The sequence below is a fragment of the Haliotis rubra genome, unplaced genomic scaffold (assembly GCF_003918875.1).
Source record: "Haliotis rubra isolate DU_JTF1 unplaced genomic scaffold, ASM391887v1 Scf3, whole genome shotgun sequence".
Classification (NCBI taxonomy): Eukaryota; Metazoa; Mollusca; class Gastropoda; order Lepetellida; family Haliotidae; genus Haliotis; species Haliotis rubra.
Window position 1 is genome coordinate 5,904,420 of NW_025766968.1, and position 282,157 is coordinate 6,186,576.

Below are 282,157 nucleotides of genomic sequence, written 5' to 3' on the forward strand. Positions count from 1 at the left end.
GAAGCCTGGTGTATTGCCCCCATGTACACTAGAAATGTAAGGGGATCAGCAATACATCAGCTGGCTTATCCGACATGAAGCCTGGTGTATTGCCCCCATGTACACTAGAAATGTTAGGGGATCAGCAATACATCAGCTGGCTTATCCGACATGAAGCCTGGTGTATTGCCCCCATGTACACTAGAAATGTAAGGGGATCAGCAATACATCAGCTGGCTTATCCGACATGAAGCCTGGTGTATTGCCCCATGTACACTAGAAATGAAAAGGTGATCAGCAATACATCAGCTGGCTTATCCTACATGAAGCCTGGTGTATTGCCCCCATGTACACTAGAAATGTTAGGTGATCAGCAATACATCAGCTGGCTTATCCTACATGAAGCCTGGTGTATTGCCCCCATGTACACTAGAAATGTAAGGGGATCAGCAATACATCAGCTGGCTTATCCTACATGAAGCCTGGTGTATTGCCCCATGTACACTAGAAATGTAAGGTGATCAGCAATACATCAGCTGGCTTATCCTACATGAAGCCTGGTGTATTGTCCCCATGTACACTAGAAATGTAAGGGGATCAGCAATACATCAGCTGGCTTATCCTACATGAAGCCTGGTGTATTGCCCCATGTACACTAGAAATGTAAGGGGATCAGCAATACATCAGCTGGCTTATCCTACATGAAGCCTGGTGTATTGCCCCCATGTACACTAGAAATGTAAGGGGATCAGCAATACATCAGCTGGCTTATCCTACATGAAGCCTGGTGTATTGCCCCCATGTACACTAGAAATGTAAGGGTGATCAGCAATACATCAGCTGGCTTATCCTACATGAAGCCTGGTGTATTGCCCCATGTACACTAGAAATGTTAGGGGATCAGCAATACATCAGCTGGCTTATCCTACATGAAGCCTGGTGTATTGCCCCATGTACACTAGAAATGTAAGGGGATCAGCAATACATCAGCTGGCTTATCCTACATGAAGCCTGGTGTATTGCCCCCATGTACACTAGAAATGTAAGGGGATCAGCAATACATCAGCTGGCTTATCCTACATGAAGCCTGGTGTATTGCCCCCATGTACACTAGAAATGTAAGGGGATCAGCAATACATCAGCTGGCTTATCCTACATGAAGCCTGGTGTATTGCCCCATGTACACTAGAAATGTAAGGGGATCAGCAATACATCAGCTGGCTTATCCTACATGAAGCCTGGTGTATTGCCCCCATGTACACTAGAAATGTAAGGGGATCAGCAATACATCAGCTGGCTTATCCTACATGAAGCCTGGTGTATTGCCCCCATGTACACTAGAAATGTAAGGGGATCAGCAATACATCAGCTGGCTTATCCTACATGAAGCCTGGTGTATTGCCCCATGTACACTAGAAATGTAAGGTGATCAGCAATACATCAGCTGGCTTATCCTACATGAAGCCTGGTGTATTGCCCCATGTACACTAGAAATGTAAGGGTGATCAGCAATACATCAGCTGGCTTATCCTACATGAAGCCTGGTGTATTGCCCCATGTACACTAGAAATGTAAGGTGATCAGCAATACATCAGCTGGCTTATCCTACATGAAGCCTGGTGTATTGCCCCCATGTACACTAGAAATGTAAGGGGATCAGCAATACATCAGCTGGCTTATCCTACATGAAGCCATGAAGTGTATTGCCCCATGTACACTAGAAATGTAAGGGGATCAGCAATACATCAGCTGGCTTATCCTACATGAAGCCTGGTGTATTGCCCCATGTACACTAGAAATGTAAGGGGATCAGCAATACATCAGCTGGCTTATCCTACATGAAGCCTGGTGTATTGCCCCATGTACACTAGAAATGTAAGGGGATCAGCAATACATCAGCTGGCTTATCCTACATGAAGCCTGGTGTATTGCCCCCATGTACACTAGAAATGTAAGGGGATCAGCAATACATCAGCTGGCTTATCCTACATGAAGCCTGGTGTATTGCCCCCATGTACACTAGAAATGTAAGGGGATCAGCAATACATCAGCTGGCTTATCCTACATGAAGCCTGGTGTATTGCCCCATGTACACTAGAAATGTAAGGGGATCAGCAATACATCAGCTGGCTTATCCTACATGAAGCCTGGTGTATTGCCCCCATGTACACTAGAAATGTAAGGGGATCAGCAATACATCAGCTGGCTTATCCTACATGAAGCCTGGTGTATTGCCCCCATGTACACTAGAAATGTAAGGGGATCAGCAATACAGCTGCTGTATTGCGAATAATGCAATGGTTATAGCAAATTATTTCAGCAGGAAACTCAGTGGTGTATTCAGGAGATGCATCTATCTTCACTATAGGCTGTGACATTTCTCATGTTACCTCACTGTTTGTGAAAATAAACTATTACACAAGACATGAATATTTCTCCAACACAAAATAACAATAATATATAAAAAAATTCTAATTTACTGGTACCCACAATGCTTACCTATTAGTGGTAAATTTGTATTAAAGTATCCTTGGTATTTGTTTCAAATCAACATTGTACAGCTTAATATTCACTGATCAAAACACGAGAGTAACCAGCAGTACAGGGAAACTGAGGTGAACGTCAATTGAAGGTTAGTGGAGTTGTCTCCCTTGTTTACCATGCTCATGCCGGTCACACCACATCATCTTGTCTCAGAGATGATTTAGTATACAGTATTATTCAAACTTGGAAATCCAGCCACTGAAAAACTTGACATAAAACAAACAAATAATTTTACTTCACATTTTTATATATCTGTATCAATACTGTAAATGATATGTAAACATTATTATTACAAAAAGATCATCTCAATAAAAAAGGCGACATAAACCAGCCCATAAGCAAAACAAAGTGGACGGAGTGGGTGTCTAATACAGAGACACCTGGTTCTGCTTCACGAAATAACATTACATTGTTTATTAGTCGATACAATAAATAAAGTAGAAATTAAGAACAAACAATACATAAATGATCTGTGTAGACATATAATAAAACATATTAGCATGTGAAATCTTTGACAGCCTTTGATAATCAAGGTGATAGTACCTGTGCCACTATGCAGGAATTACTTTAGGATTTCACATATTTCAAACAAAACTGCGAATATTATAATAATAATAATGACATTTAAAAAAAGTATAAAATGCAAAGTCTGAGGTAATTATATAATTTTTGATTCTGTCAGATCAACATGTAGATTAAAGTTTGTACAAATGATTGCATATATCAGATTTGTCATCCTACTGCTAGTATTGTATATATTGTAATGCTGGACCTTTAAGTAAAGATGCCATGATTGAAACCAAATTCAAACAAAGTGATTCAATAAACCATTCGACTAAAGTGTCTTTGTCACCAGAAACAAGGCTGAATTTAATCATATAAATATAAACGTATAATGCTGACAGAGTTTTAACATGAACATAACATTAAAGAATGTACACATAGATATCACAGTGGCTTATCACAGTCTCATGTTCCAATATAAATATGCACATATACAATTTCACACAGGATTCGACATGACTTCTCTTCTTCTGTAGACATTTCATAATTATGACAGTCACTTCATTTCAAGAACACATATCAAGGCATATGTTATTTTTCTTGAACAATTACCATAAGATAAATCAATGATGCCATTTATAGACGATTTATCTGAATTGTAGACCTATCTGACCAACATGTATGCTGTGTGGAAGGATTATTGTTCAGCATCTGGGTCTGGATGTGGTTCGTTGTCATTCATCAGGTCAAGAATCCGTTTCTTGTCCAGTTCTAGTTTTGCAAGGTCTGATTTGGCCTGGGTAAGTTTCCCAGCCGCAGCTTTGCGGAGGTTGTCATGTTTGCCCCGATCCTTGCTTCCTCCTTTCTCAGCAAGGTCCATCTCTGCTGTAACTTCTGTCTCCAGGGCTCCGATAGTTTCACTGACCTTCAGGATGTTTTGGTTGACCTCAGCAAAGTCAGCACAGAGATTGTCATACTTGTCCTGTTGGTAACACAAAAGAACATGTGAGTACACTTTTAGCACAATTCCAGTACACACTGCACTCTCGGTGAATCAAACCCAGCACATGGGTGTAAGGAGCGAATGTTTCAAAGATTCATGATTTATAAAAGCTGTGAAGAAATATAAACAAAATGATTCCCAAATAACACTGCACTATTGAAGCCATTGATTGATTAGGACCAGTTCCAGAAGAAGAATTATTTGTTTGTTGTTTAATGCTGCACTCAGCAAAATTACAGCTATAGGGTGGTGGTCTGTAATAATCAAGTCTTGACCAGACAATACAGTGATCAACTGTATGAGCATCGATCTTTGTAATTGGGATGCAAACAAGTCAGTGAACCTGACCACCCGAACGGTTTCCGAAGACCAATTCTAACCTGGATCTTCAGGGGTTTAATTATTTATTAGTTTGCTCACCTGAGTATTTTCTTTGGTGTCTTCCGTGGTAGAAGTAGTCTCCCCTTGATTGCCAATGCTATTGAAGACTGTATTGTAGAGGGCAGTGCCTGTCATGTTGGCCACCACGAAGCTTGGCGGAACATGCCTAGTCAGCACTGTTGTGCCTACAAACATTCGAAAGCATAACAGAAACTGAATAATAATCCATTTAATATAATCATTCATCTGTTTCATTAGTGATATAACCAATTCAATAGAATTTAAATCTAATTATTCTGAGAGCAAAAGTAATGGTGGGGGTGAAATATATGTGGTGGTGGTGGCGTGTGGTCCTGTGCATAAGTTATGCAACGTCAGGCACGGAGAGTCCTTGGATGGGTGACCGTGTTTGGCAGCTTGACTCCCGAGAGTTTCCAGGACATCAGTCCTTCCCCCACAATGAAGCACATGCTCACCTTAGGCAAGTGAGTTTGTTAAAATTGCCTCTGTTAACCCAGCTGAAAATGGGTACCCTGTGAGATAAGTCATGTGACTATTAACTTTCAAGCGCCTCACAGGCAGTTTAGGTTATTCGGTGTAATAATAATCAGATTCTGATTACAGCATCCAGAGAGCAACTAGATAGATGGATACTAGGCACTATATATATGAATTATTATTATTATCATTAAATAGAGTTCAGGGTTTGATGTGCTACACATGCGAGGGACTACTTCTACTGATGCTATTGTTAGCGAGTGAGTGAGTGAGTGAGTGAGTGAGTGAGTTGGGTTTTGCACCGGCTTTAGCAATATTCCAGCAATATCATGTCGGGGACACCAGAAATGGGCTTCACACACTGTACCCATGTGGGGAGATACTATTGTGACTTATGTCGGTTTTGTAGTGTTAACTCAGAGGGATACCATACCACAGTTCAACACCCCACTATCATACCAACATATCTGGTATGATGCACAGGGCAGCAAACCACAAACCCTCCACTCCCTAGGCAAACACTTGATCCACTACACCACACAGTAAACAGAACAAGAGTTCCATGCAGTAAGATGACACTTACCAGTGGTGGAGTACTTCTGGCTGAGTTCCCCGATCCTTCTGTTGACTGCTGGGGTGGCTCCTTGGGCTTCTGCCTGGACCATCTTGTCACTCACACCTCCCAGCATGCTTTGCAGCTTGTTTGTCATCGAAAAGTTCGAATACTTGGAAAGTCTGGGGACACAAGAAAGTGTAATCACAGAAATATAAATAAATGATTTAGAGGGAATGAGTGAGTTTAGTTTTACACCACTTTAGGCAACATTCCAGCAATACCATAACAGGCAACACCAGAAATGGGTGGCACACATTGGACCCATGATGGGAATTGAACCCTGGTCTTTGGCGTGACGAATGAATGCTTTAACCACTAGGCTACCCCAACGCTCATAAATGCTTTTGATGACTCAAGATTCCTTTTGAGGAGAGCAAAGATGAATTTGATGCTAGTGACATTGATCAGATTCTGACATCAGTATTTAGGAACCTGCCAGTGAACTTTAGTGCCCTAGTATTTCAGAACAACCTGTTTCCACACTGGGTACGGTGTGTATCTGAATGTTTAACATCTAACACAAACAAAGGCCCTTTGACCAACCTGTCTTCAATCCTGTCCTGTGTGAACCGCAAACCCTGGGAGTCTACAGTGGGGAGAAGCTTCACATCCAGGAGATCCTCCACAACCCTGGACTTGCCATCCTCATTGTGGTGGTTGTTGAACAGGTTCTGAAGCAGCTTTTCTGCAGCCTGGTCACTGCTGGCGTTGGGCTTGGACAGAGCAGAGGATGATCGGTTGAAGCGGGCAAAGAACAGGTCGTCACATATGACAGTGAGAGCCCGTTGGTATTCCTTCACGAACGCTGGATTAGCATCATCTCGTAGGTCACCTGGGATTAAGAATCAGTATTAATGTAGTCCTATGTTATCAACACAAAGACAGATTTAGTCAGTCCTTGCATTCACTATACATCGAGTACAACAAACTTCTCCTGCCCTGAAAACAACAAATCTGCTTCAAAAGAAGAAAGAGACACCTACCTGACTTGATATGGGCAAGACAGTGCACCATCACCAAGACAAACTCTCCCACAGAGTCCAGACGGGCTGAGCGAAGGTACAGAATACGGTTGTTGGCATCGAAGTGGAATGAGTTGCGGTATAGGTTTCCAGTGAGATGTTCATTGGCTGGGATCTTGTCCGCCAGCAGGATGGTGACTGGAGCATGATGACAATGGCGACCTACTAGGTCAGCTATGAAGCAGCCGAACTTGTACACAATGAAAGACCTTGAGGTGACCTTGTTCAGGTCAACTGGTTGTAGTTCCTTGTCATTCGCCCAGTCTGCATCTCTCGAATCCAAGGAGGAGTCTCCTGGGAAAAGTCATGTGTTGTTTGCTTTAAACTATATACTTGGAAACAACAGGAAGTCCAATGTCAGATGACAAAATATTTCACAAATCATCTTAGGCCTAACGACTTCTCACAAATAATTTTGGCACCGAGAAAACATCCAACCCGACCCCCCTCCAAAATTTCTATACAAATTTTGTCAGTGGTACTTATATTTTATACCAACATTCTGCCCTTTACCTGCAGTTGGTGTGGAGGAGTTAGCGCCATTAGCCAGGGTTTGCTTCATGGATTCCAGCTTCTTGTACAGCGGCGACGCCATCAGCAGACTCATCAACTCAGCCTCATTCAGGGGTGCAGCCATGTTGTATGTTTCAGGAAGTGCCTCAGGCTGGCTAGCAGGGGCAGAGGTCAGAGGGGTGACTTCCTGTGGAGCTGGTGCGGAACTACCCACTGGGTCCTGTCTGCTCAACAGGTCGATGTTCAGTGTCTCTTGCAGAGTAAGCATCTGCATTAGGAAAGCAGGAATAATTAAGAAACAAATTCCTTCAGTATATGTTCATTTTCACATATAAACAAATTTCATGTAATACAGTAATTAATTAATTTACCACTTTGAAAATGAACAAAAATGAGCTGTTGGTACTACAACTGAATATTTGGAAGGATCAAAATAAGAAACAAGGACAGGGAACAAACATGGTGTCAAGTCATCATCAAACTCACTTCATCAGCCTTGAGTCTGTCCCTTTCACTCCTCTGTCGGGACTCAAGGTCGAGCTTCTCCTCGCGGAGATTGTCCTTCACCTCCTCCTGCTTCTTCTTCAGCTTCTCCTCTTTCCTCTTCCTGATCCTCTCCTGGAGGCTGGTGTTCATCCTCAGTCTGTCTGCCTCCATCTTGTTGAGGAGAGACTGCAGGTCCCTATCATGCTGCTGCATGATACGTTCTTGCTCACTCTTGCTGGCGCCTTCGGTCTTCAGACGTTCCAGCTCCTCCTGTAGAACATGCAGCAAAGGAGTGAGTGAATGTTATTGAACACTGCAGTCTACAATATTTCAGGTTGAGATGAAACCAGTGGGTTATAGCATGAGCAAGAATTTTAAAATTAACAATGGGTATCATACACAGATAAATTCCAAATTGTAGTCGTCATAGGTCCAATCCCAATCTGCACTGGCAACTCTTTTGACCAGTTTAGAATACTGTGGTTCTATCATGCGTGAAAATCACACAAACTTGTGTTCTACATCTTTGCTAACCTTACAATGGTCAGGTCAAATATTTTTCCATGGCACATCAGAGTATTCTACTGTATTGACAACTAACAGTCTGGCACAATTTCATTACAGTGACAAAACTACATCTGCAGAGACACAACTACATCTGACCTGCATCTTCTGCTTGCGTTCTTTCACCAGATCATCTTTCCTCTTGTTGAGGGATTGGATGTTCTTCTCATGTTTCTCCTTGTCTCGCTTTGTATCCTCCTCCAGCTGTCGAGCATACTCCTCCATTTCAGAATCCAGTCGCTTCTTCTCTGCTTTCTCAAACTCTGCAACATGGGAGAATTAAGTGCAGAATCTATACCCATGAGCAGAAATGAACAACATTTGTTTGGCAACTTAAGCCAGGTTGTAATAATACAGCTGCATGTTAGTAGAACTTGCACCAGCAAACTGGAAAGATAACATCTAATCTGGTTGTCACACCACAGTGATCCTCAGTGTTCTGGTCTCTTCCAACTGGTGACTACTCTTGATGCATCCGAGACACCCTCAGTGACAATGCTTGCCCAATTCCAGTTTTAGTCAACTCTGAGATGGTTATGAAACTACACATTTCTTCTACCACCCAATGCATATATTTGTCAAATCTTAAGACAAGTATAAAGTACCAGGGCCCTTATTCTTGAAACGTTCGTAGCCCTAAGAATTCTTAACTTTAATCGTAGCTAATGTGTTAAGAATGGGCTTAAGAAGTTTGTAGGGCTATGAACGTTTCGAGAATAGCTCGCCTGGATACTGGGGAAGTCACCAAAAGAAAGCAATTACAGATACACAGTTTATTCATCTGTTACGAGAAGAAGTGGAGATCAATTGTCAGAACAAAGGAAGCTAACCCTTCTGCTCCTTCTTGAGACGTTCCTCTTGTTCCCTTCGCTGCTCATCCAGCCTCTGTTTCACTTCCTCCAGCTCCTCAGCAGCCATCTCAGCCTGACCTGCATCCTCATTCTCTGGGGAGTATCTCTTCAAGGCCTCAGCAAACTCCTGCGATCATCATATTGTAAATATAGATATTTTTATACAATAATCCTGATATGCCTGAAATCTTGCTGATGTGACAATTTTAACTCCCTCACTATAAAATCATATCACTAAAACCAATAGACATGTACATATTGTACCGAAACAAATGATGTTAAAACATAATTTACATAACATGCAATACAAGTCAGGTTGTATTATCTATGGTAGTATACAATAGTGGGATTAACATGTTCTACCTTGTAGTGCTTCTCCTTCAGTTCAAGCTGTGCCCGAGCAAACTGAACCTCCCAGTCAGCAAGAGCTCCACGTTCAATCTCTTTCTCATCTGCGGCCAATCGGCGGTCAAGGTCAGACAACTCCATCTGTTGGCGATTCAGTAGATCAGCTCGACGGTCCTGTAGCTCCTGGGGGCCCAGACCTTGATTCTACACAGGAGACATATTGTTAAAGGCTTAATATTTGGATTTCATCTTGAGACCCAAGGTCTAGCAACAAGTTCACCTTCAAGCTGACTGAGGTTATGAATCAACTGAAATGTCAGTTATTTCTTTTCAAATACTACTATGTATTCAATGTGTAGGGATTGGCTATGATCAAACATGGCAGTAAGCAGGTATCTACTGTTTCATTATTCTGCTATATATTGAGTTCTCATCCTTGCTATCCACTAACAAGACAATGGCAGCATTTATCATATCTCAATACACGTAATAATGAGATGACAAATTTCAGTCAGAATTTGATTTAATTTTTGATATATTCATTCCTCATTCTTGGTTTTCCAATTTAACGAGAAAGCTAGAGAAAGTATAACCTTTTTGGATCAATATAGTTTTTGGCATTTCTGTTTTTGTTTCTTAGTAATGTGAGAAACATTTTTTATCATTATATAAAGATGACTGTTCCAGTTTAACCAATCACATCACTGCCCAATACACAACAGGTTCAACACATCATCATTGAGAGTTGGTTTGTCACAACTGAACGAGGCACAAAGGGGCTTACAAATCATTGTAAGTTCCATTCCTAACCACAGAATGTCTGAAGGAAAGTGTACCTGAAGCTCATTGAGCTCGTCCTGGTGTCGTTTCAACATGACATCCCTCTCATTGTCGTACTTGTCGTGTAGCTTGCTCAGAGCTCCATCAACTATCACCTTCTTCTGGGCCGCAAACTGACTCTCCAAGTCACGCAGCTCCTGAAGTATCACAATTACAAATACTCATAAAGCCTGTGTTTTGCATAGTAATCATGGGTTACTGGGTAATCGAAATCAATATACCGGTAGGTCTTGTGATGCAAGGAATGCTCAGAGTGATGAAAAGTCTACCAAAAAAGCTTGTGAACACATGTACAGTGTCTGTCAGGATCGCTATTAGGGTCAGTCTGGGATTTGAACACAGAATCTGTGGAACCTAACACTGAAGGACCACAACTCAGTTGATTGATCAGCAACATTTCAGCCATATCACAGCGGCTTGTAATGTTCCATGCTGTCAAAGTAATATAATATGCAATCAACCAGGTCAAAACAACAGACCATCAGGTCCAATCTTGTCCATCTTCAGGACAAAACAACCGACCATCAGGTCCAATCTTGTCCATCTAAAGGACAAAACAACCGACCATCAAGTCCAATCTTGTCCATCTAAAGGACAAAACAACAGACCATCAGGTCCAATCTTGTCCATTCTCAGGTCAAAACAACAGACCATCAGGTCCAATTTTGTCCATCTAAAGGACAAAACAACAGACCATCAGGTCCAATCTTGTCCATTCTCAGGTCAAAACAACAGACCATCAGGTCCAATCGTGTCCATCTTAAGGACAAAACAACAGACCATCAGGTCCAATCTTGTCCATCTAAAGGACAAAACAACCGACCATCAAGTCCAATCTTGTCCATCTAAAGGACAAAACAACAGACCATCAGGTCCAATCTTGTCCATTCTCAGGTCAAAACAACAGACAATCAGGTCCAATTTTGTCCATCTTCAGGACAAAACAGACCATCAGGTCCAATCTTGTCCATCTTCAGGACAAAACAACAGACCATCAGGTCCAATCTTGTCCATCTTCAGGACAAAACAGACCATCAGGTCCAATCTTGTCCATTCTCAGGACAAGCAACATGGTTCTGGAAACCTCTTCTAACCCCAGCTGATAAGTTGTGGATGACCCTGATCACCCACCTGAGCATGTCTGTTGGCTAGAACAGCCTTGATGACCTTGTCACTGTCCTCCTGGCCATTCTGTCGGATTCCCTCCTCGATTGCCTTCTGCTCAACAGCCTTTGCCTATGGGGGATACAAACAGCAACATGTTCATTGGTTTCCCAACAGAAATACCTTTAACATCATTGTAGTGAAGTAAAATGGCAGTTTCATATGACCAAATGCAGACCTATAAAAGGTACAGGTGACACAGTTATATCACATTTCTCCATAGTGATAAGACATATTTGTAGCCCATTGAAAGATATGATAAATGTATTAAGATAACCAATATATTCCGCATATACACAACTGTTCTGTGCTTACAGAGCACAAATGGTTTGTTCCGCAAAGCTATGTTAGAACCTGCGAGTAGCACCAATACAACTAATTACTGGGGGAGGAAGAGTTTTGTATTATCATATAACTATGCTGTTACTTGTATACTTCAACATAGACACATGCCAGTTGATTCTGTCATCCTTCTGTAAAGATGCCCAGATGTGTGAATCTGTTCCTCCTGTACCTGTTTCAGTTTGATCTCATCCACTTCCTTCTTCTGTTCCAGCATCTCCTGTGTCATCTCGGCCTCCTGTTTGCGTCTCAGCTGATCCATCTTACGCTTACGTCTGTGCGCCATCTTCTCCCTCATTGCAAGCTGTTGGCGGTCGCGCTCTGTGTCCAGACGGTCTGCCAGGTCATCCAACTCCTGTTGGTGTGAGGCCAGCAGCTGAAAATATTGAACCAGATGGTTTACATCATCATACATGGGACAGACACTACTCAGATTGATGCAGTTCAGCTAGTAACGGAAATATTAAGCAGACGTCTTCCATCATAGAGAGACCATCCTCTCTATATGTTCTACATCCAACTCCTGCTGATATGTATGGATGGATGGATGTACACACCAGTAAGATGTCAGAAATAAGTGTTGCTGTGTGCACTTGAAAACGTCAGTGTTTTACAGAGGCACAAGCAACAACCTGGGAGTGTATTGTAGTTCATATGTTCATGTATGAATAAACTCACCATGGCAACATGGTTGAACTAGAATGTACAAGTATTGCAAGATTTTCATAAATATTTTCATTTCAATTTACTCACTGCAGCAAGCTGTTCTTGGCTCAGGTCGGACCGAGCAGCTGCCTCGGCTGCCAACTTGTTCTTTCTCTCACGGAGGATCTTCTCCCTCTCCATGTCAAGGCTGTTTCTCAGGTCCTGTTCCTGGCCTGTTGCCTCCTGCTCCAGCTTGTTTGCCAGCTGCTCACGATCCTGCTTTTGCCGTTTCCGCAGCTCCTCCTTGGCACGTTGCTAGGGACAAATGTATCGTTAACAACAACAAATTCTACTTTCAGTCAGAACAGTGAGTGTATATTATGCATATTTTACTAATATGCCACCCATATCAAGTCAGGAGTCACAAAAAAGGGCACACAGACTGTAAGCTTGTCCACAGTTATGAGTTATTTTTTAGTGCATTTTGAACCTTTCAATTAAGTTATACCCTTCAACAATGTACTGAACATGAGCATTACAACAATATGAATGAGAGATAATAAATTCAACCCTTGCCACTTAGGCAGCTTATATGTATGAGTATAGTGATGAGTCTACTTGTATTCACCTGTTCCTTCTTGAGTGCCTGTTCCTGGATGGACTCTCCATACTTGACTTCTGGCATGTGATGGAGGTCCGCTCCAGGCATTTCTCCTGTCCCAGAGCCCGCTTGCTTCATCTGGAGAGTCTGCTCCTCTACAAACTTCTGAGCTGCTCTCTCCTCCATCCTTCGCTGTGCATCCCTCAATCGACGAGCACGACGTGCAGCTATTTTCCCCTGCAAAAAGTAGTGTGATTATTTCTGCCATGTTCCTCTGAAACTGTCCTCCCTGTCTCCCAAGGATCCATCATGTTCCTAGCCCTATGTCCCCCCATCTTGCAACTTGTTTTCAGCTCTATGTCCCCACCTCTTGCATCTTGTCCCCCACACCCATGTCCTCAACTCTTGCATATTGTTCTCAGCCCATGTCCTCAGCCTTATGTCCCCACCTCTTGAATCTTGCCCCCATACCCATGCCCCCACCTACCTGGCCTTATGTCACTGAGCTGCCTGTTCTTCTCACTGGTCATCTCAGCATCCAGAGATGACAGTTCTTGCTTGTAGTCCTCCAACATCCTCTGGACAGCCAGCTCCTGACCAGGCAATGTCTGCTTGTTGATCTACAAGAAGAATACAGACCATCAGTGTTGATCAGAAAATAATGCTCCCATAAACATCTGCTCTGTATTGAATACAAGAGGCTAAGCATCTTATTCACAACAGTGCTTGCTACACAACCCTCTAGTTGAGTGGCCACTCTTGAGACACAACCTTCATCTCACCTGTTTCAAAATGTCTCTGTGAATGTCTTTGAGTGAAACTGTGTGGTCTTCATCTATGGCTAGAGTAGCTTGTCTGATCTGCTCATTCTCCTGGGCATCCAGTTCGGCCTCCGCAGCCTCACGCTCCTGACGATGCTGATCATCTAGGGATTTCTTCAGTCGGTCCAGTTGCTCTGGGTTACCATCTTGGATCACCTTGGTCGACAACTGCAGTGGGAAAACAGGCAAAATTCATACATGTATATATCCTTGACTTTGAAGGCAGAAGTAACTTCCAGTTAGAAAATCAGGACACAAACATTCTAAAAGTGACTAGAACATAACATCCTTGATAACATCCTTGATCAAGATGATATGGCTTACAAAATATTTAAATCAAGTTCACCTCTGCCATTTCCTTCTCTTGTTTGTCTCTCAGATTGTTTAGTCTCTGTCGGCGCCGGTCTGCCATCTTCCTACGAGTGGCTTCCATTTGCTGCTGTTGCCGGTTCCTCATCTTCTGCTGCAGTTCTGCCTCCTGCTGAAGCTGGGACTGCAGCAGACGGTCAACTAGCTCCTCCTGCACCAGCTTCTCATCACCCAGCGATTTCTGGAGATATGTCATGTCAATAATTTATAGGACTCTGACCTTTCTGCATGCAAATAACATTTATCTTTATGATAAATTGTTTTGCATATAAAAATAGGTTATCATCTTTTATACATGAACTGTTAATTTGAAGGATAATGATCCAAATAAATTGGCATAAATGACATATATGTATGCTGTTATTCCGAACAATTCCTATTTTTAAGATAAGCCAGGGATATACAACATAAAAAACCACAATTTTAATAACAGAATGGAACTCCTGAAACAGCATCCTGTGGTAACTTATGGAACACTTACAAGTTTTTGTTTAATTCCCTTTGACATCTTCTTTCGATGAATGTCAGAGATGGCCGGCACAGCATCTGACTCAGACTTGGCTGATCCAGCCATCTCCTCTGAATGCAGCGTGTTCATCAACTCCTGTTCTGTCTTCAGTTTAATGTCAAGGTCATCTGCACCAACTACAGGCTTGGGCAAACCAGCTTGCTCTGCCTGAAGAACATTGAAGAGGATCATAATCAGGTCAGTAATAACTATTTGGATAATTCCCATTATCATCAGAGCCATCTTTCTTAGAAAAATTAAATGAATATATAAAGTGGAGAATGTTACTTATAGCTCTCTGTTTTGACAACACAATACTCCTGCATCTTCATACACAGTTATATATAATACCCGTGAAGGTCCGGGTTAGAATGAACCTTCAGTAACCCATGCTTGTTGTAAGAGGCGACTAACGGGATCGGGCGGTCAGGCTCGCTTGCTTGGTTGACACATGTCATTGGTTCCCAATTGCGATGCTCATGTTGTTGATCACTGGATTGTGTGGTCCAGACTCGATTATTTACAGACCGCCACCATATAGCTGGAATATTGCTGAATGTGGCGTAAAACTAAACTCACTCACTCAGTTATATATAAATACTGTAAACGTTTTATATTTCGCGCAGGTTTTATTTTCGCGCTTTTCGGCGCAAAACATTTTAGCGCGAAAATTTATACACCGCGAATAAACCTGTCATTCATTCAGTCTAGCCACGCTCACCCCTGAGTTGTTACCATAACACATCAAGTTTGAAGACAGAAATCTACGGGAATCTTAAAATGACGACTGATAGTAGAATAAAGAATCATACTTAACTGTCGCTGTAATGGATTTCCCAAAACATAATTAAATAATGAGCCAAATCCCATCGCCGAATTAGCGAAAACAGCAATGTGTGTTGTGGCCGCCATGGAAATTGGTCACATGACAGATGGTTTGATACAAAACAGATTACCATGAAACGACTCGGAAAGAAATAATACAGCAGTATTTTATTTATTCATTTAGATTTTATTTACCAGTACATCATGAAGCGAATAGTCACATAACACTCAATCATCTCATTCACAACAACCCGGCTTGTTTGAAATCCCAAAGAGCTTCATATACAGTAGAAGTTAATTCGTCAGATCGTCAGAATTCGGAACATAAGACTGATGTGTTTTTCATCTCTTCCGTGAGTAAACGGTTTACTATATACTTATCCAGTATATGTACTAGTAAATCGCACAGATAGGGATTTCCTGTGAGTAAGCATTAAACGCTGCCTGATAGGTTAAGCCACTCTGTTTGTTTTCACTGCTATTAGTGGCGGCCAAAGAGACAGCTGGCAGTTCCAGCAATTACTGATTGCGCGAATAATTGACCGCGCGATGTAGTCTAAACTGTCAATTCCGCGAAAATTGCACCACGCGAAAATAAGTACGTTTACAGTTGTATCAATGGACATAAATTTATAATATACAAATGTGACTACTCTCTTGTGTGTTTGTGCTACTAGTTATGCAGTGTATACATCAATTTCAGCAAACTGACCATAATACGTCAATATTACACAAAGGAGTAATGGCTCGGGTGGCCATTTCAATTCTAACACACAAATTCACAATTTCAAAATACATTGTAAAGGTTAATCATTGGAACCATGAAACAAAGCCATAAGCACTAATGCTCAGTGAAAAGAGGGACTGGGGTTTGACATCAGCCCCAAATGTTTAGTGACAAAATGCCAACTAAATGAGTGACAAAGTCCAAACAGTGATGTAGATATTGTAATAACAGCAAACATGAGATTTGATCAAATAACCAGTAGGCAAACAAATCTACACTGCATGTTGCAGAACCTCAGACAATCAGGAACCCACTAGCCAAGCACAACTTACCTCCCTCTGATGTTTTTCTCGGAGCATGCTCTCCCTTTGTTTACGCCGTTCTGCAAGTTTATGCCGCAGACCATCCAAGTATCTGTCCTTCTCCTTGTTGTGGGCAGCAAGTGCAACCTCAAGGTCGTGATCATGCTTTGACAAGATGTCCTTGACCTCTGAGTCCTTCAGGTCACCTGTAGTGAAAGGAATATCTTCACACATATTTTTCTCCTGACCTGACAATACACTAGAAGATATCATGTGACAGGTTTAAACATTTCTGACAAGCTACCATTTCTTTTGCCATTATCAAATTAGGGATTGCCCTGAAATTCACTAGGAAATCCCAGAATTTCACAGAGACATGTTCTGAAAGCATACAGACATGCAGACTACATAGCTGACTACATACACTCACCCTGCAACTTGACAGCCAGCGCCTGGCCCAGGCCATCCATGATGCCACGTCTCTTGGCATCCTGGTCCTGCAGAACACCATCCAGAGCTTCCTTCTCATCCTTCTCAAGGTCACGCTCCAGTTCCATCTTCTCTCCATTCTGGCGCCGAAGCAATTCCGCCTGATCCTGTGTCGTCTGCACAAAGATATACATCTTAATTCAGATATTAGTTTTGCAATGGTCAAACTAATTTTTCCTTTACATTAAACACATAAATGGGGGTTCCCTAATTTGTTTGAACCATCAAGTGTGAGAGCATGGCACAGCCCAACAAACTAAAAGTTTGACTTAACACATTGTCAGTTTGTCATAAGCATATCCATCATAGTTTACTGAACCAGTAATTCTATTAAGTTTCTGAGAAAGAAAAAAGAAAGAAGTCAGTCATCTGAAAAGTGTTCTATGCACCATGTATGAGCAACACTTGACTACCCAACCTCCCTGCAGCACTCTAGACTTTGTATGTTTCAGATTGTGTCCTGTGTACCTGTGCTCCTCCTGTTCTGTTGATGTTGAACTTGGAGGTGGAGTCGCCCGCCTCCCCTCGCTGCATCTTCTCCCACATCTCCCGTGACATCGGAATGTTGCCGGAGTTCAGCTTGTCCAACAGTAACTGCAGCGCTGCCATCAGCTCAGACTCACGTGTCTGGCCTAGAATAGAGTGAGTGAGTGAGTAAGCCACTTTTAGCAATATTCCAGCAATACCACTGCAGGGGACACCAGAAATGGGCTTTACACAATGTGTCCATGTGGGGAATCAAACCCGGTCTTCGGGGTGATGAACGAACTTTTTAACCACAAGGCTTAATCACACTGGAGATACCGTGCCATAACTCTGTAACAAATTCTGACACAGTTTTCGTTTTGAACTCAAGGCAAGTCTTGAAAGCATAACAAATTTGGGGCCTATAACTCTGTAACAAATTCTGACACAGTTTTAATTCTGTAACAAATTGAACTCCATCAAACTCCATTACCGGTATAGTAATGTCTCTATCCTGCATAGTAAAAACATATCAAATTTGGTGAGAGCCAACACTTTCCTATCTACAGCCCTTCATTTCTGATGACAAAATCTGTCCCCATGGGGATAGTGTGCCTGCTCAAGTCTATTTTCACTTAGGTATTATTTGTTATCACAAAGACAGTATGCATCATGGGCCCAAGGCCTATTTATTGAATAAAATCTGTCTGTCTGTCTGCCTGTCTTTTCAAAAATTTGGTTTCCCTATCTACAACAGTTCTTGGGAGAATCTGTCCCCATCATCTTTGTGGCGGGAGATTATAATCAGGATGAAACAAGACTGGAACTCATTAAGATGGGTTTCTGGTCTGATCTAGCTGTATACACATCACTTACAAGAACTAGAGTTGTCTGCATGGAAAGTTAAAGACCAATGTCCTTATTATATAAAGCCATGACGTCTTAGTAAGTCAGTTTAGTTTAATGATGCTCTTAGCAATAATCCAGCAATATCACAGCAGGGGGCACCATGACATCTTAGACTGAACAGTACATGTCACTTAAATAACAAGTGAACTATTATTAATCTTTCTTCGTAAACATTCATCTTCTTACCAAATCTGTATTTGTTGTGGCCTCCCATGTTGACATTAGCATTGACCACTGTGGGGCCATCACTAGCACCTTGCTGTAGGCCTTCTCTCTCCATTTTGCCACGATTCTGTTGGCGTCGTTCAAGATCAGCCAGTTTGTCAGGGTCAAGGTTGTTCAGAAGTTTTTTCAGTTCATCATTCTGGGCACAGATTCGGCTGTAGAATCCTCGCAGGTCCTCTTGTTGTCGTGCCAACTGTGATGCCATATGAAGGTTCTGGTCCTCCAGCTTGTCGTACAGAACCCGCACATTAAAGTCTTCCAGTTCTTGGTCTTTGTGGAAATCTAGACATGAAGATCAGGTATTGAACAACAAACATTTCAAACAGATTTAAGAGAATACTAAGATACATTTTTGCACAAGGTAATAAACATACATGACAAATATTCAATGGTTTCAACACAACACTGGTTGTCAGCTGAGAAATCCAGAAAACTTTAATGGAATCACCGTATCCAAGAATGACCTCACCCATTGAAGATGCTGATGAAGCTTCAGCTCCATCTCCATTTGGTCGAGGTCCAAGATGACCACCACCACATCTGAAACAGAATATGGTCCACACTTCTACACAGGAAACACATGCAAAATACAAATGGAAAATAATTGATTGATTTTCATATTCTGTACTCTCATCATTTCTATAAAAAATTGTTGATGAATGTTTCAAAACTTAATTTGATATTTCATAAGATATCCAAATCAACAGATCTTATTATACATATTCATCATCTCTAAAATACTGTTAGGTTTTGTATATCGGCATTATAAAGAGATTACATGGAAGTCAAGACACAAGATATCAGATGGTTGTCAGGTTGAACAAAAGTGAATGAATTATCCTTTGAACAATACCTGAAAATCAGTCTACTGTTGGTCTAGGAACTTGGAGTGTTAATATTATATCATACATCCAATAAGGACAATGATGTTGTCTATTTACATCTACCAAAGTTTAGTGAGTGACTGGGGTTCAAATCTGTCAAAAAATCTGTCTCAAAGGGACACAACTCTACACAGCATATTGTGGTATCCCTGACTTCAGATGTCATTAATGAGGTTCCACTTACTTCTCTGGCCAGTGGTCCACATCATATCGCATATAAGATGGCACGGGAGGTGGTGCTCCCAAGCTGCGATATTTAGGCTTCCAGTGTTTCATGGGATAGATAATCGAGTCCCTTGGTTTCCACACCAACACAGCCACAATCAGGAGCACCACACATGCTCCGAAAAATGCGATTAGACCGATAATAAGTCCCCAGTCGGGTGCCTCGTTGGCAACACTCTGCTTGTACACTCCCATAGCGGCGATGTTGGCTGGCGTCGATGGCAGGATACGAGACACGCCGTTGGGACAGGTGGTGCCAGCAGCTTTAACGGTTATGATAATCTCACTGTAACCAGAAGCAGGTAATTGTTACAACCTTGATTACACAAAATACTGGGCAAGGAAGGACTAACAAGTTTTATGTTATAATAAAATGTACTGTAAAACAGTGTCCTAACAAATATTAAATGTGGGTTGCTTCATGAGTGAGTGAGAGAGTTGAAATTTAAAGTCACGTCGCTTCATGAAGTCTTGTAGCGAACAAAGCAGTGTAAACAAAGGAGTATCTCAAGGAATAATTCCAGTTACTCCAGAATATTAGAAGTGGGTATGTTTAATAAGATGTGGTTGTGACCTGTCTGGCTCCTGTGAGTCACGGAACACAAATACTCCAGCCTCGGTGAAGACATGGGCGAAAGTAGTGACCGTGACATTAGTGTTGGTGACCAAACTGGCCATCTGCGTGAAGGCACCGTAGTCAAAGGTCGGGTTAGTGTTGGAGAGATGGTCTTTCTGGTACACTGGGTAGTGGCTCTTGGTGCGGTCAGTGTCATTCAGCCAGATCTTAAACATCACCATGTCATCCAGTTCCAGACAGATTGCTGGGTTAGGGATCTGATTGGTTGGGACAATAGTTGCTAGGAGACGTCTTCTGCCGGAAATAATGCCAGCAAGCACCTCTTGTGGTGTTTCTGGAAAAGAATCCTCGGGTATTTGTACATGTAGGTGTTTGATTAATATTCTCAGAAATGTATCTGTAACGTTGAATACAGTATTCTCCTCCATCTTTCAGAAGGATATTTACATATTTCACAGATACAGTCAAGTAAAAACTTGGTCCCCTTGTATGCTTTGTTTATTCATCATTTTTCAGTGGTGTCAAACTTAAGACAATAGCAAGTATTTCCGTAGGTCCCTTCAACAATGGTGTTTGTACATCACTTTGGTATATAATTATGAACATCCTTATCAGCAGCATATAAAAATAACTATATAATACAAGTGATACTTCTTTCAGGTACATTCATATTGGGTATTCATAGTTTTCTTTCAACATTCAGTGTATATTTACTCCATTTGGTCTAGTCTCTCAGTACTGAGTGAACATTTAAAAAATATTGTAGGTGATTTTTCATTTCTGTTCATGGGCTGCCTCAAGAGTGTAGCTTGCCACATACACTATAATTAGTGATGTACATGTGTGTGTGCGTGCGTGCGTGCATGCGTGCGCACACACACACACACACACACACACTCACACTCCCCAACAAATTTTCCCTGAGGAGCATTTCCCACTAACCTTTGGACTTCATGATTTATGTGCAACCCCTTCTCCAAAATCTTGGATCCACCCCTGATGTTTGATTCATAATAAGCGTAGTGCACTATTCACCATAGTCTGTTTCATGTATTGCAATGCCTGTTCACAATCAGTAGATAAAGATTTGTATTTGTTGATAGACTTTTGGAGTCTGAAAATCTTTCAGTGCATTTTAAGACAAGCAAGACACTTAACTGAGGAATGGAGATTTGTTTTATGTATGACTGTTGCATGCATGGTTGTAATGCTGGTAGGATCAAAATGGTGCTGTTACTATCATTACACTGTCGTTCCACAGCTTCGCTTTTCTAACAAGCAGGAAGTGAACAAGAACATATCTCGTTGTTATGGTGAACTCACTGAACAGATCTGCAGCCTCCGATGCGTCCCTGAACAACGTGGCCGTCACTCGGTCGGAGAACATGGTTGCAACAATTATAGTCTTTGGCCCAACACTTGTTTCCAGGGGCCCATATGTGTCACGAAGAGCCTGCAAATAACCAGACCAATAACAGTGAGTTAGTGAGTAAATGTAAAAACACCACAGACTGGAGTGAGTGCGTGAGTGAGTGAGTTTAGGTTTATGCCGCACTCAGCAGTATTCCAACTATATGGCGGCGATCTCTAAATAATCGAGACAATCTGGTGATCAACATCATGAGCATCGATCTATACATTTGGGAACCGATGACGTGTCAACCAAGTCAGCGTTACTGAAGATCAATTCTAACCTGGATCTTCATAGATGTTTTTTATTTGGACTCTAAACTGAGGGAAAATATTTTATTATTTGGTCATATTTGGATTTCTGAATTTTGTTTTCATCTTAATCCTCAGGTGTTTTTAGCCTCTTCCTCTGTATTAGTCCTCTTATTAGTTACACAAGTTACAAGTTACAAAACCATGACATTAGTTGGACTATATTATTTCGAATTGAAAATTTTTAATTCTAATTTTGGATATTTCTACTGATATCTGTGTCAAGACCAAAATTAGAACAATGAATGGTGTTTGATGGGTGACACTGTTGGAGTGGGGACATGCAAGGGCAGTTATGTAAGTAGTGATCGATTGTCTGTGTTGTAGGTATGTGGTATGAGAGACCATTGTATGTATCTGGGATGTAAGCTTGGATGTCAATCAAGTTGTGTAATATAGCTTGGAAGTATATAAACAGAATCTCACCCAAGCGTCTTCTGATATCAATTATATCAATACAAGTTCATAAAGTTACAAATATCCAAGGCTTACCGAGGATATTTTTACTCTTATCAATGAGTGTTGATATATTTGATATCAGAAGACAAAAGGGTGAGATTCTATTTATGATAAAAAATCACTCTTCATTAGTTTTCAATGAAAATGTCCATCTCTGAACACAGTACCGGGTACTGCCATTAGACTTGCAGTGAAACAATGTCATAGCATTGTGATGTCATTAAGTTCATGACGTCATAGCATTATGAGGGCATTGTACAAAATCTACTGTCAAAACAATATCTCCTAGGAGATATCGTTTGATCTCACACATGCATCTCCTGTGTTTTGGATGATAAAAGAACTGATTTCAAAGGTTAGAATTTGCTACCAGTTTATATATGGGTGTCAGGCTGGCTGTTTCTTCTGGTTTTTTAACTGGTGTGAATAGTATAATATAAATGTCCCTGAACTGTATGGATATATATATATACAATCTGCTGTTGACTTATATCTGCCTCTGAGCAGGTCTGGATGACTCGTGACTTTACTGGACTTACCGTGATGGTGACATTTCCAGACAAGGGATCAACAACAGTCACTTGAATGAAGCCGTCTGCCGTGAGTTCCCCAGTGATGACTGGAGCTTCTGACTGGCGACACTGCTGGTTACAGATCTCGTCTGAATCAGTGTACACGTTACACTGGCATCTGTAACATAACAGTGGGGTCGAGGGTAAGTTATCAACATGTTTCCAAACAGCATAAAATTATCATTTTTTATATTATGACTGCCACTCCACATCAAATATTGTTAAATTAGAGCCACGTGCAATATGTGTATATATATAAATATCAGAGTAATGATAAACTGATGATGAAATAACAGTCACTTAACAATGAAGTGACATATTCATATGAAGCTTGATGATCAAAGTGCTACCACAGTCGTTAGTCTATATAAAAGTACTGGATTTACAATCGCCTTAACACTATTATTGCTGTGGATCATAAGTCCATATTAAGGTACTTGATTTACGATCACTTTAGCCCTAGGATTGCTTTGTGGATCATAAGTCTATGTTGAAGTACTCGATTTACGATCACTTTACCGCTAGGATTGCTTTGTGGATCATAAGTCTATGTTGAAGTATTTTCGATTCATTGCGATCACTTTACTTTAGACCGCTTGATTTACGATCACTTTACCGCTAGGATTGCTTTGTGGATCATAAGTCTATGTTGAAGTACTCGATTTACGATCACTTTACCGCTAGGATTGCTTTGTGGATCATAAGTCTATGTTGAAGTACTTGATTTACGATCACTTTACCGCTAGGATTGCTTTGTGGATCATAAGTCTATCTTGATTTTCACTTTAGCGCTAGGATTGCTTTGTGGATCATAAGTCTATGTTGAAGTACTCGATTTACGATCACTTTACCGCTAGGATTGCTTTGTGGATCATAAGTCTATGTTGAAGTACTTGATTTATGATCACCTTACCGCTAGGATTGCTTGTGGATCATAAGTCTATGATGAAGTATTTGATTTACGATCACTTTAGAGCTAGGATTGCTTTGTGGATCATAAGACTACTTTAAAGTACTTGATTTACAATCACCTTAGAGTTACAATTGTTTTGTGGAAGTACCCAAGTTCTACTAACCTTCCCAGGTCTACATCGAAAGCGCCATTACTGTCAGGACAGGCTGCGCTGCAGTCATATGATTCCGGAATCACGCACCCTCTAGTACTGGCATGACGGGTCTCGTACTGGGAGCACCGGACATCGACAATCTGCTGACAGTCCTCGTTACTATTGCTCAGAGAGTTTTGCATGTCAACTTCATCGTAGTAGATGAAGCCAGAGAGACACGTACAGGACCCATCCGACTCCTGGAAGGATCTGTACAAGCCGTTACAAATACATTCAGCACTGCCCATAGGAGCTGTGGAGGAACTACCACAAGGTCGACACGCCTTCTGACCCAGGATATTGTTGTAGGTGTTTACAGGGCAAGGAAAGCAGTCACCATACTCATCTGCTCTTGCCAGCTTGCCGTACATTCCTACTGGACATTGGGTGGGTTGAGCTGATCCTGGTGGGCAGTATGATCCTATTGGGCAGGGATTGCTTGTGCCATGGCCGGTTCCCATTGGGCAGTAGTAGCCGCCTGGACACAGGTCACACTGCCGTCTGTCCGTATAGTTGCCATAGTAACCTGCGGGACAGATGCGACAAGATCGGGAATAGTCGTATCTGATTCCTGAGTGAATCTCTGCCATGTGCCCAAGAGGACATGTTAAAGTCATGTTGCTTCCCTCGGGGCAGTAGAATGGATACTCGCACAGAATCGGGGTATCTGTTCCGGCTGGACAGTAGAAACCAGGCCAACACAAGGGAGGCAATCCAGTTGTTCCATTACAATAGTGACCAGGTCGGCAGTCGATCTCAATAGAAGCTCCCTCTGGACATTCGTACGTCTCCCTGCAAGGGATGCCCATCGTGTTGGCTGTGTCATTCGGGCAATAGTAGCCTGATCGGCACTGGTCGCAGTTCTCAGGAGCATCAACACCTGGCAGGGCCTTCATCCGGCCAGCAGGACACAGACGAGGCTCATCTCCTTCCAGACAGAAGAAACCAGGTGGACAAAGGTAGTCGGAATAATCAGCCATACCTGCAACACAAATAGAACTCTTCAAGGGAGGAAATACAGCCTCTGGTAGAGTTGTGTGCAAATGTGCAATGTGTGAATTAGGCTGACTGAAATAATATCTTTGGTAAATGAAAAATCTTTGGTAACAATCATTTCTTTTGTTCAAGTTTCCAATTTGAATCAAGAACTTTGTCAAACTATTTTTTAAACCGTAGTTTAGAATGGAAGTCAGCATTTTGAAACTATTGCCATAAGCTTGAAAAAGCTGCTTTAATAACGTCAACTTTATGTTAGTCATTTCATTGAAAGTTTAAAGTTTGCAAAACGTCCTTCTGATGTGACCTCTAATGGGATGTCCTCAGATCCCTGAATATTGGTAGAGAGACTAAGATAATGAGACATCCCAAACATCCAACATCACTAATACTGAAGTAATTTGAATAACAATATGTTGCAAGTTTATGAGCAAGTGCCAAATGTTTCATACTAATTTAAGCAATAAATCAAATGAGGCTCCTGTAAGAGAGTTGACATTGTGTAACTCCAAAGAATTAATGCTATAAAAGACGAGAAAGGGATTTGTATCTGAGTTTCAATAATTCCTGTCCTACCAATGAAGATACCAATGATCACAGCCATCTACCTGTATGGTTGCACCAGAAGCCGGCTGGACATGGGAAACACTCGGTGATGACCTTGGCCCCTGTGATGTTGCGGAAAGTGAGGCGAGGACAGGGTGTTGTTCCATTACCCAGGGTGCAGTAGAAGCCAATGGGGCATGGATCTGGGTCAGCAGAACCTGAAACACATTTCATAAAAATTGCATATTAGTTTCATTGAAAAATGTGCAAGATTGTTAAACTTCTTCAGCCAAAGTTCAATTAACCATCATATAGTTAAGAGAAGCCCGTAGTCTTGTTCAGTTGAATCAGTCAGCCAAGCATGGTTTAATGACGACCTTTTCTGACTAGCATGGGCAACTTGGGACACTGTAATCCCAATGGGGACATAGCTGTGAGAATATATTCTATGTGGTCTTACCTTCAGGACACAGGAAGCCAGCAGGACAAGGTGCGCAATCACTCTCCTGGGCAGCACCAACAGTGTCTCTGTAGGTGTCTGCTGGGCATGGCGTTGGGTACAGCGTCCCCTCAAGGCAGTAGAACCCCCGTGGACAGAAGCCAGCACAAGGATCATCGGACACACAGGCATCATAGTCCAGAGTTTCGTTGGGCATGGTTTTAGGGGAACCAGACTTGCAATAATAGCCTGCTGTACAGTTGCCATAGAGCTGTCCATTCCTGAAGCCAATTTGTACGGTTTTCAGAACATGTAGGTGAAGTGTTACTAACATACATTATGGAATGGAATATATTTTAGCGCTTTGAACACCCACTTAGTGGATGGATTTAGCGCTACATAAATTTTCAGTATTATAATGAGCCAAGTATTGTGCCAACAAAAGACCTTCAATATAGCTGATAACGTGACATATCACAATGACACATCTGACACATCTAACATGAAAACACAAACAGGAAAGGATTTATTTTCTACATGAGGCTGTAATAAAGTAGAGATTTTCATTTTTACTTACTTGTGTTTTGAATCTCTAATATTGTATATGGAAATAATGACTTGAAAGTTGCAGCCCCACATTTGTAAATACTTGCAAGGGTACGTAACATACTATTTCTTTGAGATTTCAATTACTCTGTGCCTTTAACTGTAAGATCTTTATAATGACCAAACATTCATGCATCAAATTACACCCACTGCCAGTCAATGTGCCTAAATCATTGAACAGTTTCATACAACTAGTACAAGCCCTGCACCTTTTCAAACGTGGATGTAAATCTCATAAACAATATTCCTAACAACTGCTCAGAATCTCAGTATCATGAACATACTGAACCTGTAAACATGAAGAACCTGTAAACATGAAGAACATGTAAACATACTGAACCTGTAAACATGAAGAACCTGTACATTATAAGGCAACTGAAGAGGATACGTACCTGCAATATTGTCCTGTTTCACATGCCAGACAGTCACTCTGTGACCTTAGTTTGGTCATGTTGTCGTAGGTGAAGGTGCCATTGCCACAAGGTATTGGGTATGCAGTGCCTAAAAATGGTGATAAAACATCATATCATTGTCCTCGTTACCTTCATCAAGAAACACATGGGTCATGTGTATCAGTGTAAACTAATGTTCATAAACGTTAATATTTGAACAATAAAGTTATTGGAAACATTGATATGTAATACTTAAATTATCCCATGCATGTTTAATCACAAAAATATCCTTGTACAAAAAATAATATGTCAACAAAAATTTTTTGTTTGGAAACCTAGTTACAAATGACCATTAATAGAGTTCTATCCACACATACTCTATGTTGTAGGTATTTAAACCCTTTCAATGTATTTGGTGGTTGTCATTGAACATGCTGTGTCAAACATTATAGACCAATGAAATCAGGCATTGCACATGTGAGATAAATTTTGATACTTCCCCTACCTTCTGGACAGTAGTGGTATTCAGGACAGTCCTTGCGTTCACCGGACACCGAGCTCTGACAGTAGGACCCAGCTGGACATGGGTCACAGAAGTCCATTCCTTGGTTCAGCTGATACTGACCAGCTGGGCAGGGGGTTGGAGCTGCAGATCCTGCAGGACAGAAGTAGCCGACTGGACACACGAAGTTGGTGGGGTCTGGCACCAGGGTGGTGTCATTTGATGGGCAGTAGTAGCCTGTGGCACAGATGCCGGAGACTTCAGTCTGTCCCTCGGACTCACAGTAGAAGCCTCCTGGGCAGGGTCGGCAGTCGGAGGCAGCGCGCCACCACCTACAACATGAAATGTAGACAGGGTCAATAATATTGATATATATTTGTGAATTCGATCACATGTAGAAGGTTAAGACACCCCAAAATCATCCTAATGTCATTTACCACCATTTACATGTCTTTCAAACATTACAGGTCCTTCAATGTTTAAACATTATTGTATATATCAAATCTGTTTCAAAATATTGTAAATGTATTCATTTTGTTAGAACATTAAGTGTTTGATATCATGTGTATTCATTGGTACTTAGAATACAAATGTCTGGAAGGGACCCACTAATAATTTAGGGGGCTCATAATCACACAACTTTATGGAACTTCATATTAACATCACCTATGTTAAAACAAATAATTAAAAGTTCAACAACTTACAAGGCCTCCATATTAAAATGAATCACAGAAACAGTCCAAATCCTTCTTTTCATAATTTTTTTTTTTTATTTAGTATCTCCATAAAATCATTTTTAATTTTGTCTTAACTTTGTATTAGGGTTCTTTGATAACCCAGTATGATACAGCTGTGACTGACCTGTAGTGTTCCTGATGGTTCCTGCTGGACAGCGGATCCTCATGGTGGTGCCCTGGGGGCAATAGTGGCCTGCTGGACACACCCCGTTGTTCTGGTAGGTCGGCGTAGGTGTGGGCACGCTGCTGTTGGCACCGCCCTCACAGAAGTACCCAGCTTCACACTCACCTGGAAAATGTGGCGAGAAATGCAAGTGATTCATTAATTACACAAAAATGTGCTTGTGCATAACGTTATCACAGCTCAACATTAGAAATGACTCACAATAAGTGTCAAAATGGATTTTTCTTCTGATGACGTCAAAGCGACGACAGAGAGGTCATACTGCGATATAATGATAAGGGGCATAACCCGTTATGCGTAACACTAGGTCAATGTAACTCAGGTCAATTGGAGAGAATTTGTTGTGGATACGGACGCTATATTTTCGTTATTTTATGTTTATGGTGAACCAAACTATTACAGTTCAAAGTTCCCCAATGTGAGCGGATGCAGTTTGGTAGTTTCACAATTTACAAGAAAAATGACAACGCGCTCTTACATGTGAAAGCACGTAATGGCGATTTGGATGGCCCTATCCGATATATAAGTTAGTTCTTAGATTCCCATATTCTCCTGTTTGTGTAGATGTATTTGACTAATTTTGCATTGTTATTACCAGAATACTAGCCATATCTTCAAATGTAAGGAAATTGCTGAAAATATCACAACATTTTAGTTGGCGTCATTGCTTGTTTTATGCATTTTATGCGCGTCGGAAAAGGACTCGACATTGGTATGCTGATTAGTATATATCTCAACTTAATTTCCATTAATTGTTTAAAAGGTCTCTCGGCTTCTACGCCAGAATTTAACACTCTATAAACAAAACATAAAATGACTGATTTTTCCATTAAATAGTGTCCTGAATATATCATCAATTAGGACGGTTTGATTAAAAGTGTATCTTATTGTGAACAACACGGCGCACCTGTTTGGCATCAACTTAACATAAATAAAAATAATATTTCTCAACACCGAAATATTTTGTTTGGGATAAGAAGTTTGTTTGTTTGTTTATGATTATGTAGCTATTTCTCTTCATACATTATGCAATGAAAGATGCAAAAAGATAGCTTTTTATATATGGAACCATATATTAGAATATTGATGTAAAGATTTGTCGAATTAGCACAGATGGTATATGAGATGGTATATATATATTCAACAATTTTCCTATAAATGTAGTTAGAGTTTGATATCCTGTCATCGCAATATTATTTAATCGAATATGAATTGATTATATTATCGAAAAAACAATGATAGAGAATCATAAAACGTTTCCAACAAACGCGCACCTGGCCAATCAATATGCATTATTCTTTTTGTCTATAAAACGACACAAATTTATGCAATGAACAAGACAATTCCTTTAAATATGTGTGCATATACATTTCATACCATATATAAATCATTTTCATTAATATTATCAGTTTTAGTATAAGGTTGAATTAAATCACCGTTCATTAACCTGTTCATATGAAATTGCAATATTAGTCCAAATAAATTGAATAGGAACTAAAGTAGTTGCCAATTATGGCTCATGTTTGATCGTCTAACACTTGTGTAAAGGTTTAGAATATGGTGTATTGCACTAAATATGTCAATTTCTTATGTAAATATGATGCAAACAATCAAAAACTTTCAAAGAATAAAACACCGTAAACCCTATACGCGCGTATGATATGATATTGAACAAGGCTAAATGTAGATACTGAAGTCAGTTTCATGAAAAAGTATCTTAACTATACGCAAAAATACACCATAATACATTGTGTTTACTCTTGTTCAACCGACCTTCACCTCAAAGAAATTGCCTAATATGTACAACAATGTTGACGTATGACATCACTACCGCTGACCAATTTCTTACAAAATGGCGGCTTTGCTGACAAGGGTACACAGGATTTTGCAAGGACCCTTCTATTGATTCAGGGATCGTTTGTCCATAAATATGACATGTAAGTAATCAGAATGATTCTGACTATCTGTGTATTGTTATATGTTTTTATCGTTTTCACTATAAGTAAGAGAAAAAGCCAGAAATGCAGATAATTACCTTGTCGCTCTATCGGATTTTAACGTCAGTTATGGCGCTGCCACGCTGCACGGAAACTTTGACAATTTTTATCAATTATCAAATCATTGCATTGTATCTATTTATAATTTCCTATTTCTTGCTTACGATACTCTTTCCGCATATTCCAGGTATTGAGCCATTGCAAGCAAATGAATAGACGGATGAATGTTGGAAAATTTCAGAAAATGCTACACAGTGGAAAATAGGTTTTGTCTTTGTTTTACATTTCTGTTGCCACGCAGTCTTTTCGAAAGCACAGCGCTAGTTTTCACACCCAATATGTTTCTCGCCTCATTTTATCTAGACAGTTGGTATTGGTGACAAAGACCAGTTGCAGTTTGATTCTAAAATGTATGGGAATTCATTGATGCATTTTCGAAGCTGAATATGAAATATACTTGATGAAATAGGCGCCTCACAGCCGGCCTTCATTAAACGTGATTTTGTAAACACTATCCAATATGGCTGAAAGCTTCTATGGCGTTCGTGGTAAGTGTATTTTCGAAGAAAACATCCCAACCGATTCTAGATTCATCGGCAACGCTTCAGAATTATCATTAGCGCATTTCATGTAAAAGTGATATCAGTGTTCATTTAAAACAACAATAGTTGTAAGATCAATAAACATTTGAATCAAGAAATCCCTAACACTTGACATCTTTAATGTTATCAATATAAGTGATAACATCCAATAACTATTTGATTCATCTGGAACCAAGCACTGCCCAGATATTCAGTCACCAGCAAGCATAGATTTATTTCATATCCAAACACACTTTGGTCAAAATCTATTTTTCGTAAAAAATCATTCATCAAAGTTTTAATTTTTTAACAGTGATTGTTATCACTGTAACTAATGACATCATTGTGATACCATTCCAGTTCTGAGGAGATATTGCTTGTGCTCACCAAAGACTGATAAACAGCTGTATAGGTGGAATTCTTATCAGCACACAAGTATTGGAACCTGATTTGTCCAGAGCACCTGATTGCTCAGTACATTATTGTAATGCCATAAGAGTAACTGAAAAAGACAAGAGTTCACTGTAGATGCCCTACACAATGACAAAACACTAGCTTAAAAGACTGGGGGTGTACCTGATGGGTCTATATTGCCGTTGCCAGCACAGTAGTGTCCCGGTGGACAGTCAATGCAGTGAGACTCGTCAAACATCTCTGTTTTGTTGTTGTATGTCCCTGGGGACACGGCTGAGCCAAGGACCCATAAGGACAGTAGTAGCCTGTAAATGTTAAACACTGACATGTGTAACTTACATTAGAGCAAATCTTGGCCAAGCTAACATACAGGTGACAGCTTGAACAACAATCCACTATTTCATGTTATCAATCAGTCAGTTCTTAACACAAGAATGTAGGACTGGGACTGACTGACTGAGTTTGGTTTTACGCCGCTTTTAGCAATATTCCAGCAACATCACGGCGGGGGACACCAGAAATGGGCTTCACACATTGTGCCCATGTGGGGATTCGAACCCGGGTCTTCGGCATAACGAGCCAACGCTTTAACCATTAGGCTACCCCACCGCCCCATAGGACTGGGAACCTGTAGTGACCTAAAAGGGGAGTGAGTGAGTGATTATGATTTTATGCTGCTTTGAGTAATATTCAAGTTGGAATAACCAGAATGAATGAGTGAGTTTAGTTTTACGCCACACTCAGCAAATATGGCAGCGGTCTGTAAATAATCAAATCAGGAAACAGACAATCCAGTAACCATTGTGAAATCCCCAGAGCAGCCCACACATTGTATCCATATTGGGAACTGAACCCAGCTCTTTCAAGTGATAAGTGAACATTTAGACCACTAGGCTAACCCACTGCCCCCTAAATAAATGAGTGAGTGAATGTATTTTTACGCCGCACTCAGCAATATTCCAGCTATATAATCAAGTCTGGACCAGACAATCCAGGGATCACAAGCACTAACATGGATCTACACAAAATTGTGATACGATGACATGTGTAAACCAAGTCAACGAGCATGACCACCCGATCCCGTTAGTCGCCTCTTTCGACAAGCATGGCTTACTGAAGATCAATTCTAACTAGGCCCCTAAACAAATGAAGCTCAGAATGACCATGATTCTGTTATTACCATGGCCTACCTGAGACAATACTCACCCATCTTGCACGGCTCACTGACTGACATATTGCTGCGAGGACACATCTGACCAGCTGGACACAGGGTACAGTTGTGCTGACCCTCGCTGGGCTGGAAACTTCCGATAGAACAACCCACTTCAGTGATAGCTCCCTCCTCACAGTAGAAGCCTGCTGGACACACGTAACCCTGGATACCATCCGTTGGCTCCGGGATGGTGCTACCGCCAATACAGATGAAGCTGAAACAGAAGCATGAGTGAGAAGAGTCTTATTCTGCTTCCAATGATATTCCAGTCATATCACAATGAGGCACTTTATTAATGGGCTTCAGACACTGTGACAATATGGGACTAAAACCAAGGTGATCAGCATGACTTGTCAACACAACAACCACTGGGCTACCCTAAGTCCCCTTAGAATGTATGGCTGAGCGAGTGTGAGACAGTGAGTCCTTATGTCCTGTAAAACTGCAAGGAAGGGAGTGGTTAAGCTGGCTTTGAATAGTATTTCAATTATATAACAGAATTATATATTTCAAGAAAGTCAGCTAGGCCAACACCATTCAGGCTAAATCCAAAAATGCAGGTACAACACTCACATGCTGACTAACACTACGTGGGATATTTCAGGATTCAAATCCACAATGACTAAATGGGAAACAATTTTTGCAATCTGAACCATTTAGCCACCTGTGCCTCCACAAACGGTCCAATAATGTTACAAATAAACCAACACATCCACTCACCCTGCATGGCATTTCGGAGCCTCGGAGCTGATGACATAGGCCTTCTGGTTGCAGTATCTGCCAGGCCAGCAATTCTCACATCCCTCAGGGCCAGTCACCTCCTTCTGGGTGGAGAACGTCCCCAGGGGACAGGGCTGGGGGTAGCTAGTGCCATTGGTACAGAAGTACCCTACTGGGCAGACATCATTGCCAGTGAAGTTGGCAACCTGGCTTTCATCAATCTGTAAAATCAAACAAAATGAATGAAAATATATGGCTGTTGGAATACTGTTGCATAAGTGGGAGTTCTTTATGCAAGAGCTCTCTCTCAATTTAAAACTCAATGAACCTTCTGTAGAATATTTTCCAGCTTGCTTCCTGGCAAAAGTTGATGGTCATTAAATTCAAAGGATCAGTGTATGACAATGCCCTGTGGTATCCAAACATGTTGTATAGTGTTTGGTAAAATCAGTTGTATGAATCTGCATTTTACCTTATCATAGATGGGGGTTGGTGAAGACGCCCCTCCTGTGCAGTAATATCCAGCGTAACACTCTCCAGTTGGTGTGGACAGGCCGGTCCTCTCACAGTAGAAGCCGGAGGTGCACTCGGTGCAGTTGCCTTCGTTGCTGTAGTACTCGTGTCTGGGCCGGACGTCCCGATTGGGCAGGGGAATGTCTGGGAGGCGTCAGTTGCCTCGGGACAGTAGAAGCCACGGGGACAGGGAGCAGGGAACACTGCAGGGTGTCCTGGACACAACACACATACAATCAGTTCCCCCATGATGGGGGTCAACTGTTTCCATTAGTTAACTGAATACAGGCAACACTGGAGTGAGTGAGTGATCGTGTGATGTGTGAGTGATAGAGTGAGTGATTTTGTTTGTTGTTTAATGCCACACTCAGCAATATTCCAGCTATATGGTGGCGGTCTGTAAATAATTGTGTCTGGACAACACAAACCAGTGATCAACACCATGAGCATCGATCTGCGCAATTGGGAACCAATGACACCAAGTCAGTGAGCCTGACCACCCGATCCCATTAGTCGCCTCTTACGACAAGCATGGGTTACTGAAGGTTCATTCTGACCTGGACCTTCACGGCTTCTCAATGATAACAGACACATTTTGGGCAATGACCTCTGATGCTGCAGACCAATAATGCTAACCATTCCCCTATAATAGTCAGATATCAGTGAATATAATTAATTCTAGTGTCAATGGTAATCGTAATTGGCATAAGTGGATATCTTTAGTTTTTATGTCCCTTGAAGAAGGTGAAATATGTAGTAGACAATATCACATCACTGGAGTCACTCACCATCAATGTAGGTGACATTCCCAGTTGCCATGTTACAGAAGAATCCCTCAGGGCAGGGCAGACAGGTGCTTGCTCCATAGCTGGGTTGGTAGGACCCCCCAGGGCACATGGTGGGAATGGCTGATCCCTGCTCACAATAGTGACCCTTCCAACACACCAGGTCAGAGGGGGTAGGAGAGGTCTGGCTCTCAGGGCAGTAGAAACCAGGGTCACACAAGTCAGTTGGGCGGATGTCTCCAGGACCTAGGAGGACAATGATCTGGTTGAAACTTGGAGAATTTATGCATGCATTGAACACAATAACCACGATAACATACAAACATGCATGGTTCATATACAGCTGATAATTACTGTCTGAAAGTTGATTGATTGTATGTCAATGACAACTGTACCATTTATCCAAATGTCCCATACAACAAAATATCTCAGTCAAATGGAATAGATGATATCTAAAAGGACAGCATGACCTTTGATTTGCCATATCAAGATTAATGCTATGTCCAATTCTTGGAAAAGGATGATTCTTAAGCGATAAAATATTCAAAACATTACATATTCAGTGCCTCACACCTTAAAATATTTGGCACTAAACAGAATATTCAGTTTTCCAAAGAAATGGGCATTTGACAATTGGCAAATCCATCAATCAAGGACATTCCTCAATGACATGAAACTTATAAAACAATCTTGAAGTTTTTTTAATGGAGGACAGATAACATATTCCTTCTGTCAGCAGAACAGTGGCTCTCACCTTGACAGAACATGCCTCCTGTGCAGTTGAGGCACTCCTCCACCATGGATGTTCCGGTCTTGTTGGCAAATGTTCCGGCAGGGCATGGTTCAGGGACGGAAGTTCCCACAATGCAGTAGCTGCCCTCCGGACACACATACTGGTTGGGGACGGCGCTGGTGCCATTACAGTAGTACCCTGCACTGCAGTTGCCTGTCACAATGGATGGGTGTTTAAAACAAAGTTTACAAAGTAGGATATAATTTTTGTAAGAATATCAAAGCAAAAAGAAACAAAAGAAATATGTTTTGAAAACTGCAGGTACTCATAGTCTCAGACAAAGCCCTTTCAGTCAAATTTACAACTTGATTTGCAGTACCATTCTCAAAGATGCATTTATCATATTTATTACCCTGATTGACTAGTGTTTACAGTCCCTGACTGCACTTACTCTGACTGACTGACTGACTGACTGACTGACTGAGTTTGGTTTTACGCCGCTTTTAGCAATATTCCAGCAACATCACGGCAGGGGACACCAGAAATGGGCTTCACACATTGTACCCATGTGGGGATTTGAACCCGGGTCTTTGGCGTGACGAGCCAACGCTTTAACCACTAGATTACCCCACCGGCCCCTGCACTTACTCAACTCCAGGGTAAGATGTTATAGATGGTTGAGAGATTAACAACTACTTTGAAAAAGATTCTTCACAATTCAACATTGCAAGTAGGCTATTCAGTCCTGTTTATTCAAATTGACCCATGATGATATACTGACCTGTTGGGAGTGGCAGCCCTGGAGTTTCGCAGTACATGCCCGGGGTGCAGGCCTGAGGCTTGTATGTTCCTTGTGGGCAGAAGTAGCCCATGGGGCAGATACCGCCACTGGTCAGCTCGAAGTCAGGACATACACAGTCCCACATGGGGGCACAGGTGTCATTGGAGTACAGGCCACTGGGAACACAATAAAACTGTTAACAAAGTAGAAGTCCAAACAAACTATCATAAACTGTACTGCTTTTACTGTACAAGTGCTCCTCAAGCATCGTTTACTGAAGTAACATGAAGACAAACCAAGTCAAAGAGCCTCGGCACCAAGCCAGTTGCCAAGGATAATTTCCAAGGATCCTAACAGAGCTTTTGTCTATAGTTATACCATCTTTAGATCTCTATAAAGAGTGGTAAAGATATTTTTCATATTACAACTGAATCTCATTTGAATTTGGTGTAATGCTGATTTGAACAGTACTCAAGTTATATCATGATGTACAAGTCAAAACGTCTACAACTTTCATATAGTGAGTGAGTGAGAGAGTTTAGTTTGACGCCGCACTCAGCAATGTCACAGCTATATGGCGGCGGTCTGTAAATAATCGAGTCTTGACCAGACAATCCAGTGATCAACAGCATGAGCATCGATCTGCGCAATTGGGAACCGATGACATGTGTCAACCAAGTCAGCGAAACTGACCACCCGATCCCGTTAGTCGCCTCTTACGACAAGCATAGTCGCCTTTTATGGCAAGCACATGGGTTGTTGAAGACCTATTCTACCCCGGATCTTCCCGGGTCACTTTCATATCGACCCACGAGGTATGGTGAGGACACACAAATACAACAATCAGGATAAATCTGAGATTCAAACTCTTTCGTAAGAATTGAGCACGTTTACTTGGTTGAAGAAGATAGTTTCAATAAGCATCATGCATGAAAGCTGGATGCATGAAATGTCAAATACACTAGTACTTTTACTAACATTCTCATACTTGGCTACAGTGTACAAGGACAAATTTCCATTGCTTGGTTCAGGCAAACAGGCAATCATTGACGGTTCAATCAGGACATTTTACTGACAATCCTTAGTGGCAGCTATTATAACTGAAAACCTCCAAATGCAGGGATGAATGGTAACCATGGTGACAGTCCTACCTGCTGGATCCCCCTGCATTGGTGAGGTTACCGAGGTCGTATGGGCGGATCTGGAAGGACTTCCCAGCACAGAAGAAGCCAGGGTCACACAGTCCAGATGGTATGATGTTACCCAGGCCTTCACAGTACTCTCCTGGCGGACAGTCCAGACAGTCACTCTTAGCCTTTGCACCTGCAACATCAAGGTCATGTTTAAGGTCAAGGATAAGGTCAAGGTCATGATAAATAATGCATGCAAAAAAATGATATGAACTAATTCCCTGTAAAGGAACAAGTTGTTGATATATTTAACTAAGCTATGATTTATGACAGATTATCTGTCCTGAGCATCATGCTTAAACTATAGATTAGAGTGAGTGAGTGAGATTGGATTTACACTTCTTTTAGCAATAATGCATCAGTGTCATGGCAGGTCATTCGCCACTTGTAATTCTGAGATTAGATATAATTTATGATAGAATAAATATTCAAAGAAAAACTAAATCAATTAAAAATACATGAAACTTTAAAAACTATACTAACTTCAGTGAAGTGACATGTGACATCATTTGCAAGTTGTTATCTTAACAAGACATGAGTATGATTTTATCATTTCAGCTGACCAGTCCAGTTTAATTGTCTAAAAATATGCTCATTTGCCAGTCACAGAATGCACACTTATCACAGCATGTTAGCAGACTGGATACCGTTGGATAAACCACAGAGCATGTGTCTAGTGATGGCACGCTCAAATACACCAGCAAGTACCAACTGCCAGCAGATTCTGGCATGACAAAGGGAGGGAACACAATATGATTATGCCTTTAGTGAGTGAGTGAGTTTAGTTTTACGCCACACTCAGCTATAATCCAGCTATATGACGGCTGTCTGTAAATAATCTAGTCTCGACCAGACAATCCAGTGATCAACATCATGAGCATCGATTATGCCTTTAGTATGTGTCTTTACCTGTAGCATTGTAGTAAGTTCCTTTTGGACATGGATGCTCCACATCAAAGCTGGTTCCCTCGGTACAGTAGTGGCCCATTGGGCAGGTGATGGGGGGTCACCGTCTCATTCAGGCAGTAGGACCCTGAAACATACATACAAATTGGATCATGGTTCAGAACACATCTCTTAAAACTTGATCTCAGGATCATCTGGAAATGGGCACATGTGTCAACACATCTGTGACCATTAGACTCATGTGGTCTGTTGTCTAGCCTTAAGGTTGATATTGCTGATTCTTGAATGAAGATTTAATTATTATGACAATATATAATGAGATCAATACCATTAATAAACCTGCTTGACATGTAGCAATCACTGTGACAATAGTAAGTCCATGTTAGGGTATGCTAGTCATGATCATCACAGCGCTAACATCACCTTGATCAGGTGGACCCAGGTTGATAACTAACTTTCTTCAAGGTGATGGAAACAATGGTGACAGCCAATCATCAAGCTATATAACCTCAAGCTATACAAGCTTCCTGTGGTTTAAGTTACCTATATCAGACAGCATGACCAACAAAATATATACAGACCAAATACAATCACTATATATCAATTTCTAGTTGTACGTCAATGAACACTGTACCTGCTGGGCAGGGGAGACAACTTGGCACAGCCTGACTGGGGGAGTAGGTTCCTGGCAAGCAAGGCACAGGGTAGGTGGAGTTGAGGGGGCACTCGAAGCCAGGTGGGCACACATCACCCTCGCCTGTGTGGGTCACGCTGCTACTGGGGGACTCCACATTCACACCTGTAACATAAAGGAAGTAATGCTGTTTTACTGTAGAAGTAGCTGGATGGATGCAGGATGCAAACGGCACAAGTCAGGCTGGAGAGTGAATTTGCATTTATGATGCTTTGATAGTATTCATCTTAATGAAGAAGGACAGTGGGTTGCTTACGTTCACCACTTTCGTCAAATCCACAAGTAAATGTATAGTGTTATCAAACCATAAAAACTAACCAAGAAGCATCTAGAATTTGAGCCAATGGTAAAGGGTTCCTGGCACACTGTAAGGGACACAGCAGAGAATCAGCTGATTGGTGCCAAGTAGATGTAAATGCAAGACCATCGAATAGATTGCAGTTTTGGTTGCATGCTCCCCAAAAAGCTGAGAATGTCTTGTGAATACAAAAAACTGGTGATGGGTAGCAATATGTTATGTACTCTAAGCATGCGTCTTTGTGGAAGCATGCTATTGATTATGTTATACTGCTGAACACCATTGTGTTGAACTCAAAAGACAGAAGACAGTCAGTGCCATTCTGGGTCCTGTTTCTCAAAGCGATCGTAGCGCTACAACTGTCGTAAGTCTATGTTAAAGTATGGGAGTTACGATCAGCTTAGCGCTACGATCGCTTTCAGGAACGGGGCCCTGAACACCAAACGCATGACATTGTATGAGACCCGAAAAACACATTGAAACAGCCCAGGATTCAGCACATCCGACACAGTGGTGTTTACTAAAGCAGAAATGTGTACTGACCTGTGACACAATAGTATCCCGCGATACATGGCCCGGATGGGGCAGTGAGGTGTTCACTGTCACAGTAGAATCCACCCGTACAGGGGGTGCACTGGGACCCATTGCTCAGTCTCTCGCTGCCCCCAAATGTCCCCACAGGACAAGACTTGTAGTTGCTGCCCGACCCCTGGGGACAGTAGTAGCCCTGCGGACAGGGTTCAGCCTTGGCCCCGTCGGTGCAGTAGTAGCCCTCGGGGCAGGGGTCACACTCGGCTGCTCCGGTGCGGTTCATGAAGAAGGCTGGTGGACACTGTATGGGGATGTGAGATCCAATGGGGCAGTAGTGACCGACAGTGCAGATGGCTCCTGTTGTTCCATCTGAAATATAGATAGTGTAGTTTACAGTAAACATTACTCTAGATAGTATTTCAGGTATGGATAGATTTATTTGATGGTTGAGCCATTTTTGTGTTTTGTTTACATTTAACATCTCTCTAGACAGTATTTTAGTTATGGATAAACATATTTGATGGTTGAGCCATTTTTGTGCTAATCTGACAGGTGGGGCTTCCAAAAAAAATAGGGTGCTTTTATATATGGCTGCTTTGACTGAGGCTGAGACCTTAATGTGAATGAGGAGTTTCTTCCTTTTGGAGAGCATGGCAGTAAGAAAAGGCCTCACAAACAACATAGCAATAACATATCCTATCAATTGGGAGAATCTGCCCCAGAGATATAAGTTTACCCAACAGACTGCTCCTACAGTAGAACCCAGCTCAAGCTTCAACATGCTGGTAAGTATGCTCACCTGTTGGATTTGGAGACTTGGCTCCTCTGATGCAGTAGTAGCCTGCCATGCAGTCGCCGGTGACGGTGTTGTTACCTTCTTCCAGACAGTACTTGCCCGCGTCACAATCCACACAGGAGGTTGCAGACTGTTTGCCTGGATCATTGACATGCACATGTGGATCACTCTGCTTCAGTGTGTAGGATATTTACACTACTCAGACATTCATCATCTACATTACTACAGCCCGTATTTTCAAAAACATACAAATTACTTAAGTTATTATGAATGAATATTTCTTGAAAATAGAGATTTTGGATTAGTTTCCACTCTGATCTTAATTTTAAATACCATTATCGGTGCCTTCCTCTGATGTCATAACTTCCAATTGTAACATGAACATCACAGATACTTATCTGTATATATATGTCCCAAACATGCTTCAGTTTACAAGTCTTGAATCTACTCTTCGAAGACAGTGAGTGAGTGAGTGAGTCTGGTTTTACGCCGCTTTTAGCAATATTCCAGCAATATCACAGCAAGGGACACCAAAAATTGGCTTCACACATTGTACCCACTTCGAATAGAGAACTAGTACAATATCAAGAAACCTAAAGCAAAATGGTTTAAAGGAAGAGCCTCCTTCGGCCTCTGGAAATGCTGGACACATATTACATGTCTGATCACAGTGAGGTACAGTGCATGTCTGGTTCATTATTGATTATTTAGAGATCGCCATCATAAAGCTGGCATATTGCAAAGTGCTGCGTTAAATAAACAAACAGAATGTTGACTGCCCACCTTCTGAAGGCTGGTATGTTCCTTGTGGACATGGCACTGGAGCCGTGATTCCCTCAGGACAGTAGTGTCCAGTTGGGCAGTTGTAGCCATAGGACTGACTCCTGGGAGAGGGTTCATTGGAGCCGTATTCGCAGTAGTGTCCTGCAGTGCAGTAGGCATAGGGCACGATGAGCCCGGGTGAGGGGCAGTACTGGCCTGGGTCACATGGAATACATTCATTGGCTGCTCGCAGACCGGTCAGGTTGTTGTAGGTACCCACTGGGCATGGGTCACCTGAAACAAACAATGCCACTTAGAAATCTTTGAGTACATGCAGATAGAATACTTCAAGAACAAGCAGATATGATGATTCAAGAACAAGCAGATACGATACTTCAAGAACAAGCAGATACGATACTTCAAGAACAAGCATACCTAATACTTCAAGAACAAGCTGATATGAAACTTCAAGAAGAAGCATACCTAATACTTTGACACATGGTACCCACAGGGTTTTCTTCACGACAAAGTTTTATCCAAAAGCCATCAGTGTATTTAAAAGATTTCAAAAACTTTCTTTCAATCATTAAGATTAAATTGATAACCAAGTTTTAATAACAAAACATACGATGAGTTATCTAAGCTTGAAAAACGGTGTAAACATCTACACCGAAACATCATTCTGTGCCATAAACAAGAAGTTGTTATCCATAAAGTTGTATACTTTATTATTGACTCACCAACAAGTTGTAATACCTTTACTTAATAATTACACAAAATTACAGTTCCAATCAAAACTTACCATCAACAGAACCCACAGGGCAGTACTTGCCCTTGGGGCAGATATCTCCAGTGATGCCGTCAGTGGGAGTGGAGGTGTTGGCACCTTGGTCACAGAAATATCCAGCCAGACAGTCGCCTTCCACATCAGTCAGGCCAGGAGTTTTACAGTACTTGCCAAACTCGCAGCTCGTACATTCACCTGGAGCATACATGAGGACCATCAGGACAAACTAGAGGGGGGGTCGCCCATCTACCTACTGTACTACATATCTTGAACAGAAGCAGCCCCACCCCAAACTTTTCTTGAATGTCTCTGAATGTTTCCCACCAGAACCATGTATCAGGAACCATGTGGATCTTGCCAAATCTCCCCCACATCTTTGATTACTATGTTCAATGAGGCAGTCAAACATTGTTCTATATTCTGAAGGACCACGTACCCTGAGACTCCAGGTCCCCGAAGGGACTGTAGGTTCCCGGGGGACAGGGGAACTCATGCATGTACTTGGTCCCGGTGGGGCAGTAGTAACCAGCTGGACATGGAACGGGGTCGATGATGCCCACGGTGGAGTTGCCAGGGTCACAGTAACTCCTGGAAGGGCACGGCTCACACGTTGGCTCCCCTTCAAAAGGCTGGTAAGTTCCTGTAACACAAACCATGTAATTCCAGCTCAAGATGGGTGAAGGGCATTGATAAAATTATTTTAGTAGACAATTCCACATCATTCTGGTTCTGTATCCAACATTACAATTCCAATTTGAGTGGGTTCTCTTGTCTTTCGCTTTATTGCTATTTCCAAATGACCCTCAAAATCTTATATTTTGAACTTTATGGATTACGGAAAGAACCTTTCCATTTTTATACAAATTCAATGCATAATAGTTAATATGACATTTATGCTATGTTGGTTGGTGTGTTTGGGGCATGTTTAGATAAATGTCAATATTGCTTGCAGAATATTCAGAAGCCTATTGTCATCGGCCAGTAAAATCACAACATTAGTGAGTGAGTGAGTGAGTTTAGTTTTATGCCGCTTTTAGCAATATTCCAGCAATGTCACAGGAAGGGACACCAGAAATGGGCTTCATACATTGTACACATGTGGGGAATCGAACCCAGATCTTTGGCATGATGATCAAACGCTTTAACCACTAGGCTACCCCACCGCCCCTCACAACATTAGGATAATGTGAGAGTGACACAAACAGATGGACAAATGCTTCATGATAAACTTTGACAATCGTACAAAGAAACAAAACAAAAACAAACAACTTAACATTGCTTCCGAAATGTATAACATCACATAATAATTAAGATATTAGACTTATAAGGCTTTCAGAACATATTATTCACAAGAAATACAACATGATTATGTTGTAAATTATTTTGAAACAAAAATGCATCCATCCTTTACCTCTTTCACATCTGATGGGGAGGGCACTACCTTCAGGGCAGTACATGCCCTTAGGACACATGGTGGCTATGGGGGGTCATCGTGGTCTGACCCTCAGGGCAGTAGTAGCCTGCCCCACACAGGCCGGTCTCCTTAACCAGGCCTGTACCGTCACAGTAGAAGCCTGCAACATGATAACAGAGCATATAACAACCAACAGTTGGTAGGGATACCGAGATGTTCTGTACGTCAGTGGGCTCACAGTAAGTGGCGAGTCGAGGGACTGAACAAAACGTATCTAGGGTAGTCATTCCTGGTTTGCAGGTATCTGAGGGTATATATTTACAAAAACACTGGAAGACTAAATTTGGTGTGTGACATGAATTACCTTGGGATTGTTCTGACTGACTGACTGACTTGAGTTTGGTTTTACACCGGTTTTAGCAATATTCCAGCAACATCACGGCGGGGAATGGGCTTCACACATTGTACCCATGTGGGGATTCGAACCCGGGTCTTCGGCGTGACGAGCCAACGCTTTAACCACTAGGCTACCGCACCGCCCAGATTGTTCTAAACAACATTAGTTGCTGTGAGCTGCCATTCACTAAAACAGTGTGGGACAAATGTTTCCTTTCTACTTCAAATTTGAATTTGCTTACATAAATGGACTCAGAAGAGTCAGTAAAAAGATCAGATTATCCAAAGCATATGTCCACATTTCTAGATATCGAATCTGAACTTTCGAATACATATGACAGGTAATCACTTTTGCTTATTAAGACCTTAATTAGTGACATGCTGACTGACTATTCATGCAACAATCAAGGTACTTCTTCTGTTTCACAAAACATGTAGGTACTACCTGGTGTACAGGCTTTGCAGTCAGTGACGTTGATGTTGCCGGTGGAGTTGGAGAAGTGTCCTATGGGGCATGGTACAGAGGTTGGGGACCCCTCAACACAGTAGTGGCCTGCCCAACACACGAAGTCAACAGGGTTGGCCACACTCTGGCCGGTCGGACAGAAGTAGCCAGGATCGCACTTGGCTGAAACAAAACAAGCAGGCATTCCATGGAGTACTTGAGTGAGTATCGTTTTATGCTGTTTTTGCTGTTTTTAGCAAAATTCCAGTAATGTCACAGTGGGGGACACCAGAAATGGGCTCAACACATTGTACCCATGTGGGGAAACAAACCCAGTTCTTCAGCGTCATGAACGGATGCTTTAACCAGTAGGTTCCCAACCCACCCCACGATGTATTTGTGAATGGGGTGCACCAGATAATCACTGCACAAGGACATGTTGGCAATCAGATCTTAAGCTGAAAATCAGGAACGAGTGATGACAGGTTGATATTTATGGTTTTTAGTGCAATGAATTTATTCAATTTGCTGCTACGTCACTGAGTGTTACATACCTTTCGGGGCTGGTAGTTCGTAGCTATCACAGTACCATCCCGCCTCACAACTGACAGGTATGGAAGATCCGAGGGGACAGTAGGTGCCCGGCTGGCACTTGCCTCCGGTGTAATTGTACGAGGGGCATGGGCACATGTCAATACTGGAGAAGTTACCTGGATCAGGACAAAATCAGTCACAATAATGTAAGTTTTATGATTAAATTGATATTTTATACTTATCCTGAATCATCGAAACAGAAGGAAGACAAGCAATACAGCATGAGTCAGGATAAGGAAAAATAGACATCTTATAGTTAAACTGGAAGGAGTGAAGAGCATATTGCAACAATGAGAATGTCAGATAATGGTATTATATTGAAATTGCATCAGAATTATCCATCATAATATTTATCTGGGATATATCTGAATGTAGGCTTTTCTTGAGTCTTCATGATGTACACAACTGTGAGAATAAATGACTGCCTGTCGTAAGAGACATGATTTCATAGCAGTATAAATAACTTGTCAAATATTTCATTCATCTGTTCAGGTCCGACACATTTAATGTATGTGAGAAAGAGAGTTTCATGCTGATTTTAGCAATATTTCAGCCATATCACAGTAGGGGTCACAAGATATAGGATTCACACATTGACCTATTTTGGGAATTAAGTCAAAGTTTTAGTGTGAATACAGCCTATGGTTTCACCACTTGAATAATCTACTGTTATCTTCGCATGATCAGCTTAAACTGGTGTGACACAAGGACTGAATTATCAGTCAAATATAATCAACATTAACAGTCTTCATCCTACCGATTGTGACTGGCTTGGACTCGACAGCACCGCCTGAGCAGAACCAGCCTTCACTACAGTTGCCAGATGGTGTCTCCAGCCCTTCACCCTCACAGTACAGGCCAGGGGTGCACATCAGACAGGCGCCAGAGCTGTCCATGGTGGTGAGCGGGTTGTAGGTGCCTGCCTGACATTTGTACTGGGTGCTGTACTCGGTCCCCGGGGGACAGTAGTGACCCGTGGGGCAGGGGAACGCCGTGGCATCGCTGGTGTTGCTGAGGCAGTAGTAGCCGCCAGGACACTGGTCACAAGAGCCCTTTCCTGGAATCAGAAAGTACAATGTCACACAAAGTCCTCATAACGTCTAAATCTGTAAATAAGTGAAGATTTGGCTGCATGGTCAGCTCTATTCCTTCACCATCACAGCAGCCTCTGGAATGAGAATCTGCCACGAGTGAGTGAACAATGTTCTACCCAATATAAACAGTAGTATTTCAGCTAAACCATGACAGTTTTGATGGTGTAATCTGGGCCCTTATTCTCGAAACGTTCGTAGCCCTAAGAATTATTAACTTTGATCATATCCAATGTGTTAAGAATGGGTTTAAGAAGTTCGTAGGGATACAAAAGTTTTGAGAATAGCTAGTCGGGCCTGGTGCAGACACACCACTAGATGTGCAGGTATTGATCAATGCAATCACAAAATCATAACAATCTAAATGGGACACTGAGGACAGACAGTCTCCACAACTGCCTCTGTATTTGTGAGTTAGGGAATGACTTCTTATCTCAGCCTTAAACAGTCATGTCAAACCATGACAGCATGTGAAACAATCCACTAGGTTATATAGTGGGGCAACCAGATCCAAGATTAAGTCTGCTCTCATCAAAATGGATTCAACATGAGATATTGCTTGGGTGAGATTTAGTGACATCACAATCAAATGACATCACCAATCTCTCTACCAATGAAGCTGGTTAGCTGTACGCTCATGACAAGACTGTTACTTGAACATGGATGATAAACTGAATCTCATCATGCCTTTTAATATGAAATACAGTCACATCCATTAATTAACTCAGCAAGCTCCAATCCTTTTGTTGATGAATGTTGATATATTTGATATTAATAGACACTTGTTCGAGAGTTTCTCAATGTATACACATTACAGAACGTCAGTGCAAAAGAATACCCAGTCTTGACTATCCTCAGACATACATTCCGTTTGTTGTTAAAGAAAAAATAGCTGTGATGATTACATGAATCAATCACTGAAAATCAGTGATGACACCAGGTGTTTGCAAAAACAAAACTCAGTGAGGAACTTACTCTGTGTGTTGGTATGGGTGCCAGGGGCACAGGGCAGGGGGTTGTGCGGATCCCTTGGGGCAGTAGGAGCCCACTGGACATTCGGCTCCAGACCCCTTGTGACTGCCACCATCGGCAGGTGTTGCCGTGTCAACGCCGTACACACAGTAGTAACCTGCCTGGCACTCTCCATCTACGTCGGGAGATCCTGGGGTTGCACAGTAGTGTCCACCTGTATGTCATGGAAACGATCATTAAAACACCTTTTCAGACAATACCAGTACCTGAGTACTGTAACCACAAATGGACAAATAATACTTATTATACATAAGAGAATAATTCAATTGGTTCACACAAATGAAAAAAGATCAATTAAAATGTGAAAATATTTGAACCGTTTCAACTTTATTGAAATTCCCATTTGCAATTTTATAATATTTTTGCCCTGTATAGTTCATATAAGACAGCCACTTTATAAACACTCCACAAACAGAACTATCACAAACCACTTATTTACCTGTACATGGTGTGCATTGACTGTCCTCAAACAGACCAGTTGTGTTGCCGAAGGTTCCTGTAGGACATGGTTGAAGGTCAGCTCCAGTACCTTCAGGACAGTAGTATCCCTGGCGACAGATGTCGGCTCGGTCTCGGTTGACACAGTAGTATCCCTCAGGACAGATGTAGCAGGCAGAGGCACCAGTGTGGTTCATGAAGGTTCCATTGCCACATGGAGTTGGGCCAGGAGACCCTTCCTCGCAGTAGTGTCCCTCGGGGCAGATGGCACCTGAGGGGGACAGTAACAGTTGTGTTTTGGTCTTACTGTATATTCTTCTTGAAATGTAAGAATCAACCAGGACACTTCACCTGGGACAGTTCTTGTATTGTTATGTGATCTCCAACTGATTTGGTTTCTTGTTAGACCATACCTGTTGTTCATGATAGGTAGTCTACAGATAACATTTGGTCCAATTTGATTGAAATTTGTTTAAAATATACCATAGAAATTTGTAACAGGCAAATTATAGATCATGTGAGACCTTGATTTTTCAATTTTGGCTGGAGATATGAGTTGATGAACTTTGAATAATGGCTGGTTTGAAAAGGATTTGGGTGAAACAGTCAATATCTTTCATAACTCAAATCCACATGTGACAGAGGATGAATGATCATCAGTTGACACTATGTACCCTGTGTGATTTACTACCAGATCGGTCTCAAGTCAAGTCATTTAATTCATTACAAAATACTGTACCCATGACACCATCAACAGGTGATGTTGTGTTTGATCCCAGTGTGCAGAAGTAGCCTGGATCACAAGGCCCTGTCACGTTCACCAAGCCATATGTCTCACAGAAGGAACCTGCAGTCAAACAGAAGCATTGTTTGAACAGTTCAGAATAACAGCAACTCAAAGTTCTATTACAGGAATAAACATCACATTATTACAATACATGTTAAAGTGATCATTGTGTCAAACAGCAAATGTTTCTACAGTACAAATGCTGTTGATTTCTGGGAACGAGCAATACTGCCATTTTCAGCCAGTGGTTGCCATGGAAAAAAACATGTTTAAACTAAATATCCTAACCTATCAAAATGCACCAGTTCACCACTCAATATATCTGTGTGCCAAGTTTGGTGAAGAAACATTGTACAGTAATGAACATGGATGGAGAGAAAACTGTCAGTGTTGTCTATATACCATCAGTAAAACAGAGCACTGAGAATGAGATCATACTTTGAAAGACACTGCCTGCCAATTGGGTATTTGTTTCAGTACTATATGACCTCCATGTAAGCATCAAATTAACATACCTGGAGTACACTTGGTGCACTCATCGATGTCGCCTGTTCCAGTGGCATACTGGAAGGTTCCAGGGGGACAGGGTTCTGGGGTGGATGTTCCATTAGGACAGTAGTGTCCAGCTGTGCAGTAGTCCCCATAAGTCTTCCCAACAGGAGCTGGCTCCTCGGCTCCAAGGCTACAGTAGTGGCCTGCAGCAACACACACATTACAAGTTTCTCTATAGATTTCTTCAAATTTAACACAACTATTGTATTAATTACATTCATCTTACCAAAACTACCATCTTTGGCAGATGTCAGAATATTCAGCTTTCTGACTTCATAGTTATGTTTCAAATGAAGTGTGCTGAACAGAATTTAAAAAGTAAATCATCACTATGTAAAAGTCCTTTGAAACTACAGTGTTTGAAGGTTGAGGGAATACCAGTACATGGTTTATGGTCTTTAGCTCATACAGAAAAGTTCTGCATTGTAATTATTTGTTTTTCAACCTAGTGGTTACCATAAGAAACCCTAATATTTTCTCAACAAGTTCCATGTGTACTGATTTATCCAGGGTAATTTTACACCTTCACAATATTTCAGGTTATTTTGACAGACAGTAAATCAACCTTCCCTTTAAGGCTATAGATAACTATTGGTTAAGCAAGATACAACACATGTTGTACTGTAATGTGTTACAAATCCTAATTTTTGTATTTGGTTATATATTCTTATGCTACAGCAAGGTGGGTAAAAAGTGTACAAAGGTTAATGAATGTACAAGGAAACTCAAGACATTTTGCTTATCACGAGTCAGTACTGAGAGAATCTTGTCCTTACCTGCCCAGCAGTGTCCGGACTCCTGGGTGAGTCCAGTCTGACCACAGTAGTAGCCCGGTGAGCATGCAGTGCAGTCTGTGTCGGCCTGTAGCCCTGTCCTATTGCTGAATGTCCCCACCGGACATCCCTCCCCTGTGATGCTGCCGTTAACACAGAACCGCCCCTGTGGGCAGATGTCGCCGGTGGAGCCATCAGTGGGCGTGGCATTGTAGGCTCCGTGGGTACAGTAGTAGCCTGAGGCACACAGTCCACTGGGCTCCGTGTTACCTGATTATGGGGCACAGAAGGTAGAACATCAACAATGGTCCTGAATCACTGGAGTTGGTGTAACATGGAGTTCTGGACAGTATTTCAGTTCAATGTCACTTGAAAAGCACAAAGTAACACTTGGTTGAAACCCACAAATATGGGTAAAGTGGACCAAACCTAGAATCAGCTAGTGAGCGAGTTTAGTTTTACGCCACTTTTTGCAATATTCCAGCAATATCACGGTGGATATTGTGTAGCTGGGATTGGAACCACTGATCATAGATTTGTATCAGACATATGGGACACAACTCTGTATAGCAAACTGCTGCACCTTTGGTGACTGAACCAACTGTGCTACCCTGTGTCATTTGAACATAAATACATCAAGAGCCTATACCTAGAGAATCAGACTCCTCTAACTTCATCACTCATTTTGGACCACTCTTTCACCAAATCATGATGACGGTGACTGGAATGATGTCAGGATTGAAATAGTCATCAAATCAAAAACAAGTACAAAAGAACGTCTGTGGTAAGAGAGCAAGAAACTGAGATGTCACTTTCAAGCCTTAAGTTTTGAGGCCCATTTTACAAAACGATCATAGCTCCATGACAGCACTAGTCTTTGTTGATGTTTGGAATTGAAATGGGACCACTATAACAGAATTGAGATCTAGTACACTGAATAATAAGAATGTCTGCCCTTCTGTAATGAAATTGACCAAACAGATCCATCGCTATGTTTGCCTACCTTCCCCAGCACAGTATCTGCCAGGCTCGCAGGGAGAACACTGAGTGTAGTCCGCCAGTCCTGTCCTGTTGCTGTAGCTGCCTGCCGGACACAGGAACTCCGTCAAGAACTTCGTGCCCTCGGGGCAGTACGACCCTGGTGGACAGGTCGTTGGTATGGAAACTCCTCGGTAACTACGGTAACGACCTGAGTAGTTGCCACTGGATGTCACGTTGTCATCAAGATATTCATAGTCACCTAAAAAATGTAGACATTTTATAGTGGATAACTGGAGATATGATTGCACTTAGTGATTTGTACAAAGACAATAAAATATGACAATACTAACAGAAGACCCGCTAAATCTGTAACTAGTCTCATAATGTTGTATTTAGAAGTAAGATTTAACAAAAAATTATTGGTTCAGAAAACAAATAAGGATACTATTTCAAATTGCTCCTGAAAAATACATACTTATTTATGTTGATTCTGCTGTAATCAAATTATCAAACCTTGTAATGTTCACAATATAAGTACAGAAATCCTGATTATCACTTTGTAAATGTTCTCCTCACCAATGGCTGTGCAGTAGGATCCTGCTGGGCAGACGTCACAGTCACTCTTCTGCCAGTGTTGTTGGTAGCTCCCTGAGGGGCACCCACTCTCGTTCCAGCTGCCCTGCAGACAGAAGTGTCCCGGACTGCAGGCCAGGTTGGTTGGGCGGGGCACCTGTTGACCCTCAGGGCAGAAGTAGCCTTCGTCACATGGTCCATTGGGCACTGCACGGCCATATTCCTGGCAGTACTGGCCGGCGGTACAGGCGAGGCAGTCTGTCAGGTTGGTGTTGCCCTCGCGGTCTGAAGGAGTAAACGGTCAGCAGATGTCAGCAATAGATATAATTCAACACATGCACGTGGAAGCTATGCAGACAATATGCCTAAACTATGTGATCATCATGACAACATATCCATATCCAACAAAGTGGCTTCAATAACCATACAATGTGCCAACAATATCCATACAATGTGCCAACAATATCCATACAATGTGCCAACAATATCCATACAATGTGCCAACAATATCCATAAAATATCCATACAATGTGCCAACAATATCCATACAATGTGCCAACAATATCCATACAATGTGCCAACAATATCCATAAAATATCCATACAATGTGCCAACAATATCCATACAATGTGTCAACAATATCCATTCAATGTGCTGCAAAATGCAAACACCACCATGCCAACAATATGCTGACACTATGCCATTATTTGCCAATACTACAGTAATGCTGCAGTCAGCAATATTCTAGCTCTATTTGTACTACATCTGGACAATGCAGATTCAGGACTTGGACCCAATGAGCTGTCTGGCTTTGCAGAAGTGAGGGACATAGACACACCGTAATCTAACACAGAGGATGGCAACTCAGGACATAACAATGTTACTGGTGGTTGAACAAGACAACTCCTAACTGTGTAGCCATTCCATGATACACTATCAGAGTGAGTGAGTTTTGTTTTACGCCACACTCAGCAATATTCCAGCTATATGACGGCACTATCAGAAGCAGTACACATAAACAACAAACAGGATAGTTTGTTTGAGTGGCATTTTTAAAAGTTGAGACGTACAATATGGAACAAGTTTTTATGGATAACAACTTCTTCATTTCGCGAGTGCGACGTTTCGATACAGATTCTTGTACCGTTGACAACGGTACAAGAATCTGTATCGAAACATCGCACTCAGCGAAATAAAGAAGTTGTTATCCATGTTGACAACGGTACAAGAATCTGTATCAAAACATCGCACTCACGAAATAAAGAAGTTGTTATCCATGTTGACAACGGTACAAGAATCTGTATCGAAACGTCGCACTCACGAAATAAAGAAGTTGTTATCCATAAAAACTTGTTCTATATTAACCAGGATAGTGTCATATAGATAGTCAGTAAACTCCATTTAGAACTAACATGCTCATAATGAACTATCCACTTGCTGTATATTTTAGTTGAAATGCATATAATGAACTACTGTTATAACAAATTAAAATAAGTAATCACTTTGTATACATTATAACCACAGTTTACTGTTTTAAAAGAGAGGGAATGATTCACTCCATATACAGTAATTAGTTACCTGAGAAAGTCCCAGGTGGACATGCCTCTTGCACTGTAGTTCCTTCTGGACAGTAGTGTCCCTTGGCACATGGCACGGGTCGGGCACGATGGCGCTGCCGTTACAGAAGTAGCCAGAATGACAGTTGCCTGTGGGAGCCTCCAGTGCATGGAGCTCACAGTACATTCCCAGGCTGCACTGCTGTGCCTGCTGACTGCCGACAGGGCAGAAGGTCCCTGGAGTACACAGGTAAATGGTGTCAATGAGCAGGTGAATGTATCTGACCAATATCACTGATACACAACATCTTGACATTTTTGGTATCTCAGAAACTTTGCATGTTTGATAGCTGTGTCTTAGGTTGTACATTTTTTAATCAAAATTTTTATCGCATGTATGGCGATGCCAGTCCTACCATCTTGAGCCTCAGATGACTTGGTAAATTTTCTAAGATCCTTAAAATAAAGAGGAAACATGGTTTCCCCATTTCAAGCATACATGAAAGTATTTCACGGAAGTTGTATTGTTCAGTCTGACAACATAATGAGCTGGTTCTAAAGTAATTGATTTGTTTGGTTTGTCAAATAACTGTCATTTTCTCAGAGAGGTGGCAATGAAGTTCTGATCACTTGATTCAAATCTAACATCCTTGACTATCTGACAATCATCACATGGTCACCATTGCTGTGAATGGCTGTAAGGTTGTTGAAGCTGGGTAAAAAAACCTTTCTTCCTCATGACTCACCTGGAGTACAGATTCCTCCTGTGAAGTTGAGGGAGTAGATTGGGCAGGTGCTTGTGTCAGTGGTGTTGACGACAGGGGAGGGTTTGTCTGTGTAGGATCCACCAGTACAGAACCATCCTGGTGCACAGTCCCCTGTAGGCTCTGACAGACCATCCCAAGCACAGTACTTGCCTCCTGGTAGCAGCAGGGGAGATAACAAGTGAATTTAATTTTACACCACTTTTAGCAATCTCCCAGCAATATCACAGCAGGGGACACCAGAAATAGGCTTCACACATTGTACCCATGTAGGGAATTGAACCCAGGTCTCCAGCGTGACGAGTGGATGCTTTAACCACTTGACTACCCCACCACCAAGGGAGATAACAAGAGCAAGGACAATTTTAATGATGGACGAATTATAATGCTGTGTATATATTGAGAACTGCACATTTAGAAGAGCTAGACTGAAATCAAAGGCTTCAAATGTTAAATTTAGCACCATCAATGAATTGTCTACAAAACTTTAAATATTCATGATCAAATCAACAGATTCAGCCAGAGATGGATATTGTGATTTGAAACCCCTGACTTATCAATTAGACTAAAATATTTTCAAAATTCATATTGAAGACTGTTATATCATTGTATCTTTCTACCTGAAGACTAAAAACTATTGCTCACCTGGACATGGCAGACAATCAAACATGTCATCAGCCATTGTTCTATTGTTGTAGGTACCAGCAGGACACTCAAACTCTCTTGCTGACTTCGTGCCGCTGGGACAGTATGCACCTGCCATGACAGTAATAAGTGAGAGTTGAATATTATTATCAGTAATGGAGTCATCTCGTTAAGATGACTGACCATCAGGCAGGTCGGGCTCATGTGAAAAAAATAATAATGAAATAAAACTCAAAGAACTTTGTAAGGAACTAAGTAAAACTGTTATTTCTCTTCCACTACAAAGTAACTCTGGTTTGACACCAGTCTGAAAGCAAGGCATGCCACCTACATGTGGGAGGACATCCTGCTTTGACATTTTCACTAATAACGTACAGGGTTAACTGATCTTGGGGGAAGAGAGACTGTCCTCAAACATGAAATCTGGTTAAACAATGTGAACTTTTGAGTCATAGGATCTGAAAAGAACCATTTCAGTCTGATATTTTTAACCACTTGTCCAAAGTTTGAGTCTCCTTGTCTGATAAGATGGTATTGTTTAGTCCATACACAATGAATAAAATCTACTGAAGATAATGTCAACTTTAAATTCAATGTGGTATTAGTGACTGTAAGGAATATTGCTTGTTCACCTTTTGGACATGGTGTGTCGAGGTATGTGGATGAGTTGGTCAGACAGTAGTATCCTGGCTGGCAGGGGGTGCAGGTGTCCTGATGGGTGACATCGGTGTAGGTGCCAGCAGCACAGCCCAGGGGTCAACTGTACCCTCAGGACAGTAGTGGCCAGTAGGGCACCATCCTGGAAACAAATATAACATCAAGATTTACTTTGACTCTCAACTTAACATTCACTGAATGTGATGGCCTGTCATGGAGGTTTACGCCTTCCGTGGTGTCGTGGTTAGAGCGTCCGCCCGGAGAGCGGAAGGTCGCGGGTTCAATCCCCGACCTCGTCAAACCAAAAGGCGTTAAAATATGGTACTTGTTGGTCCCTGTCTGGCACTCGGCATTAATGGGTACAACAAGGACTGGTCGGCTCGGAGTCAATATAATGTGTCTGAGTGGGATATTCATGCTTCACTGCGGCCTGGTATCTCAGTGGGCTAGCACTATGAAAAACAGCTTCAGTCTGGGCTAGTACAAGCAGCCGCACATACACATACACATGCATGCACGTCGTCATATGAGTGAAATATTCTCAAGCACGACGTTAAACCCAATTTCACCTCACCTCATGGAGGTTTAACTAAAGTATCATGAAAACATTTGCTATTTTTAACTTATTTTGAGTAGTATATATGAGAAACTTTGAATATCAAAATAATATTGGGAAAACAATTCTCACAAAAGAGCCTAAGTTAAAAGGACAAATTTTAATAAGATCTCATTTGTTATTAATAATGTTTCATGCTTGCACAAATGAGACAATTCCGAACAAAATAAATTTCTGTTTGATGTTTGGATATTTTTTTTAATAATTTATAATTTAAATAATTCATTGTAAAAAACACATTACAAAACAATACTCCTCTTTAATACATTATTCAGTGACACAGAATATACCCTAGTTCCAGCTCACCTCCAAATCCTGTGTTGTTGTTACTGGGTGCGGCGGTGTTGACCCCACTCTGGCAGTAGTAGCCTGCGGAGCACATGCCGGTCACGTTCACCTGGCCTGGGGTATCACAGTAGTGCCCCGGGTCACACGCTGTGCACTCCGACTCAGACATCAGCATCTCTACAGGGTTGTAGGTTCCTGCTGGACACAGGGACATGTTGAACCCTGTGTTGCCCTCACAGTACCGGCCCTTGGGGCAGGGGTCTGGGCGGTCTTTGTTGACGCAGTAGTAGCGGGGAGGACAGATGTCACAGGCACTGGCCATGGTGTGGTTCATGTACGTGCCTGGAGAAGAGTTGCATCAGTCACAATATGAACAACATCACACTTAGTGTTCTAGCATGAGTGAGTGAGTGAGTTAATATTTAACGTCATATCGGCAATATTTCAGCCATATTGTGACGTGTTCTAGCATGAACATACACAGGTGATAATGGTTTTGTCATCAGCAAGCTGTGTAGATTACCAACACGGTATAACAAAATAAGTTATATATACTTGAAGCGAAAAAAAGCTATCAACATCACTTACTGACCATACGGACCACATGGTTTATATACCACATCCATATGGTTTAGAAAGTCTCAGCAAGTTTAAAAAGCAATAGTTGCAGAATTTCTGTGATACAGAAGTATCAAGACAATAACAAGAACAAATACAACATAACAGGAATCGCCAACTTTTACTGTGCATAGCCCTTTGCATTATACTCAAAGTTAAATATTTCACTGTGATTGTGTGCTCCAAGCATGCACTCTGCAATCACACTGTAACACTTATCTTGAAAGGTGATCTCAAACAGATGAGTTCTGAAAAAGATTTTTAAAAATGGAAAGCATGGCAACTGTCTCAGTGTACCATACTGGGTAATACAGAAAGAGTCAAAATGGATGCTGACCATCTTCACAAGACAGAGGCAGATGTGTTCCTATTGGACAGTATGTTCCGACCGGGCAGATGTTGCCGGTGACGCCATCAGTCGGCGTGTTGGATACAGCCTTTGCCTCGCAGTAGTAGCCAGCATCACAGTCACCTGGAAATGTATTAACTTGATCAGCACTGGCATGGCTTGTCCTCATGGTAACAAAATGCAATGCAGCAAACATCCTTGCCACAAGTATATATACAAGATAAATGTATTATTTTGTTCAGATAGTCTGCTGCTTCACATGTGAAGGACAATTTACATGTAGCAACACATGGGTTTCCTGTCTCTTGTCCAACTCCATGTTGAATCAGCAGTTCTGTTGTGTTTGCTTGTTATTTAACATTGCAATATTCCTGCTATATGGTGGCAATTTGTAAAAATAAAATCTGATCCAGTGATCACTTCTGCTGAAGACTGTGACTGATAAATAACGGGTCATGATTTGGCAACTCTGGATTTACAATTTCAAAGGGATTCGGGACAACAAGTAGCAGATGCCTTTTCTTATCTTATGAGATGTTTTTTTATGATCTGTGACTCTCATAACCAATGAGGTACACCAGTTCATCTCTATATTATTATGCATTATTCCAGTTTCAGCAGACACATGAGAGAAGTGAGTTCCCTGTTCCACCCACCTGTGAAGTTGGAGAGTCCTTGACGCTCACAGTACTTGCCGCCTGGACAGTCAATACAGTCGTCCACAGAGTCGTGTCCAGTGTCGGGGAGGTAGGTTCCAGCTGGGCAGGGTATTGGGCTTCCTGTTCCGGATGGGCAGTAGTGGCCACTGGTGCAGTAGTCTCCATATGTCTGACCAATGGGGTTCTGTTCCACAGCCCCAAGTGGGCAGTAGTGACCTGCACTGCAGTTGCCAACAGGCTGAGTTAAGCCTGGAAGAGATGGCAGAGTCTATGAAACTTCCATTTAAGCATCCAACAGTTAAAAATTGGTGGAATCAATCTACGGAAATGGGATATACAATGACATGTGTCAACCAGGTCAGCAAGATCTGTTCCACTCTTGCTTGACAACGGTATAAGAAGCTATACTGAAACGGCGCATCATAACAAATAAATAAGTTGTTATCCATAAAGTATTATAGTTTTTATCCATAAAGTATTATAGCTGGGTTTCATGGCGGATACAGAGGAGGGGGTGCGCACCCCCTTTTTGTCACGAAAGTTTATTAAATGACCATTGAAACTCTCATGAAAACGGGTGAAAATTAACTGTGCACCCCTCTTTCTCAAAAAGCTGTATCCACCCGTTACTGAAGACCACTTCTAACTCTGATCTTCACAGGTCACCAGTAACTGAGATCATGAGCATCAATCTACACATACAATGATATGCATCAACCAGGTCTGTGAACCTCACCACTCAGTCCTGGTCGTCGAGTCTAACGTTAAGATTATAGCACTTGGCGTGACTGTCTCTCCAAGACCTGACTAATGCTAGTTTATAGTGCTAGCATGGATAACAAGGCCTTAAAATGTAAGCCATCAGAATTACGGTTTGTTGGATAGATCTGACCTGGTAGAACAGACACATCAAGGGTGGAAATAACCCATTGCCCGATGTCCGAGTCCAGTGTTTTTTTCTGTTGGGCAAGCAAATTTGTATATCACACTGTACCGGTGTCCAGTTGACTTTCCAATGTTAATTATGTTGTTTATTTAAAAAATCAGCAAGAAAACGGTCAGTATAGTGGGAAAATTATCAGGGCAAGTGACTTTGCATGTGTCACTGTACCGGGAGTAAACTATCAAGTTATTTCCACCCCTGCACATACAAATGTCCTGAGATGACACTGAGGCAGTATATTCAACATTCTGTCACTGTTAATAATAACCAACAATGCAGCAACAAGCTCCCACCTTCAGTGTTGCAGTAGTCTCCGGGGGGACAGTCCTGGCACTGGGTGATGTTCTGCAGTCCAGTGCGGTCACTGAAGGTGCCGGCGGGACACTTGACAGCCTGGTCAGATCCCTTGGGGCAGTAGGCACCCAGTTCACACACATCTCCAGTGGTGCCATCGGTGGGCCGAGCCGTCTGGGAACCACTGACACACACATAGCCAGAGTCACACATGTCTGTTGGTTCGGTCAAGCCTAGAAAAAGAAGCAAAAGTTATTTCAACAAGGTATCAACATCTTGTTATAAGCCAAAAAGCCAAAATGACTAAATGATTACTTCATGTGTTCAAAACGTAGTTTGCAAACAGTTCATATATACAAGATGGCTGCTTTCAACAATAAGCATTGATCACCAACACTACAGTAGAATAAATGAAAAATGGTGTACAAAGTGGTGTACAAACATGTCCGTTTATGGACAGGATAAACAGAAAGTCAAAAACACAATAATGAACTGATTGGGCTGGCAAAACTAAATCATACTACTTTTGAAAGGATAATCAGTTATGTCATACTTTAAAAAATACCCTTGACACATTATGAGAATCAGTTTTGTGTATCAGGGATAGTAAAACTACTGGCTAGCAAACAGTCATCGCCGCATAACAGTTATCGCCAATACTTCAGTATTACACGTGCGCAGTTCCAGTCAATTACAATTCCGGTATTTTTTCCCCACGGTATTTAACAACAATAAAGGACAGCAAAAGAAAAATTTTCACAGCAAGTAACATAAGAGAAAAATTAACGATAAAGTTATGAACCCTATAAAAAATATTTAACTTAGTCAGGGGGGATGTCCCACAACCTATATAATAGCAAGTTCAAGTTCACAAGTCATTAATTGTTTTATTCCCTATCAATCTACTTTAACAAACACTCAATAGTCACACAATCAATTATTGGAGGATATTGTATGACATAAATATATATATTATTTCAAGAATGGCATGAGAAATTCTAAATGCCGATAACTGTTACAGTTAGTAATGAGAAAACATCTATTTATACTGCCATGATTCCCTTCCGCTGCGTTATATATAAACATGATCAGCAGCAGTGAATGGCTGGACACATTGGTGAATAGCTAATTAAGTATCATGATTAATTTTGTTTCATTAATTTAACAAACAGCAGAGTAATTTTGTAAATGCTGCTAAAATATGGCAATAACTGTTCAGTAGCCAGTATACTTCCTAAAAGTGAAGTTCTATATTAACAGCGAAAGGAAATTAGTCTGATGGAGAACTTCACCTCTAGTTAATATTCATGACCTACCTGGATTTTCACAGAAGAATCCTCCAGTGCAGGGCTTGCACTCAGCATCTGTCTGTAGTTCAGTCTCGTTACTGTATGTACCTGTAGGGCAGGGGCTGGATGTCTTCACCCCCGTGTTGAGGGGACAGAAGTACCCTGGGGGACAGGGGGCAGGAGTCGTCACTCCACTGTCAGAGTCACCCGTTGAATTCGCTACTTCTACAGGGTCACAGTATCTACATACCACAAACAATCGTTAATACATCACCACACAGGAAGTGAACATTATACCATCCAGATATACTCATACATAAAAATCAGTCAATTCATTTAATGGCTTTAACATTGAACACATTCAGTATGCTAATAGTACCATAAACTGAAGTGATCAGGGAAACACAAGTAAGATTTTACAGTACAACCAGAAATTATTGAGAATTTAAAGATCTATGCTGTAAGCACCAGTTCAACCTTAGCTCCTTTTGTTCAGGTTTCATGATTGGTGATGGAATTCCTCGGACTTTTCTGCCAACCCATTACATGCAGCTCAGTTCTAATTGTCTCCTTACAGACAGCCACAGCTCCTCTATCAATCATATCCAGCCTTAAGTTTTCTAAACTCTTTGTTTGTTTTTAGAAACAAGAATACCAAGCCGCCTCCTGTCACTGACAGTCAATTTTCTGGGCCTACTTGCGCCTCCCTGGTGCTCAATGCCATATCCATTTGCAATATTTTTCAAAACACAATAATCACTGGACAAAGGGATGCCTGTTCTACTTGAAATCACTTTAGCTGATCTGATGTCCTTGTTATAATACTCTAAAATCAACTTCCTCTTCTCTAAATCATCCATACTGAGGATCACTGAAAATGTCGTCTGCTAGCAAGTAAACAAAGGGGGCTAACTCTTCACAAACTAATGAAAAAGGATTAACGGAGTTGTCTCTCTTGAATGAAACCAAACACTTGATAGCTGGTCAAGGTTGTTTATACTAGAAATCCAATTATACATATTCCTAAAATTCTCAATAATTTCTGGTCATACTATACCATTTATTTTCACTGTAACTAAACAGGGTCATACAATGGTAATTAGGTCCATTCACTGTTGTTGGCATTGCATGTTGTTCAAACTATCAATAACAGGGTTGTCTGATCCAGACATTATTGTTTACATGCCTTCATGACATTGTTGGAATACTGCTGTGAGTGAGATATATCAACCAGCACAACAACATTATGATCTCATGGCAGGTATAATCATAGCAGATGCTATTGTAAAGTGTTCCTTACTTTCCAGCAGGACAGTCCTTGCAGTCGCTCATCTGGGTCTCGTCCTGGTAGAACCCTGCGGGACACATCACTGGCTTGCCTGTCCCCTCGGGACACTTGTGGCCTGTTGTACAGTTATAGTCCACAGGATTAGGGGAGCTTTGGCCAGCAGGACAGTAGAATCCAGCTGAGCAGGGCCCTGTGCTGAAGTTGTTGGCAGTGCCAGCGCAGTAGTAACCAGGAGGACACAGGATGCAGTCGGTGATGTTCATGTTACCGCTGGTGTTGGACAGCGTGCCTGCTGGACAGGGGCTGGGTGTGGAGGAACCTTTCTCACAATAGAATCCTGTAAGGAGCAATGCAAGGCATCACAAGCTGAGCTGGCGAGTTTAATATTACCATTCATAAAGAAATGATTGAGTGAGCAGAGTTTCCTACACAACTCCTTGTAGGATAGGTGTTGGAGCATTTGTCTGTCATGCCTGTGGGGAAGGTGGTGGAATATACGTCTGACCTACCTGTATGGCATGTGTAGGAGCATATGTCTGACCTACCTGTAGGAGCATACGTCTGACCTACCTGTAGGGCATGTGTAGGAGGGAATGTCTGACCTACTTGTAGGAGGGTATGTCTGACCTACTTGTAGGAGCATATGTCTGACCTACCTGTAGGAGCATGTCTGACCTACCTGTAGGAGCATGTCTGACCTACCTGTAGGAGCATGTCTGACCTACCTGTAGGAGCATGTCTGACCTACCTGTAGGAGCATATGTCTGACCTACCTGTAGGAGCACATGTCTGACCTACCTGTAGGAGCATATGTCTGACCTACCTGTAGGCAGGTGTTGGAGGGTATGTCTGACCTACTTGTAGGAGCATATGTCTGACCTACCTATAGGCAGGTGTTGGAGGGTATGACTGACCTACCTGTAGGAGCGTATGACTTACCTACCTGTAGGAGCGTATGTCTGACCTACCTGTAGTAGTAAGTGAGTGAGTTTAGTTTTACGCCGCACTCAGCATTATCCCAGCTATATGGCGGCAGTCTGTAAACAATCGAGTCTGGACCAGACAATCCAGTGATCAACAGCATGAGCATCGATCTGCGCAATTGGGAACCGATGACATGTGTCAACCAAGTCAGCGAAACTGACCACCCGATCCCGTTAGTCGCCTCTTACGACACGCATAGTCGCCTTTTATGGCAAGCACATGGGTTGCTGAAGACCTATTCTACCCCGGATCTTCACAGGTCCCTACCTGTAGTAGCATGTCTGACCTACCTGTAGGAGCATATGTCTGACCTATCTGTAGGAGCATATGTATGACCTACTTGTAGGAGCATATGTATGACCTACCTGTAGGAGCGTATGTATGACCTACCTGTAGGCAGGTGTTGGAGGGTATGACTGACCTACCTGTAGGAGCATATGTCTGACCTACCTGTAGGAGCATGTCTGACCTACCTGTAGGAGCATATGTCTGACCTATCTGTAGGAGCATATGTCTGACCTACTTGTAGGAGCATATGTCTGACCTACCTGTAGGAGCATATGTATGACCTACCTGTAGGCAGGTGTTGGAGGGTATGACTGACCTACCTGTAGGAGCGTATGTCTGACCTACCTGTAGTAGCATGTCTGACCTACCTGTAGGAGCGTATGTATGACCTACCTGTAGTAGCATATGTCTGACCTACCTTTAGGAGCATATGTCTGACCTATGGAGCTGACTGACCTACATGTAGGAGCATATGTCTGAGCTACCTGTAGGAGCATATGTCTGACCTACCTGTAGGAGCATATGTCTGACCTACCTGTAGGAGCATGTCTGACCTACCTGTAGAGCAGGTATGGCTGACATACCTGAGCAGCAAATGTTGGCAGGTCTGACCTAGGCTACCTGTGGGACATATGTTGGAAGTATGACATACCTGTAGGGCAGGTGTTGGGGTATGTATGACCTACCTGTGGGACATATGTTGACATGACTTACCCGTGGGACATATGTTGGAGGGTATGTCTGGCCTCACTGCTCCTCCACTACAGTAGTAGCCGGCATTACAGAGGCCTTCAGGTTGTGTGAGTCCATACAGGCTGCAATACATCCCTCCATCACAGGTCACAGGGTAGGGGGATCCCTCGGGGCAGTAGGTGCCTGCAATAACCAGAACACATAGTACAATCCACAAACATCTTCATCAACCTTGAGGGTTCTTAAAATGCATTTAGAAAACTTGATAACTTGAAAAAAGAACTTATGGAAGCTGCGGTGGCTGAGCAGTCTAGGCGTCTGACTTTGTGTGCTGGCGATTAGGTGCCTGACTCTGAAGGTGTGGGTTTGAATCCCGGATGGGACTCAACCCAAAAAGTACTAGAATCTGTACTTTACTAAGAAAGTGTAATCCCAAAATATTAACACATGTTACATTTGACTACTTACTAAAATGGCATTGTGTATTTCATAACAATAGCTAGGATGACCCCAATATCCCATGGAACTGATGAACCCACCTGGCCAGCACTTGCCACCAGTGTAGTTGGTGAGAGGGCAGGTGCAGTCTGGGAGGCTGGTGGCGTTGATGGTTGTCACCGGTTCTGCCATGTAGGCTCCTCCAGTACAATACCAGCCTGCTGTGCAGTTGCCAGAAGGTGCAGCAAGACCATCAACTGAAGAAACACAGACATCGAATGTCAGTAAAGATTCCTAGTTCTCTGTATGTTTACTTATTCATTATTCATTTTTAAACATTTGTAATGTATGCAAACATAAGACTTCCCTTCTTTTCAAACTCAAGAAGCATTACATAAAGATTGAAAAATCAATGCAAATACGACAAAAGCAGCATGATGTTAGGTCTCCAGGGATCTTTTCACGAAGCGTTCTTAGCACTAATGTGATCATAACTCCTTACTCTATCATAGACTTATGACTGATGTAACCCCACGACTGATTTGTGGAAAGCGGTCCAAGACGATACTTACTCTGACAGTATTGTCCAGGTGGACAGACCAGGCAGTCCTCCTCTCCATCGCTGCCACTGGCTGGGTTGTAGGATCCTTTAGGACAGGGCTTCTCGTAGGGGTTGGCCGTGCCTGCAGGGCAGTAGTAGCCCTCTGGACATGGCTGACCTGAGAAGCTGGTGGAGTTCTCCAGGCAGTAGTAGCCTTTGGGACACATGGTGCAGTTCTGTTGCAGGGGACTGTCACTGAAGGGCAACAAAGGTAAACAGTTCACAACTCATTGGATGAATTACAACCACAACCACTTCAGTGAGTGAGTGAGTGAGTTTGGTTTAAGCCACTTTTAGCAATATTCCAGCAATATCACGGCTGGGGACACCAGAAATGGGCTTCACACATTGTACCCATGTGGGGAATCGAACCTGGATCCTCAACATTTTTACAAGATGAGCAAATGCTTTAACCACTAGGCTACCCCACCATCCCCTACTTATGAGGGTATGGATTCAGGTTAGGTAGTGATATCTTAATAACTGTCAGCCAAAACCCTGATAAAATATAAGATCAATGCTGTTTCTTCTTGAAATCATCTTATATTGATAAATACTATTTTTGGATATAACAGACACAGTCAAAGAAATTTGTAATTTTGTTCAGCTAAGTTTCCCATCTCACCTGTAAGTGCCAGGTGGACAGGAGAGGGGGTCCGTGGTGCCTGTTGGACAGTAGTAGCCAAGGGGACACTCTCCACCATCACCTGTGTGGTTGCTGGACGGCTTGTCAGTGTCCACACCTGCATGGGGAACACAAACACAGGTCATACAGACATGGCTGGACACCATTCAGGACGTTTCAATATCGGTTTGTTTTCTGTTTTTAAAGCATTACCTTGAAGTATATGCAGTGAGGTTATTAATATACTGGACAAAAATAGTTAGGGATATGTGTAAATTTTGAAATTATGAATAATGATCTATTTATTCATTGACACACTGATAAAACATCAATCATAAAAGTACCAATATCCCTAACTTATTTTGTCCAGTATATAAAATAAGGCATGATATGTAAACACAATTACATGAGAACTCAGGACACAATCTTCTTCTAAGGAAATTTGTTTTATATAAACCTTCACTCTAATAAGTCAAAGATGTTCTAAGGGACTTAAACAGATAACTAATTTAAAAGGTAACATGTTTGTTAGTTTTGAATATTATAAAATGTTATTCCTCACCTACAGAATTATAATTAGTCAACATCATCAATAACATCATAGTGAACATCATCAATAACAAGAAATTGAGCTGACTTTACTGAATTCATAGTCCATGCATCATAGGAGAAGCCTACATTAAATCAGATCTAATACAATGCAATGCAGCAAATCAGTATTGTGGCTTCTTTTGCTTACATTAACATGGAGGTTATAAAGAAATGAATGTATATGAATGATAGCGATGAAAATTACACCCTGGCTAAAGACCTGGCTATCGTTCTCCATTAGGGCAATCAAAGATTGTACAGGGTTCGACTGATTCCACCTTCCCTGGAGGTGTTGTGAGATAATGCAGAGAGTTGCTGTAATGGAGTGAAAGATCGTATTAAGAAGATACTGTCAAAGTAACTCACCCAGTCTGCAGTAGTATCCAGCAGCACAGTCTCCACTGACAGCCGACAGAGCAGGAGTCTGACAGAACTTGCCACCATCACACTGTGTGCACTGCCCGACTGAGCTCATCCCCTCAACTGGGTTGTAGGTGCCAGCTGGACAAGGCTGAAGGTCTGCCCCGGTCTTGTATGGACAGTAGTAGCCAGGCAGGCAGGGGTCAGCTCGGTCCCTGTTGGTACAGTAATGACCTTCAGGACAGTCATAACATACAGCCGCTCCCGTGTGATTGGTGTAGGTACCATTGGCACAGAAGAAGTGTTGTGGAGAGCCGAGAGGACAGTAGGATCCTGCTGGACAGATGTTGCCCGTCACACCATCATAAGGAGCCGGCGAACTGGCACCCAAGGTGCAGTAAAAGCCTTCATCGCAGTCTCCAGATACAGCTGGTAGTCCGGTAGTGTTGCAATACTTCCCTGGATCACAGGCATTACAAGCAGACATATTGGTTCTGCGTGCATGAGGCTGGTAGGTTCCGGCTGGACAAGCTGTTGGCTGGTAGCTGTGTTCTGGGCAGTAGTAACCGGCTGGACACTCGTCTCCATAAACTTGACCAACTGGGTTAGCTTCCTCTGATGCATTACTACAATAGTAACCAGCAAGGCATGATCCATTAGGGGCCGACAAACTGGAGTGAGAGCAGAATTCTCCTGGCGGGCAGATGGTACAATCAGCTTCAGATGGGAGCTTGTCCCTATCACCAAATGTTCCCTTGGGACATGGTTCTGGCCATGATGATCCTTGTACACAGTGGGTTCCTTGTGGACATGGTCCTCCTGATACTGACTGTGCAGGTGTGGGCGATGTGGATTTCAGAACACAGTAGTATCCTGCTGTACACTGCCCCGTTGGTTCAGTGATGTTCTCTGCCTCACAGTAGAACCCTGCTGGACAGTCCCTGCATTCTCCAAGACTCTCAAGACCTGTTGTGTTGCTGTATGTTCCCAAAGGACAAGGATTCTGTCGTGCTGTCATGGTGCCATTGGGGCAGTAGAACCCGGCTGGGCAGACCTTGGGGGTTACAACTCCATGAGAAGGCGCTCCAACTCCACTCTGCTCTTCAGTGATAGCCTCATTCTGATCACAGTAAGTTCCTCCCTGGCAGATCAAGCACTCTCCTCTCTCTGGATCTGGCTGATACTGTCCTGATGGACAAGGTGTTTGAACGCCACTTCCTTGTGGGCACATATGACCTGCAAGACATTTATTTCCTGGTGGTTGTGGCTGAATGCTTCCTTCGGGGCAGAACCAACCTACGTCACAGTCACCATTAGGAAGGTCCCGACCAGGACCAGCACAGTACATACCAGCAGTACAAGGGAGACAACTGCTGATGTTGTGATTGCCGAACCAGTCACTGTACTCTCCTTCTTGGCATGCTATAGGTGAGGAACTAGCTCTAGGACAATAGTGGCCCTTTGGACATATATCTCCAAAGGTCTCATTCACAGGATTCTTCAAAGTTGAACTAATGTTGCAGTAGTATCCAGCATCACATTCACCAGTTACGTTGGACAGGGCATCGACATCACAATAATGACCAGGCAGGCACTCCTGGGGGACTCCGACCCAGGGGGACAGAACTGACCAGCATTGCACCTTCCTCCTATGCTAGACGCTGGGCAGGAGCAATCACTGCCTGAGTCCAGGCCAAGGATGGAGGGTTTGTCGGTCCATGACCCCAGGGAACAGTACCAGCCTCCTGCACACAGCCCTGCTGGCTCCTCGTTGCCTTCTCCTGGACAATAGTGACCCACTGGACATATCTGGCAAGCATCGTATGTAGAGGCCTGGGTCTGATTGTTGAAGGTTCCGTTTCCACAGGGGAACTGGTGTGCGAATTCTGTGGCCGCTGGACAATAGTATCCTGAAAGATAATGGACACGTATGTGAGCGAGTTGGTGCAATGTCCCTTCAAATAATATTTATCTTCCACTAGTAGGAGATTCAAATTTCAAACATGCAGGCGAAACACTATAGCTTACTTCCTAAAGAAAGTAGGCTTGGTTTTAAAATGTATTACAATCATAAAAAACAAAAAAACATCTGTCAGTCTAGGACAAATCATTTTCAAATCACTTTCTCTTACTGTCCTTTAAGATACAACTAGCCATTACACAATGTTGAGTTACCTTTGGGGCATATTGTTTTGTTTGGAGCCCCAGCTTCACAGTAGAAGCCTGCCGGACATGCTGTGCAGTTGGACTGCATCTCATTGATATTGTAGTGCCCAGGAGGACAGTCCGTGGGCTGGCTCGATCCTTCCTTGCAGAATGTCCCAGTAGGACAGGGTCCTCCGGTGGTAGTGACCGTGGCCGGCCTGGAGGAGATAGAGCCACCAGCACAGTAGAAGCCTTCCTCACACAGTCCTGTTGGGTAATCCAGGCCAGGCACATCACAGAAGTAGCCTGGCAAACAGTCCTGGCATTCAGAGAGAGCCTTGATCATGGTCTGGTTGTTGAAGGAATGAATCTAGTGTAAATCTTAGATGGCTTTCCGGATTAGGGATTAGCCGGGATATGGATAAGCCAGCTTTGCAGATCTATACTGGCCATGTAATCCATGGGGCTAATCAACTGCCGTAACTTCACTGAGAAGGTGTATCATCGTAAACTTTGGTGGTTTGCGTAAGATAATTCCTGCTGAAAAGCCAGCGTTGTAAAGAGTCTGTATTTCTCCTTGGAGTTTTCTTGGGTACTAGGAAAACTTCGGGGAGTAGAAGCCTGGTTCGATGTCTACTTGATCTAGTACTTCTATGGCTGCTTGGTTATGAGTGATGTAACCGCCTCTCTCTTAACTTTGGTTAGTTGCTGTGCCTGTAAATTCGAACTTGTAATGGTTGACTGTCGAAGCGGAGGCGTGGCCTGTGTGGGATACACGAAATCCGTGGTTGAAGAACAGGAACCTTATAAGTGGTTCCTTTAACAGATTCTCCCAGTGTAGTTGGAGGCGTCCACCCACTGTGACGGCTTGTACTGTAGAACTGGCTGGGAGTGCAGAAGCACCCAGTCGCTCCGAACCTGTCTTTCAACGCTTATAGGAACCTCTGGGTGTCCTGGCTCTTCTGACCCTCTCTATAGTTGCTTACATGGGCTAATTTAAAAGAATCTTTCTGGCGCTGGCTTTTCATCTTCCTATCCCGCGGCTTCTGTGCAGCCCCGCCAGAACTTAGATCTCCCTGGCATCTTTGTGAAGTCTGCCTGATGGCAGCTTTGCAGCGTGTCCATCGAATTTTTGATCATAAGGACTTCTCTGGAGTCCTTGGTGACTTCCCTTTGAGACTTTGTCTATTCCTCCGCCAAAGATGTTTGGGGATGACCACGGGGCTGTATATAGAGTGGAGCTGCTTATAAAGTTCTCACCCCAGCTGCAGGAAGCGCCAGGAGGCCTTGACTTGACGAAGCTAAAGGTCAGTCACTGCTGGAGATACAGATGAGATGATCTGTAAGGAACTGCTGGTCCTTCTTTTGCATCAGTAGGGCCGAGTAGATCATCCTGTATCATCTCTGTGAGGTCGTAATACGTAAATCTGGCGATAAGTGTCCCATTGATGGGCTCTAGATCTATTTAGGCCAAAGGAACAATGCCTCTGCGCCATACAATCATAAAAACAAAAACATCTGTCAGATCTAGGACAGCTTCAGAATCATTTTCAAATCACTTTCTCCCGACCCTGGGGAGCGGCGCTAGCCGCCCGACTTCCGTGTCCTTTAAGATACAGGAGATGATGACGAACTAGCCGATTAAGGCCCTTCTGCTGAGGTGGTCACAATGTTGTGTATCGTCCTGATAAGCTCGGGAGTTGCTCGACCTTAGTGGCCCCTCCATCGCATGGCCATGATATTGTGCTTAATTTTAAGTTCGGTGCCCTCTCTCATGCATGACAGCTGGAGCCCCAGTAGAGGCATCAAGGCTGCATGGCGATCTCTGCTGTCAGCCACCGGCCGCTTCTGTATGCATCGCCTCATGGTCTGGTTGTTGAAGGTTCCTGCAGGACAAGGAACAGGGTCTTGTGTTTGCTGTTCACAGTAGTGGCCTACTGGACAGACGTCTGCATCCCCTGTGACATTACCAGTCGGGGATTTGGAATCGGAGCCATATTTACAATAGTAGCCAGCATCGCAAGGTCCAGACACAGCAGTCAGGTTGGCCACATCACAGTAGAATCCACCAGTACACTGCGAGCACTGGCTAAGAGTGGACAGACTGGTTGACTGGCCGAAGGTTCCAGCTGGGCAGGATTGCCAGACATAACCAGTGCCCTCGGGACAGTAGAACCCGGCTGGACATGGATCGGGATTTGAACCAGTGATGCAGTAGTGACCAGGTGTACAGAGTTCGCATTTTTTCGTCTTGGTGACATCTGTGAATGTTCCTGGGTCACAGGCTATGGGATAGGCTGTTCCTTCTGGACAGTAGTGGCCAACGGGACATTCATTTCCTGTGGTGTTGTCGGTCGGGGTTGCTGAACTTGAGTTGCCTGAGCAGTAGTATCCCTCTGTACAGTTTCCAGCAGGTGCCACCATACCTGATGTTGGGCAGTACTGACCACCTTCACATCCCTTACATTGGTGCAGGAACTCAAGACCTACAAGCAAAGGGATGGCAATAGAAGAAATGCTACACATCATCTTGAAAAGGGGGACATTTTTGGGGGGGTAAGAAATAAGATATACTTCAAAATGATAATGACTGATTGACTGAGTTTAGTTTTACGCCGCTTTTAGCAATATTCCAGCAACATCACGGCTGGGGACACCAGAAATGGGCTTCACACATTGTACTAATGAGGGGATTCGAACCCGGGTCTTCGGCGTGACGAGCCAACGCTTTAACCACTAGGCTACCCCAACGCCCTCAAAATGATAATGAAATATTAATAAGACTTCATATTACAAGCATAAGTAGATGTGCCCTACAGTCAGCCACATGTTAGCCATGTCAATGCAGCCTATCCTAAATGAACCAGTGATTGACAGAATGAGTCCCAATCAGGGCATGATGTTAGTTACACAATCAGCAAGATCACATATTGTGACAACTAATCCTCACAAGTCAACTCTTATAACAACCAACATTATGTTCTGGCTTAGAATTAATCCTCGGCCACCAAGTCTTGTCACAAGAGGCAATGAACAAGTCTGGGTTATCAGACTCCTAAGTGTCCTGAAAATCCCCTCTGAGCCATATAGTGATCCTACCTTCTACAGGGTTGTATGTTCCTGGAGGGCACAGTGTTGAGGCATTAGATCCCACAGGGCAGTAGGCTCCCTTGGGGCAGATGTTCCCTGTGACTCCATCTATAGGAGCTGCTACAGAGGCACCAGACAGGCAGTAAAAACCTCCATCACAGAAGCCAGACGGCGAGGACAGGCCATCCTGGCCACAGTACTGCCCACTAGGACATGGGGTACACTCATCAATCTTCTTCAGGTACAAGATGTCATTGTATGTTCCATTGGGACATCTGTGCTCCTTGGCAAACTTGGTTCCTGGTAGACAGTAGCTGCCTGGCTCGCAGGGCGATGGGTTCTGCACTCCATGACTGCAAGTTGTGTCATTCTGGATTGTGCCATCACAGTAATACCCTTCAGGGCAGTCCTTGCAGGATGCCTGTAAAGGAAGCATGTGGGTGAACAACTCTGGCTTAGTGTTGCCTTACACAGTACTATCAGGCCATGGGAAACATAAGTGGTACGGGCACAGATTTGTGTTGTAACTCATGGTTGTTGACTGATCAAAGATCATCATTATGGCAAATTCAAGATTTAATCCAAAAATATGTTGATCCAACCATGGCTAGTGGACACAAGACAAAACGGAACTAGAACATCTAGGAGACAGAATGATACCATATTTCTTACTCAATAATATGCTTGCTTACTCAATCAATCAGAGTTATAGTTACATTTTATGTATTATTTTGGATCATTGTTACTATATTGCCAAGATCTTCATAGTTCTAAAAAAAGAACATTTAAAAAATGTTAACATACAATATATGCTTTGCTGCAATTGTCTTACAATAAACCACTGTATTTAAAATCCCATGTAGAATATACCACAAAGGGCACATGTATTCAGTGGAGTACCTTGCCAAATTCATCTTGGTATTTCCCAGATTCACAAGCCTCCTCCATCTTGCTCCCCTTGACACAGAAGTGGCCGGGTGTGCAGATGTAGGAGATGGGTGTGCTGGTGTTCTGGCCCTCTGGACAGTAGTAACCCTCACTGCACAAGTCTGTTGGACTCTCCTGGCCATAACTGTCACAGTAGAAACCTGAAACAAGCATTGACACGCTATACTACTGCAGTTTCTTTGCATCACACCTCCCTCGACATACACAATGGGAGCCTGAAAATAGCCTAGTCTCAACCATACAAACCAGTGACTGATATCAGTAATGTCCTAGTTTGTTGGTGTATCATTAGGGGTGGGTATTGCAGAGAATTTTCATATTGCGATATATTGCGATGCGAAAGCATGTATTGCGATATGTATTGCATGAAGTATTTTTAAACAAAAAACTACTTATAATCGAGTTAATTCTTGATTTATAGAGCAAAAACACAACATAATCACTAGGCTTGATTAAGCTTTAATAACAACTTTTAATCATGATAAAATAAAAATGTGAATAGTATTTGGCACAAATGAAACAAGGACATATCCGAAGATTTCCGAGTGTTACGAAGTTTTCCGAATGCAAGTAAAATACCGGTTTTCAATCAGCGTATCGCAATACCGCGGTACATATCGTTTTCATGTCTGAATCGGTAAATACCGGTCAACCGGTTATATTGCGCAGCCCTATGTATCATTACATGTAACCAACTGAATCACTGACCCTGATCACCTCAACCTGTGTAGTCACATCTCATGGCTGCTGCTGCTGAGTTGACAGTTACTATAGCATTGCATTTAGTGATCAGTGCATGCTCAAATAGGAAACACTAACTCTGTTTTACAGACTTCTGACATTAGTTGGTTGGTTTGTTGTTAATGCCACACTCAGCAATATTCCAGCTATATGGTGGTGGTCTTGTAAATAATCAAGCCTGGACCAGACAATCCAGTGATCAGCAGCATGAGCATCGATCTACGCAATTGGTATATGATGACGTACGCCAACCAAGTCAGTCAGTCCACCCGATCCTGTTAGTCGCCTCTTACGACAAACATGGGTTGCTGTAGACTCATTCTAACCCGGATCTTCTGACATGAGTATTCAAGGGAGTACAACACCTTCAAGGGAGTACAACACCTTCAAGGGAGTACAACACCTTCAAGGGAGTACAACATTGTTCAAGAAGTATACTATTCAAAAGCAGTTCAAACGCCAAGTTTTTCCAATCAGTCATGGCTGGTAGGTATTGCAACATACAGCCTCATAAGTGTGGGCAGCATGTTTTATTTAGATATTTCTGTTAAATCAAGGCCTGTCAGCTTAATGTGGGGAGAAGGCCTGAAGTGCTGCAGTAGCCGACATTTACCAATGTAGAAACATCCCTCAGCATGGGTCTGGTACAGCCAAACCAATTATCATAAATATGGTAAGATTTGAACCCAATATTGTGTCTAAGGACTTGCTATGCAGTATATGTAAGAGCAGGGCTGAAAATATTAAATGTGACAAGCCGTAATAGTGGTCATGTGTTTATATAGATTTGTTTTTATTCTTTTGCTGTTTGATAAACTTTAGTTACGGTTCTAAACAAAAGCACATGGATGAACATTTCTGACTTTGCAAAACAAACCTTTTCACCCATGTGAAGAACTGGCTTGCTGTGTCCAGCATGACAAGTCATCCCATTAATTTCTTCTTAGCATGTGATAAATATGACATGTAAACGCATATGGCTAATAATCTCTCTTTATATCAAAGCCATTTATCCCGCCCTTCCTGTTGTTATGGTCCCAGAAGCCTGAGCTGCCTCCTCACCTGAAGAGCACAACCTGCAATCGCTGAATTGCGTGTTTCCTGTAGCGTTGGTGAAGGACCCTGGTGGGCACTTGACAGGGTCTCCAGTTCCTTCAGGGCAGTATGCTCCCTTGGGGCATGTCCCCCCTGTAGCATCTCCCTGTGGGTCAGGGCGGATGGCCCCCAGGGTGCAGTAATACCCTGCTGTACATGGTGCTGTTGCATCTGCCAGGCCAGGAGTCTCGCAGTAATAACCTGTGGACAGGCACAACATTTGTTATACACCTACCATGAATATATGTGTTACTTTTATTGGTTACTCTATATGACGACACAAATATCTGTAAGCTAAATAACAGCACAGCCATTGTTAGTGGCAATACAAACCTAAATTCAAGTGAAATGAAAGTGACATTAAGCACTTCATACATAAATAAAAAATACAAGTGAATATTCTTGGCAAGACCTGCGCAATGTCCTCATCAAAAGTAATTATTTGCATACTAAAGTAAAAATGTGTTGAATAAAACATAAAGCAATATATTTTTGGTGTATCCTGCAAAATTACACAAATTACTGCTTAGTTACTGTGAAATGTTTTTTAAGTGTTTCTTAAAATGAGCAATACAAACTCGATCTGAAGAATCACCTTTCCTGACCCAACCTACAATGTTTTATGGAAGATTAACATAATTCTTGGAATTACATGTACACAAACCTGCCATTCCTTAAAATGATGATGCTGTCCAGCTTCCCAACAACACTTACCTGGTTTACATGGTAGAGGTTCACTGGATCCTTGGGGACAATAGTAGCCAGGCTGACACTGTCCGCCAGTGATGTCTGCTGGGCAGGTGCAGGACGTGTCGTTGGCCGTGTAGTTCCCTATCTCTGTGGGTTTAGATGTCCAGGCTCCCCTTACACAGTACCAGCCTTCAGAACACAGATCTGTCGGGACGGTCAGACCTGGACTTCCGCAGTAGTGGCCTGGCTCACATGTCATACAGTCAGACGCACTCTGCTTCCGGGTGTAGTTGTTGTATGTCCCTCGCTCACATGGGTGCTCGTAGGGGTCCTTCGTTCCTTCTGGACAATAGTGTCCAGTTGGGCATTCTGTGCCTGAAAAGTCAGTTGAATTCTCTGGACAGTGGTATCCTGCTGGACAAATCAGACACTGTGCTAGACCTGTAGATGGACTATATGTTCCTGGATTACACCCAAGAGGATAGGAGGTTCCATTTGGGCAGTAGTGTCCAATAGGGCAAGGTCCTCCTGAGGAGTTCAGAGTTGGGTTGTTGGCGTTTTTTGCTCCTTCCAGACAGAAGAATCCCTCATCACATGGTCCTGATGGTGCTCCAAGACCCTCCTCCCCACAGTACTGTCCATACGTACACTGAACACAGCTTGTAACATCTACAGCCTTCTGGTTTGGATTAAAGGTTCCAAGGGGACATTTCTGAGGAGTGACCGTCTTCGCTGGACAGAAGTGTCCTTCTGGGCAGGGTCCTGACAGGCCTGTGGCATTTGTTTCTGGGGTAGGAGAGCTGGCACCTTCTGTACAGTAATATCCCTGCTCACATTCCCCAGCTTCTGTTTGTGCCATGGGAGCATCACAGTAGTAGCCTCCAGTACACTGAGTACAGTTAGAGACATCCCACAGACCAGTGGCAGTGCTGAACGTTCCAGGGGGACAACTTCTGTAAACTACTCCAGTTCCCTCGGGGCAATAGTAGCCCACTGGGCACACACTAGGTGGATTCACACCATCACACCAGTGCCCTGGAGCGCACGGTTCACAGGTCTCGGCTTGAGTTGACTTCTGATATGTTCCATCTGTTTTCCAAACCTGCAGAGGTTTTCAATTCTTTGAAGAGAGTCGTCCTTGGGGTACATATTATGCATTTTCGGCTGAAAAATGTCCTGTGACAGTTGTATCAATGTTTTTGAATAAAAGATTGTACAATAAATAAACTCTTTTATTTATTATCACGGACCCTACCTCACGGAGTTACCTCCCTTAAGCATGCGCACCAACTGGGTAGGCTCCTAGACCCGTATCATCATTCCTTCTGCTGAATTCTCATCAGTGAACAGAATTGCGGGGAGGTGGGTGGGCCCTACCCAAGGGCGACTCTCTTCAAAGAATTGAAAACCTCTGCAGGTTTGGAAAATTCTTTTCAGAGATCGTCCTTGGGGTACATATTATGCATAAACACAGACTCCCAAAGACCCGGAGGCCAGGGAGGAGGAATTCTGTCAAGCACACACAAAATATAGCGATCGTATCATGGAAAAAAATTGAACAGGCGCCATAACACTCACCTGTCACTTTCGACCCAGTTTAAGCTTCGAGAGGCATTATGGGAGGAACTGACAGGAGGATTTGTGCTCAAAGGCGACCTCTAGCATAATGAGACATTGCGCGTAGTGCGAATGTCAGTGAAATCCGACCCACTAAGTGGCTTCTTCATGAGAGCACCGTGGGGAAAACAAAAATACCACTCACTAACGATATCGTAACTCCTTAGAGAATCGAAGGGGTACAGGTTCTCTGAGTGCTCGTAGCAGACATGTCAATAATGGAATCATTGTACAGTAAGCGTCAACACAAACCAATAAACCAAGACTCACTTGGTCAGGGTGGCAGGACACTGTCCACTGGAAGAACAATGCGACCAAAGCTGCGCGCGATTGCGTGAATGTGTATCGAGCTGATAATGGCGTATAAAAGTGCTTGGCGGCTCCAAATAGCGGCAGAGCAGATCTCTTCAATGGGGAGTGCCGATGCAAAAGCTTTTGATCGGCTACTGCCCTGACCCGAGTGAGCCTTCAACCCCTCAGGGGAGGCTTGCCCTTAGCCTGATAAAGCGGCAAAAATACGAAACAAGCCAGCGAGACAAAGTTTGCTTGCTGGCTGGCAGACCAGCCTTCCGCCACCGTAACAACAGAACAGCTGGGTACCCGTCACGGATCCCCTGCGTTAGTTTGATATAGACTTTGGCGTCTTCACGGACATCAGCGGGTGAGTGCTGCGTAGGAGTGGTCCGATGTGGAAGGCTGGGTAAGAGTAGGAAGTTCGATAGGAGCTGTCACATGGAAAGCGTGATCGACCTTGGCCGGTCGGTAAAGTATCTGGGAGGCCGAATGCTGACCACGATCCGTGTGAAACACAGTCAGCGCCCGGGTCGGACGACATAGCATGTATATCGCCCGACTCTTGACCAGATGTTACGCCACCAGAAACACAGCTTTCCAGGTCAACAACTGAATGGAAATAGCCGATAGGTGTGAGAAAGTGGGACGGACAGCCAATCGAGCACGATCGACAAATCCCAAAGGTGGACTGGTTAAGCCTGAGAGCAGGTCGAATCCGTTCAGCGCCAGCTAAGCGCTATGCGAGAGGGTGCTGCCCCAGAAGAGCACCATCGACAGGGGTGTGAAAAGTGGAAATAAGCGGTGGAGTAGCCCGCGAATGGTGAAGCCGCCAGGCCTTCTTCCAAAGCGAGCTTGCAAAACTCCAATACTCGGACTAAATCCGCAGAAAAGGGATCTGCAATGCCCTATCTGAACACCAGCGGCGCATAAGCGGGACCACCTATCCTCATACTGAGCGTTTGCCGAATCCGCCTCGAAGCCAGAATTGTGTCTGCAACTGCTGCAGGAATTCCAGCGTGCCTCGAGGTTAGACCTGACAGAGGCCAAGCCACCCACTGAATCCGTGGATTTGGGTGGAAGCTCCGTTCTGAGTGAGAATGTCCGGTCGCAAAGGTAATAGAACAGGAGGCTGAGCCAGAAACCTGAGAATTACGGAAACCAGCTCTGTAATGGCCAAAGCGGTGCCAGTAGCACAAGTAGCCGAGCTGGCTGGGTGGACAGCTGTGAAAGGACCGCGGGGAATGAGTGGTAGCGGCGGGGAGCGCCCAGAGCACTTTGCCCGTCAATCCAGCAGGAAGGCGTCGGCAGTAGCGCCCTCTGGTCGGTATCCGAGAGCAGAACACGGGTGTCTGATCGTCCCGCCCGGGCGCAAACAGATCCACCTCGAGCGACCGTACAACTGGGAGATTACTGTGAATATCTGCCCTGTCGAGCATCCACTCGTGCGGGGCCAGGATCCGGCGAAGGCGCATCTGCTCGCGCGTTCTCCAGCCCGGGGAGATAAACAGGGAGTACCTGACAATGCGTACTGAGTGGCTCCAGAGGAGAAAGTCCACGCTTCCGGAGGGCGCTGGGGACACCGTGCCTCCCTGCTTCAGGATATGCGACATGGCCGTCTGGTTGTCTAACTGAAGGCGGACTACCTGGCCCGCGGACATGCTCTCTGGCGCTCGAATACCAACCGCACAGCTCTCAGCTCCAACACGTTGATGTGAAGGTGAGCCGGCGGACCAGAGTCCGGAAGCCGACAGACTGCCAGAGCGCCCCCAGCCCGTGAGGGGCGCATCTGTCTGAACTGTGAGAGCTGGCGTCGGGATTTCCAAGGGGAACCCCTGGTGAGATTCCGACATTTGTCCACCACTGAAGGTGAGGTGTCAACCACTTTCGGGGACTGTGAGACTGCGCTCCAGATCCTCCGTGTGAGTCCACAGCCGAGCCAAAGCTTGCTGTATGGGGCGCATCCTCAAGCAGCGCCCGCCACACTACAGAGATGCATTCGCCGCCATATGGCCCAGTAGGCGGAGCCAAGTCCGTGCTGGTGCCTGGGGCTGGGAGAGGAATGAAGATACCATCTCGAACTCTGGTGACCCGGTCGGGCGACAAAGGAAGCGAGATCCTTGTTCGTTTGGAATGGCGCTCCAAGAAAAACCAAGTCCTGGGTGGGTACCAGGTCGGATTTCTTGAGGTTGATGATCCACCCCAGTCGAGTTAGAATGTCTATCACTGTGTGAGTAGCATCTTGACTTCGCTGGCTGTGTTAGTGCTCCGAGCAACCAGTCGTCTAGGTAAGGGTAACAGCGCCTTCCTTGCGAAGGCGAGCTAGGGTAGCTGGGACTAACATGAGCTTGGTGAACACCCTTGGGGCAGTCGATATGCGAAGAAGGAGCACCCTGAATTGGTAATACATCCCGTCGTAAAGAGAACCCGGAGGTACTGCTTGAGCGAGGGATGTATGGGTATCTGAATCACGCATCCTTTAGGTCGATTGGCGTGAGCCAATCGCCCGGGCTGAACAGATGAGATCACCCGGCGCAGTGTCTCCATCTTGAAGGATGGTACCGAGCATCGCGATTCAACCCCTTGAGGTTGAGAATCGGGACGGAACCCGCCGTCTTTCTTCGGGGGCGAGGAAATGCGTGGAGTAAAATCCCGCCTGTTCCTCTCCGGTGGAATCGCTTCGATTGCGGACTTGTCCAGCAGAGCCTGAACCGTCGCGCAATATGTCCGCCCTGGCCTGGCATGGCGGCACGGAGTCGCGTCGTATGCGGTGAAGTCGGGCGGACCACCGCTTCCACAGTGGGAGATGGCCTATGCTGACCGTGGCCAGCACCCAAAGCGTTGTTGGTAGCCTTCTCCCATTCCGGCAGGAATAGAGAAGCTGACCTCCCACTGGGATATGGGGTAGGGGCGGCGTCGTGGACCCTAGTAAGCGGAGCTGACTGGGTGTGACACCGCGGCTTGGCGGCAGCCTGTTGGGTTAGCGGGGAGGTGGGGCAGACCTCCAGCGCCCAAAAGGCTGGGAGCTAGTCGAGGACTGCTCCTTGCCCCTACCCTTAGCGGACCTACTCCTCCGCCTACCCCTACCAAGCGGCGAAGCCAGCCCGGCAGACTTCGGGTGTAGGCTGCACCCGGCGGAGGAAGGTGGTAGCGGGGGGCGAGAGGCGAGACACCAGCGGGTGCTCCAACAAGGCTTTAGAGTCCTTGAAGGAGGTAGCTGCAGCGGCAGCCTCCCGTATGACCTGCTGGGGCCCTGGAAGAGGTGGCTCCCAGGCGGAAAGGAGGGCCAGCAAGGTCTGCTGTGTTGCTGCCGAGTACCTAGGCGTCGACAGCCACAGCGGCGCATCCCCATGACTGCGCACATCACCGTCGGCGCAGCAGACCGCCAAAGAGTCGTAGCGAGGTGAGCCTGCACTTCCAGCTGGCGGAGCAGCCGCGACATCGCGGCGACCGTCGCCAGCATGCCCCTCCGCCTCCAGGGCCGACCTCTGAACCGAGGTGAGGTAGGCCTCATGGACCACCACCCGCACCTGCTGCGCCAGCGTTCCGGTAGACCTCCTGCGTAGGTCGATGCAGCGTGCGCGAAGGCGCCAGCGAGGGCAAAGGTGGAGTTAGAAGCCCTTGCCGAGGCAGCGGGCTGCTCCGGAGGAAGCCGAGCCTCCCCAGAGGCGGCGGAAGTGAAAACACATTCGTCAACAATCGGGTACAGCGAACAGGGAATCCTCCCCAAGCTGGTAGCGCCCTTGCGAGTTCAGGTAAGTCAAACCTTACTCGGGCACCAGACAAGAGGGGATCGACCCGTCCGAGACCAGCGATGGCAGAATCGCGGGCTGCGTCTGTGAGGGTTGCCCTAGGGGCAAAGCGCCTGCGCCAGGCAAAGCGGAACTCAGTCGAGTCCGCGCTACCAGCAGGCACAGCGGCCTGGGGTAGGCCCTCGGCAATTCTCTGCGGACCTCCCGCCATAAGGCGAAGCAAAGCGGAAGCCGCCCGTCATGCTCCTCGACCTCCCCAAGCTCCATTGCCTCGGCGTCCGAGGCCGAGTCAGAGGCTGGGTCTCCTCCGTAAGAGGACCCTAACCCGACCCGGTGGACTGCCTGGCGCTGGGCACCACAGGAAGGAGGAACAGACCGACTGCTCCCCGTCAGCGCCAGCCCGGCGTGCGTGGACCCGGTCCCGAGGCGCTGGAGGCAGGCCAGGCAGAACTGGTGCCTCCCGGCTCTCATAGGGGCGGGTGTGCGCAAGGACGGAATACCAGGAATACTCAGCGGCCCAAAGCGCCAAGCTCGAGAGAGGGACTGGGAGCACCACCCTCTCGGAGCAGCGAGGCGTCGGATCGAAGCCAGAGGCAGCGGATCGACAGGCGCCTCAAGGCTGAGGATCGAGCAGCTGGCGATCCCACCCCGGACTCTCCGCCCCGTCCGGAGTGGGTGAGGAACTCCTGCGGAGACCTCCAACCGACTCACGGACGAAGGACTCATCGAGTCCATCTGCTGCTGAAACATAGACTCCATAAGTGACATGTCAAAACCACTCGAAGTGGCAGGAGGGGAAGGGCCGCGGGATTTTTTTTCCCTTTTGGAACCGCGTTTGGTCTTTGGCGGGGAACCTGCGTCAGGTCCCCTCCGCCTCCGCGCATTTCTCGGTAGAAAAGTGTGCCGGCAGCCCGCCTCTTCTGGGCCGGGGAAAAGGCCAGACAAATTGCACATGAGTCTGCTTCATGGCCTGTCTTCTCTAGACAGGCCGCGCCCAGCTGGAGTGACTGTCGGCCCGGGGATACTTCCCCACAGACCGAACAGCATGAAAAGCCTGAAACAAACACGCAAACATGTTAGGTAGCGGCAGCCAGCAGCATATAAACCGCGTAGAAAACATTGAAAAACTACGTGAAGGTTACCGCGGAAAGTAATAGTTGGTTTTAAAAGCGCCAATAATACGACCGCAGCGACGCAGCTAAACTTCCCGCCATGGCGAAGCGCAATTACTTGCGTAAACCACGGAAAGTTCGGCGTATTAGAATTAATACAAAGTCACAATTATGAAACAACCACTGTAAAAGCTTTACTGTTCTTGTTTTAGACAAATAAAGACCAAACATACAGGTGGTGGTGTCTCAGACATATCTTTCAACAGTGCCGTGCGGCTCATGAGATGGGTACTTTCGTTTTATAAGGTACCGCGTCTGTTCCGCGGCCGTGACAGCAGAAGGAATGATGATCACGGGTCTAGGAGCCTACCCAGTTAGTGCGCGTCGCTAAGGGGAGGTAACTCCGTGAGGTAGGAGTCCATTATAATAAATAAAGAGTTTATTTATTGTACAATCTTTTTATTCAAAAACATTGATACAACTGTCACAGGACATTTTTCAGCGGAAAATGCATAATATGTACCCCAAGGGACGATCTCTCTGAAAATTAACAGTTTTCCAACTACATGATGGCAGTCATGTAAATAATCGATTCTGGATCCGACAATCCAGTGACTGATATCATGAGTATCAATCTATACCATGACATCCATGAACCAAGTCAGTGAGCCTCACCACACAATCACATTAGTTGCCACCAACATCATTGGACGAATAATTTAAGAGTTACAAATCAAGATAAAAGTTTATTATAAAGAAAGGGTGATATAACCAAGAGCAGACAATTCTAATAAAAAGGGACCAAACAACCTAAAAATTATAAAATTTCCAAAACTGAAACATCAGACTGAACAAAAATTCTCTAAAAGAGGAAATTTGGTATGAGCTGAAAAAGCAGATATTATGAAAATAGTAAATGATGATAATATTTCTTTCATTGATCTTAAGGGGTAAATATATTTGCTAAACTATTAGCGAAGTATTTGAAGGCCCACATATCCAGACAGGTTTGACCTGAGTGAATGTGTGTACATACCTGCCACGCATTCCTTGCAGCTTCCCTGCCCAGTGCTGTCCTGGTAGGTCCCAGAGGGGCAGTTTGTTGGCTGGACGCTGCCAGGGGGACAGTAGTGACCGGTGGTGCAGGGGAACGGGTTACTCAGGTTTTGGCCGGGGGGACAGAAGTACCCTGGAAACAAACAGACGGAGAGTACTGTGTCAATCATGTTTGTCAGGTTAATGAGACAGAAATAAGCAAACTGATTCTGTAGATGTTTACACCTATGGTTAAACCATGGGTATGGTACAGACACACCAACAATCACAGTGGAATATGGGATTCAAACTCATAATCAGGCATAGTTACAAAACCTTCCACAGGTACATGTAGTTGTTGCAAGGATGAGACAAAATCATAATTTTCAACATATAATGAACAAAACATGTTACAGATCGTAAATATTTAGGGCATATTTTGTGGTAAAGAATATTCAAACAATTTAATAAAAACATCCACCAAAAACAATCTTGCCTATTTTTTTGTTCATATTATTGTTCATATAGTATCAACTATAATGCCATTATTATAAGAAGTGCACACTTTGCCAACAGTGTCAATATATTTGCTCACTTCATGATTTGCTTCAGTTACTTTTCACATTCCTATCCAACAGTCAATCATAAATTATCAAAACTACTGGGTCACCTTCGTCACATGGCCCTGTAGGTTCTGTGAGACCGAGGCTTCCACAATACATTCCTTCAGTACAGGGAGTGCAGTCACTAGCAGCCTGGTTGCCGGTCCGGTTGGAGTAGGTTCCCAGAGGACACTTCTCCTGGTCAGTCGTTGTTCCTGTTCCTGTGTACATAACTTGAACCTTACCAAACTCATTCCTATACTCACCATCATAACGTGGCAGACATCTTTGATATCACTCTGTCCTTACCCTCTATAATTCTGGCAATGAAGTGGCGCATGGTGACTATATCTTTACAAATAACACCCTCTATCCATACAATAAAGGGTATATTATTTTCTCATGATAACATCTCCTGATCCATACAGTTAGGGGTATATCATTTTCTCATGATAGAATCTACCTATCCATACAATAAGGGGTATATTATTCTCTCTCATAATAGCATATCCTTATCCTTATGACAAATGGTATATAATTTTTTCTACAATCAAATATCCAATCCCTACAACAAAGGTTACATCATTCTCCCACAAGAGAATCTATCTACTTAATTAATAGTTTTGTTGTTTAACACTGCACTCAGCAATGTTCCAGGTATATTAATAAGGTTCCCTCACCACAATATCGCCCTGTTGGACAGATATCTCCCGTAACACCATCCGTGGGGTCGTCTCGAGTGGCTCCCTCGGCGCAGAAGTAGCCTGCTCTACATGGTCCCGTCACATCAGCAAGACCTGAGACAACGACATTGATAGAGAAAATGTTTCACACATAAAATATTCTTTTATCAGCAAACAATTAAAGGAACCCAGTAGGAAAGAATATGCAATCAAAATCCCATTTATTCTACTCTCAATATTTCACATAGATAAAATTTTTGTGATTTATGTTACATAGCAATCCAGACATATCATGTTCTTTCTATTTTTGTAATTAATATTTGACGTCTGAGTCCCTGTTACCGGTACATACAAAACCAGACACCAAGGTAGTGGCTGGCCCAAATCAGATGAGATACAAGCAAGATTGATTACCTTAGTATTTAGCAAAAAGCTATTGGTAGGCATACTTATTCTGCTAGTGAGGTTCATGTTAGAGGTATGATATTATATACTCAAATCAGATGAGATACAAGAAAGATTACCTTAGCATTAAGCAAAAAGCTATTGGTAGGCGTACTAGAGGTATGATATTATATACCCAAATCAGATGAGATACAAGAAAGATTACCTTAGCATTAAGCAAAAAGCTATTGGTAGGCGTACTAGAGGTATGATATTATATACCCAAATCAGATGAGATACAAGAAAGATTACCTTAGCATTAAGCAAAAAGCTATTGGTAGGCGTACTAGAGGTATGATATTATATACCCAAATCAGATGAGATACAAGAAAGATTACCTTAGCATTAAGCAAAAAGCTATTGGTAGGCGTACTAGAGGTATGATATTATATACCCAATTCAGATGAGATACAAGAAAGATTACCTTAGCATTAAGCAAAAAGCTATTGGTAGGCGTACTAGAGGTATGATATTATATACCCAAATCAGATGAGATACAAGAAAGATTACCTTAGCATTAAGCAAAAAGCTATTGGTAGGCGTACTAGAGGTATGATATTATATACTCAGATATTGTAAACATTTAACACTCACACAGACACTCATTCACACTCAGATTCACTCACATGATGTACTAAACCATAAAAAGGTTTAATATAGACACTTTAACATAAATTCAAGTCATCAAGAATTGTTGTACTCATTAAATCAAGAGAACTGAGCCTCCAAAGGCGACATATCTACACTAGCTAGTTAATGGTACAACATCCACTATAGAACTTAGCTTGTTGGCTTTTGCTAAGAGCAATATTTCTTTCAATGATACCTATTGTGGATATAATGTTTAAAGTGATGAAAACGTACGGTTGTTTCAAACTAATAGATAAAGAATTCACCTAAAAGCAACAATAGGTCAAACACAAATTTTCCATCCAACCAAACAGAATAAGTTGAAGGTTAAATTTCAAATTATGGACATGTGACTTGAATCAGGTTTGATGAGGGAATCCTGTAACCCTTCCACCCTCAAATATAGCAGTAAATGTGACAAATGAAAGAAGAAGGCTTCACCTGGTGTGGTACAGTATTGTCCCTCCCTGCAGATGGTGGGTTCCTGAGAGCCGGTTGGACAGTAGTATCCTGGCCTACACTGCCCTCCAGTCGCATTGCTTGGACACAGGCAGTCGTCGAAGGTGTAGTTGTTGTAGTCGGTAGGCCTGTTGGACCAAGCTCCCAGCACACAGAAGTACCCTATGTGGAACAACCACTCAACATACTTAACACGACAACTGGGTGAGTATTTCATATATACTGAACAAGTCTTATGAGGTGAGGTGAAATGGGGTTTAATGTCGTACTTAAGACTATTTCACTCATATGACGACGTGTGTGCAATACCATGCCTCAGTTAAGCATGTATACCCCACTAAGACACATTATACTGACTCCGACTGGACCAGTCTTTGTTGTACCCACTAATGCCTGGCGCCAGGCCATGACCAACAAGTATTATATTTTAACGTCTTTTGGTAAGATCGAACCTGCGACCTTCCGCTATCCGGGCAGACAGTCTAACCACTACATCACGGAGGTGGCACAAGTCTTATGAGGTATTTAGAAGAACATGAAGAAATGAAGCTCTTATACTGATGACAACTTCCTTTTTCTTTGAAACATTTCAGTGTTATGGTTTGTAATTTTATGAATCACCAAATGAGTGAGTGAGTGAGTTGGGTTTTAACTTTTAGCAATATTCCAGCAATATCATGGCAGGGAACACCAGATATGGGCATCACACATTGTACCCATGTGGGGAATTGAACCCGGAGCTTCAGCATGACAAGCTAACATTCTAACCACAAGGATCCCCCACTGTCCCTCAGCTGATGAAGGGGCACAAAGTCATCCTGAAGCATTGTAAAAAAGAAGAAAGAAGTTGCCATCCATCAAAAGTTCCACGTCACCTTAAAATGTAACATCTTCTCTCAACTGAAATACATATTTTCAAAGAACATCAAGTCAACCAGCTGGAAGTCGTATCTGTCCTCACCTTCATCACAAAGACCTGACGGGTAGGCAAGGCCCTCAGTGCCACAGTACTGCCCCCCAGGACACAGCACACAGTCTTCTTGTGACTGTCCCATGGAGCTGTTCCTGAAGTAGCCCCTAGGACACGGGAACTGGGTGGAGAACGCTGTACCATTTGGACAGTAGTGTCCCTGAGGGCATGGGTACAGCGCGTAGTTGGTGATATTCTCTGGACAGAAGTAGCTCGGTGGACACTGGAAGCAGACATCCCTTCCCGTGACATTGTTGTACGTTCCGGCTGGACACTCCAAGGGGTAGGATGTTCCAGGAGGACAGTAGTGGCTCACAGGGCACGGTCCTCCTTTCTCGGGTTCAGCTCCTACAGGGGTGGAGATTCATTTTGGATTCAGGATGAGCACTTTCAAGATTTCTTAGATACAGTGAAAGCTCCACATCAGCATTTGAATCTTTGTGTTCATGAATGAAAACCTGGTACTGGTCAAATCTGAAGTCTACAGAACCACCAAGATTACACCCACTTCTCTGCAGTTGATGAGCAAAATGCCAACATTACACTATAGTATTATCCAAAACACCGCTAGGACCATAAGTTAACTCTCCTCAACAGAAACATCCAGTTCAAGAATTAGAATAAGGTGTTAAATTGTATATCATTTGCTTACTAAATACTTAATGCTATCTCAGCCATTTACTAGATTTCAAAGGACTTTTTTCACAACAAATATTTCTAAAATAACTGTCAAGGATAAATAAATAGCATATCTTTTACTTTTATTATCATTATTACTATAACTGCTTCTAAATACCCAAATTCAGCAGACGTGACAACACTGAACTAGGAGGTTTACAGACCGAAATAATAGTTTGCACAGGTAAATGACAAGAATTTCTTTGCACTGATCATGAGTATCTTAGAAAGTGTGTTGACAAACCTGTAGGATTTGGAACATTGTTTCCTCGATAGCAGTAGAAGCCTGGCCAACAAGGCCCCGAGGAGTCGGACAAGTTTGTTGAGCCACAGTACTGTCCCAGTTTGCAGTCCAGGCAGTCGGTGGGGTTGGTGCCCATGATGGCGTCTCTGTAGGTGCCGTTGGGGCAAGCAATGGGATCCTCCGTCTGTTCTGGGCAGTAGAAACCAGTAGGACATGGCCCTCCAATGCCAGTGGTCGTTGCATCAGTTGGAGTGCTTACATTCACACCTTGGAAATACAGTGGATTAAAAGTGATGTAGACTTCATTTGAGGTGAATAGCTCAGCTTGGTCTACTGCTTTGTATGCAAATGAAAAATGGTGGTTCATGAGTAAAACATGGAAGTATATAAATGTAGATGAAGTCTGTTGAAAGATTTGTTGGTTACTGTAAAATATTACTATATGGAGATATGTAATTCAACTACAAAAGTAGAACTTTGTAACAGCCACAACCCTAGTCTACAAAAGATCCTGATCTTAGTCTACCACAATCCTTGTCTGAAGATGTCTCTCCCACTACCACAAGCCTACAGCAGCTCCTGATGTCAGCTTACCTTGTTTGCAGATGTCTCTCCCACTACCACAAGCCTACAGCAGCTCCTGATGTCAGCTTACCTTGTTTGCAGATGTCTCTCCCACTACCACAAGCCTACAGCAGCTCCTGATGTCAGCTTACCTTGTTTGCAGATGTCTCTCCCACCACCACAAGCCTACAGCAGCTCCTGATGTCAGCTTACCTTGTTTGCAGATGTCTCTCCCACCACCACAAGCCTACAGCAGCTCCTGATGTCTGCTTACCTTGTCTGAAGATGTCTCTCCCACCACCACAAGCCTACAGCAGCTCCTGATGTCAGCTTACCTTGTCTGCAGATGTCTCTCCCACTACCACAAGCCTACAGCAGCTCCTGATGTCAGCTTACCTTGTTTGCAGATGTCTCTCCCACTACCACAAGCCTACAGCAGCTCCTGATGTCAGCTTACCTTGTTTGCAGATGTCTCTCCCACCACCACAAGCCTACAGCAGCTCCTGATGTCTGCTTACCTTGTCTGAAGATGTCTCTCCCACCACCACAAGCCTACAGCAGCTCCTGATGTCAGCTTACCTTGTCTGAAGATGTCTCTCCCACCACCACAAGCCTACAGCAGCTCCTGATGTCAGCTTACCTTGTCTGAAGATGTCTCTCCCACCACCACAAGCCTACAGCAGCTCCTGATGTCAGCTTACCTTGTCTGAAGATGTCTCTCCCACCACAGCTCCTGATGTCAGCTTACCTTGTCTGAAGATGTCTCTCCCACCACCACAAGCCTACAGCAGCTCCTGATGTCAGCTTACCTTGTCTGAAGATGTCTCTCCCACTACCACAAGCCTACAGCAGCTCCTGATGTCAGCTTACCTTGTCTGAAGATGTCTCTCCCACCACCACAAGCCTACAGCAGCTCCTGATGTCAGCTTACCTTGTTTGCAGAAGTATCCAGCTGCACATGGTCCAGTGCCTGTGTCATTCTCACTGAAGTCAAAGTTCTTAGCTCCAAGGGCATCACAGAAGTAGCCTCCTTTGCATGGTCGACAGTCATCCACATGTGCCATTTCTAGAGGAGGATGTCAAGACGAAAGTGGAATTAAGTTCAGCACATCACATAAGAAACAGGCAATTCATATTTTAAAACAAAAACAATCCCCCAAAAAAGTCCTCATTTTGGCAAACCAACTCTTCAAGTGTGTTGGCTACACATGGCCCATGGCAGTGTGCAAGTTCATTCATCCAATAGAGCATTAGCAGGAATTTCTATAAGAGCATGGCACTGATAACACTACTGCTGGGTATTACATACCGAAGTCTGGGTTGTAGGTTCCTCTGGGACACTTAGGTTGGTCAGTGGTGGTGTTTCCTGGGCAGTACCTTCCGGGCGGACATCGGAGTGGGATCTCACCGTCTGAGCAGAAGAAGCTGGCCGGGCAGTCCATACAGGTGTCTCTCCCTGTCACGTTGTTGAAGGACCCCGGGCGGGCAGGGTAGGGGTTCACCTAGAACAAGACAACGCAAGAATCATTATCTTCATGGGCATTAATGAAAAATTACACATAGTAAATGAATTTGCATCATTGAGATATTAAAATATTACCAGCATAATTCTGTAGTGCAAGATACAAAACCATAGACCTAGTCTGCCACACAGGGATCAATAGTGTCCTAAATAGGGATTAACAAAACCACATGACCCACTGAGCCCAGTTGCACCGAGTTAGGTTGGTTGGTTGATTGTTTAACGCCACTTTCAGCAGATGCAGACAATGCAGTGATCAACATCAGAGTTAGGGCAAAGGTCTATCTCGTACAGGCTGTGCATGTTATACAATGTTAGAAATTAGGGAGAATTTTACAGTGGCATAGTATAGTGGCCCTTTCCATAAGTTTTAACTTCATGGTCTTTCAGCTAACCTAGTTTTTAACACTAGAAGGAAGTTCTTGCAATAGGAAATGTGCTCCAAAGAAGTATTTATTCACTACACAACATACCTGTTCCTTCTGGGCAGTAGTTCCCCTTAGGACAAGGGTCCCCTGTAGCACCACCATCACTGGGCTTGTCTGTGCCAGCTCCACCCCTGCAGAAGTACCCAGGAGCACACACCCCATTAGGTTCAGTGAGACCATAGCCATTGCAGACTCTGCCAGGGTCACACAGGGTGCAGTTCTCCTCTGCCTGGAGCCCTGTATAGTTGGTGTAAGTTCCATTAGGACATGGGCTGTGCACATACTCTGATGTTCCCTCAGGACAGAAGTATCCGGGTGGACACAGATCTCCAAATGGTAGGCCGATTGGGGTGGATATATTTGATCCCAGGGTACAATAGTGGCCTGGCATACATTTGATGTTTGGATCTGCCAGGCCAACATATTCACATGCTTCACCTTGAGTGCATGGGTTACAGTGATCTTCCTGGTATCGGCCTACGTCTGGCAGGAAGGTGCCCCTTGGACATGGATTGGGGAAGTCTGTTCCTTCGGGGCAGTAATAGCCCTTTGGACACAGGATGGGTTCAATCGTTCCTGTTCCATTGCAGTAGTAGCCTTGAGCACAGAGGTCACATTCTCCAGATCGGCTGGCTCTCTGGTAGCTACCCTTTGGACATGGTTCAGGTTTGAAGGCTCCTGCTGTGGAGTAATGTCCAGCTGGGGTGTCGAACTGAGTTGCAATTCCAGAACCACCAGTGCAGTAGTAGCCAGCAGCACACTTCTGGGAGGCATCAGTACTACTGGAGCCTGCACAGTAAAACCCAGGGTCACATGGTATACAATCAAACTCGGTCTTCGCCCCGGGAGATTTGCTGTATTTACCCACTGGACAGGATGCAGGATAGGCAGTTCCAGGTGGGCAGTATCCTCCTGCTGGACACACACCTCCTGTAGGTCCATCAGGAGGGGCAGAGGTGTAAGCTTTTTCTCTGCAGTAGAAGCCAGCATCACACACATCAGTTGGTTCCACTCTACCGATGCCATCACAATAGTAGCCTCCTGGACAGGGGGTGCAGTCCGTGCTTCTTCTCAGCTCTGTGGAATTTCCATATGTACCTAGTGGACAGGGTTGAGGGAATGTGCTTCCACTGACGCAGAAGAATCCTCGTGGACAGCTTATTGGTGTTGCCAGACCTTCCCTGTCACAATAGAAACCTGAGATACATTCTGTACAGTCCTGGAACGACTCTCTGGCTGACCCATTTCTGTAGAATCCTATTGGGCAGGGGTAAGATTCAGGAGGACCTGTTCCTAATGGACAGTAGTAACCACCAGGACAATCTCCTGCAGGAGCTGATAACCCTTCAGGAATACAGTACGACCCAGGTGTACATTGAACACAGTCAGACACTTGTTTACGTCCAAAATCAGGATTGTAGGTGCCATTCGGACACGGGACAGGGTAGGGGTTGACATCTCCTGCTGGACAGTAGTGACCAGTCCTGCATTTGTCGACGATCAGATCCGGCTGCTTGGACATCCCTGGTGGACACTCCACTCCAGCGGGGCAGATCCTCTCTGTGGTCATGAAGGCAAGGCTGGTTGCGTTCTGGTCACAGTAGTACCCTGCCATACATGTAGTGCAGGAGTCGGCACCGCTGGCTGAGTAATTTCCCTTCTCACAAGGAAGCGGCTCGATGTTCCCCAATCCGGGACAATAGTAACCAGCTGTACAGTCTCCACAGTCTGTTAGCTTCTCTCCCTTCTTGTCTTCACGGAATGACCCACTGCAACATTAGAAAAGTAGAAATACCCATATCTGAAGAAACATATCTAATTTTCCATTATCACAAAATATCTGCAGATCTGTTAAATACATGTATTCTTGTTATAGTGTTATCAGTCAAAATGTGAATTCCACTGTTTATAAGGGTTACCATTGGACTAGATTCTGTTAATTAGCAAAATGCAGTTTTCTCAAAAGTGTATCAGTGAACATATTTATCAAAAGAATTATCATGGTATTTACCATGTTTGTGAAGGAAAATTTTCATAAAACAATTAGCTTACTTCTTATTTGTAAGAGTTTAACTCTAGACTATATCATAAAATACTGCCATTGGCTTGCTAGAGCATCTTAGTATCATTCCACAATAAAAACAAGTAGGCCACCTTCAATTATCCAGATTACCCACATCAGACATCACAATTCGCAGCTCACTTCATTACATACAAATAAGTAAATCAAACGTTATACAGCAAATTGAAAGTAGATATGTATCTCTGTTGACAATACTCACGCTGGGCATGAAGTTGGCAGTACGGAGGCCTGTGGACAGTAGTTGCCTTCGGGGCAGTCCACACACTGCTCCCACCTGATGTTGCCGGTGTTGTTACTGTAGGAGCCGGCATGGCAGGGGTGCTGGTCCCCATATTCTGTGCCTGGATACAGCGAGTGTGGGATTACAAAAAGGGAAGCTTAATGCTATGCCAGTCGTACGCCTATGTTAAGGTATGGGTTACAATCACGTTAGTGCTAAGATCGCTTGTACAATGGCACCCTGCACCATAAAGAAACCTGATCATGGTTGATTTAAATAGCGTCAGTTAGTGTAATCAATCAGTTCACAAATACACATGCTTAATATGCATAGCTATAGATAATACATGTGAAATAATTATAAACATTGAATCATGAAATTCACTGAACACTTTCCATAACAAAACAGAGTAATAACATGCTTCCCTGTGGATTTGATTATATCAGGTGATGTGTAAGCAGTCAACTTTGGGTGGGAAAAAAATAATTGCCTGCTTGTATTAAATACACACCTTGCAAAACAGCTGATGTATACATCAACATATGTAATAGTTTTAAAAATTGTATGACACATATTTATACACTGCTACTTGAAGTGCTGTTGATCCCTGGATTGTCTGGTCCAGATCCGAATATTTGCACACCTCCGCCATATAGCTGGAATATTGCTGAATGCGACGTACAACTAAAGTCACTCACTCACCCTACATGGTGCACTTACGTTCAGGACACCAGTGTCCCTTGGAGCAGAGGCCTGTAGGAGCCGCAGAGCCTTGTAGACAGTAGTATCCCTTGGGGCAGGGGGAACATCCCTCCTGGTTAGCTAAGTTGGTCAAGTTGGTCCAGGTGCCAGCAGCACATGGCCACTGGGTCGGAGCTCCAGTTCCTTCTTTACAGTAGTGACCTTTAGCACATGCAACAGGAGGTTTCTGAACTCCTCCAGTCCCGATGAGACAGGCCACGGTTTCACGACATTTCTCACACTGTTCTATAGCAGTCAGGTTGTTATTGTTGGTGAACGTTCCTGCGGGACATGCGTATTCAGATTGGTTGGCACGGTGATTGCCTCCGGGACAGTAGTAGCCAGGAGAGCATCGTGAGTTGGGTTCAGTAAGACCGTACTCTGTACATGCCTGTCCAGAGGTACAAGCCTTGCAGCTAATGATATCGCCTTGTTCAGGATCCGGGTTGAAGGTTCCTGGTGCACACTGAGTTGGTGTTGGTGTTCCGGCAGCACAGTAGTGGCCAGCAGGGCATTGTCTACAAAACTCCAAACCAGTGGAGCCTGTTTCAGCAGTGTACTTCCCAGATGGACATGCATTAGGTGAGCCTGTCCCTGATGGGCAGTAGGACCCCCTTGGGCAGACATTGGCATCAAACCATGGATCTGTTGTGCCCTCTGGACAAAAACGACCCTCTGGGCAAGTAGAGCACTCGCTTTGTTGTACATTACCAAGATTATTGGAGTATTGTCCAGCAGGACAAGGGAATTCCTTATAGTCTCCAGTTTCAGGACCGCAATAGTGTCCCTTTGGACAAATCAGACTTGATGATGGCAGTCCTGCAGTTCCCTCTGGGCAATAGTACCCTTGAGGACACGGTTTACAGTCTGTGTCAGAAGTGTACCCAAAAGCATCTCCATATTTTCCTTTAGCACATGGCAGTTCTTCCTTTCCATCAACACAGTAGTATCCTAGCCTACATTTGGCACTTGGGGGATCTTCCTGAGTACTACCTTCAGGACAAGCATATCCTGCTTTGCAGTTACTACAAGCTATGGACTTCTCTGGGCTGTACTGACCCTCTGGACATATAGCTGGTTTAATGCCTTTGTTGGAACACTGGAATCCTGCTGGACAAACAGTGCAGGATGGCTGGCTTCCTAAACTGTAGTAACCATCTACACATGCAGTCCCCGGAGCTGTGGTATCTGGACACTCCTCTCCTGCAGGACAAGCTGTGCACTCGATCTTCTTAGCTTCAGCGAACGTTCCTGGAGCACAGGCAATCTTGTAGCTGTCGTAGATGGTGGGGCACATGTAGCCGGCTTCGCAATCCACACATGCATCTCTTCCTCCCTCGCTGTACGTTCCATCCTGACATTTGACCTTGGTGTCAGCGTCAGTATTGGGGCATTCATACCCAGCAGGACATGATGTGCATGCAGTCTGTTTACCAATAGAGTATGACCCAGGTCCGCAGGTGACAAACTGGTCGGTGTCAGTGGCTGGACAAGCTTTACCGACGGGACACTCTGTGCATGCTGTAGCGTTTCCTACTGAGAAATATCCCTGTGTGCATCTTACTCTGGTGGTAGCATCAGCAGTGGGGCACTGCCAGCCTGCCTCGCATGGGTTGCAGGAAGGAGAACCACTGAGGGCATAGAAGCCCGCGGGGCAGGCGGTGCTCGTGTCGCTACTGGTGTCGGGACAGAAGAATCCTGCTGTGCACACTGTGCAGCTAGACTGGTTACCCAGAGAATAGGTTCCTGACAAAATTAAAATAATAATAAATTAGACAACTGTATGCTTGTATGGCTGCCCGTAAATTTTGTTCATATCAGGGGAATGTCCTATTTTCTTCTTTTTTTAACAAGTTTCTCATTACAGTATAAATACAAGCAACTACTTCTGGTTGGAGCAAGCAACTTGTATCCACTATGCCTTAGTGTACTGAACAATGCATGTATCTACCTTACATTGTGATTTATCATAAACGGAGGTCTGCTTTTATTTCTCATAAAAAACATAGCTAATATTGGTAAACACTGAAACCTTTACATGTGATTGTATATAACTGACACGTACACAGGACAAGTATTAATGAGCATTTTAACCTCAATCCCTAAATTATGAATGAATTCTATTACCCTTCATACACACAAAAGTATTTCTTTCCTTTTTTCAAACAACTGTCATTCCAACTTACCAGAAGGACACGTGTACTGGTTGCTTGCTGTTGTAGTTGATGGACAAGCTGACCCAACTGGACAACCTTGACATGCTGCCTGGCCTGTGACTGCGTAAGTTCCAGACACACAGGCTGTGGGAGAACCTGCCCCGGCTGGACAGGAATAGCCGGCAGGACACTTGGTGCAGGCATCCGAGCTACTCAGACTGTATTCCCCACCCACACATGGCACAGGGGCAGCGCTAAGGTGAAAGAATGGGAACTTAGTAGATGAGCATCAAGCTGCTTTTTTATAGGACATTCTTTGCCATCTTTACCCAGTTTTCAAACATTCTGATATTTTTTAAAATCTTATCCTATGTCCCATTTAGCAATTTTCCTTGACCGTGGAGTGGAAACAACCTTGAGAGCAGCTTCACCCGCTTGTACCACATGATCACTGCATACCCTTCCTGTAGGCAGTTACAGGAAGTCTTCCATGCAAAACATGACTCTTGATGCAAAACAAGGCTATGTGATTTCCTACTGAAATCATTCCCTGTCTCTCGTTAAAATCACACCTTAGTGTTTGCTACAGCTACACAAAAATCTGAAGATTTCACTTTTGGGATCTCATTGGCTGCATGAAAGGTGATTCTGATGGGACCTTTAGTGAGTGAGTGTAAGTGAGTTTAGTTTTACGCTGCACTCAGCAGTATTCCAGCTATACGGTGGCGGTCTGTAAATAATCGAGTCTGGACCAGACAATCCAGTGATCAACAGCATGAGCATCGATCTGTGCAGTTGGGTACGATGGCGTGTCAACCAAGCCAGCGAGCCTGACCACGCGATCCCGTTAGTCGCCTTTTACAACAAGCATGGGTTACTGAAGACCAATTCTAACCTGGACCTTCACGAGTTGGGACCTTAAGTAGGCCGCTGTAGATCTTTGTGTAGCACCAAGATCTGATTTAAATGAGTGGAAAACAAGGAATACTGAGCTGTAAATCCCATGTCCTCCTGTGTGGTTGAACACTTACTTTGTAGTAGGACACTTGCTACCAGCTGGACAGGTAGTACATGTTGTCGATCCAGCGAGAGCGTAAGATCCTTTTCGGCAAGCGATTGGTCCAATTGATGGCATGGGGCACATGGACCCTGCTGGACATTCCTGACAGGCCATGGACCCTGTGCTGTAGAAGCCAGTGGTGCAAGCATCCAGGACATCCTTGGAGGAGTCACAGCCATATCCAGCTGAGCAGGGCAGACAGGTGCTTGTTCCCTGTGAACGAAGATACCACATATATCATACTATAAAGATAGCAAGCTGTGGTAGCAAGCTTGGTTCAAGTAATTTGATACTTTGTGTTCCTCTGCAAGCTCCATATTTTTACAATGCTTAAAAAAATATTCTCAAAAAAAGATGGAAGAAAGAAATGATCCCAAATACATGAATTCCCTTCTTGACTCCACAATCTTCCTATTTTTTTGTAAAAGCTTTAGACAATCTGTTTAAAATGCTTTCTTTGGTAAAATGATATGTTTCTCTACATACAAAACAAGAATGAACTGGACAGAAGAAAGACATGACTCATATATTTTGAAGGTGACTGCAAGACTCACAGCAGGACTGTAGTAGCCAGTTACACAGTTTATGGGGGCTCCAGCAGGGTCCAAGCAGGACTGACCAGTGGGGCAGTCCAGACAGGCAGTCAGGCCCTGGGTGGCATACTGACCAATGGCACAAAGCATGGGGGGGTCGGACTTGCTGGCACACTCATGGCCAGCGGGACAGATGGTGCAGCTCTCCACCTAAGGGAATACAGGTCAGTCAAAAACATATTGTACAAACGATCATCATTACAGTGGAATATTTGGCACTTTTACAAAGTTGAATGCTACATGTTGTGAAATATATAGCCGTGAAGTAAAGGAAATGTGTCTGGTAACCGACTTAAATGGTGTGTTTTATAACAGGACAGTACAATTCTGAAAAGCATCATGCTTCAAACATATCCACGGGACACAACTCTGCACAGCTACAGCACACCCAAGACGACACGGGCACCTGTGCGCTCATGCATTAAAGAAAACGATAAGCTCACAAACATTTATGTACTGCATCACCCCATTTGGTAAAGGTTATATTTTTCAGAGTATTGTTAAAAATGGCCAAAACTGATAACAGATACCATTAAACATGGTCTTAAACTACACGATACTGGGGACAGGGTTATCAGTGGTAACCCCACCAATCAGTCTCACCTTGCCCTCCAGACTGTAGTATCCAGTGGCACAATCAGCTGGTGTTAGGCTAGGATCTGAACACGATTTGCCAGCAGGGCACAAGGAACAGCCTGAGGATCCGCCAGTGCTGTACGTGCCTATAGAAGCATAATCCCAAGAATTCATGCAATAATTGAACAAAAAACAATTTGGTCTTCCTCTCAGTTGATTTCTAGTAAACAGTTAGTTGTTTTGACATTTTCAGTTTAATTTACATTTTGAACAGTGTCTCTTTCTAATAATGTTAAATGTAGCACAGAAAGACTACACTTAAAACATTGCCATTGGGAGGCCATTTTACAAACTGATGATGGGAGGTTTGAATAAGACGAGCACAGATTCCAAAACAAAGTTAACAAGAAGACAAAGTCATCAATATGCCCCGCAATGGCAAAATACTCTTCATGATTATGTCTACGAGTTATGATTATGTCAAATATTTAGGTGTGTATATAGAAAAGTGGAAGGAGACTATTGAAAGGTTTTTAAAGTTCTGCTCCAGAAAGGAGCACTATCACCAATTTCAGTCTATGTCAAACTTGTTGCCATGGAAACGCCAAAAATATTTTATTCAGAATTCCAAAACTACCAAAAGGCACCAGTACACCACCAGATCTATCTTTGTGCCAAGTTTGGTGAAGAAATAGTGAATGGTTTTAGAGTTCTGCTCCGGAAAAGAGCACTACCACTAATTTCAGTCTAAGTCGAACTTGTTGGCATGGAAACGCCAAAAATATTTTATTCAGAATTCCAAAACTACCAAAAGGCACCAGTACACCACCAGATCTATCTTTGTGCCAAGTTTGGTGAAGAAATAGTGAACGGTTTTAGAGTTCTGCTCCGGAAAAGACAAATGTGGACAGACGGACGGACGGACGCACGGATGGAGTCCATTTTAATACCCCCTGCAAAACTCGTTGAGGGGGATAATTACTTGTTAGTACTGTGAGATACATATATTCAAAATGTTGATCTGCTTCAGCTGTTTCACATCTAGGTCATTTGCTACTTAAGGTTTTACTTGATGATTAATTTAAGAATACAATTTGAAGGCTAAAGAAACAGAATTTTCTGCCTTGCCCCACTCAAGCAAGAAAATGTGTGAAAATTTGGTACCACACGTTTTTAGAAACTAATTCCCCAATGTATTGCAATACATAACAACTACTGAAAGAAAAGTATTTCCCTCTTGAATATCTATTATTTCTTCCAAATGAAGAATACTCAATTTGTATACTAGGAAGTGACAGATTTACGTAGTCTAATGACTGTGTTATACAACAGACACACTCTGAGTAGTGACCATGGCAAGCACGGGTTGGTGAAGACCAATTCTAACCCAGATCTTTAGTTTAGTTATTGTTGTAGTAACAGTTATTTGAAAAACAAATTAAAGAAAGACAGTTTGGCAATACTGTATTAAAAAGTACTTTTAATTCCTTACTTTTAGTAAATCATAACTTTCTTATTTTAGAATCATTAGAAATTGGTATGATGAACAAGACGGACTAGATACACAGAGTGAGTGAGTTTAGGTTTACACCACTTTTGGCAATATTCCAGCAATATTACTGCGGGGTACACCAGAAATGGGCTTTACACATTGTAACACTGAGACATTTGTCAATGATCATTATAGGATATTTATATAGAGCACATATCCATGCAACTAGTGCTTGCTCAAGGCACTGGTATTTTTTTTCCCTCGATCATTGGATGTCAATCTCAACGGCACATCGTATTATCAATCTCAACTCCCTGTGGAGTATACAACTCTTGCAGCCACTAGGCGCATCGAGTTATTGTGGCTTTCTCATCCTAACGAGGTACCCACTCACAGCTGGGTGGACTGGGACACATAGTCACAGTACTTTGTCCAAGTTCACTGCATGTTGCTGTACCCACAACTAGGTGTTTGCACGTATTCATGTGGCCACCATCTGGTCACATACCAATGGATTCGTAGGTTCTTTTAAGTGCACAGGGTTGTGTACTGTACACTAGGGATTGTGACAACACTGAAAGAGTCTGCACACAAAGTTGACTCCAAGGTTTTTTACACCCGGTCACAGGTGGGCTCGATCCCGACACCTCAACCTCGCTGGATCACTAGCCTGGCGCTTTAACCAGCACGCCCACCACGCGCCCAGATCCCTGTGGAACTATCATGAGTGAGTGAGTGAGTGAGTTTAGTTTTATGCCTCACTCAGCAATATTCCACCTATATGGCAGCGGTCTGTAAATAATCAAGCCTGGACCAGACAATCCAGTGATCAAAAGCATAAGCATCAATCTGCGCAAGTGGGATACGATGACATGTGGCAACCAAGTCAGCAAGCCTGACCACCCGATCCTGCTAGTTGCCTCTTACGACAAGCATGGGTTACTGAAGATCAATAATCTAACCTGGACCTTCATTGGTAGGAACTGTCATGAAACTCTCAAATAACACTCACACTTCTCTCACACAACCTTAGAAGAACCCCTGCATAAAATGGGAGATGTGATAAATTTATATCTGAAAACATCTTGAGGAAGATGTCACATTCTTCTATTTAGGGAAATGTTATCCAGTTGTTTCAAGGAATGTAGGAAAAACAAAGTCCAAGGTCAACTAATTATAAATTTTGTGATACAATGCTTCTAGATATTGATAATTTCCACTCATGCAATTACAGAACACTTCACTATTTTTGCAAGTAGGCCTAGTATAACATAAATAACATTTAACAATCTTTAATCTGTGATTTTCATCTGCTCAACATAAACCTGCAATATTGATATATCTGTCGCACCTGCATCACAGTTTTTGCACGTGGCCTCTGCAAGACGACTGTACTCCCCAGGGTCACAGTTGACAGGGGTGATGAAGTTGGTGCCATCGAAACACATCTGTCCTGCTGGGCAGGCGCTACACGAGCCAGCAACAGCAGCGCTGTAGTATCCTTCTGGACATCTCTGAAAACACACCATAGTGTCTTGCTGTCGGACTATCACAGGAGAATGACAGAGAAGGGTTGTACACTGACTTCAGCAATATTTCTGTAATATTTCAGGCATAGACATTTCATAATGTCAATAAATGACTTCACACATTGTACCCATGGGAAAGATGGTGTCAAAGCAGTTACCATGATCAGGAAGAAATTGGGTGATCCTGTCGTGATATGGGGACATAACTCTGTCCCAATGATTGCTGGAGTTACCGCTGGTCAGTTCCATTACTAGAACCCCATACCCAATGTTTCACCTAGCTTTCTCTTGCTTCATTTTCCACCCATTTCCCCTGAATTAATACACAGCTAGGTTGAGAGAAACAAAAATGATTACATGCTGTATTATTTACTGTGTCATTTACTGTCTAGAAAATCAAAGATCACTGAATCCTGGAGTATGTAAGGTACACAACTCTGCACAGATATATTGACCTTAAACAAAATGCCCACCCATACCTCCATGTAGTTTAAGCTTCAACTGGATTAAGACAATACTATAAACAGGAAGAGATCTGACTATGTTGCTGACCTTACAGAAGTTGGTGAACTTACCGTGCACGTTCCCTCCCCAGCTGCGCTGAAGAATCCAGCAGTACAGTCGACAGGGGTGGTGGCAACATCCACACAGGACTTGCCCTCAGGGCAGGTGTTGCAGCTGGTCTGTTTAATGGCGTCCTGGTAGGTCCCTGAGGGGCAGGCCTGTGGTGGGGTGATGGGCGAGGGACAGGCTGACCCGGCAGGGCAGTCCTCACACCCAGAGGCACCAACATACTGTCCGGACTGTAAACATACAGGGTGTGTTAATGTGTCAGACAGACTGGTCAGGTTCAGTTATCAACATGAAAGAACTGGTCCTCAGCAGCCCATGCTTGTTAGAGAAGACTGATGGGATCAGGAGGTTTGGCTCAATGACTCAAATAGGGATGTTGGATAATGAATACAATAGGTAAATACAGTAGGGATGTTGGATAAATGAAGAATACAATAGGTAAAAATAGTAGGGATGTTGGATAATGAATACAATAGGTAAATACAGTAGGGATGTTGGATAAATGAATACAATAGGTAAAAATAGTAGGGATGTTGGATAATGAATACAATAGGTAAATACAGTAGGGATGTTGGATAATGAATACAATAGGTAAATACAGTAGGGATGTTGGATAAATGAAGAATACAATAGGTAAAAATAGTAGGGATGTTGGATAATGAATACAATAGGTAAATACAGTAGGGATGTTGGATAAATAAACAATACAAAAGGTACGTAAAGTAGGGATGTTGGATAATTAAGAATACAATGGGTAAGTACAGTAGGGATGTTGGATAAATAAAGAATACAATAGGTAATTGCAACAAGAACCAACCTGACACGATGTGGGTGTTCCAGTCCCTCCACACACTTGACCTGGGGGACAGGATTGACACGCGGTCGACCCTTCATTCGAAAACTGCCCAAACAGAAACAACAAATACACAATATTCAGCAGTCTGGTGCCATGTTTCAGAGTGTTGGTAGTACATGAATACCAGGCGTAAGACATTGCCACTGAGTCAACTAAACTCTCATACCAGTCAACTCAGTACATCAGTCAACTGACTATCACATGACTCAACAGAAACATAGCCCATCCACCTGGACCTTGTTGTCAACCTCACTGCCTCAGTTTATTCACGTCTGCAATACCACTTGATGTTTACCAAGGAACCCAGATTAAATGTTTGACAGGCACGTGACTGTACAGCCAGAGATCTGTTATATTGATACAAATATAATTAACACTGAGCCATAAGAACATATGGACCCATTATCACAGATCTCCTTTGTTGTGAATCATTGCTTATCATGACTAAAAAGGTCTTATATCAAGATTATACCAGTGTGAGCTTTACACAATCTTAAACCCATTTAACATGCATGAAGCACATTAAAGGTACCACTGTTTTGTATTTTCATGTCAGATATGAAAGTACCATATTTCTTCTGTTAGATGTCAGGGCATATATATATTTTGTGCAAGCCACTGACCTGGTATCTGAGGTCCAGCTTCCATTCTGGCACAATAGAAACTCAGTACCTTACCAAATCACAGATTTCATAATCGTACATGCGTACAATTGGACATACATAACTTGAACTTTCTGTTAACCTTACTGGTCTCTAATACTGAGAAATGTGCAGAGAATATATCCACAGGGCTGTTGCACAGGGTACAAAAGAAATATTACTATTATTATGATATATTATTGCTGGTTTCCCTCTTACTGGAACCAGGTCATGGCGTGATTTGCTGATTAGAAATAATCGCTATAATGAAATGGACCTTATATTCTGTGATGAAGAATCAGTATAAACAAACACATGCTTGTTATGGATACAGTTTCTTGTACAACTAAAGCCAGTGACGTCATGTACCTCTCCGTTACTGCACGTAACAGGGCTGACGGTGGAGTCTGGACACTTGTAGCCTGCTGGACAGATGGTGCACTTGGTCTGGCCTGTGGCAGTGTTGTGGTAGCCAGTGGGGCACTGGAACATGAACAATATACTCATGACATCTTTACTCACTGACTTGTGAGTAAGTGAGTGAGTGAGTGAGTTTGATTCCCACAGAGGAATTTGGGTTAGGGTTGGTAACCAGTAAAATAGGTACACCTGTCGGAAGTGCTGACTAGTTCAAGAGATGGAACACTAGATTTATTGAGGCTATAACTTTTTACAGAACCAATCCAATGAATGTGAAATGAAGCATTATTTATTGCTGATGCCATTTTTAAAACAGTGGGTAATGTCAAAATATTTTTTTCTAAATTCTGATTTTTTGTAAGCTTTGAAGAATATCCAGTTGATGTTTCAGGAATAAAAAAACAAACAAAAATATTATGGCTTTAGGTGCCTTAGAAATAGGCAGTAATCCATTTTTCCAGCAACTCTTATTTATTTTTTTTCATCAGCAGAACATGGCCAGTTAAATGGAAAGGTTCCTTTCCTAATTATATTTTTAATATATAGTATCAGTATTTTCACCCTAGTGGGTTGTGGAGCTTTAACATCGTACCTTTCCTTTCTACTCCTTATCAACCATCTCCCTCACCGCTCATTGTGCTGTTCACAAGGTCGTGCCAAGAACTTAAGAACAATTCACATTAATGGGAGCTGGCTAGCTATTCTCGAAACTTCTTAAGCCCAATTCTTAACACATTGCCTACGATCAAAGTTAAGAATTCTTAGGGCTACGAACGTTTCGCGACTAAGGGACCTGATGAATATTGATGATTTTAGAACATGTGAAAGGAGGTGGAACTTCCACCATGCCAGTCTATGCTACAAACAGTCAAGCCTGAGGTACAGTGTGGCCAGATGTGCTGACGGCCATCGTCAAGGTTAGGATGGTGAAGGTGGTGAATACGCCCTGGACAACATCCTCATGTGACAGTGATGGTGAGTACATAATGCCTCCTGATCACACTGACACAGATTGACACACATTGCAGCAGCATTTACCTCACTCACTCATTATGTGGATTAAAGTACAGGACCTAGATTTTTCGAAGCTCTCTTAGCCCTAAGATAGTCGTAAGTTAATGTTTGGCACTTAAGACTATCTTAGCGCTAAGAGAGCTTCAAAAATCTAGGCCCTGGTCTTTTTTTTAACACTCACAATTTAATGGCTAGGCGTTGCAATGCCCATCAACCATGACAGACTGACATTTGAAAAATTAATTCTGAGCAGTATATTCAACTTTATATATTCTTAAAGATTTATATATCCCTAACTCTATCAATCTAAAAGTTCTAACTGTCCTAAATTCTGGGGTATTTAAACATTGCAATGATTTGATAATAAGCATGAAAGCCTCTTCATCTTGATTGGTTGTTTCAGATACATGATTACCTCTGGTATAAGGTCAGACATAACCATATTAATATGAATTGTGGGAACACCTAGGAAACCTCTGACATGTTTAACCATTGTTTACCTTATTGCCCAGCAGAATGTGCAATATTTTTAGATATTTCTCTGTAAAAATAGTTTTGAAGGGATCAAAATAGTGCTTAATTTGTGTGCCATTTCATGGTAAATATTGAAATATGTGTTTTGCAACATACTTTGTGGGTTAGTTTAAGGATCATAATAATGAGTCCATTTGTAATGCACTAAACTCCATGCCAGAAGGTGTGCTCATTGCAGAACAAATTTGACTAGTTCACTGGTCATAGTATTTCTAGAAGAGAAAGGTCTTTAGGTCTGACCGGGTTAGAATATTTATCTTCAGTAACCCATGCTTGTCGTAAGAGGTCGGGTGGTCAGGCTCGCTGACTTGATTGACACATGTCATCAGTTCCCAATTGTGAAGATTGATGCTCATGCTGTTGATCACTGGATTGTCTGGTCCAGACTCGATTATTTACAGACCGCCGCCATATAGCTGGAATATAGCTGAGTGCGTCATAAAACTAAAACTCACTCTCACTCACTTTAGGTCTGACTTGAAAACATCAAGTCTAACAATGGCTTGAGTGGGAAAGGATCCAGGATATATGAAGTAAAAAACTAATCTTGCAGACTTGACAGTGGAAATCAAGCTCTCAAGTTTACAGTTTTTCATGATGTTTACTGATTTATTAAACAATAAATTGACATGACATAATTGTTGTAATGTTTAAAGTGTAACTGGATAATGAACAAGAGTCATCAGAAGATGACATATCCCCCCGGCCCCCACATCTTTGAAAGAACAAATCATCTGACAGTTACTTAAAGTCCAGCTTGATTTCCAAAACGTTTCCATGGAAACCGAGAAAAATAAATATGACAAATATCTGTAAGTAGTAAAAGGCACCACCTTAGGTACTGTTTGATATATCTACCAATTTTTGTTGAAAAATATCGAACGGTCTTGGAGTTATGTCCCGGAAACAAAATGATTACGGACGGACGGACGAGGCGACGACTATATCCCCCCGCATTACATGCCGGGGGGATAAAAAGTATGAGCATGCTTATTTTCACCAAAGCACACCTAAATTATTTGTCTGATGCCTTATGGCACAAGTCGAAAAAATGCATTTCTATGCCTATTCTGTGAATGTCTTACATTTTTGCAAGAGTTTGAGCCAGTTGTGTCCTGGTATTGTCCTTGCTGGCATGGCTCTGGTGCCACGGTTGGGTCCACACACTTGTTACCTGTAATACATGGCACACATACAGGTGAGATACAGAAGTATAGATCATACATGTGAGATACAGAAGTATAGATCATATGTGTGAGATACAGAAGTATAGATCATATGTGTGAGATACAGAAGTATAGATCATACATGTGAGATACAGAAGTATAGATCATACATGTGAGATACAGAAGTATAGATCAAACATGTGAGATGTGATCATACATGTGAGATACAGAAGTATAGATCATACAAGTAGATAGATCAGTGATACAAGATACATGTGAGATACAGAAGTATAGATCATACATGTGAGATACAGAAGTATAGATCATACATGTGAGATACAGAAGTATAGATCATACATGTGAGATACAGAAGTATAGATCATACATGTGAGATACAGAAGTATAGATCATACATGTGAGATACAGAAGTATAGATCATGAGATACAGAAGTATAGAGATACAGATACAGAAGTATAGATCATACATGTGAGATACAGAAGTATAGATCATACATGTGAGATACAGAAGTATAGATCATACATGTGAGATACAGAAGTATAGATCATACATGTGAGATACAGAAGTATAGATCATACATGTGAGATACAGAAGTATAGATCATACAATCATAGATCATACATGTGAGATACAGAAGTATAGATCATACATGTGAGATACAGAAGTATAGATCATACATGTGAGATACAGAAGTATAAGATCATACATGTGAGATACAGAAGTATAGATCATACATGTGAGATACAGAAGTATAGATCATACATGTGAGATACAGAATGTATACAGAAGTATAGATCATACATGTGAGATACAGAAGTATAGATCATACATGATACAGAAGTATAGATACAGAGTATAAATCATACATGTGAGATACAGAAGTATAGATCATACATGTGAGATACAGAAGTATAGATCATACATGTGAGATACAGAAGTATAGATCATACATGTGAGATACAGAAGTATAGATCATACATGTGAGATACAGAAGTATAGATCATACATGTGAGATGAGATACATGTGAGATACAGAAGTATAGATCATACATGTGAGATACAGAAGTATACAGATAGAGATACATGTGAGATACAGAAGTATAGATCATACATGTGAGATACAGAAGTATAGATCATACATGTGTGAGATACAGAAGAATAGATCATACATGTGAGATACAGAAGTAATATAGATCATACATGTGAGATACAGAAGTACAGATCATACATGTGAGATACAGAATCATACATGTGAGATACAGATCATACATGTGAGATACAGAAGTACAGATCATATGTGAGATACAGAAGTATAGATCATACATGTGAGATACAGAAGTATAGATCATACATGTGAGATACAGAAGTATAGATCATACATGTGAGATACAGAAGTATAGATCATACATGTGAGATACAGAAGTATAGATCATACATGTGAGATACAGAAGTATAGATCATACATGTGAGATACAGAAGTACAGATCATACATGTGAGATACAGAAGTATAGATCATACATGTGAGATACAGAAGTGAGAAGTATAGATCAAACATGTGAGATACAAAGTATAGATCATACATGTGAGATACAGATACACATGTGAGATACAGAAGTATAGATCATACATGTGAGATACAGAAGTATAGATCATACATGTGAGATACAGAAGTAGAGATCATACATGTGAGATACAGAAGTATAGATCATACATGTGAGATACAGATCAGTATAGATCATACATGTGAGATACAGAAGTATAGATCATACATGAGTGAGTATAGATACATGTGAGAAGTACAGATCATACATGTGAGATACAGAGATACACATGTGAAGAAGTATAGATCATTCATGTGAGATACAGAAGTATAAATCATACATATGAGATACAGAAGTATAGATAATATGTGTGAGATACACAAGTATATATGATACATGTGTGATACAGATATATGCCATACAAAAGAGAAATAGATATATATACATGAATGTCATAATGAATGTCTATGTCATGTAATTATGAAGATTTGTAAGTCATGCTAACAGGCATGACAAGTATGTTACTCAATTTGTACATATTTGTTACTTAATATCACTAAGCAACATGCATATATCTATATTTATTACTAAATATTACTCGGCTACATGCATACCATTCTTTAAATACTGGTATATTACCACATGCAAGATTGCTGGCTAAAACTGGAACTTAATGTTAGCTGTACAAGGTAACAACATGATTTGGTTGACTGTGTAAACCCTTTGGGTGGGGTCTTTATTCATGATATCAATCACTGGATTGTCAAGTCCAGATGTGCTTATTTACAGGCAATACAGCTGGAATAACACCAAGTGTGGTGTTAAACAACAACCAAACCAAGCAGTATTAAGTGAGCCCAGTTCATATTATCAAAGACACAATTACATATGGAACAAACTATCCAAACTATTTCTTGAGGACAGCTAACCTTGTGGAGCACTCTTATATTTGAGACCCTGTCAATAAGCCACAAATAGCTAACAATACCTCCTGTCAACACTACACAATCTCATAAACCCTGGTCCTGAGTGGATTCTTCCCCTTTGTTACACAATGATTAGTGATATCGGCAGGTCAATTTCCCAGCTTTGTGTAGCCACTAGGCTGACTGTGGTATTAACAGGAATAATGTACACTGGGTCATCTTGGACTGAACCAATAACAGAGTCATAAACACCACATTCCTTGTATACAGTCCAGTTCCGACCTGCCGCTTGACAAAAGGTGGTCAGCGATGCATGGATACTTCAAACATTTATAGCCACACACCAGCAGAACGCTTTGTAGTCATCATGAGATGTGTCAGTTCTTGTACTAATGTCAACATAACATGATGTTAGGACTCCTTATATACCATGTACAGGTTCTGTAAACACTCAAGGGAGTGGACATCAAGGATCACAGTTGGCTGTGTGCATGAGAGTGGTGTTTTTTTTCTATTTTTTTATATAGAAATGAGTGAGGATGGTGCTGAGTGAGGTATAGGGACAATGTAGTTGGTCAGTAGTTTGGTTCAAGGCATTCACAAATAAGGAGAGAGCAAAGATGACATCTTTACAAATCTGCCGAGTGAAAAATACTACTCAACTTTTGTTAGGGACATTTAATTCATCCCAAGATACACAAGTATGTGTGTATATTTGAACAGCATGACATATCTGATTATCCCTATCAAAAGTGAAATAGTATAACAGACTAACATTATCTGTGAGCCAGAGAACATGAGAACAATTAGAAAATCTTCCTGCCCAGCCTAACTACAACATATATATAACATTGTAGTTCTACCAAAAATGTATGCTTCATGTGAATCATATCTGATGACAGTTAAATTAAACAGATGCCATTAAGTGCTGATATTAACAACATTCAAGAAATCATGGCAATGATGAAGAATCAGCTTCACATGTTGAACCCTTGTTGTTTTCACCATATCAAGTAATGAGGAAAACATTTAAAACCCCGGCTACCAAACCACATCATAGGTTGTATATAACACTGTAAATCATGAAACTATTGCAAGCACAAAACTAATGGGAAAATGTTAATGTTCTTTGCATCCATTAACAAAGGGACACCAAGTATACTTCCTTTCAAAAGTTTAGACTCACTACAGCTTGTTCAGCTTGACCTGAGCTACTCTTCATAATTACATGACATAGACATTCATTATGACATTCATGTATATATATATATATCTATTTCTCTTTTGTATGGCATATATCTGTATCTCACATGACCCGGGAGGTCAAATGGCACAAACGGCAGGTCGAGTTAACTTCATTAAATAGGGGAGCAGAGAATGTTATTAATGTTGCTGCTTGCTGCCAAAAAGTTCGGATCGGAAACATTAAACCATCTGTAGCTTCTTTTTTTAAGTTTAAAGACAGTTAGGACGTTACTGGCAATTTCTCGACACTGAGATGTCAAAAGGCGACTTTGTCTCGGCTGTTCGGACATGTTGACAATCAACTGACCAGTTGTGACACAGTCACGTAATGCATTAGTATTCACTTGATCTGGTCAAGCTGAACAAGCTGAACAAGCTGAACAAGCTGTAGTGTAAAGGTATCCACTTACTTCAGGCAACTGTTCTGAACTAAATTTTGCAAAATATTCCATACTGTTTAAAGGTACACATGAACTGATGTATTGTAAAACAAATTCTTAACGGCTGAAAAGATTATTGTCATGAGTTCAATAAATGATAAAAATTGGCGAATTCTTAACAAAACTTTACACCAAAACGCAGCTGTTCACATGCACGATATTTGCACATGCTTTTCAGCAATTTGATGGATGATCCTCGTGCAATTATCTGCATAAGGTTTGCAGTTGGCTCCCCCAAGTTAGTGGAGAAATCAATCTTCGATGTAACCATATATACATATACATAACATATAGTGAGTGTTCTAAGTGAGTCTAAACTTTTGAAAGGAAGTATATATTGTTATGTCAAGGTCACTGTATGGCCAGAAAACTTGACATCGGTAACAAAACACACCAAACACATGGTAACTGCTGACTAGACTTAGATAATGTATGACTATGCCTTTGTTCTTGTCAATTTGTCAGGTAAGGTCAGACCAATTTTATTTCTTGTTTTACAGATCCACCTGTCGTGGATCAATAAGAGAATAAGAGAAAAAAAAAGAAATTATTTTCCCTGTTCAAAAAATATAATCCTAATGTTTTTATTGGCCAAAATGTTTTTTGCCCCATATACACTTCATAAATTGCCTAAAGTAACATACTTTGAATATTTAGAAGGAATATTAGTTTGACTGGTGATTTTAATTTTTTTTTTTTTCCCTCCTGCCTTTAGGTTTTCTGAGGACCAAAATCCGTAAAACAAGAAATAAAATTGGTCTGTCCTAATCTAACTATTTTGAATTAGAAGAAAACACTGCTTCACATGCATAGTGAACATCATGTCATGGTGAACAGATAACTCATTATGGTCAAAGAGCCATGCTATCTTGTGTAACAAAGCTCAGAGCCTGTACACTCTTTGTTGATGATGACCTATCTCAATAAATATGGGCTGTTGGTATACTCGATGCTTTCGATTTCAGTGTGTATCAGTTGAAGGTAATATTTTTAAGATAACAAGTGATATTATTCACTGGATTCAACTAATACAGTACCATGGAATTGTAGGTCTAGGTTTGGTTTTATCATTTCAAGATATGTTGTCTCAATTCAAAGACAGTGCTACAAGCATTTTATTATGCATTTTATCCAGAGGTTGACATTTGCATTAATTTGGTGAGGCAATAATTTTGTGATATTTCAATACTTCATGGGCAACATTTATTATAATTACCAGTTGGGCAGTCTGTGCATGATGTTTGTCCTGTTGAAGTTTGGTAAAGGCCGACAGCGCAGGTTTGACAAGCAGTGGCGCCACCTGTAGCACTGTACTTGCCCTTGTCACATGCAGTCTGTGCAGTCGAGGTGCAGTACGACCCCGCTGCACACTCCGTACAGGCTGACGCCCCCGGGCTGCTGGCATAGTGACCTGGAAAACGGACAATAGTAGCACTATCCACCTTTCGCACATTTTCAAACATAAATCATTTCCTCACGTAATGTTACATATCATAAGCTTCAAAACAAAAATGTTTACAGTTTTTCCATGTAGACAAATGTTTACTTTAACTGTTTTAGATTTAACATCATTGTAAAATATCATCTGAAAACAAATCATTGAACTGAAATTAACAAATAATTTATCTTTTTCTCTAAGTCCATAACCTTAGTATGTAGGAAGATAGCTATTTTTGCGTGAAAAGACTAATTAGCTAACATTTTGCAGCATCACTTTCCTAAAAACATGACTGAATAATAATGTTGTATATATTTAACTAATAATAAACATGATCACTCCAAGAACATCATAACTTGAATAGATAAATACCAAAACACTCATGTTCCAAACTACAAACTCATGTACAGTGATACAACATCAACAAGAATGAAAGGCACTGACCTAAAGTAACACCTCCCTCCAAGTATAATTGAATGTATATATATAGTGAGATGATATTGAATAAAGGCTTTAATAGAAATTACAAATGATAATTTAACATCTTGGACAACTTAGGTGAGTCAAACTTAGTTATGTGTTGAACAGATGTTCTTAGTCAATAAGCTAATATATAGGAGTCAAATCTTCAAAGGCATCAAACTAAAAAATACAACACAAAAAACTCTACAATGATACTGACTGACTGACTGACTGACTGACTGAGTTTGGTTTTAAGCCGCTTTTAGCAATATTCCAGCAACATCACGTCGGGGGACACCAGAAATGGGCTTCACACATTGTACCCATGTTGGGATTCGAACCCAGGTATTTGGCGTGACGAGCCAACGCTTTGACCACTAGGCTACCCCACCGCCCTACAATGATACTGAGGCTACTGCAGTCACATATAGTCATTATAATGACAAAACATGATTAACATTGCATTATATAACTATCACTAAATGTATTCCTACCTTATAGTGACATAAATTAAACGACAAATGTGCAAAACAAAAACATGTATCAAAGATATGACAAAATATTTGTTTGTGGGGGAAAATCTCTAAAACATGGTGCTGAAAAAAAGTTGATGTTGCAGTTGACAAACAAGTTACATATTTTGACACAACATAACATTCATAACATCACAATGTGCAGGTGAGGTTCACTATTTAGGTCTATACTATGTATTAAAACAATATTTTGAATTGGTACAACATGTACACATGGATTAATAAGGTAAGAGAATTAAAGTCATATTGGAGAGGTGATCTTTCCTGATGTTTTCCCTAAAGAGCTTTATCCTTTATGGCCATCCCATCCACACTTTTACAACGGCCATCCCATCCACACTTTACAACGGCCATCCCATCCACACTTTTACAACGGCCATCCCATCCACACTTTTACAACGGCCATTCCATCCACACTAAAATGACCAAATTTATCATTCCCTGTGGTTCTTCACGTATGCTCTATACATACATCAGTCATTGTGGCCCTCTTATCAGTAATCTTGGTACAACCAGACAGATCAAGCCAGAGACCTCATCCTCATACTACCCGTACTTATTTGGTTAGTTCCGTAAATGGTAAGAACCAATCTCTGTTGTGAAGCACGGCAATCTTCTGCAATTGGCTATTATGACAAAGCCACATTCCCACCTTCCACAACACAACTTTCTTCTACAAGCAGTTTGTAAAGTCATGCAAAGCAATCTACAAACAACATAGACATTGGGTATATATGACTGCTAAGCAGCTAAGCTACCAATGACACCATCATTGTATTTCTCTATTGCAATGTGCAGTGCAGTGGATTAAGTAAAAACTCAACATGCTTGTGAGTCAGCTAACTAAACATTAGTTACCTCCCTTTGCCACTGTCAAAGAGAGGCAAGCAGTGATAGAGAAGCTACTGTGTAGCATGAGTAGTGCCAGTGCTGTGAGCATCATGCATGTGCGTGTGTATGTACTTAGGTCATCCTCTACCTGCAGGACAGTTTGTACATCCTGAATCTCCCTCTTTGCTGTAGTAGCCTGCATCACAGTCTGGTGGAGCTGTTGTGATGGAGTTGATGTCAGTGCAGTTGCTGCCTGCGGGACATATGACACAAGTCCCAGCACCTGCCGTGCTGTAATAGCCAGGCGCACAAGGCTGGCAGGCAGCTTCCCCTTCTCGACTAAATGTTCCTGCAGCACACGTTGGCAAGGCAACTGTTGCCATGGCTGGATCTGAACAGTCTCTACCTTCAGGGCATATGATACAAACAGAGGCTTCAGCATCACTATGGTAACCAGCTTGACAGGTATTACATCCATTATCTCCTTCCCTGCTGTATGTTCCTGCTGGACAAGCTGGAGGCTGTGACAGAACTGCTGGATTGCTGCAGTTCCGACCCGCAGGGCAGATGATGCAGCTGGATGAGGCAACTGTGCTGTAGTACCCAGACTGACATGGCTTACATACTGTTTCTCCCTCCTGGCTATATGTTCCGGCCTGACAGTCACTTTCTGATCCTCCACTGCAAGCTTTCCCTGCTGGGCACAGGGTACAATTTTCTGATCCTGCTTGGCTGAAGGAGTCTGCACCACAAGATGAGCAGCTGGCATCTCCTTCTTTGCTGTAGCTTCCTTCAGGACAGTCTGGTGGACCTGCTCCTGTCACTGCTTGGTTAGAACAATCTTTACCCGCTGGACATATTGTACACAAACCAGCAGCAGCTCTGCTGTAGTAGCCTGAGAGGCAGTTCCTGCATGATGATTCTCCTTCTTGGCTGTGTTTTCCCGCTGGGCAATTTGAGAGTGTGTTTCCAACACAGCTTTGGCCAGCTGGACAGATGGTGCAAGAAGAGGCACCAGCAGCACTGTAATATCCTGATGAACATGAAGTACAGCCTGCATCCCCTTCCTCACTGAATGTACCTGCCAAACAGCCAGGTGGATTAATTCCTGAGACAGCTGGGTTAGAGCAATCATTTCCTGCTGGACATATTGTGCACTGGGTTGCTGCAGCCTTGCTGTAATACCCGGACAGGCAAGTGGTACAGTTGGACTCCCCTTCCTTGCTATATGTTCCGGCCACACAATCAGTCACCACAGTTCCACTACAACTTTGACCAGCTGGGCAGATGATACAGATGCTAGAGCCTGCTGAGCTATAGTGACTTGGTCCACACGATGTGCAGCCTGCATCTCCTTCTTGGCTGAATGTACCTGCTGGACAATCTGGTGGATTAAGTCCTAGGACAGCTGGGTTAGAGCAATCGTTTCCTGCTGGACATATTGTGCACTGGGCTGCTGCAGCCTTGCTGTAATATCCCAGTAAACAAGCTGTGCAATTTAGTTCTCCTTCCTTGCTATAGGTTCCTGCATCACAGTTGGCAAGTGTGTTTCCTGAGCAGCTTTTTCCTGCTGGACAAACTGTGCAAGAACTAGATCCTGGAGTGCTGTAGTCACTTGTTGGACATGATGTACATCCCGAATCGCCCTCTCGACTAAATGTACCTGCTGGACAATCTGGCGGATTTATTCCTGAGACAGCTGGGTTAGAGCAATCATTTCCTGCTGGACATATTGTGCACTGGGTTGCTGCAGTCTTGCTGTAATACCCGGACAGGCAAGTGGTACAGTTGGACTCCCCTTCCTTGCTATATGTCCCTGCCACACAATCAGTCACCACAGTTCCACTACAACTTTGACCAGCTGGGCAGATGATACAGATGCTAGAGCCTGCTGAGCTATAGTGACTTGGTCCACACGATGTGCAGCCTGCATCTCCTTCTTGGCTGAATGTACCTGCTGGACAATCTGGTGGATTAAGTCCTAGGACAGCTGGGTTAGAGCAATCGTTTCCTGCTGGACATATTGTGCACTGGGCTGCTGCAGCCTTGCTGTAATATCCCAGTAAACAAGCTGTGCAATTTAGTTCTCCTTCCTTGCTATAGGTTCCTGCATCACAGTTGGCAAGTGTGTTTCCTGAGCAGCTTTTTCCTGCTGGACAAACTGTGCAAGAACTAGATCCTGGAGTGCTGTAGTCACTTGTTGGACATGATGTACATCCCGAATCGCCCTCTCGACTGAATGTACCTGCTGGACAATCTGGTGGACTGATTCCTGAGACAGCTGGGTTAGAGCAATCATTTCCTGCTGGACATATTGTGCACTGGGCTGCTGCAGCCTTGCTGTAATACCCGGACAGGCAAGTTTTACAGGTAGGTTCACCCTCCTTGCTGTAGGTTCCTGCTGTACAGGTAACCACAGTGTTACCAGTACAACCCTGACCACCAGCACAGATGCTACAGCTTCCAGACCCTGCAGAACTATAGTATCCAGCCTCACAGGGTGAACAGGTCACATCTCCTTCATTACTAAAGTAACCTTCAGCACAATCAACAGGGGCTGACCCAACAGCACTGCTACAGTTCTTCCCAGCAGGACAGACAGTACACACAGCAGCTCCAGCCACACTGAAGTGTCCAGAGTCACAGTTGAAGCATCCCATGTCGCCTTGTCGGCTGTATGTTCCCGCTGGACAATCTGGCAGAGACGCCAAGGGAAGAGCTGAATTGGTGCAGTCCTTGCCTTCAGGGCATGGAGAACAGGAACTGGATCCAGTGTCGCTGTAGTTTCCTGCTCCACAGTTTGTACACGCTGCATCCCCCTCCCTGCTGTACGTCCCAGCAGGACAATCTGAAGGTGTTGCTGCAGGATTGCTGCAGTCCTTGCCAGGAGGGCAGACGGTACAGTTATTGGCTCCTGTGTTGCTATAGTAACCTAAGTGAGTGAACAAGCAGCAAAGATGGGATTATATATGTAGATATTCTGAAACTGTGGATATATGAAAAGAATACATGTATATGAATGAATAACTTGTAACAATCGATAACAGAATCTTATGATTTAAGAATGGCATGGGCTGTTTTTCGGACACGTCTAGAGAAAAGCAAGATGTTAATCAGCAAAACTTATACAATGTATAAACCTCAATCATGAAATTAAGCATTCCTTCACAACATTATTGTTTGTTGTTCTATGTAAAATTAATGAATGCTGACAATAAAATATGCAGTTAATAAAGCATAGAAACTGATAAATTCATAAAAATACATACACAATTCTAACGATTTATAGAAATCTGATGATAATAAGGCACAATGATATTTTGAAACCCAAACAGGGAAACCTTGACTCTGGGGACCTCTAAAACTATGTTACGAGTGAGTGAGTGAGTGAGTGAGTATGGTTTTACGCCGCTTTTAGCAATATTCCAGCAACATCACGGCGGGGGACACCAGAAATGGGCTTTACACATTGTACCCATGTGGGGAATTGAACCCGGGCCTTCGGTGTGAAGAACTGTGTTACGAGATGTAGCATGAGAGGTGCAGGGCCAAAACGGACGACCAGGATAAAAAGTTACATCAATTTACTTAAGGAGTTCAAGGTTTCACTGTATATGAATAGCAAGTTTAATAGTTGGGGTAAGACAGGAAAGGAAAGGACCTCAAAGAACTAAGGACAGATAGGACTTTGATACACTTCAGGAAGTTTGCTATTGAAGGGGACACATGATGTTGAAGATATTGGCATCAACTAAAGACACCAATCAAATTCTATCAGTTTCAACTGAATGTGATCTGTGACATTAACCTTAGTGGTTGATATTGGTTTCATATTTTTAGCAAGATTCCATCCATATGACAATAGATGTGCGTCAGTCTTAACACACTGAAGCCACATGAGGAAGCCGCCACATAGGACAACAGTCAAACCACTGGAATGACCCACCACCCCTTCAGTGTCAGCTTGATGGTACTGACTCCGAATGTTCAGAGACTGAATGAAACACCCACTATATTCTAGTAAACCCTTGACCATCCACTACTTTCAATGTGGAAGAAACTAAAGACGAAAGCAGGTGTAGGTACACCTGTGTAATGTCAATCAGTGTACCTTCTGGGCAGGTGAGACAGCCAGGATTGCCCCCGGGGTTGAAAGTTCCTGCTGCACACATGGAGGGGGCAGTGTTACGGACGGCACAGTCGTAGCCTGGGTCACATGATATACACGACCCTGCTCCTGCTAAACTGTAGGTACCTAGGGAGAACAAAAAAAAAAGGTTAAGTTTTTAACACAATAATCAACATTTTCAGTGAATAAATATGTTTATCACCCTTGGAACATAGGCAATGTATAGTTGGCACACAAAAAAACTGCATATGATGTCAGCTTTTGGTGGCTAATATAGTATGACCAGAAATTATTGAGAATTTTAGGAATATGTTTAATTGGATTTCTAGTCTAAACAACCTTGACCAGCTATCAAGTGTTTGGTTTCATTCAAGAGAGACAACTCCATTAATCCTCTTTCATTAGTTTGTGAAGAGTTATCCCCCTTTGTCTACTTGCTAGCAGACGACATTTTCAGTGATCCTCAGTATGGATGATTTAGAGAAAAGGAAGTTGATTTTAGAGTATTATAACAAGGACATCAGATCAGCTAAAGTGATTTCAAGTTGAACAGGCATCCCTTTCTCCACTGTTTATCGTGTTTTGAAAAATATTGCAAATTGATATGGCATTGAGCACCGGGGAGGCGCAGGTAGGCCCAGAAAATTGACTGTCGGTGACAGGAGGCGGCTTGGTATTCTTGTTTCTAAAAACAAACGAAGGAGTTAGAAAACTTAAGGCTGGATATGATTGATAGAGGAACTGTGGCTGTCTGTAAGGAGACAGTTAGAACTGAGCTGCATGCAATGGGTTGGCAGAAAAGTTGAGGAATTCCATCACCGATCATGAAACCTGAACAAATGGAGCGAAGGTTGAACTGGTGCTTACAGCATAGAAATTTCAACTGGGACAATGTGATTTTCTCAGATGAAAGTTCTGTGTGGCTGCTTCCTAATACACTTCCTAATACACTGGACCAAACAAACTGAAAAACCTTTGTATCAGCGCCCAAAGTACAGTCCGAAATTTTACGTGTGGGGTGGCATATCTGTGTTAGGGGCAACGCCCCTCTGTGTATTTGAAGGGAATATGAACAGTGAGCGGTACACAGATATTCTCAAGGGACATTTACTTCCATCTGCTCACGTGTTCTATGGAACTTTTTGCATTTTCAAGCAGGACAACGATCCAAAACATCGTTCAAAGCATTCACAGGCCTGGTTCCATGCCCCAAAATATGACATTATTAGATTGGCCAAGCTATAGCCCTGACCTTAATCCAATAGAAAATGTTTGGGGACTTATGAAGGAAAGTGTCAATAAGACAAATCTGACAAATATTGCTGAAATGAAAGAAGAGGTGGTCCGATATTGGGACAGCATGGACCACGACTTTCTAACTTCTTTGATCAGTAGTATGCCCCGCCGCATTGAAGCCTGCATTGCTGCCTATGGTGACTTGACAAAATACTAACTATTCACCTGTCTTTGAATCTGGAGTTATGTTCTGCTAATATTCACATTTAATACGTGAGTAATGAGTGAAAAAATATTTTAAAAATACAATCTTTAAATTCTCAATAATTTCTGGTTGTACTGTATATATTATATCACAATGAAGGCAAAATATTTTTTAAATGATGTGCATTTGGCACTGTAAAAGTTTTACTGAAAACAAAACATTATGATTATGATATAATTATAAAAGATGCATTCATAAAAGCTGAAATAGAGTATACCGAAAAACGCACCATTAAAAGAAGTGACAATATGGCTTTCAAGCCAGAGGCGCCTTAGTGTCCTGATACAATGTGAAAGAAGAAAAAACAAGACCAAAGATCTGATATTTGTGAAATACATGACCTGTTACCTGTTGAATGTACTAGATAATGCCAAAGTAAACAATTTGCAATGATGGTGTCCAAATAGGTTATTAACACAGGGCAAGTTTTAGATTTGTCAGCTTTAGTGCTGTCTGTGGAGGACATAGTGACAAAAAGCAACCAGTTGGTGTGACACAGATGAACAGAGAAATGGATCATCAGAGAGCCTAGAGATGGTAGAATCAGGTCAGATCGCCAGACTCAGAATTAACCTTTTTCCAGAAGTTAGGCCTGAAGACAGGCAATGGCACCAGAGGTTGAAAGTCACAGAACTCACGGTTGGTGGTGTATGGAGGTATCTTGGAGACAGAGGATGTGAGGATAGAAGAAAAAAAAATGACCTTCTACAAAGAACATTGTGCCCATGTGGGGATTCGAACCCGGTCTTCGGCATGACGAGCTTAACGCTTTAACCATTAGGCTACCCCGCCCCCTTCTACAAAGAAGCTGAACAGAACAGTCAGTGACACTGCTGGTGAATAGTTGGTAAGAAGACTTCATGGTTGGTGGTATGTAGAGAAATCTTGGAGAAATAGACCAACAGCTGGTGAATAGTTGGTAAGAAGACTTCATGGTTGGTGTTATGTAAGAGAAATCTTGGAGAAATAGACCAACAGCTGGTGATTAGTTGGTAAAAGAAGACCTCACAGTCAGTGTTATGCAGAGAAATCTTGGAGAAATAGACCAACAGCTGGTGAATAGTTGGTAAGAAGACTTCATGGTTGGTGTTATGTAGAGAAATCTTGGAGAAATAGACCAACAGCTGGTGAATAGTTGGTAAGAAGACTTCATGGTTGGTGTTATGTAGAGAAATCTTGGAGAAATAGACCAACAGCTGGTGAAAAGTTGGTAAGAAGACTTCATGGTTGGTGTTATGTAGAGAAATCTTGGAGAAATAGACCAACAGCTGGTGATTAGTTGGTAAGAAGACCTCACAGTCAGTGTTATGCAGAGAAATCTTGGAGAAATAGACCAACAGCTGGTGAATAGTTGGTAAGAAGACCTCAGAGTCAGTGTTATGTAGAGAAATCTTGGAGAAATAGACCAACAGCTGGTGAATAGTTGGTAAGAAGACCTCACAGTCAGTGTTATGTAGAAATCTTGGAGAAATAGACCAACAGCTGGTGAATAGTTGGTAAGAAGACCTCACAGTCAGTGTTATGCAGAGAAATCTTGGAGAAATAGACCAACAGCTTGTGGGTAGTTGGTAAGAAGACCTCACCTCACAGTCAGTGTTATGTAGAGAAATCTTGGAGAAATAGACCACCATTAATCAGAAACTGACCTTCAAAGAAATGTACCCAACAGTGAGTTGGAGAATGGCATGGAGTGCTGGTGCATCAAGCATAGAAGCGAACCCCATACCCAGAGTAGGTGTGGCAAGAGTGTAGTATAATACCTTCACTACATGCTAAACAGCCAGGGCTACCCCCGGGATTGTAGGTCCCTGCTGCACAGGTGGACGGGGCGGAGTTTCTGTTGACACAGTCCTCACCAGCCACACAGGAAGTACATGAACTTGCCCCTGCTACACTGTATGTACCTGATGGTATAATCACATGCTCATATATTGCTTCTGATCACATGCTGAAAACAAAGGTTGATAAATCAGCTTCACAAACCACATTGAACAAGAGTCATCAGAAGATGACATATCCCCCTCGGCCCCACATCTTTGAAAGAACAAATCATCTGACAGTTACTTAAAGTCCAGCTTGATTTTAGACTAAGTGCAAATCGTTTCCATGGAAATCATGAAAAAAAATAAATGACAAAAATCTGCAAATAGCAAAAGGCACCACTTTGGGATCTGCCCTCACATATCTGCCAAGTTTTGCTGAAAGATATTAAGAAGTTTTCGCTACAGTTCGAAACAAAACCCATCCCTTCCTTTTTGAGACTAAGTTCGAATCATTTCCATGGAAACCGAGAAAATAATAAATCACAAATATCTGCAAATAGCAAAAGGCATCACTTCAATATCTGCCTCACATATCTGCCAAGTTTTGCTGAAAGATATAGAGAGGTTTTTGAGTTGTGCTCCGAAACTAAGCCCACCCTCACTTTTGGGATTAAGTCCGAATCGTTTCCATGGAAACCGGGAAAAATAAAAATGCCAAAAATCTGCAAATAGCAAAAGGCACAACTTTAGGATCTGTTTGATATATCTATCAAGTTTTGTTGAAAAATATTATATGGTTTTTGAGTTGTGCTCCGAAACTAAAGCAATCCTTACTTTTGAGACTAAGTCCAAAATGTTTCCATGGAAACCAAGAAAAATAAAATGCCAAAAATCGGCAAATAGCAAAAGGCACCACTTAAGGTTCTGTTTCATACATCTACCAAGTTTTGTTGAAAAATATTGAACGGTTCTTGAGTTATGCTCCGGAAACGAAGCCCACCCCTCACTTTTGGGATTAAGTCCGAATCGTTTCCATGGAAACCAGGAAAAATAAAAATGCCAAAAATCTGCAAATAGCAAAAGGCACAACTTTAGGATCTGTTTGATATATCTACCAAGTTTTGTTGAAAATATTGAATGGTTCTTGAGTTATGCTCCGAAACGAAAAGCAATCCTTACTTTTGAGACTAAGTTCAAAATGTTTCCATGGAAACCAAGAGAAAATAAAAATGCCAAAAATCGGCAATAGCAAAAGGCACAACTTTAGGATCTGTTTCATACATCTACCAAGTTTTGTTGAAAAATATTGAACGGTTCTTGAGTTATGTCTCGAAACGGCTTTCCACCCCTCACTTTTGGGACTAAGTCCAAATCGTTTCCATGGAAACCGGGAAAAATAAAATGCCAAAAATCTGTGAAATGCAAAAGGCACCACTTTAGGATCTGTTTGATATATCTACCAAGTTTTGTTGAAAAATATTGAACGGTTCTTGAGTTATGCTCCGAAACGAAGCCCACCCTTCTTTAAGACTAAGTCCAAAACGCTTCCATGGAAACCGAGAAAATAAAAATGACAATTATCTGTAAATAGCAAAAGGCACCACCTTAGGTTATTTTTGACATATCTACCAATTTTGGTTAAAAAATATCGAACGGTCTTTGAGTTATGGTCCGAAACAAAATGATTACGGACGGACGGACGGACGGCGGACGGACGGACAGACGGACGAGGCGACGATTATATCCCACCGCATTATATGCCGTGGGATAAATGGGCAACACTTCTCAATACACATTATTTTGCATGGAAACAATGGGTTTTTTTCAATTGCATCATTTTCAAAAATGAAAGATGGAGACACAGAAAATATGTCAATAAACTGGAAGGCGGCGACAGGAAGGAGCATAGACATAAGAACATGAAGACTGTGAACAGCTATTTGTGGAGATGAGCAGAGGGTTGTCTCAGAGATAGTTGAATTCTCAAGCAATATTGTGAGGCCCAATGTCCTTGAAGTAACATCCAGAGTGTTAGTGGTGAGTGAGTGAGTGAGTTTAGTTTTACGCCGCACTCAGCAATATTCCAGCTGTATGGCGGTCTGTAAATAATCGAGTCTGGACCAGACAATCCAGTGATCAACAGCATGAGCATCGATCTGCGTAATTTGGAACCGATGACATGTCAATTAAGCTAGCGAGCCTGACCTTCCGATCCCGTTAGTCGCCTCTTACGACAAGCATGGGTTACTGAAGGTCAATATTCTAACCCGGACCTTCACGGGTGAGCAATATTGTGAGGCGCAATGTCCTTCAAGAAACATTCAGAGCGTTAGTGGTGAGTTATCTCAGGGGATAACATGATGTTGTGAGCTTGATGTCTTGGCAGAATGGTTCAGTTGAGAATTAGTGATTTATCTGAAGCAGTATTGTCTTATGAAGATACAGGACCGAAGGGCATGAAAGAGTATGGGGATAATTGAGTTAAATGTCAGGATGAGATAACAGATGATCACAGAGATTTAGTGAGTTATCCATAAGAAAAGACCATTGTGTCCTCTTCTGAGATGTCAAAATGTCAAAATACACACTGCCCCAGAAGGTTAGTGAGTTATCTGAGAAACACATAATCAAGAAGATGGGTTGGTCAAGTGAGCTCCAGTACCTTCAGGACATGTGAGACATCCAGTGTTGCCACCAGTGTTATAGGTCCCTGCTGCACATTGGGAGGGGGCAGAGTTACGATTCAGACAATCATAGCCTGGGTCACATGAGATGCAGGTGCTTGCTCCAGCTAGACTGTAGGTACCTGGCGTACAGGACATGGTTATTAACTCAACCATAGGTCACCTTGACATACCTGGCGTACCTGATCAGGTTATTAGAATAATCTATGGTTACCTGTAGGTACCTGGCATACATGACAAAGTTATTAAGACAATCTATGGTTATCTGTGGATACCAAGCATATACGACCAGGTTATTAAGTCAACCTGTGGTTATCTGTAGACATCTGCCTTACATTATGAGATTATTAAGTTAACATCAGTAGTTACCTGTAAATGACTTTTATACTATATGAACAAAGTCAATCATTGTTTACCTATAGGTGTTATTCAATTGTATAGACATATTTAGGTACAATATTTTTTACTTTTATACTAACTTGCAATATTCTCAACCTTTTGATTTTTCTAATGATAAAGGGAAAACTAAAAACATTTTCACCTTTATCTCAAAAGGTTACTGTACTTTTCAGTACTATACAGTGTAATTAAAAAATTGTTGAATATACACTGAAAATAAAAAATAAAGAAGATACACACATACATTAGAACATGATAAGACTGTAGACAAAACCAAATGGAAAACAAACATCATAACCAACAAAACTAGCTATGGCCAAATAAAAGAAAGAGTTATAAAGCCTAGAAAATACTGATAATGTTTAAAGAGCAGTCAATAGCAATACATAAATGCTTTAACAGCCATAAATTTGTCAGACAAACATTGGTAAGGGACCATTCATAATCGAAGGCTAGGGGGTGATGATGATTATAAAAGGGGGCACCCATTTTGTTCTGAAGGTAGGGATGTCAGCAATATTGTACATTAAAACATTATGAGAGGGGTGGGAGTGGGGTGTGGGGTGGGGGAACATGACTTGGTTTTGTACATGACTTACTTTGTATATAAATTTTAAGGGGGATGATTTACATTGTATATGCTTCTCCATAAAAATCATCATCACCCCCCATAACCAAAAATTATGAACGGATTTGTTTAATGAAATAAAATGTCAGTCATCAAAATCATGGTTATGTATCCTTAAAAGCAGACAATTATTTCTGATACACAAGGGGTACTATGGAATGCAAAAAATGTCAAAGTGGTTATAAATGAAAACAAGAAAAGTGTTATGGAGAATGTGTGCAGGTTATCAAGGGCTACCTTCCCCACACGTCAGGCACCCAGCATTCCCGCCAGGGTTGAAGGTTCCTATCCCACACTGGGTCGGGGCGGAGCTGCGACTAACACAGTCATAGCCAGGGTCACATGATGTGCAACTATCAGCCCCAGCCAGGCTGTAGGTCCCTATAGTGCCGGAGTGAGTGAGTGAGTGAATGAGTTAAGTGATTACAGCTATGATAATGATTTATGCTGTTTAACAATAGTCCAGCCAAAGTAGGGTGGGATACAAAAGAAAGGGATTTCATACATTGTACCATTCAGGGAAATCAAACCCCACCATCATAATATAACATTATCATTTTACATATTTTCTTAATAAGCAGTGGTTTTTTTAGCATTATCAACTCAGCTACAGTACTTATGAGACACCAGGCAATTTATATAACCTAAATTTTCCTTGCTGTACATGAGGTACGTTTAATTTAACACTGACATGTTCTGGTGCTTTTAGGTGTGAAATGTTGAAACAGTTTTGGTGTCTTTTTTCTTGTTTAAGAGACAGTTGGACATTTAGTACATTTTACTAAAATGCAAAACAAGTCAAGTCCTATCCTTATAGCAATGTCTCCAACCCACCATCCAACCTTCACTGTTAACTGCCTCCAGTGCGACACAGGGATTCCTACAGATGGAAAATCCCAACAAAAGCCAACCTATGTAACAAATGCAATCTGCTGTAAGGAGAGCATGTGCCATATTCCCAGATACCCCAATGTGTAGGACTCAACGTACCTTCACTACAAGTCAGACATCCATCATTCCCCCCCGGGTTGTATGTTCCAGCAGCGCACTGTGACGGCGCAGCATTCCGCTTGTCACAGTCCTCACCCGCAACACATGCCGTACAAGACGATGACCCTGCAGAGCTGCTGTATTTACCTGAATAACCAAACAGTGTTTGTTTAATTTCAAAACTCAAATCAATTTCAAACATAGTTTTCAGAGTGATCCATTTTGTATTAGCAATGGCTGTCTTAACGTTATACCTGTGTAAGAACACACGTTAACTGCTATGCAAAGTTACTTACTAAACAAATAAATTCAGCAAATAATCCCATCTCATTCAACAAGTACAAAACATGGTGAGATTAACTTTGTTATATAGAAAGAGATCACATTTCTTAAGAATATGGCCCAACAAATAGCACAAGCCATTCAACCATATGGAATAAAATCAACACTGACAAAAACATACAACATTGCCATAACAAAACAGGGGTGGTGGGGTAGCCTAGTGGTTAAGCGTTCGCTCGTCATGTGGAAGGTCCGGGTTCAATTCCGCACATTGGTACTACACGTGAAGCCAATTTCTGGTGTCTCCTGCCGTGATATAGCTGGAATATTGCTAAAAGCGGCATAAAACCATACACACTCACTCACTCATAACCAAACATACCAAAACATACAGATGAAAAACCTAATGTTTCAGCTGGCCTAATTTCTGTTTCCACAGACCAGTTCATCAGCTACACATTTCACAAAGGCATGGCAAAGTGAAGCCTCTCAAGACAAATACACTTTTTAGGATGCAAAGTTTCAGCCATAACTTGTTTTACTGAATTACTTTTCACGTTCAGCATTTCACACCATGGGTTTAAAAACAAATCACAGATGATTCTATGCTGCTTTTAGCAATATTCAAGCAATATTCAAGCAATATTCAAGCAATATCACAGCGGTGGACACCAGAAATGGGCTTCTACTGCTATGATCGCTTTGTGAGCTTGTATCAGAAGGGTAGAAGACACTGGGTAGTGTTCCTTTAATGTAGGCTTATGACAGTCCTAATGCTCTGATCACATGATGAAACTGGGCCCTGAATACAACATATCCCACATGCTCCAACCAGGTTTGAGTGATGCATGTTCTGCCGTCTAACTGTATCATCAGTAACAGTAACATACCAATCGGACAGGAAGTGCAGGCCGTGGACTTGGCTGGAGCATACTGGCCAGCCGGACACTGAGTAGCCCTTGTTGTGTCCGAGCATTCACTTCCTGCTGGGCAGTCGATACAGGAAGTCCGACCAGTGGCCGTCTGGTATTCTCCCGATGGGCAGGTGATGGGTGCAGACAGTTTCGCACTAGGACATTTGCTGCCTGCAAAAAGAAATATGAGTGATTTTGATTGACTGTAGTTTTAAAATTCATGAATGAGCTAAATCCTGTGCTGAATTAAACAACTGGAGTAGTGATATCGCTACCTACACAATGCTAAAGTCACATTTGGGTCAATGGAACTTATCACTCATCTGTCCGGGTCAATCACAATACAGAAAAAGAGGATGTTCTATGTATTGGACAATGAAGGATAAGTTCCGGTTGAAATTGATTTAATTATCCATATAACTCCAAATTAACATAATAAAAATACCCACAAAGCAAATTATGGACATATGTAATAAAATAACACATAATCATGTCAGACTGTCAAATATTGTTCATTAGTTTAGTTTCTTTACATTTTCTTTGAACTAAAGTAGGTTTGACACCACACCCAAACATTCTTGTGTGTATCTTACTGATTTGATTTACAACTTATTCAGGAATCATAAATAGCCTTCAGCATGATGTTCACACTCTTGCAATCTGTTAAAACAACAGGTAACAATGCTGAAAACATATTAGGTGTGCTGTATAAAGCAAACAGACAAATCAACACATTATAGAGTCGACATTCTTATTTATCATGTTTTTCTTGAAGGGCACCTAAACTATCCTATCTGATCACCGCTGTAGTTTATTTGCCCTGCTAACACCAAGAGAATGGATCTCACTCAAAAACAAGACACTAATCTTTGAAGGACATGTTACAGTCATCTGTAACAAACTGGTCTCCGGGATACCAGAGCTGGGAGGTCCATTGTGTCAAAGTTGCTTCTAAACACCATTGGAAGGTTTTAACCCACCTGCCAATAATTTCATACTCAAAATGATAAAATACATAGCAAATACTAATTATTGATTTCTACACCCAACGCTCTATCAAACATGCCTAAAGTGTCCCAAACTTGATCCTATAATTATGGTTGTCATTCAGGTAATCTTGTGTAACTGGATCCCAGTAAGTGGATGGTTGAGTGGTGGAGTGGTGGAGTGGTGCCGTCTGCGAGTTAACATTTATAGTCATATCGGCAATATTTCATCCATATCGTCACTAGTAGTGGAGTGGTTGTGAGTGAATGAGTGAGAGTAGTTTTACGCCGCACTCAGCAATATTCCAGCTGTATGGCGGTGGTCTGTAGATAATCAAGTCTGGGCCAGACAATCCAGTGATCAACAGCTTGAGCATCAATCTGTGCAATTGGGAACCGATGACATGTGTTAAAGAAGTCAGCGAGCCTGACCACCCGATCCCATTTGTTGCCTCTTACGACAAGCATGGGTTACTGAAGACTCATTCTAACCCGGATCTTCACGGGTCTGGCTAGCTATTCTCGAAACATTCGTAGCCCTACGAATTTCTTAAGCCCATTCTTAACACATTGGGTACGATCAAAGTTACAAATTCTTAGGGCTACGAACGTTTCGAGAATAAGGGCCCTGGAGTGGTTGTGAGTGACCGAGTGCTGCTAAGACCAGTATATCAGCGTATCACAATGGAATCATACCTTTAGGGCAAGTCTTGCAGGATGAATCTGACGCCCCTTTGTAGTTTCCTGACGTGCAGTCTTGGCATGATGTCTTGGCACTATCAGGTTCAGTTCCCTCGGCACAGCTCTACAACATGACAGGAAGACGTGGATGTTTAATGATGTTTCATTATACTTACAGTTAAAATCGGAACTGCTTTCTGAACTCTAATATACATGCAAGTTTAAAAATGATTTTTTAAATATTAAATTGGATTTTTAAAGAATGGATCATCTAAAGCAGTAACAAGTGGGAAATGATTAAGCATAATTAAATGTTCAAAGGGTTTACCTCCTACTGATCACTCAGTCTTGTATTTATCATTGTTGAAATAAGCCAACATACTTTATCTGTTGTCAAATTTAATTTTTATTTGTGAATTGTAAATGGTTCCAAACTCAAGCAATTAAACAATCACATGTTAAATATATCCTGACCTGCGGCGGACCGGTGACTGTCGGGCAGATACTTCCAGTAGGACAAGTCTTGCAGGTACCATCCCCTTCAAGGGCGTACTGCCCAGACGGACAGTCACCAGTGATGGCACCACCGCTGCAAGTCTTGCCTGCAGGACATGGTGTGCAGGCCGATGCTCCAGCACCGCTGATTTCTCCAGAAGCACAGTTCTGGCAGTCCGTGGGTGTTGTGGCTCCTGTTGTACCCCTGTATTTACCTGCTCCACAGGCCACCTTGTAGTCAGTGTTCCCGGTACAGCTGGAAGAGACAGGCAGACGTGTATAGCATGAACATCATGCAAATACAGAAACACACCATGAAGGAATGAGTGAGTTTGGTTTTACACCAATTTTAACAATATTCCAGCAATATCATGGTGGGGGACACCAGGAATGGGCTTCACACATTGTACCCATGAGGGGAATTGACCAGGACCTTTGGCGTGATGTGCGAACGTTAAAACCACTGGGTACCTAACTGCCCAAACACATCATGAAGAACACGTCATGTGAAATTTATTAGTCAAACCAGGGCTGGAGAAATCCTACCAGTATTTGTTCTCTTTTGTAGTGTAACACTTTACTCAGCAATGTGACATATATATGATGGTGGTAAGTAAATAATAAATTCTGGACAATTCAAGAAATTAATATCTTACATATGAAGATAACAAAAAGGCTGTTGATGCACCTTAATTAGCTTTTCATTTTAAGTGTTTAGACATCAAGACTATGATTAGTTGTTGTCATAATTACCATTGTTGCTTGAGTCTCTACAAATGGTCAATGACAAACAAAAATACTGGATTTAAAGTTCTTAAATACTAATGTCTTTAAGAACTTCAAATTTCTCTCTGTAACCTATATGACAATCATCAAGTCACAATTATAATGTCCGCGATTTACAGATGCTTGGGCAACCAATTAGAACAGGTAGGTCATATTGAAATAGTAATCGATTTGTGTAGTTCAATATGTCTTTATTCCATTTAACTTACAATTGTTTGGGTTTGTCAATAATACAGTTGAAAATGTGAGGAAATATGAAATCCAACTATATTTGAGCAGATGTTAACTGTTTTCACAGAACCTGTATCAGTATTTCCTTCTGTCAGAGATTTCCTGTTATTCTCTTTCCGGAGTGTTTACAGTAGCTAGAGACAGAATCATACTATCTAATGTATTTTAAAAATTAATTTCTTTATAATTTTGTTATTTTGTCATATCACAGAGGCCCAGATAAGTTGCGTATCCGGGTAAAATACGCATAGAAGATTTCCAATTACGCATTGAAAAATAATTGTTGCGTACCAATTACGCATAAAAAATGTTAGATACACAAAAAGTTTAAAACAAATGCGTACGAAATATATTTATAAAAATCACTAGCGTAATAAAAAAGACATCGATTTGCTATCAAGTTGTACTGTTAGTATTGGACAAGTGTTGTACTGTCAGTATAGGATGAGTGATTTTTTATGAAATCATTTCCATTATATTTAAGTTTTGGTTTTGATTAGGTATGACATAAGGCAGAACATACCTTAGGTGACTAAAATGACTGAAATACGCACATATTTGAAAGTCGTGGGTAACGGAAAATGAAATACCCACTCAACATTCATAATACCCAATCAAAAAAAATACAGTGGGTACAGTACCCACATGAGCTAAATCTTATCTGGAGCTCTGATATCACATTGTCTCTAATCCATAAAATATAGAGAAGGTGGATAAATAACAAAATGTCAAGTTCCCTTATTAACTGAAGACCACTAAAAATATTTAGATTATAACCACGGAGAGACAGGAACTGGAAACTGTCTCTCTCAAGAGAAGGAATAAAGGAATAACTGAGCTTCTGGTGACAGCTTCTATTCCTTGTGGGCACACTGTCTGTAATTCTGAGTATTGAGAAGGTTCTTGTACATGTAACTCAAACATTTTCAGACACAGGCAATAGATCCAGATATCTGCTGTTGGCAACAAGAAGGTTGATATGAATAGCCCACATCGATTCTTGCACAATTTATACGTTTTTCCAATTTCCAATTCATTTAATTTGGTTCACACAGAACACACAGAATTGCAATTAGTGTTAGACAATTTAGAAAACACACTTTAGTCTTCTTCTTGGCCTAATGCTTTGTCTCTTAATACATGTAATTTTGATTGAAATAACTATTTAAAACAAAAGGAGCCCTGAGTACATGGGACAGTCTGCCTGAACCCGAAGAAAATATAGACTTGCTGTATTTAGGGCCCATCGATTACAGACAGACTACAATATCAGAACTTAATGCTAGGGCTGCAACAATTCGGTTTGATTCATCGAAAATTGAATCTGACACCTTATTTTCAATAAACCATTATCACTATTTCGATTCGATATTTGAATACCTATTTAAATTATTTCCACACATTTGACTTCTGAAAATTTTACTTTATTTGTTTACTTTTATGATCTACACTGACTAGCAATGAGAGTTTGAGAGCACTCAGTATGAGTTTGACTTTTGAAACTTTTACTTTATTAACGTTTATGGTCCCTGACATGGGGACAAGAAAGTGAAAAGTGCTGTTCTGTGTTTAAACATCATATTTTATTTGTTTGAAAAATTTACAAAATTTACATTCCTGATTTCCTAGTCAAATCTTGGAAAAAGTTTTCAGTGTGATATGTTTTGTTTAATAAACTATGAGAGTTAAATGAAATCTGATGTTTTTACTTAAATGAAGAATCGAATCGAAAATGATCGAATCAGGGTCCAATATCGAAAATCTAATCTAATCGAAGTCTGGGTGAATCACTGCAGTCCTACTTAATGCCAGCTGGGCTTACAACTGACATGTAATGACAACTGGACTCTAACCTTCACAGTCCCCAGCTCTGAACAGATCAAACTGGGACTCTGCCAAATGGGAAGGGCTAAATACCCTCACATAATATTCTCTCAATAATCTCTTCTTGGTTATGTGCGTGTCCACGTTTCACTTTCAATGCTTGAGTAGATGAGATGAACGAGATTTTCTGTTGGACAATATGGTTGACATTGTGTTACCTGGATGACTCGTCACCAAACAACCCCGAGATCGGGGAGGTCTCCATCTATTGAAAGGAAACCTTAGATTGTAATGGAGAAAGCTGTGTTGGTAGAAGTGAACTGACTATTGATCACTTGTTCGTGTTATGACCAGGGTCTATTCACTGTACATGTATACTCCATCAGATAGCGTATGTTATGGAGTGTAAGTACATACTTTCACTGTTGACATCTTTTATCAGGCTGGCTGATAGGAAATGTTTTCTAGAACATGATAACATATACTCTTTATTCTACAGTTGAAAAAAATTATTATCAAAGTTTAAAAGCCAGTACTTCTGAGAAAAGTGTTCAATTGATACACTATGAAAAGAAGTGAAAGTACACCCGATGCTTTCATGTTACTGGAGCAAATCTTTCATATTACTTTAAACAAGTTTAAAGAACAAATAATTCTTTCATATTACTGGAGCAAATCTTTCATATTACTTTAAACAAGTTAAAGAACAAAAGAACAAATAATTCTTTTCATATTACTGGAGCAAATCTTTCATATTACTGTAAACAAGTTAAAGAACAAATAATTCTTTCATATTACTGGAGCAAATCTTTCATGCTATTTTAAACAAGTTAAAGAACAAATAATTCTCTTGGGTTACTAGTGTAGGTCTTTCATACTACTCAAAACAATTTAAAGAAATAATAATTCTTTTAGATTACTGGTGTAGATCTTTCACATTAATTTATTTACTGTAGTTAATTTATCATATTTTACAGAGACAGATTAACAACAATGAAGAATGAATCAGTGTTCTTTAACTCCTTTGAGAAGTACATTTTTAGAACTGGGCTTAAATCCAATCAAAGGATATTACACTAGTCCTACAGGTGTAACAATCAATAGATAAAAAAATACAACCTTATCTGGAAAAGCAAGAAAAAAAATCCTTTTCAATAAGTGAACTAAAGTTTATCAGGGTCTTGACACACTGATAAAGAAACATGGCTCTCAATGACTAACTGCAGCAAAAATGTGATATTAATGATTTAACTTGTTGACAAAACGTCCTGAAACCCATTGGCAATCATTACAGGTAAAAGTAGACAGAACACGACGGAAAGACGGTCTAGTCCTGTGTTCTGATCTTATGTGTACACAATGTTGTTGGGATCACAAATTTACGTAAAGGATCAACAAGGTCTTAACATCAGGTTTCTAGTGAGTCAGAGAACTTAGTTTAATGCTTCTTAGAATGGTATATATCAGTTTATACCATAGTCTGCCAGCTATATATGGGGAGGAAAGCCAAAAGTGATGCAGGTGATGGCATTGTGTGTGTGTGTGCTCCTATTGTAATATTGTACCCCAGAAGGCTACCTTATAGTCAGTGTGTGTGTGTGTGCATGTGCACTCCTAATGTACCCCAGAAGACTATCTTATAGTCAGTGTGCATCTCTGTGTGTCTGTGTGTGTGTGTGCATGCGTGCATCTCTGTGTTGTCCTATTGTACCCCAGAAGGCTACCTTATAGTCAGTGTGCCTCTGTGAGTGTGCGCGGAGTGCATCCTAATGTACCCCAGAAGACTATCTTATAGTGTGGTGTGCCTGTGTGTGTGTGTGTGTGTGTATTGTCTATTGCGCTGAGGCTATCTCCTATTGTACCCCTGTGTGTGGCTATCTTATAGTCAGAGAGGCTTCCCTTGTGCAGTGTGTGTGTGTGTGTGTGTGTGTGTGTGTGTGTGTGTGCAGCCCTCCTATTGTACCCCAGAAGGCTCCCTTATAGTCAGTGTGCCTCTGTGTGTGTGTGTGTGCACCCTCTCTATTGTACCCCAGAAGGCTCCCTTATAGTCAGTGTGCTCTGTGTATAGTGTGTGTGTGTGTGTGTGTGTGTGTGTGTGCATGCCTCCTATTGTACCCCTGAAGGCTCCCTTATAGTCAGTGTGCCTGTCTGTGTGTGTGTGTGTGTGTGTGTGTGTGTGTGTGTGTGCACCCCTGAAGGCTACCCAGTGTTCCTATTGTACCCTGAAGGCTACCTTATAGTCAGCGTGCCTCTCTGTGTGTGCGTGAGTGCATCTGTGTGTGTGCATCTCTCTCTCTCTCTCTGTGTGTGTGTGTGTGTGTGTGTGTGTGTGTGTGTGTGTGTGTGTGTGTGTGTGTGTGTGTGTGTGTTCGTGCGTGAGTGCGTGCCTATGTCAAGTGAGTGAGATGGGTTTAAAGATATCTCAACATTAGCACATTATAAGTTGTGTCACTATACTGTTGGTAAATCTAAACTGAACAGTTCAGTAAGGGCTGTTAGGAAAACAGATGGGCTAATTTAGTTCTCAAACAGTCATAAAGAAGAGAAAGGTAAATCAAAAGCCCCAGTAAGTACCAGCAATAAAACTTAACCTCGACAGTTACAGGTAAATGTTGTGTATACATCCGTCCTCACTACATGCACCGAGGTAATCACTGTGACAAAACAACCTGTTTCTTACAACAGGTGGCGCCAGTCGACAACATGGCGAAGTGCCAAGTTATACCTGTGAGGATCAGGTGACCAAAGAGAGCGAGAAATGCACACCCATATAATTCCTGTAAGAATGTTCTCAACTGTGTAAATTACATGTAGATGGTACTTCAGTCTGACAATCTGATAGATGACATCATGCATTGCACAACAAGATCGACAGATACTGTGTTGTTGTGCTTATGTTTCTTGAGCTCCACAGTTGCCATTTGGGGGGGGGACATTAGTTTATGGCTAAAGCAAGGCCTATTGTCTTTTACAGTTTTTTCGTTCACAATATTTAGGCTGTATATCGGGAAAACCCAAACTGTTCCTTTTCAACATTTGTCTAAATGCTCACTCAATCTACAAGATTGTCAGACAGAATTATTTGTGACTGATATAAATTCATGTGTAATTTCAGTTTAAGTTCAGTCTCCCTGACATACATTTCCTTAAACTTTACATGATTAGATATGCCACATTTTGGCTGTTGCTATCATGATTCCATTTACCAGCCGACATTGTTGTGTGTACTGTCAACGGAGGAACCAAATAGATATTTTCACATTAATATTTAGAAACAATTGAGACACATTAATCTGAGTCAAATTTGATAAATTTCAGGATTGTGTTATGAAGAAAAACTTCTATTGTATATTTTGCTTCAGGGTAGGTCAATTTTGTGTAATGAGACTGAAACGGAAGAACACTTTGATGAATTGGATTAAATTGGAAGCATTAGCTAAAGTCTTTTTGTCACAAGTTTTTAATTGTAATCTCTAAGCTGATCATGTTCTAAATCTAAAGCCTTTTTAATGCATTCTAGGAAAAGACCTCCTCGTCAATTTTGGTGAATAAAAACAGTCATCATGGCCTCGATGACAGGACAAAATATTTCATTTTGTAATCGATGTACACTTTATAGATAAACCAACAAGTGACCCTTGTCAGTAAGGTGAGCTGATTGCTGCTTTCAGAGATAGTTGTGTTTGTAAGTATGTTGGTTTGATGTAAGAAGAAAGTTTGTCTTTTCACATCAACCACTTTGGCAAAATCCACAAACATTAGTATGTTGCCGACAAAGAACTGTAATCAGTGTGGAGTTTGGATTCAAACCAGTCATCATAGGATCCTGGCAAGCATAAGGGACACAAGTCTGTGTAGAGAACTGCAGTACATTAGATGTCTACCACATATACCCTGACAGTAAATGTTTATTTATAGTGCAGACAGACAGACAAGACAATTCTGAAAAGTAGTTAATGAACTCTCAACTTTTTCATATGACTATGGTTACTCTGTCATAGATGGCTGATTTACTTGTGCCATATTTAACTCTGCCATGACAAACCAACTCTTAAGACGACCCTTGTTTAACTTCTCCTGGGTAGTGTATAGTGCCCTGCTTGAATACAGTGCCTCATGCATATCAGGCAATTAATATTACAATGTCGCAACACTCAGTGAATCAATACAGTCTTATCACGGAACTTGAATTATTGAGGGTAAATTAGCGTTGAGGACAATTAAATCTACCAGGAAGTAATCACTACCTGATTACACAGGTGTTAATCACACAACAATGCACCAGGAAGGTTACAATGACACCTCCCAACAGTCCTGAGGTAATTTGACAAACATGGACACCAACAAAGACACATATTTACGTATGCAAAGTGAAGCAATGCTTGACTAGAGCCGACATCGTCAACCTGCCTATAGTGAGTGACTGAGTTTAGTTCTATGCCACTTTTAGCAATATTCCAACAACATCACGGGGGACACCAGAAATGGGCTCCACATTGTGCTTATGCGGGGAATTGTACCCCGGTGTTCAGCGGGAAGGATGAACACTTTAACCACAAGGCTACCTCACCGCCCCCAACCTGCCTATAGACTTGGGTTGCAAAATATGGACATGTTCAGTTTGTCTGCACCACTCATACCTTGATAAACATCTCTGCATTAGATCTATTTATATTAAAGTAGGACAGAAGGCAAAGCTGAAGGTAGCCATCACTTGGCATTCATAGCTTTCATTATTGTTATTCATGTCCAGGCACCATTTCTATGGTTACTCCAGTCACTAATTGTCCAGACACCAGTTGTTCAATTTCCGGTTGTTCAGTTTCTGGTTCAGTTACCAGTTGTCCAGTTACCAGTTGTCCATTTTCCGATTGTCTAGTTTCTGATTGTCCAGTTACTGGTTGTCCAGTTTCTAGTTGTCTAGTTTCTGGTTGTCCAGTTTCTGGTTGTCCAGTTACCAGTTGACCATTTTCTGGTTGTCTAGTTTCTGATTGTCCAGTTATCGGTTGTCCAGATATCCAGTTGTTGAATCACCAGTTGCCCAGTTTCTGGTAGTCCAATTTCTGATTATCCAGTTTCTGACTGTCCAGTAACCAGTTGTTCCGTTATCCAGTTACTGGTTGTCTAGTTTCTGGTTGTCTAGTTTCTGATTGTCTTGTTTCTGGTTGTCCAGTTTCTGATTGTCCAGTTACCAGTCGTCCAATTTCTGGTTCACTCCAGTCACCAGTTGGTTGGTAACCCAGTATTGTTATCCCCAGCAACAAAGAAGTTTGTCCGTCTTTCCATGCAACAGTCACACTTTGTCCGAAGCATATCTCCTAAACTATTCGTGATAGCTTAACCAAACTTGGTACACATGTCAACCACGATCCCTAGATGTGCCTTTTGGGAATTAGACCCAGATGCGAATTTTATTTTTTGAGGTTTCCATGGAAACATGACTTTGGCTGTGACTATGAGGATGTCATCTTGTTGCATTTCCATGGCAACAAGTTAGGCTTTAACTGAATTTGGTGGTAGTGCTCCTTTCTGGAGCAGATCTTAAAAAACTTTCAATACTCTCCTTCCACTTTGCTGTATACTCACCAAAAGATTTGATATAATCATAACTAGTAGACATATTCATAAAGAGTATTTTGCCGTTGCGGGGTATATTGATGACTTTGTCTTCTTGTTGATTCTGTTACATGCACCACTGGTGTTGTTTATTGAAGTTTAAGAGCTAACTATATTCATGTACATCCCTCAAAGCTCAGTCATTTTACAAGAAATTCAGCATGTAAAATTGTGTACACATTCTGCACGTCACTCTCACACAGATATAAGCTATTACTTGGAATTCATGTCCCTAGCCTAGTTACTTCCTACACATGATCAACTTCCACTGGGACTTCACAACAATGAGCTGACAAACAGCAGAAACTTGTAGAACTTCACACATGAATCTGTTTAATGTGTTTACTATCTTACTTTACTTTTAGGGACCAGTGTCTGTAACATGTCTGGTTTCCAACAGTCAGTTAAGCACTGTATGTTTGGCAGTGTTATACATGGTGAATCTTACCAGATGCTCAATCATGAAGCTATATTCTAGAAATACTATTTTTCATAATGTATATGTCAAGCAGGCAACTTTGTTTGCATGGTGGAGAGGTTTTAATGTATGTCTGCACTGTCTTGGATATCATTTGTATAGGGCTTAGATAATATATACTACTCAGTTTTGATAAGGATAAAGACAAGGCACTCTATCATGAATATATACACTTGACATAGGAGAAATAGTTTTGTGTGTCATGGAAAAATGAAAATATGCATATAAAAATAGAGAAGCATATCATCATATAGTGTTATATATCATTACATATCATCATATATCACCATATATATCATCATATATCATCATATATCATCATATCACCATATCATATATCACCATATATCATGTTATCAATGTGATAAACCAATCTGGAAAACTTGGTATCCTGATATAATGCAACTGAGATCTGAGATCGTTCCGAGAGGTATGGTTAAACATGTAGACAAAATGGCTGGAATCATTTGGCACCATGTTCTCAGATGGGTTATTCACTCATGAAGCAGGCATTGAAAATACCTGATTATTCTTTAATGAGCTCAGTGAAGTGTGTCAGTAATCATGGTGATTCCCATTAGGCCCTGTGTCACATGTCAGTGTGTATGCATGGTCAGTATGATCTATCATCCTATTCCTAGGCGCTAAAACCATAATAACTGCCCAATGTTGCAATCCTCAATAGTATTATACACAAATCATGTAATACATACAAAGTCGGCTATTCCACATGTATGAACAGGTACATGTTACAAGTGCTGCATTGGATCGGGTCTATATCGTCATAGCCTAAAATAGTCATGGCTAAGTCTCCCTTGATCTATGGCATAAGAGAGAAGCAATGGATTAAGTCCCACCTACACTAATCTATAATCCTAACAGTACATGCCAGTTCAACAGGAATAAGTAAATCATTGGACATGATTCCATAATCATTAGCCTTATGGCCTGATGTTTTTTTATTCATGTGCAAGTGCTCAAAATAGCCTTTTCAAAAGTCTGAAGGCATTTTGTAATTTGGAAATTCAGTTTCAGTTATCACATAATTCGTACTGAATAAATCATAAATGAAATATTCATAATGTTTTCTAATGTTCTTTTTTCAATATACGTGAGCTGCTGTGTTATATTGCGGTAATCAAATATTTGCTATGCTGCACCAGTCTGTTTTCACAGAGAGGTGAGGTGAGGTGAAATTGGGTTTAATGTCGTACTTGAGAATATTTCGCTCATATGACGACGTGCATGTGTGTGTGTGTGTGTATGTGGAGTGCGGCTGCTTGTACTAGCCCAGACTGAAGCTGGTTTTATAGTGCTAGCCCACTGAGATACCATGCCGCAGTGAAGCATGAATACCCTACTCAGACACATTATACTGACTCCGAGCCGACAAGTCCTTGTTGTACCCATTAATGCCGAGCGCCAGGCAGGGACCAACAAGTACCATATTTTAACGTCTTTTGGTATGACGCAGTCGGGGATCGAACCCACGACCTCCCGCTCTCCGGGCGGACGCTTCTAACCACTACACCACGGAGGCAGTCTTTCACAGATAGAAATGCTGATGATGTACCAATGAGTTGGGATCAGTATCAGCCAAATGTGGGAGGAACACAAAAGTAAGGCAGTATCTGACCTGTGATTCAACAAACCACCAGCTGGTCCTTGCAACTGCAGGTCACAACTTCAAATAGCAAGCTACAAGTCTTACACAACTGGCCACCTTTTATATGGACTATACAATATGGGCGATAGATGGAAGTGCTCTTCAATACAACACACTATGCACAGTTCGTCACAGTTCAACTTAGCATGCTTATACATCTTTATTTAAATCACAGTAGTATTAAGCACACTTAATTTTTCTTCTGTGCAGATCAACTCCTATTTGAGGTGTTTTATTACATGTTCAGTATCTACCAACCTTTGTCAACCTTTCATATTAATACTGTGTGTCTAACTCTCCTAAATGTAACACCTGATAATTGCATCTTTATCTCTTTTCTGCACAAATTTTGTCCTGCCATTTTAATGTAATATTCAACATACAAAGTGAGGTGATCACAAGATCAATGCAAGATCAATGAAAGATAAATCTGAAACATGATAAACATGCTTTAGGCCATGACAGTATAAAATAATTCCACACTTAAATTCAGAGACTGACAATACAGATTATGGCAATACTGTCATGCACTTGACAGTTCAGGTATCAATATAATGAAATATTCCAAAAATCCATGAAGTAATTCAATTTTTACATTTCAATTCTATCAGTGATTTATTGATAGTTGCTTTGTCTACCATTGTCCAGCTGTTGCCATGGCACTGACTGCGTCTTGGAAGTTTCTTTCAGTATCATATCAATTACAGATATGCGCTTACTAAACTTTGAAAACAAATGCAAATATATCAGTCTATCTAACTATAAACTTGGCATGAGAAGAATCAATTTTGTGAAAAGATTCAGGCAGAAACATCAGCATCAATAGCATAGTATGAGATACAACTTGGATCTGTCAAACTTAAGGTCACCTGTACGGAGTGCATTCACTGAGGTTACATATATGTACACAGGATGTTTTGTGTGTGTGTGAGAATGAGAGTGAGAGTGAGAGTGAGAGAGAGTGAGAGTGAGAGTGAGTGAGTATTTATATGCTGCAATCCCATGGTGGTATATGACATTTCTGCTCAAAGCAGGAGTGAGTGAGTTTAGTTTTACACTGCTTTCAGCAATATTCCAGCAATATCACGGCGGGAGACACCACAGGGCTCCAGATAAGGGCCTTATCGGCGTATGTACGGATAAAAAATATGCACAATACGGTAGCAAATAATTTAGAAAACGTAGCAGGTACACACCACAGCAATAGTGTACGGTCTGAGAATCACTTACAGACGTATTTATCTGAAGAAAAATATTGGTTTATTGTTTATTGACCTGTTTACACAAGACTATCAATGCTGTGGTGCATATATACTCATGCCAATAATGGTTGTCACCCCCTTCAATTTTTGTATTGGAGAGGGGGTGTGGGTGTGGAGAGTGGGGTGACAACCATTATTGGCATGAGTATATGAAACGAAACAATAATGTACTCTTAAGGTTTTCCAGTACTCCTGTAGTGAAAAAATATGGAGTACGTACTCCTGATGTTGAAAAATTTCTGGAGCCCTGCACCAGAAATAGGCTTCACACATTGTACCCATGTGGGAAACCGAACCCAGGTCTTCAGCATGACAAGCTAATGCTTTAACCACTAGGCTACCCCACCGCCCCACTCTAAGCAGGAGGAATGCCCAAAATGGTACCAGTCTGATAAATTATGTTCTTTACTTTGTCACAGGCTTCAAACATGAGTATGAAGGATGGGTAGATAACTATTGGAATTAGTTTTAGTGAGCACTTCAAGACACAATCATTTTCTCTGAGAGGTTCCAAATGATATTTTCTTCCCCTTACAATACATCAGAACATTAGTCTGAATATTTCTTATTGTAAATCCTTTTGACTTGTTATCATTGTTTGCTTTTTCAGGAACATGTGTTTTTCATACAAAAAGACCCATCTCCCCTACACCAGAATACCACCTGGTTGGACCCCATGTTGTAGACATGTCCATCTTGAGAGGCATTTTAGAAGTTGTAAAGATGAACGAAAACCATGTTCTATGGATAGTCAACTTCTTTATTGCAATCAACCAAGTGATGTATCTACACTGAAACATGGCATTTATTACAACAAAGAAGCTGACTGTCCATAGAACTTGGTTTTCCTTCATGTCCATCTTGTGTGAGTGAGTATGTCAAGTCAATACAATGTTTCTCTTCAACCCACTTGTGACTTCAATCCCACGAGTCGTGGTGTACTTATTAAAAAATCACCTTCAACCACTCCTCTCACGCTATAATTACATCTCATCAATCATTACTGTCACAAAATCAATCACACACAAACTTGTGTCTTCGAAAACAAACCTGTAAAACAAAGAAACTGTTGAGGTAGCGCTGCATAATACAACGATTACAATCACACTGATGATTACACAAGAGGGTTTAACAAGAAGGTCGACCAGTTTTATGTCTTCTACAATGAATATGTCTAATTAGTAAATATTGATTCAAGACATGCAACTATTTCATGCTGCAACGAGTCTTGTCAGAGAGAACATTAATTATCTGCAGGAAGACAAATAAAACATGGCTTCCAAAGAAAACAAGTACACAGAACAGAGGCTTATACAAAGTAACTCATTTATCAGGACTCATCTCACTCTCTCACTGAACAAGAAAGGCATAACAATTGTTTTTCTGAAGGATTACTAATTGTGTTTGCAATATTTGCTGGTCAAGTCAATAAAACATCATGGACTATATTACTTCTATTACAACTCACAGGGGAAAACCTGGGACAATTTTACCAACACATATGTTGCAGTGCTTTTGACTTTTGTGGGAGATTATTAGACATCTTTAAAAATGTGACTTTGGCAAATTTTACTATTCTTTTTCAGTTGTTACACAAATATTTCAAACAAAAATACAAACTAAATAAGTACATAAATATATGAGTAAACTGTCTACATAGATATATCACTTTAAGTAGGAGAATGTAAAAACTTTTCTAAACACAATCCCTTCATTGTTGAAGGTTGCACTCATTCCATATACTGTATATTTAGTTGGGATATGACAGGTGCAAGTTTTAATGACAATACAACCCCACCCCTTATGAGCCATGAATGATCCAGGAACTAAATCTATTTGATTAGATTCGTAATAAGTGGTAAAGGTATGTTGAGAGCAGAGAGAAAAACAAAATAATAATCATGATTATGATACTATACACATGCTGCTACAGACAGGATGTTTTTAAAGTAAGTTATTGGAAATGACCAGACCCTGGACTTTATAAAACCCTGGGTTACAACATATGTATAATAATACTTCTCCATGCGTATTTCCTATTTAACATAACCATACAGTGTTCATATCACCCTACAGTTGTAGTACTTGATACATAGTATCAGTCTCTTTATACTCTTCTCCTGGTTGACAGTCCACTCACACAATCTGTTCTTACAAATCACTAGTACCACCGATCACTGACATACCCGTAACACACACACTGCATGTACGAAAGGCTTCTTTCAGTAAATGTGGTCTGCCCAATACAACAGTCTGTCATCAAATACACATTTTTCACTTTCCGACCACTTATGAACCCTTTTCACCAGTAAGAAACCTTACGGCTTCTTTATTGACTTCTACATTCCAACTCAATAAATGTTGAAACACAGCTGACCTGGAGTCACAGTCCTCATAACCGTATTTGGTGATCAAACTTCAAAGATACTACCCATAATGCCTCTAGAATTTATTCACTACTTAAGCATATTTACTTTATGTTGCCCCTTCATAAATATATCATATCACATACCAACATGATTCCTCGTAAGACGTCACAGACTAGTACACAGGCCAAGAGACTATTACTTCCTCTTTAAGTATTTACTATTGTTAGTTGTTGTTGTGTAGGTTTTAGGATACAAGATGTAGTGTAGGTATTTAGACCCTGTCACAGATCATCCATTGAGTCCACCCTACGACTGTCGACTGAGTTCAATGTATCACATCAAGGGCAGTACATCTATACTTACTAGTGTCCCATGGGACATTCCAGGCATTGTCCATTCTCCAGGTACTGACCAGCAGTACAAGTCGTGTCACACGTCGCTCCGGTGCAGTTGCACTGACCAGCAGCACAATCTGGGAACAAAAAACATACACTGAAATGCCTTCACAGTTGTAAAGTACTGGAACTTCAAAGAGAAGGGAGTGGGTTTAGTTTTACGCCACACTCAGCAATATTCAAACTATATGGCGGCAGTCTGGAAATAATCGAGTCTGGACCAGACAATCCAGTGATCAAGAGCATGAGCATCAATCTAGGCAATTGGGAAACGATAACGTGTCAAACAAGTCAGCGAGCCTGACCACCCGATCCCGTTAGTCGCCTATTACGACAAGCATGGGTTACTGAAGATCAATTCTAACCCAGATTGGGTGAGCACTGCAAAGAGACAGGAACCATAACTGACTTACAACAGTTGTACTGCTATGACGACAACTCACCATGCATTCTGTCAAGTTGGGCATGGCCCAGTATGATTAACTTTCACCACTCATAAAAGTATTTTGATTGACACTTGCCCATATTTCTATATTAGCTACCAAAATGTACAATTTCTTCCATTGTCCACTACATGATCATAAATTTGAAAAAAGGAATATAACGTAGATCATTTGATTCATTTCAAACATTTATGGGTTCGGAATACTTTTTTCACACCTTCATACTTGTTTTATTGCCTGCATGGTGGCCATGTTAAATGATAATTGGACTCAATTCTAAATATCAAAATGTATTTAAAAACATGTTAAAATCATGCAGAGAATACATTCACACTGTTTTCTGTCATGTTTATAAGTATATGTATGGCTTCATGCCACTTTGAGCAACAGTCCAGCAATGTGTCTTAGAGGGGAGACCAAAAATGAACCTCTGAAATATAATAGTACTATATTCACACATTTCTACCAACCCTATCATGCTTATCAAGCTATACAGTATTAAAAGAAAACAAATAAGAAGTTGTTTTTAATACAAAATATATTGAATTAATCAGGTGTACAAAGAATTTATTGGTTCATTAAAATATCACATATTGGTTGGAACTGTATTTTTCAGGGTCTATTTCAGAAAGTTAACCAATTACCTTCAGGGTGGATTTACTACCCCATGTTTGAAGTCTCACATTAATGACTGCTGTGGGTACAGTTTGAAGCCCTGCGCCAGTGATATACCACAGGCAGGCAGGGTATACTTGGTAATAACACTTCACAGTACACCACACATCAGAGGGTACTCAGCAATATATTACAGCGCACACATGTACCTACTGACGCAATTACACTAAACTATAATCCCAAGTTGATACGTTCAGTGTTCTCAAAAGAAAATTTATTTTATATTTCTCACAGTAACATTAAGGTCAGAATTATTTTTTTTTATCAGTAAGTCAATTTACTTTTGTAACTATTTAATCAGATCAAGTTATACATTTTGAAACTCGATAAACATGAAAAATTTGCTGTCTTTATTTCTTTCACTGATATGATACTGAATGTTAAACATTAAAGGATTTATTTTCTAATAAATCAATCGTGTTTTACAGATTAGGGTTGATGTTGGAGAGTTTAATCATTCAATACTAATCAAATGTATTAATTGAAAATATTTTTAAAGCACTTGGCAAAAGTTCAGTAATCCATCGGAAGAAGAGAGCTTTAAATATCACTGTTGTCGTGAACTGATCTTCACGAGGTTTAATGTCAACTTCAAAACTATTCCTCTTATACAGGGCTCGATTTAGTGCTTTGTTACTTGCACTGGTGCAACCTAACATTACATACAAAGTGCAACCTAGTTATTAGTCTAACTTGCACCAGGTGCAAGTAATTTTGGGGAAATAAATCAACAATAAATCTGACATTTTAAGCATAAATATATCAGCTCATTTTTCTTGTAAACTTTGAATACCTATGGCACTGAAACATTGCTATTTACAGACACGTCTCGGCTATGACAGCTCTTGTAAACAGGGATCAGCTGTGTGGCTGTGGTGCTAAGGTTTCATGGGTAGCCTACTACATCACGGAAATATGTTTATGTGCACCAAAACCTTTGATGTTTTAACACTTATTAATGTTGCAATTGGAATTTGGCTGGTGCAACTAGGTTTTTGTCTTAGGTTGCACCTGGTGCAAGTAGGTTAACATGTCTTAAATCGAGCCCTGTATATAGTGACATGCATGCACATACCAGTCTAGAATAATACCACTGGTTTGGTTAGTTGTTTTATGTCGCACTCAGCAATATTCCAGCTATATGACGGCGGTCTGTAAATAATCAAGTTTGGACCAGACAATCCAGTCAACAACAGCATGAACACCAATCTACACAACTGGGATACGATGACATCCGTCGACCAAGTTAGCGAGCCTGACCACCCTATCCTGTTAGTCACCTCTTACGACAAGCATGGGTTGCGGAAGACCAATTCTAACTTGGATCTTCCACTGAGATACCATGCAGCAGTCTCAGACATGTACCTCACTCACACGCATCATACTGACTCCAAGCTGACCAGTCCTTATTATATCCCATAAATGCCCATCACTAGCCAGGGCAACAACAAGTACCACCTTTAAACATCTTTTCTAATGACATAGCAGCAAATCAACCCACAAACTTCCTCTCCTGCACATGCTGTTCATAGACAATGCAGGCAGTAAAGTGATCTCTGTAATACCCTCACTTAACACTGCTTCCCAGTTCAGGAAATTATGAAAAGCGTACATGAAAAAGCCATTATCATGCCTATCATGTTCTTCACTACAGTATCAACAATCATAGTTAATAAATGACCATTTTATTTATAGAACTCTGACAACCAGTAACTGGAGTAAGTTCAAATACAAATAAATCTGTGCAGTTCAAAACAGGACAATTTGTTTTCTGTTTAAAGGCACACCCAGCAATATACCAGCTGTATGACGGTGGCCTGTAAATTATCTAATCCTGTTCCAGCGACAATATGACATATGTGTTGCCACACCTCAGTGTCATGAGAGGCCATCTACCTAACCTTTATCTGCACCCATACATTGGTATAATAAATGAGTGAGTGAGTTGGGTTTTACAACGCTTTTAGCAATATTCCAGCAATATCACAGTGGGGGACACCAGAAATGGGTTTCACACATAGTACCTATGTGGGGAATTGAACCCGGGCCTTTAATGCGTGAGGAGGAAATGCTTTAACCACTGGGCTACCCCACTGTCCCTGCTATAATACAGAGGTTTAATTATGTTTTGTTGTAAAAGATGGAAACAAATATTGAGCATTTCTCTCATAATGTTTCACTCATAGTTTGGTAAGACTTCCGCCTGTATCCCCCCTAAGTCTTAACGAGTGAGTAAGTTTTTCTTTTATACCGCATTCAGCAATATTCAATCTACATGGCGCCGGTCCGTAAATAATCGAGTCTGGACCAGACAATCCAGTGATCAACAGCATGAGCATCAATCTGCGCAACTGGGTACCGATGACGTGTGTCAACCAAGTAAGCGAGCCTGACCACCCGATCCCGTTAGTCGCCTCTTACGACAAGCATGGGTTACTGAAGGTCAACATTCTAACCCGGACCTCCACGGGTATAAATCTTAACGATGAGAAGAATATATATATTTTCAGGTAATATGATTTGACTAGAAGTGGGGATATGGCTGAAGTCTTTCCAATAGTTTCTCAAACTTGTTGGTCAAAATAACTTGTGCAGATATACTGCATGGAAACATCTATTTTTTGTGGAACACTTTTTATGGATAGACAACTTCTTTGTTGCAGAAGTAGTTGCGACGTTTCGGTGTAGATTCTAACACCGTTATCAAACAAATGATAGACAACTTCTTTGTTGCAGAAGTAGTTGCAACGTTTCGGTGTAGATCCTAACACCGTTATCAAACAAATGATAGACAACTTCTTTGTTCCAGTAGTAGTTGCGACATTTCAGTGTAGATCATTTGCTTGATAACGGTGTTAGGATCTACACCAAAACGTCATCATACCAGCTTCTAATTGCCACTTAAGGAAGAAAATCTATTTTTGGGCTTTTTAAAATATAACATAATATCTATTATTTTTAATATTTAGATATGATGTAAAATTTTATGATGCCAGTGAAGCACTGGCTTGGTCGGATAACCTGAAACACAAGTATGGCTTTCTATAATGTATAAATAAACGGAAAGAGTTCCTTCCGTTCCCCTAACCCCAAACCTAACTCTAAACCTAACCCCAAACCTAACCCTAACTTAAATTTTGGACTTTTAGTCATTTTGTGAGTTCTCTAGTAATTGTTGTGTTAAGTTTTGTTAATAATATTAGTATATTTATAAATATTATTTGGGATGGGAGAACGGGAGGAACACTTACCATTAGTTATATTTTTTATTCCACTTAATGTGTAACCTAAAATGTTGGATTAACTTGTGAAGAATACAATGTTTTTATCATATAGAAAATTATTTATCAATTAGAAATTGTGTAACATTTAATCACTTAAAGCCATATATGTATTAACACTGTGAATGTTATGTATTTAGAAACTGTGTAACATGTATTCACAAATAGACCCATAACGCACGCCTGATACAGAATTAGACACTGTTTAACATGTGAATCTATTGTGATCACAAATCCCGAACACAAGAACTATTGTTGCATATACACTTCATTAAACAAACAATAAATCACACAACTGAAAAACTGTCTAAATTTTAAAATATATCAGAAGGATATGTTACTGAGTATCACATTGACAGAAATAACACTTTTCATAATACACCTACCTATCACCAGCCACAAAATACATATCCTGAGAAACTGTGTCGAAAAGCAGTTTGTTTTCATCACCCCTTCAAATTTAATTCGCGCTCTTTTCACAGAAAACATCTTCATCAAGCGAACCAGCGCTTGTAAGTCGTCAGAACATATTCACATAACATCCACCAGACAAATGGCGAATGTTCTCGGGTGTGAGTACTCTCTCGAAATTTGTTACGAAACGCCCCGCTCGTGTAATCCCTTCTTCTTGCTTGCAGTGCTGTCAGGTAAGTTGGAGGTCTCCTATTTTCGCGTGCACGGACCCCCAAACAAAATCATGGCCGCCTGGGTCAGAGTGTGCTAGCGCATGTCTGAGCGTCACGTTGCTACGCAACGGTCAAGTCCTATCTTCGGGGGTGAGCTAGTTGAGCACATCAGCGTGGAGAGATCATGTATTGTTTACCGACGCTAGCGGTAATGGTGGCGATATAAACCTCTTTACACTTGAACAAAACCTACAAAAAGGATGACTCATATTGTTTCTTGACAATACCCTGTAGTTAACAGTGTCATTTATTTATCCCAATATGCAGTTTCGTTTTTCGAAGAACTGCAATCCACCTTTTCCCCACACCTCCGTGTGCATACCAAGATATACGCTCCTTAGTACATTGTCAGTCAGCTTACAATCGATATCACTACGATGTCCCTGAACCTTCAACGTGATCAGTGGGCTGTACGCGGATGTTGTAAGAGGTTAAAATACCCGTCGAACACGTAACATCTTAATACAGTTATATCAGCATTGTACTAACTGCTACCTACGGTTTTGATATAATAAATGTCAGTGTTCTAACAGACACTAGGCTGCATTAGATGTATGAGAGAGTGAGTTTGGTTTACTGCCGCTTTGAACAGTATTTCGGTTATTACACGGCCTGTCAGCTTAATGTGGATTGAAAGCTGGAAGCTACGCAGATCTCAGTTTTTCTGACCATAAAACGATTAAACTCACATGGGCGTAGCCACCAATATAAAAAAGCCCGGGCCTAAAAATGGTTATTGCCTAAATATCTAAATATAAGTGAGGTGAAATTGGGTTTTACGTCGTGCTTGAGAATAGTTCGCTCATATGACGACGTGCATGCGTGTGTATGTGTATGTGCGGCTGCTTGTACTAGCCCAGACTGAAGCTGGTTTTATAGTGCTAGCCCACTGAGATACCATGCCGCAGAGAAGCATGAATACCCTACTCAGACACATTATACTGACTCCGAGCCGACAAGTCCTTGTTGTACCCATTAATGCCGAGCGCCAGGCAGGGACCAGCAAGTACTATATTTTAACGTCTTTTGGTATGACGCGGTCGGGGATCGAACCCGCGACCTTCCGCTCTCCGATCTAAATATAAAGCTTTGCAACCTATCGGGCTTACACGACAAAATTGGCTTGCAACGCGCCTGACTCACATGGAGCTGAGAAACCCCGACTCTGGATTTCAAAACCACGATCAAAGGACCCTAGCTTGCACCACTAAGGGGCGCAGCTGTACAAAGATCAGTGGTGCTTTCGACGATAGAGTCACGTTTTCTCCTGTTTATTTTAATTTTAGATCATTGTGATGCGAGCTCTAACTTTTATCAGTACATCCTGTTCACGAGGGCTATACGGATTGAGGACTTAGATAGATCTATGTTGAGCAGTGTTCGGGGGCTCTACCCGAATACGCAAAACATGATAAAGGCCCTTCAGTTTGTTGCGGGGTTACTTCCCTTTGATGCCAGGATCCGACTTCAGTTTTGTGTTTGGTCTCTAGAAGGCCAATCTCTTAGTCTTGTGCTCGTGGGTCGCACCAACTGTATGTTACACGGTTGAGATATTTCCTTCCTGATTTTGGTTTAACTCCGCATGAAACAATATTTCTGTGATATCACAGCTGTCGGAATAAAGAAATGACCAATCACGCTTATCGTTAAAGTTCAGACGATTATGTGGATGACAACTTCTTTATTCTGTAATGTGAGTTTTTATAGAACATTGGAGTTAACAGTAGGGCCTACAAGGATCTACACCGAATCGTCACATCATATAGTACTTAGAAGAAAGAATGAGCGAGTGAGTATGCCTTTACGCCGCTTTTAGCAATATTCCAGCAATATAACGGCGGGGGACACCAGAAATGTGCTTCACAAATTGTACCCATGTGGAGAATCAAACTCGGGTCTTCAGCATGACGAACGGACACTTTAACCACTAGGCTACCACTACTCCCCTACAATAAAGATATTGTTAACCATTAAAAATACTTTGTATTAAATGTTTCTAAAATGAGAATAAATCAATTCGCTTACCACCTTGTTGAAATCCACGAGCACGGGTTTAGTGCTGACAAACCTGGAGACGTAACTAACACAAAGCAATAGATGAAATACCCGTGAAGATCAGGGTTTAGAATTGATCTGCAGTAACCCATGCTTGTCGTAAGAGGCGACTAACAGGATCGGGTGGTCAGGCTCGCTGAGTTGGTTGACACATGTCATTGTATCCCAATTGCGTAGATCGATGCTCATTCTGTTGATAACTGGGTTGTCTGGTCCAGACTTATTTACATATCGCCGCCATGTAGGTGGAATATTGCTGTGTGCGGCGTTAAACAACCAACCAACCAATAGGTGAAATAATAAAACGCTGCGTGTTCAAAAGTGATGCATCGTAAAGGTTACCGGGACCCGTGAAGATCCGGGTTAGAATATTGGCCTTCAGTAACCCATGCTTGTCGTAAGAGGCGGCTAATGGGATCGGGTGGTCAGGCTCGCTGACTTAGTTGACAAATGTCATCGGTTCCCAATTGCGCAGATCAATGCTCATGCTGTGTGATCACTGGATTGTTTGGGCCAGACTCGATTATTTACAGATCGCCGCCATATACCTGGAATATTGCTGAGTGCAGCGTAAAACACAACTCACTCACTGATAGGTTACCGGATGGCGTCGAGGTGACTATAAGGTATATTCTTTAGTCGTCTCTGTTTGATCGGCATCTAGTCTCGGAACGACCAAGCATACCTGTTTCTATTTCACAGACATTAATTAAATCTGAAAAGGCAATATTAATCCCCTAGTCGTGTGTAGTTCAAACAATGTCCCCTAAACATAGTAAATAACAATGGTCCAGTCGTCTACTCGGGATTCCTGTAATTCCCCGGGCAGAGCTGACTCTGTAAGAGTTTCTGTTGTGTCTTTCTAAACCTGAAGTCATCAATAGTCAAGCTGTATATGACGGCGTTTTGCAAATAACAGAGTTGTTGGCCAGACAATCTGGTGATCGATATCCCTTTATACAATCGGGTACAGTGACATGCTTCCAGCCAAGTGAGTGAGTGAGTGAGTGAGTGAGTATGGGTTTACGTCGCTTTTAGCAATATTCCAGCAATATCACGGCGGGGGATACCAGAAATGGGCTTCACACATTGTACGCATGTGGGGAATTGAACCGGGGCCTTTGGCGTGACGAGCGAGGGCTTTAACCACTAGGATAACCCACCGCCCCTCAACCAAGTAAACAGACCACTCGATCCATAAGGTCGTCTTGGAGGCAAGCGTAGATTGCTAGGTGCCAGTTAGTCTGTCTCAGTACCTGAACCACATTATGTTCCCTACAGCCTAGCCCTCTCTGCAATGCTAAAGCCCAAAATGAATCAAGTCTAGATTTCCTCAGGTTCTGAATCTCTGGTCTCCCTTGGGCTCCATTTCAATTTAAATAGGTTTATCTGTTACAATCAAAAATATATATTCAGAGACTAAGCGTTAGTCTAGGTGCCAATGTAACTTTGAATCCCCTTGGCTGCTTCTCTAGGAGGCACCAACAGTCAATGCATAGTGGGTTGACCGTTCCGAATCTAGACTTTTCCTGATCACGTTTCAAGGGTTTCCATCCGTGTTCGTGGTTTCACCAAGGTGATACCCATTTCACCTGCATCATCTCCAGCCAGAAATGTATGATGGTGGGTTCGAATCCCAGTTCCCCCCAGTTATGTGTCTAGGTTTATCAGCACCATGTCTATGCTTGTGGATTTAGAGGGGCGAAATGTCTATGGCCTACATCACTTGTGCCGTTCCTCTCTCCTTACGTTGACACGATATAACATGAAAGCAGTTTAAATAGTCGTTAAACTTAATTTACTCACTCACTCCCGCCAATTTCAGCTGACGCCTGTTCAACCCGGCGTTAAACCAAACTCAAGTGCCGCCCTATCCGTAGGTTCCGTGTTACTGTTGTGCAGATTGGGTCAACTTTGGCATGGGGGCGGTATGGCAGCCTTGTGGTAAAAGTGTTCGTCGTCAGACCCGGGTTCGATTCCCCACATGGTTACAATTAATGTGTGAAGCCCAATTCTGGTGTCCCCTGTCGTGATATTGCTGGAATATTTCTAAAAGCGGCGTAAAAGTAAATTCACTCATGCAATTTGGGTATGCTCAGAGAAAGTCTTCATACCCAAGTCAAGGTCATGCAAATATACCCCGCACCACTGTACTACAAGTCAGCAAGATGTCTCAATAAACAGTTTGGGTCCTATTATTTTTTAAAGTAAATTTATCGTTTGACGTTCTCTGTGCATACACAGAATCTAAATTCACAGATTTTCACCCCTTTCGGGTCAATATAGGGTTGAACTTTCGTTTAAACTTCTGCCTTTAAAATACCCTAAACTTTAACTAGAACTTCACAGATTAAATCATATTAGGTGGTCAGCTAAGAGAGATTGTATGCCTGACATATCCCATATATAAGTATGTGACCTTATTTAAAATCATTTTGATTATCATAATTGCTTCTGGTCCCAACTTGTAAGTGTCCTGTTTTAAACAAATGCATTTTCAGATTTTCTCTTGACACATATCCTCAAAGTTAAGCCTCTCACATTATTGGGAACCGAAGGTAACGTGTCACTTATTCCTGACGATGATACTTTCGTCTAAAGTTATCTCAGAAAGACAACAAACTACATTAAACAGCGTTTATATTCAACTGGCTATGCCAATTAGATCTGTGTATATTATAGGTATAGATAAATCACTACGTACATATCAATAGCAAATCAAGCTAGGTGGGGAAAATTGATTATTTTCTATTATTAGGAAACAGTCGTACATATGAAATAAAGTAATCCTCACTAAGTCCGCCCTGCTTGAGGCGGTGGGCTTACCCACATTAGTCAAATGCTTGCGTATTCATGTAAACTATAGAGTCATCTGGTCTGTTAAATGCGTACAATTTTTGAAATATACACCACTCCTTGGAAATCCATAACAAAAGAATTTTGTTTATTCGTTAAAAAATCAGATTATTTTTTCTTTGCCTTCATTATATATTTTAGATCATAAGAATCCTGTTCCATTGTACATAGACTGTTTTATTTACATCTCTCTATTGGCGACCAACGTCCCCTACAGCCGTAATGAGTGTCTCGATGCAAGGCGATATCTGTGACATGGTCCTACCAATGACACTGAAATGTAGTGAATCCTTGAGTTCACGGATTATTAGACACGAACGGGATATCAGGTTGCTATTTCAATACAAAAGGACGCGTGACTGTACAGAGTTATACCGAATTTATTGCTAATCTCATCAAAGTGGTGAATGTGCTAGACTCTCAGTGTTTGTGACTTTGGTTGCAACGCAATTCAATTAAATATGCTCCTGAAAGTATGATAGTTTTTTATTTTAAAGCGTACAATTACACTTTTCTGTGTAATTTAGGTTGCTTCATGCATGACTTGAATTTAGTAAAGTCCACGTTTAATTATGTAAAATAGGCATAAATGTGTTGTGAGCCTAATACAACATCGAAATATATCAATGTTATGAGTGAGTGAGTGAGTTTGATTTTACGCCGCTTTTAGCAATATTCCAGCAATATCACGGCGGGGGACACCAGAAATGGGCTTCACACATTTTGCCCATGTGGGGAATCGAACCCGGGTCTTCGGCGTGACGAGCGAACGCTTTAACCACTAGGCTACCCCACCGCCCCTATCAATGTTATGGGCTTACGCGACATACGTTACAGCCTATAGGAACATCTGTATTTATAAGTCGCCTAAAGGCAGGTTAATTAGGGTGAATTTGAACTAATGGGTTTACAATACCCGATTTTAATATATGAATTAAGTACAAACATGTTGAATACCCTCAGGGACGTATAACCACCAACTGAGAATGTTTGCAGGTGAATATACACTCAATCTCATTAAAATCAGATCTCAATGCAAGCTACCGCGACACAATGTGATATGATTGTAATGCCATTGCTAAATTCTTAATACCAAATACGTTTATATTGAGCTCAAGGTGCTGCCTTTATACAGTTCTTTTCATACCAATTCAATGTTGTTTGAGTTTGCTCGGATGTAAATGTGAAGTTTAACTGCATCAAAACACGCTTTATATACTGACGGGATATAAAAAATGTATACATCCAGGTTTGAGGGTAGCTCGAAGGGGATGTATTTCATACGGGTATCATAATTGTGTTTTGGGGCCTTAAATTCGTCGACTGTGTTATTTTAAGTGTATATTCTCTTCTGCCCTGTAAACATATGTCGGGCAAATACATATACAGTATACATATCCAATACGTTAAGCTATTATTGGTAGGTCTATAAAGAATACAGATCATATATTCACTAGTATTCTCTTCAAGCATCACTGTGACATTTTCTTTGGTTGAACACGTTGGTAATCAACCACCATTCGCTGGATGCATAGTGTGTTACATGAGTAAATATACTACACGGTTTATAGCCATAAACACCGTGTGAAGGACATCGGGAGACAGGTCACACAAGGTCATAGTACATGTGTAGTTAAGTTAATGGGAGTATCGTGGTTGAAGATAGTCTGGATCAGGTGTGTGATCTCTGGCACTGTTCAGAAATCGTTAAGCCAGGCTACCTGCCTGTAGGGGTGGGTATTGCAGAGAATATTCATATTGCGATGCGAAAGCATGTATTGCATATGTATTGCAATATATTGCATGAAGCATTTTTAAACAAAAAAAGTACTTATAATCGAGTTACTGCTTGATTTATAAAGCAAAAACACAACAAAGTCACTATGCTTGATTAAGCTTTAATAACAACTTTTAATCATGATAAAATAAAAATGTGAATATTATTTGGCACAAATAAAACAAGGAAATATCCGAAGATTTCCGAGTGTTACGACGTTTTCCGAATGCATGTCAAATACCGGTTTTCGATCAGCATATCGCAAAACGTATCGTTTTCATGTCTGAACCGGTAAATACCGGTAAACCGGTTATATTGCCCAGCCCTACCTGCCTGTAAGGTGTATTATTGTAAGACGCGTTAATGTGAATGTAGAATAGTAAATTCAATCCTGATTTATAGCATTTATTAACTCGCAGGTCATACAGAAGTAGGATTTTGGAGACCGCTGTTACACGATGTTAACCTTGCAAATGCATTTACTGCGACAATGGCAAAATGAATATATTTTACGAGCGCTTCAGATTCATATGTTATGACGAGACATGCTTCAAGGGGTGCTTCGTTACATTGATTGAATGCTGTTTAACGCTGCACTCAGCAATATTCCAGCCATATGGCGGCGGTCTGTAAATAATCGAGTCTGAACCAACCAATTCAGTGATCAATATCACGAGCATCGTACTACGCAATTGGGAGACGATGACATGTCAGCGAGCCTGACCACCCGATCCCCTTAGGCGCCTCTTACCACAAGCATGGGTTAGTGAAGACCAAATCTAACCCGGAACCTCACGGGTCGCTTCGTTACACCTATCATGCAGAACCTTCAGGAGGTCTCAGAATTCAGTCTTTGTAACCCGAATATGTCAAGATTACTATCTATCACCAATAACCAGCTGAAATCTCGACATTCGACGTCATGGGTATACATGACCTCTGAAACGCCTTCGTTGTGTAAGGCTGGAAACTTATGGATAGGTTACACCGAACCGCGCCTTGTCTGAGACCACATGTCTGATTATCGATCGCAGTGGTCGCATAGTTTTTGGGGACCAATTTTTACTTTCCGTTTACACGGAATATGGTGTGCGATCTGTCTACGACCAAAAAATTCTTTATTTTCATTTTTATGGCGACTTGATTGAGACTGATGCGATCGGTCTTATAGATCGCAACTGGGTTGCAATGCGGTCGTGCCCCTGGGTGCGAGCGTACTGGCGACCTGTCCGGCGAGTCTGTGTCCAGTGGCCGACCTGGTGGAGACCACAAAAAAAACATCTGCGACTGACTTGCGACTGGAGTACGAGTAGTAAGACCATGTTTGCGATCGTTGCCACTCCATGCGACTTAATTGCGACTCAAGTAGGACAATGAGGACCTTTTTCAGGACCATATTGAGACCTATGCCACTTCACCAAGTCCCCATTGGAGATTGGGCTGCAAAACTCGTATAAAAACGACCGTGACTGGCAGCGATCTCTTGACCAGCACAGTGACAACATACATAGAAGATGGACATTAAAATGGTATTGGCCCTTGCCCTACAAGCTGAAGCAGAAGCACAATTGAATGACGTCATCGACTACACCTTGGCATTAATCAGAGAACGTAATAGAAGAAGAGGAAGAAGGCGAAGACGTGAGATTTGGGTCCGAAACTGGCTCACACCTATGCAGAGACAAGCGCACTGTCATTACTACCACCTTGTATAGAGGTTGAAGCAGGAGAATCAATCTCAGTTCCGTAACTACATGAGGATGGCCGTGAAGCTCTTTGATGAAATTTTAGAGAGAATATGGCCCATCATCACAGGAGAAGGAACCAATTACAGACCCTTTTTTTGAAGCAGGGTTGAAACTTACATGAAGACACTTAGCCATTAGTGACCAGTATCCAAGCATGGCCTACAGCTACAGGGTCAGCAAGTCATCCACACAGCATATGGTACCCCAAGTTTGCCGGGCTATCGTGGAGGCCTACAGAGACGAGGTATTCAAGACTCCTACTACACCAGAAGAGTGCAAGTGGGCCCTGGTGTCTACAAAAGCTGCTACTCCATCGTTCTCCTGGCGCTTGTGGACCACAACTACAAATTCTTGGACACCAGTCAGACGCCCGAACCTTTAATGATCTGAAATATCGCTTGGACAATTGGACACTTGGTATCGACGAAGACTTTGAACCAAAGAACCTGCCATACCTCATACTGGGCGATGGTGCTTTTGCCCTAAGAACATATCTAATGAAACCATGGGCCACGAGGAACATGACCAAGGGGGAATTGAGCGCAAGAACAACGCGATCTCATTGCGAGCGAATGACGACTGATATACGACCAAATTACGAGTCCATTGAGACTTGTGCGATCAGGTTACGACCGATTTTGCGATCTCATTGCGAGTTGGACCGCTCGCATGCGGTCGCAAAACTTGTGCGGGTGTTTTGAAACGTTCCATACACTCGCACAACTCGATACGACCGGTAGCAAGTAATAGCGATCGATGGTGACGTTTTAAGCGATGCTAAGGACCTCACCGCTTCCCCACTACGAGTTTATGAGAGTGAGCACGATAGAAGGGCATTTTCCGGTCGTAAGTCGGTCGCAAGCCCGGTGTAAACATGGTATTACTGATGAGGTGTAAAGAAGAATGACCTCACTCACTCTAACGTCATGGCGAGCGTGCAACTTTTATATGTCTGCCTAAGTTTATATTGCCGAGGCGAGTTCCTTATCCGGTAAATGCAGTTATAGGCGCATGGCCTAGTTAAAATGGCGGCCTGAGGTCTATAGCCGGCTTGTATAGGTAAAACAGCTGCTAATATGATTGATTTTCAGTTCATGCTAGATACGTCAGACTCTTGCAGGTATTTTGTTGTCCTTTCACAGAAGGTAATCATATAAAATGTAAACTCTCATTTCGAACTGACCGTTGGGGAGAATTTACGTTCACTCAAGCGAGGGGCGGTGGTGTATCCTAATATTTAAAGCGTCACACTGAACACCCGGGTTCGACTTCCCATATGGGTACTATGCGTGAAGCCCATGTCTGGTGTCCTCCGCCGTGATATTGCTGGAATATTGCTCAAACCGGCGTAAAACCATACTCACTCACTCAAGCGAGCCGCCATATAGCTGGAACATTCACTCATGCGAACATTTTCCATGACGTGTATATTGTTTTATCGTTGATGGCAGAGATTTAGCTCTTGGACTCGCAGTAACCTTGTATGATATTGGGTTTGAATCTTTGTTCGCCCGATTATGGTTCCTTGTTTATATTGGGTTCGAATCTTTGTTCGCCCGATTATGGTTCCTTGTTTTTAAGCACCACACCCTTGCTCGTGGGTTTCACTAAAATGTAAAGGTCTGAGAACATTCGTCATCGCTTGAACCTTTTCAGTAAACTACAAGAAGACTCGACCCCCTATCGGCAAATGCACACCTGCCAACTCTCACGCCTTTGGCTCGAGACTCGCGCTTTTATTACTCATGTCACGCTCACGACAAAACTGAAACATCTGCGGCCAAATTGCTATTGTCTTCAACATGCACATAGTACCACTTAAAATCACACAGATAAGTCTGAAAACATCGTTTTCAATGGCTTTTCTTTCCTGACTCTCGAACTGGTCGGGGCCTGCGTTTATTGGACTCCAGCATCTCAAGGGGTTTGTCTCTTGGGGTTGGAAGCTCTGTAAAAGAAATTGTGTAATGTGCAATTGCCAAAAATACTACAAACCTCAGAATGCTCGTAATATAAATTGCTGATGCAGCGTCAAACAATTTTAATTCACTCACTCGCTTTGATAAACTAATTCAGAGCAATTAACTCTGTTATAACAAAATGTGATTGTTTGAAACAGAGTGAAAAATATATATCGTCATCGTGACATTTCACAGTACATCGACAACAGAATTGTGTCGCATGAAAGTCGCATGGAGAGTTATTATAGCATTCATTTGAGTTTTCCTAGAGACGACTTGATACAGTAGCCCTGGGAGTCCCATGTCCTGGCCAGGGCCGGGGAGTTGCCTTGTGAACGAAGCATTGGCTGGTAAACCCCAGTCATGATACTGACGGAATATTGCTAACATTGCAGCCCACGAACTCAATTACCTATATGTTATATGTTAGTGCAATCCAATGTACAGACTTGAGTAAACCTAACATGTGAGGGGTTCGAATCCGGTTTGCCCAGAATGTTTCTATGTTCGTCACATCAAACCCATTCCAATGGGTTTTACAGCCGTAAAAACACACTCACTCAGATCTCCCACTATACTGTCCACCATTGTCTGTCAGAATATTGTTAAAAGTGGTGTTACACATTATCACTGGAAGAAGTGAGGGAGTGATTTTAGTTTTACGCCGCACTCAGCAATATTCCAACTATATGGCGGCCGTCTGTAAATAATCGAGTCTGGACCAGACAATCAAGTGATCAACAGCATGAGCATCCATCTGCACAATTGGGAACCATGACAGCGAACCTGACCACCCCATCCGTTAGTCGCCTCTTAGGACAAGCACGGGTTACTGAAGATCAATTCTAACCTTGATGTTCAGGTGTTGTCAATGGAAGTAAACGGAGTAGAATCACACAAATAGATGTGCAGTGATGGTCTCAAAATCACTTTAGTAATATTCCATAATTGTCTCATGTCTGTTATGATGTAATAGTGCCAACTGCATTATAAAATACCATTTCAGTCCACTCACTCACTCATTCATTCATGATAAGTGTTTCGAACCCCTGTCCAAATCATTGCCTCCTGTCACCGACAGTCAATTTTCTGGGCTTACCTGCGCTTACCTGGTGCTTAATGCCATATCCATTTGCAATATTTTTCAAAACACGACAAACAGTGGACAAAGGGATGCCTGTTCTACTTGAAATCACTTTAGCTGATCTGATGTCCTTGTTATAATACTCTAAAATCAACTTCCTCTTCTCTAAAGCATCCATACTGAGGGTCACTGAAAATGTTGTCTGTTAGCAAGTAAACAAAGGGGGATAACTCTTCACAAACTAATGAAAGAGGATTAATGGAGTTGTCTCTCTTGAATGAAACCAAGCACTTGATAGCTGGTCAAGGTTGTTTATACTAGAATTCCAACTAAACATATTCCTAAAATTCTCAATAATTTCTGGTCATACTATATCTGAGTTGAGTATTCATTTTATCGAACTTGGTTTCTCAGTTTATGCAGGCACACACTGAATTGGTACAAGAGCGAAAGGTCTTAAACTCCACGTAGGCCTCAATCTTAACACAGATGAAATAATAGATTATATGGTCTCTGCTAATACAGACTCAGATTATGGCTACTTCCTTGTGTTTTACCCAACTACACTTTAACTTTTGAGGGAGTGTTTTGTTTTGGGGATTGGCTTAGCTAATGGATCCATTGAACTAAAATTACAGAAATGTGGTAGAAAACACATTTCGAAAACTATGTTTTAAGTTTCATAACAGATTTCAACAGTTAACATTCTTGGAAGTATATATTGTTCACATTAGAGGATATGTGCTATACCCAAGTACACTTTTTGGAGGGAGTGTTTTGTTTTTGTGAATGTCTCCCCTAATGGATCTAATGAACTTGAATTACAGCAATGTGGAATAAAACGATTTTTTAAAAACTGTTTTCCCTGTAAACAAATTTCAACAGTTAACATTCTCTGAACCATATATTTTTTACATTTGAGGATATGTCAAAATATACTTATTACTCTTCTGGGATTCTGGGAAAGAAGGGACCACAAACAATATATGATTTGCCTATAACATTACTATATGGACCCAGTGTCTTGGTTAACTGCATATTACCTACTCCAGCATCATTTGGGGGTCATGATGTCGAACATTGGTTTGCTGTGCCTAGAGGTACAGGCCAGAGACCTATAGCTCCAATTCTCAAGCAAACCAAGCAAGATATCATTGACTCCTCACAAATTCATTATGGCTGTAAGTGAGTCAGACACATTAGTGGTTGATAGCTTGAGCAAAGACCTACATCTGAGGATGAGAAACAATATCATATTGGATAAAAACTGATCTACTAATCATGGCAAACTGGCAAATTATATTCTGGTCAAAGGTGATAAATTGAATTACACACCTAGAAATTCTATTAATGGGTGATCTCAATTATGAACATGTGTAGCAAATCCTAACAATGAATAAAGTGATCTCAGACATTCAAACATATTCATCTCTCTAATGTTTTTGATTGATTTATGGTCTCTTTAGAATCAACATTGTGTGTTGCACAACCCTTCCTTTGCTTGTCTTGAAAGTTACCCCCATGGACAGCCCCTGCTAGATGACGTCCACAGGAACGTGTGCATGAGGGGATTCAGGGATTATGTGACTTTGTACATGGATTATGGACTTATTTCACACAACTGTGATACAGCTGAAATAATCACTGATAGGTGGCGCAACTAAAAACAACAAACAGCAAACAGCTCTTGTTTTCAAGTTTTCACCTTCTGAACACACATTTGGTCAGTGCCACCACATATTCTTGTTTAGCTCACACCTACATGTACTTTAGGTAGGGCAGATGGGTAGCCTGGTGGGTGAAGCATTTCCCATCAGACTGAGGACAGAGGTTCAAATCCCACATGGGAAGCCCATTTCTGGAGTCACCTGGGGTGAAACTGACTTGGGTATGAATGACAACAAAAGACTGAAGTAAATTTAAATAATATATTTCCCTCATAATGGTTGCAAAGAATGACACAAGAAAGGAAAAAGATTAAAGTAAACTCAAGATATTAGTACTTACTAGTATCTACTTCTATGAAACAGATTATATTTTCAAAGCATAAATGGACAGAAACAAACATATTTATTCAACAGTTGGAATGAGGTTACTTTATTGATGTACATGTATTGATGGTGAGAACAATATACCATGTTGGCAATTCATTAACCAAGTCCTACACCACCTGTACTAACCATGACTTTAACATGACATCCTTATCCACTGTATACAAACTACAAGACTATCCAAACTGTGGTCTCCACCTCCACATCTAGCCACACCTACACCACCTGTACTAACCTTGACTTTAACATTACATCTTGTACACTGTATACAAACTACAAGCCTATCCAAACAGTGGCCTCCACCTCCCCATCTAGCCACACCTACACCACCTGTACTAACCATGACTTTAACATTACATCTTGTACACTGTATACAAACTACAAGCCTATCCAAACAGTGGCCTCCACCTCCCCATCTAGCCACACCTACACCACCTGTACTAACTTTGACTTTAATATTACATCTTGTACACTGTATACAAACTACAAGCCTATCCAAACAGTGGCCTCCACCTCCCCATCTAGCCACACCTACACCACCTGTACTAACCATGACTTTAACATTACATCTTGTACACTGTATACAAACTACAAGCCTATCTAAACAGTGGCCTCCACCTCCCATCTAGCCACACCTACACCACCTGTACTAACCATGACTTTAACATTACATCTTGTACACTGTATACAAACTACAAGCCTATCCAAACAGTGGCCTCCACCTCCCCATCTAGCCACACCTACACCACCTGTACTAACCATGACTTTAACATTACATCTTGTACACTGTATACAAACTACAAGCCTATCCAAACTGTGGCCTCCACCTCCCCATCTAGCCACACCTACACCACCTGTACTAACCATGACTTTAACATTACATCTTGTACACTGTATACAAACTACAAGCCTATCCAAACAGTGGCCTCCACCTCCCCATCTAGCCACACCTACACCACCTGTACTAACCATGACTTTAACATGACATCCTTATCCACTGTATACAAACTACAAGCCTATCCAAACTGTGGCCTCCACCTCCCCCATCTAGCCACACCTACACCACCTGTACTAACCATGACTTTAACATTACATCTTGTACACTGTATACAAACTACAAGCCTATCCAAACAGTGGCCTCCACCTCCCCATCTAGCCACACCTACACCACCTGTACTAACCATGACTTTAACATTACATCTTGTACACTGTATACAAACTACAAGCCTATCCAAACAGTGGCCTCCACCTCCCCATCTAGCCACACCTACACCACCTGTACTAACCATGACTTTAACATTACATCTTGTACACTGTATACAAACTACAAGCCTATCCAAACAGTGGCCTCCACCTCCCCATCTAGCCACACCTACACCACCTGTACTAACCATGACTTTAACATTACATCTTGTACACTGTATACAAACTACAAGCCTATCCAAACTGTGGCCTCCACCTCCCCATCTAGCCACACCTACACCACCTGTACTAACCATGACTTTAACATTACATCTTGTACACTGTATACAAACTACAAGCCTATCCAAACTGTGTCCTCCACCTAGACACACCCCCATCTAGCCACACCTACACCACCTGTACTAACTATGACTTTAACATTACATCTTGTACACTGTATACAAACTACAAGCCTATCTAAACAGTGGCCTCCACCTCCCCCTCAAGCCACATCTACACCACCTGTACTAACCATGACTTTAACATTACATCTTGTACACTGTATACAAACTACAAGCCTATCCAAACAGTGGCCTCCACCTCCCCATCTAGCCACACCTACACCACCTGTACTAACCATGACTTTAACATCTTGTACACTGTATACAAACTACAAGCCTATCCAAACTGTGGCCTCCACCTCCCCATCTAGCCACACCTACACCACCTGTACTAACCATGACTTTAACATTACATCTTGTACACTGTATACAAACTACAAGCCTATCTAAACAGTGGCCTCCACCTCCCCATCTAGCCACACCTACACCACCTGTACTAACCATGACTTTAACGTTACATCTTGTACACTGTATACAAACTACAAGCTTATCCAAACAGTGGCCTCCACCTCCCCATCTAGCCACACCTGCACCACCTGTACTAACCATGACTTTAACATTACATCTTGTAGACAAATTACAAGCCTATCTAAACTATGGCCTCCACCTCCCCATCTAGCCACACCTACAGCTCCTGTGCTGGCCTTGATTTGTGTCTACACATTAGGGTCTAATGAAACATTAGTCTCTTTTATTGCACAGTTTTTTTAAAAACCCAATATGGACTACTCTTTCAGAGAATCCATTTTTGGCAACATATGTACTCACTTAATTATAACTATACTTTAGTGTATTCACCTATCTGCATTCTCACAGTAGCCAATGAGATAAGCCGCCGTTACAACCGAGTTTGCCAGTGTCAACAAAGATAGTGGTCGTAGCAGCGAAAGTTTGTTCGCAGTGCGACTCAGATTTAGACTCCTTCTACCTCTTTCAGAGTACCTCTGCATCAATTGTGTTGCCAAGTTTAATCGATTAGATAATTTAAGAAGCGAAAGCGAGTTGTTATTTGGTACGCTCAACTTCCGAGCGTAGACACCTCATTGGATAAAAAGCCAGCAAAGGGAGGTAATGAAATTATATGGCCAAGCCATAGATGCATCCAGGTTATAGTGGAGATTTTTCGTAACTATACCCTGGAGATTATGGAGGATGTCTACCATGGGGCTAATGCCAGATTTACCTTACCAGATTTCTGATTTTAGGAATCACTGATTGAATTATTTACATCATTTGGTACCATTTGATTAGGGCTTCCATTTGAATGACAGGCTGAAAGTACAGGAATTAGGGTTTAGAAGTGTTATGGACAGAAAAAGGACCGCTGGTAGGGACAGGTATGTATGGAAGGTAGAACGAGAGAGGCATGCTGAATAACACAAGTTAAGGACAGTGAGAAGAACTGGGCTTTAAGTTATAACAATCTAGAGTAGTTACTTACATCCATTCACAAAGGTAATTTCAGAGGAAGCATCCACCTATTTTGAGAAGTTAAATAACCTTACAGGGACAATAAGATCCAGTGTGCCTAAGCATTACTTTCTCACAGTAGAACAGAGGTTGACATTAAAGACACATCCATTGAGAGCAAAATACAAAAAAACTGAAAAGTAATCAATTAATGTTAGTAAAACAGATACATCAGACATTAACAAATATTTGACTACCATACTTATAGCCTGGCCCTCTTACAAACCTTGGCCTCCACCTCATCATCCTCATCTCTCTTTCTCTTCCTATCCACCATCTTGTTCAGGGGTCCAGGTCTCCTGCTGGGGACTGGAAGTGACACTGCTTGGTGGCACAGGCTGGTCAGACTGCAGGACACATTGCACTCACTCAGGTTGGTGAAGCTGCTCACTGGGCTGACAGGAAGAGACATGGAGCTTGAGGTCAGAAGTGGTCCATCCTGAAAAAGGTCATAGGTGTTATATAACCAGATGTCTTTGTAAACTGTAGCTGAGAGGTTGATGTCATCTGGCAAACCTGACATGTCTGAATCCAGGGATCTGCTAGGTGTGGGACCATAGTTGAAGGAGGTGGTGCTGGAAGATGGGGAGGGAAGTAGATCATTGTAGAACTCCTCCGAATTCTGGAAAAGGGTTGAGGAGCTGGGGAAGGGGTCAGTAAGACTGGTGGAGCTCAGGCTGGTCAGGCTGGAGCTGGTGCTGGCTGGGAGAGACTCATCACCTGGGCTGACAGACCAGATATCTGGAGTGACTGATAGAAATGATGTTAGATCATTGGTGTCAAAATATGAATTAAATCTGGGACATTCTGGATAAAGGAAGGAGTCCTGGTTTTCTAGATACTTGCTGATGGGGCTGTCTGGTCTGTTACTACCAAACATGGGTGATCTAGGGGTAGGGCTAGTGGGGCTGATGGGCCTAGTGGTGTCGGAGGGGATGGCTGCATCGGTCCAAGTTGTGTGGGGGTAGAGACAGGTACAGCGAGGCTGAAAGTCATCCAGGCTCACCCAACTCTCATTGGGACACAACATCTTGTGGTTCTGAAGCGTAGTAGGATGTAATTCTAAGTACAAATTATTAGAAAAGAGACATTTATTAAATCATAATACATTTACTTCCACTTTTTCTTCAAATGAATGTAATTGTATAAGTTGAAGTTGTGAGAGGGACAGTGTCTGATACCAGTGCCAAAACCATTTCATATCAGTTACCTTCACAGTTTATCTCTCTTGCTCCAACTCAAGATTATACTAGAGTATTCAACTCCAAACTCAAGTCTCACAAGAGAAATCTGTAAAATAGAATATATGCGTGCATGATCATGTATGAACTGAATTGAATTGATCAGTGAATTTATCAGATATTCAAATTAGAATATGAATCTTCCTTATCATTAAATAGTGACAACTAACAGTCTCCTAACCAAAGGATTCTGAAGTTCATGTCATGCAGAAATGTGCATCCAGTTGGTATAAATGTACTGACAGGATCCAGAAAATAAATATAGCTTCCTCCCGAAAGTCACACAATCATGTTCGCTGTACCAAATTCTCAACAAGGAACATAACATTTCTGCTATAAACGTAATTATTACATCTTATAGTGTACTGCACTACATTTGTACTTTTGAACATCATATTTCTCGTAAGTGCCCTTAAAATTAGTACATTTGGATCACCTGGACTCCTAGTTTTGTAGGGCAAGGTAAATGACACCATACAAAAAGAGAAAAACGTCTTTCTCTATTTCTAAGATGACACCTACAAAGGGGCCCCAAACACAGTTAGTTCTGTGTATCGCCGTTGGTAGACATTAACGAACCAATTGTACATGAATATGCGTATATATGTTTTATCACAAGGATAGATAATGACAGAGACCATCTAAACTATCTATATTCTATGGAGCCCATTCTGTTTGGGTCCTTCTTTCATCTTTCTGATAATTTCTGTCATGTACATTAAACATTCGGGTGTAGAGATACGATCACAAACCCGTGCGCATGCGGTCTTTTACCGTACTTATCATACAATGTGAATGTGTACGTTTACCCTACATGCTCATTTAGTCGTTACAATGTACAGTCATGTATGATCTAGAAAAGAGGACATTTTGTCTGTTGTCAAGGATGAACTCTCACTTTTAAAATGCTAAAAGTAAGTACATATGAGAATATTTGAGCAACAAAAGACTGATTCTGTACAGCAAATACGTTTAGTTACCCTACTGCAGTAAGACGAAAGCGAAGGAACTCAAATATGTCGTAGAAACTTTCGAAAAAGCAGAGGTGTGATAGCAACGATACGCTTCGATAAACGAAGATTCGTAATGGCCGCCCTTGAACTTGGCAACCGTTACCTTAGCAACTCCGATAAACATGGTTTTTTTTGCAGATACATAGTAAAGAAATTTTCCAAACATTGAGTATAACTACATCCGACAATGCACATGCTAAAAATAGAAAACTTACCTTTTCTAACGCTAATCGCTGAAAGGGAGTCTACTCTGAAAGGTATTTATAGTTATCTCCCTTTGTAAAACCGCTAAAATCACAAAGGATGCGTATATCCGTGACATTATATCTTGAGTTACGTAAATGTTTATGAAGTTCGGTTTGGCTTCAAAGCGTGGATTTCAACTGATACTACATAAATTAATATTTTGTTGATATTTTACGTATATTCTACTGTACACTGCAACACCAAGCCTCTTCACATGGAATGAAATAACCATTATTCCGAATCATGAACATTCTAATTCTAAATGTTTTACTGTTAAAGGTAGCTCTTGTCATTCAAATCTCCCAACAAATGCTGACAGAAGAGACTGATACAACAACTCTGAACTGTTTAGATAACTAGACACTTTTGTTCCTGTAAATTGGGATTTATTACATATACAGCTGGAAAATATTCTTGTAAATTTTCTATTCAAGTAAAAAAGTCACAGTTACGATCCTTAAATGTCTATGAAATTTGAAGAAGTTAATGTACACTGACCTGACACATACTTGTTCTTTATAAATTTTAAAACCATATTTAGAAATATATATATATACTTGATAATATAAAACGAGCCACTGAAAAAAAACATAACGGTAGAATATGTTTTCAACAAATTCTTGTTGTTGTTATTATTAGCAGTGGTATCATATTAAGGAGTTTAAATTCTTTATTCTTTATATGTGCTGGTGCTTGTATCGTGTCTATTACTATTCGAATCAAACGTTAATAAAGATATCATTGTTGTTTCAAGTAGTTTGGATGTTAATACACCAATATAAAATCATTTCTGAGGGGCAGGAGTTGTTGTGGACTAACGCTTAGTCTCTGAATATATATAAGTTTGATTGTAACAAACAAGCCCATTTAAATTGAAAAGGAGACCAGATTCAGACTGGAGTCGCTGTTGGGCTTGTCCCGGAATAACACGAGTGGGTTACGAACGTGTCTGAAGTCAACACGCCGTCATATAGTTACATGTTTATATATATACTGTCCATGGGGGCGTAATGCCAGACCCTCTCATTGAAGTAAGGTGATTTCACTCTTCGCTTTTCTCTGCATATATTTCACCCAGCGTTAACCACTATATTACTCGTATAATCCATGAGACGAATTCAGTTGTAACGGCCTGACGAGATAGGGAACAGTCATATATTTCATCGTACTATAGAGTATAGATTTATTTACATATATATCGCTACACAGTACATGCACCCACCGCGTTCTTTCCGTATCTACTGAATTGAAGCTCATTTACATATTTATTCAATTGTAAATTTTCAACCCCTAAGGTCACAAGCTTTATCCTCTTAGATCAAAAATGTAAATCGTCACCGACAAAACCTGTAAGTGCCCCTCAACAAAGACATGTATCTGAAATCACCCGGTTCGGATCAGCGCCTGTATTATATAGCTTACTCTCAATTTGCCCTTTGTTTAGATAGTAGCACGGTAAACATGTAGGGGGTATAAGTGTCATAACTGGCCATTGTGAATAAACAATACACGAACGTGCTCGTGCAGGGCGACATTTATGAACATCAGGCGTCTGTAATAATTCATTGATAACAAAAATTGAACGGGAACGCCCCTATAAACCCTCGTTGACGACCGACAACAACACCAACAGCAATGTAATTTACGCTAGACAAGGCCTCAACGAATATTCATACACTGAAATTTGCTGTGTCTGAAATTCAAAATGGCGGCCGCTATGGTCTTCGGTTCAAACGTAAGTTGATATTGTTTCTAGCTGACATTGATAGTTTTGTAACGTTAATTCGAAGGGTATAAATTTGACATATGTCGGAAAATGTCATTAGGAAAAGTTATGCGTACCTGAGGAAAGATAAACCTAGATATGTTTTCAGCGGTCGTTCTCACTTTCATGAGTACGTGAGTTTGTGAGACGCCTGGTTTGAAATATGTGTTTGGAAACATAAGTAAAACGTGAAGACAATAACGGTAATCAGTGATAAAGTGCGTGACTGCACAGATGAAACTGAGAGGGGATTTGTTTCAAGATGGCTCGATTACTAGAATATGATAGAACGAGTATCTGTCGGTCCGGTATGGCGTTAACCCGTTAACTCAGTATTCTAACTTCGCGTCAGTTGTAAGTCGCCATTTGATGATTAAGGCAGCCATGGCAGTATTAACTCTGAAAAAGGTGAGTGTGGTTGAACTACAGACAGTGCAATTCGTAGATCTTGCAATTGGTTTTGATTATCATATACATTTGGAACCGAAACCGTCACGATGGGATGTCTACAGAAAGCATAAAGAAGTTTATCGACCAGTTTGCTTGGTACATAAACAGTGATCCATAGTAACATGTATTCTCTATGGTAAATAACATACATATATGTCAAAGTGGAAATACACAAATATGAAGTAAACTAAAGCCAAGTCCCGATGGACAAGAAATTCGGATCCGTTCCTATAACGTTTTTAACGCAACATAATGCCACGATCTGCTCCAATACACATTACTAGATTGTCATTCGTCCTATTTGAAAAGAAACAAATTGTACCACTGGCAGGATGAATAGCGAATTGCTTCATAGGTACAAATGACTGCGTGTGTATAGCTTTAATCAACTATGGTGTATATTATTATGAATGTACATTGGTTGGCTCTATAACACTGCGTTAACAAGTCAGAGTTTAGTTGCCATCACAATGCCTACAATGCCTATGTGTATGAACGCATGCTGGAACACTTATCGACAGTCCGGTTCATTAGGTATGTTGTGTCGAGTGAAAGACCTGAGTGAAATAACATTGGTTAGAATGTCACGAGGTATATTATGGCCATGGGTTGTACGTGGTAGCAACAGTTGTGCGTATACGTACATTTGTTTAGATTATTTGGCTATAGAAGTTTATGTATGTAAAGAATCATTCTAATCACAACCAGTAAGCTGTAGGCAGCAATATTTGATGTAGCAAAGAACAGTATGTTTCTAAGCTTGATGGCACTGTAAATATAGATGATATTCCTAATATTGAGCTTGACTTTACCATCAATGATCAGTTGTTTTTTACTCTTTTACTAGAAATCCGAGATAAAACATTATCTTTTGCTTCATTTGTAAACAAGTTAAAAAGCAAAACAGGATGAGTCTTTAATCAAAGAAATTGAATTACTGGAGTCAGTGATCGCGGTAGTAAAAACGCCTTGCGTTCCCAAAAAGAATCTTGCGTGTGCATGCACCGCAGGTGTATGCCCGAGCCTGAATTCGGCGAGATCTCTCGGAGGGCCGAAGCATGATGTCATCATTCGCAAGTCAAATTAGCTGAGGAAAACTTGATTTTATTTTGTTCTTTCCTTGGGGAAAATACGTTTTTCGGTTACTTGTTCCCAGAAAAACAAAATGCTTAACGTGCAAAACACGCAGGTAGAAAATACCGTGAGTGAAATGTAAATTTATTTGCGTGAAACACGCAGGTTTTTGCGTTAACGCGAATATTGGGAGTTAAACCTCACTGATCATAATGTTGATGCTCTTTCTAGTAAACGCAAAGAGTTGCAGGAACTCCGTCAGAAAAAGATCAAAGGTGTACTTGACCGATCTAGAGCTAAGTTGGATAGATGAGGGAGAAAAAATAACTGAGTATTCTATTCTCGAGAATAGAAATTTTGTTTTGGTGGCACGGGTGTCCTAGTCGTCTAAAGCTCCGCAGTTTGTCACAGAGCGGAGTCTTTGTGGCGCCTAAACTTCTCAGACCCGTATGACTTCGGGCTTTTCTCTCACACCAATGGGTGCAGTGGGCTAGCCTAGTGGTAAAAGCGTCTGCTTGTCACGCCGAAAGCCGAGTTCGATTCCACAAATTGGTACAGTGTGGAATATTTCTAAAAGCGGCGTAAAACTAAACTCACTCACTCTAATAATTACATCCTAATACTCACTAAACTAAACTCACTCTACCACCAAGCTGACGAGGTACAACTGACACACTGTTCACGGCAGCGTTAGATCAAACTCACTCACTCCAGGTACATGTTTTCTAGAACCTGATTGCCTGTATCTGGACGTCGACCATCAGCCAGTCTCCGACAGTAACAAACCCTGTTTTTGTGACTATTAAAACTAGCATATTCGTTAATCCATACAAACCTCGCTTTGTCTCACGTCAACCAACCCTATTAATATATTATTCTGACGTTCAGTGGAACTGGGTGAATATTGAAAGCACCACAGCTATCTCTCATAAAAGATGGGCTTCCACATTGTACCACGTGGGGAATTTGCGCTGCTATACAGGACCAGCCCATCAACCCATTTACCGCTTCCGTGGTTCGATTCCCGGTCTCGTCATACCAACAGACGTCCAAATGTACTTGTTGTTAAGTGCCCGGCTCTCGTCATTAAAGGGATATATGACACTTTTAGCTCAGAGTGGAAAAACAAAAATGTGCCTGTGTGGGATAGAAGCCTATCCATGTATAGCTGTGTCAGTCTGTCTCATTGGCCAGCACTATGTTCAGTGGGAATAACTCCATAAAAAGACAAATAGTACAAACTGAGGCAATTTCACTTTGACAACAATTTGGGTGATCAAAGGGAAGCAACTCTAAATACTAGGTTGGACTTGTCTTCTGTCTATTGACACACGCTAAAGCGCATGCATAACGGCGCTAGAAAACTCAGTGGCATGGGTTATTATTTGTTAGTGTAACGTATTAGCTTTGAGTATTTACTAATTCGAAAGTCCGTGAATTATTTATCAAATTATAAGTCTTAAATCGTCTGGAATGGGGTTCGTGTCATACACCGCATAAAACGCCTAAACGTAGTCTTAAAATGAAAACAAAAGCACATGCCCACCGGTCGCCATATTGTTTACCTCAGTTACGATATATATTATTCCGCGCATTTAATAAAAATAAGGTTCTATATTTGGTCGCTTGCAAGTAACAGGATGTCTGAAAATTAGTCAATATGGTTAAAAGCTAAGGTTTATTAACCATTCTACATCACTTCTTAAAGAAATCAATGATAAGTTTTCGAACTATTTCCATAGAGCGGATGCATCACATGTGCAATTCGATAGCAACCATAAACTCTTCAGCAACTGGGATTATAACATCACTGAAATTAGTCGAGAACTGGGGCAAAGACGTCAAAATGAGTATTGAAACAACAAGAAGATTTGAGGGTCCCCCTCAAGGAATCAGTGCAGGCTATAAACAACAACGTGCAAGAATTAGGGTTTGTAGACAAAGTTTAGTTGAAATTGTAGAAAAGATATGCTTGTTGGGTATTAGTTAATTTTGGTGTCAGCTTGTGTTTGAAAGAATCGGTTGTTTCTAATCATGCTTTCACATGATTTAGGGATACAGCATATTTGGCATTTTCTTGATTTTCAGCCACGATACTACTTGCCATGTATGTTCCCATACCAAGTTGATATGAGGAAGGTTTTCTTTCCCATACATATATGCTCCTATCAACAATGTTTCTATTTCTATATTTATAAGGTTGTAGTAAATAAAAATGTACGGAGTTAGTTTTTGTTATTTGTATCTCATATATTTCAAATTAAGTTTTAGTACCAGCACAAATTGTAGCAAAGAAAAGTTACATGTTAATTTGTATAACAAATAATATGATGACATACTGGTCAGCAAATAAATATTCTATGTTTGAGGCAGGTTGTTTGGGGCAAGGATACAAGTAACTCTTTCTGATGCAAACAATTTGATAGATACTTGTGTATGATAATATGAATATGATGTGTTTTTATTTTCAGATGGATGAAGAGATGGCAGAAAAAGCTGCTCAGATAAGGCTGTAAGTACATTTGGAAAAAGACCTATCACACATATTCTTTAATGTTAAAGCTGTAAGTGCCTGTGCAAATGAACTGTGTTAAAATGATAGTATTAAAATGTGGACTGTTATTTTTAGTTAGGTGATGCTGGACAGAAAGAAACTGACTGGATCATCTAAAGTCACAGGCATCTATCTCTGTGTCTCAGAGTAACATGCTGTCAGACACTATCTTCAGATCATGTATCCCAGCTGTGTGAATCAGCTAATCAGTGGCATACTAACAGGTCCTACTATTACAGAAAATGTCATGGACTCCCAAGTCAGGCCTACCAAAGAAAACTTTCCCACTGTGCAGAAACACGCAGAAAAGCCCACATTAATCATAGAAATAGCAACATAAACATAATACCTTGCTACTGAAACAGTAAAAACGGCAACTTTAAATCGCTAAAACTGCATAAAACCCCCCGAAGAGTCTGCAACTTCGATTTTGTGCGTGTGCACGTGGTAGAGGAAGTCTCGACCGCATGTTGATATTTTCCAGCTTGGACAAAAGTTACATTCCCTTTTTAAGTATTTCTATTGTGTTAATTGGCATTTATCATCATCATACTTCTGTGCACACTTGTTTAATTTACTTTCCATTCATATGGAATGACTGACAGCAGTTATTTCGACATATTTAATACTTTTACTACGCGAGGCAAATCACGGTTGCTCGGATGTGCAGTAGAGGTCAAAGTTCACTGATATATTGCAGTTTCATAGTTTTTCGTTGCCCGTTTCTATTGTTTCAGAAGCGAGGTATTATGTTTATGTTACTATTTCCACGATTAATGTGGGTTTTTCTGCACAGTGGGAAAGCTTTCTTTGGTAGGCCTGCAAGTTCCCTGTTAATTCTTAACTCTGTTCTAGCTCTGTTCTAGCTTAACTCTTAACTCTGGCCACTTAACTAAAAATTCATATTTTCTCATACTTTCATTCAAAACTCATTTGCTAGATAGGATTTCATTTTTCATTTCATTACTTTAGCATATTTAGCATTTGTTAACCAATCTATAAGAGTAAATTAATAAGAAATATTAAGTTACCTTCATTTCCCATACCCTGCAGCAGCTTAAGTTTAAAAAAATGGATTTCACAAGAGCACATCTTAGCAGTTTGCAGATTGATGCTCATGCTGTTGATCACTGGATTGTCTGGTCCAGACTCGATTGTTTACAGACTGCCGCCATATAGCTGGAATAATGCTGAGTGCGGTAAAAAAACTCAACTCACTCACTTAGCAGTTTTAGGAATATGAATAAAATCTGAAAGGACTTGGTTCAAGTGACATACTCAACTGACTTAATAGGGAAGGATGACATTGAATTAACGTGTGACAGTTTTGGATAAAAGGAATAAAAAGAATGAATTTTCACAAAACTGAAGTGTGAAAGTGTCAGATTCTAGTCCTAAATTGCTTTTAGTGCTTTTATTGTTTTGAGTCCAATAAATTTTAATTCAGTATCATGAAATGTTTTGTTGATTTGTTGGTTAAGTACTTCAGTACTTCAGTAATGCAGTTGGCTTAAGAGAACACTTTCAAGCTCCTATTCTCTTATAGTAAATTGTTTGTATCCTACCAACATGACCAGGGTCTAGGGCCAGGGATACACAGGGATAAGAGTCAAGTACAACCTAAATCACTGTCATAGCAACTGGTTTACGACATTCAGTGTCAAAATGAACATTCAGTTCCAAAGGCTTTTTACCATGAACCATGGCAAGTTTGTGTCTTGAATCTATTACCAGTAATTGCTATTATTCATCATTCATAAGATGCTAATCCTCACAGTTAAAGTACCAGTGAAGTCCTGGGTTAGAATTGGTCTTCAGCAACCCATGCTTGTCGTAAGAGACCACTAACAGGATTGGGTGGTCAGACTCGCAGACTTGGTTGACACATCATTGTGTACTACTAGTAATTGCGAGATCGATGCTCATGCTGTTGACCAATGGATTGTCTGGTCCAGACTCAATTATTTACAGACTGCCACCAAAAAGGTGGAACATTGAGTGCGGCGTTAAACAGCAACCAAACCAAATCAGCATCAGCCAAGATGGAGGGACTTAGTGACTGTCACTTCTCATTAATTACTGTTGTTTATGTTTATGACAGTATCCATGTCAGGTGACTGTGGCCATGTCAGCCTTGGTCCAGAGACAAAAGGAAAGGTCTCACACTTGCTAGGTTTAGGGACCCGTGAAGATCCGGGGTAGAATAGGTCTTCAGCAACCCATGTGCTTGCCATAACAAGGCGACTATCTTGTCGTAAGAGGCGACTAACGGGATCGGGTGGTCAGTTTCGCTGACTTGGTTGACAAATGTCATCGGTTCCCAATTGCGCAGATCAATGCTCATGCTGTTGATCACTGGATTGTCTGGTCCAGACTCGATTATTTACAGACCGCCGCCATATAGCTGGAATATTGCTGAGTGCGGCGTAAAACTAAACTCACTCACTGCTAGGTTTAGGGTAGGTGATCCTAGGCACCAACACAACAACCACTATCATTTTGCGCTGACCTGGCATTTGCCACTATATGCCAACCCAGCACTGACTGCTTTGTGCATGTGATAGAAAGACACAGAAAATGCTTTCAAAAAGAAAAGTTTCCAAAAAGTAAAATTGTATATAACACAAGCCATCCCCTCGATTCCATGTTGTCATATCCTACCAGGATCTAACACCTGTCATTGCTTCATATGAATGTAGCCATGTAGTGATATTCAATGTTATTACCATGATTACTTGGGCCACTGCATTGTTAATTTTGAGTGGGAGTTGACTGACTGATCAATGATTTGAATGGACTGTATGGCCAAAATTTAACAAAAAGAAGTTATTTTGAATTGGTTCGAAAATACATTTGTCATGCTTATTGGTTAGTTCTAGAACAGATAGAGTAGAATATACAGTAGAGTATCTTGTATAGAAGGTTCACCATAAAATGTGTTGTTTTAAGAGGTCTGTCTTTTGGGAGGTCTGTCTTATGGGAAGATACCGTATAGAGTATACAGTATACAATATACATGATTGATAATTATATTAGTTCCCTGGATTCCAGATTTGTTGTTGGTAGTTGATTGTCACTCATAATATCAATCTCTGACCTAGCCTCAATTATGTACAGGCCACCATCCTATAGATTGAATATCGCAGCATTAGACATATTAAAAGAGACAAATGTAATGATAATTACATATTGCTCCAAGCAATACTTTTCCAAATTCTTCACTTTCATTTCATGGCAGTACCTTAAATAAGTTATATTAGGGTTGATTTCATCTATTAGACCTAACCGATAAGTGTGTAAATGTTGCAAGAAGATATTGGCATCATGGCAAGAACATTGACCCATGCTTTCTTACCATTCTATTTTGATATTGATGTGCCAATAGTGTGTGTTGTTCAACATGGTTAGTAGTCTTGTTGAAGATGTTGTTGGTTAACGGTTACATCATTCTACTCAGTATAGTTTGAGTACCTGTGTTGATCAGGGAGAAGCAGATCAATGAGCGAGCCCTGTGGAACCAGGAGCTTGAGGAGAAAAGCGGCTTCAAGAAACATCAGGAGAACAAGAAGAGGATACAAGAGGAGCTACGCATGGCCAGCCGGGCAGCTGTAGCGGTAAGTCAGAGGAACAGCTTTGTGCTAGCTGCTCTTGAAGTTAGGAAATAAACTTTAACTGTTTTCAATGCCTGTATTCATTAATGTATGATGAATGCCATGTTTTTCAAATCTTCTTGATACTCGTCAAGTACAGTATTCATAAACAGTGAAAATATCAAGAGATTTACAGGTTTCAAATCCCATTTAACATCATCCATTCCATTTTATTTAAATCTTTGTGAATCTGTCAAAATTTCTGGTTGCTGTTGCAGCTTAAAACTTGTTTCACTGGCATACTATGTCCCCAAAGTATCCTGAAATTAGCTTTCATCAAACTTTATGATGTACATAAGTATGGTATATTTTATGTTTGATGATGGACCAAACTATTAAGTATGTAATAGAAACTTCCCATTTACGCATTGAAAAATAATTGTCACTTTGTTTAGATGACAAAAGTTTAAAACAAACTACAGAATATATTTATTAAATGCTGTAATGAAATGACATCGCTTGCTATCAAGTTGTACTGTTAGTATAGGGCAAGTGTTGTACTGTCAGTATAGGATGAGTGATTTTCATTATATTTAAGTTGGTTTTGATTAGGTATGACATAAGGCAGAACATACCTGCTTAGTAAACTTACTCAATGGCATAATACTTAGGTGAGTAAAATGACTGAAATATGCACATACATGTATTTGAAAGCAGTGGGTAACGGAAAATGAAATACCCACTCAACATTCATAATACCCACTCTAAAATAATACAGTGGGTACAGTACCCACATGAGCTAAATCTTATCTGGAGCTCTGCCTGCATATGCAACAGATATACCATGTTATACTGCTGGTACTGTTAACATAAACTATGACATGTATGATGCACATAGCTGATCTAATACACTGGCTGAACGTTAGGCAAGCATATAGTTACACAATTCATTTCTCTCCTTTAAATTGTTTTTCCTGATGCTGAACAGAGCTGTCTAGACTAGATGATGTTTAAAACAGATATGTTCCACAGTTATGGTGTAGGATTATGCTTTCTCAGACACATAATATGTCAATATGTGTTTCGTCACTGTACAATGTGTTTTTAGCAGTAGGTCCTCTGCGACTTCTGCTTGGTACAGGTCAAAGGATTAACAGTTATTTGTACGTTGGAGTCATTGTACATATTTGTAATGATTTCACTGTAGGAAGAAACATGTACAACTGGCCAAGGTATATGACATTGCTTCAAGTTGTACCCAGCCTAGTGATACTGATATAGAGGCTGATCATGCGGTCAGCATCGTACTGACAATTAGACAAGGGCCAAAGTATTTTCAATAGGCAATGCATCCTTTAGTACCTCTGAACAGGATGAAGTAAATATCAGAGTCCACCAAATTTTCCAATAGACAAATGGCCATAAACATAAATCTCAAATCAGAGGGTCTCCAAATTTTGTTCACTGTAGTTGCTGGAGAAAGAGATGAAACATGTTTGTAAAAGTAAGCTCTGTAGGCTTGTATAGGATTGAACAGGGTAAGAAATGAAAGTGTTATCACAGCTGCTTAAATGTCTTGAGTTGCCACCACCCTGATGGTGAAGGTGTTGTCCATATGTAAACACATTAGTCTTTGACTTGTAGACTTAAGTTAATATTGAAACCTGTGAACACAATACAAAGTCATGTATATTTTGGAATAAAAGTGTGTGAATTTATTCCTGCTTGTTGAAACTTAAGGAAAGCTGATTTTAATTTCCTACAACATGTTTAGATATCGCATGCTTGTGTTACTTAAAATACAAGTGGTATATTTTGAGGGGTTGTGAGAGAGCATTGCAAGTAGCTGAGCAGTGTAGCTAATTAGCCATGGCTAAATCTATAGTTGTGGAATTGAACCCAAGACTAGATATCATAGATATAGGACTCTGAGATTAAGAATATACAACATATGAGGATTAGTCTGTCAGTTAATTATATAATAAACTATTTTTCTTCTCTGTTTACCAGTATCTTTTCAGTCTTTCCAACAGGTAATTACTCAAGTGATTAACTCACATGTTCTGACACGTTTAGGCTTGTATATCTGGCCCATCAACTCAATTACTGTTTGACCATGATGTACAGCTAAATGTGGCATCATACAGCACTCAATCATTCACGTCTTCACTCACGCAATCACTCACTGAGTTACACATTCACAAGACACACATCACTGATTTTGTGTATTTTCATCCAAATCACTGTGCATTGCACACTTAGATAGTCACCTTTCTTGCAGGGCTTGACCAAACTTGTGGTCAATATTAGATACGTGCTGGTGAATTTGATCCTGGATACTACTTTCATATTCTTTTCCTATCCCTAATACGGTTTTCCTACTACCTGCACTAGTGCAGCAAGGTAGTGCAGGGGTAGGCAACATTTTTCATTGGACTAGTTGACAGGTTGTTTTGGGATGTAGCAAAACTAGATTTTGAAGAAAACGACTAGTCCCTCTTCATTTTCACAAGTGGACTAGAGGCCATGTCTATACCTGCTATGGAGATGTGAAGAATTGTATTATACAGTGAACTTATCAAAATACATATGTTAATTACCTATTTCATCTTTGAAAAGTCTACACATTGAGACAAACATGCTTAAATTTATTTAGAAAATATCTTCAAGTGTCAAAATGTTTTACGTTGATGTATTTATCCATGTCTTACAATGGTTGTAATCTGCTGCATGTTGTCATCAAAGCCTCACAAAGACCAAGTGATAGGGTTATGTCATTGTTCTCCACTGATGATTCAGCAACCCATGCTTGCCATATGAGGTGACAAATTTGCTGGTCAAGCTTTCCTGCTTGGTTCATTGCATTGCAAAGAGATATAATGTTAAGTTATTCTGTTGTCGGGCGGTGGAGTAGCCTAGTGGTTCGCTCGTCACGTCGAGGGCCCGGGTTCGAATCCCCACATGGGTACAATGTGTGAAGCCCATTTCTGGTGTCCCTCGCTGTGATATTGCTGGAAGATTGCTAACAGCGGCGTAAAACCATACTCATTCAGTCAGTATTCTGTTGTCGGTCCAGACATGATTATTAACAGACCACTGACATAGAGCTAGACTATTGCCAAGTGCGACGTTAAACAAACAAAGATATGTTGTCATACTCCTCATTGTTGCAGTTTCAGTAGAATATTGTTGTCAATATGCAAAACAATCTGTAATTCGAAGTGAAATGCTACCACTGCCATGCTTTTAGAATCAGTAGGTTTGTTTACAAGCAAGAAAAAAGTCTGGTCATGCAGTGTGCAAATTAGCTTGTGTATTGGTAAGTGATGACTGTTGGGATTACGGCCTAATCCGTCGAATTTTGAACAGCCAGCAGTGCCGATTTGTCGAATCATGCTTGAGTAGTTCTGTGCAAATCGGTTGAATTTCAGACTGTGTTAACACACTGGGAGAGTCTAAGTTCATTAATTAAGGGGTCGGCTTGTATTGGATTTGACTACATGTTTTTTTAATGACAAAGATGTGTACTGTACAAAAGTACAAAAATATGAAGAGTCAAACCATCCAACACCCCTTGTGTCTTTTTTTTGGTATGATCCAATGTTTTGATAACTAATTCATAGCTAAGATCACAGTGCCGATCTGTCGAATGCATTTTACTACTTTGAAATCAGAAATTCGACGGATCGGTATGCGACCACTGTTGGAGTGTGTGGTTGGCTCAGATGGTTTGTGCAATAGACAAGGACCAGGCACAGACCTAAAACTACTGTAACAGATCTTCTGGTGAGATTCAAACTAAACAAACTAGTAGACCAGTTATGGGTGTCAACTGTCAAATGCCAGATGCCAAGAGGTTAGTATCATGTATGTTCCAAATGTAACGGTTTGCAAACTGGACTAGTGATACTTTAATATAGTGAGTAGATTATTCATTATTATATTTATTTCATTTGTTTATCATATATATTTCGCTGAACATCTATATACAGACCGAGAAGCATTCTTAATATCTCTATATTGGAAATGTATTTAACTCTCTACGTGGGCTCAACGTGTGACATGCTTTCAACAGACCCAACATTTCTCTTCCAGAAATCTGTGTCCAATCATGACATCTAGCTCCACCCTTAGTGGGTTTTTATCAAGACATACTTACAAAACCAGGTTTAAGCCCATGGGGATTGATGATGACTGGGCCTGTTTGTATAACTAGCCAACTAGTGTTGTACTGTGTCAGTGTAACGGCTACAGTGTGACTAGCCAGTGTCAAGGACACCTTGTTGTCTCCATTGGAAGCACTTGTCACCATGGAGATTGTTGTTGCTCTGCATAGAAAGCACAACAATGTCTGACCATTCAGACCCCTCAACACTGCGCTAGTGTATTTGTACATTATTGATAATGCAGTAATTGGATCAAGTTTAAGAGTTGGGAAATGCAAAATGTGAACATGATGCAGTTTTCATGAGACTGGGAGTAGATACACCTCTTGTGGTAGTCACACACGAACAGAAAAGGATTAAGGCTGACAATGTAACAACAATTTACTGTCAGGCAATTTAGAAATAAAATGCTTTCATGTCGGTGTGTTTTTCTGATTGCCATGGTGACAGAAAACAATATTGTTCTTAGCCTAGATATGCATGATTAAGTGTCTAAAGCAAGATGAATGAAGCTTGATGTCTTATGTATGTTGATGAGGACACCTATTCTTGTATTACAGTTTACAGATTTGAACCCGTCTTGCTGGTTAACTTGTGTTGGTTGAAGTAAACAATCAAATCAATATATTTTGCTGAATACTTTAGAAATTTTATTGAGCATAAAGTTGTTTGGTTTTGTTGGAAAGAATAATTGCTGCATGCCGTAATACTTGTGATAATGCTTTGTTGAGGTTGCAGTGGCCAGAAATTTAATAAATAATCTACTATTCATTTGATCAGTTTCTAATGATCGTGAATAGTTACTTCAATTGTATATTTCATGTGGTTTTATATTTTGCATTTGTATTTTGAAAAATTTCAGATGGAAATCTGATATACAAGTTAAATGTATTGTCAAAGATTGGGGTATAGAGAACAGAACTGGTTAAGGAAGCTACATACCCTTTCTATACTGTTTTTGCTGTGTAATGTCTAAAACATGCACAAGGAAATATTGATCATCATTGGTCAAGTTTCAGGCTTAGTACTGGGTGTTTGTAAAGATTACCTAAACACTAGTTGTGAGGCTGATCAGGGGGCACCTTGGTAATTATTACATTCATATTCTGTTATTAGTATGTATACTAGTACAACTACTTTATGGTAGGGATTAAGGTTCACCATGTTGACAGTGATCTGTGATTTAAAGAAGAATAATCCAAACTGATTAAGTTATAGAAAACACATAAAGTTTAACATCACATCATCAGACACATAAACAGGAGAAAAATCCTTATTTTCATTCCAGGGTGCGCACCCCCTGTTTTTGTGCTGAAAGTTTGTTAAATGCCCTCGGGTGAAAAGTGCACCCCTCCTTTACTCAATAGTGTGCACCCCTTTCTCAAAAAGCTGTATGGAGAAGGAATATAATTTGATAGGAATAATCCAAACTATGTTCATAAAGCGTGGTAATAGACACTGATGAAAATCCTATTTTTCATTCCAGGTTCGGCGAGTAGCCCTGAAGAATCTTATGGAGAAGGAATTTGCAATGTATACAGAGGAGCTGAAGACTCTAGGAAAAACATTCTACAAGCAGAGAGTCTAATAACATTAATGTATATGCTTATGTAATGAAACACCAAACCTTGTGCTCAACATTGTCATATATACATGTATCTCTTCATTTGTTCAGAAGCAGTTATTTGAAAGGTCACAACTTACAGAAATTGTTGTGGTTTGATTTCTTCCCGGAACGTTTTTTTACTGCAGTTTGCATGGTTTAGGTAAACTGAAGCTCAAATATTTTTTCGCCAAAACTGATATTGATTTTACCAACAACATATCCTCCATTTTGAGATGAAAACTGCAATTATTTAATATTTTATTTTGTGTCGGTAGATGTATATATTTTATCTTTAGTTTCCATGCCATATTTCATTGATCAGGTATACTCATTTCATGAACGTCGTCTTATAGACATCATTGTTCACAAACTCATGCCTCGTATTTTGGCCATTGCTTGTAATTTAAGATATTATGTCAGCAATTACATGTTTTAGGTGTGTGTGTCTAAACAACCGTATGTTTTCTGTGATCTAATGTTTTCTCAGTGATTTTGTACTGGTGTTGGAGTCAAGATTATTTAAAGGTTCAGGAATCATTTTCAGAAGGTGTCATTTACCTCAAGTCCATAATGCCAAATAAATGTTTGTTAATGCATAGCTACCAAAGAACTTGTTAAGAAAGCACTTCATCTTGAATTGCATTATCAGCATTATCACTTGTTATTTTCATTACTTCACAAGGAATTGTCAACCCAAGACTGGTAGTGTAACAAGTCCTATGAAAAGGTAATAACCTGTTTGTCTACATGACTCAAATATTGATAAGGATATTCAGGTATGTCCAACACATTTACATATACCCATGACATACGTGAATATATTACTGGTATCATAGAAGGATTATCCTTATCAACAGTGGAGTAGTATCTCCACTTATTTGGAAGACTTTTACCGGTGTCATTGTGCATGTTCAGAATCCCAAGTCTGTTATTGATCAGTTTCAACCTTAGATTCAAAATCAACCACTGACACACCAAACCTTGAGATGCTTCCTTAAACAGATATCAGTTATATGTATTAAACATGGGATCTTGAATTGGGATTAGTTGTGATGATGCCAACAGCCATGCTTTTGTGTCCTCTTGTAATCTAATACCTGCCTGTGTATTGGATGCAGGGTGAAAATATATTATATATACATCTTCAGAATTCTACGAACATGGCACTAAGTGTTTTAATCACCAGCACTGTTATCACTCTCATGACTATCTTGCCAAGGGAATGTCTACCAAAGACCTGTAACATGTCATAAATACTAGAAGAAGTATTATCTCCAACAGCATCAGCATTCTAATTATAATATGTTTATGTAGCGTCTCTGTGTTACAGTGTCAATTATACTCTGTATGCAATAAACCAGATATTTAAGTGTTTGTGTGTGAAAATATTTGGGTTCAGAGGTGATGATCCTGTTCTCCATCAAGATGCTCAAGAGAAAACGTGAAGTCATGCATAATAAATTCATGTAAATTTATTTTTTGCAGTCTTTCGACACTTGCCCAACCAATGTACAGACTTTACAATAACATCATCTGTCTCGGGTGACTCACTGTACACATGTATCTACAGCATTCTTGCATCTTAAATACATCAACTAAAATACACTACCGTCTTCAGGAAACTTGCAACTCAAATGATCATTTCATTCAATACAAGAACAAAATATACATCAGAGAAATATCATATTTTCCCCATAGACCTCTTAATTTTAATATATTTCTGTGTACAGATTTCTCTTTACCAAATTGTAATAAATTTCAAGTAGTTCAGAAAAAACACATTTATATTAAAGACACAGGAAAATATTTTTCAAAAGAGGACAAATTATTCAACAGACTTTACAAGAAGAAAAGGAACTCAAATTTCTTTTTTGATTCCACTTATTTGGGTAAGTTAATATGTAATCTCAATAGTTAAAAAGAAGCCATTAGCTTTTCAAGATGTGGATCACAGTGGTCCCTGGTAATTTTCAAATTTACAAAGACATGCTGAAATAAAAGAACAAATTTCTTCTAAAATCCTGAATATTTGTCAAATTTATCAAACACCAGATTGGTAACTTGTGTACAGCATTTGCAAGTTTCTCCATACAAAAAGCAAAATTTTGATAATACCTTGATAAACCCAAGTGAACAACCAGGAAGTAGTGTGATATGACCATGATTCATATTGCTGATTCCAACGAGCGACTCATTGTAGGAAATATTTTTTGGGCATAAACTAGATATTGACAAAAAGAGACCAAAAAGTGTTTGCAAAGTCCAATGATTGGATCTTAATTCTTTGAAAGTTTTGATTTATTTATAATTATACCTTGTGTTGCCACTTCAGTATCAGCTCTTTTGTATAAACTAAAATATATATATTTCTATATAAACTTTGCACATCCACCCAGTCATTTCAAACATTAAACTCAGACACACATCAAGAGTGTGACACAAAACTCGTCAACATTATACAAAGATCAGCATTCATATATTACATTACAAAATGTTTATCTACATGTTTACATAGAGACAGCTTGTACATGCACTGCATCACAGACAGTCCATGGACGGCATATAACAGTTCATATTATGCCAGTATTACACATTGCAATGTAAATTGTACACCTTTGGAAGATATTCGTTTACAGCCACAATCTTGATTTCAGTACTTTCAAGACTATATTATTTTGATGTGATAAATACAAATGATTGAGTTTGTGATAATTACACATTTGGATATATTGGATCATGCCATTATTGTATGAGAGAAAACAGGAGATGTAATGTTATCTTTCAAAGGACATTGCATTCTTGATGACATGTGTATCAACATTGCTAAGCAACATGCATGATGACATGAACATGGAAATCTGATGTAAACACAAGATAATTCAACTATTTTCAAGTGGAACCTAACATGATACATATATTGAAACATCTTCCCACAAATTCGCCCTGTACACTACATGCTAACCACTATTCTGCCCTTGAACTAAAGACTCATCTGCTGTCATAATGTATGAGATTGTTAGGAGCACAGGTGACATGTGCAGCATGCTCCCTGTGCATCAAGCACCGTCTATGATTGACAGTGCATGTACAAGCTGTCTATAGTTGCACCAAGGCAAGTAGTGACAATGACTTGAACACTGAGGTATGAGCTAGCCCTGTTCCTGCACAGTCATAGGGCGAGATACGATACAATGATCACATAACCATCCCATCATTCCCTGATGAAATTAATATCCTAAAATAATACACAGGATTATCAATATCTGTTACTGAAATAACATAATGGATGGGGTTATTTACTACTTAAAATGTGTTATCAACTTTAAAAAAGGATGATTTTATAACCCAAATTGTCTTCATAACTAAATGAAGCACCTGTAAAATTTCCTTTTTCTCTCTCCAGAACATAATTTTTACACCAATACTATACCACCTAAACTGTTACAAAATAAAGTAAACATTTACTTACAGGTACATTAATATTTTCTTTAAGAAGGTATATTAGTTTAAGGACTAATTTCATAGGTTTTGATGGACGGGCATTTGACTCCTCTAAGTACATGAGTTGTGCGCAATGATATCTGTACACAAGATAAACAAACAGTAACAGGCATCCGGCTGTTTACCACAAGGAATACACTCTCTCCATCAATTGCTTGTAGTCCATCAATAAATTAATCACTATAAACACCTCAATGACAGGCAGGGCCGACATGTTCCTTTTATGTGATGTAACTGCCATAGAAATGCATTTCATGAACAAAATCTAGGAATCTGTACAGAACCGATGGAGAAAGTTCGGTCATAATGTTTACATATTATGGTAACTGCAAGTTCACAAACCTCTCATTTTGAGGTCTGTGCACAAATATATTACACATGATGCATTGCAAAATGCTGTTGGAGGCAATTCATCAAGACTGTACAGAGAATCCACTGTTCTTTCATCTCAGAAGGTCCGACTATTCCTCTTCGTATTTCTATGCATTGTGAACCTTATCAGGACACCCTGTGTCCAGGACGTGTGACGAAGTGTGGACACAAAATACATCTGTTTCTCATGGAGTGTTCCTCTGGCAACAGTACTCATAGCACTGTTGGTGCATATTTGCAAACTGGGTTTTGATGTTGGATCTACTATTTGATTAATAAGTCTTGAAGCAGATGTGAAAGAACCAGTTTAGTATGCAGTGTTGCTCTGTGAAACACAACTGACAATGTGTCAATCACAAAGCATGTTCATTTTACATCAATGCACCAAGAATAATCGGAAAACAATGTCCGTGCAAAAACTGCTGACATGGCAGTTCGTTCCAGCGATGTATTGTGTCACCATTTATCTTGCCCTTTGTGAAACCTTCTAGAAATATGCACAGTTCTTTCCTGATGTGATTAAATCAGCAAATAAAAAAATACTTCAAATTCAGATCTTTGTAGAAAAGTTAAACCATTCTTCAACACTAGGAGAGTTATTGCTTGTAGATGACAAATGTATTTTCACTCCAAATAAACCTGTCCAATTTTCTGCCAGTTAATATAATCATTTCAATTCCATGCTGCCAGTTCACCATCAATTCGTGATTAAGCCTCATGAGGACTTCCAACATTCTTTTTCTTGACTTCATTTCTCAGGGTTTAGAACGAAAACACTATAAACAGTTTGTTCTAAAACCCTGTAATCGTTCCATCCACAATCCTGCATCACTGTAACTTGGAATTTGAAACCAAACAACGAACAGAAACACAATCCCATCAGGTCCATCATTACGTCCTCTAAATCAAATTAAACAAAACACCATACACTCATTCTTGTATTCCGAGTACTGCGTAACTAAAAATATTTTTAAAAAACAAATCCAACCTGTGTCCATTGTTTACACAAGCACATAATTCTCTGTCATATGAATTGCCATTTGTGCATATTCTCTTCCATTTCCCAGAAAACCACATGGTGAGTGTGTCGATGGTATTCTGTGTTCTGCTACACACTGCTGGGTGGGGAATGCCCGAACACGTTTCATATCACAGGACAGCGCATCAAGCACTAAGGCAGTATGTTCACTGTGTGAACAAACAGAGTTATTCAATTGTCAGGATGTTACCGCACAGCTATTGTTATTTGCCACCAAACTGAGATATTGCATTCCCAGGACTTTGACAACACGAACTGCACTTATTTTCCTGTAAAGAAAAAATCATATTGTTAGAAGTTTTAGAAAATATAAGAAATGGATTCATTTCATAGATTTCAAGCATGCATGTTCTCCCACAGAATTTCAGAATTACACATGATGATTTGATGATAATTAAAAAGTGTCTTTGTTATTATTTAATTTTTGTTGTTGACAATACATACCCATATCCTGATATCATTCTGATATTTTTCAAATTCATGACACCATTCGTCGAACTTTCTTATCCATCTTTGTTCTATTTCTTCTTTAGCTGAAAAATGAAACAAGATGTTAGTGTTTCATATGTTATTGTTACCATGGTTACCAATATGTTAATAGTATCAGCAATATCATACCATTGTCTGTAAGTAAAGTACCAGTTACTGATTAGGGATTTATCAGTTTTTCAGCATCCAGTGTTCATACAGTGAGCAACCATTGTGGCCAGTGAATCCCCAATCTGTCCTAACTTGCATCTTGGCACCATTCATGTAGAACAATACACATGCTTTCTCTGCTACACAATTCCCTGACATGATTTATCTCTGTTCTTACATATTGTTCATCAGCACTAAAAACATGGTCACCCAAAAGGAAAAGGAAACAATCACCAGTCCCCTAAAACCACACAGTCAGGACGAGCGAGTTATAACCCAATTAAAACAATGACTCAGTCATATCATGGCATGTTTACATAATGTGAGGAAAACCATCCATGATTATGGATGCAGAAATGTGATTCTGAATTGATGACTGATGGAATCCACCACAGATGTGAGACACAATTTTGATGAATTTTGTCACCAACACACACCTGTCCCTAGCAGTGGATATCCTTGACTGTGAGTGAGAATATTAATACAGTTTTATTTATGTTCAGACACATGTCATTGCATCCCAATTGGGTAGATCGATGCTCATGCTGTTGATCACTGGATTGTCTGTCCAGACTGGATTATTTACAGACCACCACCATATTGTTTAAATATTGGGGAGTTAAGGCTATAAACAACAAACAAATCAATGATGAGGTGAAAGGGTTGATGTTACTTACTGGTATCTACCGACACTGCGTATTCAGCTACAAGTCTATTCTTTGCGTCTGCTGCCCTGTAAACACCCTGGTCTGCTGCTGTTAGGTCAGGGATGATTAAGGAATTATCATGGGCTAGAATATGGCGATCGCTTTGTACATATGATCCATTCTTTGTCCATGTGACTACACCTTGAATATTTAATTTATACTCCACTCGTAATGTTAACGAACTGCCTGAAGCCTTCCATATACTTTTAGAATCTGAAATGAAAAAGTTCAATCATAAATATTTTAAGAAATTTTTATCCTTAAATAAAGTGTCATAGAAATATTTATTCTTAAATAATATAAAGTGTCACTGTCAAAAAAATTAATGCAACATTCAAAATATTCAAATATTTTTAAGTATTAGCTTTTCATCCTCCCAGCCAAACCAAACCAAATATCCTATTCCTCCAGAACAAAAGACCTTTTCTCTTCACTTCCTGTAATTATCATGTACCTGTACATTGTCCATATCGTACTTTCTACCCGTACATCGTCCTATCGTACTTTCTACCCATACATCGTCCTATCGTGCTTTCTACCCGTACATAGTCCTATCGTGCTTTCTACCCGTACATCGTCCTATCGTGCTTTCTACCCGTACATCGTCCTATCGTGCTTTCTACCCGTACATCGTCCTATCCTGCTTTCTACCCGTACATCGTCCTATCCTACTTTCTACCCGTACATCGTCCTATCCTACTTTCTACCCGTACATCGTCCTATCCTACTTTCTACCTGTACATCGTCCTATCCTACTTTCTACCCGTACATCGTCCTATCCTACTTTCTACCCATACATCGTCCTATCCTACTTTCTACCCGTACATCGTCCTATCCTACTATCTACCCATACATCGTCCTATCATACTTTCTACCTGTACATCGTCCTATCATACTGTCTACCTGTACATCGTCCTATCATGTACATGATGCCTCATATGAATCATGAGACAACAACAACAACAACAACAACAACAACACAACTTACTATACAATGGTTGTCCGAGTGCATCTTCAATGGCAGCCTCCCAGGCCATGGTACGATCAATATGTCTGTATGTGACCAATCTGTAAACAAGAAACACACATGAAACTATATGTTATCAATAAGGTGAATATCTTGCTGCTTATGACAGTATGTCTGCCATGTCACAACACAAGATCTTAATATGGAAGACATATGTTAAGTGATATATGTGGTTTACATGGTGTACAGAACCAGCTAGATAGACCCACAAGCACAGGTCTAGGGGAATCCAGAAGTGGGGTCCACAGACCCTTTTGTCATCTCTTTATCATCCCATAAAATCCAAGATCAACTCAGCATGTGTAAGATCCTTTCAGATCTAGGAAACATAATTGTGGGAAATCTGGGATTTGAACCAAATAAGAGATGCAACGTTACAGAGAGATTAGTGATACCCTAGCCCACTTGGCCACCTTCAGCATCTGTGAGTCTCCAGCTGGAGGTAATTGTGGATGTAACAGTGGGGCAACATAAATTATTCTAGATGTGGGGTGAGGTACTGACTTTCTGTAGGTGTTGATGCTGCGGCATGTTCCTGCATCCCGGTCCCAGCCACAGTATGGGTCGTACAGGCACTGGTCCACCTTCAGGTACTTGGAGCAGATCTCGATCTTCAGCTGCGTCACAGAGATATCTGTGCCCAGATACACATACTTGCCCTGTGTGGAGAAGGATTGGTTATTGTGCAACTCTTACAAACTGTCCATTGGAAATCTTGACATGGGAGGATGAGGAGTAGGGATGAGGAGTGGGGTTGAGGAGTGGGGATGAGGAGTGGGGATGAGGAGTGGGGATGAGGATGAGGAGTGGGGTTGAGGTGGGGATGAGGAGGGGGTTGAGGAGTGGGGTTGAGGAGTGGGGATGAGGGTGGGGATGAGGAGTGGGGTTGAGTGGGGATGAGAGTGGGGATGAGGTGGGGTTGAGGTGGGGTTGAGGAGTGGGATGAGGAGGGGGATGGGGTTGAGGAGTGGGGTTGAGGAGTGGGGATGAGGGTGGGGATGAGGGAGGGATGAGTGGGGTTGAGGAGTGGGGATGAGGACTGGGGATGAGGAGTGGGGTTGAGGTGGGGATGAGGGTGGGGGATGAGGGGGATGAGGGAGGGATGAGGAGTGGGGATGAGGGTGGGGTGGGGATGAGGAGTGGGATGAGGAGGGGGGAGGGGGATGAGGAGTGGGGATGAGGAGTGGGGTTGAGTGGGGTTGAGGAGGGGATGAGGAGTGAGGGATGAGGAGGGGGGGATGGGGTTGGAGTGGGGATGAGGAGTAGGGGATGGGAGTGGGGTTGAGGAGTGGGGATGAGGAGTGGGGTTGAGGAGGGGGATGAGGAGTGGGGATGAGGAGTGGGGTTGAGGAGTGGGGTTGAGGAGTGGGGAAGATCATCAGGTATCATTTGTTTATCATGAGCAGTTAGGGCGAATAAAAACTTTCATGTAATCTTTAATTTCTTTTCTAAATGACATACTGTGACTCTGTTGAATCTGAAGCATGACATACACATCCCTTTACAAACACTGATGTGCATCCTTGATATGATATGTACTCTGGGAATAATGCAGACGGCAATAAGCAAAAACACATTTTTGTTGTACTCTACTTACATGAAGCTTCATACTCCACACAGGCCTAACTGTGTCGAATGGTTTGAATATAGTAGACAGGATGCTGTGAGGAGCTTTGTGAGTTGACTCAGATGGCCAGGCAAATATCTTGTACACCAGGCCAGTGTCTGAAACAGCCAGAAAGACACTGAAAGGAACGACTGACAAAACATGGCACAAATACTTATTTTCTACATGGTAAAGGAAGCATTTTATCTTACATATTCTATTCTGATAACAATGTTCAAGACATCTGTGTACATATAATTAAAGCATTTCTGGATCTGATTGGGCCTCATATATGAACATACTCAAGAAAAATAACTTAAAATCTTATGATCAATTTATGGCTGAATAATCAAGATTTGAAGCAGCCGTTCACTCACAGTTAAAAGCGTAAAAACGAAAAATGTTCGAGATCATGAATATTTTAGGAGAAATTAGTCTGTACTGAAGACTGAGCACACAGTTACATAAAAATTCATGATTGCTAGCCTATTTGTCCACTATATTTACTAATATCATATTTCCTTTTACTGGCATAATTCCTTTTACAACATTGTGTAATGGCAGACAACAGATGGTGTGAGTGTCGACTTACTACTGGCAGTATAGAAGACCAGCTCCCCGTGGCCGGACACATTGGAAGCCACAGCTAGTCTCTGCATCAGACAGTTGCCCTTGTAGAAGATGGGGCTGCCATATTGGTGTGCTACAGCGTGGTCCATCAGGGGATGGGACTTGATGAAGTTGATGACAGTGTCAGGGAGGCTGCGGGTGTCGTCCACGGAACACTGCACATGGGAGAAAGGCTTTATGTTTTGTGATATGTTATATGCACCAAAAGTGAATCTGTTACATCTTGTTTTGATAACATTTAAAAAATATGGGTTGGTTAATTAACACTTTATCAGAGTCTTAGCATGTATTTTACCTATGATGTACTCAAAACAAGTTTTAATCATCTTTACAAAAACTAACTGTTGTCGAGCTGAATCACCAGCAGACTGATTCATGTCAATCATGTTAAACCTGCTGAATACTGACTGAGTTCCAGCAGACAAACTATTACTGTCCTACAATTTCTACCCTGAACACTGTACTTACATTTCCTGGCCTGGGATCTGGCACATCCACCTCGGGTACAGGAAGCCAGTTAGACTTGCTGTTGGTCTGGTCCTTAAATGGGCCGTTGAAAGCTTGTTCAATTTGGTGCACAGTAAATGCACAGATGGCAGATGCCGTCAAGCCATTTCTGGAAAAGCAAATTTTATCAAATATACTACAATGAAATTGCTCACAAAAAAAAGACAATACTATGGGATATAGTTTGACACATTTTTTAGACTGCAGCATTTGAGAGAAACTTTTGTGAACGATGGTGAATATTTAAGATTCGTACTGGAATTCAACTTACACATTTGTTGTGAAGAGTCCATAAAATGTCTGCCCATCAACAGAATACACATCCTCTGTAGAATACAAAAAGAATATGATTCACATATTTCATAAAATATCACCAAAACAAATGATACATCTTGTCTTATTATATGAAGAATTACTTTTTCCCACTGACAACAATAAAGTATGATTGTGGCTGTTACTCACGTATTTCATCAAAGTAGTATGGGTATTCTCCTGGGATGGAGCAGTTGAGTCGAGCCTTCAGGTAGGAGGTCCACACGTGGTTCAGCACAGCCTTCCCTCCCTTGTCATTCTATACACAAACACACATAATTAGCATCCTTAACTTAACCTTAAGTTGGTGGGTGAATTCGTGGGTGAATTGTGGGTGAATGTGTTGTATACTATATAATTGTACCTATGTGAAGAATTCTTTGTTAGTTGTTTAATGCCACACTCGGCAATATTCCAGCTACATGGCAACGGCCTGTAAATAATCAAGTCTGGACCAGACAATACAGTGATCAACATCATGAGCATCAATCTATGCAATTGGGATACGATGACATGTGTCAACTATATCAGCGACCACCCGATCCCATTAGTCACCTCTTACAACAAGCATGGGTTGCTGAACACCAATTCTAATACGGATCTTCACAGGTAGTTGGTTCAAGTGCTGGGATGTAAATGTGATGAGCTTAACCATGATGCAACACAGGGCAACAATAGAAACATCCATCTAGCTGTTACTGCACACCCAGGCATAAATATAACCATTAACAACTGACTTGACCTCACTCAGGAAAAATGACATCACAAACAGTTGAGATTAAACAAAGGCAGTGTTCAGGAAAGTATTCTGCAGTAGGCAGGGCTTACCTTGCAGACTTTGGCCACCCTGGAGTAGATCTTCTTGCCACAGTTGGTGTACTCCAGCGCAACCTCACGGAAGAAGAAGTAGACTTGGTTGCCCACGTCAAAGGACCCGACAAACTGGGGCTCTGAAACAATCATGTCAGACTTGTTGGTGATAGACATCACAAGTCACAGCTCGTTTCAGATAATTCTAACATTGTTAATTCCCCTGTATCCATGACTACAAAATAGGGATACCGTGAGTAATATTTACTTTAGTATGCAGAAAATAAGATCTGTTTGTACTATCAATATCAATCCCTTCCAAATACTGTAGCTCCCATTACATCAAATGCATATATCCACACATATCACAAACTATATTTGGCTAATACACAGTCCCAACAGGCACACAGTCATGTATTTTACCATTGAGCCACTTAGGGTCATTCCTCTGTGTCCTGACATAGCCCACGGCCATGGTTCCATTCCTGTAGTAGAGGTCAGGCCGGAACAGTATAGGGTCAGCTTTGATGAAGTCTGTGACTGTCCCCGAGTACTGGCCTGGAATGTCACCTGGGTTGGATTCCTCTGCAACCACACAAAGGCAGAACAAAGTCAGCTTTGTTGAAACAACAGCATTCATAAACAACAGATACACCTTGAACAGGAAGTAAGCTGGTCACTACTACCGGTTTATACATCACAGCCTGCCTGACCAAGCACGTGCGCCATGTAGGTGGGTATGCATCTTGTTTTATGCCAACAGTATTACAACTGTACATGTATTGAGGTGATAACTAATCAAATCTCATCATCAATCAGGTCTACCACTTCATGTTTTGTTCTAACCATACTCAGGAACTGGTGGCATGCACTCCAACAGCGTTTAAAATTCTCGCCTGCCCGACGTTCAGAACAGTCTATTTTCATCTCGGACGGTCAAATTTCAAAAGTAGCCTGTCTGGTGGTCTGTTAGATATTTCTCTGATCTTGATTGTGAGGCAGAAAATGTAAAACATTTCTAGTTTCTAAACCAGGCCATGTAGCTTAGCTGTAACGTTACAATACATGCAGAAAGTATTCAGAAACTTGATTATATTTTGTATTTTTATTGTTGAAAACCAGACAGGCAAGTTTGTATCCTGACTTGTACTGTTTTAAAGTTGCCTGTCCGGCTGTCTGGCTTGGAATTTTGGGAGTTTTAAACACTGACTCCAATCAGGAATCTGATAAGATAAACCAGAGTTAAACCAGAGTTAAACCAGAGCACTGTTAGGGTAAAATCGTATACTATGTCAGCCAGGCCCTACTGTGAGTTTTCTCCCCTGGTGATTTGTTCAAGTTTCCCTGTCTTCAGCAGCTACATACTCTATCAATTTCATGCAAGCTATTCATTGTTGATTATCAAATTCCCCTTCAGATATATACTATTGTTAATAAAAGAATCAAGTTGTACTTACCAACAAACAAAGCTGTTGCATTATCAAAAGGGTCGTATGGACACATCCCTATTCCTGACGTATGCGACAAAACCAGGAAGTCATTGACTGGGACCTGTTGGAGTTAAAAAAACCCCAGCACATTAACTTCCATGAAACTAATTACGCAGAGTACACATAACATCAACTCATGACCAATATTATTCTCATTCCTTTTTCCTTATTCTGAAGTCACAGCATGATCGTAGTATGAAAAAGAGGTCTGTATACATTTTCTCCAGAATCAATAATGGCGCAGGAATGAAAAAATCTAAATGTAACTACTTTCAAAAGTTCTTCACTTTTGTAAATAAATTCTCAAGAAGTACATCCCTCTCCCTAGTTCTTAAATGCATTTTTTCCAAAAGACAATTTCTAACCCATAATGAGTCTAATGGAGGTGACATCCTTGCTGTGAGGTGAGGACACTTACGCTGAGTTGGTAGCTGGTGGGGTTGTAGGAACCGGTGCCGCACACGTACAGCGTGTTGGAGCTGCTGGTGTTGCGGGCGATGAAGCGAATGTGGTTCTGGCAGTCAGGAGCTGCAGAGAAACAACAGAATATGAAAAGATGTGACTGTGTTGAGAAGAAAGAAGTATGTTCTCTATGTGTCCCTGCTCGGACATTGTTGTCAGGTGTTGTCAGGTGTTGTCAACTGACTGAACATACTGAAAACACTGATCATTGGTTTTCTTAAGATAAAAACTGGAGCAAATATACCTCAGTGAGTTTATTTGGGAACATTCCACTATTATCAAAGTGAGAGAGAAAGGTGAGTGAGTTTAGTTTTAAGCCGCTTTCAGCAATATTCCAGCAATATCACGGCAGGGGACACCAGAAATGGGCTTCACACATTGTACCCATGTGGGGAATTGAACCCGGGTCTTCAGCGTGACGACCGGACGCTTAAACCACTAGGCTACTCCACCGCCCCCGAGAGGGTAAGGAATGTGTTCATATGTTGTACCCATGTAGGGATGGAACCTCGTCTTCAGTGTGATGAGCTAACACTTCATCTGCTGGGCTACATTCAAACATACCAGAGTCGTTTCAGTTGAGAGGAATGTTTAGAAATGTGATCCGTTGTATTTTTATTATAAGTGGATGGAGAGAATAGCCATAAAACAACCTACCTCCTTCTTGCCCTGTATCTTACATCTGCCAACATCAGCACGGTTGGGAGACAGGTCCTTCTTCCGTACCTACAGGAAAAGTCAAATAGTAACACAATTAGTCATCTTTGTGTTTTATGTTGTAAATAATTGACTGTCACGGTCATGTCAAATTATCAGCGTCAAGGATGCTGTTGAGATACAGTGACACACAATGAGGCAGGTCACACGTTGTGATCTCATTGTAATTGGATCTTATGATCCTTTTCTGCTCTTGAAACCACTTTGGGAATAGAGTGAGTGAGTTATATGCTGCTCTTAGCAATATTCCAACAATATCACAACAGGTGACACAGAAATGGGAATTCACACATTGTACTCATGTGGGGAATCGAACCCGGTCTTCGGCATGACGAGCGAATGCTTTAACCACTAGGCTACCCCACCGTCCTCTTTGGGAATAGAACCCAGGCCAGTACACCAGGTGACCACAGTAACCACTGAGCTACCACGTCCTTCTTTTAAAAGTGACTACTTTATGAAAAGTTCTCAAGTAATAGCAGTTTTTCTCTAGTAGACACTTAATCATTTCAAGAGTGAGTAGTTTGGGTTAAATGCTGTTTTGGACACCATAATAAACATAAGAAAGTACAGAGTGATGCAACTTGTAATTATTTGTCACTTTGTCGAAATCTGTAAGCACAACAGAACACCATCAGCCAAATGTGGTATGTAAACCAATGACATGCGAATCCAGGCATGGCCAGGGGATGTAACTCTGTCTCATTCAGTGCTGACTTTGTGTGCCAGCTTAACTCAGTGAAAATTACTTCATAACATATACTTACGCTTGCTCTGTCTGTAACATTGGTTAGACTAAGCCCATATATACGATTCCTGAAGAAAAAAGAATAAAATCATTAGTTTCATGTGAATAATCAACCATTTCAAACCTTAAAGATTATTTGAAAGATATATCATGTAACATCAATAACACGTTTAACTGCAATGACAAGTCTAGATAAATGGAGTGATGAGAATTACAAATGATATTGATGCTTCAAATCTTTCCCCTAACGTCACAAGGAAGTTTTTCAATCAATCAAAAACTTCAGTAATTTTCTTGTAAATGTCTTCCAACGGCAATTAATTTCACTTTGTGTTGACAAGACGACATTTCACATTGATTATTATGCTTGAATAACTGCTCTGGGAAATCAGACAAAATTAGCGCAATTCACAATTCCTGGACATTGGGCTAAAAACTCCCAAACTAATGACAGACAACACATTTCCCTTCGAGAAAACAGTCTTCTCTTCTTCATTCCACCTTTTTTCACAAATTCACATTTTTATATTCAGCCAGGGGTGAAATTATGTTGGTTATTGATTTCCACGTTAAACTGTCGTTAAGGGGAGGGCACTCTGACAGAACTCATAACAGGAAACCCTCCAAACTCCTTACATGTGTAACATATGAGGGATCCCATGACGCAATATCCATACAATATCTCCTTCTACATTCACATATTTACTTGTGAATTAGTTTCTCTGCTCTTGTTTTTACTTCACAGATCCTGAAATGATTATTCATTCCCAGAACGTTTTGTTATTCTGTGCAATGATTTATGGCTGAGCTAAATGCGACAGATAGTTTGCTGGAACGCAATGTTTTCATTGCAGAAGGATTCTGAGTGAGAGACAGCCAATGAAAAAATCAGACAATATCTGAATATGATAAAAGTTCAGGTTAGAAAAAATATGTTACAATCACAAGTTCTTGTAAATGACATTACCACGTAACCATGGCAAAATCATTTCAACATATCTTTCCATGCAAAAGTCTTAGACAGAAAACAAATTGACCAAAAAAATGCTTAACCAAAATATTTCTCAATTCTCTGTAAAAACATCAACTAGTGTTACATAAACATCCAAATGTTCCACATTTGTAACAATACGATATTCCATGTACACCCATTGCCATCTATTTTGACAACAAAACAACCGTGTCTTGCTGTTATCATCAGAAATACAAGGCGGAAATCACATGATATCACGAACATGCGGAGAGCTCGATGCATGTTGTACCATTTCCAGGAGCAGCTGAATATACATGTTAAATGCAGTGTATGATGATCGTCGAATGGCCTCTCAGTACGTCCACGTATGTTTGTTGTGATAAACCTTCAGCTCAACGTCAACCATATTTTCTCTTGAGTGCAAAAAATCACAACTTGCATAAAAAACATGTTTCTGTTTGATTTTTGGATGATTTCCACCATTCTTGCATTATGTTATTGGTAGTATCTTTAGCCTTATTATACAAGCTCACGTAATGTGATTATTTTCGGAAACAGATCTGCAGTTAATGAATAATTCAAAACAGCCTGCTGGTGTTCAGATCACAATGTAAGTTGCTACTGTTTGTGATAGGAAATATGTTACTTCCTATATCGCTCATGTCACAACATTCTGAACTTGTTTACAACAAGGAATAAGCGAGTCACTGAGTAATCTGGAATCACACTGCTTTCAGCAACATACCACCAATACTACAGCGGGTGACTCAAAAATGGCTTCGCACATTGTAGCAATTTAATCATCAGGTGGTTAGTAGATACTGTTTAAATAGGGATTGAATAACTGTTGTGAATGTTTGAAAAAGCTGTCCAAAGATTAATCAATTCAAAATTTATCAATAGGTAAAAGAAGTGTCAGCAATAATGAAGGACCAATTATAAGTTATCTCGATAGCGAGGGTGAAAAAGATGTACATCCTTTTCATGGCTCCATGCCAGTGCATGACAAATTTTCTGTGGTTGGAGTTAAGAGAGCAAACAGACAAGGACTTGCTGTCAGGTGTTTGCCAAGCTTCTGTAGAAATGGTTCAGATTGTAGAAACCAGACAATTTACTTGGCTCTGTCTTTGTACAATCATTACCTGAGTGCAAACAAGAAATCATAGATTTCTGGTGAACCCAAGGGATGCAACTCTGTACAGCAAATTGCAGCATCATTAGTGACAGTTTGACAGAAGAATTAAAGTTCTAAAACATTACATACCCAATGAAAATATTCATTTCCAAGAATTATTTTTCTGAAATACTTTTTTGTCGTGTTTGTTGGATCTATAGAAAAGGAAAATAATCCCCATTCCAAGCAAATCATACGTTAAAGTGGGAGTGCTTTATCCTGATATAAATCATCAACAGCTTGTTACTGTCACCTAATAAGTTAACAATAACATTATTGTGCCCAATTTAACAGCTCTAAATGTCTTCCAATTACTTGGTGCATGTAAAAATGAAATAACACCAAGATTGTAAACCATAAACTTTTGCCAGCAACAAACACAAATGCGTAGGGTTCTGCCTACTTCTGAGAACCTCTCCAACCACCAACAAATCAACTGCCATTAAAAAGCAAACAGAACGACAGAACAATAAAAACAGTTCTCTTTTCCTTTTTCAGTCGACCTTCTATACCTCTTACATCCCATAATTTGAGAAGATCGCCATCATCAGCCAACTTGTTATTTCTCTTCACGAGCTGTGAGTGGCAGCCATGATCAGCCGATAACAGAAAGATGTTTTTGTAAATTGACGATGAAGGTCTGTAAAACTCAAGTCAGCCCCAACCTCCTCTGTTACTGTTAGCAGTAAAGCAGAAAATGGATTATGCCAAAATGCACAATTTCCCCTCAGTTCCGTGACCAAACATTGGCTCAAGAATTCCTCACCAGGACAAGAATTTTTGCTATTCATTACCTCCATTAAGATCCCCATACCATAATACCATTCAGGTGCTATTGAAAAAGTAAAAAAGGGAATAAAATATAACACAGAATAGACACAAAAAGCAACAAATAATTAAAAAGGCGACTTTCATCATTTTTTCATCACTTCGGTAAATAATTTATAAGTATTTTGCCAATAAGATCACGTTACAAAGAGGGGACACTAAACGAACATGTCTTTCCAAGAGGTGACTGAGTTCAGATTTATGGTGAGTTGAACACTATTTGATTTATATGAGTTTGATGGGTTAGAAAAGTCAAAAGTGTTGCAGGCCTAATACATTAACCACATTGGTGAAACCAGAAAGCATGGGGCTAGTGCAGGTGGGTGGGTGAGTGAGTGAGTGAGTGAGTGAGTGAGTGAGTGAGTGAGTGAGTGAGTGAGTGAGTGAGTGAGTGAGTGGGGCTAGTGCAGGTGGGTGGTGAGTGAGTGAGTGAGTGAGTGAGTGAGTGAGTGAGTGAGTGAGGTGAGGTGAAATTGGGTTTAACGTCGTACTTGAGAATATTTCACTCATATGACGACGTGCATGCGTGTGTATGTGTATGTGTATGCGGCTGCTTGTACTAGCCCAGACTGAAGCTGGTTTTATAGTGCTAGCCCACTGAGATACCATGCCGCAGTGAAGCATGAATACCCTACTCAGACACATTATACTGACTCCAAGACGACCAGTCCTTGTTGTACCCATTAATGCCGAACACCAGGCAGGGACCAACAAGTACCATATTTTAACGTCTTTTGGTATGACGCGGGCGGGGATCGAACCCGCGACCTTCCGATCTCCGGGCGGAGGAGTGAGTGAGTGAGTGAGTGAGTGAGTGAGTGAGTGAGTTTTTACACCACTTTTAGCAATATTCCAGCAATATCATGACTGGGGACACCAGAAATGGGCTTCACACATTGTACCCATGTGGGGAATCGATTTGGGTGTTCGGCATGATAAGTCAATGCTTTAACCACTAGGCTAGCCCACAGCACCTTGTAAAGGATAATACAAGGATGTTTAAGAAGAAAACCTCAACAAACATTGTTGATGGTATCGTATATCAAAGGCATAACACAACTCTGTCTATGAAAAGAGTGAATCTATACATGATATACGATATATTTGTCTTCAGATTCTGCATGGCCATATAACAAAAGATTATCGAATAACTAAAAAGGATATCACAAAAATTTGATGAGATGAGATGAAACTAAATCTGAATCCATTCTTAGAAGACATCAGCACATAGAACTGAAACCACATCACAAGCTCAACGCCATTTCTACGGTCGTATGTTGTGCAGGAACAAATGTACAATACTGAATAACACCACATCTGACCTTTAAGAATAATCTGATCTTAATATTCCACATTATATGTCAGGGTTTTGCTCTTTACCTCCAGACATTTGTAATAATCCCAATATGAGAAGAGTCTTACATTCTTTGTAACACAATGGAGTTATAACTCTATCTAATAATGTACATCTTGGGAGATACTCAGACTGACTGCCCAAGGTCAAGGATCATGTTGTCTACCAAGAGCCCAATAGAACCTCCAGTTTACAAAGCAACACAAATGTTGCCACCTTGCCCTCTGACATTTCTTGTCTGTGTAGTCTGGAAGACATGTTGTATTTGGTTAGGTTGTAAACACAAATACTGCCTTGTCTGTAGCTAGAGGGGAGGAAGTGACCACACCAAGCCCTCACTCCAGTATCTGTATAAAAATACCATCATGGTAACATGGTACCGTACCTCACTGTTACCTCACTGTTACTGAGCTTCAAAAGTGTGAGTGTGTGTGAGTGTGAGTGAGTGAGTGAGTGAGTGAGTGAGTGAGTGAGTGAGTGAGTGAGTGAGTGAGTGAGTGAGTGAGTGAGTGAGTGCGAGAGTCAGTGAGTGCGTGCGTGCGTGCGTGGTAGGCTAATGCTTAAAGTGTCTGCTCGTCACACCAAAGACACGGGTTCGATTCCCCACATGGGTACAATGTGTGAAGCCCATTTCTTGTGTCCCCCTCCGTGATATTGCTGGAATATTGCTAAAAGCGGCGTAAAACCTTACCCACTCACTCACTCATGGGTGAGTGTTTTCACTAGCTATACAGCTATCACACAGGAGGATAGCACAAATGGTGTTTACATTTTACAACCATGTGAGAAACTGAACCTGGGCTTAGGTGTGATGAGCTAACACTTTAACCAATGAGCTACTCCACTGGCTACTTGTCTTGGTAGGCAGGGTTGAAGTTCTAGTGTATAAGTCATTGAATCTGGAGTTTGAGTGAAAGGGGTATTTCGTGTTGATGATCATTATTCAATAAAGGTATGTCACTGTACATGAATACACACTGCCATCTGGAAAGTGGTCAAATGTCAAAGTCTGTGGTCAAGAATACCAGTTGTCGGACTTCCATTTTTGTGGAAGCCTTTGAGGCTGAGTGGGTGAGGTGGTTGATTTTGTGTGCTGCGATTAGATGCCTGACTCTGAGGGCTTGGGTTCGAATCCCAGATGGGACTCAACCCAACAAAAGTACTAGAACCTCAACTTTACTAAGAATGTGTAATCCCAAATATAACATACATTAAATCACTGTACATGTTGCAATGAAGGCAGTGATTAGCAATATGAGTGAGTGAGTGAGTGAGTGAGTGAGTTTAGTCTTACGCCGCACTCAGCAATATTCCAGCTATAAGGAGCGGCGGTCTGTAAATAATCGAGTCTGGACCAGACAATCCAGTGATCAACAGCATGAGCATCGATCTGCACAATTGGAACCGATGACATGGGTCAACCAAGTCAGCGAGCCTGACCACCCGATCCCGTTAGTCGCCTCTTACAACAAGCATAGTCGCCTTTTTTATGGCAAGCATGGGTTGCTGAAGACCTATTCTACCCCAGATCTTCACGGGTCGATTAGCAATATGAACAATGATCCAATGATCCTGAATACAACCTGACAGCCTGTCATTCAGGTCGTACATTGTAGCCACATTTGACTCAAGTCTTCACAAACATGAGGTACTGGTGATTCTTCCTCACCCAGAATGAGCACAGTGGAAACAGATGAACATCAGGACAAGTGAACTTGTAGACTAGAGGTTCAGCAAGTGTATGATGTATGTTCCTCTCACTGACATATCCTCCTCTGGAAATCTCATCCATATTCATTACATACCAGAGTATAACATGACTAGAAAACGTCCATATCATCTCAACCAGGTGGCCCAGACACATCAGAACGGACATGAAGGTGAGTGAGATATGACACAAGATTTACAGCAGATCGCTATCCTCAAGAGATCCCCGACCTGACATCAAGAGTTTCTGAGGACCAAGTGTCTGCTGGAACAGAAGACCTCCACAAAGTACAATGCTGTCAAGTCCCATTACAACTGGCTCAGGAGACACTACAGTCCCGACAAGGAGCCTCTTGGATTGTTCTTCCCCGCTTTCCATAGATCAGAAGGGTATCATTGACCTTTTCATTCAGATATCTTTGTGGTCGAAAGGAATAATGCCAAGTGGACACTTATATTTCCTTCTCCAACTGACAGTATGTAGGGATTCATGGCATGGCAGTGATATGGTGTAGACTTGAACTGAGTGGCTACTGGGAGTTACCCCTTAACATAAAGTCAAATATAGGTAAATGCATCAGGAAAATTTCAAGTATGAAATAGAGTGAGTGAGTATGGTTTTACGCGGCTTTTAGCAATGTTCCAGCAATATCACATCAGGGGCTACCAGAAGTGGGCTTCACACATTGTACCCAGGCCTTCGGCGAGACAAGCTAACACTTGAACCACTAGGCTACCCTACTGTCCCAGCATAAAATAGAAGTGATACAACCCTTTCATATTCATCAAAAATAGCTGCTAAGAGCCGAGACAATATTGTACGATTCTGACAATATCATGAGCCTGTGTGTCTGAATCACTGTGAAATAGTGACATACAAAATGGTGGGCATGTCACAAATGGAAAAAAATCACCTTAGTTTTTGCTTTATTTCGTGGTTTATCTGGACGTTATAAATGTAAGCTTGCATTTTCATTCAAAATAATTTTATTTAAGTTGTAGTTGTATTATTTGAATAATATTATAAAAATAAACTTCATATTTATCAACAGTAGGATTAGATCTTTTAAATGGTGTATGGGATGTAGTAGCAATAACGTTTTACAAGCTTATAATTTCCTTTATAAACATAGGCTTCATCTATGACCTCAGAGTCTCTGGGAACTCGGTGTCATGGCAGTAAATGCCTCTGGTTGACTGGTGTTGAAAAAAATATACTCATCGCTTACGCAATTTTAAAATCTTGCAGACAAAAATGAACAAAAATCATCAAACAATGCAGCAACACAAATCATCACATTTGCCAGTTTGTATGGAACCACCATGTCTTATTCCTGTTTCTAAGCATCACGATTTGAACAGCACGTTTCAGGACTACCGAACCTTCACCTGACATGTTTCATGTCCAAAGGCAGCTGGGTTGTCAAATGCTTTAATGAGAAAAAAATACTTTGTCAAAATGTTATCTTTTTCCCTTGTGTGATTACAGTGACAGATTGGCAAAAAATGTTATTTATTTTCAAACAACTCAGACCCCACAAACGGAAGGATAGCAGACAGTTTCTAAAGGCAACCCTTAAAATGGACCCAATTCAGCTGCTAACTTCTATTGTGCTGATTCAGCAACAATCTCAGGCTTACAAAATAACACAGAGCTTAAAGGAGTTATAAATCATGTACAGGCTAAAATAAAGCAGAATAAAATAGAGGGCCAATGAAAAAGTAAAAACATCTGTATAATGCTGGAACAAATGGTAATACCAGGCACAACTGCAGTTTGTCCTTTGTTTCATGAAGACATAATTATCCATCTAATCCCTGATGACACACAAATGAGATAACTCTGAGCTTAAGTTTCGACAAATGGTCTCTCTTCTGCGGAAACTAGGCCCAGAATCAGTTATCTATTAGATTTTCATTCAATTATATTTCAAATGTGACACAGGAGGCATATTAGTTTATTCAAATCAGCAGTGCCAGTGAGGAAGAGAATTTTGCAGGTTACAAATGAGTGAGCAATATGAGCGTTGGTTTAAAAAACATGAATATGGGTTGGTAAGTTGGGTTTAAATCTAACGAGGGACCATTTGCATAGCAATCTTAGCACCATGACTAACAAATATAACGTTTGTGAGTTACAATCATCTTAATGCTAAGATTGCTGTTTGGAAAGGACCAAAATTTTATTCATATCATAATTACTCTGCTGTATGAAGGAGGGAGAATCCATAGTGATGTGGTTAAACAAATGGATTTTGGTCAGAGAGTTTAGTTTAAAGCTAATACAAGACAAATCTTATGGATAACAACTTCTTGGTCTATTGTTCACAACGTTTCTGGGCTAGTTCTTGCCCCTTCTTAAAGCTACCTATATTGCAGCTTCATATTGCAGCTGAGCTAAAGAGAAATAGAGAAAGTGTTGCAGGTCAAACAAATATGAATGTAGTTTATTGAGTAGAATTGGAAGAGATCCCTGAGTGATGTATGCTAGCATGTACGGATTTGGTAAAACCCAGGACATGCTTATGATGTTGTAGGGGCAGTGGAGTAGCCGAGTGGTTAAAGTGTCTGCCTGTCATGCGGAAGACCTGGGTTCGATTCCTCACATGGTGGACAATGTGCGAAGCCCATTTCTGGGGTCCCCCGCCATGATATTGCTGGAATATTTGCTAAGAGTGGTATAAAACCAAAACTCACTCACTCAAGGATCTTAATCTGATTTAGAGGCTAGAACTCAGGATGTGACCTGTACACCTCTGCTGTACTGTGGACCAGTCATCTCAAGCAAACACAATTCTTACTTGTTTGTATATCAAAGTTACAGTTAAATAAACACAAACATAATTAAACTGTGACTTTAAAAGTTAAATAAGTTCTCAAGTTATTTTCTTATCATAACCAAATTGGAAGTAATCTTTTGAAGATCTGTTTACGAGAAAATCAACATGTGATAAGCAACATATTACTTATGTTTTAATTGAAACATAACATTCATGTAGGAGAGCTGAGATATAAACCTGAAATTACACACAAATTAAATAATTTGGATATCAAATGTAATCTTTTAAGCCCCAAATTGATTAGAATATAAATATAATAAAAAGGAATATGTCCTCTATCAAGCAATTAAATCAGTCATACGGGAATTTGGAATTAAACATAGAAGCAAATGTTAGAAATGGAAATGAGGAATTCAACATTATCACTATCAGGTTAATATGTCCCCTCATATCTGAGGCATTAAGTAACACTCGCACTTCCTTGGATTCAGTTGAAATCATATTTTTATCATGGGAATCATATTTGTGATGTGTACACACATTCTAACTACGTCCTAACCTGATGACACACGTGCATTACATTAACTTCCACATGTACGTCTTAACAAAACGATATATTAAAATATTTCAAATATTTTCGAAATGGGTTTGTTATAAGATTGACTTTCAAATTTCAGTTTTTGCCAACAATATGAATACAAAGTAAACCTTACAAAATAATATAAAATTAAAGACCTTTCAGGAGCACATTTTCAGCAAATGCATTACATTTTGAGCTTTCAGAGCATCAAAGTATATGCAATATATTCTCCCATATTCATAAAGTATGTCATTTTGTCAGGTGCTTTTGATTTGAAACATTAATAGGAACAATAGGCCCTGTTGTTTGTTGTGTGAAGTTGGCAAGATCAACATCAACCTTTTAAACAATTTCCCAGCAGGTTACAAAAACATGCTCAGTGAGTGAGTGAGTGAGTGAGTGAGTGAGTGAGTGAGTGAGTGAGTGAGTGAGTGAGAGAGAGAGTGAGTGAATGAGTTGCTAGTAGTAAAGCAGGTCAAAGCCATGTATCACTTTGATAAAAGTGTTGCAAATAGAAAATGAATCATAATCAGGGCCATCAGCAGATCCTGGCTTGGGTACAAGGGATGCAACTCTCAGAAGCAAGCAGTGACCCTTTAGGAAGTACGATTACCATCCGGAAATCATCAATTCAAAGCACAAAGACATTGACACTCTGCAGATACAACTCATTGTAAAGACAGTTTAATCTATCTCACATGACATGAATATCTCAGCTGTTTCAGCCAATTAAGCCAAAGGAAAAGACACCCAATAATGCCTTTAAACCATTTTTCAAATCAATTAAAATAGTATTAGATTTCTGAAACAAAATTTCACATTTGAAACCATTTTTTTAATGAGAGTCTGCAGTTGAAGCAGAATGAAGAAAAAATATCCTACTTTGTCATTTCTCCTAAAGAAGGAGAATTTTAATGACAGAATGTTGGAAATACTATTGGAGACACATTGTCTGATCTGATTGTCTCTGCTTCCTGGCAATACACATGGTGAAAGACATTATGCGATCCCTTAACAGTGTGCTAAGTTTCAGGAAGCCATCAGATTTCTCCAGGTTGTAAAAACAGAGGCAAATTAGATTCCGGAACGGCCATTAGTGAGTTTCAACAATAAACTGTATCAGAGGACAAGCCTTACAATCACTACACCAACAGGCCACAGCAACAACATTATACGTGAAAAACAGGATTTTCTACACAGTGTTTGTTTTATTATACTCCACCTATATTTATTTAAACATCATTTGATATGGATTTTAAAGTAACAAAATCATGACCTATGGATAGCTGAAAAATCCACATGCTAAGTAATATATCTACAAGTATTTCTTCCCAACACAATACCTGCTCACTAACCGATACCAGTCTACATTGAGCAGACTCCTGTTTGAAAAAATGCTCACTATCAAGGTAATAAATGTCCAATAAATTTGATAAAGCACCTGAACCCCAACAGCCCCGAGCATAGAAACAATCTGGAGTGTGTAGAACAGTGGGAGTCTTAATCCTTGTAACTTTAATTCAGTTGATTCACGCATTGTGATAGAAGTTTAGGAAGACAGTGAAGTAAGAGCATACTGAAAATACAAAAGGACTGACGTTATCATATTGTACCATATTATTTTGCAGAAGTTATGTCACACTGCTGTCATGTGACACTTCTATGCTGTTACACCCTACTTTTGGCACACCTGCATCCTGTTATACCCTATTTGTGGCACACCTGCATCCTGTTATACCCTACTTGTGGCACACCTGCAGGTGTAACCAGCTACTACCAACAGGTGAGACATCATAGCAGGTGTCAGTGACATGTTTGTTATAAAACACAAGTCATATGTAGGAAGTACTAACTCAACACAATAAAATGTTAAAAACATTGACTTAGGAAAAAGGCAAACACGTGTGCCATTTGAGACATCTCTAGTCGTTTAAAAGTATTAACCTGCTTATGAACACATATCACAATTCATTATGGCATACATACCACAAACTGAAAAATATTAATGGATTTGGAAAGTTCTCGAAAGAGAATAAGCTCCTTGAGTTTTTGGATGACAATATTCATAAAATTGCTTCAGACCACTTTGTGTCGTACAATGGAACAAGTTTCACAGTGAGTGATTACAGCTTTAGACTGCTTTCTGGCAATATTCCAGCAATACCACAACATATGCCACTGGGTGGTCATACAATCGTACAACAGAAATGTTCAAAGGATTCTGCTCACAGCAATTTCTTTGTGATTATGGAAACAGTTTAATTTGCATATTTTATCGAACTACAAGCAAGCATTTTGCTTCATGAAAAAGGAACATTTTTAATGTTTGAGGGGGGAGATGGATGAACAGGCCAAATCCACTGTGGTTGGGATAGAATGGAATAAGTTCCCCATTTCATCAATCCAGAAGCCAACAGTGACACAACCAGTAGGTGATGATGTCTAAAACACGCTCAAACAGGAATCCATGGATATATTTTCAAAAAAGAACCAAAAAAGGAATACACAGAGTGTACAGAGACATGTGATTTTGATACTACCAACGTTTTCCGAAATCGAACCCTGCAACAAACTTAGATTCAGTTTAATTTCCAATACAGAAACAATCATAAACACTCCAAATGAATACTCTGATAAATAAAGGATAGACTGCTGACAACATGATTTGTACTGCCATGTCTTTTTCTGATGTGATACCTGACATGGCTTTGCATGTATTGTACATGATTGTATTGTCTCTTTTTCTTTCTGTATGACATGTCTTGTATTGTCATGTCTTTTTCTTATGTGTCTTGTACTGACATGTCTGGTATCATCATGTCTTTTTCTGATGTGTCTTGTACTGACATGTCTTGTATTGTCATGTCTTTTTCTGATGTGTCTTGTCCTGCTATGTCTTGTACTTGCATGTCTTTTTCTGATGTTTATTGTACTGACATGACTTGCATGTATTGTACTGACATGTCTTGTACTGCTATGTCTTGTACTGACATGTCTTGTATTGTCATGTTTTTTTCTGATGTGTCTTGCATGTCTTTTTCTGATGTTTATTGTACTGACATGACTTGCATGTATTGTACTGACATGTCTTGTACTTGTGTGTTTTGTACTTGCATGTATTGTACTAATGGCCCTGTACCACCTGTAGATACCAGCTATTTACCACTCATTGATTAAATTCCAGTCTGAGTATCGACTACCAGTCCCATCTCCTGATAGCAGCAGCTATCTGCACACACTGGGAACCCCTGGACCTGGGTGGCTGGAGGTGTATTTACAGAGTGTTCTATAGTTACTGCTACACACGGTATGTTAAGAAGGGCAATATAAAGGGTACACTTCTTTGGACATTCTTTGTGGAAATGTTGATGTTTTTTGAGAAGAGGAAGGACTCCTCTGACATAACATTCAGCTACAATCCATGGCATCCAGATGGGTGAACCAAACTAGGAGCTCGCACCATTCCTGGGATGAGTGAGTGGGTCGGGTTTAATGCCACTTGAACAGTTCTGAAGTTATATCCCAGCATGTGGGAGGTCCGACATGTTAACTTTGGTGAGAACAGGAACTGACAAACCACAAATCATTGTATGAATTTAGACCCAAACCAACCACCAGCAAAAGAAAAGGTGGAAATGATAAACATACTATTTCCGTACAACTGCTTATGGATGGTTGACATTGAAGAGGACTTCTGTTGAAAATCTGTAAATATTAAAGTGTGCTGACAGCCAAGTACTAGTAGCAGTGATGTAGTTGAAGTAGGACACTTGGAGGAATTGAACAGTGCTTAATGTAGAAATAGTCTGGTGACAGTTTTATTTCAATGGAGATCCTTCTGTGAAGTTGATCCTTTCACAACTAATCCATCACTAGTCTTTACAGCACTGTTAAATGCCACAAAGAAGTACTGACATCTGGTTGATCACCTTGATAAATACGTCCTGACACACTTGTTAGCTGTGATGATATCAACAAGATAGGAGTTGGCCATAACTTCAACACATGATTATTATTGTCAATATAAATACACAGTATGCCCAATCATACCCAGTTTGCATATTATATACTGCCAAGACCTTTTGTTCTATCCTTCAGATGCACTCACACAAATACAAAACACTCCTTATACACGAAAAGAAACACTGAAGGTCTTATCTTCTAGTCGAGAACAAATATACACCTGGGACATCCCTTGAACATAGGTAAGACATCAGTAAACACATTGTCCTGCCATTCTCTTCAAACCCATCCACAACAGTTGAGGTGAGATCCCCTTTCCATCTCCATCAAGCATGTCTGCCATTGTTTGTTTCCCTTTCTGTTTTTACCTCCGACTGCGCTGGAGGCAGCATGCATAAACATTCGGGAAACAGGAGAAACGGATGAAAAGAGGAGAGCTTGTTGGTTGTGGCTCTGGTCTTTGGAATTGCTTGACAGATGACAACTGTGAGTTTCTGAAACTTGGTAGGGGCGGAGGGGTAGCCTAGTGGTTAAAGCGTTGGCTCGTCACACCGAAGACCCGGGTTCGAATCCACACATGGGTACAATGTGTGAAGCCCATTTCTGGTGTCCCCCGCCGTGATGTTGCTGGAATATTGCTAAAAGCTGAGTAAAACCCAAACTCAGTCAGTCAGTCAGTGAAACTTGGTAACTTCTCCTGACATTCTGAAGTCTGATGTGACCAACTCACAAGACCATGAAGATCAGGCTGCACACAGACAGTAATGAGCGGATAACTTCTTGTAGAATAAATGGTTTGGATTTGGCTGAACAGCTTCCGTGTAACGAAGATGACCATTTATGTAGTTTTGGATGATTTGTAGAAACTGACAGATCTGCCAAGTAGATGGAATCTTACTTCATTACTTCAGTCATGTTCACCGAACCATATGGAACAATTTGATGTTATCGAAAGGCCAATATATTATCTATGCTTGCAAGGAATCTGCTGAGTTTTGGGCATTCTTGAGAGGCATACAAACACCAATCCTCCACATGTACGTTTGTGTTGTCAAGGACCAGACATTCCATCTCATGGAGGTCTTTGGCAACTACAGAATGTTTCAAAACTAAAAACAAAATGTTTTCCAGAGTCCCTGCTTCATCATTTTGTTAAACGTCCACAATAAACATGCCATCTTAAATTCAGCTGAAACCGAACAACAGGCAAAGAAGCTGAAGATGAAATTAGTCAGCAATCAGTCTTCAATTCCGAACATACTGAGAAAAAGTGAATCAACACAACTCTTGCCTATTAGTGAGCTATTTTGTCACAATCCTGCGAAAAGTATTGACTTTGGCGCTCCTATTTTAACCTCTATGGAAGCCATGCTCCATTTGCAGGAAGTTAAGATGATGGCACGGACGTGAAGAACTAAACAGCCAGAAGACAGAGGTTTAAAGAATGATGAATGTGTACCACAGTCTCTCCCCACTGAAGTTATTCTTACAGGCCTCTACTCTCCACCACACTATTTAGAATGCCTTTAAAGCAGTAAATCTTGCCAGGAAGCAGTTTTTAATCCTGAGTTTTGTTTGTTCATCCGTTGCTGTTTTCAATACAACTCAGTGTTCAATTTGAGAGAATATCTATTTTAAACATGTGGAAACTTGTAGAACCCATGTAAAGAATGTGTTACAAATTATTACGGACTTCATAACAACCATGTTTCTAATGAATATGAGGCATTGATTTGAAATCGGAAACATGAAACTTTTTACCAAAATTCATTTAGAATTGAGCCAGAAGGCAGCATTGATTTTCAAATGCGGAATATCAGATTCATTTCAGACAAATATAATTGCTGACTTGATTGTAAACAGTTTTTCACAAAGAACTGACTGATTTATTATCTTCAGACATTCCATGATGTTTATTCCACTGCAGGAGAATGTTGTGTTTTGTCACACGTTCTCCTTGTGTTCAGCATTACAAGAATGCATGATGACAGCTTGATGTTCTCAGATTAATGGTGCATACAGCTGCTCCAACACAGATTGCTCACATTATTTCTACATACACAAGAATGCCTTCCAGCGCAAGCTGCTTCTCTAGTACGAGCCTGTTGTCATATTCCTGCATACACTAATGGACGAAAAGATCAGGAAACACACAAACTGTTGCAGTAAAACGGTCACCATAGTCATGCAATGACTGTGGAATATCTGCACTGAATTCAACTCTATCAGTAAGCATAGACTGACTGACTGAGTTTGGTTTTATGCCGCTTTTAGCAATATTCCAGCAACATCGCGGCGGGGGACACCAGAAATGGGCTTCACCCATTGTACCCATGTGGGGATTCGAACCCGGGTCTTCGGCGTGACGAGCCAACGCTTTAACCACTAGGCTACCCCACCGCCCCCAGTAAGCATAGATGATTACAAGACATATAATCTTGACAGAAAACATCAGCATTAGGAGTGAGTGAGTGAGTGAGTGAGTGAGTTAGTTTTATGCCGCACTCAGCAATATTCCATCTATATGCCAGTGGTCTGTAAATAATCAAGTCTGGACCAGACAATCCAGTAATCAACAGCATGAGCATTGATCTGCGCAATTGGGAACCGATGACATGGGTCAACCAAGTCAGCAAGCCTGACCACCCGATCCTGTTAGTCGTCTCTTACGACAAGCATGGGTTACTGAAGACCAATATTCTAACCCAGATCTTCACGGGTATCAGCATTAGGAAAAAGACTTGACAGATTGAAATTGAGAAATGGACGGAATTTTTTCGTTGACTTCATGTTTAGTATCAGGAAAAACATAAGTTTAAATTAGAGATTTTAATGTTTCTCTACAGAGGAATTGATGGAAAATACAATAATGTGAGTCAGGGCTTACTGCTACACTCTATCAGATATGTTATACTTAGGGTTAGTGAGTTGGGTTTCATGGTATTTTGAGCAGCGTTCCATCTATAGCAGAGTGTGTGAATAATGCCGAGTGGTTGTAACTACAGCACCACACTAGTAACTCTTCTCTTTGTATAAAAAGGTACAACTATCAACAAAAGTTTACTTTCTAACTCTTCTTACTGCATGTCATGACAAAACCAACAGTTTCTCAGAGATCATCTCAAAATGTTGCTTTTTCATCGATCACCAAAAGTAAAAAATTGTTAATGATATTTCCCGTGCTAAGCAATCAATACCCAAGCTCTGTCTCCATTTGTGAAGATTATGTACTCTTCCCCTCTCTTCATAAATATCAAAAGTCTTTATATTAAACATAACCAATGTCTTTTCTGGAAAGAAATCAAAGACTTGATTTGAAACTCAAGAAAGAAGCAGAGAAAGCATGCACATTGTTTCTGCGATTATGATGGTTTTCGTATGAGAGACTATGGTTTCAATCATGTTTATGTGAGAACTGTCTCAGCTAAAGGACTCCAGGATAAAGGGTTCTTGGCATTTCCTGCATAAATCCTGTCATCTGATTACATCCACAACAAAGGAAGTATCAAGAAATGTAGGGACATATGCAACCATAGATTGCTTATTCTTCTTGAAGGTTTGGATATGGCCTCTAAAAATACAGTTTGACTGTACAGATATTTTTGTCAACACTGACACTGATCAATTTCTGTTCCTAAAACAGCTGATATGAAAATTATGTGGTGTTTTTAATGATATTCTTGTCATTAATGCATCTTCTTGATTCATATAGACTCAAAACTTCAATGGATTTTAAAGCAGAATATATGGACTCTTATCAAAGGTATCAATTACCAAACCTTTTGAAATTCCACTACCATAAACTTAAAACATGATAACTGTTTTAGATCATGTTGTTACAGAATGATATTCTCATTATCCTCCAGGCAATGACTATGTTTACTGATGCCAGTGAATCTGTCTGCAGGCTGTCTGGATTCCATTCCAGAAGGATGGTACAATAAGATCCTTGCATGCCCCAGTACCTCCTGGTCTGGCTGGGATGACCATTACTTGCTGGTCAAATGAACATCATGTACCGTGACCCATTTCAATGTGAAAGCCATGTCCTCTTCAACAAACTTCTTCAAAAGCAGACATTTTAGTAATTTGTCTGTGTTAGAAAGAAGAATTTGTTCACGTAATTTATTGATATTCTCTGATCTTTTATTTTGATGCTCCACCTAGCGTGTAGACTAAACACTGAAGATAATGGCATTTTAGGTCTTTGATCTGTGCTAGAATCAGAACACCTTTTTCAAACCAAGATAACATCTCTACTGCTGTTTTTCTAAACACACTGCAGGAAACAATTTCATGGTCACTACCTCTATCCATCAGTGGTACTAAAACATTTCATTATAACTCCAATCAAACACATTAATCAATCGAGCTAATACCAAAAGATAAGAAACATCAAGGAGCTCCTGCTCATGTACCTCTGTTGGCCAAATGAACCAGTTACACCATTTTAACAAAACTGGTATTTCCTCAACACTGACATGAAGCATTTAGAAGCATTTAGTTTGGAACGTGTACTAAGTTGAAAGGGACATTGTGTTACAAAAAGTAGCATATTTGATCAAAATCTATTTGTTGAATTCTGAATCCATGTCAGTATATGCATGTGTTAGAGCAGGAGCCTGTTACTGTAAACAAACTGTGCAGGTTTGGTTAAACACAGCCTTGATGACCGGTAATATTCAAGTACATTTTACTTGGCGTTATTACTGTGTTATGTAGAAGTTACTATAATGCGGGGTATCTAATAATGCAGGGTTTATCCATGGACCCCAAGACCCGCGTTATGGAGAGGGATGACTGTAGATCCCATTGTATCAGGCTGATGTTGAAGAAATTCAAAAGTAACACAAGAAATGGTTTGTGATAATATAACCAACTAAAGATTAACAAAATGATTTGATGATTTTGAATCAAAGAAACATGACAACGGCGTTTTAATAACCATTCAAAGTGCACCTGCCTATTGCTCCCAAAATGTTGGCACTTGGTCAGCGTGGAAATACATTTTTGTTTCTAATGGAGAAATGGTTTGATTATGCAATTACGTTTTCAGAGCATCTATATCATGTGTGTAGAGTATACACACGGTGTATTAAAAACAGATGCATTTTGGTGTGAATGAGGGATCATTACCCTCTTCTGTTACCAAACTACAAGATGTTTCCCAGAGACAAGGCATTACAGTGCTCAGACTTCGGTGCTGGCAGTTTTTGCTACCTGATATTAAATGGCACACTATCCATTCTGAATTCCATCGTGGTTTGAACACCATATCACAATATGTTCTGTGGAGATAGGAACTAGTATGAGTCTCACATACTTTTTTTAATATTGAACTTTTATTGCAATCCATTCTTGCAGAATTTTCCTTGCTAACTTACTCCAACCCTTCAAGATGGCGTACCAAGATTGGATGCAATTCTCATATTAAAACCTACATTTTCATATTTCTTGGTCCTTACGTTTACAAATGCAACAGTTTTCAAAGAATAATCTTTTGAAACATCTGATGGATTATTGAGACTAGTCTTATGTGTCTCTGGCAAAAACAACGTCTTGGCGACAGATATCTCCTTTCAGTCATCGTAGGCGTCCTTTCTGACAGCAACGTTGTGGAACATGTATTCCTATGTTGGCATATCTTTGAAAGCAGCTTCTTCGCCTTAACACTTGTAAATGTGGTTTGGTTCCCACGACCAAACCTTTTGGTTGGTCCTTCTGGACAGCGAGTAGCTCTCATTGGCTGACATCCGTAGCTGGTATCATTAGAAATTATTATTGGATATGATCTTTTTATCATGGGCGACTAGCGAACCATTTTTACTTCATCCATTATGCAGTTTCACAGCACCTTCTTTCAACGATGCCATCATAAGAAAACATGAGACTACATTTTAAACACATCAAAAGGCAGGACTGAAGTATTCATTTTTTTCTGTAGACAGCGTGTCTCCATTTCAACTTTGCATAATTTTCTTCATGGATGCAATGGCACAAAGTATGATAGTAAATCATCTATGACATGACATAATCCTTGTTACTGCTTCTGTAATTGCCTGCGTTTGATCACTGACAAGAACACAAATAAACAAGTGTACCAGACATGGAAAGTGTGAGGGAAGCCTTAAGGTCTAGCTTCAAAGATGAGTTTGTTTGAAAGTAATAAATTGGGCCTCTTGAAAATATGGACTGACTACATTCATGTAATCATGCAAACATAGATATTCCATTTATAAACCAGTGTATTTAAGTAGTCATTTGGAGACATAATTTATAAATTCTTTCAAACGTATTCCAATCTTCTCTCAGCAAAAAATAACATCTTTCATGTGTGAAGATGTGATCGTCTGTTTGATGATTTCAGCATGTTAGGAAGTACAGTCATTGTGTCTTGTGAGAGGTAATATCACTTCATTATCCTTCTACGGACTTAGTTTTCTTACACATTACATTTGACTGAAAGATGTCGCTAGTAGTTTCACTGATAGATTTGGCTATATATTTCTGTGATAGATCCAACTATGTCAGTGCCAAGTTTACACACAAGCACTCTCTTTCCTTTCTAACATATACATTCAATTGAACTTTGTTCTTAACAGATGAACTGTAACAAAAACTAATAAACTAAAAGCCTGCTAAATGTTACAAAGGACAACAAAATATTAATAAAATGGGCTCAAATTCAATATTTTTTTTTACAATTACTGATGTGCTTATTGTTTAAGCACAATATTCCAGCTATAAGCTGGCAGACTGTAAACAATTTTGTCCGTATTACACATACAAGTGGACAAGATATGATGAACAATGGCTGATGCTAATGTGCAAGATGACTCATGAACTAAGGCAACAAGTCATCACACTTCACCACCAGATTTATTATAACTTCATACTACATGGGCTACACAGACGATATTCTAACCCACTGTCTCCAGTTCATATGTAAGGGATCAAAACAGTAATCTAAACATCAAAACAAGAGGAATATACTTCCAAAACGTCAACTCTATGTGGGTCATCCACAAGCGATAAGTGACAAGTGATAAGTGACACTATTCATCAATAATTGTCTCCCTTTAATTGACAGATTACCACGGTATGAATGTCATGAATGACATTCTAATGTCACCAATTTGCCATGATGAGACATATATCCCATAAACACAGGCATAACTCCAGCAAGAAATGGCCAGGCCTAAACACTACACATAACATTGGTTGTCCTTGATCTTGACAGTTCAGGAAGATCTGTGTCTCTCTTTCAAAATGGCTGTTGATTAATTCTTTTATGTTCTAATTTCTTCCTCAGAAAGTACCATAAAAGTTATTAGTCTTTCACAAAAGTTTATTAAGATCACAGGTATTTGAGCAAAACAAACCTCTAGTGATGTGCATTAATGATAAGAGTTTAAAAAGTACAAAATACTCCATGCTGATAATCGTGTGATCTTGTAGCATATAATTATATAACCTGGGACAAGGACATCAGAGCAATGTTGCTGATATCAGAAAACATAGATCAATTATTCATGCAAAGATATTGCATGAACAAGTTCTGTTTGAAATAACAACATACATTAATCATTTAATATAAGTTCATAAGACCTTAGCCTTTTATCAACACTTGAAACAAGATAAAAAATGAACTATTAAAATGATCATATATATATAAACCTTAAACAAGAAAAGAGCAAAAAATAATAGTTAGAAGTACTGTGCTAATTTCAAATACACACATATTTACGCTAACAAGGTTTGATGGAGAAAAACATGTTTAGAATAACATTTCCTTACATACATTTATATTCCTCTTGAATTTGGATTATTTTACTTCTCATTTTTGTTGTTGTATACTTTCATAAATATCTATAGATCTACAATAAATTGATAAGTTACTTCATATTGTTACAAATAATCATCTTTCCAAATAAATACACAGAAGTCTTTGAGTGAGTGAGTTAATATTTAACGTCGCGTCGGCAATATTTCAGCCATATAGTGACGAAGAAGTCTTTGAGAGCAGCGATGATGGATTAACTGTTTTCTTATGCAGTATCATGAGTCACCCCTTGCATGTTACACGATTCTCGGATCATCAAATCCTTGTCATATCTGAGGCTATCACGTAAAGTCTCATATTATCAACTCCTCACCAGTTTAGGAGATATGTCACATGAACTTGTATCATCATCAAATCCCTCATAGTCTCTTTAATCCAGTGTAATCTTCCACTGACAAAAACTCCTTTTTTCAAATTAGTTTAGTGTTTAATTTGGGTAGTATTACAAATCCCATGAATTTCCTTGCAGACAAGGTTTTTAACAAGTGTCACACTATCAGTGTTTGTGATCCCACTAGGGTAATATGTATCATTCCACTGGGGTTAGCCTTTGTAAAGATCTTAGGATCATATTACTATCGTGAAAGGATTGTCAGTTCTGCGAGCACAAACATGATTTAACATCTTGTCGACAGTGATTTACACCATCAACAATGTTGGAGGACTTGAGTGGTATCAAGAATATGAATCTAAATATTTCACTACAGAAACTTGAAATAACAACATGACTTATCCTTTCTTTGTAAGAATTGTTTAAATTATTCAAATGTGTACATACGCTAGATTTTCTATACTGGAAAGAAATATGCTAGAAGAAAATAAAGACAGTAATATACTAATTGAACTATGGTTACTTTGTTTGAAGATTAAGTGAACTAAACACTGCTTGGCCAAACAAAACCTTCTTACTTAACATTATATATATTAATGGAAAACATGTGTTGCCAGGATGATTCAAACCTTGATGCTTGGGAACTGTTTACCTTTAACAATTAGACAGTAATTGTCAAGGGCATTTACGGTACCTGTACATGATGTGAACAGAAGAAAAGAACAAGGAATACATGAGTGAGTGAGTGAGTGAGTGAATGAGTTGGGCATAACGCTGTTTTGCTCAGTATTCCAGATCTTTCACAGCATGTCATCTTAATGTAACCAGAATCACATCAATTTGATCTGAGACTGTCTATTAAAGGTTTCAGAATCTGAAAGATATTCAATGAATTCATATTCCTAGAAACCAGCGACCAATTCCTCTGCCAATGAGTTATTAAAGCAATCACATCATGTCAGCTTCTTCCATACAACATGGTATCATGGCAAGCTGTGAATTATTTAGTAAATACTTCAAACATCATCACAGATATCTCAAATCCTTTTCACACGTTAATGTCAAGATTCTTTGACACACTGAGAGCTCACGGCTCCCAGACTAGTAGCAAAATTATCCAAATATCTGCAACGTTTCCTTCCTGAAATTGTGTATAAAGCATGTGAACAAACACCGAACCATCACCAATCGCTTGATACTGATTACTTCTACAGCTTGAGTATTTGTTAAACAGACATCATGGGCGAAGTTCTTTGAAATTCCTCTCCTCTCTGCATGGTGGCCACATTACCTTCAACTGATCTAGCACAACAGGCAAAGATTAGCTTGCTCTGGGCACAAAAAGTCAGGTTTGGTTCTGTCCAATTACCACTGCTTGTGAGGTGGTCTAACCACACTGTGTATGCAGGTGCAGCTCAGGCACACTCTAATAAAAACATAGTACAAAAAGTGATAGGTTTCAAATAAACTTGTGGCCAAGACATCACTTTTCACCCTAAGGTGGACTTTTTTTGTGTAAAATTCTTGAAAGTAATCTGACATATAAACTGAAACTAATTGGTACATTTAAGAGATAAGATTCACATTAGGAAATTGACTGTCAGGATAATCTGGGAAAAGTCTGTATGTTGTTCAATTCAGCTGTTGGGCGGTTCAGTGTTTTGGCATTGTCTTTCATGTTTGAAAACACGTTACGTTTCCTTAAAAACTCTTTCAAGTGTATTGAACTACAAAGTAGTGCCATGTGCAAGGCTTGCATGGGACTAATTAAATAGTGGCCTCCCGTTATCACTAACTGTAAGGACATGAGAGAACTTCCTAACATCCCACATGAGATTAACCAAGTGTGGGATGAGAAATAGGTTGGGGATCTCCAGTCGAATGGAACTGGTCAACAAGAATGAATGTGACACAGTTTATCCCTGTGGGAATTGAACCCAGAATTCATGTATCAAAAGCAAACACATTAATCACTGAGCTACCTAACATCTCCTGAGATTTAGTGAGTGAGAGATGGGTTCTTGTAGTAGTTGGTAATGGCACAGCTAGACTAACAACTAGTCTCTGAAATGAACATATTTTACTGAAAAAAGTTCATAGTAAAAAAAAAAAATACATAATGAAAAGGAGACCCGAGACTTCTTCATTTTCTGAAGCTGAGGAAATCTAGACTTGCCACATTTTCTAGACTTGCGTGGGCTTTCTTGGATATATTTGCTTCAGGGTCTGTACGACAGACTATGGCACCACCACAACTGTGGGCTGCTGTTTGAAACAACATACCCATCCACAATGTCCTCATCCTGCTTATACATGCTATTACATCTCAAAATGAAGGCATGGTTGCAAACAGGTGCAAGAAATTTATCTTGATAGAGCAGAACTATATTCCACTGGATATAACAGGAAGTGCTGTAATGTGTTCAAAATGTACTGTGTAAAATATGCACTTGAAATTATCATGCTTCCACCATTTTGGGTTTAGGTTTCAGGGAAAAAGTACATCAGTTTGCTTACAAGTCTACGGCCAATGCGAATAGAAAATTTACTAATGATTTTAATTGAATTTCCCATTTTGCATTTTGATATATACAGTGATCAGCTTTTTTCTGTTTGACTATTTTTATAAATGTAACTGGAGAGTAGCAATCATATATGCAAATATTATGGAAAATATACACATTATGCACAATAAACCATGGTTGAATCAATCAAATCTAGAACTGGATTTTGTTAGGAAGACTACACTGCACACTGTCTGAATCAAGGTTAACATAGGTCCAAATGATGGCTGCAAGAGGTGAGAGGGATCATTTGGTAACTTCCTAACCTGAGAGTGTGGATTGTTGTTCATGACATCAACCACTGGATTGCCTTGCCGATTCTTATACAGCCTGCTTTCATACAGCTGGAATATAGCTGATTGCTGAACCAAACAACAAACACACTAACGTTACTCTCAAAGATCTATAAATTTCCCAGTTTCCAGGAACACGTTACACGACTCTGATATATTAACCCTAGGATGACCAGCCATGACCCCAGAGCATGCATCGGTCAGATGATGCTACAAAGGGCAGCACTCCTGTTATATAACACTACATCTGGAACAGCAACCTGGCTTTCTTTAAGCCATCATTTACAAAACACTAGAATTTCACGTCCATTCTGAAAAATTCCCTAAGTTTTCATCGGCAGCCGAACCTTGGCATCTGGTTCCATCATTATTGTAATATGTCTGTCGCCATTGTAAAGAGATCAGTCTTGCTTGTCTAACCCAGCAGACTGGCCTCTGAGGTTGCTGTAGCATGCTATCAGATATGTTGATGACATCCAGCCCTATCAGGTCACAGATGAAGTGCTCCTTCATCCTCTGAACCGCTGAAGGTGAGCGGAATGTTCAGCGGAACACCGCCACTCAACAAGCCATTGATGAAAGATGAAGACGTTGATCCCTGCTCGAAAATGAGTTCTACACTCCATTTCAAAATTCTGAATTTTTTTCATGCTTCTGAGACACATTCTCCATTATCAATACAACTGTATTGACAGGAGATATGACAACAAGTCCATATTTTAAAAATAAATCGGTTTTGTGAGAAAGTGATTTGGATAAATATGGCAATAGCCTTCACACTGCCTTCTCCAACCTGTCAGTGGTCGACAGAATTGTACCTGTAACAAGTGATACTGTGCAGTAGATGTGACAGAATACTGATAAACTAGTGTTTAAAACTTACACATCATGGAACGTTTGATGCTCAGATTGGTTGCATATATATTATGCTCCAAATCCACAGCTTAAAGCTTCCAGTATCATGGTTCCCTTGTGTGTGCTTGACCTTCATTCTCTTCTCCCTGAGAAGTATGCAACCTAAGCTGCCTGTGAAGCTCTGTAATGTTGACAGTCATATTGCCATCTCGTATTATCAGGTGCCTATTCATTGTTGAGTGAACACAGGCATACTTTTACAAAAGTTGCTTGCTCAAGGAGACACCATATGCGGTAAATGTGTTTTAGAGTGAGGTCAAACAGCAGCTCTAGACACTCTCCAGGAGCCAAGCTGACTCACCGAACACCCATTCAACATCGCTCCAGGATAAATGAGAGAGAGAGAGAGAGAAAGAAAGAAAGAAAGAAAAAGAGAGAGAGAGAGAGAGAGAGAGAGAGAGAGAGAGAGAGAGAGAGAGAGAGAGAGAGAGAGAGAGAGAGAGAGATAGAGATAGAGAGAGAGAGAGAGAGAGAGAGAGAGAGAGATATTACACAATGTCTGTTTTATGTTGGAAAATATCCAGGCCTGTGAATTGCTCTATTGTTGGGGACAATGATAGGTTCCTTTCATCTTTAAACATCAGATATTGATTATGTTGGTTACCTCCTGAGGATTACTATATTTTTCAACAAGTTTGCATGAGAAGAAAAACCAGTAAAAAGTGACTTGAATGGCAAATTTCACATATGGTTTCTAAAATGATTTTGATGGGTTGACACTAGTTTGAAAAAGAATATTATACATTTGTAAGGATTTAAAACAATTTTTTGAAATTATCACATCAAATGAAGAAATAAAACAAGTTTGAATCATGAATATTTATATGAGAAAACTTTCAAATGCAGATTTATGGAACTAAAAATCCTGATATGTCTGAAATTCAACATTTGTAAAAAAAAGGTAGATTTGATATTGAATAAGTCGTGGAATAAGGAGAAATGTATGTGACGGTGAAGAGAGCTCTGAAGTGAATTGACTTTGATGAATGTAAAATTGAAGCATTTGGAACTGTTTGAATACTGTAGTATCAGGGATGTTGGAATATAGACAAAGTCATTCTTACTATTGCAAACAAATATGACAGAAAAAAGCATTTGATTTATATTGATATATTTTCTGCAACTAGACTTGTCCTTGTAATGACATCTTACCTTGTTATGATTGGTAATGGACTGCATTGTGGCTACTTATAGAGCTCTGTGTTTGTTGTGTAACACAGTAATGAGCAATTTTCTAGGTATATGAAGGCAGGGTGTATATTATAATATCTGGACCAGACAATCCAGTGAGTGATATTGGGAAAAAGATTCCCGAAACATTATCAACCCGAGGCCAACCATCCAATCCATCTGGTCGCCTCTTACAACCAGTATAGGCATAGGAGACCAATTCTCACCTGGAAGTCCCATACAGGGACTTAGAGTAACTATTATTGTTTTTATCAATAGGAACATTCCTGGTACTTGTGCATTTTACAACAGTTCCTTGAAAACTAAAACTCAGTAATGACTGCAACTGATGTTAAATATTGTCTGAAAAACATGCTCAAACTGAGAGTATTTACACCATAGTCTGTAATTTCACAGATGCATCATTGAAGCATCTCAATAAACAAATTAAACCACACCAACCAGTGGCTGATAGTGTGAGCACGTAAAAGCTACAAGGATCTACAGAGAGCTGGTCATCCCTAAATTATCCAATCACTCATCCAGTCGCGACAACAACCTAAGGCGCGTCTTAGATAGCTGTTACAACCAGTGTGGGGGTGTGGGGATTATTCTGCCACTAAACCCACACAGACCGTTGACAAAACAAAGATATTGAATCTTATTTCCATGTTTGCAGCTCTTGTGCTGTATATTTTCAATGTGTAGATCAATATATTTGTCTCTCAGACAGTGCTGCTATTACAGATGTTGCGCAAAGTACACGTTACCACTAGGGAGAGCTTTGGATATCGATTGAGGTCAAACTGGGCATACACTGATAAAAATACTGCCTTTATCTCAAGATACACAATATATCTATACATTCCTGTTCATTAGGCACATATACCCATTGCAGTCCACCAGACTTTCCAGTGCACTTGCATAAAAGCTTGATGATATATCACTAACATTTTCTATCACTCCAATATAGTTATTGCCAAAGCACATTGTTCACTGATCCATGAAGTAAAAGCTGATTCCATTTGTTTGGTGTTTATGAAAGTGGAGTGAGTAATCGCATCAGTCCGAGATAAAGCTTCTTCAGCATAATTAGCTTTCATGAAAATAGTATTTGAGTCATACGGCACCAAGATAAACTTGTCGAATATATGAACAGTTTTCATGAAAACAGTGTTTGTACTCACATGGCTCCAACAAGCAAGCTCTGGGACAAAGTATCCACCATGATGTATCGATAGTATCTTGGATCCGTGCTTTTCCCATCATGAAAAGAGCTGACATCCAGATCTGAAAACACAAGACATATTCCCATAAAATAACAAAATAACAGCCTCAAAAACAATCTGTTGGAAAGAGATTCAGGTCCTCAGATGATTTCAAGGATAAAAGTCTCTTTGTGAATGAGAACAAAGCAGTTTTCAATACATTAAAATAAGGGGAACAAACAAAGACTCTGAAATGAAACAACAAAAAAGTTGATGCAATATCCCATATTCTTGGAAATGCTCATTGTCAGGGCCCTAAAACCAAAGAAACTTGGGGACCCTTTGTTCCGCCCAGGACAGACACAAATATGGACTCTCATATTCACTTGCATTCACACGCATGTATTTTAAGAACACAATAATTTACACCTACTAATTTTACTAATTGGATCCATTTTGCCTTCATTTGCTCTTAAAGATCACGTGACCACTGAGTCCTCATTTGATAAACAACATTGTGGTCATTGAATAGCGATTTGATAAACGTCATTGGGGTCATTGAATAGCGATTTGATAAACAACATTGTGGTCACTGAATACCAATTTGATAAAACGCCATTGATTTGATTTGATAAACAACATTGTGGTCATTGAATAGCGATTTGATAAACAACATTGTGGTCACTGAATACCAATTTGATAAACGTCATTGGGGTCACTGAATACCAATTTGATAAACAACATTGTGGTCATTGAATACCGATTTGATAAACGTCATTGGGGTCACTGAATACCAATTTGATAAACAACATTGTGGTCACTGAATACCAATTTGATAAACGTCATTGGGGTCACTGAATACCAATTTGATAAACAACCATTGTGGTCACTGAATACCGATTTGATAAACGTCATTGGGGTCACTGAATACCAATTTGATAAACACCATTGTGGTCACTGAATACCAATTTGATAAACACCATTGTGGACACTGAATACCAATTTGATAAACAACATTGTGGTCACTGAATACCAATGTGATAAACAACATTGTGGTCACTGAAAGCTTATTATGGTTACCTATTCTTATCGAAATGTCTTCAGCAGCTGCCAACACAGACACCATGCTATATATTACAAACTTCATCAGGAGATTACACAAGTCTGAATGTGATTTCTCCATACAAGAAATGTTTGCAAGAGATCAAACAATTAAGCTCACAGATTCTGTACACTGTAGGCTGTGACGTTCCAAGTTTTCACTTAAATCATCTTCTAGAACAGACTTTTTGCACGCAGCCAACAGAAAAAGAAGTTATCCAATATTTAATGTTTTCCAACACTATCGGTATTCATTGAAATCCGTTCCTTTACAAAACTGCCCACAAACCGCACACATGTTTTCATCAAGAGACAAATACTTCTACCCAAATTGGTAACAATGAAAAATACATAAAAAGTTATGGTCCAAGTTAATCATATTTTGCTCATCTCAAAATGGCTTGATTCGTGTCAGTCAACAAAAGGCTCTCCTGAGAAATAGGTCTGTAACAAAGTTAGAGCATGTCTTCCCATTGGCGACTTCACTGTGGGATCACCACCATGACCCTAATCAGAGAAGACCCAGCTAGTATCAAGCCGTAAATTGAATTATACATTGTGTAACTAGATGATGTTCGCAGATCGTCCAAACTCCAACCAGACATGACTAGTCCCATAGTTCAAGTTGTTGTTCAATATTGCAGTGTTTCTGTATGGAGTGAGTGAGTGGGTTTGATGCCACTTTGAATGGTGTGTCCACTTTTGTTAGCTTGTGGATTAGGACTAGGATTGGGAGAAGTAGATGCTGCCAAAGAAAGAAATATTTATGCATGATAAGGAGGAAATATGTAAGCCAGAGTGAGTGAGTGAGTGAGTGAGCGAGCAAGTGAACATGGACACCAAAGGTGATTTAGATTTAGAAGCAATAACATAATTTAAGATGTACAGGAAAATGAAATCACCTTCCACCTGTAAATCTTTATGACTCACAATTCCACGACACTGAGATGAGTATGAGATAAAGTTCTCTGACAATCAAGCTGTCAGAGAAAATTTGATTATGTCATTTCATCTGTTAACAGAAAAATCGTAGCTCATCTCTATGGGGTAGGAATGACAAATTTAATTTAAAGATGGCCGCCTTGACAATCAGAGCACAGACTTGTGGGATATGGCATATGATGGCAAATGTCAGTAAGCAAAGGACAGAGCTCAGAACCCATCATGGGAGACAAAATCCCAATCAGAAACGTCAGTGAATCCTGATGAGTTTAAAGCAGAGAAAATACTACATCCAAATGCACACTTGTTGCACTAACTCTTTAATATCCGTCTGAAGAAGATGGATCATTCCTGGCAATGGAGAGTGGTTAATGGTTTTATGTGTGAGCAATTCTCTGGAGATGTTCTCTTTATCATGAATTCACACTCTCCTAAGCTCGTAAGCAGTGCTGGATATGACTTGGTGCAAGGACCAAAGAACAAGCCCACATCTTACTCGTAAATCATACACCGAGAAAAGGAATTGGATGAAAAATGAGCTTTATTCTCCGGAGTGTAAAGTTATATGAAAACTTGATGTCATAAAAAGTCATTTAGGCTTTGAGCCAAAGATATGAAAATTCAATATTTCTCAAGGTTCAAGGATTATTCACAGCTGATATCTGATCACATAAATTCAGTGCATGTGAAGAGTGAATGAGTGAATTTAGTTTTACGTCCATTTTGGAAATATTCAAGCAATTTCACAGCAGGGGACATGGGCATCACACACTGTACCCATTTTGGGAATCAAACCCGGGGGAATGCTTTTACCACTAGGCTACCCCACAGCTCTTGCATGTGAAGAAAGCTGAATGTATACTATCATAAATTGTCCGCAGAAGTACAATTGTGCACTGTTGTGAACAAAACTGAATTGAAATGACAATCCATTTTTTTCAGAAAATTATGGTCCTTTCATGTATACATCAAAGAAAAAATAATATATGTCACGCTGTTGTTTCATGTGACAAGTGATGAGCACACCTGGGAAATGTCACATTGTTCCGTTATGTGTCATATCACACCCTTGTGTTATAAATGTCTCACCTTACGCCTCTCAGATTCCATATAGCATTAAATTACACAGGACACTGTCCTGACCCCAGATGACCTAAGACAGGAAAGTCATTAGGCTACAATCAGTTATTTATTAGGTTTTCATTCAAAATGAGCTATGAGTCGATATACAAATACAAAATCATTTATGACGTCTAGATACACTTCATGGATGTGATTCATGTGAACAATAATTTTTGGTTAGATTATGTAAAGGGCATTTTTTTTATATTTGAAGACAATTTTATTATCAGCATCTAACTTATCGATTGAAATGTTTTCTTATCTGATGTGAGTATTTAATCAAGTAAATACAGATGTCAGCACACGTAGCAATTTTCATTGTCTGAAGATATTTGGATAGTCATGAACAATGGCTGTGAAGTGTCTGCATTTAATTGAATCAAAACCAACGTAGATTATAGAAATAGAAAAGTCTAGCCAGCTGACTAGATTTAGAAAATAAACTTGTTAGAAGAGAGAAATGTGTTAAGTAATAAAGACGCCATAGAGCAGTTACAGCCTAATCCTGGGGGATAATAAAATAATGCGAAGCAGAGTGTTTGGTAGCGAGGTGGGCAGGTGTGAAGATCTAATTACTAATTTATAATGCCTTATGGTCATAGTATGTGTGTGTGGGTACAATGAACAGGAAATCGGCAGTTCCTGTGGCTACTGCCCTGACCATTTAAGTACACGACGCCATGATAAGGTGCAGCTCCGCACGTACATATGTACTGTAAGCGGCATATGCTTGGTTAGTTTATGCAGACACCGGCAGTACAACAGCTTGAAAGAATATGTGAGCTGAGAGCACACAAAATCATTGGCTGATTCACATATCTTAATAGAAGTGACAAAACCCTTTCCACATCCATAAGAAATCTCTGCTAAAAGCAGAGTCGATTGTACAGTTGTGACTACATCATGTGTATATATTTGTTTCAGCAGTATTACAGCTGTATGATGTTGATTATAAACAAATCGAGTCTGGATCAGACAATCCAATGATTGTCACCATGTGATTTGGTGACAGAGCACACATAATCATTGGCTGATCATACACACATTTTAAAGCCATCCTCACATTGTTGCCATCTAATAAACATTTTGTCATGAAGGTAGACAGACCTATTCCGTCATATAAAACTATATATCTTGTTGGATTAATTCTTACATGGGGTAGCCTAACGGTTAAAGCATTCGCTCATCATGCTGAAGACCCAGGTTCGATTCCCTACATGGGTGTGGCCCATTTCTGGTGTCCCCTGCCGTGATATTGCTGGAATATTGCTAAAAGCGGCGTTAAACCAAACTCACTCACTCACTAATCCTTCATGGTGACATATCAGCCCCAATTACCGAAACTGATGGGATAATGAACAGTGTCAAGAGGTCAGACAAGGTCACATAACATTAAAGGTTTTCTCTGGCCTTATTACATCAAAGTCACGCCCTGCGTTGTAAACATGTGTCTGTCTGCTAGCGCTAACAGCAGGAATTAAATTCGTGTGAAATGGGCAGGACTTGGTAGCCCATGACAAATGTGTGTGCCATGTAGCATTGGGTGACGACAATATATTGTGTTTCTGATGGATATCAACCTAGCTTCCTGTAAACTGCTGCAGAATTGAGCCCACTGGTGCGATCTAGTTCAATCACTTGAATACCCAAAATAGAAATGAAAAGAACAGAGCAGAAACTATAAACTCTCAGTACACGAGAGGGATGTGATAGAGTTAAGTTAGCCAATAACAATGAGCAGACGAACAGAATATATAAACCACTATCTCAATAAATGCAAAAACAATGTTTGCATGCAACAAACTTAATTGAGCAAAAAGAATGTGCTTAAAGGTTAGATACAGATTAACATTTGAAGTTTGAAAATTTAAAGTTTTGTAATTAAAGGACATTAAAGGAACATTTCCATTGTCTTATAAATTTTTTTGATTTCCTGGCATATTGGAATTATTACCATGTTACGTAACCCTCAATGTTTTATTTGCTGACAAAGTTTCAAATCTAAATGTTATTTAACCCATACATCAAATGTTTGTTGCTTAATACCATACCCACATATATTGAACCTATAGCAGCCCATAAATAATGACAGTGGACCAGACAATCAAGTAACTGACGATTTTAGCAATCATCCATGTCATTGCAGACTGATACATACAAGAAGCCATGGCCACTCAAGCAGCTGTCACCTCTTACAATCTGCAGAGGAAGCTGGGAACCTTTTCTAACCCCATAGTACACTGATAGTAATTAAATATCTACACATAACATCAACCTTCTTTGAGCATCGGCAACATGGATGATTTGGTAAAACAAAGACAAAACAGTTTAAAATTCTTCCACGTGGCTGTTGTAGTCTCTATCTTTTCTTGTCGGAGTGTTTATGTTTTCTCTGATTTGTGCAAGCCATAAAGTGACAAGACATCCCTTTCTAACTGTTTCCACTGAAAAACGCAGCCACACAAAGCTCTAAATCCATCTGAGACAACAAAGTATTATAATTCTCGGGCACAGTGCTAAGATACACATTCATTAGACAAACGGAAACCGTTAGGGATGTTTAAAAGTGAATTACTACATAAATCTCTCTGAACGCCTGTAGCAGACGTCACTGTTGCACCAAAATGACAAATGTTGATGAAATTTTCATTGGCTTCTTCAATAAAGTCTGTAATTGAGATAAGACCGAAATATGAAATGTTTGCTCGGTAAATAAAACCACCATTACAAAATACTGTAGCAATGAATACTTGACAAAGTCATTTTCTGATTGCAGAATTTATGTCAAAAGTCAATGGTATCCCAGTATGACATTTTTATCTGTCATAAATGTTGGAATGAAGTGAAGTTAAAAAATCAGAGCTCAGTGAGCACATGTTGCAGGGTTTTATGATTTGTGTTATCATAGTGGATCACTTTATTTATGGAATCAAAATAGATGGAGTGAGTGAACTTGGTTGAATGAGGCTTTCAGTCAAGTAACATCACATTGTGTCAGGTTGATGTGGGAGGGAGATGGTGGGTGGGAGATGGCGGGAGATGCTGGTCTCAGACATTTACAACTTTGGTGGAACCAACAAACATGGGAATATTTATATGTGGGGCTGATAAACCTAGAAACATAATTATATTGAACTGGGATTCAAACCCTGATCGTAGATGGCCGGGTGAATCTCACAGTGAATTGAATATGCCACCCATGAAAAACAAATAAATTATTCCACATTTGTAAATATTCCCCAGACATTTCCTAGTACTCCTTCACACTCTCTGAATAATGCAAATTACGATGAAGAAAAACAATGGTTTATAATCAGCTTCAAATGGACATTCTTCACACTGGTCACTGACCAGAGAGAATATTAGCCTTATTTTTCCTATAATTTTTTCAGATTTTGATATTTTTTTAAAGTAGAAAGGAAGTATGTGCACTAGAATGACCTTAAGTAAGAGTTAATGAGGCCAAGTGCACAGAACAATTCCTGCAATGCTGGAGGGTTGAGTCACATGGATGAAGTCGCCCATAAGCATGGCAAGTGTGAAATATGCTCTAAGCTAGCCATTTAGCCTTCAGATATGAAGAAAAGCATGAAACACAGTTTTAACAACTCATGTGCATTTCAAACAGCTGACCATGAAAGGCCTCCATTTGGAGATATTGAGAAACACCAATAATATTCTCATTGATGATGGCACTTGCTGAGACCCTGGGGCTCTGGAAATCCACTTTGTCTTTGAGGTTCTTATTGGTCCTGTACACTTTAGGGCAGGAAAAGGTCTGAGAAGGCATAAAATGGCGTGAGATGGAATTATGGTCAGGTTATATTGCACATTTGACACCTTCGCATGAAAACAACTAAACCTCACTTGGTAGTTATGAGTGGTCAAAAAGTCACCAGGATCAACTGAGCGTTATTTCATGAATAAGAATTTCCCTGATGTAATTAAAAAGTTTCAAAATCATGACCTTGAATGTTGTAATGCTTGCGAAAACACCAATTTGTTTCCCTTGTTGCGAATACAAAGAATTTGTTTTGGAAGATGTTACTGTATTCAAGTACTGTAAAGTGTTGACATATTTGGAAGTCATAATCGGACTGATAAAAGGTTTTCCACTTTACCTAGATCTTTTGGTATTACCAAAACATATGAAATATTTGATGTATGGGGTTTACCATTTGTTCTTTGATTCCACAGCCAGCAGGGATCTTGGCACTGGTGGTTGCCTGCTCTCTCCAAGAACCTTGTGGCAATGGCTAAGGAGATGCACATGTAGTCTATGTGGAGCTTTATACCCTATGTCAGCTAAATGAATAGTATTAGAAAATAATGGCTATTTTTCCCGTAGCGTGGCATTACTTAGAAAGTTTACAGCATTGCCCAATTCGGATAGCTATTTCTGGTTGAAGATGAATCAGTTAGCTACAGGTCCTACCCCTTGGTCATGGTAATTAGTTGTGTGGAGACTAGCATCACAGATTCCTGTGGATTTCTGAGGATTCCTGGAGAGTAAAAGTTGAACACTATTCATATTTGTTTTGTATGATATTATCATCAACCTGAAGTTCAACACATGTTAAGCATAAAATTAACATATGTTCAGAAACACAGATTTGTTCACGAAAAAGAATCCTTCCGTTGTCATGGCATCATGAAAATGTGAAGCTAATGAGTCCGCAAAGCAAAACTCAGAAACCATTTTTTTAACATTTCAGCAGAGGGAATATCCCAATGTAATTATAAAACCATGGTCAGCTACAAACTTTAACTGATCATTGTGATGTCTTCCAACAAAAATCTTCCAGAGCGTTTCTTCCAGCTCCATGTCCCGACTCAATGAAACTAGTTACGCAACACAAAAAACTAGTTCAAGGCACAAGTGAACTCCATGTGTGCCTGGCACCTCGAAGCGATCTTGAGATCCCCTTAAGGAAAACCTGTTTCCCCATTACTTGTAGCAGTGCAGGTGTCTAGCTGCCGGCTTCTGTAATCACTGGCTTTAACCAAATGTTGGCGTTTCAGCTCCCAGCAACTCACACTGGGTTAATTTCACAATTTCCTTAAAACCGTTGAAGGTATTCTTCAAAAAGTGTTCTAATTTTTCATATGTGTGTGTTTTATCTGAAATTTGAAACTTTTGTTTTGTTATCCCTTTTGCCATGATTATAATTGGCAGGATAATTCAATTAAAATGTCAAAGACATTCTTATGAAATTAATCTCATTTCTGACACGCCTAACTGCGCAAAAGCATGAGACTGAGAAAATTAATAAACACACATCTTTTTTTGTCAATCACGAATTTGTTTGATTAGTTTGATAAGTCGATCAATGTATCTGATTAGGACAAGTGGATGTAAATATTTAGCATTTCACATCTCGTATCTCACAGCTACCTTCTTGCTGGACCCCAATTTGTCAACTCCAAGGGGATAAGTCAGATAAAAGAGCAGTTCCTGATAACACATGCACAGTCTATGGTGAACATGATACATTGTGGAAACCTTAGTAATCAACAAAATGTTTTTCTTTCAGAAAATATTTATTTACTATTTGGATACATATTGTGAAAACACTGCCTGAAGGTTTCTTCATATTTGATAAAAATTATTTTTTAGTGTCCCTGAGTGCAAATCGTTACTGAGTCAACTTTTTCTTCAAATATTGTAAATTTGGTTATCTCTTAAAGAATGAAAACTATTTAAAAAAATATCTGCCAAGATTCCACACACTGCAGGGGACCTAATGATGGTGATGATGAGCTTGTGGAATAAGTAACATCATTGTGTGGGGATTGGCGGGGATGTCTGCGAATAATGTTTGTACAATGTTACGCTTTTCACCAGCTCAGCAGTGAAGAGTTATCTCCCCTAATGTTTGTACATGGTCTAAGCCACGTAATGCTACAAGCCGATAGTTAATGATCCTAACCTGAAACCTATTCTCAGATACATATGTCTGATATTGTGATATTGTAAATATATATGGTGAATTTAAGCAACATGATCCGACATTACTCTCAAAGGTGCAAAGTTGCTGAAGATGAACCAATAATGCAACTGATGATGGAAGAAGGTGGACACTTTCACGACCTACAGATAAAGATACCACCGTGCCTTCCAAGGGGAGGTTACAAGGCTGATTGACTGAGTACAGGCTGATACAGCTAGCTCTCAGTCTGAATATAGTCGCACTCCTACATGATATAGTCAGTATCTTTCACCAGAGATTCCTTTTCAACATGGCCGGGGGGTTTTGACACTTATTTATTAGCGTCAGTGTCAGGATATCATGAGCATGGTTTTGCCTAAACCCAAAGCAGATTTTGTGCGACTGTGACCATATAGGAATTGGAATAAGGCTAACCCACTGCCCTTGCCCTTGTACATGAGTGAGTGTGAGTGAGTGAGTGAGTGAGTGAGTGAGTGAGTGAGTGAGTGAGTGAGTGAGTGAGTGAGTGAGTGAGTGAGTGAGTGAGTGAGTGAGTGAGTGAGTGAATGCCATCACAAAACATTGTTCAGCTGTCACAAAACAGCATTAAGCAGTGACACGATTACCATAATCCAACTTGCTGAACACTCAATCTTCCAGGCATTGAGCAAACAATTCTCCTTTACAAACTCAGTGCTGATTAATGCTGAGCTTCAGCAGCATGTCAAGTGTATACCCATCAAAAACTTTCCCACGAGTGCTACCTACCTGTTTCAGGAACAATATCAGCTACCATTTTAGCTTCCTCTTAATGTTCAAGTCTTAGAGGAAGGAAATTTAATTATTTGCGCCATACAATCACGCTCAATTTCCTTCTAGTGGCTATGCTATTGCTCTCAATGCTCTGGCATTGTTCCTCTGACTATTCTACTTCAAAAATAAGTTTCAAGGATGCTTTCCACATACTGTAGATCGCCATATATAAGGCACACTTCTCATGCCAACATAAGAGGGTTTTGAGTGAGTGGGTTTAGTTTTATACCGCATTTAGCAATATTCCAGCTACATGGCAGCGGTCTGTACATAATTGAGTCTGGACCTGACAATCCAGTGATCAACAGCATGAGCATCGATCTATGCAATTGGGATATGATGACATGTGTCAACCAAGTCTGTGAGTCTGACCACCCGATCTTGTTAGTCACCTCTTATGACAAGCATGGGTTACTAAAGATCAATTCTGAGGGTTTTGAAGAGAAGTGGTTGAGTAGAGGTGGGGTTCACCATATGCATGGGGTAGAACATCTCACAGTTTTTTCCTGGCTGTACCACTTTCATGGACCGCCTCCGTGGTGTAGTGGTTAGAGCGTCCGCCCGAGAGAGCGGAAGGTCGCGGGTTCGATCCCCGACCGCGTCATACCAAAAGACGTTAAAATATGGTACCTGTTGGTCCCTGCCTGGCGCTCAGCATTAATGGGTACAACAAGGACTGGTCAGCTCAGAGTCAGTATAATGTGTCTGAGTGGGGTATTCATGTTTAACTGCGGCATGGTATCTCAGTGGGCTAGCACTATAAAACCAGCTTAAGTCTGGGCTAGTACAAGCAGCCGCATATACACATACACATGCATGCACGTCGTCATATGGGCGAAATATTCTCAAGCACGACGTAAAACAATTTCACCTCACCTCACCTCACCACTTTCATGCTCTACTGGGGATGTTGTTTGGCATCAAAATTTTGCATTTCCTTGAAAATAACTGTTCCAAGAACTATTTGGAATATGAACTCCCATTGTATACAAATTACTTTTTGGTATTAAACATTTTCTGCAAATAAAGATTAATTGAGCCTTGTTTCAATCATGATTGCCAGCCAGCTCTAAACAAAATTGAGAAAACAAAGCCAAATAGGTTGTATCATTCTTACAGGCTCAAAGATTTAAATCGGTGGAACAAGATGGAGGGGTCCTATTTCTGACAACATTACATTTGAGTTCATCTGTATTAGTCAGGAAAACCTGTACATCATGCAGGGTTTGTGTATACTGCCATATTCTCAGCTGTCATCCCAGATAAACTACATAGTGTCACTGAGAAAGAGGGGTGGTGAGGTAACCTAGTGGTTAAGCTGTTCGCTCATCACGCCGAAGATCTGGGTTCGATTCCCCACATTGGCACAATGTGTGAAGCCCATTTCTGGTGCTCCCACCGCGATATTGCTGGAATATTGCTAAAAGCAGTGTAAAATTAAAGCTACTACCATCACTGAGAAAGAAATATTAATTTGTATTTGACATTTTCTGTTGCCAGGTAACCTAAGTATTTGACTGACTGTCTGACTGAGTTTTGTTTTACGCCGCTTTCAGCAATATTCCAGCCACATCACGGCAGGGGACACCAGAAATGGGCTTCACACATTGTACCCATGTGGGGCCTAAGTATTTGATAATCTACATATCAACAAAATTGTTATCAACCCAAACCAGATCCAACGTCATCATTTCAAGTGAGGAAATAGAAGAATGGTCAACTGGATAGTGTGTTTGCTCACTCAGCACATGGACCTGGTTTCATTCCCAACACAGTAAGCACATAAACCCCATAAAGGCATCCTATGTATAGGTACAGGTCTGATGAGTACAGTGAAATATTAGCTAAGGCAAACAGACAATAATTCTGTCAGAATATTTGATGAGTCCAAAATGTTTAACTTGTTCCGTCAATGGGTGAGCAAATACACAATTACGTATACGATGCTCATACGGTTCATTGCTGTAACCCTCCTCCAGAGTCATAAAGCCAGGGCAGATGGTTCACAAACCTCATAATTGATTTAAAGAGGAAACTATCAGCCCAATTAAACTCCCAATCAGCCATATTTTCAAATTAAGCAATCACAACTGGTGCACTGGGTCACGGTGCAAGATGATGATCGGCATCGGGCAGGCACTTCCAGTCCAACATCATTTTTATATGGTTATACGTTCTTTCATTGGCAATAATTATTTCCTTCTGGCCAAAGCTATGGTTCAATTAGGAATGACTGAACGGAAGACATGAGCAGAGGCACGGATGCATGTACATGCAATGATATGGATTTATGTTTGGGATGATCTTGATAAAATAATGAGTAAAATGGCACGGGTAGTAGTACTTGGCATGTTTATCCCAATTAGCTTCAAGATGTTTTATCTGCAGTGTCCAGATAGGATATGTTGAGATATGACGCCTCAGAATCTCAAACATGAAGGGCACACCAGATCTCTGCAAACATTTTGATACCATTTTATTACAACATGAGTTGGAAATAGTCAATTTGAACTAAAACCTTAACGCAGCCAGATTTTATCAAATCTATTTTTTGCTCTTCTTATCTGAATATTCCATTATTCATTTCCATGTGTACATCATTAATGAAAATGTTTAAAAGTGTTCTGACAATGTTTGTTTAAAACTGAATAAAGATCGATGATTAAACAACCTTCTAACACACAGTGTCCGACCTAGTAAACATCCTCACCTATCCACAGTTGTGATCATGCAGTCCCATTTCCTCAAGCTGCAATGTTACGTAACTTGTCAAATACAAAACCATTCACTGGCTACACCAAATGTTATGCATTTTCAGCAACAGCAGTGTCTAAGCATCTGTGAAGCTACAGAAAGGACGACCTAACTTTGGGAACCATCAGAGACTGGCTCTCAAGCAGCTCATGGAAGGACCCATTTGGTGATGGCTTTGATTTCTTAAAATATAACCAATACAGGAACAAAACAATTTCTCAAAATTCACCAAAATCGAAGACATCTGTCAGCCTGATGTCCTGTGGGCTATAAAAAGTTGCACGGTTAGTTTTTTACAGAAAATCAGAGACTACAAAAGGATTGTGTCTCAAGCAAAAATCTGATGACTCCTGAGACATTAAATGGACTGTAAGATGGTTAACCTCTAAAACACCACAGGACATTTATTTGGTTAAATACATGATTGTTTAACCCCTATGTCTGTGTATATTTACATATATGTACAGGTGATGGCATATGTTTGGATGTTGTCAGTTTGATGTGGTTCTCAAACCATGGATATTTGATTGTGACTGATGGCTTCACGCCAGGAGGAAGATATACCTATCTTCAGTACAGTAATGAAAATGCCTGGCAAGGTCATCAAGGTCAGACATTATACAATGAAACATCTCTCTACTCCATCATAGTCCTTGGATAGCAACCCTCAGTAGGGGAAACCAACATTAATACATCGGTGTTATGAATTTCTTGTCTCATCACTGAAGACAGCCTGACACAAGAAAAGACGACTCTTGTCATAACATACTACAGAGTAATGAAAGGGTGATTTATCTACTTAAATATCTTCAAGTGCAAAGATAATACACACTTTGAAGGTCAAGGACAGAAGAAGTCATGGAGGAACATCAGATTCATGGAAATGCATGTTTTTTCCTCAGTCATAACATCCTGTGCTCTGTTTTCACAGAAACACACACAAGTGTGGTCTTACGCAATTAGCCCCTGTAGAATTGGTTAATGGCAGTAATTCATAATTTGGGATGTTTTACGTTTTCAGCGGAAATGCCACATGAGGTTTTTACAGTTGGCAGAGTCTTTTCTGACAATAAGCCAACAACATGCTACACATGAACCATATATTCATTTCTAGAGAGTCAATGAGGGTGATGAAATACAGACAGTTCGGCATCAGATCCTGATTAGACCTTGATATGCCTTGTGGTAAACATGGTGGAATTACCTCTGTGCTGTCTGCCTTACAACTAATTCCATGACAACAGAAGACAGCAGCACTGACTTCAGAGTTTTGGAGTACGTCAGTAAGTGAGCTCATAGGAAAGATTTAGTCAGAGACATCCATCTCTACATGCAGGAGCTTTGAAAGGAAACGTAATAAACAAACAGGCTTTGTCTTTCAGAAGCATCAGCTTCCTCTGCATCACATGGGATTATTTTTAAAGATATGTCCTTCTGTCTTGTCTTTGAAATTAGAATTTGAAACTTTGAAAAATGATAATTTCTTCCAGTTGCACATGTCTATATAACAACAAAGATTAGATTTCTCGTTCTTCAAACTGTCGTCCTTGTTTGCAGATACTGATAAGAATTTAGTTTTCTCAGACGAGTTGAAGCGTAATGATGGAAGGGACAACACAACACCAAGGAACGTGTGGAAGGGTGTGAATGATGTCACAGGGTTATCCTACAGAAAACAATGTCAGATAACTCGGAGCTAGCTCGCATAGCAGTTGGCCATCCCACACAGACCCAGGTTCCAAAACGTGACGAAATTTTCAACACTTTTATCAATGTTTTCGCCTTGATTAATGTCGGAGGTTATCAGTGTTGGGGAGGGGTTTTATCACTAATGAAATGATAGATCAGCTGAGGTCAGCAATTTTGACATGGGCAATGATTGGAAGCCGGTATTCTAGAGACATTAAGGTCGGAGGTCACTCAACGGTTTGCCGCCCACCTCTCTTGGGTTTGCCTTTTGTGAAAACATGTTTATAAAGAAAAATACATTAATACGTTTCAGCACATTTAGTTTACACTTTTCCTTCTGTCAATGTTTTGCGATCCATTCTGAGTTAGTGAGTAAATAATGTTTAATGCACATCAGCAAATATGGCATATGATGTCTTTCAGTGGCATTTAGAAGTTGTACATACATGTCCAAGATATTTTTTTGGATTAAACCTCTTTTTTATTTCCCTCACTAGGGAAACAAAAGAGACATTTAATCCATAAAAATATCTTGGACAAATATCACATAGTTATCAGGACAGTCTGTCAATAATGCAGTGTGGATCTCACAGGACTGTAGTTAATGCCATTATCAATGATCCCCACCACCAGAATAGGATGACACAGGGAGCCAGGTCACTCACTTTACCCATCTGATCATCCTTGTACATGCCTCTGTCAATGATCTCAGAAGAAAGGAGACAGAGGACCATGGAAAAGGACTGACTGACTGACTGAGTTTGGTTTTACGTCGCTTTTAGCAATATTCCAGCAACATCACGGCGGGGGACACCAGAAATGGGCTTCACACATTGTACCCATGTGGGGATTCAAACCCGGGTCTTCGGCGTGACGAGCCAACGCTTTAACCACTAGGCTACCCCACCGCCCCACCAAGGAAAAGGGGAAGAATCATTTGAAAAAAATATGGATGAAAGAGATAAGGAACAAGAATCTGTGTATGTTCATGGCAGGGAAACCATGCACCCTTGACAATGCCATCCCAGCTGAATCATACCATAGTAACAAATATATACCAATCTTAAGTTCCGATAATGAGTGAGTGAGTGAGTTTAGTTTTACACAATATTCCAGCAATATCACAACAGAGAGCACCAGAAATGGGCTTCACACATTTTACCCATGTGGGGAATCGAACCTGGGTCTTAGGCATGACGAGCGAACGCTTTAACCACTAGGCTAGCCCACCGCCCACCGTAATGAAACTGATACAGACCAACTATAAATATTATTAACAAACCACCTGCTACTTTGCTACAAAATAAGTGACATGTTCCATTTATAATTATCAGCAAGTCAAAAAATAAATGATATATCCTGACAGATGATGAACACAGAAAAGCTTTCATCACAGGCTTTGACAACATGCACTAAATAACGTGTACGTCACAGATAAAAACTTTATGTTTTGGAGAACTTTAAATTGAAGCTAGAAAGATTAGTAAGATTATTTGTGCAAGCAGTGTGATTGTTTCAGTTATCAAAATACATGATATTCCTCAGTTGTAAGTACTCCATGATAAGAAATGAAAGGTTATCAGAAGCATTTCTTGATCACCCCCATGAGTTGGCGGCTTGGCTTGGTAAATATTGCAACTCTGATAGGTATCACTGCTAACATTTACAAATCATTTTCCCAACAACTGAACTATGCATACATTGTGTGCACTCCATCCTTCAACTCACATCTGCATCTCATTTTAAACATTCAGAGAGAGAGTCACAAACAAGAGCAGCAAGTGTGTGGGTCTTACATCGCTTTCATGAGTGAGTGAGTTTCACGCCGCTTTTAGCAATATTCCAGCCATATCACGGCTGGGGACACCAGAAATGGGCTTCACACATTGTACCCATGTGGGGAATAGAACCCGGGTCAGCGTGACAAGCAAATGCTTGACCACTAGGCTACCCAATTGCCCCTGTTTTCATGAACATTGCAGTGAAGATATTTACAGTTTTGTGACACACTTGAGAACAGTGACAGTGTAAACTAAGGCCTGAAAGCCAGGGCAAACTATATTGTAGCAACATGAATATTTGTCTGTTTCTCTGCATGTGAAGTGTGTCCTTCCAGGTAGAGGTCCCTGACATAACTACATCACAACATATTATACTTGTTCATCTTACATAATGGGTTCTATATCACAATGTTTCACAACAGCACCCACTTCTCCCTTGCATTCACATCAGAGTGGGTAATTCACAGTTAGGCCAGACCAGTTATATTTCTTGTTTTACGGATCCGCCTGTCGTATTTTTTCAAGAATAAGAAAAAAAGAAAAAATGAATTTTCCCCGCTCAAAAAATAAAATCCTACTGTTTTTATTGGCCAAAAATGTAAACTTACAAGAAATATTTTTTTAGATTGTTGTTTGCCCCATATATACTTCATAAATTGCCAAAAATAAAAAACTGTGAGTATTTAGAAGGAATATTACTTTGACTGGTGATTTTATTTTTATTTTTTTTCCCTCCTGACGTTAGGTTTTCTGAGACAAAAAATCCGTAAAACAAGAAATAAAATTGGTCTGGCCTTACAAGGAAATATTATTTTCAGTTTCAGGAAAAAAGTAATTAGCATCTTAGTAGTCATTTGTTGTTGGTAGACAGACTGGCAGTCAGATGCAAGTTCAAATCCTTGCTTGCTCGTAGGCTTCCTAGCACTGTGGGGAGCTGTGACCGATGGTAGTAATAGTATAGAGCCACACGAACGAGCTGCAGCTGCAAGGAGCTTGAGGACCCTGCAGCAAAGGGAAGTCTCTAGAAGCAACCCTCAACTCCCAACATGGAATGGGAAATGAGACTGGAACTTGACATGACAGAATTCCTAGGTTAGGCTATCCTTCCGCCCACATCATGACTCTTACAGAATAAGTTGGATCGCAGAGATAAACCATTAAATCTTTCTCTTGTGATCCCTGAATAATTCATGCGATAGGTCCTTGTCAATCTGTTACTTCCTAATGATAAAACAAACACGGCTCTGTACTTAGAAGCTTTCAAGCAGCCCTGGTCCCAGTGTTCACACGTGTTTCAGCCATTGCATGATAAGACCTCCCACAATGAGACAATGAATACCCAAGAATACTTCTACCACTGAGATAGTAACACAACAATAATCCCAGTCCCACAATCTTATCTTGCAACAAAGATGTGCAGCCGTTGTGCACAATCACACATGAGTGGGAGATGCAGTGGCAACACCTGACTACCCCCGGCATCCATATGTGCAGCAACTGTTCCCTGTGATGTGCGTATCATTCTGTTTACATCACAAAAACAGCCCTGGCAGGTAGATAAAGATTTTTTTGTACTTTCTGGAAACCAAGCCGAGACTGTAAATAAACGGAAGTGTTACTCGAACCTCCAGACCAATCTACTCAATACACACAGCTTCCTGGAATGTTAAGTATGTTAGATTGTTCCTTTTCCTGAATTTCAACCTGTCTTAGACTGAAGCTAGAGTAAGTGAGTTGGTTTTAACTGTATTTCAGTAGTAGCTTTAATTAGGATTCAGGTCCAAATAAGAGAATAAAGTTCCTTTTTTGTGTGAAATGTATGAGTGAGTGAGTTAAGTTTGATGCCGCAGGCAGGGAACACCAGAAATTGGCTTTACATATTGTACCCATGAAGGGAATCAAACCCAGGTCATCAGCGTCACAAGCAAATGCTTCAACCACTAGACTACCCTGCCACCCCTGAAATGTATGTGCACACAGGAATAGATGTAAGTTGCATAATGACAATGCAATACAGTTTTGTATCTAAATACAGGTGATACAATTCCTCATCATACATGATACATTACAAGTTTTACTGACGTAAAAACATGGGACTAGTGACAGAAACTGTTCAACAACCAGCTAACACGGGTTCCAGTATTTCCAGGATGGCAACACATGGCATAACATTCCCTCTGCTCTCTATCCTTAGGCATCTTGCCACAATGTCCCTTCAAAGATCTGGGAAATTGAAAATCTACTGATTCTTGATTGTGATCCACTTGCAAAAATATAGCACATCAACTTCTGAAAAAGTACTGTATCTAGCTATGGATTGTATCACAAACACCGTATCACGATACATATTGTAACGTAACCCCACTGTATCATTGCAGAACAGATATACATATAATCTTTAGAAAATGAAGAGGAGTTTAGTTCCTAAATGATAGACCAGGTTGTCTCCACTGAAGTTTTACACAAACACAACCTGATGCTGTTCCAGATGATACTATCAATAATCCTTATCTGACTTTCTTCACTTCAGAGGATCCAACAACCCAATGGTTTTCCAAGCATAAAACAGCTACCTTCCAAACGACATCAAAAACCTTAAAAACTTCGGATCTAAATCTTCTAAGAGTGTTAATTTCCATTCAATCAATTTCACTTCAGTATTGAACCTTCGCAGAAAAGGACTCTGTATCATCAAACTCAGTCTTTAGCACAAATCACAGCCTTGGACCCTGCATGTACAGTAATTTAGGGTCCCTGGGGGGTGGGGGGAACCAGATGTCCCCCATAGGCACAGCATAAACATGGGTAAGGTGAAAGGTTCATGCTGGCATCGAGGGATCGATATGGTGTATCGTTCTGTCATGGCGGCAAGCATCATCCTCACCTTCATCCTCAACACAGCTGGATGCCATACTGTTTGAAGATGAATATTTATTTTGATCACTTCATCTAAATCAATGTTTGCAAGGCATCTAGTGTCTACACAATTGTTTAAACATGTACACACAAAAGTATTTACCTTCCTACAGCTTAACTTTTTACCTGTTTTCATAATTAAGCTGCCTTGAAAATGTACAGTTCTGAATTTAATTTTGTTCACATTTCCAATTACATTAAAACATTTAACAGGGGCTGAGTTTTGTCTCAGCTTCCATATCCAGGGGCATATGTTCTAACTGAAAGATGTTAATCAGTTTTCAGGAAATCCTTCTGAATCACTAACACCATAAACGCCACTCAAATTTTGAAACTGTACAAGTGACTTCTGTCAGAGGAGAATATATCAAAGATTATTTGATTGAAAAGCAATAATAATTATTCTTTTACAAATTTACAACAGATATGACAAATCACATCTGATCTCATCATGAAATACACTTCCCAAATCCCAGTTTGCAACAGTAAGCTGATGTCAGGAATCAAAGACAATCCCAGTTATCGCAGGTTCCTTCAGAACACAGTACAAGAGCCTGTTTTCCCTCTTGAAATACTTGAAATCCTTCATTGATGTGTCAGGTAGAACAAAGGACATACACGACCTGTCACTTCCTGTCATGTACCCATTCCTGTACGTGTTAGTGCTTGTTTTTCCACGTCAATGTCATGAAAGTGACGCAATGACTTTTTTTCCAGTGTTCACAGATTTCCTTTAGCCCATGTATATTTATGGTGGATGACAGGCGCTGCTTTGAGATAAAGTGCTACATAAAAGGAACATATTGACGATCCCCGTAGAGGAAATGTTCGGATTAGTTATGTCATAACTTTGGCAGATTTCACTGGGAGAGTGCCAGTGTGTGACGCACAAGAGATGGAGTTTAACAATATTAGCCATGGTTGCCACAAAAAGTATGGCAAACCTTCTGTAATGGGGAAGGCTGATGCTACTCTGTCTTTGGAAAGGGAAAACAAGGCCATAAAAAGTAAAGTTTGGTTAATAGCACATGACAAGATAATGAAGTTCTGATAGAGAGATCAGAGGTTATCTCCCTTTGTAATAGCATCATGCCACGCTCTATCGTTATCGGTACTAACTAACCTGTCCCTATGTAGATGATGAACAATATTTCGATCAAAATGTCCGTTTTTTAAAAGGTTATTGCAAATGATAGGATGTATTCATCACAATATCACCATATGCATCATCTAAGTTTCTAAATCTCAATGTATGAATATAATAAGCTTTATATACAAATGGAATTTGGGTAAACAAATATGCAACAACGAAAAAGGAAAGACTCATAGAAAATGTTCGAAATTCTCTATGTTTTAAAACAACTTCAGGCAATGGATAATCTATACTTCTCAAAACAAGTAAAAGAAATGAAAGACTTCTTTTGTTTAGCATATTATCTGTTCTGATTAAAAATCTGGTGAATGGTGATAAAATCTTATTACTTGGTTTAAATTACATCCAATACACACATTAATCAGCCACGTCTCATTCACTGCAGAAAAACAGTAATTAAATTTCGTCTTCATATAAAACACGGCAGTGATATTACGACCAATTTATGAAAGGAATGGCTGCCAATAAACCTTCTTCTGATCTCCGTCAAACACGAGATAGCAATATTCTTGGCAACACAAAGAAAAATGGTTTGTCATCTATTTGCCATAGCATGTTTCTCCTTCATTACTGTTACAAACACAAAATCATTAATTTTCCATCATGATTAATGTTCCACACAAAAGGAAATCCTTCATAAACCTACCTAGAGGACCTCTAACACATATTCAGCCTCCACCATGCTGTTGGTGTATCACGGAGCCCACATGCATAATACACAAGATTAATGATGAAGTATTATCACATGTTTGCACAGAATTGATCATCTTCATCAAAGCTGATGGATAAAGACAAGCTTTATTTACAGTGTCATCTGTCCCCTGTGTCATCAATCACCTCATTCTGTGAGGTTAGATGTGAAACACCACATACAGGCCATGCAGAGATTTATCTGTATTTTTCACAGACTTGTGTCATCTGATTCTACTGTAGGAAGCAGTGGGCAACACGGATCATCAGGTTTCAAAGAAGTACAACTTTACAGATCTTCAGTATGATTTGTAGGGAGGTCGCATAACATGTGATCTTGTGACAAAAGTATGTAATCATTATCTGAAGGTTGGACATGAGAGAATGGATGTTTTTACCTCCTGTGTTGTAACAGCTGATGTATGATGGGAGATGTTTCATTGTTACAAGTACGAGTCCTTCAAAGGCACAAAGCCCTTCTTTAAAAGTTCAGCACTTACGCCAAGCCAAGAAGCTCTCTTGTTTTACAGACCTTGGTCAGGATGCCAACAAGAACAATTGGTTTCCAGCTTTGGTTTGAGTCCTGACACGAGTCTTAGCGCACATTTTCGCTAATTGCAAGAAATGTTGAAGATTGATCAACACAAAACCATGCTTTTGTCATTAAGGTTAGGTTTGTCTGTAAAAACAAGAAACACATTTCTGTCTGTGGTTGAACACTTGAAACTGAATATTAAAAAAACTAACACAAAATTGTAAAGGTCACATTGAACTGAAATATATGCTTTTAACAATTGATCAATACCACTGTGATGCTAACCCAAGTAACATAGGTTAGAAGTGAAGTTTTTCTAACCTTTCTGCACAGATGTAGCTCTAAGGTGAAGGTGCTATTCCAGGTACAACTAATTGTGTATAGTTGTCAACGATGAGGACTTCATTTGAAAATTTGAATTTTAGTCTTAATGTGACTGCACCCATGAAAACTATATTTATGGCAATGATGTAATAGAGGCAGATGTTTTGTAACAATGTTTGCTTTGAAAAATATGAACTATGGAGATGAAGATTAAAAAGAACATAATGGATGATTTCCCAGGCTTTCAGAGCCTATACTTATCAATATAGTTGGAAGCAAATGATAATGGCACAGAACTCAGTCTCCTTACAAATGCAGAGAATGTTATTCATTGCAATGAAATTGGACTTTGATAATTGTAAGAAACACAAAATGTTTTGGGCAATAGCAAATGTCAAGAGACCCAGCCAAGTAGAAAAACCTAGAACATAAAAGCCTCACTGAAATATTCCACTGACAAGTAGGTCTAATGAACTCCTCTTGTGACATGATGACTGATAAGGTTTTCTAAACCCTCAAATCAAAGGAAAAAAATGTCTGACTACAAGAGGAAAATAATCTGGTATCCCTGTTAACATGTTGAGAACATATAACACACTTGCTACTGCCAGGACCTCAAGATCTGGTCCCCCTCTGAGCACATGAAACACAATGGATCTCCTTGTCTTTCTGTCATAGTCTTTACCAGACCAATCCATCTTATTGGGTTAACCATGAGATATCATGGACACAAAAGAGAAGTTGTATTCCTTTGACTTAGCAAAGAACAAATCTTTCATGTACATACATGGATACAGCGGGGAGGTGCAGGGGTGCGCACCTTCCCCTCACCCCCCATTGTCCTTAAAGTTTATTAAATGATCATTGAAACTCTCGAGAAAATTAAGTGTGCACCTCCCCACCCCACCCCACCCCAGCCTTTTCTCAAGTGTGTGCACGCCCCTGATGTACTTGCTTTAAATAATGCTACAAATAATTTTTTTCTTAAATCCCATTTCAGTGTTTCTGTAACATTTTATATATTTTGTCAGTACATCTATTTTAGTCTGTACATTCTTAAATCTCAAAGAGCCTTCTTCAAAAGCAAGAAATACTTTTTTAAGTTGTACAACATTTGACTGAATATTTTGAACATACATAAGTGACTACTGACTGACTGACTGAGTTTGGTTTTATGCCGCTTTTAGCAATATTCCAGCAACATCGCGGCGCGGAAACCAGAAATGGGCTTCACACATTGTGCCCATGTGGGGATTCGAACCCGGGTCTTCGGCATGACGAGCCAAAGCTTTAACCATTAGGCTACCCCACCGCCCCACATAAGTGACTACTGCACCATGCTCACTTGCATGAGGGTTACATAGCACAAGAGAACATTGCTTAAGGCTAGTGGGCGCTGCCTAATACTTTCTTCAAAAGCACCTACTTGGATGATCCAGCTTGCACCAAGAGTGTCTCCATCCAACCTTTCAGCTCTACCCATGCTATTCTTACACACAGCAGTGTGTCAGGCCACACTCTCAGTGTTACAGATAACCCATGATGGATTGAAATATAAATGGAAACTGATCAGGCTGACAATGGTACAAACTAGGCAGGGAACACTGGGAAAATACAGCAGTCAGAATCATGTACACGAGTAATGAACGCTTGACATCACTTGCCTTGTATCTCCCATTGTCGCTGAAGTCAATGAGCAAACCCATCTGACAGAAGCAATTCACTGGATTGTTTATCAGTGAAATGTATACAGCATGGATGTTCTCACAATATGCAGAACTGAGGTTAGTGCATACAGCATGGATCATTTCACATACAGCAGGGACGTTGTTGTATACAGCATGGAGTTGGTGCATACATCCCAGAGGTTGCAACATAAAGCATAAAGATGGTCGCATACAGCATGGAGGTTGCCACATAAAGCACAAAGGTTGTCCCATACAACATGGAGTTGATGCTTGGATGCATACAGCATAGAGTATGGCACATACAGCAAGGAGGTTGTTGTATACAACATGGAGTTGATGCATGGATGCATACAGCATAGGGTATGGCACATACAGCAGGGACGTTGTTGTATACAACATGGAGTTGATACATGGATGCATACAGCATAGAGTATGGCACATACAGCAAGGAGGTTGTTGTATACAACATGGAGTTGATGCATGGATGCATACAGCATAGAGTATGGCACATACAGCAAGGAGGTTGGTACATACAGCATAGAGGCTGTGACATCAATCTTAAAGATTGTCCTATACAGCATGGAGGCTGGCACATACAACATGGAGGTTGGTACATACAGCATAGAGTTTGGCACATACAGCAAGAAGGTTGTCGCATCAAGCGTAAAGATTGTCGCATATATCATGGTGGCTAGCACATACAACATGGAGATTGGTAACTTGGTACATACAGCATAGAGTTTGGCACATATAGCAAGAAGGTTGACATGCCAAAAATGCTGATGACAAGAGAATTGCATCAGTTTCAGTGAACCTTCCAATGCCAACCATGTGCACAATGCACCTCTGGACCTCATATGACAATACAGTAGCAGGCCGCGATCTGCGCTGCTGTTAATGAAGATGGAATTGTAATCAGTGTGTGACAGTACTGTCCTTGGAGAGGTGCCACAGCCTGGGAGCTAGGTTCCCAATGGTCGGAAGACAAATCACCACAAACTACCACAACTAATGAAGTCGTTGTTAGGTCTGGTCTGGTGACAATCAGACTTTAGCAAGTCTCATGGGAATGTACATGAAATATAGTATGTGTGAGGTCATCTTGCCATGATGAACCATCTGAACAAACAGGCATCCAGAGGATTCGTTAATGGAAGAGACAGCTGATCTGATATGAGGCGTCTACTACTGCTTTGGACAGTATATCAGTTATATAACCTAGTGTCGGTTTAATGTGGGGACAAAGTACATATTCAAACTGTTACCCCATTGGTGAAACTTTAAATAACACCTGGACATTGACAGACCATGGGCCATGATTTCAAATCAGGAAATTCCAGATTCAGAAATTACTAATTGGTAAGTCCCAGGGGTGAAAAACATTACTGCCATCGGATTTTGAAATACTGACATTGTTGGATATGCATGCTAATCTTCTCATTTCAAAAACCCACACCTACATCTGCATCTGCCAGCATCTGTGTGCTATCATAAGTTTGGACAGGAGATAAATGAATGTGACTTGCAATTTTGTCGAGTCTCATTTGAGCATCATCCACTCATGTAAAGAGGTTATATGCTAATTTAAACTGACTGCAATCACCAAAGAGCAAAAAATTCACTCGAAAATGTCAGAAAATCCTCAAAGTTAATAGAATCATTATGACATGGATACTAGTCTCTAGATTAAAACTTCCGGCACATTTATTTATTTTTAAACTCTATGGACAAATGAGATGTAAAAAACATCCAAGTGGAAAGGAAACAAACATGTGACGTTGCCGAGATATGACAGACTTCCTGACTGAAGGAGACCTCTAGGGTAATCAAAAGTTCAGTCCAAACCTGATTATTGGTCCCGAAAAGACAGCTGGAGTCGAAGATGATGTGAAGAAAACGTATGACTGAGAACTGTGACGTAAGGTCATACATCTGAATGTTGTGTGACCACGTTATTATTGCAGCGGTCCCCCAGGAGGACAAGGACATCAAGAGGACATTGAAGGTGGCCATATTGACAGATCATCAATGGGTGGAGACACTGAATAAAATTGATGACCTGAAGGCATGTCTGGTTTTTGACAATCAATCCTCTGGGACAACCCTTCAATATGGTGCATCGTCTGCAGTATGTGAAGCCTTGGTGTACAGCTCTACATATGTGAAGCCTTGGTGTACAGCTCTACATATGGTGGATCACCTTCAGAATGTGGATCACCCTCAGGATGTTAAGCCTTTGTGTACAGCTCTACAAGCCTCTACATATGGTGATCACCTTCAGGATGTGAAGCCTTGGTGTTCTGTACATATGGTGGATCACCTTCAGAATGTGAAGCCTTTGTGTACAGCTCTACATATGGTGGATCACCTTCAGGATGTGAAGCCTTTGTGTACAGCTCTACATATGGTGGATCACCTTCAGAATGTGAAGCCTTGGTGTACAGCTCTACATATGGTGGATCACCTTCAGGATGTGAAGCCTTGGTGTACAGCTCTACATATGGTGGATCACCTTCAGGATGTGGATCACCTTCAGAATGAAGGTGTACAGCTCTACATATGGTGGATCACCTTCAGGTGTACAGCTCTACATATGGTGGATCACCTTCAGAATGTGATGTACAGAAGCCTGCTCTACATATGGTGTACAGCTCTACATATGGTGGATCACCTTCAGAATGTGAAGCCTTGGTGTACAGCTGGTGGATCACCTTCAGGATGTGAAGCCTTGGTACATGTGTGGTGTACAGCTCTACATATGGTGGATCACCTTCAGAATGTGGTGTACAGCTCTACATATGGTGGATCACCTTCAGGATGTGAAGCCTTGGTGTACAGCTCTACATATGGTGGATCACCTTCAGAATGTGCAGCCTTGGTGTACAGCTCTACATATGGTGGATCACCTTCAGGATGTGAAGCCTTGGTGTACAGCTCTACATATGGTGGATCACCTTCAGAATGTGGTGTACAGCTCTACATATGGTGGATCACCTTCAGGATGTGAAGCCTTGGTGTACAGCTCTACATATGGTGGATCACCCAAGATGTGAAGCCTTGGTGTGGTGTACAGCTCTACATATGGTGGGATCAGCTCCTTCAGAATGTGGTGTACAGCTCTACATATGGTGGATCACCCTTCAGTACAGCTCTACATATGGTGGTTAAGCCTTGGTGTACAGCTCTACATATGGTGGATCACCTTCAGGATGTGAAGCCTTGGTGTTCTCTACATATGGTGGATCACCTTCAGAATGTGAAGCCTTGGTGTACAGCTCTACATATGGTGGATCACCTTCAAACTTCAGTATAATAGAGGCAGAATTAAGCCATCTGATCTTGATAGTTACACTCAAAGGATAACATTTCCCTGATTACTCTACCCAGCTATCTATGTCTTCAATATATTCAGATGAACTACATGTACATCAAATTTGTTTACGGACTTGGTGACAAAGATCTTGATTACAGCAATGCTATCGGCTTTTTGCCACTCTTGCTGAACAATGTGTCTGGTCTAAAGCATTGGGTCATTCCTCGCACGTTTGGCATGGCTCTTCAAAGTTAGCGATCTAATTAAGACTTTTCAGTGGGGAATACTTTTTGAAGATGAGCAGATCTTTGATATTACAAATTAATTGCATCAATTGCCTGCAGGGGAAAAGCAAAATATCTGTTTCAATAGTCCTTGTTATTTCCACTTAACACCAAACAGGTTTGGCAGAAATTGCTTATAATCTGAATTTACCATTTCCCTCCATGTCTTTTATCCACAGATTCTTGCAATTCTATGAATGCCTTATGTTCAACACACAAACAAACTTACCACAAAAGAACACTTTCTTTGAGAGAAGCCTCTCCTAAAAAGGCCATAGATTCATGAAATCATAACTGGCAAATATGTTTGAATGATTGAGTCTCGATTCATGGAGATGTTGACAAAGTCAAATGATACTGGTCGACAGAGAAACTATTGCAAAGAACACTGGAATTGCATGTTCCAAAACATGAAGCCTGGCTTGATCAATTTACAATTACAGACATCAGTATTCCCTCTCAGTGCAGGCTGGATGGTTCTCTAATCCTACACGCACTCCCTCCTCTCGAGGATGTCCAGAAACATTCCACAGGGATTAACAATAATAGGCAGTACCACTCAATTGATGTAATTTTCTTGTTTGATGTAATTCGGTAAATTCTACCAGGAAGAGCTTATCTGAATAGAAATATCTTAATTACTTTACTGACTTCAATGAGACATGAGTATGTTGTAAATGCAGCTCGATAATTACTGTACATTATTGCAAGAGCCTCATACTTTCTCCTGAACCAGGCTGTATTTTAGGAAAGGAAGTATGTATGTTGATGTTAATCCTGCTGATTGGCCACTTCTATCTGATCAGTATTTATATCCCTTATGGCATTTTTATTATTCCACAGACATAGACTCCTGAAGTGAGCTTGAAACAACTGATGCATAAATCATCTTTCAGTAAACAATTCTTTGTTCTAACATCTTTGGTGGGCTAGAACAACAGATGAAATATTTCAAAATTATCTACTATCTTCTGAATGAAGGCTTCTGCAGTGATACGGTGCTTGGATTCCCTGATGGCATTGTTGAGAAAAATGGGCACCCACAGTGAGGGATATGAGCACAGCATCCATGCATGTTTTTGGCTCATCCAGAATTGATGGCAACAGTGGGAGGGATACTTCCAGAAGGGTTGAAGTCGCTGGACAAACAGGAGTCACGGCAGGGGGTCTTGACCACACAGCAACCATGAAGAAATACTTTATCTCCAGAAGATGAAAATTGATACGGATGAATGTTTAATGAGTAATAAATGACAATAAAATTCATATGATCAAAACGATTTGTAAAAGTATTTTTATACAAATGAAAACAGATGCAAATTTAGAAAACCATGTTAGAGAATTATTGTTTTCAGGAATACTATGAATACTTTTTCATAATTGTTATTCCAACATGCAGTGTGGTAGTCTGTCTCACAGTCCCTGAACCACATTATTTTCCCTACTGTCTAGCCCTTTCTGCAGTGCTAAAGCCCAACTAAAGCAAGTCTAGATTTCCTCAGGTTCTGAATCTTTGGTCTCCCTGGGTTCCTTTTCAATTTAAATGGGTTTGTTTGTTACTATCAAAATTATATATATTCAGAGACTAAGCGTTAGTCTAGCAGTGTGGGTGCACTGATGCTGTGCATGGAGACGCTACATGAGCATGTGTGAATTTTTCAGTCCTGCGCATGACTCAATACCCATGACTGGCAAAACAAGGCTTTCACACAGAGATACAATAGTTGCCTGATATAGCTCCTAGCTCATGGTGCCATGAGTTTAATCAGCTGTACCAAGTATATCTTTAATCTGACTGTAAAGATAGGAAGAATTCCATTGCATGTTCCCACTCTGTCTCAGCAAACAATATCCTCAGCAGGAGTCTCGTCAGACCACCGGTCACCATGGGTGCCAATAAACTGACCATTTAAAGCCTGGAAGGCACATCTGAGAAAACACATCAGTTGACCTCGAGACAGGGTGGTCAATGTTGGCATTCCTACAAGATTTAACTGCCTGCTCCCTGCTGAGCTGGGAACATCTCAGTAAGCTGGTGATAGCAAGAATAAACAACTGGTAATCAGACAGGTATGGACTCAATAAAGCAAGTCATGATGCTGTGTGCTTCACTTGTATTACAATGCTTCATAAGTGGAATGTGTCAGCATCTGAATCTTCTGTTTCTTCTGTTTGTCGGTGTCTGTTACAGCAAGATATAATGATGTTCATTATACAATTTGATGCCTCGAGATTCAGGTTCATGTGACTCATATCCTATACCTAATACTTCTAGTTACAGGGATGTCACCTGAAGTGGTCATGCGATACTGAAATAATCACCTATTTCTGTTGGATGAAACGTCTGTAGATACAAGATGCCTTATTGAATCAAATCATGGAAAGCATTGAAAACATATCAGGTTGTATATATCTTGAGACGGACCATATTTGACCAAAATTTCAATCAGGATTCATGATGTTATAAAAACAGCAAAACGCAACCATTAGGTTATTTTTGTAGAGAACAATATACTGCAAGGCAAAAATTAAAATATCATCTACATCCTGATGTGAAACAGTGAGTGGGTTTTACGCCTCACTCAGTAATATTCCAGCTATATGGCAGAGGTCTGTAAATAATCCAGTGATCAACAGCATGAGCATCAATCTATGCAATTGGGATACGATGACATGTCAACCAAGTCAGCAAGCCTGACTACTCAATCCCGATAGTCGACTCTTACGACAAGCATGGTTACTGAAGATCTATTCTAACCCGGATCTTCACGGGTGATGATGTCAAACAGAAAGTATTTTTTATGAGTAGATACCACTGTCACACTTATAATCATTACAGTTATTTATTTGTGTTTAGGGCTGCCTGTTGTATGCTGATTGTTTCGTATGATAACACATTCTATTCTTGAAAGACCTTACAAACATTACACCAGGCATATCTCAAGTTGCAAATGTCAAATCCATATCCACAACATTACTTTGGAAAGAGTCTGTCAGTAATACTCCAGGAAGTAAAGAAATTATGGAGGATTACATAAGACTTAGGGTAAATCTCTAAAGTTCAGCACGTGCAGGCAACATTCCTGCCTGCACTGGTTGGACTGCTGAATGTGATGTATCTATATCCTTGCCTGGCCAGACAACACCTCTCAACTGACCCATCAATCCCGGGCTAATGAGGATGCCACAGGTAATTGTGACCCCCTGGACATACTAATGACCTTGTCATTAGCTCACCCATCACTTGAGTAACATCGGTGGTAGATGTTGGACATCACTAACTACCAATCTCGGCGGCTTCAAGGTCACAGTATTTCGTGGCCAAATTTTTACCATGGTTTCATGAAATAATTTAACTATTTATGACTACAGCAAAATGTTTGGTCATAAAAACACCAACCCATTTCATTATTTGATCATTATGAAAGTTATGAAAATTTAATGAATTTGTATCTACTAACAATCTTCAAAATGCACCTATTATATTGCTTGAAGAAATCAGATATGTTGTAGTATTTTCCCTGAAGCATATTTAATGAATTTCAATCTGAACAGAATTCATCATGTCAAAAGAAATAATATGAGACAAACATCATCAGTTTTGTCTTGAGGATTAGTAACCAGTTATTAAAAATTATTTGTATATGTATCAAAACAAAATGATTGTTTTATAGTAAAGAAATTACTTACATTAAAATCCGAAACCATATATTACACATGATATACAAACAAGATGCCATAATCAGTGTTTGGTTCATCACATGGCTTCAATTTGAAAACTAACTATCAAGTGACAGCACAATTAAAAACAGGTACAGCAAATATTTTTTAATTCCAAAATGAGATTTATTTACCCAGGTGATTAAGTGAGTTTGGTTTTACGCTGCTTTTAACATATTCCAGCAATATCACAGCGGGAACACCAGAAGCGCGCTTCACACATTGTACCTATTTGGTGAATCGAACCTGGGCCTTCGACACGACAAACGAACGCTTTAACCACTAGGCTACCCACCGCCGCAGGTGATTAAGTGCTGGCCATCTAAATGACTGTTTGTGTGAACACAACCAGCCATAGGCACAGGAGATCGCAAAGCCACATAGATTATGCAGATTAATGAGATAAATATGAAGATTAATGAGATGCTTTTCTTTACTTATCTGATATCTGCTGACATTTGCTTATGATCTCAAGTTCATTATTGAAGTGTATCCAAAATGCCCACTTCCTCAGATACTACTGGCCGCAAAACTGACCATTATGTATACAAGTTTATATCTGTAAAGACAACAATTATCACAAATGGTGATTGGAACAGAGGGAGTTAATCCGTTTCAAAACATTGAAAGGTTTGAACATAATACATCTATGACTGTAAATGTCAAAATGGATCATGAAAAGATACTGACGTAGACATTGGAGGATAATGGTTATGACATTTATGGTGAGGCATACGCGATGGCCCAAAATGTCTGACACTGATGATCTGACCAGTATCCTGAGAACAGAGCAGATGGAGTTCTCAACGATGAATCAGATTCCAATCTTATACTATTCCCATTTACTATATAACAGTGAGTTTAGTTTTACGCAGCACTCAGCAATATTCCAGCTATATGTACCATATAACAGTGGAAAAATAGGAAACTCAAAAACAAATTAAGTCAACTCTTGTAATGGGTTCCAAAATATGTCACAGACATATAAAAAACAGAACTGTGTATGATTAAATTATATCTCCATCTTTTGCAGTAGTTTAGTACAGGTTGTATAGATCATCACCAATATTCAAGGATCTGTAATGATGAAAAAATACAGCCAGAAAAACTAACATAATTCATCAACAAGACCGTTTGGTCAAGTTACTTGGCTACCAAGCACCAGTGATTATTCTGAAAAGCATTGTTCTGATGATTGCCACATCATTTCAACATATTAAAGCAAACTGATGGCTGGGCTGTGATCAAAGTATACAACATTGCCATCACACAAGTATCTAAGGTAAAAAATTAATAGTTTAAATGATAATTAATAATAAATATCGGACTGGGGTCCTTACTGTCTGCGTATCTAGACTTGCCTCTTGAATTAGGATAGAATTACTATACATTCATGGGCTCAGCATTCAGTACAGCCTTGAAGCAAGGCAACCAGTGGAGTAGTCTTGCTCCAAGGTCTTAATGAATGATGTCAATAGTTATAAAGTAATTCTGTCATGCTATTTTTAAAATGACACAGATTATGATGAGAATCACTCATTTATCTTTTCCCTTAATGTAAGTTCCGGTATAGTTACATACAAAAATAATTCAGAGTGATGCTATACTTCCCCTTGTTTACAATGTAACCACCAACGGTACGTTACACCATGCTATGATCAATTATTCCTCTGTATGTAATGTATCAAAGATCAGAAGCGGGTTTATTCCTTTCTTTAACAAGTAACAGTGTTGCCTTCAAGGCCACAAGTGAGGTCTCTATCAGCTTCATCCCTCGAAGCCATCACTCACACACATAGCTGCGCGTCTTTGAAGCTGTTTATCCTGGGGAACAAGCATTACCTATCTAATGACAGTGTATTTATCACTGAGACAGTATGCATCACTCTTCTGGGTGACCGCTCACTGAGTTTTGTCTGTCTGTCTGGTACACAGACTAAGTCACTTAGTCTTTCTCAGCTTTCACCAATATTCCTGCCATATCATACAGACAGACTTGAAGAGAATAGTACAGAGCCTTCAGCAGTCTGGTGACCAGGATGAATTAGCATCTTTCTCTGTTCCAGAATCCTTCCAGGAGTTGAAATGTCCTGTTTTATCTGTCACATGTGGTACAAAAATGTATGTCTGTTTATTTGTGTTATGTTTACAACACTTTTATTCTTGATTAGAGACTGGTTGGAGATGGGCGTGCCCAGCTAGCTTGACCAGAACTCAATCATGCTACCAGCTCCTGGGAAAAACACTGACATTTTAGACAAATAATGCTGACATCAATACATTCCTGTTTCATCAACATTTACATTACAAGTTTTATCGTCAACAAAACAGAATTGTAAATTTACTAAAAACAGCTCTTGTGACATGCTATCTCAAACAAACTTGAAAAAATTTAATGGCAGTAAACTATTGCAATGAAATACTGGAAACCAGATAAGGTCACACTGTAATTTAAACACTGAGACAGCAACTGAAATTTTTCAAACATCTGAATCCTATCACAGCAAAAACTGCAAGATCTTGTCAACATGATTTGGTATTCCAAGTCAATCAGTCTAATACGACATTATACTAGTAATGAGTCATGAACGACCACCATTAGCCAAATTGAGTGATGACCACAGCCCCAGATGACCAGGATAAAGGGACGCCAAGTGTACATGAAGCTTGCCAACTGCCACCATGATGGCGATAAGCTTGCTCTTATAAATCAATGTAATAGCTGAACTTCTCTATCACGTCCTTACAGCTAAACTGACCCACATGGCCAAGCAAGGTGGAAAGCCCTAAATCTTACAAATCTTGTCAAATTAAACCTGATGACTTAATAACATCTAGCGTGTCATTTCTGACAATTTAATGTGTAATGCTGCCCAAAATTTGCTAAGTGATAAGGCAAGCTGGAACTGGAGGTGATCAGCTTCTGGGTGTTGAAATATGACGTTCTGGTTGATAACTGAAGGAGCTGCAGGCATGACACTTATTGCTTCTACTCAAAAGAGCTCCCAGAAACACTTCTATAAAGGTTAACAAATGAAAAATCATTTATTTCTTCCAACTGCTTGAATTTGTCAGAAAATAAATGTAGAGATCAACATGTTTTCGAAATTTATCCAAGAACACATAATTTCGTGAACGTCAAACTGAATCACTGCCAAGTCAATCCAGTGTGCAATTCTTTCAATTTGTCCTTTTAGCTCCACATGCATGGATTAAAAAGTCCCGATAATATAATCCAAATTTTGCCATTTCTGATCTGACCATAGCCGGTGGAAGTGGCAGGGAAAAGTTGTCCAACTCAGTTAGCCTCTATTACATGGGAGATTGCTAACAATCTGTTTACTATTGATTGCATACACCAAAGTAAACACCCCATCGTTGGCCTTCAGTGTGAGTTTCCTCCATTCCCTCTGGCCACAACCTCAGTATTCACCTTGGTGCCGATCCATTTCCTCCAGGGCTAACAACTATGAGCCACCACCAGACCAATTTATACTCACTAAGATTCATTATCTAAGTCATTACGCTAACCACCTTTGGGCTATCATAGGCCAGCTTTTCATTTGGGATGAGTGCTTGGAATACTGCAACTCTCTCGAGATACCTACATGCTAATGTAGGGATTATTTCACCCCAATAAACATCAGTCACAATGTTACACTAGATTCAGGTGCTATTTCCATCTAATTTTGCAACAATTTCAGACATTTTGCTCAAACTCGTATTTCATTTCAGTTTCATGTGGTATAACAGGGTTCTCATCAAAGTCGAGACGGACCGTAAACCTCCATACCTACCTGAATGGAAAGGACAAAGTTGGTTATCACCTGAAATGGTAAAATCGTGACCACCATGCTGATGTCAACCTTCTTCTCCATCAGTGAGGATCTAACATGGTCATGCGTCAGCAAATTAAGTCTTGACCGACTCAAGTTGCTGCAATGGGAAAAGCTAATTTCACTCTCTGTTCAAAGCTGGGACGACTTCCTACAGGGAAAACATACACGTCTGAGAGTGAATGAGATCTAACATCCTTTATTGACTAGTCTCTATCACAGTCAAAGAACGACCTTATTCCAGACACTTTCAACAAACCAACTAAATCGAAATTAATTTGCATTTTTTCCCCCATTTTCAGGACATTCTGAGCTTAACACAACCTTTTCCGTGTTTTATAAATTTGTATGTTTTACAGTACACATTACTCTAGAGATAAAGCATCCCACATTCCCAAAGACAGGAAATGATAGTTCCTACAGCAAAAAACACATCATTCCTGAATCAGCATTCATACCTTATCATAAAGTTGTCAGTGGTCCACTGCACAAACAACATCAGTAAAATCACACGTGTCTAATAAACTAAACCCCATGCTTCTTTATGTGGGCCAGTTTGTGACTGACATCCAGAGCTGAGGAGATGTTAAACACTGGTCAAACACTTGTTCAGTCAATCAAACAAGACCGAAAACAACAAACTGTTTTTGATAACCTAGTAAGTATGCTTTACGGGACAAAAGGTCATGAAGAAAACTGAAGCATGACAGTCAATTTCTGACTGACCGACAAGATCAAAGTTACGCATACTTATCTCTGAATTCCAATAAACATGTCCTTTCTCATCAAATGAACAAAAGCATGCTTTCAAGACATGAGACTCTTTCAAACATCTATCACTTCCACATTCAAACAAAGAACATATATATCACATTACTTCATAAAAAGATGGGCAAGGATCCCTCAAACATGTCTACCTTGAATCATTAATAACATGGCTTCCAGCAGCACCTATCCAAACATAGTCCAAGTTCCCCACAGAAAAGACAACCCCCTCAACAACCATTTCCTTTTTGCAAAATAGTTGGAGGCAGTTGAGTATGGAAGACGTTTTCTCTGTGACCTCTGGTCAAGAATCTGGCCTTTCTTTGATACCATCATCCATACTTATGTTGGAATTTGATCCTGATTTGACCTTTGTCCAAGGATTTGAGAAGCTATCCATGTGCATGTTTCATGCATGCTGCCCCAAAGGGGAAATCACAGCTTAGGAACTCTAGAATCATCATCTGTGAAGACATAACTTCAGCTACCCCGGCAATATATCTTACACATCTGAAACCTCAAGAAGAATGTCTCACATCAAATTGAGAAGCATGAACATATTGTCTGAGGATTTTTTTCTGATTGTATGAATACAGTCGGTATCTGAGTTGTCATAATACAAACTAGATATCATTTGTGCAATTTCAGTTCAACACAGCACGAAACCATCTTGGAAAGTGATGTTGTTCTAAACAAAATTAAGTTTAAATCAGTTCCACCTCGAAAACGTACTAATGACCTTCACTATCTTCAGTCCTGTCAATTATACACTTACAGAAATACAAACAAGCTTAAACACTCTGTAGATAGCTACAATCAGGACAGTCAATCCAAATTCAATTTAGATACCCCTGAAGGCAAACACAGAACCTATGGCAGTGAGTCAAAATATACAACTCTGTAAAGATGTCTCTCGGATTCTCTTCATTCGAAGCAATGACAGGTCAGCTGAGATGAATCAGCACCCTAATACCAATGGAACCTCAATCTCACTCTACAAAATAATAAACTGGTGTCCTGACCCCAGGCCAAATCAGCTGTCCAAATATAGTCATTGATTGTTTTAATAGCTCCCCGATAGCTTCTAATGGAACAGCAATGGGATTCCCTTAACCCTAAGATAAGTTACTTTTAGGCTGATAAGGAATTTCAAACTACCTCATAAACATGTGGTCATTCCAATTTTAAAGGTTTTTAAATACGGTTTCTAATAAGGTTTGGTAGGAAGGCAATTGCATTATAGCTAACAATTTTTAAGGTTCCTAATCAAGTTTTGTAGATATGCAATTGCATCATAAAAAAAGAATTTTAACATATTTGGTAGGTTGTATTGCAGCAAACAGGGTCTTTTCATTCAGTATTTCCAGATGACTACACAGACTTGCTGTCTATTGTGTATGATATCAATGGGTTAGAAATAAACTAGAGATTTGACAATTTTTGTGTTTGTCATTGTATGACCAACCATATTTTTCCTGTTTTCAGTATTTAAATTTTGTTGACAAACACTTGATGCCACGAATAGCAAAAGACAAACAAGCAACAATTCAGTCTTACAATCGCTGTGACACACTGGTTTCATCTCTGTCATGATTCCTGTTCAATTAAATGGGTAGAGAATAAACGATTTTTTTGTCTGACCTACCAACAGAAGTTTGGATATAAGAAAAACCGACATCAGAAACTGCATCAGCCACTGAGAATTAGCATGTCTGGCAAGGCAGCCATTCCAGTCATCCATCATTACCCTGAACTATATTGACAGTTTGGAATACATATTTCCAAAATAAATGAATCCCCTTCTGATGTTAATCACTTAAAGTGTTCTCTTTAAAGTATTGTTTACACTCCTTAGAATAAAGGCAAAATAAACACTATCCTGGTGTACTGTTTTAAATTAATTTTGCAGTTGAATATATAGTGAAGTTAACACTACAGGAGAATTACTTGGCATGGAGAGACAGGTTCATGTGCAATATCAATATTGCAATTTGCCTAATTTTACTAACGATTATCCAGGTAAATCATTTTTCCAGGTATGTAAGATAAAAAAAAGTACTATACAAATCTTTGAAACATTAACACCACAGCAATGTATTTCCATAAGGCAGATTTCAAAAGATTTTTTTCCACATTTGTCAGATGATGGCTAGATATATGACATAGCACATTGAGAATGTTGCCCACATGTGTTTACTTGAACATGGCACTCCAGGTCACTTCAGCTTGCAATTTTAGTTGCACCTCTCTCCTAATTACTCTATGATATAGAGACCTGGCTTCCCGATTTGGAAATATTTGTAATAATTGTTTTTGATGTCGAGGGTAGTGGAGAACATTGCATATTTATTCAACCTACATTCTACATCTTTAAAACTTCTGCATTTCTTTCAGATTCATGTCATGGGAAAATGTTAATTTGCCAAAACAAACATGCATGTTTTCTTATGAAATTTATGGTAGAGGTGGCTGAAAAAGGACGGTTAATCTTGCAAAATAAGTGGTGGTTCGGTGCACTGCTTCAGACATAGCATTCACAAACATACATTTCAAGGGATGTACATCAGTTAAGCTGCAAAAATGATTTCTGTAAGTTACGTAGCATTTATTCCAGTGCAAATCATGACGTGAAATTTAATCATCCAAGGTACTTTGGCAGATTTCCAGCATGCTGTAGATATAGTTGCTGCTTATGTGCTGTGAGAAACATTGATATAGTATTTTTTAACAAGTCTATTACCATGCGAGCAGTGTGTTTGTTTATGAGTTTGTGGTCAGCAAGGTTACATGCTTTTTCCTCCTTTATTCAATACAACTCCAGACAAATGCAGATTTATTAATATCTTGTTTATGGAAATGGGACAAATTGTAAATATGTAACGTAAAAGATTGGATCCATGTTTATTTTACTTCGTGAAAAGTGAGTGAGGAGAGTTACATGCAAATTTACAGTCTTACAAGTATAATAACAGAAAGTGCTGACGTCTTTGAGCCATCAAACCATGAACTTGTACATGACAACTGGACTTTTTCAAAGGCAAACAACAGACTCCTCTGTGATCAGAGACCCAGTGTGGTAACAGCGCTTTGAAGTCCGCTAATTTATTCTCAGTATTATAAAGATTTTATCAAAGTACTTTAACATATGATTAAGTTTGATTAAAATGTAAATTCCAACATGTCAGATTCTTCACATCTCTCAATCTGTTGACCTATGCGACATCAGAGACCATGCCGGAACTAGCTGACCAGGTGTTCAAGTCCCTAGCCACAGGTAAATAAATGGTCCCAATATCCCTGGGTCAGACTCTCAACTCTCTGGTCACTGTATCAAATTGCCTGAGGTGAAAAGATTGACACATGATAGTCCAGGGTATGCTCAGATAGCTCAGTGGAAGCTGAGATACCACAATAACAAATATGGCCCTGATATGTCCATCCCTGTGGAAAATTAGTGTCAGCTGGGGGATTTCCTTAACTCCAGCTTCAACATCTGTTTGCTGGTTAAATCTACCAGAAAACTGCCCATGATATGCCTGAGTTGGACTCTGCATGAAAGTCAAGTTTACTCAGGCTTTAAAGATGAAATTGACCTGAGTTTAGGGGGTGTGTCTCCACATTGTATGATGGCCATCTGCGTTGCTGGAATACTTGTTGACTATTCACTGGTCCGTTCTCCAGGAGCTTGGATGTTTTAAACACACTGGACCTTTCAGGCTCCAATAATTTCGTTTTTCATTTCATCTTGCTAAAAGGTTACAAATGACATTTCTTTCAAACAGAATTATGCCTCAAGTACACACATTTTCTTATCATCACTGAAAAATTCAGTTTTAAACAAATTTTGGAGTAACTCAAAGTGAGAGTACATTTGTATATCTTGGGGAATGGGAAGTTGGAATTTCATGTTTCTCATCATATTTCTAATCATTACCATAAAATAATAGAGAATTCAGCAGTACATTATCTGACCAGACATGCTGATGAAGAGCTGATGGCCAGACTTCCACAGCTGGGGTTCAAAGTGGGCTGAAAGATCAGATGGACCAACTGATGTGCATCACCTACAGCATCAGCTACAGTGATATCCCTCTGATGACTGACAGCGCGTGGCCAAACTGACTGACCAGCAGGCTGCTGACACCTCCCTTCCTATTAAGAGTCTGGCCCAGTGCTGACCAACAAACAGATCTCTCTCTTCTGACACCGACCAATTGCTGACATTCTTTGGATTTCTAAGGTCCTGACATCACATTTGATAAGTAGCACATTGATTTTTACAAATGTTGATACCAAATTTTTCTTCAATGATTCAAATTTAAGCAATTCCAATAAATCCACAAAAAAGCAACACAATTTCAATATTGTTACAAGCACATCCAACAGCAAATGAAGCTATGTCAATATTTTCTGATCTCAAAGGACAATTAAAGAAAGGAAATCTCCTGCACAAAAATATTTTGAATATAAATAAAACAAATGGCTATTCATATGAAAGCATTTTTTCTAAGACTCAAAACAAATGGCCACACTTGCCCCTGTTAAATTGAATTTGATTCCCTTTAATGGAACACATCACCCTCCAGAAAAGGTCATGCACCACTGGTCAATGTCCATCATTATTTGCCACACTATCCAGGGTATTAAACACTCAGCCTGTACAATTAACACTAAGATATGGCTGGCTCGAGTTACATGAAGAGGCTTTCTCCTTTAATTTATGACCAGGTGGTACGACATTACAATCAGTTGACATTTATTTTCATTAGGCAGTGTTCAAATTGCAATAAAAGGATTTCAGCAGTGTGCATGTTTGGATGCAATTGATTGCATGTTCTGCACTGATGTAAGCTCTTGAGATGCATGTTATGGATGCCAGTGAAAATATCCCAATATTATCAGTGTCAGTATCAAAGTGTTTGGGATACTAACAGTTTTGTCCTATGGTTTAATGAAATTAATTGGCCCATTAGGTGAAGTATGTTCCATTAACAATGGCATACTATTTGGTAGAGTGATTCAAAATGAAATGGGGGCGGTGGGGTAGCCTAGTGGTAAAAGCGTTGGCTCGTCATGCTGAAGACCCGGGTTCGAATCCCCACATGGGTACAATTTGTGAAGCCCATTTCTGGTGTCCCATGCCGTGATGTTGCTGGAATACATGCATTAACTGTTTAAATAAAAGAAAACAAAAATTGCCCTAATATCAACTCATTCCAATGTCAAAAAAATATTGCAAAAAATAAAATATAAAAATATAAAAAAATTCAGCTAATTATATGAAATGCATACCTTCATGGCATCGGTATCTTTCACATAATCCATATTTCATAACTTCAAACTTAATATCAGTTTCATACCAACAATCTCAGTGCTGACATTTTGCACATCATGAAATATGGGTTTAGGAAATATTAGCATTGCTATTATTCATATCATTAACAGCATTAAGACATCAGATGCACTTTGAAATATTACCCCTTATGATGCATCTTGATAAAAACATGTAGTTTACAAGCCAAGTTAAAATACTGAAGTTCATCTGATAAGAGTCTTATTAATGCTACACGTAATTCCCATTACAGGCAGGATTCTTTTCATTATTGATAATTTATAGTGAAACGTGGAGTTAATATGAAACTCTTTGATACCATGGAATGACCTTGATCATGCACACCTTCCCCATTTCCCTGATGCCATGACAGATAAAAAAGACGATCTCGTCAGGAGGATCCGCCTTTTCCGTCGTTTCCACCTGCGCTACAAAGATTTATTTGTGCATCACATGTTTTCCGTCACACAGCACAAGATGGCAACAACCCACTTGTCCAATTAGTGCTTCCTGTCGGTATCTGCGCACATTTTCAAACAATCGCTCCCCCTACAGAGGACCATCGTCATGATTGTGTAGGCCTCAGTCCATGGTTCTAATTAAAGATGTTTTTTCATCATTTTTATATGAACAGAACAGGTCCCTGGTTCCAACTGTTTATCGCTCTTATGGAAGGACATTATATTTCTGCTGCATCTGATAACTACAAGAAAACAGACCATGAGACAGATGTTTGTAGGACGATTTCGGCATGAGTGACAGGATAAACAAGGTTTATTGTAAGAAACATGGAAAACACTTACATGTATGGGCTGTGATAGTATATGCCAGTAAACTACCATGAGTGAGTCAGTGAGTGAAAGTGATGTATTATGCCACTTCTGAAATATTCAATAAATACATAGGCTTCACACAATGTACCCATGTGGAGAATCGAACCTGGGTCTTAGAAGGATGAGAGAGTCTTTAATCTCAGAGCTACTCCATGTGGAAGGAAAGCCGAAAGTGATGTAGGTAATACTCATGAGGTTCACATGATGCTGAAAAATCAAGGTATCAAATCATTAATTTGATACCTTGACCAACAACCCATGGCAGCTAAGGGACACAACTTAATCTGCACATTCATACAGAGTTACTTCCCTTAGTTGCTATGCGCAGGGATCAAAATAATACAAAAATCAATAAATAACAGTTATTGAAAGATGCTGTAAACAAGGACAATTGAAGCTCAACTTTGCTTGAATCTGTCGTTTGGGAAAAGAATGATATAAGTTTTATTTTTAGCAGTCATGTTGGCTCAGTTCAACTGGGTTGGATGTTCGTGCAAGACTTACACTAGCAATCAGACCAGGAGAGCAGGAGCGAATATACTGCCCCAGGTCCAACACTAACGCACTTGATGGGAAGTCAATTTGAAAACACTCACATCCTTTCCACTCCACACTGAACAAACACTATATCCTTTTGGCCCCCAGACTTTACAATTAAAGGACTTGGACAGCGTTTTTTTTGTTTGTGTCTGTGAAGCAGACAAGGAGAGTTCAATGGTTGTGAGTGAACTGAAGGATTGTCTGATATGATATTATGATGTACTTGTGGAGGGGAGGCATGGGGTGTGCCACTTCCGACTTGTATAAGGTTTTAAGTGCGAAAAAAGGTGGAGAATTTCTCACTGATAACATAAAATGGTTCCAGTCTTGAAAAAATATGTTTGTAAAATGATATTGTCTGGACAGACCAGTCGCTGTCTTCCTAAGGAGGTCTGTTTTACAAAGGTGACAACCAATATCATTATTAGAGGGCGTGGCAATGAAGTGTTGATTTTATACAAAATTTGATTTCCATGGTAAGTATTCAAAAACGATCCTTGTAACCAACACCTGATGTGCACTTAAAACAGCCAATAAGTACCATAAAGTCCACCAATTCATAGAGATTTGCCAACTTGACCACTGTCGGTGTTAGTGTTGGATTGCTTCAACAGCCATAGAATGATTTCACAAAAAGTGTAACTTTACCTAACTGAGCTAATTGTTTATTAATCATCCCAGAAAAGCTTGATCTGCTACTTCTGTGTCGGCTAGGTTTTGCAATCAGTTTACTAATCATCCATGCTGGAGCTGATTCATAAAAACCGATGGGAATTTAAAACCCTCAATGTTTTCCATATGAAACATTTAACAATGATCTAGAGATACAAGATATGAACCATGATATTTGCCTGAAATTTCAGAAAGCTTATAATATTTCTGTAGTCCAAGATGATACATATTATACACTTGAGTACTCCCCTAATGTCTCCTTCAATATGTTTACTCGCTTGACATTTACATCTGCTGCTGAGGAGACAATGAAGGAACTGCTATGTCATGAACTCAGCGGCCATGTTGTTAGTATGTTAACTCATCACAAATGACATTGAATTGATCCTCTACCAACTGAGAGTATGTTTTTATGCCATTTTTAACAATGTTCCAAAAATATACCACCAGGGAACAGCATGAATTAGCTTTCCATTAGGAATGAGCAACTTGGAATCCAACTTTCGTCTTCAGGGGCCAAGTTGATGCTTCCTCTGCTGGCACTACCAGACAGACTCTACTCAGGTAGATGATCAAAGTCAGGAGTTAATTGTTTCAGTCGTTGGTATTTTGGTTATTCCATGTAAGGTAGTAGGTACATCTCAGCTAGTAAGTATATCCGATCTTGTTAGTTTATCACCAAATGGCTGTGAATATATGAATATATTGTGGCTGGTCAGTATTTCCCCGACCAGATAATCAGTATATCATGGGTAGTGTATATATTGTGGCAAGTTGGTATTTCTAAGTCAGCTGATCAGTATATCCTGGCTACTGAATATATCCCAGCTAGTCTGTATTTCTCCAGCCAGGCAATCCATATATCCTGGATTGTGAATACAGCCCAGATGGTTGGTATATGCCCAGCCAGGCAATCAGTATATCCTGGCAAGTCAGTATTTCCCCAGCAGGGCAATCAGTGTATCCTGGCAAGTCAGTATTTACCCAGCAGGGCAATCAGTATATCCTGGCAAGTCAGTATTTCCCCAGCCAGGTAATCCATATATCTTGGCTAGAGGATATATCCTGACTAGTCAGTAACTCCCTGATGAGATGCAAGGCAGCGAGATGCGAGGCAGCAGGATGCCACCCACCGCTGTCCTCCGCGTATCCAGCACCTAAACACATGTTGTGCGATACAGTCACAGATATCCGTCCAAACACAATGACTATATTGTCAAAGAACACAGGGTCCGACATGCACTTGACAGTTCTCACAAGCTCCAAATGTCAGGGTGCCAAGGTGCATAGGAGAATGGAAGAAAGAATTCTTTTCATCCAATCCTATCTATGACTTGCACGAGCCGTTTCTTAATGCTGGAATCTTTTTTCTGCATTCTCTAATTGGGTGCATTTTTAGCTCTTTCTTCTATAGGGGTTGGCGATTACGATAAAGAGCTTAGATGAAAACATCCTGTTTTTTCAGCCTATTCACACACCCGTTTATACAATTTAACCCAGGTGCTGAACAGTCAAGTGAGAGTCAGCTATCTCGAATATTCACAGAATATATACTGCTCTATCCTGGAATGGCTTGAGCATCATTACTGTAAAAAATGTTAAACATCTTCCTGAAATCATGACATTTAACAATGAAATGGTTGTGTATTAAACTATCATAAGTAAGATTAAGTTTACTCGAGCTACTCCCCATAGAGATTTAAGGGGAGAGTAGGTGTCAAGGAATCTGATGATTGGCGTAAAAAGCTGTATTGAATGTACAGCAAAACTCAAAGGCATTCACCCTGTGATTATAACCTTTGAACTATTCTCAAAATTTAAAACAACAGAAAAAATAATGCCTATCAAAATTAAGTTCTAATAAAAACATAAACAGACAATAATCTGCTAACTTGTTGCTCATGTTGAAAAGTACTTTGGAGAAGGGCGAGATGTAACATGGACAGCTGTCTTAGCTTTGTGTAGCAGGGCGTGCCTAATGAAGTTTAATAATAATACCTGAAATTGAGATTGGTGTGTTATTAACTTTGATGACTCTCTTATTTCGCCCAGACCTCATTTCAAACAGGCTCATCTGACCTGATATTGAGGATGACAGTATCTTGTTCAACTGCTAAGTAAGTGAGTGAATATGGCTCTATGTTGTGTTTAGCAGCATTCCAACTATGTCCTAGTAGCATCTACTCAATCCAGACTGAGCCACAGAAACAGTGGTGGACAGTGTGATCAGAGAGCCACATCGCTGGTTTCAGGACAGCCTGCCACCCTGGTGGGTTTAGTGCAGCACTGTAACCACCATAGTCAGGTCTTGCCACAAAAGTCCAGTGGACGTGACATGTAACACCCCAAGGTGACCCCGAGATCAAATGTCCAGCACACCTGCAGACAACTGTCCATGTGTCCAGTGCCCCCAAGCACCTGTTTCACTCTGCATAACACAACCACAAACGTGGAGTTTCTATCACAAACAAGGCTGTCAACATCGGACAATATGTTCCTACCTACTGGAAACGGAAAGAAGATGTTCCCTGTTCATTGCCCATGTTCAACAAGGTCAACGACAACATGGCCGCCTGTATGATGCAGAGATCACAGACACACTGTCTAATCTAAGTGCCATAGCTGACAACTGGTTAATCTCAATCACAGCCAAAATACCAAACTGTCATGTCCTTTGACTATGCTGTCATGTCAATAGACTTTTTATTCATTGGTCTGAAAAAATTCCAGTCAACGTAATTTCTATGAGTTCACAAGGGTAACGATGGAACGAAGTTAAGAACTGAAGCCCATACTACCCAGCAATTCATTCACTGCATCTTCACAAATGATTTTCACCTTCAAACTGTTCTGATTCCTCAGTTAAAATGTATACATTTTGTAAAATCACTGCAGGTGCAGCCACACACTTACAATGTGCACGTTTCCATTTTGACCACAGCGGAAGAAGCACTCATCTGGCTAAGAGCCAGTACTTGATAATAATTGAAAACAATATCCACGTAAAGACGTCACTACTAACACACTTTCCATGTGAAGGCATGCACGCTAACTACATGTGGACACAAACTAGAGTGTAATTTCCTAATTAATCTGGGTCTAGACACCAGCTGTGAACCTTCCTTGTAGATTCACAGCATCCATCGATAATCTTCTCCAACATTACCATAACTGTATGATCGCAACAGTATGCTAAAATCATTAAGATTACTTTGGAAACATTTAAGAACCCATATTTAATATTAAAAAAATCATTTCTGAAAAAATGTAATGATACTTTGAATTGGTAAGTTGTATGAGTATCAGTGGTTCCACGCTAGCAAGAAATATACCGAAAGTTGCTCAATTACAAGCACAATTTTCAATTGGGTACAATATATTTCTTCTATCATTTATTGACTAATCATTTGAGCTGATGCAGACGAAGTATTGGCAAAAACATCTATTCACTTTTCAATCTTCCAGATGATGTTTGTTCGATGCGACTGATCGCGGATTACACTATGGCTTATTGGATGCTTCAACATATTTCTTGTAATCTGTGTGACTTTGGGATAAATGGCATTACAGGCCTACAGGAACTCTTACTTCAAGCAGATCAATCAATGCTTCACATTAAGACTTAGACCAAGACAGCCATGTAATTCTTTTGATCAGCCAATCATCTTATAGGTTTATTGTTGGAGGGACTATTAGTTAAGGTCACCAGAAGCAGTACTAGTGGACAATATGGACAATATATACATTGAGGACAATATTGGCAATACAGACATAGATTACAATATGGATATTCCTCAGGTCCTGGTGGAGCATGCAATACAAAGGTTTTACTGATACTGCATCAAAATAAAAGGCGAAAGGAATTAATTAACTGAACCAGCCGATTAGAGTTATTTATTTTAATGCTGGATGTTTAACTTCACCTGCTTTAAGTAAGTAAGTAAGTAAGTATATAGTAATTGAAAGAATTTGATTTTACATCTTGCAATGTTTACTAAATGTACATTTTGTTTTGTCCTTTTTTTCAGAGATAGCAACATGTGGTTTTGAAAGTATTTCAATGGCAATGATGAAATTAGAAATATGCAATAATATTTAGTTGCAAGAGTTTGGTTTATTACCAGTTTGATCATGATTTCAGTTACAGCATGACTTTGGATAATATATCATAAATGTTGACACTGGTGGATGGCATATAGTTGATGGTGACAACAGTACACTTATGTATTTTTCCCCATAAAAGCAACATGCTGTTTTTAAAATATTTCAGTGATGAAAAAAGTTGGATACATTTAATAATATTTAGTTAACATAATTTAGTGTTGGGTTTGTCACCATTGTGATCACGATTTCAGTTGGACAATGTACCATAAACCATGGCACCAGTGGACGGCATATAGTGAATGGTGGCAACAGTACAATAACCCATTATATGTTGTAGCAGCAGTGATATAACCCCAAGTCTGGTGGTAGCTGTGCCCTGGAAGAATGCCCTCAATGGCATCAGAGGAATAGCACTAATCAAATTGTATACTTAACATTAGCTGCAGGACATGCAGTACATAGAGTAAGAAGGCCAACATTAAACATGACCTCGCGCTGCTGCGGCAATTACAGGATGATAGAATGAAATAACATGTCCCCAATGGTGATGTATAACAGTATGGACAGTGAACAAAGATTCAGGATGACTGAAATAGGTCGAGACTGAGACACTGTCAGGAAACTGTGACAAAAGCTTCAGATTCTGGTTTCAACAGATAAAAGGTTGGCCGAATAAAGGTTGTTTGCAAGAAGGTTACAAGTGAACATGACCATTTTCAAATTTGGAGCATGGCTTGGAAAATGGTCAAAGATTCAGATCTGCATATGGCAAGACGTACCAATGGTAAAGGAGCAAGAAGCTGACAAATATTTGTCTTCTTTCTCTTACATCAAGCCTCACATTACACAGGCTGAGTAATCTGAATGTGTAGTAACGGGATGATCTACTTATCAGAAAATCTATCTGTGATCCATCATGGCAAGAGCCTTTTGACGGCTCCCAAACTTTCCCAGGCAAGCAAATACCACGCTGCTCCAACCAAAACCAACCACAGAATACTTCAGAGTGAGAAAAAAGTCAATCCATTAAGATTTGCAAGTGGTTGTATTCATGGCCATTAACGGCATCTTTCAGCTGACAGATTCTCAAAGTTGGACTATACTTGTGATAATGCAGTTCAGAGTCATGATGTATGTGATTCTTTAAAAAGAAATATGCCTTGGGCATGTAATTGCCAGGGTTTCAACGTCAATAACTTTGGACCTAGCAAGTGCTTGATTTAACATGACCACTCCACACAGCCTATAGAAGTTTCGAACATCCAACTGTTTTTTTCTTTGAATTTAAGTGTTAAACACAAGAAACTGTTGGGTAACAGTTGTAATCCTCTTCTGATAGTCGTAATGGCAAAGCTTTTTCTTCAAACTTGATCACCAACTTTGAGGGGAATAGAATATTTGACTTGAAATATGCTTTCAACAATCGGATCTTTGGTAAAAAATTGTTTTATACATCAATCAATCTGCAACAGCCCATACAAAATAAAATCAATCCAAACTATCCCATGCCGTATGAAAGAAGCTGATTCTATTAGCAATTCACATCATAATTGGCGAGCTGAATGGAATGTTTTGTAGGGAATGGCTCCCCGAGGGATTTCCAATCTGGTTTGATTTCCACTCCTACTTTTGATGCCTTTAGAGGGATTTCCTAACTGAGAATATTGTCTTAAGTTTCAGATTCAAAGACTAATTATACACAAGCCTTGATCAACATTACAGTATAGAACTTCAAGTCTTCCTTAAGTGCCCAGAAGGATTAGTTCCAATGGGAAGAGAGGAAGTTCGTGTATTTTGAGACTCCCTCATGGAATGACGAAAAGAGATGCAAATGTTGCAACATTGTCCACGAGCGCTACCTACCTTTGGCTGCTAATACCGGCTTGTTTTAACTAACTATAAACCACCACTACCCTTGGAGTGCTTGTTTGATCTTTTTTTGATCAAACAGCGAAGGAATGGGGTTTTTCATCATATGATATCTCCCAGTAGGCACTTCTTCATCTGATATTTTCAAAGGCTGTTGACAAAGTCACTGAAAATAGCCCCTTGCAAGGGCTTGCTCACAAACAAGAGCTAGTCAACAATTAATTACATCTAACCTCTGTTGTCAATACTTCGATCAGTGACATCAGGATTTAGTTTTTTTGCACCACCTTCATCCATTTGTGTCTGTGCTGGTTTTTTCATCAAATTCACTTCAAAAAAGAAAACTGTTACTTGAATCCTTTACTGAATCAACTGCATCACTGAATCAACAGTCTAAATTACAATCTAATACTTTTAATGACAACTTCAATCAAGATAGCTTTCATAAACAAATGTTTATAAAACTTGAGGCATTACATATTTGTTATTTTGGTATAATGCTTAGATAAACTTTGATAGTTGAATTCTTTCAGAAAAGTAGCAGGATTTGAACTAGGAAAACATGGTTAAATGGAATTTAAAATTGTTTGATTGCACTGTCACACTGATGTCCATGCACCAGTCTGTGGAGGGTGGTTTCATAGTACCAGAGATATAATGTATTGTTGCCAGGGAATGAACCACAGACTCTCAAGGCAGACCATCCGAAGAACATCATCTGACAGCTTCAGAAGTTCACCATTCTTAAGCAATATTCCCTCTATATGGCGCCGGTCTGTAAATAATCGAGTCTGGACCAGACAATCCAGTGATCAACAGCATGAGCATCAATCTGCGCCATTGGGAACCGATGACGTGTCAACCAAGTCAGCAAGCCTGACCACCCAATCCCGTAAGTCGCCTATTGTGGTGGCGCGTGGTCCTGTGCTTAATGCTCAGGTCACAAATCGGTGAAGTTAAGCAGCGTCGAGCTCGGAGAATCCTTGGATGGGTGACCGTGTTTGGCAGCTTGACTGCTGAGAGTTTCTGGGACTTGAGTCCTGCCCCACAACGAAGCACATGTGACACATATGGTCTCACCTTAGGCAAGTGAGTTTGTTCAAAATTGTCTCTGTTAACCCAGCAGGAAAATGGGTACCCGGTGGAAAAAAGTCATATGACTATAACCTTCTAGCGCCTAACAGGCAGCTTGGGTTATCCGGGGTAATAATGGTCTTGATTGTTAGCGCTATGAGCATACCTAGTCTGGAGTTTGGCGCTATATAAATGAACACATTATTATTATTATTACGACAAGCACAGGTTACTGAAGATCAATATTCTACCTTCACGGGTACATTCTAAAGTGGCGACAAAAAGCAAAAAGTAGTGTGGCAGTATGTTGCTTGGGAGAAATACAGGGGCTTAGAGACCAGACTTAGAGAGAGAATCTGATATCCAGGCAGTAGCATGGGACCAATCATTGGACCAATGCACAAGCTCCTGAAACAGATCATTCAACACACATCCACTGGCCGGAAGCCAAAACTCTTTAGTCTAGGACTAAATCATTTACTTCAGATGTCTAAATTGTACAGATTACCTGAACAGAGTGCACCAACATTCTCCCACCAAAGTGCAGATTATTATTAAAGGCTAATTCAGCATTTTATTTTTTGGTTCACACTCAGTTATGCTAAGATGTCATAACACTGTTGCCACTGTTGCCTAGATGTCATAACACTGTTGCCACAATTGTCAAAATGTCATAACACTTGCCAAGATGTCATAACACTGTTGCCAAGATGCCATAACAATGTTGCCAATGATGACAAGATGTCATAACAATGTTGCAACTGTTGACAAGATGTCATAACACTGTTGCCACAATTGTCAAAATGTCATAACACTTGCCAAGATGTCATAACAATGTTGCAACTGTTGCCTAGATGTCATAACACTGTTGCTACAATTGTCAAAATGTCATAACACTGTTGCCTAGATATCATAACACTGTTGCCAAGATGCCATAACAATGTTGCCAATGATGACAAGATGTCATAACAATGTTGCAACTGTTGACAAGATTTCATAACACTGTTGCCACTGTTGACAAGATTTTATAACACTGTTGCCACTGTTGACAAGATTTTATAACACTGTTGTCACTGTTGCCAAGATGTCATAACACTGTTACCACAATTGATAAAATGTCATAACACTGCTAACAAGATGTCATGACTGAATTTGTTTTGTGATCACTGACTGTTGTAACGACTGGTTATGAGTTTTATCACTGTCACAATGACTAGTTATGTGTTTTATCAGAGTCACTACCACTGGCTATAGGTATTATCATTGTTTGTCAACAATTAAGTAAAGCTTAAATGCTTTTTAACAATTTATTTTCAACATGCTACTGGTCAGCTCCTAAAATGTTACTGATCAATCATATGAAGATACACCAATGTCCCATAGCATACAGAAACTTGTTTAACTTTTATGGTAAGTTTTATCCTGTTAACAACAAAGCACTCCAAGAGTTATGCAATGATTGAAACAGATACTTGAAATATTTACAACTCAGACTTGTGATAAGATTCCAGATAACATCCTGTATTTTATCACAGCAAATTAAACCAATCCCTTCACATGTAAGAACTGACAACAACAGCTGACCCCAACACGCACCAGGTTCTTCCGGCTGTGTGTCAGGACAAGATTTACTGGCAAACATTGGGAAAAAAATATTTGTTTTGTGATAATTGTTACACATTGCACAGATGTTTCTGGATTGATATTTTTTTCAATGAGCAAATAAGATTAGGGTTGTTAAAAATAAGCTCCACAAACAAAAACCATGATCCAGAATGAAACCTGTACCTAACAGACACATTAACCACATGGCCATGGTGTGAATAATATGATAAATATCTTAATGTTTAGAACGCATCAAAATCAAACTTGTTTTATTCCTTCAGAAAAATAAATTTACTCCTGTTCTACTGATAAGAATATTAATATCATGTTAGATTCATAAAATATAGTTTCAAAAGGAAAAGAGTTTAATGACGTGCGTTTTGTTTGACTGATGAGTACAAGTCAATTACCATCATATCTAGATATGACAGCTGCACCATCTGAAGATATACTGTCACGTTTGATGCCAGACACAGTCAATAAGTGAAACCATTCCTTGCTGTCCTCTGTGATGTTAATCACATAAGGCTTAAGGAGGTGGAAAAACATCACAAATCCTGGTCTACAAAACAAATCAATACAATCCACAAAACAAAAAATAAATCCAATGTAGCCTTGATGTACTGCAGGGAAACGTTAATCTGTCTCGCAGTCCCTGAACCACATTATTTTCCCTACTGCCTTCCCTCACTGCAATGCTAAAGCCATAAATGAAGCAAGTCTAGATTTCTCCAGATTCAGGGAATCTGAATCTCCAAACTCATTGGGGCTCCTTTTTAATGTAAATGGGTTTATTAGTTACTAGCAAACTTATATATATGTTACATACCATGAGAGGGGCGGTGGGGTAGTCTTGTGGTTAAATCCTCACCCAGAAAACACAGATTCGATTCCCCACATGGGTACAATGTGAGAAGCTCAATGTCTGCATCTCACAGCTCACTAGGGTTCCTCTTCAATTTAAATGGGTATGTTTGTTGCCATCAACATTATACATATTCAGAGACTAAGCGTTAGTCTAGGAAAAAGTAACAACTTCATTCTGCTGTGTGACATCAGATACCAATTTGATGTTCCAGCGTTACACAAGCAGAACCATTCTATCTCACATATCTGATGAATATAAGACGTGAAAAAATAGTAATTTATGTGGTGTCTAATGAAGATATTCTTTTATTTCGTTCATTACAGATATATCTGCTTTAAACACTCAAAAATTATTTTCCTCTGAAAGATAAATAATAGATTAATGTGTTTATACAAGTAAAATTGTATGAGAGGAAACAGGAGAGTTCCTATTTTTTCGCAATGGAAGAAGGATTGTAACATGGATGGAGTGGTGTTATGCATGGAATGCACTGACTTATGCCATTACAGATTTCCTTGCTTGTTTTTGTAACAAATTAATCAGGACCAGAATGCTCTCATCGCCAGTGAACATAGCACACCTGCAAATACACAGCCGAACCAACTTACCATGAACAAACAATACTGTCCCTTCTCGTACATGGCGAAACAGGCTAACGTTATGTAGGAAAATACTTGCATACAGCTAGCTCCAGAAGATGCCACGCAAATCTTGATTGATGCAGCTAATTTGTGGCATGTCTGAAGTTGGTTGCACTGTAGACAGTCAATCTGTATATATCAACTTAAGCTGAACAAAACAGGTGGTCAGGTTTGCTACGATACTCTATGCTGTAGTGGACGGCGTAGCTTTTTTTCAAAGCAGAATTTTGCCTCATAAACTGCACTTGTTACTCCAAAAAATGCTGACATCACATAAACTAAAAAAGAATGATAACATTAATCATTTTTCTTTAACATGCAAGAATTCCAACATTTAAACAGCTGATGAAACGTAAACTGGCACAATTTCAATGCCAGTGTTCCTGCGATTTCTGAGCATGTTTAGCTGAGTATAAATGGAAACCGAAACTCAGCTCCTTGTGAGGTGCCACAAAAAAGACATTATCTGTAAAATCTATACACAGTTTTAAATAGAAATGGGTGTATAATACCAGTGCCAACAAAATGTTCCTCACAGGATCAACAATTACGCAGGCTTGGAATTATCTGGGTGTGTTTGAACACGATTGAGATTTTCCTCGTGGTTTCCTGCGACAAACTGTCATATTAAGCACGATGACAAACATCTGCCATAAAAATTGTCAAATTGTATTGCTAATGGGTGGTTCAGAAATTAAAGTGTATGATTTATGTAACTATTAGCAGCGATTGTTCCATTAGGATATGTATTTGTGAAAATGTTCTAAACTTTACACTTGTTTGTGTGAAAGAACGACTGAGTGGGTTGAGTTTAATGATGCCTTGAACATTATTATAGTTAAATTCTGGCATGTCAGCTAATGCAGGAGGCAAGCCAGGAGTGATGCAGGACATTTACCACCAGTGAGACTCATGGTATGATGCTAACAAGTCTAGAGGAAGGTGCCCCATCCCACAAAGCCATTGTAACTCCATGACAATCATATATTAGTATGGGATCTATGATTGTCTTTGTACTCCCATCAGTTTGTGGCTGGGATACCACTTTGGGGTCATACAGATCATGAATCTTAACTGGATGAAACGACATATTTGGACATTCCTTGATCAGCAGATCCTGAAACATTTAAGGGATGCAATTCTGCACAGAGGATTCCAATACCTATATCTCTGGGATACCTATGTCTGCTTTGTTATGACAATCATATATTGCTTGGCACCTATTCTTACCACAGGTTCAGTACCTATTGAGCAGCCTGCATCTGTATAGGTGTATATTTCACCAGAAATACAACAAAAATAGAAGCAGACAAGGAAGATATTATGACCACTAATGTGCTAATTATTAGCAAGAGCTGAAAGTTAAAGTCTTGAAACTAAATCTTAGTTTATCATGGTATAACCGTATCAACTAATGAAGGTAACCGCGTACAATGTTCAGGAGGCACATATCTTGATGGCAAGTATAAATAGTTTACAGGAAAGCAGCGCTGCTTGTTGTGTCTGCGGAAGCAACTCGGAAGTCCCTTGTCTCTAAGCTACAGAGATGAACTACCCCATCAGAGAGCGGTAATGGAACACAAGACCTATCTTACATCAACTTACAACCTTTTGCCCAAACTACAGGTGTTACATGTACTCTGACTGATGATAGTTTATGAGGCTTGAGCTACACGCCCACTGAGAATACAGCCAGACGTAGATCTACAAGGTCTTGCAATGGTTGCCCGAGATAAGTCCATGGATCCAAAACGACTACCATGTGATTCCGAGAACATCGGCTGCAGATACTCTTGGAGGGTAACCAAGTGTGATGACCTTTCACAAAAAGAATTCTTATTTCAGCTTGATGTCTTTTTTCAGACGTTCACCATTCTTCCTTGAAGTGTTTCTTCATTTCTGATGAAATATATCCCAATGTTTGGACTTCTTTTTATGCATAATGGAAAAATAGTGGTCCAGCTAGCATATTATCTCTGACCAACGGTTCCATGGGTTGGTATGGAGATCTTGCATATCTGAAATCTTCTACCACCTTGGGGAAATTGCTTTTAGCGATTCCATACTACTGGATGGATTTTTGACACAGCTTCGGACTATGATACTCCTCAGACCGGCCCTAATTTGGTTAAGATGTCCCACGGAGATGTCTAGATACCCTGGGATAATTCATCTCACATGAAAATAAGACAAAACATTCTGGCATTTTAATACAGGTCACATCCAGACACTTTGACCTTTGTAATGAAAGGTTTATCAGGACTAACATCTGTGATATTGCTCTTTTGATATCTCGTGGTTCCTGGTGTTACCTGGCCACATGGTCAGTGGTCGTGAGTCAAGTAATTGCCTTTGATAACGGTGATTTGACCATTGAGTGTCTTCACTTGTCAGCCCTGGCAACTACTTGTTGCAGTCAAGCATCAAAAACAGACCTCCCCTAAGCTTATTAGGATTTTCTACCCCAGCAAGTCTGTCACCTACACACATTGACTGTCACAGCTAATCAAGTAACTAATTACAGTTTAGCGTGTGATTGTGACAAGTAAAGAAGTATACCATTTATTGGTTATGACACTAACAAAAAATTCAGCCCAAACCAAAAAGCCAACTAGAAATTAATTTATGTAAATCGACATAAATAAAATGATTAAAAATTTCAATTGCATGACATAGCTGTTGTTTCATATGCGTGACATTAAGACTTCATTAAAATACATTTGAAAGAAGTCCAATCTTGTTTTTGCCTCAAGTCAATATTTCATGATTAGGTGCAAAGGAAACCACTAATTGGCTATCACAAAATTTAATCTGATGGTAATAAATTACAATTTCAAATTAATTAGAGTTTTAATACAAAGACGTTTAACACTTGACAGTCAGAATCCCTGGTGAGGAGGGATGTCCTCCTCGCCTGTATTAATGAAGACACCAGATTATACTGTCACCCATGTGCCAACTGTAATGAATTTATGGAGCTTTCCAAATACAAAATAATCAGCTTAAGAGTAGCATTTCCATCTTCTTATCATCAAAAGTTGCTTAAGGGATTCTCCATGATTTAAAATAAATATTTATCTTTGCTTCAATTCCACAGGTGGGATGAGTATGAAGGAAAGATGCTTCAACATAATGTCAATCCAAGGATTTGCAAACATCAAAATCTGAAAAATATATTTTATTTTCTGAATTAGATTTAAACTTATTCTTTAAAATTATTTTATAATGTCAGAATTGATCAAACATTGATCTTCCTAATAAGAGGAAAGCACGAGCTCAATAGTTCATTCCCGTGTGCGAAAAACACGCATGTCAGAAAGCACATTAAATCTCCAATCATCATCATCATCATCAATATTTCAGTATGTTGAAGGATAAAATGTTTCCCATGGGTGTTCTCTGAACTTCACTGATGTTCCTACTCGGGTGACCTAACATTGATTGTTTATACACCTTGTAGAGGTTTTAGAGTAAGCGTATTACAATCGCTCATTGGCCCTTAAGTCTTCTTTATAAACCTATCTGCAGGTAGATTGAAAGTAATTTTGGCAACAAAGTTTGGTAACAAAATATGCTATTTCCAGAAAAACTATTACAGATTTGGAAAGGTCATCATGAACATGAATGAACAGTAATTACTGTAGAAAATCATCCGCGAGAATGCAACTGTTACTCTGTCAATATAATTATGTCCCTTGAGTGAGCTCTTGCTCAACTTAAGTAAAGAAAACACCTGATTAATCCTCCATTTATTCTTCAACAAAGTACCCGCTCAATCTTGTGGCTTTATTGACCTTATAGACAACCCACATTTTCTTTCCTCGGTCACCAGACTACCTACAACAATACAATTAAACTTGCTTCACGATTTTACTTTGACATCTAACTGGAGGCGATTAATTTTCTGCTTGGAGATAACCATTTCTAAACAACAGTTTCCAGTTTGTCACAAAAAGTAATCGTGGCGTGGCCTTCCCCAAATAACTGCCAAATTACTGCTGCTGAAGCATGGTTGGAACTCTTGCCCAAAGGTATTTTCAGTGAAAACATGCAAAGGATGAAACCCTCCTCTACTGATTTCGTGTCTTCCCCAAGAAGATATTGACAGAATGTACTTAACGTTAACCATTTACGAACCAGTATTACATTTGGTGTTTGTTTGGAAAAGAACCTATCACTCCAAACTACAAAGTCTGTCCATCGGCGCTATAATGGTAGGCCTTCGAGAAGATGGGATTTTGTGAAGATTTAACTTTCAGGATACTAAGCCAGGATTACTTTGAAGGACTACGGATGAATCCGAGCTGGTCTTTGTCCTTTCTGCAGGTCCAGGCTAAATATTGATGCATTCACTCAAAGAGCATGTTCGACTTGGTCCCTGGCTGTCTATGTGGGAAGAGGCAGGCCATCACAAAACAACACGAAGCGGTTCACCAACACTCCAGCACATTCATGGCTAATCTCAAAGAAATCGGATATCATCGGGCATTAACTGTAATATCTTCCTTCTACTCATTACAAGTTCTAACATTCACCAACATGGCTGCCATTAAATGTTAAATTCAAGAGAAAACAAACCCTTCTATGTACCCTTTAATGTCTACTTAAGAGAACATCATCAAATAAACGGTGGATCACAATTTTTTTCAGCAAAGGCAATTCTTTTTTCAGGAAGGTATTTCATTACTCTGTTAATAAAATTCAAGAAACATGATATCAGTTGTAACATCTGCATAGATTGATATTAACACCGAAAATGCTATCTCCACTTTCAAATTATATTTGAATCAATAGAATAGATAACATATCTATGTCAATGTTATCTACCTCAATTATATTCATTATTTTACTGTTATTTGTCTACATGTATTCATATTTTCAGTTACTTAATAATTTGTCCTTTCTTATCTTTTCTAAC

The 282,157-nt window shown here is 40.5% G+C and overlaps 3 protein-coding genes across 3 annotated transcripts; all 3 read right to left on the reverse strand.

The window, feature by feature from the left end:
- Window positions 1–2,752: 2,752 nt before the first annotated feature.
- Window positions 2,753–147,804, reverse strand: LOC124282469. Its single transcript, XM_046718476.1, is given in 123 exon segments — window positions 2,753–4,009; window positions 4,451–4,596; window positions 5,493–5,644; window positions 6,069–6,357; window positions 6,509–6,841; window positions 7,061–7,328; window positions 7,547–7,816; window positions 8,210–8,373; window positions 8,941–9,088; window positions 9,325–9,513; window positions 10,146–10,286; window positions 11,281–11,385; window positions 11,828–12,031; window positions 12,409–12,615; window positions 12,929–13,145; window positions 13,400–13,521; window positions 13,684–13,890; window positions 14,069–14,272; window positions 14,573–14,767; window positions 16,484–16,659; window positions 16,884–17,058; window positions 17,411–17,574; window positions 18,503–18,823; window positions 19,011–19,081; window positions 19,610–19,936; window positions 20,225–20,561; window positions 21,551–21,680; window positions 22,948–23,098; window positions 24,057–25,068; window positions 25,691–25,846; window positions 26,089–26,348; window positions 27,066–27,174; window positions 27,571–27,899; window positions 28,416–28,593; window positions 31,643–31,753; window position 32,065; window positions 32,469–32,487; window positions 32,671–32,907; window positions 33,414–33,634; window positions 33,886–34,035; window positions 34,038–34,141; window positions 34,715–34,957; window positions 35,466–35,657; window positions 36,226–36,401; window positions 37,377–37,548; window positions 38,325–38,418; window positions 38,420–38,448; window positions 38,956–39,120; window positions 39,857–40,213; window positions 40,644–40,778; window positions 41,424–41,696; window positions 42,205–42,384; window positions 42,626–42,829; window positions 43,601–43,661; window positions 43,663–43,763; window positions 44,445–44,627; window positions 44,999–45,154; window positions 45,796–46,095; window positions 47,105–47,147; window positions 47,149–47,315; window positions 47,601–47,870; window positions 48,339–48,446; window positions 48,902–49,081; window positions 49,715–49,981; window positions 50,715–50,951; window positions 51,269–51,550; window positions 52,844–52,918; window positions 52,921–53,058; window positions 53,568–53,741; window positions 54,231–54,341; window positions 54,863–54,982; window positions 54,985–55,029; window positions 55,810–56,133; window positions 56,747–56,881; window positions 57,415–57,666; window positions 58,654–58,887; window positions 59,971–60,185; window positions 61,244–61,568; window positions 63,218–63,379; window positions 63,736–63,891; window positions 64,207–64,430; window positions 64,861–64,978; window positions 65,818–67,410; window positions 67,413–67,721; window positions 67,987–68,319; window positions 69,840–70,442; window positions 71,056–71,467; window positions 71,947–72,134; window positions 73,798–74,031; window positions 74,545–75,399; window positions 82,329–82,481; window positions 82,998–83,150; window positions 83,610–83,726; window positions 85,128–85,307; window positions 86,107–86,463; window positions 87,038–87,304; window positions 88,533–88,667; window positions 88,911–89,085; window positions 89,087–89,103; window positions 89,597–91,320; window positions 91,834–91,975; window positions 92,575–94,341; window positions 94,782–95,005; window positions 95,783–96,024; window positions 96,366–96,554; window positions 97,008–97,126; window positions 99,824–99,986; window positions 100,577–100,804; window positions 101,392–101,475; window positions 102,441–102,554; window positions 105,125–105,213; window positions 110,594–110,788; window positions 112,790–115,573; window positions 116,753–116,896; window positions 120,032–120,175; window positions 122,697–122,840; window positions 123,983–124,126; window positions 124,736–124,882; window positions 125,908–126,102; window positions 127,614–127,722; window positions 128,073–128,349; window positions 142,689–142,797; window positions 147,506–147,804. Coding segments are annotated over 123 exon segments (31,635 nt in total). The 5' UTR covers window positions 147,615–147,804; the 3' UTR covers window positions 2,753–3,724.
- A 16,788-nt stretch (window positions 147,805–164,592) lies between these two features.
- On the reverse strand, window positions 164,593–166,600 carry LOC124282516. The gene is made up of 2 exons (XM_046718528.1): window positions 165,601–166,600; window positions 164,593–165,429 (listed from the first exon to the last, which is right to left on the reverse strand). The coding sequence occupies exon 2, from the start codon at window positions 165,418–165,420 to the stop codon at window positions 164,593–164,595; it is 828 nt and encodes a 275-aa protein (XP_046574484.1). The 5' UTR covers window positions 165,421–165,429; window positions 165,601–166,600.
- Window positions 166,601–183,552: 16,952 nt separating this feature from the next.
- On the reverse strand, window positions 183,553–234,236 carry LOC124282517 (semaphorin-2A-like). Its single transcript, XM_046718530.1, has 18 exons — window positions 234,209–234,236; window positions 224,325–224,427; window positions 196,682–196,730; window positions 195,878–195,923; window positions 195,154–195,263; window positions 194,703–194,796; window positions 193,669–193,830; window positions 193,264–193,385; window positions 192,586–192,694; window positions 192,395–192,449; window positions 192,085–192,232; window positions 191,579–191,771; window positions 190,978–191,105; window positions 189,885–190,039; window positions 189,342–189,421; window positions 188,324–188,566; window positions 187,452–187,540; window positions 183,553–187,276 (listed from the first exon to the last, which is right to left on the reverse strand). Exons 1-18 carry the CDS (start codon window positions 234,234–234,236, stop codon window positions 187,211–187,213), a joined length of 1,980 nt encoding a protein of 659 aa, XP_046574486.1. The 3' UTR covers window positions 183,553–187,210.
- Window positions 234,237–282,157: the final 47,921 nt, after the last annotated feature.

Coding starts and splice junctions, on each gene's coding strand:
- LOC124282516 (XM_046718528.1), bottom strand. CDS start 165,420: ATGTTGTGTCCCAATGAGAGTTGGGTGAGCCTGGATGACTTTCAGCCT.
- LOC124282517 (XM_046718530.1), bottom strand. CDS start 234,236: ATGGTAGCTGATATTGTTCCTGAAACAG. Junction 195,264..195,877: donor CCGTGCTGATGTTGGCAGAT/GTAAGATACAGG, acceptor GTTTCTCTGCAG/CTCCTGACTGCCAGAACCAC. Junction 193,831..194,702: donor TGCAACAGCTTTGTTTGTTG/GTAAGTACAACT, acceptor GTGTGGTTGCAG/AGGAATCCAACCCAGGTGAC.